The 277,500-nt window shown below is 42.7% G+C and overlaps 13 protein-coding genes across 27 annotated transcripts in view; 9 read left to right on the forward strand and 4 right to left on the reverse strand.

Annotated features, from left to right (window-relative positions):
- Positions 1 to 22,393, reverse strand: part of LOC306713299 (uncharacterized protein) — a gene marked incomplete at its 3' end in the record, with an annotated part of 58,505 nt that extends 36,112 nt beyond the window's left edge. The window contains exons 1-8 of the mRNA XM_079182952.1: positions 22,269 to 22,393; positions 12,726 to 15,126; positions 12,017 to 12,134; positions 9,065 to 9,638; positions 8,051 to 8,518; positions 2,243 to 2,437; positions 1,011 to 1,091; positions 57 to 169 (exon numbers count right to left, since the gene is read on the reverse strand). Coding sequence (XP_079039078.1) covers positions 57 to 169; positions 1,011 to 1,091; positions 2,243 to 2,437; positions 8,051 to 8,518; positions 9,065 to 9,638; positions 12,017 to 12,134; positions 12,726 to 14,861 — 3,685 coding nt within the window. The 5' untranslated portion in view covers positions 14,862 to 15,126; positions 22,269 to 22,393. The remainder of the gene's footprint in view (positions 1 to 56; positions 170 to 1,010; positions 1,092 to 2,242; positions 2,438 to 8,050; positions 8,519 to 9,064; positions 9,639 to 12,016; positions 12,135 to 12,725; positions 15,127 to 22,268) is intronic.
- A 15,294-nt stretch (positions 22,394 to 37,687) lies between these two features.
- LOC306712774 (very long chain fatty acid elongase 6-like) lies at positions 37,688 to 42,411 on the forward strand. Its single transcript, XM_079182191.1, has 4 exons — positions 37,688 to 37,786; positions 40,117 to 40,248; positions 40,441 to 40,592; positions 41,176 to 42,411. Exons 1-4 carry the CDS (start codon positions 37,710 to 37,712, stop codon positions 41,604 to 41,606), a joined length of 792 nt encoding a protein of 263 aa, XP_079038317.1. The 5' UTR covers positions 37,688 to 37,709; the 3' UTR covers positions 41,607 to 42,411.
- Positions 42,412 to 49,584: 7,173 nt separating this feature from the next.
- Positions 49,585 to 64,893, forward strand: LOC306713496 (transmembrane protein 150A-like; the record flags this gene model as incomplete). Its single annotated transcript, XM_079183217.1, has 7 exons — positions 49,585 to 49,682; positions 51,725 to 51,772; positions 54,188 to 54,274; positions 55,254 to 55,321; positions 59,790 to 59,917; positions 61,894 to 62,071; positions 62,797 to 64,893. 7 exons carry the CDS (start codon positions 49,585 to 49,587, stop codon positions 63,087 to 63,089), a joined length of 900 nt encoding a protein of 299 aa, XP_079039343.1. The 3' UTR covers positions 63,090 to 64,893.
- A 101-nt stretch (positions 64,894 to 64,994) lies between these two features.
- Positions 64,995 to 72,238, reverse strand: LOC306713364 (S-adenosylmethionine synthase-like). Its single transcript, XM_079183032.1, has 9 exons — positions 72,059 to 72,238; positions 69,940 to 70,017; positions 69,013 to 69,135; positions 68,796 to 68,908; positions 68,364 to 68,507; positions 67,483 to 67,701; positions 66,935 to 67,117; positions 66,708 to 66,841; positions 64,995 to 66,210 (listed from the first exon to the last, which is right to left on the reverse strand). Exons 1-9 carry the CDS (start codon positions 72,156 to 72,158, stop codon positions 66,108 to 66,110), a joined length of 1,197 nt encoding a protein of 398 aa, XP_079039158.1. The 5' UTR covers positions 72,159 to 72,238; the 3' UTR covers positions 64,995 to 66,107.
- A 4,404-nt stretch (positions 72,239 to 76,642) lies between these two features.
- Positions 76,643 to 105,443, forward strand: mapta (microtubule-associated protein tau a). Of its 13 annotated transcripts, none has more exons than XM_079183177.1 (19): positions 76,643 to 76,693; positions 83,926 to 84,061; positions 86,550 to 86,621; positions 87,230 to 87,322; positions 88,592 to 88,615; positions 90,607 to 90,641; positions 92,246 to 92,386; positions 92,653 to 92,719; positions 92,839 to 92,874; positions 93,045 to 93,295; positions 94,786 to 94,878; positions 95,526 to 95,618; positions 95,841 to 95,933; positions 96,926 to 97,018; positions 98,002 to 98,094; positions 100,177 to 100,258; positions 100,431 to 100,537; positions 101,647 to 101,798; positions 102,663 to 102,803. In XM_079183177.1, exons 2-18 carry the CDS (start codon positions 83,944 to 83,946, stop codon positions 101,788 to 101,790), a joined length of 1,635 nt encoding a protein of 544 aa, XP_079039303.1. In that variant the 5' UTR covers positions 76,643 to 76,693; positions 83,926 to 83,943; the 3' UTR covers positions 101,791 to 101,798; positions 102,663 to 102,803. The 13 variants fall into 13 exon arrangements, with proteins under 13 accessions (XP_079039303.1, XP_079039308.1, XP_079039309.1 ...); XM_079183182.1 differs by lacking the exon at positions 76,643 to 76,693 and adding an exon at positions 81,136 to 81,274; XM_079183183.1 differs by lacking the exon at positions 76,643 to 76,693 and having other exon boundaries at positions 83,774 to 84,061; positions 88,595 to 88,615.
- A 184-nt stretch (positions 105,444 to 105,627) lies between these two features.
- Positions 105,628 to 131,665, reverse strand: LOC306713143 (KAT8 regulatory NSL complex subunit 1-like). Of its 3 annotated transcripts, none has more exons than XM_079182762.1 (16): positions 131,643 to 131,665; positions 130,437 to 130,519; positions 124,184 to 125,654; positions 114,731 to 114,872; positions 114,534 to 114,599; positions 113,376 to 113,500; positions 112,771 to 112,912; positions 111,270 to 111,435; positions 110,725 to 110,880; positions 110,014 to 110,229; positions 109,725 to 109,870; positions 108,532 to 108,653; positions 108,382 to 108,439; positions 107,867 to 107,979; positions 107,533 to 107,767; positions 105,628 to 107,288 (listed from the first exon to the last, which is right to left on the reverse strand). In XM_079182762.1, the coding sequence occupies exons 3-16, from the start codon at positions 125,584 to 125,586 to the stop codon at positions 107,076 to 107,078; spliced, it is 3,303 nt and encodes a 1,100-aa protein (XP_079038888.1). In that variant the 5' UTR covers positions 125,587 to 125,654; positions 130,437 to 130,519; positions 131,643 to 131,665; the 3' UTR covers positions 105,628 to 107,075. The 3 variants fall into 3 exon arrangements, with proteins under 3 accessions (XP_079038888.1, XP_079038886.1, XP_079038887.1); XM_079182760.1 differs by having other exon boundaries at positions 108,532 to 108,656; XM_079182761.1 differs by lacking the exons at positions 130,437 to 130,519; positions 131,643 to 131,665 and adding an exon at positions 128,163 to 128,609 and having other exon boundaries at positions 108,532 to 108,656.
- A 9,644-nt stretch (positions 131,666 to 141,309) lies between these two features.
- On the reverse strand, positions 141,310 to 187,388 carry LOC306712617 (corticotropin-releasing factor receptor 1-like). Its single transcript, XM_079181985.1, has 14 exons — positions 187,265 to 187,388; positions 182,009 to 182,096; positions 179,830 to 179,889; positions 179,367 to 179,492; positions 164,594 to 164,679; positions 160,329 to 160,435; positions 155,384 to 155,504; positions 154,279 to 154,432; positions 152,377 to 152,437; positions 150,999 to 151,071; positions 146,402 to 146,487; positions 146,138 to 146,273; positions 145,298 to 145,339; positions 141,310 to 141,918 (listed from the first exon to the last, which is right to left on the reverse strand). The coding sequence occupies exons 1-14, from the start codon at positions 187,292 to 187,294 to the stop codon at positions 141,778 to 141,780; spliced, it is 1,311 nt and encodes a 436-aa protein (XP_079038111.1). The 5' UTR covers positions 187,295 to 187,388; the 3' UTR covers positions 141,310 to 141,777.
- A 16,487-nt stretch (positions 187,389 to 203,875) lies between these two features.
- On the forward strand, positions 203,876 to 214,155 carry fam171a2b (family with sequence similarity 171 member A2b; the record flags this gene model as incomplete). The annotated part of the gene is made up of 8 exons (XM_079182410.1): positions 203,876 to 203,957; positions 206,948 to 207,175; positions 207,920 to 208,012; positions 208,565 to 208,723; positions 208,967 to 209,146; positions 209,245 to 209,358; positions 210,352 to 210,499; positions 210,667 to 214,155. 8 exons carry the CDS (start codon positions 203,876 to 203,878, stop codon positions 212,090 to 212,092), a joined length of 2,430 nt encoding a protein of 809 aa, XP_079038536.1. The 3' UTR covers positions 212,093 to 214,155.
- A 1,251-nt stretch (positions 214,156 to 215,406) lies between these two features.
- Positions 215,407 to 222,254, forward strand: grnb (granulin b). Its single transcript, XM_079183107.1, has 17 exons — positions 215,407 to 215,540; positions 215,717 to 215,769; positions 216,539 to 216,679; positions 217,023 to 217,160; positions 217,291 to 217,404; positions 217,580 to 217,721; positions 217,936 to 218,036; positions 218,457 to 218,589; positions 218,680 to 218,771; positions 218,866 to 219,013; positions 220,010 to 220,107; positions 220,384 to 220,617; positions 220,745 to 220,882; positions 220,997 to 221,140; positions 221,210 to 221,449; positions 221,543 to 221,794; positions 221,928 to 222,254. Exons 3-17 carry the CDS (start codon positions 216,539 to 216,541, stop codon positions 222,072 to 222,074), a joined length of 2,262 nt encoding a protein of 753 aa, XP_079039233.1. The 5' UTR covers positions 215,407 to 215,540; positions 215,717 to 215,769; the 3' UTR covers positions 222,075 to 222,254.
- A 5,710-nt stretch (positions 222,255 to 227,964) lies between these two features.
- map3k14b (mitogen-activated protein kinase kinase kinase 14b) lies at positions 227,965 to 237,792 on the forward strand (the record flags this gene model as incomplete). Its single annotated transcript, XM_079182953.1, has 14 exons — positions 227,965 to 228,229; positions 228,325 to 228,400; positions 229,007 to 229,826; positions 230,900 to 231,034; positions 231,177 to 231,306; positions 231,418 to 231,546; positions 232,871 to 232,975; positions 233,581 to 233,744; positions 233,845 to 233,995; positions 234,838 to 235,392; positions 236,240 to 236,346; positions 236,436 to 236,556; positions 236,640 to 236,740; positions 237,199 to 237,792. The coding sequence occupies 14 exons, from the start codon at positions 227,965 to 227,967 to the stop codon at positions 237,361 to 237,363; spliced, it is 3,024 nt and encodes a 1,007-aa protein (XP_079039079.1). The 3' UTR covers positions 237,364 to 237,792.
- Positions 237,793 to 240,086: 2,294 nt separating this feature from the next.
- On the forward strand, positions 240,087 to 247,522 carry arf2b (ARF GTPase 2b). The gene is made up of 5 exons (XM_079182225.1): positions 240,087 to 240,157; positions 242,405 to 242,562; positions 243,040 to 243,150; positions 244,844 to 244,968; positions 245,533 to 247,522. The coding sequence occupies exons 2-5, from the start codon at positions 242,415 to 242,417 to the stop codon at positions 245,692 to 245,694; spliced, it is 546 nt and encodes a 181-aa protein (XP_079038351.1). The 5' UTR covers positions 240,087 to 240,157; positions 242,405 to 242,414; the 3' UTR covers positions 245,695 to 247,522.
- A 1,155-nt stretch (positions 247,523 to 248,677) lies between these two features.
- On the forward strand, positions 248,678 to 258,552 carry grb7 (growth factor receptor bound protein 7; the record flags this gene model as incomplete). Its single annotated transcript, XM_079183023.1, is given in 15 exon segments — positions 248,678 to 248,759; positions 250,724 to 250,939; positions 251,863 to 251,989; positions 254,066 to 254,222; positions 254,314 to 254,435; positions 255,599 to 255,673; positions 256,372 to 256,543; positions 256,546 to 256,643; positions 257,139 to 257,237; positions 257,328 to 257,411; positions 257,496 to 257,606; positions 257,720 to 257,777; positions 258,037 to 258,124; positions 258,224 to 258,317; positions 258,406 to 258,552. Coding segments are annotated over 14 exon segments (1,593 nt in total). The 5' UTR covers positions 248,678 to 248,759; positions 250,724 to 250,778.
- Positions 258,553 to 275,444: 16,892 nt separating this feature from the next.
- Positions 275,445 to 277,500, forward strand: part of srcin1b (SRC kinase signaling inhibitor 1b) — a gene marked incomplete at both ends in the record, with an annotated part of 68,763 nt that continues 66,707 nt past the window's right edge. The window contains one exon of the mRNA XM_079182809.1: positions 275,445 to 275,496. Within this exon, the coding sequence (XP_079038935.1) occupies positions 275,445 to 275,496 (52 nt within the window). The remainder of the gene's footprint in view (positions 275,497 to 277,500) is intronic.

Genomic DNA, 277,500 nt, shown 5'->3' on the forward strand with positions numbered 1-277,500 from the left:
AACAGACTCTCTCTTTGTTTCTGCTGGTATTAGAAACACTCCTCTGCAGCACTCACCCTCTGACGGCATGGCTTTGGGGTTGCAGTCCAAGTAGCGCTTAGAGAAGTGTGCCAGCACCCTCTCCCTCTCCTGAGTCTCCCCCATCAGGGCGAACTGCCGGAGGAACGTCCTGCAGCCACAAACACAAAGACGGTCAGAAGATCTCATCCAGTGAAGATGACGAGGAAAAATCATTTCAGTCCGCTGGAACAATGAATGAAATGACCATAATAATCTATCAGCAGTATTACTGAGTAATGATCGTCGTTCTTCCAGTAAGATGTGTTTTTGTGTGTAATTAAATAACTCTTTAATGACTAATCATCATGTTTATGAGTTGCCAGCGATAGAAAGTATCTCAGAACATTTATTCATGTGTTGTACTTGAGTATTTCTATTTCATGCTACTGTATACTTCTACTTCAATACATGTCTGGGGAAATATTTGACTTTTTACTACATTACATTTATCTTACAGCCGTACTTAAGCTATACAATCTGATGCATTCTCACAGTGTAAACTATCTCGCAGTACTAACTGCTTATTAACATCTTCTGAGGAAAAAGCTCATCGCTCCGGTATTATCCCACTGGAATGTGAAGGTGAGCGTGTTGAGTGTAGGATGATCAGTACAACTAATATCTGAGTAAATAAAACACATGTGAAACAGCATTAAGCTGTTAAACGATGTACACTGACTACATATGATGACTTACAGTAGACAGAGTACAGACTGTCATTCTACACGCTGGCCTCTAGAGAGCAGCAGAGGACAGAACGGACACTTCTGTTCTCTTCTTTTAATTCAACTTCCAAACAAAGATTGGTTATTTGCCTGAAGTACACTAAACATTTAGGGATTTTTTATATGATAAACAAACTGGCGTCTTGTCTTTACTTCACATTAGAAATATATTTATTATATTTTGTAATTATATGTATTTAAAACGTCATTATTGTGTGTTCTCACCGCAACGCCTGGTCGATAGAAAGGCCTGTGAAGTTGAAGAAGCTCAGATACTCTTCTGCTACCATACGAGTGAAGTCGTTACTGTGGAGAGACGGACGAGATAGAGAATAACACGTAAAGGGATGAACGTAGCAATCGAAAAACAACAAAATACATTTTCCATCACACTTTCAAACGCCGGCTTTCTCGGCTCAGTTTGTGCCGTCGGTCAGCGAGCGGGAGATTCAGACCGGAGGCCAGAAAACAAAAGGAGGAGATTCCCGAGGTGCAGAAACCCTTTAATCCCACACAGCTGACAGAGTGACGGGCAAGAACGCAGACGTAGTAAAACACAACACGCTGGAGGCAGAATGTGAAGCGGCGTACAGTGAATGTACGAGATACAGCATTCATTAAATAAACATAAGATGCAGCAGAAAGGAGAACATGTGAAGGCATCTTCTGTTTACAGACCTGCTTTTATGCAGCGTCGTCTTTTTACTGCTTGAATGAAATCAGTTTGTTCTTGTTGTATTGATCGGGTTCATTGTTACATCTATTGTGCTGGTTTTGCTTTTGTTGGACCTCACTGTTGAGCTGATGTTCTATTATTATCATGTTGGTCAAAAGGAGAGCCGTATACCTTAGTAGTACTCTTGGTAATTACTATTCATAATTACATAACTGATGGTAGATAATAGTAGTAAAAGTACAGAAGTTGTTGTTGAACTCTTATCAATAAACCATGAGAAAGGGATGATGTGTTGTCAACGACCTCGACAGACGTCGCTCTTTTATATCGTTTGAGGACCTTCAAGAGGAATTTAATCTCACTGATAAACAGGATTTCTGGAGGTAAGTAGAGCTGAGGAGTAGAGAGGGATCTGTCTTTGCACTGAAGAGGAAGGAGAGAATAACGTTCAGGAGTTTCTAAACTCTCTACACTATATATGGATATAAGTAGTGGATCGTAAATCAGGGGAGCAGTCGGGTCATTTTCTAACAGACTTCAGTACAACCTGACTCGTGTTTGCAACAAGAGGAGTGAAATATTGGAATAATACTTGATAACATTCACTTTTTGAGTTCTTTTGCAGAATATCTACTACATCAAACCGTACCTCCATCTAGCCGAGGTCTCCCATCCGCTGCCCTCTTTCCTGTTTCATGTTTCCATATTTAACAAGCACATTTTTGAGGTTTTCAGACATTAATAGCCTCAAACAACACCCGTCTGTACAGCTATAGCTCACTTCTTGCTGAGGTGGCGCGCCACGTCGGACTTCCGGAAGCCGTCCAAGTTGAAGAGCCGCTTGGCCAGCCGTCTGGCCGCCGCCACGTCGGCCCGGTGGCTGCCGTTGGTGAGCGTGTCGCTGCTGTCCAGACCCAGCCGCTCGCTGAGGTCCTGGTCCAGCTCCGAATCCGTCGCCAGGCGGGCCTTGTCCCTGCTGAGAGGGTGTGAAGGGGGTCAGAGGGGTGAAGACGGGGCAGAGATAGTGATGAGATATTCACTCTCGTGAACAATTAATCAGACAAACTGCAGCTCCATTTGCACTAATATCCCAAATCCATTGTCCATTGTTGTTGTTGTTTGTGTTCATATATGTTCTTTGATATATATTTATATTGTACATAGCGTTTCATGTTTATGCTTAGTTTCTCTGCTCTACTTTGTTGTCTTTAATGTCCTTGTTTTTATATTTTTCTTGTTTATTTGTATATTCCATGTATGTACGTTGAGTCAACTTCGATAAAACTGATTCTGATTCTGAAATAGAACAAACTATGACATGGAACTGATGGAAAGATGGGAAATTAAAAATGTTTTTGGTTCAAGGAGTTGAAAGCGGGACAAACGACAGATTTGTAAATAATTGAAAAGGAAAGAGAGAGAAAGGGGACACGAGAGGAACAAAGAATGATGGAGATATAATAATAAAACCATAAATAACTGCTGTATCAATAGTTTCATACTAATATCTGATCTGTGCAGCGCTGATGTTAACAAGATGTTTTAAGACAAGAAGAAAAATACACAAGGGAGAGATGAAAAGAGTCTGATCATGAGAACGTAGCTTAAAAGAAAGATAAATATCAGCTAACGGTAACTGAATGCAATATATATATATATATATATATATATATATATATAAATATATATGCATGATGATATAAGAGGATTTAGAGGCATGGAGGGAGCGATGGATGGCAAAGAGAGCAGAATATATGCAGTAGTAAACAAATCCCATATTTTACATTAATTCACTAACAAGTATGACAGAATGCATGCAAATCATTTCATAATCAAACACAACGTTTGGCATGATTACACACGTCACAAATCTCCTCTTTTGCCAGCTTCCCTGTTATCTCGTCCTAATTAAGCTCCTTCAAAGCTTAAACCAGTTCAGAAATGCAAAACTTATTACATCTGAATTACCCTGTGATAATATTTTAAGCATGTTATGTCACACTGAGCTGAAAGAGAAACTACTTTTTCGGGCTTCTAGATTACAGAGCCGAAGGTCTCTGAGTTCAGTTTGCTTAGGATTCGACGTGATGCTGACCTTCATTGATGCTGACGAGAGCTGGGTGCCAATTCTGGTCACGCCAGCCGGGGATGATAGAGAAACAATGACAGTTCAACAGCCGAGGGTTTTATTCCAGAAAGCAAGAAAAACACTTCCTGAACAAGCAAAGCTCTCATTTGGATTTCTCAGCATTAGGGACAAGCCAAGAGAAACCCCACAGTCCCAGAGCCTGAGCGTCCCACACTTACAAACAGTAATTAATAACAAAAGCTGATCGGGTATGAACGCTACGAGGGTGCAATGGTCCACTTTGGTTTCACAAAGTACACAGAAGAACAGGAACTACAGGTCTCTGAGGCTGTACTGAGGCTCAGCAGAGCTTTGAGCTGGATGCAAAAATGCTGATTTAGCAGGTTTAATGTCCACTACTTTAGTGCGTTAGCATGCTGCTAATTAGCACAAAGAACAGCTGAGGCTGACAGGAATGTCATTAGTTTTATGTATTGGACAAATTAAAAGTTTGACCTGCTGGTGGCGCTGGATGAAAAGTCAAGAGGATCACCAAAGTTATCACAGTTCATCCTGCGAGGGACATGAATGCGTCTGCCAAATTTCATGGCAATACATGCAATAGTTGAAGTAGATCACTTTAAAAACATAAATGTGAACCTGCTGGTGATGCTTGTGGAAAAGTCATCTGGGGACCATGAACATCTCTACCAAATGTCATGGCAATACACTAAAAACAAATGTGATCCTCATGGTGACTCTAAAGGAAAAGTCAAAAAGGGTCACCAAGGTCATTAGGATTTATCATCTGGGGACCATGAATATCTCTCCCAAACTTCATAACAATGTATCCCATTGCTGTTGACATACAAATACAGAAATGCCAACATCACAGAGGTGCTAGAGGGATCACAAACGTCACTCGGCTCCTCTGGAGACCATGTGTGTGTGTGTGGCAATCCATGTGATAGTTGAGATATTTCAGCCTGAACCAAACAACATTGTCAATCCTAACAGCCATGTTTTTAAAAAATGAAACTGTGTTCAAAGCAAAAACACAGACTTTAAGCGTAGATCTCAGTACTGGAGCTTTAACACATAAACCTTTGGGAGACGAAAACTGTTTTAAAACCGACGTGAACAGACTTGCAAATACAATTTGCACGTCTTCTGTCACTCACAAAGACATGTTTGAATTTTTTGTCCAAATTCTGTATTTAACTCCTCTACACGCAGACAGGTGAGTCGGGTTCCTGTAGGGACCTACCTGTGGCAGGACCGCCTGATCGACATATACCTCTCCTCGCTGCCTCCTGCAGCTGAACCGTGACAGCAGAAGACAGACGGCGCCCTCATCGCCGCCCCGCGACCGCCGCCTCGCCCCGGACCGCTCGCCCGGCTGCCCCCCCCTCCGCCCCCGGCCTCGTAACCCGAACGCATCACCGCCGCCGTCGAGGAGCACCTGTAGTCTCTCCCCGGAGGCCCGCCGACTCTGACATTCCTCTGCTCGGGTTTTGTTGGGTCAAACTGAGACTTCATGGGTTTCTCTCACTCTCCCTCTGTGTTTGCTGTCATTTGATCCTCACAGGATCCCCCCCCCCCTCACCCACAACCCCCCCAAAATAAAAGTAAAAGAGCTGTTTGTCCTGCAATGCTAAGCCTTCTCTATCTTTTTTTTCCCTTCTGAGTCTGTTTGCTGTTGTTTCTGTTCCCTCTCTCTCCCCTCCCCCTCCTCTCTCTCTCTCTCTCGCTCTCTCTCTCTCTCTCTCTCTCTCTCTCTCTCTCTCTCTCTCTCTCTCTCTCTCTCTCTCTCTCCCTGTTCCACTGTGTAAACTCAATGTCCCTCGCTGACCTTGGATTCAAAGCATGGCATGAAACTTGGCTTGTCTGTTGCCTACAAAATCCCCTCCCTTCCATTTTCTATACCCTCCATTCATTCCTCTCTCTCTCTCTCTCTCTCTCTCTCTCACAGCATCTCCTATTACACACTCATATCCATCCTTTTGGGTGTTGTACACATTTTATCCCAACTTGTTTTTGGTGTGAGCTGTTAGCACAACAAAGGTGTCGGGTTTAAACCTGATACACACCCACTGGCTGTGTTCCTTTTTTTAAACTGTTTGCTCTGCAGCCATATCTGCCCAGCGGAGAGAATAGCTGGCCTTTTGTCAACGCCTGGAGTCCATTGTGGAGTCTGTTTACAGCATGCGCTTCATCGGGGCCTGCAGGAGTCGTTCACAATCACAAGATTAAGCGCGGCACACATTGTCATCGTCGAGCGGTCTTTGAGAGAATTTCCCCGGTGTGTCAGTCTCTTGGTTTTAACGGCCTCCCCTTGTTATAATTGAACCTCCTCTCAGTCCATGAGGCACAATGAGCCACTGTCTAATAGAGCAGACGAGCTGAAAAAAGGGTGATGCGAGGGAGAGGAGGAGGAGGAGGAGGGGAGTGAAATTCCAACTTTTATCAAAGTATGCACTCGGGAAAATATCTGTCTCGTCTCCTGGATTCCACAGCTCCGGGGGCGGCCGGGCGGGCCGGCTACAGGAGTGCGAGAAGATTGGCGGCGCTGAGCAAACATTTACCTGAACTAGTCCAGTGTGATCTCAAATAACGAGTTTAATCAGGAAGCTAAGAGATACAAAAAAAATCTGTTTATGTTTAAAGGCGATGTTTGTGCGTGATACTTTAGAAATAACTCAGCTCCTGCAGCTCAAAGTTACACACCTGTATTAGATTAAGTCTAAAAAAAAAAGCACCTGACAGTTTAATTGCTATCCTCTTCTGCCATCTAGTGGTCAAAGCAACAAGGTGACCCGGTGCAGTCACTCTACCTCTGCAGTGCTGTCACAGTAAGTTAGTGTTCACGAAGCCGGGACGTCACACATAAGACCCGAAGCATATCGATCCCCACAATCACCGACCGATGGTCCCACATGTCTTGCAGAAAAGAGGAAGTAAGATGCATTGAGAGAGCTGTAAAAGTAATATTCTGCATGAAACATGAAGAGAACAAAGGCTCCGGGTATGAAATACAGTCTTCTGAGTTGCAGATGGGAGTCTGTAGAGGGTTAAAACAAAAGTCTTTGGGACTCTGACAGTCAAGGTGAGTTCCTCACTGCTGCAGCAGCCATCTGCCTCTGTCACACACTCGCACACACGCGCACACACACGCGCACACACACGCACACACAAAGCATGCACTTCAAGTATACAATCATCCAAAACCAGCTACAGATGCACGTGCATGCACACCCTCAAATATATACAGATACGGGAATATGCACAGATGGATTCACATATTAGACACACACACACACACACACACACACACACACACACACACACACACACACACACACACACACACACACACACACACAGCAGAGGGATCACAGGCAGCCTCCTAGCGACCTTCACTCTGAAGCTGCTCGGCTCCAGCAGAGCACTGCAGCACTGCTCTCTGCACAAGCATAACGACAAAGACGTTGGTCTGGAGGCCGACAGCTGTCCGTTAACGGGCCGCTGGCTTCATGTAAAGGCTGAATTAACATAAAAAAACTCTTTGACGTTGGACCAGGTTCAATTTGTGTCTCGCTATGAGCCTGAATGCAAAGAGACGTGTGTGATTTACAGCAGGAGGACTGTATCCTCATGTCCTTTCAGATAAAGATGCTGCTCTTGCCCTATTTCAGAGCAGAGTGGAGATAAATATATCAGAACGATACGCAACAACAAACGTGACCCAGATTCACCGTCACTCGGATTCTTGGTGAATCACTGAACAGTTCGACTGCGTCTCAGCTGTCAGCGACGTGAAACATTTTAGGATGAAGGTAAAAAAAAAAAACACCTGAACATGTGTTTCTAAAAACCAAGTACATAAATCTGCTGCTCCAACAGCCTCAACTCTTTACGGTTTCTGTCTTTTCACCAGATGTTTGAACCTGTGAGGCCTTATTATGAATGGAGCATTTTCCAATATGTGGTATGCTGATATTACTCAGGATGTGTACACAGTGACTTCAGAATACGCGTCTCAATAGAGGTTTTTACATCACTTTGCAACACACAGTCTTTCCTGTTTACAACCAGCTCTGAGCGTTGAACACAAACCAACTAGCTGATAGTTTGTAAAGCTGGAGTAGAGATAAGAAAAGCTCCCACGACCTGTCGATCACTGTAGCCCCGCCCCTAAAGCATCCCCTGCTTTATGGTCTGTTTGACTCTAAATGGACCATCATGTACTAAATGAACATCATGCTGTATTGAAGAAGACTTGAAACTATAGATTGAAACCATAAACTCATGTTTACAATGTTTACTGAGGTAATAAATCAAGAGAGAAGTCGAGTCATTTTCTCCAGAGGAGTCGCCCCCTGGTGGACACTAGAGAGAATGCAGCTTTAACACATGAAGCTTTGGCTTCATTCGCTTTTTTCCCCAAAGTGGCCAAAAAAAATGACGAGAAAACTACCACAGTGAAATTCATCGAGACCACTAGACCTGCTGCTCACTCACCTCGGTAATGAGAAGGACGGGTTGCTGTACCAGCTGCTCCCCAGCTGCGAACACCCTCTTCCTCTGGGCGGCGTGTCGTCCGAGCCGCTGCTCAGCCTCTCGCTGGACGGGGCCCGGGTGGCGTCCGAGTCGCCCGTCATGGTGAAGATGGAATCTGAGATGCTGGGCCTCTCGTCGTGGGCCAGCGGGGCGAAGCTGAGCTGCACGATCTGCCTGGCGCTCTGGCAGACCGGACCGTGGATGGCCGGGGTGAGCGTGGGCAGGTCAAAGGTCAGGACGGTTTGGGTGCTGGAGGTCAGCAGCTCCTCGCTGTCCAGGCTGTTGTACGACGTGCCTTTGGCCCGGTGAGACTCCATGATGCTCTCAAAGTGGCGGCTGAAGGTGTCCTCCGCGGCGCAGCGGGGACCGGAGACCAAGATGGGGGATTTCAGGGCCGGGTGGTGGTTGTCAAAAAAGGTTTCCATTGGTCTGGACAGAGAGGGGGAGGGGGAGGGGGGGGGGGGGGTTAGAAACACTGAAGCAACACAGATGTGTTTGAAAATAAAAGTTTAAATGTGTGAAGAAGCATAGAGCACTGGATCCCAACCAAAGATCACAGGGGGTGGAGCGGGATTTGTCTACTCTGAAGTTGTCAAAACTTGAATCATAATAACTCACTTCAGAAGTCAGAAATAGGAGTTCACATTCTGTTTAAACCTGGTATTTGTGCTCAGTGTCAGATAAAGATGAGTAGTAGTAAACTATTTGTGTAGAACCGGAGGTCGCCGCCTGGTTGTGAACCACTGATCTCGACTAAAGGACTCTAACTGTAGTTCCTATGAAGACAGGATGAAATGTCTGTTAATGATGCCACCAAACTTGTTTACAAGCTACTTGAGAAATAGGTTAGGAGTGAGATCTAAATCCAGATCAAAATATAGGTCAGGGGGAAGATCCTGCTTCGCTTTGTGAACTCCTGTGTGTGTGTGTGTGTTTGCATGTTTTCTGGTGTGACTGTGTGTTTTCACATTTCACCTCTTCAGCAGGTGTCCAAACACCTCTGGCTCCTCCTGAGCTGCAAACTGCTGCTTCCTGTTGTCTCCTTGCATCCTCACACTGGCCCAGCTCACCATTTCTTCCTCCTCTTCCTCCTCCTCCTCTTCCTCCTCCTCATCTCCCTCCTCCTCATCTCCCTCCTCCTCCTCCCTCCCCACTCTTCTCTCCTCCACCTCCACCCCGTCCGGCCTCCCGTAAGCCGGACCCCCCAGCGGACTGCTGCCCGTCCCCGAGGTGCCCTGCACGCTGCGGTTGCTCCCGAACGCGGAGTCGCCGTCGTCCTGCTCGGCCAGCAGCACCTCGTCTATGTCCGTCTCTCGGTAGCAGCGCAGCGGAACGGCGTCCAGGTCGGTCTCCGAGTACTTCAGCGTGCGGCGAATGATGCCCGTTTTGGGCGAAGTGCCGATAACGGTCGGAGGAGGCGTCACCAGCTCGACCTCCACGTGCTGCACCTCGTGGTTGGCGCAGAGCAGAGGGAGGGAGGACGGGGGAGTCGGGGTGGGAGACTCGCTGGAGTTACCGCTGGGGGGAGCGGTGGAGGTCTCCAGAGCATCTGCAGATGGAGAGAGTCAAACATGTGACTGGCTATATTTATAATTCCCTGTTTTAACTGCACAGAAAACACATTCAGATCATCCCTTTGATCTGATTGGTCCAGAAACATAATTAAAGGCCGAGTATGAAAACCTCAATACTATTTTGGTACCGACCGAAATGTCCCCAAAAAGTTTAGTAGCAAAGAGTACAGATTAAATGTCACTTGAGATCCATCATCCTCCTCTAAAGAATCTTTTTTCATTATTTAGGGATTTGAACCTACAACCTTCAAACTGAAGTGTACGTTCTCTGCCAACTGAGCTGTTTGGACTGTGAGGTATTTCAGGGAGTTGCTCCACATTTGGAGCCGTTCACAACAGGTTTCAGGCTAATTTATGTTTAAATGAAAGGCTTACTGTGTATTAAAGGGTTTTAATTGGCTTTTAATTCAAGCCAATCATATCTTTTATATGAAGGGTTTTTAATGGATTATTTTCATTGTTAAAGTATTGCTTAAGGGGCAACAATCCCTTAAAGTAACTTTAATTTTTCAATTAAATTAAAACTTTTCACAATAAGAGATGCCTTTTTAAAACAGTCCTCTGAGGGTTAACAGAAGGAAGAGATTTGAACCCTCAACCTTCAGGTCACTAAACAGCCTCTCTACCAGTTGAGCTCTCAAGTTCCATATGAAGATCTGTAAGCTAACCTTGATTTTTCATTTAATGTGCATTATCCACATTTCCTGGGGTTCACAGCAAGTTTCAGGGTATTTGGATTACAATATATCAGAATGTGTTAATCGGTTATCAGTTAGTTTTGGGGGTTGACAGAAGGAAAGCAGGAGGGATTCGAACCCAGAACCTTGAGAGTGCAGAGCACATTCTCTACCAGCTCAGCTATCAGGACTCCGCCAACTAAAGTTACAGCAGCTTCACTTTATTTAACCGATTTAAATTGTTTATCTCGTCTATTTTACGTCTTCTTATTTTTAAAACCCTTAAGGGGTTTTCTTTCGCCTTTTAATTTGAGCCAATCATATCTTTCCCAACTATATTTTTTGTGTGGATTATTTGCATTATTTAAGGTTTAAAGGGGTAAAAATCTCTTAAAGGAGTTTAAATCTTTAAATCAAATTCAAGACGGGCTTTTCACAACAAGAGGCACCTTAATGAAACAGTCCTCAAACTAAAAATACAGAAGGGATTTGAACCCAGAACCTTCAGGGATTGAACCAACTGAGCTATCAGGAATCCATGAAACAGAAAGACTCACAGAGAAGAATCAGAGTTTGTCGGTTTGAGATTGAGAACGTGTTTCAGTGTTTCAGTCTGTAAACTTTGTGTCTCTGCAGGTTGATAAAGTTTCTACAGTTTCTGTCTGATCTTCTTTGTGTCTCTGATTCTTCGACTTCCTCGCTGCAGGAGATGGTCGAGTGGATAAGGACGCCGACCGCCGACCCCGACGTCGCGGGTTTGATCCCCGCCAAAGGTACGCCACACTGGAGTGTTTGTGATCAATGTATGAATGTGTGTATGAGGGGGTTTAAAAATGTCAAAAGTTGCGTTTCACAAAATCCATTTCAACTTGCGAATTTCCGAATTTCAACTTGCAAATTTCAACTTGCGAATTTCCGAATTTCAACTTGCGAATTTCAACTTGCGAATTTCTGAATTTCAACTTGCGAATTTCTGAATTTCAACTTGCAAATTTCAACTTGCGAATTTCCGAATTTCAACTTGTGAATTTCAACTTGCGAATTTTCGAATTTCAACAAGGGTCAAAGAGTCAAATGAGTCAATGAGTCAAAGAGAGACCAAACAAACGAACAAAGCTGTTCGAACTAGCTAGTTTGACGGGCATTTTTATTTAGCTTTTGTTATCACTTTAAACGTTTATGTTGTACTCGGTTGAGCTGACTCTGCATGTTAAAGAGGAGCTAATCATGTGAACGTCACCTGTATATTACATATGAAACAGTAAACCTGCCTCATTAAGGCTCCGTCATGGATCATCTGCGTACTTTCCATATTGGTAAACAACAACAATCCCTTGAAATAAAAAATTTGAAAACTTCCACCTCAATTAACAATATATTTAAGTATTTTAGATGTCTAAAACCCCCACGAAAGGATCTAAATATTTCAACTGAGAAACAAATAATAGATAAATGGATAATCAATTAGTTTTAAAATGACCATCTCCTCCGTTTCATTTCATTTAAGTTTCTTTTGTCTTTTATTTTGAGTTTAAATTCCCTGATAAGGTGTTATCTTTACAAACGGGGGTCATAGTACTAACTTTGATTTAAGAGAGAAAGACTTGTAATTTCATCAAACTGTCTGACATCCCAGACATCCTAACGAGATGAAATTAAGGAGGACACGCTCTCACTTTTCTCCCCCCTGCTCGCGGCCTCCTCAGCCGGGGTCCCGAATAAAAACTCCCACTTGGCTCGAGCGATCCTCTGACAATGAAGCGAGGGAACCGGCGCTGCACAGCCGCTGTCCGTCTGAAAGACACACACACACACAGACACGCTGAGAGGCTGCAGAGGAATAAAACAACATGTTGGGAAACATGCTTATTCACTCTCATGTCTGTGAATACAAAGCTAGAGTCAGTTAGTTAGCTTAGCATTAACACTGGAAGCAGGGGAAACGGCTAGCATGGTTCACTCCATAGTGAAAATACACCAAACCATTTAAAGCTCACTGCTTAACATGTTATATCTCATTTGTTTTGCTTCACAAAAGTATTATACTGAGCATATGAATACACTTTTTAAAGAAATAATTCCTGCATGTAACTCCTCATAAACACATTATTTTACATGAATGTTTCTGTGGAGATTGAACGAAAAAGAATACACCGTGTTACATTAGTGCAATTTAGAGATGTTGGGAGATGGATTTTTGTAGTTTGGAGAGAGCTAAACTAACTGTTTCCTCCTACTTCCAGTCTTAATGCTAAGCTAGGCTAACAGCCGCCTGTTTCCAGCTCCATATTTTCTCATTTAACTCTAAAGAAATTTCCCAAAATGCCAGAATACTCCTTTAATTCTAAAACAAAAAGTGTGACTTGTGGTTCATCCGGTGCCCACCTGTATTCCTGAGGTGGCGGCGCCGGTCTCGTTGCTCTGGTGACTGGACTGACTGGACTGACTGGACTCGGGGGACACACAGTCCCTGTCCCCCAAGCTGCCCGTCACCCCACTGGAGCTCCGCGAGGACGACCCTCCCATCGCTCCGTTCTGCTCCGCCTCGCCCGGCTCCTCCGCCCTCTGCTGATCCGCCTCGTACCCCTCCGTCTCATCGCCCCGACCTTCCTCCTCGCAGTCCTCGTCCTCCTCCGGAGAGTCCAGCACCACCGGGCCCAGAAGAAGGATCTCCCTCCTCCTCTGCTCTGCTCGTTTCTGCTGGGCGGTGGGACTGAGCGGCCTGCGACGGGGATCGGGTTGACGATCGGGTGTTTGGTCGTCGCCGGACCCAAATCCTGCCTCGGGACTCGGCCTCGGGCTGTTCTCCAGCTGATTCCCCCACTGCTGCCTGGACGTCCAGCTGACCGGTGCCTCCTCGACGCTCTGATTGATGAAGAGCCTGCGGGCGAGCTCAGTGCAGTCCCCTCGCTCGAAACAGCTCAGGTCTCCTCTCTTGTCCAGGCCCGGGGAACAGGAGTCCCTGGCGTACTGCGGGAGCTGCCGGCGATGCAGCGTTGGGGTATCCGGTGCTCGGAGCTCAGCTTGGAATAGCCTGGGGTCCCTCATCGGAGAGCTGAGCTCGGTGGGAGGATGAGATGGACGGAAAACACGCGAAGGAATGGCGGGGGAACCCGTCGAGCTCTGACGCTGGGACTTCTGAACGCAGTCCTCCCGGTGCGTTTGATAATTAGTGCGGGAGTTCGTTTCGTGCGACGTCAAGACGGAGTTTTCAGGCTGGTGAGAGTCGGTGTTGTCTGTTTCTGGCGCGTGTTGGTCGTTTAAAGGGATGTTCATCTTAAGCGTTTGCTTAGACTGTTGTGCGTTTGGAGCTGAGTTGTGAGATTCTCCAGTGGGATCACCTAAAGCGTTGTGCAATGAGGACCTTCTTGCCTCTGTGAAAATGGAGGATACTTTGGTAGCCTCCTCCGCTAGCCTGCGGGCGACTTCAGGGCTATGAGCTGGAGAGGAGGATTTACTGTCACTTAACTGGTTCAAGCCCTCAACTACATTATTGCCAAGTTGGAGGAGTGCTCCCTGCGGTGAAGTGCTGGACCTTTGAACATGTCTTTTGACGGCTGGACTTCCTGCCACAGCTCGGTCCTCTGCCGACCAGTGAAGAGGGCTCTGGGACTCGACGCGGGACTGGGAGGATAGCTGGTCTGACGCCGGGCTCCGGGGCAGCCCGCAAATCGCCTGGCTCCTATCTGTGAAGTGGTCTTTGAGGTTTACGCTGATGTTCTGACGCTGAACGGGCGACCCGGCCCAGGACTGACAGCGCGGCTGCTGGTTGTAGCGTGAGGATGAGGCTTGCTCGAGTGCGTGGGCCAGTTTGATCCGCAGTAGAGGGGAGCCAAACTCCTCCACGGCCCTCTGGGTAGCTGCCCTGCCGATGGGGTCCAAGGCTGGTTGGCGAACGCCGGGAGTCTGCCGGCGACTCCCTGGAGATCGGAAAGTCAGCTTGGGACTGGAGCTGCACGATGAATCTGGACTCCCAAACCAAACCGGGTCGCTGAACCTTTTACGAAAGTGAGATGGCGTGGATCTTTCCTCTCTGGTCCCCCGCTCGCACAGAGAGCTGCGCGGACTGTCCAACGCCTTCACGTTGGACTTCTCGATGTAGCTGAAGGTGACCACGGACCGCGTGCCGTCGGCGACCTTGTCCTCGTTGAACCCACGGCAGTTCGGGGGAGTGTGAGGGACGCTGACCTTTCCGGAAGAGGGCATTATCGACGGAGAGCGGCAGACGGCAGACGCCCGTTCACGCGGTGCGCTCCGGTGCTTGGCGACCGTCGGGGAGCCTCCGGCCTGCTGCAGCTGGAAGCCGCTTCTAGAAGGAGACCGGCTGCGTGTGCGGTCCTGAACCGGACGGTGAGCCGAGGAGGTCTTGGCGACGCTCGTCTGGCTCGCCAGCTGAGACAGGAGCTCCGCTGGGCCGTCCTGAACCGAATGCCCCTGAACGATCCCTTCCTTCCCTCCGCTCTGATCTGGGGCAGACCTCACTTCCACATACAAATGAAGGACTTTCCCAGACTGGGACATGACACCTCCTCTCTGGTCGTAATGAGGACACAGAAATGGAGCAGAGAAAGAGAGCGATTGACAGACAAAAACAAAAAGGTCTTCTTTGTCCTCTTCCTCTTTTATATGTTTGTTGTTTCTGCTGGTGGTGCGTGTCAGTTTATTTTTAGGCGGTCTTTCTTCTCCCTCCCAGAGCGTCTGTGTACGGAGCAGAGACACACCGGCTGAGCGGCCTGAGGACAAACGTGCCCGAGGGACACCTCCAGCTGCGCCCTATTCTTCATACCTGTGCATTGAAAAAAAGAAAAAGAAGGATCTGTTATCTTTCATCTCCTCTAGTGACGCTACACACAAACAGGGTATGCCGGTATTTGTGAAGCACGCTTTAACTTGTTAGCGGTTGTCTGATCTGTCAACAGCACGTCCACAACAGATTCAAAGAGAGGATCTTAAAGCTCAACTAGCTCCTCTGTCAGTTGACGTTTCTTTGGTGAAATCTCTCAAAAAGCTCTTTTATTTTATTAGTACGATGGAGCAGGTTATCAAGTTATTAACACAATTTAAATTCTTACCAAACAAACATTGTTTTCTTTTACTGAACATTTAAACCAGTGGTGGAAGAAGGACTCAGATATTTTACTGAAGTGAAAGTAGTAACACAATACTGTGAAAAGTTTAAAAATATACTTAAAGTTCCAGAAGTAAAAGTACTCATTATGCAGAATGGACCATATTGGAATAATGTGTCTTTTATCATATTTCTGGTTCATAATTATTGATACATTAATGTGTTTATCACTTAAATGCAGCTGGTCATTTTAAATACTTTATGTACTGCTGGTAATACATCATTATGTATTAGTTGATTGTATTAATAATTAGAATCTGCAAAGTTGCTAAAAATAAATGTAGTGGTGTAACAATTACAATATTTTAATCCAACTATGGGATACATTATATAATATGTATTTTATTGATGACACAATTTGGAATAATAATGTCCCACATAATTGATTGTCTCTGTGTTTGGATACTAAATATTGTATTAACAGAGTCAAACATCAGCTTCAGGGCAAAGAAACTCTACAGAAACGTCTTCATTAATCTCTGTTAGCTGGAGCCTCGTTTATTTCCTCTTTATTGAGCTGAATCTCAACTAAACTCAGCTGAATCATCTCCAATTGTCAGCGTTCTGTTTGGCGCTCGTGCAGAACGACTTTCCGCGGCCAACAAAGCCACAGACGACAGAAACAAAAGCAAAAAGAGGAGGACGGTGAACTCCGTTCTGCTGCCAGCAGCGACAGCTTGGAGCCGCCGTATGGCAGCAGTGGGAGAGAATAACGTGTGCGCTGAAGATGGAAGTCGACAGAACAAAGAGAACTTGTGAGAGAGTTGGAACGACTTTCCCTCCTTGACCCCCGACTGATGTTCCCGCCCTCGTCTTCAAAAGAGACCAAACTCAATCGAAACAGTGTTTTCAGTCTCACGTATTCTTAATTAATTTACCCGGTTCTCTCCGCGTGGAGTCTGATTAACCTTTACTTTTCTCTTCTTTTTATTCACTGAGGATAAATAAAAGTAAAAAATGTTCCTCGAACAACTTTTACCGCCTCTGCATTTGTCACACTCTTATCTTATCACACCTCGGAGCTACCGTTCCCACAGATACACCATTCAGAAATTAAAGGCCTTTGTCCAGCTGTTGGTGGCTCCGCGGGGCTCCATTGTCTGTCAAAGTGTGAGGAAGACGAGGAGGCTCTTCGGCTGCATCATAAAGGTGATGGTGGAAGCCACCGGGCTGATTATCATTTGTTACCACCAAGAAAGAGCACTTTCATCATTAAAAAGATCATTTTCTCATGGGAGCTGAGCATTTAAAAAACAGAAACACTGTCGTTGTATTTAGGAAAATAAAGCTCAACATTATCAACCATGATGCAGGTTAGTGGTAAAGTTAGCCGGTGTGAAGATGGAGGTAAACAGAAGGCCAGGGGCTGCCTTGGTGTGTTGGAAGTTCAGATTAACAGAATAAATAAAAATCATGTTTATAGTGTTTACTGAGGTAATAAATCAAGAGAGAAGTAGAGTCATGTTCTCATAGACTTCTATACAACCAGAGGAGTCGCCCCCTGGTGGACACTAGAGAGAATGCAGCTTTAACACTTCCGCATCGGCTTCACTCGGCAGAACCGGAGGTTGCCGCCTGGTTGAACTCCAGCAGTGTCTGTCCTACAGATGTTGGCTTTGATAATGTTTTGTTGTATAAAAACGGGGAAATTCTACATGATTTCTGGTGTTTCAGTACGAACTGAAACCAATAAGAAAATGTTGTAGAGCGGACGCTTGTGATCGGTGTTTTCAGCTACATACGGTCGCGCACTTTACGACGTCATGAATGTGTCGGAGCTGGTCGAGCGATGGATCCACTGGGATTATCATCGCATATGATTTGTCGCCACTGAGAGAAGGAAGTCGCTGGGACTACACGTTATCGATTCTGGGAAAGAGCTGATGGGCCTGAACTTCATTTGATCCATCAGTTCATCGTCTGAGACAGATGTTGATGGGAGCAAGAGAGAGAGATGAAGACGGGCGAGAGAAAGAGCTCTGGAGATGGATGGAGAGCGAGCAGGAAACATAAAGAGAGAGAAACTAGTGTAGAGTTACAGGAAGGTCCACGTTAGAAACACACAACTGCAGATGTAACACAACCCGCTTCCTAAAGGACCAGTTCAGCTAAAACACTAAGGGACACATTCATCTACTTAACTGTAGCATTATCGGGGGGAAAAAAGAAGGTTTCTATACTTTACATGGATCAAAAGTGAACTTTAAATCTCCTTAAAGTCCTTAAAATGATTACCGGTCAGTCTGCTGAGAATTATCATGTAATACAATCAGAAAGCCCCAGAAGAGCTACTAAAAGGACCTTGTGGGGAGATTGTTTTGACGAGTGTAAAAATAAATGATGTGAAAGGAAAGGCCAAAACTATTCTACTCATTTAAAGAAGAAGGTTTCTCCATTCTACTGGTCAAATCAGACGAGGATAAAACATTCTAACAAGGCCGCTCGGTCTCACTGCTGAAGGTTGTTGGAGCCTAAAGGGAAAAACCTGCAGACACACTCAAATGGACCGTCAACTGAAAGCATCTTTCATTGTTTCTCGGAGGCTGCTGGGAAGTGTCACAGACATCCTTGGAGCAACAAGCTTCTGATATTTTGCCAGTAAGCATGAAGAAAAATGGCTTTTTTGCAAAGAAGTCAATCTTGCAAGGGTGGAAAATGCAACACAACACTGCTCGAGGTTCACAACACAACACTGCTCGCGGCAGTCTGTGAAATAGTCACGAAATGCAACGTTTTTGTTCAACCATGTAAAGCACAAAAGTGCTGCATTAATAAAGTTAATTATCAAAACAACACGGCAAAGCACAGCAACACTATCTATCAGAAGTATCAGGTATCTATAAAGGAAAGCGGATTTACTGATTTAGGATTAGCGCACAAACAACACAGAGGTTTATATACTGTAGCTTTACTTCTATTGTTATCCTAATGTGTTATCTGCTCGATTGTTTAGAGGAATAAAGAGTATTTCCCCACCTTAACGCTACTGTACTTGGGCAGAAATATAAATCAGGACTACACTGAGACTGGTTCATATAGAGGATCAGGACTAAACTGAGACTGGTTCATTTAGAGGATCAGGACTAAACTGAGACTGGTTCATTTAGAGGATCAGGACTAAATGAGACTGGTTCACAACCAGTTAAAAGCTTCTTCTCTAAACAAAACAAAAAAGGCCACAGCTGCTCGATATTGATGACTCATCCTCTTGTTGTCCTTCTGGGTCACAATGACACACACATACACACACACACACACACACACACACACGAATGGATAAACTCCACCAGGTCTTTGCTCGAGTAAAATCACACAGGTAATTAAACCCCAGGCAGCATGTGCAGCTCTAATATTAGGTCCCTGGATGCAACGGGACTGCGGGTGGTGGGGTGGGGGGGGGCACATGCTAATATTAGCCCTCAGCCTGCATGCTGCTGGCGCTGTGCACGAACAGCTATGTCTGCAGCAACATTGTGCAGCTTTAAGTAGCAGCACACTAAAGAGATTCACTCATGACTATTCGTTTCACGTAATATTAGGTTACATCACACTGTATTTGGCAAAGCTGCCTACTCGTGCAAATTCCCGATGCACGGCAGAGGGCTCGCTGTCATGCATCCCAAAAATGTGCTCGATGAGCTTTCCAGTCGCACTTGGAATTAAAGATTCGAGCGTCTTTGGTGGGGAGGACTTTTTATACGAGGCTGTCTCTCCTCCCGGAGACACATTCAGAGAAAGAAGAAGAGCGACGGGTTCCTCTGACTCATGCAGAGGCGCAGAGAGAGTGTGTGAGAAGAAAGATGCAGAGCGGCTTAGTGCCGGAGAAAAGACGAGAGAGGGAGCACACTGGACGTGACCTTGCTGCTTGTACTAACTCCTCCGTGCACTATACCTCGCATGCGAGCATCAACAAAAACAAGTGTAAGTTCTGCTTAAATGCACCCGAGCGATGTACAGATAACGTGCAGCCTCTCTCTCTCTGCCGAGCGCCGTGTCACTCTGCTTCCATTCAGACTATGTTTAGTTGGTTGTGGGATATTTAAAGTGAGGAAATGTGCTAAAAGACTCGACTCTGAGCTGCCATTTTTAAGAGAGTCCTCAAAGACTCACTGAGATGTGATCAAACATAATATCGCTATTTTATATCGGACAGAACAACAGAGAAAAGAATATTTTACTTTCTGAATTATTACTTTAAAGTAGTGCAGTGCATACCACGGTAATTTAGATATCACTTTCGCGCAGTGCCGGTCTAAGACTGTGGTCTTTTAAGAATTTAACTCGTATAATGGGATTATACAGATATTTGACTTTCACATGTAACATTGTTTGAGTTCTGCGGTATGATATATTTCCTTGTCTCTCCTCCCTGTGTCACGGTGTGGATACATCTCACTGGTCGTATCAGAATACCCTTATTTGATTGGCTAAACTGCATCACGTGACGTGATTTACAACGCATTGGTCGGTGTTTTTTCTGCACTGCTGAACAAGTGCCGTAAATGCCGGAAAGGAGCGTGAATAACTCCGCTGCTTTAAGGCAAAGGCCCGCGGCCCACTGAAAACGGGTCCGCGACGACCCACCAGTTGAGAATCTCTGGTCTACAGGATCGTGATGAGCGGTGAACAGCTGTTTGTGTGGCGTGTCTTCCATCTCTTCCGGTTTCATTCACCTACATTCCCCTGGGTCCTAAGCCCCTCCCTGTACAGCTTCTTATCACCTTCTAGCTTCTTATCACCCTCTATGTACCAACGTACATTTACAACAAATACCACACATACTACACGGTAATCAGCGTTGCATATGTGTCAAACTCTATCAGTGCATCTCCGGTCTGTCTTTGTTCACCCTGCATCGCTCTGTTCCGGAGCCTCTCCCAGCTGTTAGCAGACTGTTGTGCTAGCAGGCGAGTGAGCTGTACCCAGCATGCAGTTCGGCGGTGAAATTTTATAAATGTACAATAAATGTATTATTAGTGTTACAAATTGTTTATGTGTCACAGACTGTTGTGTCGTGGTGTTTTGCTCTGTTAAGGAGCGTTAGTTGTGGGTTGTTAATTGTTATAAAGGAACCCCTAGTCATGGTCATAACTATATATAGTTATGACCATGACTAGGGGTTCCTCTCAATACAGATAAGATAAGTAGCTCCGATGCTAACACTTCATACTGCAAACATTATCTTTAACTGCCAATTGAAGATAGGTGGCGGCAGTTGTTCCGGCTATGTTCCGGTATATTCACATCATACCGGTATACCGCCTAGCACTACTTTAAAGATTGTGTATCAGCTGTGGGTGGGTGATATAACAAAGCCAGAAGATAAAGATAAAATATAAATGAAGTTAACGCTATTCGCTATTTTTATTAAATCAGACAAATATGCTAACAATCGCTCTGCTGTTATCCTCTCTGAGGATGTGCAACAAACACAGGAACACCTTAAATAAAATGTTTTCTTGGATTATATATTTCCAGTTAGTGTTCGCCAACCTGCAACATCTTCAACATCCCACTGAAAGTGACTCACAATTCAACTCAAATCCTCAGCAAACTTTTGAAATGTCACAAAAAAAGGAATGTGAGTTTCCATCAGCTGGTTTTGTGCGAATAAACTCGGCTGCATAGTTTGGTCAGAAGTTGGAGCTGTAGGCTTCGTTCCACGCATTAGTAAACAGAGTAGAAGAAGAAGTAGAGGTTGCAAACCAGAAAGAAAACAAGTTGCCGTTGCAGATCCACGATGGAAAGGTCTTCAGGAAATTGTTTGAATTGTTTTTTCATGTCAGCTTTAGCATTGGTCGTGTTTTATGCAAAGACGTTTTTTATTTATATCGCCGAGATTAAATGTTCGCTACATCAGAATTTATTTATATCATTTATATATCAAAACCTGAGGGAGTTTTATAGAATGTAGCTGTTTTCATGCAGCTTTTCTGATCGGACACTTCAAGGTGCAACTAAAAATACGTGAACACACGGCTGATGATGCGTTGTCTTACAACTTTAACCCTTTCACAGTGTGTTTACACTTCATGAAAGTTAACTAACATTTTGGACACCTAAAAATGATTTATTCCAAGATGGCGACGGGCAAAATGGCAAAACGGCAAAACTCAAAGCTTCATAAAACGGAGGTCTTTTGGCAATATTCTGGAAAGTTTGTGCTGCGTTACAATGAAAACCTGCTGATTTCAAACTTTTCCTTCAAAATAAAGAACTTAAATTGACATCAAATTAATGCAAAATCAAACGTGTCAATGCAATGAATTGAGATCCGCTGTCACGCTTTACAAACTCTGCACACTTCAAACTGAGACTGATACATTGTGTTAGTTTTGTCTTACAGTTTGACCACAGATCAGATATCATATCTATATCATATCTAGATACTGTATCTAGATATATCAGATCATCACTTCATAATAATTATGGTCTAGCCCGAGCGTTCAGCACATTGTTGATCCCAAACCTTCAACACCGGTGGCACTGCGTGTTCCGACACGCTCTTGTGGATTATACAAAAATATAGAATGCAGTTCCCTCATTTCACACGCGTTGTCTCATGTACGCCTTCACACTCAACCCACACAAACAACTGAGGAGTTTGTGTTGTTTTCCTGCCCATTAGACACCAGCTTCACAAGTCTAACACCTTGCACATCTGGAGCATCTGTATCATGGTGCAAAGCTGTCAGCCAGCTCCGTGGTCGTTTCTCCAGATCGACTCCGAGCTGGCAGCAGTGAAAACCGGACACACTGACAGAGAGACGCAAACACAATCTTCTCAATCTCACACTCACCTCTCCTCCTCTCACACACAGGATTTACACCTCCCACATGGTTTGTCTTTGGCTCATCCTTTCTGCTAGTCCTTCTTTCCTCCACTCTGATCTTCCTTCCTTCCTTCCCTCCAGCAGAGCAGTGCAGACCTGTCCCACCAGCACAGACAGCCTCCCCTCCCCGGCCAACAACGCTCACACTCAGCCAGTTAGCAGGCTTGTATCCATTAGCCCCCCCCTCCCCCTTTCCCTCCCCCTTTCCCTCCCCTCTTGCCTCTTTCACATACATGCTGAGTCAGTGTGGAGAAGTCAGCGCCGGCATGGGGAGGTGCTGCAAGGAAGGGAACGCTTTAAAGGTACAAACTGGACCCGTTTCCATGAGGGACGCAGGTCAAAATAAATGTTTTTTGGGGGTGATGTCGTGTGCTGTACAGATTGTAATGCCGTCTGAGGCAAGTTTGCGATACCAGGCGACAACCTCCAGGTCTGAAAAGTGTCTTTAAAACGTGCATTCTCTCTAATGTCCACCAGGGGGCGACTCCTCCGGTTGTGTAGAAGTCTAGATGCCACGATTTGATCGTCTTTCTTCATTTATGGTCTTGCTGTGTTTTTTAATGAGGTGAAACCAAAATAACATTTTTATTTTCTGTAGAATAAACAAACTAATTAACAAAAGAATTAACTTCACAACCAAAGAACATCTGCCTTCTCTTCCTACGACATGTGACAGAACTAAGAGCACTTTGTGTTCTGTTGGTCCGGTTTCTTCTGGTTCAACAACATTCAGATGTTATCTAACATCTATATTTGGTACGTATAGCAACGTCAGTGTTTTAGCTTCATGTTATTTTCTGGCAGTTTTTAAATAATTCAATAGAGTATATAGCGACATCATGAGAGTTACTCGTAATGCAGCAGGAGAAAATGCATTTCTCATTATTTCATTTGACAGATAAAAATAATGTTTTTCTTTAGGGAGACCGAAAAAACAAAAAATAGTGACATATGTGAGCTTATAGGGTCTTAAATCATCATCCTTCTCACTCCACTGAAATATTAAAGCGAAGCCTGAAAGCAAAAACAACAACAACTCTCTTTTCTCTGAACGTACACGATGACTCAACAACAGCTATAGGACTTGTTTCATAAATATAAAACCTCAAATCCCTGATTTACTGAAGGTTTTTACACACAATGTTGTGTTTATGACCAAATCCAAGCAAATGTTACGTTTAAAGACGCACTGGGTGTCAAACTAAAACTAACATCTTGAGCATCTCTTTCCCACTAAGTGAGATTCTGCAGGAACGTTTCCTCGTACAGCAGAAACGGACTCTGACGTGGCTGAAAGTTTTTTTCGTCACCACCTCCACTCCTGACAGGAACAAGGAAAAAATACATTTCTGTCTGAGGAGACATCGTGTTCCATAGTGTCATATCTGCACCGTGAAGTCCACAATCTATCCATAAAGGTGCTTTTGTCACTTCAGATCTTGTGCATCTTGGATGAAAGATTGATTGTGATGCCAAAAAAATCTGTTTACATGGATTTTCTCCAGTAATTTATCATTAAATTAGATAAATAAATGGCATAATCTAATACACCGAAGAAGAACTATTCCTTTCAACGTGTCCTTGAGTTCACACAAAATTGAACAGAAGCAGCTTCTCATTTCTAGGCGGTGAACATCGATCACAAAGGTCAGATTTTAACAGCTAGCTAGTAAACTAAGCTAATGTTACCTCTATGAGTTAGTTCAAGACAACTTTTCAAGACTTTTTATGTTCCCAGCTGACTCATTTTAGAACAAGAACCCTTTGAAAAGGCTCTTAAAAATACGCACTCTCATTTGGTCACCTTCTTTATTAAATAGAGGTTGACTGCCTGCATGAATTAAAGTTATATCGCTACTATTTAGCTGCTGAGGGGACGGCAGAGGCAAAGGAGAAGGAGACAGGAGGGAGCCAAAGAAATAAACTGTCGGCATGCAGACACATTATCGGAGGTGAAAGGTTAAATGCTAACAGACATAAACAGATAGAAGCTGAGATAGAGACGTAGACACATAAACTCACACACAGAATGGCCCACATTAAGGAAAATAAACACACATTAAAGGATACATTTGGTGCCGTTCTTATCGTCAACAAATCCAAATCCTGATATTGCTAACAAGTGTCCGACTGAGACGACTAAAGGTATAATCACTGGAACACAATTATCTGAGTGGTTCAGCTCCTTTATAGCCGAACGTTTGCTGTGGCGTTCTTTTGGGAAGATTGTTTTTCTGAACAAAACTTTTGAGCATCATGAACTTGTTTTTGAACACAGTGTTTATTCTCCGCAATAATCCAAAATCCAATTGAAGAATCCTATTCTTTTTGTCGAGGGAAACACAGACTGTATATAAGAAGTGGACGTTCTCGTCGTGACGTCACTCATTGGTTTGTTTTGAAGCCTCGAGTTCGGCAATTTCGCCGTCGCCATCTTGGATTACGACCGTTGCCATGTTGTTTTTTCGCAACCAATTGAACGGAAGTTACCATGTTGGAAATGTGGAGGAGTGACGTAGAGACGCCGTATACGTCTCTGGTAGCGGCAGTGGCAGTGGCATCCCCAGTGGCATCCCCTGCTTTATGGTCTGTGTGACTCTAAATGGACCATCATTTACTAAATGAACATCATGCTGTATTGAAGAAGACTTGAAACTAGAGATTGAGACCATAAACTCATGTTTACAATGTTTACTGAGGTAATAAATCAAGAGAGAAGTAGAGTCATTTTCTCATAGACTTCTATACAACCAGAGGAGTCGCCCCCTGGTGGACACTAGAGAGAATGCAGCTTTAAAACACTTCCACAACGGCTTCACTCGGCAGAACCGGAGGTTGCCGCCTGGAGGGAACCGTTGAGATCTTAACTTCCTGTTGGCCTACAAAAATATGTCATCATTTGTCCCTTAATGACATAATCTTGAGCTTTAAGTAATTGTGGTGATAGTTGCACCTGTAAAGCACTCTAAATATAAAATATCAGATCGATAGCAGTTAAGTGTTTTTATCCTTTGACCGCTACTTAGCTCTTGAAGCAGGCAGCTCTTCAGTCTAAATGAAGCCACAGTGGAAATGTCAGCAAAGTGTTGCTCTCAACATACAGCATCCTCCGGTGGTGAGGATGACGTCTGACTCCGAGTAACAATATCTGCTAGTCAGGTCCTCTAAAACGGAAAAACGGATCAGGCAAGCTCGCAGCTAAAGCAGCTTAAATCTATTAATACCTTGAGTTTGGAGAAGTTTGACAATGACGGTTAAAATCTGTCCCATAAGTCTGGTTCAACAGTTTCCCTCTGTGTGGGTGAAACAGGTGAAGGTGACAGGCGGAGATCAGCACCGTCCCGTCTCTGCAGACTGCACCAAGCAGCACCGAGCCAGCTTTTAAGGAACAGCTGTGTCAGCAGTCTTGAGGCTTGATGTGGCTTTCAAGCAGCCGGTATGAAAACACAAACAACATCATGACCGCTGCCCTATTCCAGACAAACAACGTTAAGGACAATCAAATTAAAAGATGATGTCGATTGCCTCCGTCGGTCAACGGCGATCTTTGTGGGTGAACTTGAGAGTCCTGCAGAGACAAACAATGGCGCTCATTGATTGGTTTTTAAATAAACTCCTCGGTGGGAGAAGGATCTCCTCTTTCTTTCAGTCTGTCCTTCACTCACAACTGTTGTTCACTCCACATTATGTCAAGTCAAGAATATACAGAAGCCGACAATTTAAATAATCAACCGGTGCCAATTTTGCTCAGCAGTTAACAGCCACTGGTTCCAGCTTCTCAAATGTGAATTATATCATTGGTCATTCAATAATTTACGATATTTTTCAACCTGGTCTTCTTTTAATTGTGCCCATTTAGAGCTAATTGGTCATTTCTATATATTTGATTTCATTGTATTAATTTCTTTGTCTTTTATAAAAGCTTTCTTGATATTTGTTTGTCAATAATTGACATTTTTACAATTGCCACAATTATTAAATGATTCTGGGAGACGTGACTCCAACAAAACACTGTGTTTGGAACAATCGATCCTAAATCTTTCCAAATAAATGTTTACATAAATTCTTTCAAACGCTCAAGTATTTCATTTTTTTGTTGAATCTGAGCGTAAACACCTGGACTAGCTGATGTAGCTAAATGCTACATCTACTTCTGGGGCAACATTTCAGCTAACCAGGCTAGCCGCATGCTAGTCTGTTTAGCTACATATGCGAGGATGTGGATCAATGTTGATTTATCTCATCGGCATTTCACTGCGTGAGAACGTCTACGCTGACAATGGATTTGACGGACGCAAAAAAAACATGACGTGAATGGCTCCTTAATGTCTTCATCCCCGTGTGTCTCCATGTTTTATATGAGCTGCTGGATCAATACTTCTTACAGTACAGTAGTTCTGCTAAAGTTTATCACTGGTTGAAAGTTTACTATAGTAAAAATTGACACCTGCAAAAAGTCATGGACGATATGTCCATTTAAGATTCAAGCCATAAAGACACAATCCATGTTATTAACTGGTGTCCCTGTATCACCTGTTCATGTATCTCTTGGTATAAGTGAAATATGTCTATTTTTCTGTATTGTCTCTTTCTCTTCCTGTAAAATGTAAACATAACACGAATATATTCAACCAAAGTTATTCCACCTGGAGTCTTCCCTTTACAGCAGGTGCTTTTTTTTTTACCTGAATCTAAACAGTCAAAACATTTAGAGGTGCATTACAGAGCTTGTGATTTATGTAACTCCTCTACTGAGCTATCACTCGCTGCTGGAACACTTAGCAGGACATTGTGGGCTATCGAGCATCAGAACAAAAATCAATTACTGGCAACGAAATGTTACCAAACAGCCAAGACTGGATCCTGTATATCCCCCGTACTCATATTGCATTCTGAGTGACCGGTGTGACAAAACCCGAGAAGGCGTTTTCACCACGTAACGAGGAGAAGGAAAAAAAAGCGGCTCTTCAACAGATTTGCGTTTCATTAATCACACAGGATCCGGGCCGCCGCAAAGCGCTCCATCTGCACCGCAGCCAACATACAGGAAACAAACAGCCTCACAGATTGGAAGCAGCTAAACAGACGACCGCTCATTATACGGACACGCAAGCAGGATTGTAAAACGCTCGCCATCATCACACAAATGCCTTTCTCACCTCCTAAATACTCCCACTATCACACCTCGCTTCCTTTGGCTCTCGGCGCTGGATATTATTAGCAGAAAATAAACCCTATAGCTCCTCACCACGGCTTCACCGGCTTCACCGACGCACTCAAAACGGCAAACAAAAGCTGTGAGAAAAAGACAAGAGGCAGTGAAGACGGGTTGGTGAGAGAGTATAGGAAGGAATAAAAGAGACAGAAACAATTCACTAGACAATTCACTAATGCTGTTTTCTCAGCACCATTAACAACACGAGTGCAGCAAGAGGCCTCAGTCTTCCAATGAGGGCCGATGGGGACCAAACATTGTTAGCGCTAACCACTTTGTTTTCACAGCTCACACACAGACATCTGTGTGTGTCCGGGCCTCCGACAACACGACCTTTTATCCTCCGACTGAAGGAAAAGCCTGCTGGTGTTTCTGTATTTCTTTTCAATGCATTTAATGAGAAAAGCAAAAACCAACAGTGAATGTACGTACTGACAAGTATTGTGTGTGTATCAACGGCTGATGTGTGAAGAGGAACCTCTTTGTTACGTTCGGTTGTTAGCTTGGTTGGTCCTATGACTATGACGCTCTATGTGGACGTTGTTATGGCTGGAGAAAAGTAGATACGGACGCTTTTAAAAGTTTGTGTACGATGAAGACGTAGGAGGCGGCAACCTCTAGTTCTGCCCACAAACTGTATATAGTTAGTGGACGTATAGTCATCGTGACGTCACTCATTAGTTTGTGGACTGTCCTTTTGAAGCCTTGAGTTCGGCGATTTCGACGTTGCCATCTTGGATTTTGTCCGTCGCCATGTTGTTGTTTTTCGCAACCAGTGAACAGGAAGTGACCATATCTGGACTGAGGAGTGACGTAGAGACGCCGTATACGTCTCTGGTAGAGACCTGTCAATCACTGTGTAGCCCCGCCCCTAAAGCATCCCCTGCTTTATGGTCTGTGTGACTCTAAATGGACCATCATTTACTAAATGAACATCATGCTGTATTGAAGAAGACTTGAAACTAGAGATTGAGACCATAAACTCATGTTTGGCAACGGACGTACGGCGGAGTGCAACAGCTTGTCAAGCTGTAAGGACGTTAAACCACCAAAGATGGAGAATGCAACAGACAGAAGTTGACTTTCCAGATCCGTGTGCTGATAGCGAGCAGCTAGATTTAGATCTTCAGGAGGAACCAGGCAGGGCAGGATAGTCCAGAGAGCATCTCAAGATGGTTGAACACGTTTTTGTATTTGGTCTCTGACCGTGTTGCTCAACTTCTCCGGAAACTTCAGATGCTGAAATTGATCGAGTTTAAGTTTTGTATCTTCAGTGTGACAAACGCAAACAGCCGGAGTGAAGCTGATTCCACAGAGAGACGCTCTGACAAACACATGTGTGTTTTCTGTGTGTGTGTGTGTGTGTGTGTGTTTTTCTTCTCTCCAGGAAAGGTGAGAAGAAAAAGAGTATTTTTCTCCTCTTTTAAGCCCAGAGGACGAGTCTACACGGAGCCCCAGATTCATAAACTGCAACAAATGAAGTAAAAAATGCTTCCAGCTGCCCCTTGGTGGGAGGCTGAGAATGGATCTGCTGCTTCGGCTCACACACATATATATATATATATATATATATATATATATATATATATATATATATATATATATATATATATATATATATATATATATATGAAGGGGGGGGGGGGCATTTGACAGAGTCTCCCACTGGTCAGGCAGCTCATGTCCTCTGTGAGCTGCAGAGAAGACACTTTTCCTGCAGTGTCATTTATCATCAAAAGCAGCATGCGGATCTGATCCTGTCAAATATTCAACTGTATCTTCAGTGGAAACCAACGCGTTATAAGGTTTGATTGTTTGGTCTCTAAAGTGAGGAGACGTTGTGAAAATGTTTCTGTCTGTCAAAGGAATAAAATGTGTTTTATTTTCCACATAGACTAATGTGTTATTAGGTTTGTGGATTAAATGTGTCTCAAACTATTATGAAAACTGCCACTCAGTTGTTTTAGATTGAATGTGCAAAATAAAAAGTATATGAACGGATGGAAAAGTTTGTGTGTTGAATGCTTTACTAATAAACCAAATAGATCATGAAATAAACAAAACAACTGCAGTAAGACATCACTACTTCCTGCTTTCATTCACACATTAAATCTCATTATTCTCATCAAAAACAGCCAAATCCCCCAAATCCCCTCATTTAGAAGATACTGTTGAAAACACACAGCAGGTCTGCATTCACCTGTGTGCCTCTTGTCCTCATGTGCAGACAAACTTATCTGAAACCCTTCTCACGTACACACACACTTACATCAGAGAGAGAAAAAAAGAAAAGAAACACACACTCCGCGGTGCCAACTTTTCCTGCCCAAGGGCGCAACTTAGCGGCGGCTCTGCGGGTCAAAGACAGCGGCTGTTCGTGAGGTGTGACCTTTATTTCTCTGCATCCTACAGGTCCGGCTGGCTGTGATGCAGTGCTCTCTCTCCCTCTCTCTCTCTCTCCCTCTCTCTCCAGTACGTGGCTCAAGTTGTGCACTTAGCACCGCATGCATCCGAGGCTGCAACACCGCCACCAGCACACTGCAAACGAGCCGCAGCTCAACATAAAACACGTCATTCCTTCCGCCGAAGCTCGAAGGTGCGGCGTGGCTTCGTAAAGGTGTCAGTACTCACCAGGAAATGTGATGTTATCTCTGCAGCAGCGGCGTCTGTCTGCCGGAGATGATGAGATGCTGCGAATGAGACACTGCGGTCCACATTTATCCGCTTCTGCCTCGAGATCCCCGCGCGCGTTCGTGTGTGTGTGTGTGTGTGTGTGTGTGTGTGTGTGTGTGTCGTGTGAAGTGATGGTTCTGGTTCAGACGCGATGCAGTGAAGTGGACATGTAGGTCCTCGTCGGCTCGATCAAGCTCTCAGACATCCCAACTACTCCACTCTTCCTCCATCCTCTTCTTCTCCCATCCAGCCTCCTCTCTCCTCTCCTCTCTCCTCTCTCCTCTCTCCTCTCCTCTCTCCCTCCCCACCGGGCTGGGCATGCCCAGTGTCTGCCTCCTTCTTTATTACCAGCTGGTGAAACTGCTTCAGTGGTGGGAAATATATCTGACTCGTGTACAATTTTTGAGGTACTTGTACTTAACTATTGTATTTCCGTTTTATACTTCAACTTCTCATCTCAGGAAAAAATATATGTTGTACGTTTTAGTTATAAAACTAAACTGACTAACTGTTTAGTTACTTTTCAAATTACCATTTTACGTACAATACATGATTTACAAAGTATTCTGAATATAATAAGAACAACAATACTACTACAACTAATTATATTACTACTACAAAAATAATAATATAAAATATGATCCATGGTGATTTGGTATGTTTTACGATAACATTAGAGTGCAGCTTGCATGTTAATACATCAATAATAATAAACAAATAATATAATAATACTTGCTAAAATGTACTTTTTTACTTTGTGATACTTTAAGTACATTTTGTTGCACCACTTATGTACTTTTGTATTCAAGTACATAAGTACAATTTATGGGATTCACAGAATTGTAATATAATATTAATAAGTGTGTGTTCTTTAGTGTATAATCACCTGTAAGTATGAATCGTTGTGTTTTCGTTTCCTTAGAATGAGCCGTTTATATCTACATACAGTACGCCGTGTTTCTACAGTAGCCCACAAGGGACAAACCAAGCTCCTGCTCTAGAGAGGGACATTTGGTTTTGATGTTTCCTCATCGGTTACCATCGTCCTCTGACACGATTGGGACACTGGAGGACTTTCAGTTGGTTGTAATCTGCAACCTCACCACTAGATGGCGTCAGATCCTACACACTGTCCCTTTAAGTAAAGTTTGGGATGCAGAACTTCTTGTAACGTTTATTTTTATACTGTGCTATTGCTTCTTGTATTTACTTGTAATAGCCTACATTGAAAAACAATTTTTCGGTAAAGGTATTTAAGTATAATCAGTAAAATGTACTTAAGATATTAAAACTGTGACTGTTTATCAGAATAGTTGCCGATTTTCGGTCACTCCATGTTTCAGCTTTTACAATTTTATGTATGTCGTGAACAGAAATCTTAATTTGTAAAGAAACTAAAGCTGTCAGATAAGTACCTCCACTGGTGATAAAGACAGAAACATTACACAAAGTATACAAATACTGAAGAATAACTGCAAAAGGACAAACACACATTTGCATCCTGTCACGTGTATTTTTGTGATCAAATTGTGTCACATTTACTTCCAGACACATTCAAAGTACAACAGATATTTAGTTTGAAGTTGATCTAAAATGATTCTGCATGCACACCATCAACACAATCTGTTTCTGTGTTTTGTTTTAATAATGAGTCTGATGATTTCCACGGGGAAATAAAAACCTTCCTTGATTAAAGTAATGCTGAGTCACCTTTAGATGTCCACGAGTTCCCTCACATTGTCCTCCGGAGTGTACTGTTGTTGTTTATGTGCGATAATGAACTCATCTTCATATCACTGACCTGCATGTTAATAAAGACAGGAAACACTGTGTGGGACTGAGCTGCACAACAAAGACTAAATGAAGAAACACCGACAGTATTTTGGTCAAATTAAAAAAAAAAATGTAATCTTTTGGACATCTGTTTTATGTACATAATATTATGCCATAAAATGGTGTACTTTATTTTGAAAAAGATTTTGTGAGATTTGAAAGAACTAGAAAACAGGTCAACCAAACACAAGCTAATTTATGCTAGCTGGTGAGTTAGCCTTAGCTGGTGAGTTAGCCTTAGCCAAAGCTAATTTCCCACTTTATTTTTGTGTTTTTCTGTATTATAAAAAACAATATTGATGCTCCAGCATCTTATAAACTAAGTTTTTTCATACCACATGATTGAGAAATTGGCTAAAACTAATCATAATGGACATACACTAATGTGCCCTAATAATAGTTTGTTTTCCCTTCACGCCGCCGCTGATGGCCGTAACTGTTTGCTCATGTTCATCTTTATCTAATCTGATGAGCTCATATCCTGCCTGGAGCATCGGTGCCAATTCACTGGGGGGTCAAATGTGTTTAGATCACAGCAGTTGTGTTTGTTATAATTCCTGCTATAATCCCTGTGGATGAGTCCTACTGAAGCCAAGTGATGGGGTTAGAGTTAGGGTTTAGAGATACGGTTCAGTAGCTTTATGTAGCGGACATCTTTCATAACTTGTTTAATGTTGTTGTCCTTTTAGCTGTGTTCATGAATTGATTACTGAATGGGTCTATTGGGCACAGAGCCAAGGGCCCAAACTGTCCGTTACCCCCCCAGCCTTCACCAACCAGGAAGAGGCTCAAAGGGACCACAAAGAAACGTAAAGCAACTACAAAGAGAAACAAAACAACCACAAAGAGGCAGAAAGCAACTAAAAAGAGAAACAAAATGACTTCAAAGAGAAACAAAAAGACTACAAAGATACACAAACAACAAGATGCTAAACAGTTGCAGAGAGACACAAAGCAACTACAGAGAGAAACAAAACAACTACAAAGAGGCAAACAATGACCACAAAGAAACGCAAACAACTACAAAGAGACGCAAAACCTACAAGGAGACTCAAAGCAAATAGATCAAGAACAGCAGCAGAGAGACAAAAAACAACCACAAAGGGATGCAAAACAACATCAAAATATGGAAGAAAAAAAAACCCACAGAGAAAAAGATCAAAACAACCAGAAAGAGACACAAAACAACTACAAAGAGACACAAAACAACTACAAAGAGACACAACAAACTACAAAGGGACACAAAACAACTACAAATAGAGACAACAACTACAAAGAAACTCGAAAACACTACAAAGAGACACAAAACAACTACAAAATGGTAAGAAAACAACAACCGACATCTACAAAATACCTGAACAATGATAAAGTAACTAAAAATGGCCAGAAAGAGACACAAAACAACTACAAAGAGACACAACAAACTACAAAGGGACACAAAACAACTACAAAGAGACACAACAAACTACAAAGGGACACAAAACAACTACAAATAGAGACAACAACTACAAAGAGACACAAAGGCCTGGTTCTTGCTCCTACGTAGGAACCTTTTGGACCAGAAGACGTGTCCTGGTTGAAGTGGATCAAAATGCAGCAGCAGGTGTCCTGAGAGGACGTCTGAGTTTCAGCTGTTTTCACTCCACACTCTCACAATAACTCTTCTGCTCCACTTCAACACTGAGGGCCAGTTAAGTGTTGCTGTTAATTATCAGAAGGCTCTCTAGCTAGAAGACACTCCTGCTTGTTGTCATAGCAGCTGTAGAATAAGAGACATTTACAAGCTGAGGAGCACCTTCGTGCTTCGTCCAGCAGGTGGCTCCACGTCTTCATTCTTTACGTTTTAACCTTCTAATTCAGTCAATGGTGGTAGACAGTAGCTATGTACATGTACTAAGTACTTTACTGTGAGGTACTTGTACTTTACTACATCTCAGAGGTGAATATTTACTCTTTACTGCGATACATTTGCTCAAGAGACATATACAAAATATCGTATTTATGATTTTACATGCAAAATATATTATTTAAAAAATGTTTTACTATGTTGGTATTTAATAATAATATTATTATGAGTAATAACAATAATAATAATGTGTATAATAAAACTAATAATAATAATATAATGATGATGATGATGACAATAATATGAAAATATAATAATTGTATAAAATAGGATCCATTATTTCAGGTTAAAAGTACATGTGAGCTCCTTCTTGTACAACAACAATGTTAAAGTACGACATACAGTACATATTAATACATCATCCATAGTGATCCAGTAACAGTGTAACTCTTTCTTCAGTATTTTGTTGCTAATACTTCTGTACTTTAGCTTTCATGTGAACATTTGAAAGCGTATTCCACTACTGTCAGTCTGCTCATTGTCCTTTTTATTTGTCAAATCATTTCCTCTCTTTTTCAAGACGTATTGAGATGAACTGGTGCATGAAATCTGCACATAAAGAGTCAGAACGTATCAGTGTCTGATCTGTGTCTGCAGGGATCACTGACGCGTCCTCGTCTCTGCTGCAGCGGGCCTAGACGAGGACTTTGAGACGTTGTGTGTCGTGTCTGGACGAACCTGTTTGTGGACTCGTCTCGTAACCCCTCGTTACTTCCCCTTTCTGCTCAGGAACATGCACCATGAACGCACAATATGGCATCACATTACCTTTGATTAGGAGACGAGCCGATAACGAGGCTTCACGAGGGGCAGAGCTGAAACAAGAACAGACAGTGTGTTTCATTCAGTACCTGGTTTGTATTCAGTGGTGGAAAGCACATTTACTGTCCTTGAGCACAATGTTGAGGTTCTACACTGTACTTGAGTATTTTATGCTCCTTTATACTTCAACTGCACAACATTTTGCAGGGATTTATGACTTTATGTTCCACTTTATTCATGTAATGTATGAAACGTAGCTCTGCAGGATGCAACGCTCTATAATGTTGCTCTGTGTTGTTAATCTACTGCGTTTATTATATTCCTTGTTATAGAATATGTATTGCTGTTGATTTATACATTTTAATCTTTTTGTGATTCCTGTGTCATCATGAGTCGGACTTCTGTGTTTTTTAGGACACTTCTGTTAGATTGAAAGTCATGAATCTAGATTGTGAAACCTTTAAGATCAGGTGAAGGAGAATATTTAGTTTTACTCCTGCAGAGTCTCTCTCGACGTTTAGTTTACTTTAGTTTTATTTATTTTGCACAATTCAAACAATAAAATAAAAAATAAACAAACAAAACAGAGATAAATGAACATCACAGTGCAGGAAGAGGCAAAAAGACAACTTATTTGAAGCCTCCACCGATATAATGTTACATAAGATGATTCAAACAACCACGTTGCCACACATCAGTTGCACAACACACGCCACGAACCCGCCCGGCCCTGGACTCGTGGCCGTCTGACCTGCTGATTCTGCTCCGTCACACCAGCGAGCAGACAGATGTGTGTGCAGCTGTGTCTTACGTAACCGCTCACCTCACGGCTGCCGATGTGATGTAAGTGAGTCGCTCTCCCCTTTGGCACAGATTCATGAGCACATTCAGTTTGAGCAGTTAGCAGCATTGGACATGCAGTATGTGCATTTCATAGAGTAATACATGAAGGCGTAATCGAAGATTTAACTGCAACTAATTCACATTTTTTTTATATCAATCAATCTGCAGATTATCTTCTGGATTAATGAATGAATGAATCCTTTGGTGGATAGAATGTTCATCACAGTTTCCCAGAGTCCAAGGTGACGTCTAGAAATGCCACGTTTTGTTCGATCAAAAGTCCAAAACTCAAAGACATTCAGTTAATTATTATAGAAGACGAGCAGATATTCACATTTTGAACCACAATAAAGGGTTAGCAGGGATTTATGGGTTTAAAAAAATTATTTTTAATTTGCTAATAGTAGTGGAAGATCTAGAGGAATACTATGTTAAAAGTAATATATGAAGTACTTTGAGTAAAATTACTCATAATGCATAATTCCAGAATAATATACATTATATTATTGGATAATAATTGATGCATTAATGTGTTAGTCAAAAGTAACTAAAGCTGTAAAATAAATGTAGTGGAATAAAAAGTAGGACATTTGTCTCTAACATGGAGAGAAGTATAAAGTAACCACAAAATATAAGTAAACCACATTAAAAACACACAAACAGATCAGTTATTTATATTTAATCCTAATGAATTAATATGAATTATTAACAATATTAAAATAATAAAAAAGATGAATTAAAATAGAATAAAGACGTGTTGTGCATCAAACTAAATCATAAAATGTTTGACTGTCTGGACTCACTGGTGATACAGCGTCAGAGCTAAGCCCCGCCCACCTCCGCCTCCATCACTGCACGCTCGAGACACAGAGAACGTGCTCTCACTGCGCATGGTCAAACAGCACAGTGACAGCGCGAGGAACCAGGAAACCGATGCATTTACCTTCACAATTAAAGTTGAGACTGCTAACTAATGATCATTTCCATTCATTTATTAATTTGTTGTAATTTATTTGTCTTTTAATCAATAAAATGTCAGAAAAAAGGATAAAATACCTGTCTGAATTAAATATATATTTAAATCAAAAATATAAAATAATTAACACATGTTGTAGCATTTAATCAATTTAAAAGAAATTCATCTTAACAAAATCAAATATATGTAATGATCAGCGCAAGTGAGCTGATGATATAATATTGTTGGTTGATGAAGGTGATGCATACTTTAGGTTTTATGTTCTGCTGATTTAAGGATTTAGTCTTCACATATTGTGTGTTTATTATGTTTCTGTTCACGCCTGTGTTCTGTTTGTTAGTTTGTTTTATTAACAAATGTCTGAGATAGTTAGAGATGAAAGTTAAAGCCATTATTGTAACTTATTATTGACCTATTAGAAGCTGGTACCTTCTGGTGTTAGCCTATACAGAGTTTTTAAAAAATAAATAATAAAATAAAACTTTATGTATGAGGAATATTGCTGTGCAACAGTTGCATTGCAAAGTAGGGAAGTGTGAATATAAGACCATATAAAACAAATGTAATTGTCTCTTATCTGAGCACCTCAAAACTAAAATATATAAAAATATATCGCCAAATCATTCACAAGACTATAACTCTGTTACACTGTTGTTTGTTTGTAGTTGGTTAAATCGTTGCACTACTGTTCAGTTAGTTAATTTAATGTTATTCTGTTTCATTGTACATACTGTGCATTTTTATACTCAATATTGCTTTATGATGCTGCTGTAGCGAACAAATTTCCCCTTGCAGGATTAATAAAGCATCCATCCATCCATCCATCCATCCATCTATCTATCTATCTATCCATCATCTATCTATCTATCCATCATCTATCTATCCATCCATCCATTTAGCTATCCATCCAGTTAACCTGAAGCAATTGCTGCGTCATAGCTCTTATTTTGAAAGTCTAAACCGGAATAGCATCGTTTCCCTTTCAGCTAGCTTGACCACGGAGAGGAGAATACGAGTCAGCGGATGAAGTACGTCTGGTACCGCATCCTCCAACCGGCGACAATCCAGCTAATATCAGCTGGAGGAGATAAAGCGGCAGCAGTCAGGCTGTAAACCCGTCAGAAGGCCGGTCCGGCGCGGTCACATTGAGCAGAAACTTCGGGTGTCTTATAGCGGAAGATAAAGCAATTAAGACGAACAATGAACGTGACTGTGGAATACGATTTCGAGCGGCTGTTCGACGAAAGACGAGCCATGGAATGGATGCAGGAAAACTGGTATGTATACCCAAAAGAAAGTTAGCTTACAGAGAAGCTAAAACAAAAGATGTCGTCTCGGTCCTCTTCCTCCTACAGACTCAACTATGTCTCCTCATGTCCGTCCTGTCACCGGCTGTTAGCCACGTGCCCCACATTTACCGCCATTAATCTGCTTCATGTTCGACGTTTACGTGTCAATTCACACGTCCTTGAGGATGGACGACATGACTTCATCTTTGCTGTCACACTTTGGTCTGAATTAAAACGATTTGAGTGCAACAGATATATGTTAGTCCGTCTGCAGTGCGTGCACCTAAAGCATGTTGTCATATGTTGCTACAATGTTTCATTAGTGCTATAAAAAACATGTTGCACGTGAGGAAGTGATCCATCGCCACCCAGCGACAGAGACACCTAGTAAGGCTGCATTTTTGTGCACGAAGTGAAACTAAAACACAGATATGGCTCTGAGCCGGAGGGGAGTGAGCTGTACCCGGGGGGGAAGTGCAGCTCACATCCTCCTCACCGGGTCTGGAGCTTTGTGTGAATGTCTGTAGACCTGCTGCAGCATTCTCTTCTGCAGAGTCCTCGTGCTACTCCACGAGACCTCCAGACAGCAGCTTCATGCATCATTTTAATGTTCATAGCTCTTCTCTGTAGGACGCAGTAATTCACTGTTAGTGTCTCCTCCTCTTCTTCCTCCTCTTCCTCCTTTACTCTAACGTGCTTCTGTGTCAGTATCACTACAGTGAAGAGTGTCTGTTGTTACCGTGTTGCTGTGGGACATTAATTAAAACGAGCACGCTTCACCGCTTTGCTTCTGTCCTCGCGCCACAGCCACACCCTGAGACGTCCTCCTTATCTCCTGAATCCTGTCACCTGGTCCCACGTGTGGTGACTTTAGAATGAACCCAGGAGGCTCCGTCAACTGCTGTCATTTGCATGAAATACTGCAATAAATGTAGATATTTATCATGCAAAGGTGTCTTGTTGGATTAAAAGAAGACAACAAATGAACAAAGTTAAACTTCAGAGGATGCGTTTCTCTTTCCAGAGGAAGCTCGAGCGTTCCTGTTTGCTGTGAGCTTGTTTAAATATTTATTATTTAATCTATGAACGTGTTTATCAGAAGTTAAGCCAAAGATGACGTCTTCTAACGGCTTATTTCTTGTTTGACCGAAAGTTAAAAATCCAAAAGTATTCAGGATTTAATGCTTTAAAAACTAAATATTCTAACAAGTTTGTCCGTCAGACAAAACACACAATTTAAAGATTATATATATATCTCAGTCAAGCATAATCCCTAAAGAGGAATGATGTCGTTGGTGAAATAGAGGAAAGGTCACCTGACATTAGTCTGTAAAATAGTGATTTTATGGACTAAATTATATTAATCGAAAGTAAAAACAACAGATCGCACCAGAATAACATGAAAGCCTTAATATACTGTTAAACGTCAGTTTGTATCTCTGAGGGCTTTGACTTCATGCAGGTGTTTCTGCATTAACTGGGTCAAGCAGCAGCTCCTCTAATGTGTATTGTGACATCTGGATTAGTCATCTGGTTTATTCCCAAACAGCCTCACAGATGTAACGCACATTTTAATATATATATATATATATATATATATATATATATATACACACACATCAGGTATAGCTGTTTCTATTTCTCCGCCGTTCAGCGTTCTGAGCTCAGGCGTTGACCTTTTGCTGCTGCTGGCTGTTAATTAAAATACTATCGGTTGCTGGTTGCTGGTTGCTGATGAGCCAGGCGGAGCAATGCCCGGTTTAAATTGCCTCGTCACTCAGAGCTGGCAGTCTAAACGGTCAGTGTGTCAACTAATCTCGGCTAATCCTCTGATTATAAGTGAGGATCAGCGAGCGGCTGAAGGATGAGTTCAACTTCCGTGTGTTGTGTGTTGACTCATGTCTGCAGCAGACCGTCATGTTTTAGTTTAGACGTCTGCTCCGGTCACCCTCGTTGTGTCATCTCCTGATGTAACCGCGCTACATCGGTCTACATCTGGTGGGTCACAGTCTGACTGAGGGGATTCAGGGTCGAGAGGGGAAGTCGTCATCCTCTTCCTCTTCCTCTTCCTCTTCCTGTAACCAGACAGATGTCAAACGTTTAGAGGCTGATTCACGTCATCCATCTCAATACGGAGTCTAACATACGGGCTTTTTGTTTCTTCTCTTAATCAGTTTGTATGAGTGGAACCAACTAATGCTGGTTTAAGGCAGTCTAATGCTGGTTACTGAACGATGTTAGACTTGTGTTTAACGTATTTGCAGATTCATAATCAGTGAAGCTGACCGGTGTGTTGTTCTGCTGTGTCGTGTCCACAGGAGCAAAGCCTTCATGTTCTGTGGTCTGTACGCTGCGTTCGTGTTCGGCGGTCAGCACTTCATGAAGGAAAGACCGAAGCTGAACCTGCGCCGGCCGCTGATGCTGTGGTCGCTCAGCCTCGCCATCTTCAGGTGAGTCGCGGTCCAGACGGTTTACTTTTTATATCATTTCACGTGAATTGATGAATTTGCTCCAGAAAACAGTCGGTGATCTCAGTGTTGGCTCATTCAGCCACCAGTGTTCCGGCTGACGGAGAGGATTGTGTGTGTGTGTGTGTGTGAGTTGCTCTGATGCGTTTGCGTGTCGCGGGTTTCTCTCTGCAGCATCATAGGAGCCCTGAGGACCGGATCGTACATGCTGCACATCCTCACCACCAGCGGCTTCAGGCAGTCCGTGTGTGACAACAGCTTCTACAGCGCCCCCGTCAGCAAGTTCTGGGCCTACGCCTTCGTCCTCAGCAAGGCCCCCGAGCTCGGTGAGTCCTCCAACCTTTCTGATACGGTCCCGAACGTCACATGGATTTGTGTTTCTTGGAGGTTTTAACAGATTTTAAATTATATGTTAACGTGAGGCATTCAAATGCATTTGAACAAAATGCTTTTATGTAACCAAGCGGACTATAAATAACTGTTTTTAATAATATTAACGAGACACATTAAGACCTCTGTCGACCTGCAGATGAATTCTTTTTGGGACTTTAAGGTGTGATTAGTAAACAGGAATGATCTGAAACGATTTCCTGACTCAAAGCTTAGAGAACATGAACCTGAAGAGATGAAATAATTTCTCTCGCGTCCTCGTCGTAGCGCTTAAACGCAGACGATCAAATTAAGAGCTGCTCCGTCTCTCAGGCCGACACTCTGACCGGAGTGCTCTGGGAAAATGGAGGAAGATGCTGAGATGGCGAGAACGTCCCATTAGACCGCGTTTCCTCAGCTGCAGACAGGAAGCGTGTGGAAATAACTCCTCTGTGCTGTTAGCGACCTGGATACCGTCCATCAAAATGTAAAGCGAGTGCAGCCGAGTGACCTTCGCTAACCCTTCGCTGGTTTTCGTAGGTGACACGGTGTTCATCGTCCTGCGGAAGCAGCGCCTCATCTTCCTGCACTGGTACCACCACATCACCGTGCTGCTCTACTCCTGGTACTCCTACAAGGACCAGGTGGCGGGCGGCGGCTGGTTCATGACCATGAACTACCTGGTCCACTCCCTCATGTACACGTACTACGCGGCCAAGGCGGGCGGCCTGCGGGTGCCCCGCCCCTGCGCCATGATCATCACGGCCACCCAGATCCTGCAGATGGTGATGGGCCTGGCGGTGCTGGGCCTGGTGTACCGCTGGATGCACGAGGTGCGCTGCCCGTCCTACGTGGACAACATCGTGTGGGGCACCCTCATGTACCTCAGCTACTTGGTCCTCTTTGCCTGGTTCTTCTACAAATCCTACCTCGGGGGCTCCTCCGGGGACAAAGGGTCCAAGGCGGAGTAGCGTGTCCGGTGTTATTGAAAGCGTGCCATGACGTAGAAAGTGACCAACGGCGAGGGGGGGGGGGGCCACGACCAGCTGACCGGCTCATGGTCCTCCTCAGTTTCACCTGACTTTTTTTATAGTGATGCGTTCATGGATTAGAGGGGACCGGCTCAGACTGAGCACAGCTTATTACAGGAGGACTGTTTGATATTCATTTAAAGGCACAGTGTGAAGGAACATAATGTACATAAATATGTTTTCATTAGTGTATAATCCCTGAAACTAAAGAATTGTTATGAATCCGTTAGTTTAGGATGACCGTCATAAATACATCAGGAGGCGGAGTCCGCCGCGTTGCACCGCCATGTTTTTACGTCACCGGTCTGACTTCTGTTGCTCCTCGAGTCGTTCTGGTCCGGACGGTCACAGTCTCGTAAAGTTATTTAGGTATTTAGGTCGTTGCAATCTGCAAACAAACCACTAGATGCCGCTAAATCCTGCACACTGTGCCTTTAAGAAGGGAAATGGAGGAGCAACGTGTTGGTGTTCGACTGACGTCGTCCTCACTGCATTTATATTATCGCCTCGGTGACTTAGACTCTTGACCAGTAAAACAAAAACCCATGAAGGCCAAATGTTTGTTTTTGTTTGTTGTAACAGAAAAGGGACCATCCTTAAAAACTCTGAAGTAGAAAATAAATAATGGATTTAAAATGATTATATGTTTAGTACTAGCACAAGAGTGACCTTCAGGATAGTGAGTTTAAGAACAAAGACTTCACAATGCACTGAATGAAAGAAGGTTGTTTTATTTAGTCACACACACACACACACACACACACACACACACACACACACACACACACACACACACACACACACACACACACACACACACACACACACACACACACACACACACACACACACACACACAGCGTTTTAAACATGTATTTCTTTCTTTATCTGGAGTGTGGTGACAGTAAGCTGACACACTTTCAGAAAGAGGAACACTGATGATCCTGTGTGTTCTCACCACACGAGCACTTAGACTGAAGATAAGATCTGAACACATTCCTCGTCTCACAGCCGCCCAGAGACACACCGCCTCCCATAAGTGGGTTGTGTAACGCGTTGTTTTTAAAGTCCTTTCTGTTTAAAATGAGACGTTTACGCTCCGTCTCTGTGCACACGTTGCCTTCAGCAGCTCACCTGATCACTTGTACCGGACGCAGAGTTTTACTTTCTCTTGTTTAAAACCAGCAGCAGACGTAGAAACCTGTGTTTGCTCAACGACGCGATGCGTCATGTTTGCTTGTTTAAGCCCGGATCTGTTTTAAGAATCTGAAACTGACATTGACACTGTCGACTTTAAGATAAAATAATATTTAAGAAAGAACACAAATACAAATTATTATTTGAACATTGAATTACCTCTAAATCTATTTATTCTGGCTCATTTTTTCTGGAGGAAACACAAAGAAATCTGTGAAAATGTGTCTCGGCCCCTAAAACTACGAGGCGAAGTCGGTTTAGATCTGGTGTCTGAAACAGTAGAACAGTTCCACCAGAAAGCGATTTAAGGGATTAGAAATGATTTAAAGCTCTCTGGAGAGTTTACAGTGTTTCACGGGGACAGAAAGCTGAAATGAACGTAAAGTACGTGATTTCCTGTCAGTAAATATTCCTTTAATCCTCCTTTAAACCCTCACATTGATCTGCATTTGTAGATTCATGCATTAAGGGTGAACTCACTTTCCTCTTTTGCAAATATAAGTGAATGTGCGTAAAGTTGTTTCATGCTCTCACAACTCCTCCTCCTCCTCCTCCTCCTCTACTTTAATCCAGATTATTCCCCCAACCAACCAAACGCGCTGCAGACGTGATCTGATCACTGAGCTACAGTACGGTTTAAATTGTGCTTCATAGATTAATATGCGGGCTGTAAAACCACTGGAGGTTAAACAGGAAGCAACACGGCTGCTGCGCTCAACGAGACGTTACAACATGTGTCCGTTTGTAAATAACGAGAATCTATTTATTTTGTGTTTCTCCAGCAGATGTGACGTTCCCCCGGTAGAGCTCAGTATTAGAACCTTTCATCCAGATGTTTGTACGTTCTCTCACATCTGCTGAAGGAACTCGTCATGACACCGTTTCTGCCTCTCAGATGTTTAGAGATGGCGGGTCAGACGTTAATACTTCGTGTTTAATTAGTGTAACTTCATGCCGTCCTGTGTTTTATTCCCCGTTAGGTAAACGTGTGTGTGGTAGCGGTTTAGGGTGATTTTTGGCTCGAACATATGAAGTAAAGACGATCGTTCTGCCGTTAATCTGAACCTCTGTTACGTTCTGTTTGTTGTGGAGGAGCTGACGTTTAAACAAAGGTTCTTTGTGTTTTTAAGAACCTCAGCACTTCCTACGTTACTCCGTCATGTTTTCACTTCATTCATCTGCAGCACGTCTTAAAGTATTATCACGATGTTCTCTGTTTGCAGACGTTTAAATCTGTGCAGATATTTTATTCTATGACATCACAAACACCTCTTTGAAGATGTTAAGCGTGGAGTGATGTATGAAGTGCTGACTCAGGTCTTCTCTCTAAACCTGAAGCTTTCCTGGTGGATGAAGCCGGTGAAGTGTTCTTGTAGCGTCAGTGATGATTCCTGCTCAGAGCTTGTTGTAACACCTTTTAAAACTTGAAGATGATTATTTGGGTTCGTGTGTGTGTGTGTGTGTGCCAAACGATGCTTCTGTTGGTCTGTGGATTCTACTGTCGGCTGCAAACCAAGGAGAGAAGCAACTGTTCAAAGGGCTTTAATGTTTCAATAAATACGTCACAATAACTGTTTTAAACGGTCTGTGTTCATTGTTTCTGAGGTTTTCTTTGTGGTTATGTGACAGAAAACATATTTTAAGTCTTAAAAGCGAGTAGAATAATTAGTGTTTGTAAATATAGTTTAAATATAGTCCTACAAGAATAGTATAACTGTCATTTTGCATTATGATCACTTTTAAGTACATCTTGTTGCTAATACTTCTGTACTTCTATTTTGAATGCAGGACTTTTACTTGTAACAGTAGTTTCATATTTTGTTATGTTGCTACTTTAACTTTAGGTAAATGATTTGAATACTTCTTGCGCTGCGTTTTATTTATACTTTTTGTAGCTGAAAGCCTTTTTAGTCGTATAAATCTTTTTTTTTTTGGGTCGTGTTTTGCAATATATCTGGGAAGCATGTTATTGTTACAGGACGTCACAGCAAGAATCTCTACAAACTTCAAATGAGTTTTCTCTGATTGCATCGGAGGATTCAAAGCTCGCTGAACACCACGAACTACTGAGCATCCGGGATATTGGTGACGAGAGGTCCCGCAAAGAGCTTAAAGGATAAAAATCACCGTTTCTTCTTTCATATAAAGTTTTTTGGGACGACAACTACATTTAGGTTGCACAATTCTTTACAACACATTGAACCTTGAGACCAGTTAATCTGTCTGTCTGATAACTTCCGTCCTTCACACTCACAACCATGAAACGGCCTTTTTACCGTCAGCTGAGATATGAGCCGCGGCTGTGTTTGAGTCAGAGTTAGTGCAGCTGTGGGCGGTGACATCAGAGGAAGCTTTGAATTTATCTGATGTGTCCGTGAAGGATTAAGGTCACGACTCCACAGCGCTGCTCTGTGACTGTGGTTCATGTTTTAGAGTTTGTGTGTTTCACTGCAGCTAAATCTCACGAAGTTCAATACTTTAATCAGCAGGACTGTGAAACAGCAGTGGTGGAGTCAAGGAATGTACTTAAATACAATGTTGAGATAAAATGTGTCTTTATATTCGTAGTCTGTATTATAGAAGGAACTTCTAAATGTTTCTGAACCAGTCTCAGTCTCAGTCCTGATCCTCTATCAGACCTCCATCAGTAAAGAGACCATCAGAGAGAAGATGGTCTGTTTCTATAGAGTTATTCTTGATGCTCGTCATCGGAGCCACCGGGTCGGATTCTGGTGAAACCGGATGAACTCATGCAGGTTCACCAGAACCTCCTTCAGCTCAGACTCCAGCAGAGACCGGTCCACCGTGGACAGACCCAGATCCTCCAGCAGAGACCGGTCCACCACGGACAGACCCAGATCCTCCAGCAGAGACCGGTCCACCGCGGACAGACCCAGATCCGGCTTCTCTGCAGCCTGGAGACCCAGGACGTATTGCTGGACCCGCTGGAGGGAAGGGAGGCACGGGAGAACCAGAACCAGGACTGAGAGGGGCAGACTGTCAGACCTGCTGCAGTAACATGAGAGGAGTTCTAAAGTCTGGTGCGCAGAAACACTACCACTTTAGTCCACAGGGGGCGCCAGAGCCAACACTAAATGAAAGTTATTTTTGTTAGACAACTTCAATTAAGTGACGAAAACAGATGCAACACCAAGATTATTTAGTTATTATTTAGTCCTGATCCTGGAAATACTCACTAAGATTTATAAATGGAGACTTTGTCTTATTAAGTGAAATAAAATTATTAAAAGATTATAATTAGTTGATGTCCTTTTTCTTTGACATTGCTGAATTTTACTCAGCAAGTAAAATATCTGAAAAGTTACATGAACAGGCAGTCAGCAGCACGAGGATCCCCATAAACTCACCAATGAGTTCACAACCACAGTTTGTCTGTTGTCTCATAAAGTGAAGCCTGTGGCGCCCTCGCGTGGCGGCAGTCGGGTGTCATGGTTCCCTCTGGCAGCAGTTTATGTAACTGAGGCAGTAAAATACAGTAAAACACTGTAAACCACGTTAATTGGAGGCAGCTGTGGAATCTGTGCACAGTGATGCACAGGAGGAGCCACGTGAAGCTGCGTTCAAGTGTTGTGGGGTAAATCAGAACACAGAACTAATAGCAGATGGAATGTGTGTCTCATTGTTTCTTTTGTGTGTGTGCACATTTTAAGTGTTTCAATTTGCTCTTTACCAGAAAATATAAGGAGCCTGTAAAATACTTTTCAGAAATAAAACTGGCATCTTCCTGCTTTATTGAAATGCAATTTTCAAACTTTATTATTAATATTATAAATATGTCCGTTAAGATGCTGAGTGTGTATAATCTCTATTATCAGTGGTGACGGAAGGTAACTAAGTACCTTTACTCAAGTTCTGTGCTTCAGTCGTACAATTTGAGGTACGTAGGTCTGAGTATTAGACAGAAATATTGTATTTTTTACTGACTTTATTTATGTGGCAGCTGGAGTTACTGTCACTTTATAGTTTACTTTAATAATAACTAATACTCTTATATAATTTAACTCATTGTTAAAGATTAAACCAGTGACCCTTGACCTTTCTCGTGAGAAACGTTTACTCATGCAAATGTCCCCCCTGCAGCTGTCGCTTTAGAGACAGCGCAGAATAGACAGAAATTAGGGGAATTATCAAATCTAATCTAGGTTCAATAAGGAGATTGGTGCTACAGAAAAGAAATATCCACCCCGAATTACACGAAGCAACGGGTTTTTTTTTTTACAAAGGTTTAATTAGGACACAATATAATAATCAATAGTACAACAACTTCACATTTCCAAACATCAAAGGGGTGTCCACGCATGTAGTATCAAAATCAACACAAACCTCTGAGATCTCAGGAATAAAATTAAATTGAAAAAAAAATGATAAAAGAAAGAGTTCAGTTTTCAAATGTCCTACCGCCCCCCCTGTGCACAATGTCCAGTGAAATGGACTCCAGGTGAACTGCGATGTCCGATGAGATGGAGATTCCCTCAGGTGAAGGTAGATGGTACGATGAATGGAGAGAGTGGCGACAGGCAGGACGGTGGATGGACGACACCTCCGGTTCCAGCGAAGAAACGATACAAAAAAAAAACCCAGCCTATGCACATATGCAGGACAATAGTTCATTACTAAATTTACTCAACTGGGCCTGCAACCCGCATGGCTGTAAACATCACACACAATATAACTAATTAGCGAACATACGTAACTCAAGGCATTCAATTACAATCATTACATCTTCATGAATGGTTTTTTTCCTATCCTCTTCAGATTTATCCTGACTGTTTTTTTCTTTTCGTAAAATACAACTTACATACAAACTTACTCCTAAATATCGTCGAGCATTCATGCTAACAAAGCTAACATGCAACGGTAAAAGCATTGAACTTCAATTCACTCACCAGGATATCAAACGTTCTAAGAATCTCCAGGCGAAACTACAGCTCTTCAGTGACTCGTCGTCTAACATTCAATATAAAGTTGTTAACTTTATTCTCTCAGAATCTATCTAATCTTTTTTTCCCTCCACAACAACTTCTACTATACTAAAGCACAGACGGAAAAAACAAAGATCCTCTAATAAAAAAACGGATTATCACTTCTATCGATCTCTGTGTATGGAGAAACAAAGATCGTTTATTAAGGATAAGATTGACTCTCCTAGCATTCTTCTGTGTACAAAAAACGGCTATCTGACCACCTGTCGAACTCACTTAAAGGGACAGTAACATAGCTCCAAACATAATAATTAAGATCCAGATTAAATTATTATTCTGGTTACACAAAGATGAAAAAAGTACATTTTTTTAATCAATAAAATAAAGAACTTTGTTTTTCTTCTTTTGTCATCATCATATCCGCTTTGAGGGAGAAAAGAAAACTCCAGAATAAACATTAAACATCCAAACTTTAGAAGTGCAGATCCGGAAAACAATCCGGAAAATCAGTTTCCAGGACTTAGACTTAGAACAAAATGATCTTTAGAAGACTCTGCACACACACACACACACACACACACACACACACACACTTTTATATGACCTCATCTAAAGTTATGAAACGAGACAAAACATATTCATTTCATAACAGCAGTGAAATAAGTGAATTAAAGTGTCTTTAAGCCCATCGGCTGCCTCTTTAAAGCGGCTGTTACTGGGAGGAGTTAACGTTACTGGTTCCAGCTGCTCCCTCCAGGTCGGATCACAACAACCGGGCTGCAGACGGAGGACCATCTCAGTGTGTGTCTGTGTGTGTGTGTGATGAATGAAAACAAGGTCCCGGATGATGGGACTTTGTCGCTGTCTCGACCATGAAATCAGTGGATGCGGAGGAGCTCAGACGAGCAGCGACGCGATGCAACTTTTCCTCGAGTTTGGAGGAGCTGAGATGAGGAGGAGAGCCTGAAGCTGCTTCCAGCGGGACACACGAGAGGTGCGCTGTGAGTCCTCCTGTAGTCATGATAGTCACTGTGGAAGAGCTGCACGTAGAGCTGCACGTAGAGCTGCACGTAGAGCATGCACAGGTAACAACCTCTGCAGGGGAAGGAACAGAGGGAAGAACAAGGAAAGTCCTCGTGCTGTGCTCGTAAAATGAAGTTTCTTGTGTTGTTTTTAGCTTGAAGTAGTGAATGTAGACACATCTCTTTTGTCCTGATAGTCTTATTTGAAGTTACAGAAAAAGTTGTTAAAGGAACAGAGAACAAAGACTGCGACAATATTTATGATCAGTTAAATGGTTTGAATGGTTCTCGCTGCAGTTTGTTGTTATTTTGTGGGTATTCATCTCTTGTGAGTAGGATTTACAGGATTTTATAGATCAATAGATTAAACCATGACAGCTAAATACATATATATATGTGGGCCTATGTTTTGGGGGTTTATTTTACAGCGCAGTAGAGGCAGCGATAGGAATGATTTCTTTGTTGTTTTGTTTGTTGCTTTGCTTGTTTTTTGCTAAACGAATCTTAAGAAACAGAAACATTTTGGACATATGGACTCCTCTGTCTGCGTAAACCACATACCCATGATGCATCAGTGGCCCTTTGGTTTAAGTTAGAGTTGCATCTAGTATCACTACATCGAGCATCATTATAACTCACTATGAAAATGGTTGTTGCTGAATCAGGTAACCACGTAATCTTGTGCTGCAGTTCTTCTGGTGGTTCTGGTGGTTCTGGTGGTTCTGGTTCTGGTGGTTCTGGTCCTGCAGGTGTTTGATGCTGTTTGTTGTTCCCCTCCAGGTGGCCGTCATGTCCCTGTGGATGATCCTTCCCATCAGCCTGCCCGTCTTCACCATCACTGGGATCTGGGTCGTGTGAGTACCACAGCGTTTGCTCTCCAGCTGTCCATACATTAATAGAGAGGCTGATTGTGATCGCGATGACCTCCACTGGCTGTACAAAGTTTGTGAAAGTAAAACAGTCTCCTTTTTTGGGAAGGGGGAGAGTAACGGCTTGCTGTTTATTCTACGATTGCGCCGGAGGAGATTCATCCTTGAAATTCCTTCTCGGTCTGTCTGGTGTGCGTTTCCCCGCATCTGTTTCACTCACATCTGCAGCTCTGCACGTGAACAGCACCATAAGAGCTGCTGTTCGTGGTGGAAACACTGATTCAGCGTGTAACAGCAAGTGTTTTTGTTTTCCCTGCGCAGAATTTTAGTCAAATCATAGCACCGTTGAACCATTCAACGCTAGATTCCTGCAGAAACACGTTATTTTAAAGCTCCGCTATGTGAGCAAAATGGTGATTCAATCACAACAAAGAGGTTGTGCAGGTCATTCATTGTCAGAGAAAGTCTCAGGGCTAAAAAAGAAGCACAAACCTGTGAAATGTTTATTGGTAATGAGTGACGCTACACAGCCTTCAGACACACTTCTACAGCAGATTGATCCTTTTATTTGCACGTTAGGCACTTTTTTAAAATCAAAAAGCTATGATGTCCTCGACCACAGTTCATCACAGTTTGTTCAAGTTACGGCAAATCAATTCTCCCGACCGGATCTTGTTATCAGCGATCAATAGACGCACTCCGACCACCACATGTCTCGCGTTTAGTTTCTACTGTGACATTCGTGAGCGGCTTGTTTTGTTGATTTGTCTGTGTATCTTTTGAGTGGTTCAGTGATTTAATCTCTGCTATCTTTTCTCTTGATATAATTAAGCCTCAGAGAACATTGTTGACATGTGACTACAGAGAAAAGATGGATCAAAGAACTACAGCCACGCTAGCGGCCTGGCGCACAGATTTGCTCAAAATTTGCTCAAAATTTGCTCAAAATTTGCTCAAAATTTGCAGGATTTGCTCAAAACTGATCAAATCCTGCATTAGCTTTCCCCCGATAGCGGCACGTTATACCCACATGGCACCTCCACATGCTCCCCATGCATGTAGATAGACGGTTGTAATTGGCGTAGGTTTGTTGACGGGCGTTCTGACAACAACTTCACATTTAAAAATTGTCTGGTACCGCCAGAGTAATGTTGATCATGCTCACCATCTTAGTTTAGCCTGTTAGCATGCTAAACACAAAGTACAACAGAGGCTGATGGGAACTACATTAGTTGTGTAGGTACTTGGTCATAAACGTTTTTAGAAATCATCCTAAAGGGAACAAGAATGTCAAACCAAATATCGTGTTAATCCACCAAGTAGTTGGGGAGACTTTTTATACAAAACCTCACGGTGGCGCTAGAGGAAAATGTCAGCGAATCTCCAAAGTTAGTAGGATTCATCCTCTGGGGACCGGGCATGTCCGCACAAAATGTCACGGAAATCCATTCGATAGTTGTTACGATGTTTCAGGCTGGACCAAAGCGGTGGACCAGAACATGTGCTGCTCTGTGCTTCGTCTGGACGACTCTCAGCCCGAGGGCCTAAATGTGTTTTTATGTGTTTAATGAATTATCTCAGGTTTGCTGGCCGACTGTGTGTTAGTGTTTTGTGGTTATTGTGTAGCTGACACATTTAGATTTAAGAAGCAGAGCGCTGGTTAAAATACAGCCAGCAGCTTCTGCGTGCACGTGTGACGAACACAGACGGCCTCAGTCTGTGAAATCAACACTGTGGTTCTTCACGTGACGCGTGTTTTGTTAGTGAAAAAGTAAAGTTGTACTTTAGAGGCTGGAACAACATCAATCTGTCTACATGTGACGTGGTTTTACGTGCTTCATTTCACTGGTGAAACAGAACTTTTGTAGCTGATTTATTCTTTGTTTAACTGACACGCCGTGTTTTAGGAGTGTAGCTGTTATCGCATGAAAGATAATATCATTCATAAATAAATAACTATCAAAGTCATTTATTTCATGTCTTGTTTAGTTTTTTGACCAATTCTTCTTCTCTCCTTTAACTTCCAGATACGCAATGGCCCTGTACAACCAGCATGTCTGCCCTGTGCATAACTGGTACAGCACACACACACACACACACACACACACACACACACACACACACACACACACACACACACACACACACACACACACACGCTTCTTCATGATGTCACTACTGTCGGTGACACACTTTCTATCTTTTGATTTTGTCATAAACAAACGTGTACTGTACGTTTTTAAAAGACTTTCACACAGTGAACCAGACAATCAACCAGATAATTAACCGGCTGCTGTGTTGTTGTTCATTTAGAATGATTTCACGTGCAAAATATCTTTTCCCCCGAATAATTCCTGAAAGAAATATCTAAATGCAGTTGTTTTCTGGAGCATTTAGCAGCTACATTAACCTCGGGTGCTGGTGCAGAACAACAATAGAGCTGAAAGTGAGAGAATGTAAAGTGCTGCAGGACGTATTTTTGTAGCCAACAGGAAGTTAGCAACACACTGGTTCCCTCAACAAAAAGACAATGACATCATTTCATTGTCTTTTACATTATTGCAGAAAATAATCTCTGTGGCAAACAAACGTTTATGATTCTTTATGTCGTAGAACTAAACGTTCAAATCTCCTCAGCTTGTTTTAACCACAAAGACCAAAAACATTCAGAAAACACATTTACAGGAAGTTCATTTCTCTTCTTCAGGACTTAGACGTGGGCTAAAAACATGTAGGTTTGAATACATGTTTCATTGGCTTTGGGAGGATTGATGTGAGGGTCCAGGGATGTTGGATGTTGTACAGATGGTAAAGCCCCCCCGAGTTAAATATGTGATTTGTAATATATAAATAAAACTGAAATAAAGATTTGGATTGAAGAAGAACCATAACGTTAGCAACGTTGTTTCTGGGTCTAATACAACACCAGCTCAGTGTGGACGGAGGGCAACATGCTGTTAATGTGCCACAAAACAACAATAACACTGATTGTAAGTAATTACTCGCAGACTGTGAAAACCTTCTCAGCTGGTGTGCTGATGCAGCTTTGAGTCGGGGGGGAACGGTGACTCACGGTGGGCTTATTGTTGCGTGAGGAATCTTTTCTCAACTTACATCCACTTTGTGCCCCACTTCCTGTCAAGCCTGTCTTAATTCAAACACGGTGAGGAGGAGCGATGAAGATGGGGGAGTGGACCTGAAGAAGATAAAGTGCTGCAAATGTTGACGTGAGGGGAGAACACGGAGAGCGAGGCGTGGGCGCAGGAAGGGAGGGACAGTAAACTCAACTCTCAGAATGCAAACGGATTCAAAAGGAAAGAGGAGGAAACTCTTTATATCAGCTCACGTCTGTGGAATGTTAAACCTCGGTGTTTAATAAAAGTACCTTCCCAGCTGGTACAGAAAACACACATAAACACGCCAAAGAACTTCAATAACAGATATATTATGTTCTGTTACCCTGGAATCTGTGTAAATAATACACGCAGATTAACGTTCCTATTAGGATTAAGTACAACATTATGAACCCCGTGTTGTTGTGTTGTATTTATCGGCTGTTATTTGAAGATATTTGAAAAGTATTTGGTTTTAAAATCAAGGTTCATTTTATTGTCGCCAGTGGAAAGTTACTAAGCGGATTTTCTCAAATACTGTACTTAAGTACAATTTTGAGGTACTTTATACTTCAACCCTACTAGATCTCAGAGGGGAGTCTTTATAATAAAACATACTGTTAGATAGATTGTGATGTCTTTTAAATGGCGCTTTCTTAATCCTTTTATTCAAAATGTTTCCATTTTCACATCCACATGAATTAGTTTTCATAAATCATCTGAACCTCTCTGTTTTAATATAAATGTGTTGTTGTGCAATCAGAACAACACGGGCGGTTAAACATTCTTAAGTGTGTTATTTAAGAGACCGCTAACCTAAAAACATTTTGAGTTAATGTTCTACAGTTGTTTGCGTATCAGAAGTCATGATGCTCCAAATGTGCTCAAACATTCACAGAGTTTGAACACATTTACTTCCTTTACTTCCTTTACTTCAGCTGTAAAACGTCCCTCACAGACACAAACCAGGAAGAGAACCAGAATGACCACAAAGAGACACAAAAAGACGACAAATACAGCGAAACAAGCACAAAACGATGCAAAACAACTGCGAAGAGACACAAAGCAACTACACAGAGATGTAACACAACTGTAAAGAGAAGTTGACTACGAATAGATTAAAACAACTACAACAAGCTATGTACCTTTAAAATCTCTTTATCGGTCAGTATCTGCAGAGTGTTTGCATGAATTAATTGGTCTTCATAAAACAGCTGCACTATTCCTGTGCTGTTGTACTCGGGTAAGCATTCGTAAGTGTGTTATTTCAGAGATCTTTCACCTAAAAACATTTGGGTCGAATGTTCTACAGTTGTTTGCGTATCAGAAGTCACGATGACTGAGAGTGTTTGCGTGTCCGTGTGTGTGTGTTTACAGGCTTTATAATGAGTCATGTGAGGAGCAGCTTCCACTACAGAGGGGTCCAGTTCTGTGCTGCACCCTGGACAACATACCACTCATCAGGTCAGTTTGCTGGGAAACTCCTCTTATTGTGAAACTCCTCTTATGTAACACTCAAGAGTTGTCGACTTCCTGCGTGTGATCTTCAAAGAGCCAAAACAATGGAGCATTGTTGACGTCGAGTCGTGTGGTTACGAGAAGCCACGGTAATAAACCAAAGACGAAACTTTCCACTTTCACAATAGTAACAATATCAGCACACACACACACACACACACACACACACACACACACACACACACACACACACACACACACACACACACACACACACACACACACACACATTGTACACTTGATGTGAGCGCCGGTATCGAATGACGGGAAATTTGCTGTTTTATTAAAGTTCCGTTGGAACACTGAACCCAAATAGAACAACACGAATATGCCAGTACACATTGTGTTTTACTTGGCATGCAGTAAAGTTAAAAAAAGCACCTTTTAACTGTGTGTGTGATTCACGGACAAAATCTGAAACATTAGACATTCAAGTGGCTGCAACAGAACATCTATGAGTCTAAAGCTGTTGATGCGCACGAATCTAAAACCCCTTTCAGACGCGTTTCAGGCTGTTCTCATGAAGCTATTCCTACTAAAATAAATGTGCTGTAATTCATAGATGTCCCACGAAATCAATTCAAATGTGATCCACGTAATCATGAACCGTATAAAGGCCGCAAAAACACACGCAGTTAAATGAAGAACGATGGAGGATTTAGTGGCCTTCAGACGCCACCAAATTCAAGCTGCCACTTCGCGGTGCTTTGGATCTGTAGATGAAGATCTCGGTGTCATTCTTTCTCTCAACCTCCCAGCAGGACGGTCGGTTCTTAATTCCATTTATAGACTTCTTTTTTCCTGTGAAACCGCTTTCCAAGAACACATGTTGGTTTGTCTTTAATTCCACAGAGTGAGTAAGAACACAAAGACGGCCACGCTGCTTTTCATGACTATTTCTGCTGTCTTTTTTTTTCCATCGCAGTAAATGTGGAACCCTGCCACCCGAAAGCTGCTTCTTCAGCCTCATCTGCAGCACTGGATCCTTTATGGGTGAGTGTCAACACGAGTGTGTGTGTGTGTGTGTGTGTGTGTGTGTGTGTGTGTGTGTGTGTGTGTGTGTGTGTGTGTGTGTACAGTGAACGTAGCTCAAGTATGCAACACATTTACCCAACATGCTGCTCTTGGTTGAACGGGTCTCTGTGCACTCAGAACTTCAGGTTTTGTTTTCTCAGCTGTGACTCTTCGAGCCAAGTTCTCTGTCTCCCCCCCCCCCCCACACACACACACACACACACACACACACACACACACACACACACACACACACACACACACACACCTCCTCCTCCTCTCTGAAGGGAAAATTCACTCTATGCCATGAATGGTGCATTTATATGACCCAAGAGGGCAACTTCTCTGCTCTGTGCCAAAAACACTTTCAAGCATTTACTCTGAGGGGGTTTACTCCGAGGGTGCATTAAGATGTTTTTATGAAACTCTCTGAGAATTCACACTCCAGGAGTTCACCGCTGTGAACTTTGCTCTACTGAGGTTCTTTAATTGGAGGCTGACAACGTGGAGGTTTGGCATCACACAGAGCAAGACTTCCGATGGAGAGCAGAGCGGCTTCTCTCGGGCACCGCCGCTGATTTTCTGTCTCGGTCTTGCAGCCGATGAACAGAACTAGTTTGTGAGACGTGTTTCCCGACGGCGTCGGAAAATTAAAAGTGATTATGGTTGCCCGAGCGGCCGCACCAGAAGGTGGAGGGAAAAGGGACGCGAGGTTGGTATCGTTTGAATATGCAGAGAACGCTGAACATTTGCAGACAGTCTCTCATTTCACAGTGTTGCTCTCGGTGGTTTGTATGAAAAGTGACACAAACGGTTGAGTCAACAAAAGGTAGCAACAGAGAGAAGTTCAAACCCTGCTGCTCTCAGATATTATTCCAACCGACGAGCAGTTCTGAAGAAGCATACTGGCAGCCTAAAGTGGCAAGAGACCAGTGTTGTGCTTTAGCTTGTCATGATGACGTAAATGTTGATTGCGCAATGTAATGGCTATAAAATAATGACACCATCTGCGTCGTGATTGGTTCACTACATAAGACTGCTGTCGTTGTGCATTTCTGTCTGCCAGCGGGTAAGATCTCCCGGGAAAAGGAGGGCTCCGTTTACGGCACAAAGGAAGTGTGCCAACCGTTGCACAACCAAAAGAAGAAAGAGGACAGTGTTTGGGTTTTCTTTGGTAGCTGTCCCTTGTTCCCACAGTGCATCAATGTATGTTCTTTGAGGTTTATATCCCCAGTAGAGGAAATGATGGATGGTGGAACAACCAGAGTAACTTTGGAAAACAAAATGCAGTGTTTATTGTGCAGGCGGCAACCTCCGGTTCTGCAAAGTGAAGCCAATGCTTCATGTGTTAAAGCTGCATTCTCTCTAGTGTCCACCAGGGGGCGACTCCTCTGGTTGTATAGAAGTCTATGAGAAAATGACTCTACTTCTCTCTTGATTTATTACCTCAGTAAACATTGTAAACATGAGTTTATGGTCTCAATCTCTAGTTTCAAGTCTTCTTCAATACAGCATGATGTTCATTTAGTAAATGATGGTCCATTTAGAGTCACACAGACCATAAAGCAGGGGATGCTTTAGGGGCGGGGCTACACGGTGATTGACAGGTCTCTACCACGGCGTTGTCCGGTCTGGGAGTTATCCGTGTTTTTGTTTTCACTTCATGAACGTTAAGTGTAACCGTTTTTGGTCGCCTAAAAATGTCTGATTCAGCATTCACTTCATTCAGCTCCACCCTCTCGTGTCACTTCTGTTATCAAAAAAAAAACAACAAGATGGCGACGGCCAAAATGCTGAATTTTAGGCTTCAAAACATCTGAATCCACAAACCAACAGGTAACGTCACGGTGACTACGTCCTCTTCTTAAATAGAGTCCGTGGTCCTGTGCAGTGTTTTCCAATGAAAGTAGCTAGCGCTAGCGCCAACGAGGCCATACACTAGTTTGCATATTGGTGATGTCATCATGCATTCATTTGCATAAAGCGTGTGTTGGTTGCAGAGAGGGAGTGATACCATCCTGTTGGTAGAAGAGCTGTGATTACTCTGATTACTCTGAATTATGGTCAATGTATTAAGTGTTTAGTTTGCATTAGTCTCTTCATCTTTTTTTTCATTTGTTTGTTCTCTTGTCAATCATTTGTAAAGCACTTTGAATTGCATTTGATTTGTTTAAAAGGTGCTTTATGAATAGAACTTGATTGATTGATTGTTTGTTTGCATGTTTGGCGGTGACACGGTGTGGAGGAGCCTTTACTGGGAGGTTTTGCACTCGTACACACTTCAGTTTGTCTCGACTCAGATTTTGTAAAGGCTGACGACGATGATGTATTTATTACATAATCCAGTTGTTCTCACACAGATGTGTTTGTTTGAACAGCACTGTCTTCACTTTGATGTAGTTTTTCCAAGGAAACTGGGGTTTGGTGGATGATCACGTAGGCTTGTCTCAGCACGACACGCGGCTGTCTGTAAACTTCCATCACTACAAACACAAAGGGAGCTAAACGCTGAGCAACACCGTAGACAGTAAGCTGAGGAGGAATATCACCAAGAAGAGACGTTCTCTGTGGCCAACGTTTTAGATTACAGAAGAGGCGATAGCAGTAGCAGAGAAGATTTTTAAGAATTATGAATTCTCCTGGTAGTTTTATGGTCTCGTACATGTTAATATTGGATGTTATCTCAGTTATCTCAACCTTCCTAGTTTTTCTAAGAAAATGCTTGAATTTACAGACGTTTAAAAAGCCCATAAACCGGTCTCAGCCCAGGTTATTGAGATTGCTCACTTGGTTAGAGTGCAAAGTAGAGAGGAGTGTTACTTTATCTCCTTGTTTAAAAGCATTTTTTACGTTTCTGTCAGTTTGTGCAGTTTGCACCTCATTACTCACGTTTGGAGGGTTATTTGGCCGCATTACGCAGAATTCTGTCAAAATGTTCACTTTTGTTTTTAACGCCACGTAAACGAGAGCTGTGTGGCGCCGTTACCTCATGGGACGCCTGCTGGAAACCCACAAAGGTCGGGTCAGACAGTAAAAACTCACATATTGGGCTGCAGGGTCACGATTATGTTCACGAGCATTTAAATAGTCAGAAATTAGTCAAAATAATTCTGTTATAATTTTTCAGAGTCTAACATCTTCAAGTAGCTTATTTTATTCATTCAACAGGACAAAACAGGAATTTTCAATATTCCAATTTTTTGTGAGAGACGGGTACGATGTCTCAATATGTTTACAACAACTATTCTATGGATTTAGTACACACATTCATGATCCCCTCGGGATGAATTTAATCACTTTGGTGATCCTCTGACTTTTCCTTTAGCGTCATCATCGGGTCAAATGTGTGATTTAATGTCCAAATACTTGCAGAACTAAAGACGTTAGCATTAGCCTCACCTGTACTTTCTAAATAGCGCCAATTAGAAAAATGTTAGCATGCTAACACGCTAAGCTAAGTTGGGGAACATGGCTAACATGCTGTGTGCATGCTAGCATTAGCATTTAGCTCAAAACACAGCTGCACAGAGCTGCAAACAAAGTTGGGGATTCATTTTCCTGTTCGTCTGTTAATCGACAAATGGTTTCAGCTCTAAGTGTGAGCTAGCGTGCGCGAGCTCTCGCTCCGTACATTTCCCCGACATCAAAAGCTTTTCTTGTTCTGCTCTCATCAACAACACTGAGTTTATGTTAGTGGGGCGGCCTGTTTAACTTGTCGCTGCTGCTTCACTGCTGGACTAACAACGTGAACATCACAACTGTACTTTTCGGGCGTGACGAGCACCAGATGTGAGCTGCTGTGAAGCTTTGATGGAGCGGTTTAATAAACAGACATCAGAGAATCTGCTCACGCTGTGAGATCCGCAGCGTCGTCGTTTTTTAACGTTTCAGATGAAGCGCCGTTCCTTTCATGCTGCATCCTGGTTTTAAAAGGACGGTCGAGCTCTCTCATTGGCTCTTAGGTTGTTTTCTGTGGTACGTTTGCTCAAAAGATTTAAGCTTTGTCTCGTAGCTGCGCTTCACATTAATAACACTTTTAATAATCACCACGGTCTCTGAACATATGAGACGTACTGCTTATGAACTGCCCAGAGAAGAATTAACATGTAAGAGTGCGGACTCTGGTCTCGTTGACCAAATTTCTGTGTGAAATAACTTCTCTCGTCCTTCGTCTCCGAGTGAAAGTGTGAATTTTGTAAAGTAAAGGAGAAGAGTATGAACTCTGTAATAATCAATGCTTGTTAAAGATGGTGGACGGTGTTTTAAAGTAACTCCTGAATCTACATTAAAAGTTTTTCTTTCTTTTTTTTAACAAGAGCAGAAAAGAAGGAATCTGAAAACCCTCTTTTCTTTAGTTTGGGCTCATTTCCTGGAGGATTGGTGTGATTACCAAACTGAATGATGAAATGTGTCGTCCTTATTTCCGTGTCTCTCTCTCCGTCTGTAGTGATGCTGATCGGTCTGCTGCGTTACGCTCACGTCATAGAGAAACACCAGAACTGTGTCCTCAACACCGCCGGCCTCTCCACGGCTTGGATCTGTGCCGCCGGTCTCATCATGGTGGGAAACTTCCAGGTAATCACAATCTGACCGAGTGAGTCGAAGTACCGCGAGTGGCCACTGGGACACATTGTCAGCGAGGCTGAGTGGCGGATGCTTATCGGATTTCTTTGATGTTAGCATGCTGATGTTAGCGTTTACATACAGAGCTGCTAGTATGTCTGTACTATCTAATCCAGGGGTCATCGCTTTTATTATTTCAGTTTATGTTCATGTGACGCACATTTCTTATTGTGTTTCATCAAATTTCCACAAAATGGGATCAAGTAGTGCTCCAGAATAGGAGAAAAATTTATGAAAACTTTTTGTTTTCATTCTATTTTTGCCAAAGATTAACAGAGTCAAAGATGAAGACAAAGAAAATTGGGATTATTGCACGAAAATGTTCCAAAGAAATGGTGTCAAAACAAGATGGAGACAATTTCATAAAAACAATCAAATAAACAAACAAATAAATCTCTTCTTCCCTCTAAAATGCAAGTTACATAATTCTCAAACTGTATTCATTCACACAGAGAGACTGTTTTCTCCCTGATAGTGAGTCACATATGTTTGAAATGGAGGTGGATGTTTGGTGTTTTCTGCAGAGTAGACCAGGAGTCAGTAACATTTTAAACATCTTTCTTTTTATTAGCCTGATAGAATTTCGATGAGGTTAAATTCTGCTTTATTCTTAGTTTATTTTTTCGTGCACTGAGACTTGTTATGCTGCTTAGATAAGACTTCACATGATTCATGGTGCAGCTCTGTGGTCTCTATAAACAGCGAGGCGGTAACATTAGAAATAAGGCCGCCCTGCTTCTCTTTACACAGCTACTCTGAGCTGACGGACACAGTCTCTGCTGCAGGTCGTCTTTACCGACAATAAGAGTCAAACAGATGAAAACAGCATCTCTGCATCCTTTGCATGTGGTGCTTCTGCTGGACGTCAGACGCCCCGCTGAGCCTCTCTGATGTGCGACTCTCCCGCTCTTTTGTAGACCTTCCAAGCAAATCTCTTTTTGATGTTCGGTTTGTCCTGTCCGTAAATCGTCTGGCGGGCCTCTCTGCGGTAGTGTGACCTTAATAAAAACAAGACCGTGTGTGCGTGTTCCTGGTGTTCCTGTCCTCGCTGAACTCCAGAGAGAAGTCCGGTTCAAGGAGGACGCCCTCGTGTTGCTCAGTGTGACGGCCGCACTGCAGGTTTCGCATACAAAACATTATGCTGAGCTTGTAAGATCCGATGCATTGACAGAGATGAAAATATCAAACTGTATGGAAGAGTTTGCTGCTGAGCAGGTAGAGAACGGTGGCTTTTTCTCTGAGAACAGCTTCATGCTGCGGCCGCATAAAACCGACACCATGAGAGCCGTGAGAGTCAACCAAAACAGTAAAGATTGAGGCCTGAAAAACAGTGAGCTGAATGTGTTTCTCTGTGTGTGCGGAGCTTGTTTTTGAGATATCGGTGGTGACGCGCTTGTCAAAGGGCAGAGTTGTAGTTGGAGGCCGATTCCTGCCGATCTGTCTGCACACGTCTGGGCCCCTCTGATTACATTTGGGGCCACGATCTGCACATTTAATCCTCCGGGTCCGTCGTCCAATTCAGCCTCTCAACGTTGATTGGCTGCTTGGGGCCCCTTTTTCGACCAACCGTCAAAAACCCAAAGACATTAGATTTACAATTAACAGACAAAAGCTGCAAACCGGCAGTGCCGGTGTTGGTTCACGATGAGCCTTTGTGTTTGGGTGTTAGGATTAGAAAAGTTAGGATATAAATATGCAGCAGCAGGATTTATCTTCTGGGGAACATGAATATCTGCACAAAATGTAACAGAAATCTATCAAATGGTTGTTGAGAGATCTCACGAAATAACCCACAAATGTGACCCTCGTGATGACGCTAGAGTGAAGCTAGAAGTGAGACCTGAATGATGATCCACGGTGCTGCTGCTGCTCCCTGAGGTTAAATAGAACCTGTGCGAGATTCTAATTGTTTTTTGTTTACTTCTCAGGTGGATTTTGCCAAAGTCCTCCACTACGTCGGCGCCGGCGTGGCCTTCCCCTCCAGCATGCTGTTTGTATGTCTTCAGTCGGCTCTGACCTACAGACTGGCCAAGACCCAAGAGGAATACCGAGTGGGTCACCTCCGTGTGGGGATGGCCCTGCTGGCTCTGGTCGCCCTGGTGCTCAGTATCCTGACAACATGAAGCCAATTCTGTGTTCGTCTCACCGGCAAAAAGTTCAACAAGATATTTTTGTTTTAGAGGAAATGGTGCATAGTTACAGAATCATTTCACTTCAGGTTAATAGCAGACAAACTCAAGGTGTCGCTCAGAGAGAACCAGGACATTCAGCATTAAGAAGATTCTTTAAATATGTCTGTAAATACAAGTATTGCAATACTTCAGTGTGAAAATACTCAGTTACAAGTAAAAGGTCCTGCATTCAAAGTCTTAGTACAAAAGGATTAGTATCAAATTATATCTCTCCCCTACTTTATATACTTCAGGGTATCTTAACCTATAATAATACATCATTTGTGATTTTTATTTTTATATTAATAATCAGAATCTTAAATTGAATTAGTAACAATATTACCAAGCATATTACAGCATTAACACTCAAGTAAAGTACCTTAGAATGATACTTCAGTACTTGACTAGATGTACTGTGTTAGTTGTGTTTCGTGGCCCCCTGCTGGAGTAAAAACACTCTTACATCCCTTTCCTCAATCCAAATGTGCCTCCTCTGCACCTTTTTTAGTGTGTAAAGTCCCGCTGTGTGAATGAACGTACACATCAAAAATAAGAAAACAGATGTTCTCGATAACACAGCCATAAAGACAACAAAGTGTGTGTGTTCAGGAGCCTCCTGCTGTGCAGCCTCATTGTCCTCCTTAACCGTAAACTCACCAGGCGGAGTTTTCTTTTGCCGGGAGAGCTTCGCCCTGCAGCACGCCTCCGCCATCTTCGAGTGGATCTACTGCATGCTCATCATGCTCTTCTACGGGACGTTTGCCTTCGAGTTTGGGGGCATGTCGGGCGACACCCTGATGGTTCTGTCCAGAGGAGGACGAGGAGGAGGAGGAGGAGGAGGAGCAGGAGGGGGAGGAGGAGGAGGGGTGCAGAGCTTCTCCACCTCCGGACGCAAGATGGAGGTGGGCGGCGGTTCCAACCACCACCAGCCGGACAACTTATCGATGCTGTAATCAAGCTGCAGACATCCATGGAGGTCGATGGGCGACGCGAGTGGAGTGGAGAGTCTGGACGCTGCGTCCTGCGTCTCCTCACGCTCGCTGCTGCACACAGACACGGTGCCAAAGCTGCTCCGCTCAGCAGCGACCAAAGACTAAAGGGCTTTCATCCTGCGCTGCTAAAGTGCATTGCACAATATTGCAAGTGCCTTTCTGAACACTGAAAGAGATGCACACACACACACGCACACATACACACATACACACACATAAAAGGATTATGGAGCGGGTCTAAATGGCTCAGGCCCAGGGGCTTGAATACGGCCTTCCCCTGCAAAAGGTCACTCAAAGAAACACGTACCAACCAGGAAGAGACTCAAAATGACCACAAAGAAACACAAACGACCACAAACGGAAACAAAACAGCTGCAAAGAGACACAAAGAATCTCAAAATAACCACAAAGAAGCTCACTATGACTATTAAGAGACACAAAGCAACTACAAATAGATACAAAATGACCACAAAATAAAAGATACAAAGAGATGCCAGAGATGACAAACAGCTACAAGAAGACACAAAGAGACAAACGACAGCTTTAAAAAGAGCCAAACAACCACAAACAGACACAAAACAACTATAAAGAGATGCAAAACAACTACAAAGATGCAAAGAGACACAAAGACTCAAAACAACTATGAAAAGAGACAAAACAACCACAAAGAGACTCACGGTGACTACAAAGAGACAAAAAGCAACTACAAACAGACACAACATGACCACAAAGATAAATAAAATGACTACAAAAAGGGCAAAACAATTACAAAGTGACACAAAACCACAGAGATGCGTTACGACGACAAATACACACAAGACTACAAGCTGTCTCGCATGTTCTCATGTTGCCTGAAATAAGCTCCGTTGTATGTTTTGTTGTATCAGCTCTTTGCCAAAAAAAACGTTGCGCTCAGTGACAATTGTTACAGTTTGAACGGGACCAAACTATTTGTATTGTCTGTATTTGATCATATGCAGAAACACATAAACAAGAACAGGTTCTGTGATGTATGCAGAGAGAAACATACATTCATGTATTCAGCCTGGAAGAAAGATCAAACGCCTTTTGTTAAAATGTTTTATTGTTCAAAAATCATATTTACATTATTTATGAAACAGTATCTGCAAAGTTTTCCTTCTGCTTCTGTGACTCGTAAACATCCTGAGATCACATCTCTTTGTTTAGCAGACGTCCAGGTGTTTCATATAACGACCGTAGAAGAAAATATGATGTTCAGAAAGCAGGTTTGTGCATTGATTTCATAATAAAACTTTAAAAACACGTAAGACATTCAGCCGATATGTATGTAATCATTTCAGATCTTTGCATTGGACACGAGGACCTGCAGCTGTCTGTCGTGTGAAAACAAGTGTTAGGAAGCATTCAGTGTTTCTCTTTGGAGACACGTCTCTTATTTGCTTTGCATGCGTCTCTGCAGGTCTTGAATTCACGTTTAAGTACCAAACAATACAAAACTCAAACCTCAAACAACCGACGAAGATAACGTGATGTTCAGAAAGCAGGTTTGTGCGTTGATTTTAAAAAGAAACTAAAAACTATTAAGACTTGCAGCTTATACCAAATGCAATAAAATAATAATAATATATGTTTTAGATTAGACACTACAACCTGCAGGTATTTATTATATAAAGGAAGCATTCAGGATTATTAATGTTATTAGTCGCTGACACTTGAAACTTCTACGACAGTATTTTCAGATGCTCTCTCTCTCTCTCCTCTCTCTCCTCTCTCTCTCTCTCTCTCTCTCTCTCTCTCTCTCTCTCTCTCTCTCTCTCTCTCTCTCTCTCTCTCTCTCTCTCTCTCTCTCTCTCTCTCTCTCTCTCATCTCTCTCTCTCTCTCTCTCTCTCTCTCTGTCTGCAGGTCTTGAATTCACGTTTAAGTATAAAATAATTTGAAACTTAACACAGTTTCGTCTCGTACACGAATCTCATGGGAGAAAATACCAAAGTACGCTTCGGATAAAGGTTTGCTCATCGATTTCTAACTGAAAAACAAATCAAGAGCACTAAACCTCTGAAGCACTAGAAACTCTTTTTTCCTAACAGCCAGCTGTCTACCAGATAGAAACACTGACCAACACAAACACAGTGTACTGTAGACGTGAGGAACCACGTTTCTCTCCACATTCTCTCATTTGAAACTTCTTTGGGAAATCTGCCGTATATCTTCTGAGATCACGTCTCATCTTTGTGTGGATCAAGTGTCTGCAGGTCGTTTGGTTTAATACCAAATAATATGCAACTTAGACCAGCGTGTAACCGTGTTTCTAGCTTTGTGCATTCAAACTCTAGAGACTGACTGAAAGCTTAGATACCTGCAGACTCTCTGCTATCTATCGAAGCTATCTCTCATTCAACAGTACGATCTATAATTAATATCTATTAGAAGTGTTCGGATGCATGCAGCAATGAACGTATGAGTGACTGAACTTCTTTGGGAAATCTGCTGAATATCTTTTGTTGTTTTGTGGCGGTCAAGTCATTCATGTGTCTTTCCTTTCTGTAATAACTAAGATCTTTACTGTGTATCATCCAAAGTGACACTAAAACCTGCAGCATGACTGAGAACAACGCTGACAACGATAACAAAAATGTAGATTCTTTTCATAAAATCTGAAAACACTGACGTGGTTCCAACACACGCATGGCTGCTCTCCCTTCACATTTGGTCATTCACTAGTAGTTAAGAGTTGCAAACAACCAGTTTTTAAGTGTGAAACAAACTGCCGGCATGTTTCTGTTCCCCCCAAATCTCTACGAGACAGAAATACCAAAGAGCTCGCTCGTATGTCAGGTTACAGTTGAAGGGGGTCCATCAATCCTTCGTCCAATCAGCAGAGGCTATCTGCACCCGCCCTGACTCATCCCTCCCAGCTGCCTTACCGGGTTACAGGAGCACGAGGTCAGCTATCTATACATCACACACACACACACACACACACACACACAGATAATCTAGAAGTTGAGGTTCTTCGGGACCTCCCAGGGGAACTCCTTCCTCCCAAAGTGTCCGTAGCAGGCCGTCTTCTGGTAGATCGGTCTCTTCAGGTCCAGGTCTCTGCAGCACGATGGAGATGAACTCAGGTTAAACATGTCCAGCGGTGGAAAGTACTGAACTTAAGCACAACGTAGAAGTACTTCACTTGTGTATTTCCATACTTCTGCTTCACTACATTTATTTGATCGCTTGCGTTAAACCAGTGGTTCCAACCCGTTGTGGTTTTGGTACTTTTACTTAAAGGAGACACATCCTGCTCATTTTCAGGTTCATACTTGTACTTTGGGTTTCTAGTAGAACAGGTTTCGATGCTTTAAAGTTAAAAAAACCACACTATTTCTCTCATACTGTCTGATTTGACCCGTTTCTGTCTCTTTAAGACAGAACAACATGGTGCACCTTCGCAAAGGCAGCTCTAAAAGTGAGTTTTTCATGAGATATCAACTTAACAGTATTCTATCAGAGTACTTCTTCCACCACTGAGTATAGTTACATTCCCCACAATCACGTTGCACACAACAACAAAACAGATGCAGCGCGATCAGTTCAGTGCCGACCTGACGATGACGCCGGGTCTGAGGTCAAAGTTCTTGTTGACGACCTGCAGCAGCTCCTTCTCGCTCCGCTGAGAGGAGCCGTAGGTGAAGAGGGAGATGGAGAGCGGGTGGGCGACTCCGATCGCGTACGCCACCTGAAAACACAGACGAGTGAAAACATGAAAACATCTCTGAATGCGTATCTTTTCTGAAACATCTGTCCACCTTGAAGGATGTGTTGGTCTCACCTGCACCAGAACCCTCCTGCACAGCTTGGCCTTCACCAGAGACTTGGCCACCCAGCGTGCGGCGTAGGCGGCCGACCGGTCCACCTTGGTGTAGTCCTTCCCAGAGAAAGCCCCCCCGCCGTGCGCCCCCCAGCCTCCGTATGTGTCCACGATGATCTTCCTGCCCGTCACTCCGGCGTCACCCTGAGAGTCACGCAAAAGATTTATGTTTCCATCGCACACAAACATTTGTTCCCCATGTTTGTCATTTTTCTTTTCATAAAATGATTCAAACGAATTAATCAATTATGAAAATTGGAGATGGTTCATCGCTGGTGAATCAGTTAACCCTGCAAGGCTTTGACTTATAGATTTAAATCATCCTGTTATGCAAAGTTCAAGAGTTTGCATCTTAACATCTTGTGTTTATGGCAACGTTGGGTTTTCTGGCACAACTTTTCAACGTGCATGAGGAAGAAAAATGATCAGAACTTCAGCAGCATGAACAACAGCAAACACACTGAAGATACGTTTCAACAGCACAAGCCCGAGAGAAAGAAGACTCGCACCTGTGGACCACCGATCACAAAGCGTCCGCTGGGCTGCAGGTGGTAGACGGTGTTGTCGTCCAGGTACCTCGCGGGGACCACGGCCTTGATGACGTCCTCCATCAGGACCTTCTTCTGCTCCTCCAGGCTCACGTCGTCGTCGTGCTGCACCGAGACCACCACGGTGTGAACCCTCTTGGGGATCACGGCGCCGTTCTCTTGGGTGTAGTGAACCGTCACCTGGACGGATGAGATAGAGAGGTTTTAGTTTACTGTGGATATTACATCGTGTTGAGCTCAAACTGTAACCCATGAACGTGGGCGATAATGAGACAATGGTTGTTGTTTGGTGTCTCTTTGTGGTCATTTTGTGTCACTTGTTTTGGTCTTTTGGTCGTTCTTTTTTGTCTGTGGTTGTTTTGCAATTTTTATGTAGTTGTTTTGCGCCTCTTTGTAGTTGCTTTGTGTCTCTTTGCAGCTGTTTTGCATCTTTTTGTATTAGTCTCTTGTGGTCTGTTTGTGTCTCTTTGAGGTTGTTTTGTGTCTCTTTGTGGTTGTTTTGCCCATTTTCATAGTTCTTTAAGAGTCTCTTTGTTGTCTTTTTGTGTCTTTCTGAAGGGACTTTGAGTGTTTTTTATAGTTTTCACACTGAAGATGTTTTATTGTTCATTAAGTGACAATTTAAGGGCTGAACTTCTTGTAAAAATGTTCTTAATTTCTGATGAGTTCTTCTAGTTGGATGGAACCTTTACTGAGGCAGATTTTTATTAGTTATGAGTTACAGAAGACAACAAATTTAAAAAATCAAGTCCATGTTTCCTGTGTCTCATGAGTCCATTCTGTCGGCACACCTGAAACTTCATCAGCACATCGTTTTCTCAGTCGTGTATTTGGATCCTCACCTGCGTCTTGGAGTCGGGGCGGAGCCACGGGACCGCCCCGCTGCGTCTCAGCTCGGCCATCTTGGAGTTGAGTTTGTGTGCGAGGACGACGGTGAGGGGCATGCACTCCTCCGTCTCATCTGTGGCGTATCCGAACATCAGACCCTGTCCTCACAGGACGAAACCAGTAAGTCCTGTCCTGTTCCACACTGCTGGAATGTAACTAAGTACAATTACTCAAGTAGTTTAGTCTTATACTTACTTTATAGTCCACTACATTTATTCAACAGCTTTACTTTCAGATTAAAAAGACTATCTATTGGACACCTAGCATAAGGTAGTATAAGTTAGTCCCACCTTTACGTCTTATCAAGTATTTTTACATCATTTAAACTCTCTAAAAGGCTCAAAGATAATAAAACAGACACGTTGTGTTGTGTTTTTCTAGAGGACCTGGTCTCCAGCTCCGATGTCGCTCTCCAGGCGGTCGATGTGAACTCCCTGTGCGATGTCCGGGGACTGCTGCTCGAGGGCCACCAGCAAGTTACAGGTCTTATAATCGAAGCCTGGACAGACAGAGCCGGGGACAAGGAGAGGGGACACGCAGAATTAACTCACACCGTCAAACTATCCGTCGAAGGTAAGACCAGACATTTGGTTTTACGCTCACCTTTGTTTGAGTTGTCGTATCCGATGTCTCGGATGGTGTCTCGCACCACCTTCTGGTAGTCCACGTTGGCTCTGGACGTGATCTCACCACAAAGCAGCACCATGCCGGTCTTGCACACCGTCTCTGTGTCAAACGGAGGACGTCAGACGCCATATTTGTCTCGATGAGACAGAAGTTTGATGTGAAAGATTAAACGATTCCTTCTGACGACTTGAGAATTATAACGGTGTCAGACTGAAGTGATCGGAGGTTTGTCAAGAAACCCATTTTTATCTGTTTTTACAATTTCATACATGAGAAGAATAATTGCTTGCACAGTGTTGTTGTTGTGCCCGTTTGACTTGTGTCTACGTTACCCACAATGCAACGGTGGGTTCTTCTAGTAGCAGCTAATGTAGCCTGGAGATTCTAGATTTTATTTTATCTTAAGTTGTCGGGTACAGAAAGTCAAGAAATAATCACTTGACTTTCATGTCACTTTGTTCAACTTTCTTTCTCTTGTACAACATCTGTTATAAAATATAAATATATTATTTAGTAGCTCCTGAGCCCCCAAAACTACAGTTTTAATTAATCAAAATGTCCCCTTGTTTGTGCTCTCCTTCCCTCTGCTGGTCAGAGACACATCGTTGCTCGTCGTTACTCGTCGTTGCTCATCGTTACTCGTCGTTAGTCGTCGTTAGTCGTCGTTAGTCGTCGTTGCTCGCCGTTGCTCGCCGTTGCTCGTCGTTACTCGTCGTTAGTCGTCGTTGCTCGTCGTTGCTCGCCGTTGCTCGTCGTTACTCGTCGTTACTCGTCGTTAGTCGTCGTTACTCGTCGTTGCTCATCGTTACTCGTCGTTGCTCATCGTTAGTCGTCGTTGCTCATCGTTACTCTTCGTTACTCATTGTTGCTCGTCGTTACTCGTCGTTGCTCATCGTTACTCACCACAAGCCACCTTGGCGTCGGGGTCCTGCCTCAGGTGAGCATCCAGCACAGCGTCACTGATCTGGTCGCATATCTTATCTGGAAACAAAAACAAGAGAATAAAATGCATCAATTTCTGCACAACTGTGTTGTTCCCTCGAGTGACCTTCTGCTGCACATTCCTGATCTGGGCCCGAGCCCGAAGAGATCACATGTCACGGCTCCATCGGAGGGCAACGCGTCCGACCTCAAAGGAGCTACAGCTCTATGAATAGCCTGAGACACGGAGCGCTGTAACTCCATCAGATCCTCATCAACTGTCTGGAGGCACATCCCACTTCAGCACATTCCACACAGGGATCCTGTATTTAACCTACTGCACCACAGCTTTCTGACAATTAAACTTATTACAGATTCTTCACACAAAACACAGACGATGCATTGCTCAGTGCACAGAATCTCCCTCTCATGAAGTCATTTTAGTCCGTAACTGAGTCTTTAAAGGAATATTTATAAGTGAAAAATGATAATATTACAATTGGTAATTTTATCTCAGATTCACAAACTATTTTCATGCAAGTTGCATTTTTCATAATTCTCGTTTTATGGCAACTATTGTACTTCATGAAAATTTCTTGAATAACAAATCAGAAGCTTCACCTGCCTGTCTGAAGCTGCAGGAGGGAGGGCGGAGCTTCCTGACCGTCTGCAGTCAGCTGACTCTCTGCCTGTTTACCTTCACTAATGGCACCGTCGTTAGGCACCGCCCGGCGGACACGCTGAGTGGAGAGAATCTAACCTAAGATGATGCGTCCGCTCGGCTACAGGTGAAAGCGGCGTCTAGCTGCAATACAAAAATGCTAACATGCTAATAAGCTAATATGCTCGAGCTGAATCAACTTCTACATGTAGTGCTTCGAGACTCATTTCACCTCCAGTGAGACTGTCAGCTGTCCGTGAGGACGTCAAGGTGCGCAGAATGACGTCATACAGGTGAGTCAAACTCTGCAGCTCTGTTTGTTTTTGCATTCATGAGTGTTTGTGGCTGAAGCGTCCGCTGTCTATGTGTGTAATGTATGTGTAATTAGTTTAGTCTCTTTTCTGGGTCATGTTTGTGAGACGGCACTGAGGAAGCTGGTTGTATCTTCAGCTGTCTGGAGGATTTTAGTGTTTAATTTTAATGTTTAATTTTAATGTTGGGACATTAGATGTTATACGGTTGAGATGCTCTTTATTTTGTAGCCTAGGTTCCAGATTTTATTTTTTCATTCGGTAATTTGAAGACATCACTTTGGGTTTTGGGGAGTTGTGATTAGAAATGTATCATTTCTTTGATGTTTTTTCGCCAATATTATGGAATCAGCATTATTAATAGATTAAACTCACCACACCACATATTAGGTTCTAATGAGCTAAACTCTCAGAGATCAATGAGTCTGTTGATTCCTCACTAACGTACTGAGTTAAATGTCAACCACATGAGTGAACCCTGAGTTATTATTCCAGTCAGTCAGGCAGCTGCAGGTCTCAGATCTTTACGCGTCCTGTCAGTCAAAGAACTGATGTTAAGCTTCCACACTACTGAAGTCCTGAATGATTTAGGACCAAAATACATTTGTTATGCTTCATTCAAACCGCTCCGGTGTCTGGAGCGGTTTGAATGTTCTGCAGTCAAACTAAACACTGAGAGGCAGCGTTCAAAGTTTACACGCACAGAATATCTTATATTATTATTATCCCTCTCGAAATAAAAAGCCAGATGGATTACTGAACGGGCCTACAAGGCACAGGCCCAGGGGCCCAAAGTGTCAGGGGCCTCCCCTGGCCTTCGCCTACTATATGTCACTCAAAAGACACGTAACAACCAGTAAGAGACCCAAAAATGACCACAAAGAGACTCAAAACGACTACAAAGTGACACAAAACAACCACAACGAGACACAAATGAATAGAAATCGGAGCATAAAGTCAGTTGTCTGGCTCTTCAAACTACTTTTCGTTGCGGGTCAGTGGCTCCGGATTCTGCACATTCCTCAAAGTCATCAATGATCACTGAAACATGACGGCACACGCTGACCACCGCTCCTCATTCATAAACCTGCAGCAGCATGGAGGAGGGGGGGGGGTCCTCTCTACTCACCAGGGTGTCCCTCTCCCACGGACTCTGAGGTGAACATGAAGGATCCGTCATGAGGCTTGCGGTCGTAGATCCCGTCCTGCGTGCCGTTCATGTTGCTCATCAGTCGGCTGCGTCTCTGATGAGAGCGAGGAGGACAAAGACGGACAGCGTGGCAGCAGCCTAATCTCACCGTCAGCGAGGCTCAGCAGCAGCCAGATAACTCTGCACTATATGAGGCTAAAAACAACACACATGGGGGGGGGGGGGGGGCATGTGAACCAGTGGGTTAGACCATTCAGAGGCCAGGGAGGGGAGGTGGGGATTCCTTTCTCTTCTTCTTCTTCTCTGAGACACTTTTCTTTGACTCCTCCGGCGCCGACAGGTTGACAGGAAGTGAACTCCTCAAACTCAGACCTGTCTGAAAGTTATAACTCTAGAATCAGAGAGTTTATTTCTTGTGATTTGTTTTACTTTGACGCTCCGCCTCTGGTTCATTCATGCCCCGCTCTTTTGTTTCTTTGTACCTGGGGGCCCCCGAGGTCTCTGCTGGGGGGACACGTGGAGCCGTCAGGGCTCAGTTATAACAACTCATGCAGGATCCAGGAACGGAGTACATTCACTCAAATACTCGACACAGTTTCGTGGTACTTTTATACTTCTAATTCGCTGCATCTCAGAGGGAAATGTTGTACTTTTATCTGACAGCTTTAGTTACTTTTCAGATTATTAAAACAAAATATGAATCGACTGATAAATGTTGATTAAATATCAAAGTATAAACTACCCAACAATATATAAAGTACTCCAAATAAGGTTCATCTTTACCAGCTGCAACATTAAAGTGATGAACACATTAATGCATCAATTACTATAATCCAGTCATATAATATGTGATATTAAAGTTGCTCATTCTGCATAATTACTACTTTATGTTCTAGACTGTAGAGAATGTTTTGACACTTTTTACTTGTGGAAAAGATCTGAATACTTCTTCAGCCACGTATAAAAACTATAGTAACTTTTTAAATCAGGATTCTAAAAATAAAACGTGATCCGTTTATGAAATATGTTGCAGATTAAACCATCAAACGTCTATTAATAGTTGAAATTTCTCTCCACCAACGTGAGAGAAGACATCTTCACTTCTCTTTGGAGAGATACGACAGATTTGTTTCCTGGAAGGATCCTGAAACGAGTTGAAAGTAGAGTCGAGGCTCAACGTGTTCTGGGATCAGTTCCAACAGGACGTAGTGAATCCCAAACAGAGGGACGAGGAGCAGCGTCCTGCAGCGTCCTGCAGGGGGCAGCAGAGGACGCTCAGAGACAGACGGACCAATGAGAGCAGAGCAGCGAGTCAATAACACACCTGCTCAGGTGTGTCTGGCTCACGTTCCTCTTCTGAACGATGATCCTGCTGATGTTCAGGAAGATCACGAGGTTTATCTGTGGATCATAACGCAGTACACTGTGGTTAAAGTACACAAGGTACATCTCACACACAGCCTGTTTGTGTGTATATGCTGGTATTTATACTCGTGGATGCGTTTAGAGCTGAGCTGGCCAGACTCTTTCTGATGATGGTTCACATAAAGAACAATATAAAGGCCAAACAAAAGGAATGGTGTTTTCAACCAGTTATACTGCAAGAAAAACCACATATGCCATAGAAAATGTCTTTTATATGAACATACCTACGCAACAATCGCAAACAGAAATCTGTGGTTTAAGTTCTCCTCCTCTGTGCAGTTGCAGAGATGTGAAGCGTTGTGAAGCATCTGTCTCTGTTCTAGAAGGACGACGTCACCTGAACAGCAGCAGGAGAAGCAGAAGCTTCACGTTCACTGTTGATGCTGCACACACACACACACACACACACCATGTGCATTACACGTATGTTTCATTTCATGCTTTCTGTAATCAACAGAAGGGAAATCCTCCCACAGCAGCAGCTCTTGTGAAATATTCAAGTAAAAAAACAACACATGCTGTGAAAACCGTCAGTACTACGCAGGACGTGTACTTCTACTGACATCTGATGGTTTTACTGTGAGCTCATATCTCCAACTAACATCAAATCTTCCCTTCAACTTGTAAAAAGCTATAAACACTGTTTCTACATTGCTTTAATAAAACGTCTAAAACAGTTTTCACTCTAAGATTTCACATTTTAACGTGTTTATTAACAAATTAATCTGAAATATCCGGAAAGTGACACAATCATAGATATATTTTTACAATATGCACGAAACATTATAGTGAACCTTGACTTGTTACTGGTGTTCTGTGGAGTCTTTGCACTGTTAATATAAAAAATAAAGGTGATTTCATGCATAAGTGAGAGCGTTAATTATGTAGAGTCTCCCTCTAGTGTTTGAGTCCTCACAGTGCAGGCAAGTACTGCACTTCTTTGACTTGAGTACTTCCATTTTCTGTTACTTTTTACTTCTCCTCCACTACATCTCAGAGGTACATGTTGTACTTTTTACTGTAGTACATCTCAGAGATACATGTACTTTTTACTGTAGTACATCTCAGAGGTACATGTTGAAATCACTTCTCAGCGTTTACCAAGAACTCAGAGAAAGCCCTCTCCTTATAATTCATTAGTTAGTCATATTTTTGCTCCCTTTGCACAGAGCTAAGCTAGCTGGTTCCCCTTGTTTCCTGTCTTTATGCTAAGCTAAGCTAACTTGCCGTTATTCATATTCATCACATATACATGTGTGCTATTGATCTTCTCGTCTAACTCCCGGGCAAGAAAGCGAAGGAGCTTATTTGCCCTAAATGACTTTCTATAATCTGCACTGAAAGAGTGAAACGTCCTGCGGTCCTTGAAGTGGCTCCTGCAGGTGACAGATTGCTGACCACACGAGGATTTAAACGGGCCTGAGAAGGATCCCACGGCAGCAACCTGGCTGATCTCCCACCAGGATGAATCCAATCATCTTCAGCCGCACCGCTCGTGGCAGCTGTTGAACTGGGCGGATTTCCAAAAAGGAGAACGAGAAAGAGAGAGAGAGAGAGAGCGAGAGAGAGAGAGAGGGAGAAAGAAAGAGAGAGAGAGAGGGAGGAAAAATAAAGACGGAACAAAGAGTCTTGTCCTGCCAACACATCACAGCCTCAACATTCCCAAACACATCTGACCTCAGTGATTCCACTGCTGTTTTCCGGAACTAAAGGGGTTTTTCCTCGACTTGGTGTAAAAGCTGGCGCCCGAGATGTGTGTTAGTGGGAGGCCACAAGAAGGGCCAGTGAGAGCGGAGCGACACAAGGGTGCACTGTTTAGTCCCCCGGGGCCTCCGCTGTTTTATGTGCCAAGACCCGACCTTTGTGTGCCGACCACACTGACCTGTTACTGTAGCTTCTGTTCAGACTGGAAGTCTCTCACAGACACGATGACGTGTTTTTAGATTCAATAAAAACATGTATAACGTTTAGTTTGCCCGTAACCTGTAGTGAAATGATTGTGTAGCTATGCACCATTTACTCTAAAATCTAATCTGATATTAGATAAAATGAGATTTGAAGGGCTTTCATTTTGAAATGCTACATCAGAATGTCCTGGTTCTCCCTGAGTGACCCCACGAGGCGGTCTGCTCGTTGTTCAAATCATCTTATTCCACTTCCTGTTGAAGCTTTATCGCTCTGTTTTTAAAGCTGCACCTGCAAATATTTGTGCATCATTTTATACACATTTCCCCCAAAATATAAAGTTATTAAACGTCTAACTGGTTCTGAACCAGGCTCAGTGTAGTCCTGATCCTCTATCAGACCTCCATCAGTAAAGAGACCATCAGAGAGAAGATGGTCTGTTTCTATAGAGTTATTCTTGATGCTCGTCATCGGAGCCACCGGGTCGGATTCTGGTGAAACCGGATGAACTCATGCAGGTTCACCAGAACCTCCTTCAGCTCAGACTCCAGCAGAGACCGGTCCACGGTGGATAGACCCAGATCCTCCAGCAGAGACCGGTCCACCGTGGACAGACCCAGATCCTCCAGCAGAGACCGGTGCATCTTAATACATAATAATACATCATACTTTATCATTCGAGTGTTGTATCAGTTATATTTTGTATTATCCTGAAACGATTAACTAAATGGGTCAAATAAATGTAGTAGAGTAGAAGTTTAAAGTAACATAATATGGAAGTATTCAAGAAAAGTACAAATACCTCAAAATTATAATAAAAACTTGAGTAAATGTATTCAGTTACTTTCCCACAGCTGGAAACGGCCAGTCAGCATAATAAAAAGGAGTTTTACTTTTGGTGCTGAAGTAAAAAGTAGAAGCATCAGAATATACTTTAAGTTAAATTGTGAAAGTAGGACTTTTACTTGTAACAGAGTATTTTGTACACATTATTTAATCATATAATGTGATATACATGTACCTACAGAAGTGCTATTGAAAGATGAGTGATGCATTAATCATCTAAAACGTGTTGCGCTTTAGAGCTCGTGTTAGCGGCTCTTTGTTGACACCCTTCATGGAACCAGATGGCTGCTTTTGGAGCAGACAGGTTGCATTTCTGTGCAGCCCGTCTCCGCCCCGCAGCGCCCCCGTCCGGCCGCCCGCTGCACTGCGACGAGAAGAAGCCGTGTGAGCCCGGTGAGCGACTGCTGCTGAAGACACAACACCGCCGTCTGCACTCAGGTAAGAAAAACAAGCCAAACACCCGACATATTCTGTTATTTGTTCCAATCCGACATCAGTGCGATGTTTGAAACGTGAACATCGCAGCGGGTCAGAGCGCTGCGTCGTGTTTCTCCATCGGCATTCGTCTTGTCACTTAATTTATATATTTTCTGCTTGAGGAGGGAGAGGTTGGGCCTCTGAGCGTTTACACACGTATAGCAATATCATGCACGTGAATGAAATACATATTCGCTGCACACTTTCCTCCTGCAGCGGCTTGTTTTGCACGTTTATGGTGCGTTTATTTTTTTATTGAATTGTGCGCGATCTCCATCTCCATCGACGATTCCTCCATCTACAAGATAGCAGAGCAACGTGTTCTTGTTGCGGCCGTCGCCGTCACCTCCCTCCGCTAACACGGCCGTGTTTGTTCTCCCTCATTCCCGTGCAAAAAACCAAAATGTCTCCATCCATCCTCCTCCGGAGCAGGTCCGTCTCCCTCTCCAGACTCAGATTGTTCCTTTGCGCGCTGTGACGAGACTAATCCTCCAGAATATTCTGTAATCTCGTTATTAAAGGCTCCCAGAGGACAATAACGCGATGTTATTCCTCTAATATATCGTTTATTGTTGGCAGCTTTCTTTTCTTTGTGTCGTCTGATGGGATTTGAGTCTGAATATTTAGCTTTTTTATTTTTTTTCCTCGCTCCCGTTATTCTGGATCTTTCTCCTCTTTTTTTTTTGCACCAGAGGGCCTAAATGGTTTCCAGCATCGCAGCACACATCCGCTCCTTTTATTCTACAAACCCGCATCTAACCCGATGCACACACACCGCTCTGGTGTTTTGCATTTCATTTACATGTATGTTCATATGTCCTGCAGTATTTAGAGAGCACATCATGTCTGGGGAGGGGGTTGGGGGGGATCGGGATAGCGACGCGGCGCCCTGTGCGCAAATGCCAAGCCCATTTTTCATTTGATCAACAGAGGAGAGAGAGCGCGCGCAGCAGCAGCAGCGTCTCGAGCAGCGCACCGGGCTGCTTATCTGACACATATGGGCTCCTCTGTAATCCAGCCCCGGGGTCAGCGGACAGGATCCTGACGGCACAGTATGGTGCATGCATGGAAAGCCTTTTCAACCACGAACCCCGGATGAGAACAATGAGGTTAATGCGCCGCTCGCATGTCAGCGGCCAGAGCCTCGTCATACCTGTAGTCTCTCCGACACACCTCTTACCCATCCTCACGGGGAGAGGCAGCTTCTGGTTACATTGATTTGTGAAACAAGGAGGGGGGGGAGGGGGGGGGGGGGGGGTTGTGGTCTGCAGCTGGAAGCCGTTCCTCCAACCCGCCAGATGAATGAAAGACATCTCAGTGTCGTTTTGTTAATGTTTAAATAGACACACAACAGCCTTCTGCATGTTTCTGCAGCGCTTTGGAACGAGCTGTTACTGCAGAAGAGCACACAGCCCCCCCCCCCCCCACCCAAAGAACTGCTGAACTTGTAGTTTTTCAAATGCATCTGAATACAACACACACACGTACTTTGAACGAATAACTGCCATGAAGGCTTCATGGAGGATCTACGGAGGCAGACAGTAAACACAAAAACAGCAAAACCTTATGTTTCAGTAAGAAAACCTCCAGTAAAAACATTTTAAATATGTTTATAACGAGTGAAGCTGATGCTTCTTGTCTTAAAGCTGCATTCTCTCTAGTGTCCACCAGGGGGCGACTCCTCTGGTTGTATAGAAGTCTATGAGAAAATGACTCTACTTCTCTCTTGATTTATTACCTCAGTAAACATTGTAAACATGAGTTTATGGTCTCAATCTCTAGTTTCAAGTCTTCTTCAATACAGCATGATGTTCATTTAGTAAATGATGGTCCATTTAGAGTCAAACAGACCATAAAGCAGCGGATGCTTTAGGGCGGGGCTACACGGTGATTGACAGGTCTCGAGACGTATACGGCGTCTCTACGTCACTCCTCCTCAGTCCAGATACGGTCACTCAAAATGTCTGGTTGTTGCATTGTTTTGTTGTCAGAATCAACAACATCGACAGCAGCGCGCTCGAGTTCTCCTGAAGTCAGACGGGATCACGAACATTTCAGAGCAACAGGTGTTTCGGTGTAACGAGTGGCCGTGTTAACTGGTGACTTCAGTCGAATGCGTCCGTGGTTTTGCTCGTAATAACTTACGTAAACAGTCAACGTGGATAATAAACACGGATGAGTCTGTACTTAAAATAGATTTCACGAGGACGCCTCCATGGTTCTGTTGAGGTTCTTTTCCAGCAGATGAGGTTTGGAGAAACAAACTAACCGATGGAGGCAGCTGTAGACCAGCAACTCCTGTGTTCTCCGAGGTAAAAGGACTGTTTGTCAAAGGAGTCTGGTGTCTTTGAAGAGAGCGTAGATAACAGCTGTCTCTGTCTCACAGCAAAGTAAAGAGGTGAAAGTAAACCGAGTCGTCTAACATGCGTTTTGCTGCAGCGCTGAACCGCTTTGCATAATGAAGGTCGGTGGCAACGATGGAGACGAGTCTCCAACCGTTCGTAACAAAAGATGGAGGTTCATTGTCGTTCTCCTTTTGATTGAAACAATCACTCCTCTGAATTCGGCGTCTGACTATCGTTGAGTCATCGGCTTCAGCGTCAGGCGTTATGAAACGAGTCATTTAGCAAAGACGGCCTCCTGCAGGCTCCGGTCCAGAGATGACCTCATCGGCCTCGGCCTCAGGGGGCTTAGGCTGGCAACGCCAACAGCATCACTGCAATTACTTCTCTCGACGAGCTTTCACTCAAGTTCTTCATAGATGTCTGATCTAGAGCTGAAACTATGAGTTCATTCATCGGTTAGCCGAGAGACGGGAAATTAATCTGCAACAGATCATGTTTCAGGTCATTTTGAGCAAAAAAAAGCGAAATTTTCTTCTCAAATGTGAAGATTTGCTGCTTTTCTATGAGCGCAAACTCTATATATTTAGCTTTTGAACAAAGAAAACACGATTTGAAGACGTCAACTTGTGATCGTATCTTCTGACATTTTGAGAATTGTTTTTAGTTGGAGGCCTAATCTTCTTCTTCTGCGTTCTTACTTGTGATTCTGACTCAAATTTCAGATAATCAAACACAAAGTTTGCTCTTTGACGTTTACGGTTCTGTAAAGACAAATAGGTTTCCGGGCGTTTCCTCCAGACAAGCGGTACACTTTTACATGTGTGCATTCATTCTGGTGAACAGGAAGAAAAAGACGAGATAAAACTCTGCGATAGACTCGTTAAAGAGAAGAGTAAATGCCACGGCGAGCTTTAAACCGCATTCTTCTGCAGTTAATTGGCTCCATGCTGACGGAGGATTGGTTCATTTCACCAGTGTGTGTGTGTGTGTGTGTTTTGTGTACATGTTGAAACATGCAGCAGCTGGAGATGACTTTACTCTCTTCACCATGACAACACAGGACGACTTCCTCATGTTTAGAATTCCTCGCTGAGAGACGGTCTTTGGATCGTGTGACGCGTGTCTTGTTTGCCGAGCGGCAGGGTGCGGTTTCTACATCCTGGAGGAGAGACAACAAAGGTGGAGAACCTATTTGACTACCGGGCATCGCCGCTCCCACCACGTCACAGAGTCGGTCTGCAGGGCTGAGGGAGGGAGCGATGAGGGGAAAGTGGGTCAGGGATGCAGAAGCAGCGGAGCGTGAGAGCAGCATCCTCGTCTCCGAGCGTCGAGCAGCGCTGGTGAGCCGGCAGGACGACACACACGACGCCTTCGTTCTTTTAGCCCCGAAAAACACAAAATGAATCGACAACAATGTTAAATGTTCTGGAACGCTTCTCTCTGTTCACTAGGGCCATCAGGGATGATCAATATGTAGATATTGTGATAATTGTAATGTCATAATAAGGCAGAAGTGTCGTCTTTTTCTGGTTTTAATCGATTAAAGTGATGTTTTCACTCCTTGTTTTCAAGTCCTCACACTTTAAATATGAATATTTTACCATCTTTTTCTTGGTTGAATGCTAAAAATGTATCGATTATCAGAATTGTTGTCGATTAATTAACTGTAGATCGACTAATTGATTCAAAGAATGCTTAAAAAAAGCTTTTTTTCTGTCTCTGATATGATGATGAACAGATTTATGGACGGTTTGACAAACCGGTTTCACTGTTTTATGACAATTTAAGGACCAAACGATTAATCATCCGGACAAAATCGATATGAAAACCTCGCAGAGATGTAATGATTTTTACTCCCTCATATGGGTCAAGCTACAAAAAACCAGCTCGCATCTGAAAGCATCTTCTCGTTAACTGTCGGTTTCCTCCCACGTGTTTCATTCCGTGCATCACACGTGAACATCGAGGGTTAATAAACACACACTCGGGCTTCGTGCTCCTGGAGCCGAGTCAACATCCCTGTTGACCGAAGCTTCCTCGCGGAGCCGTCTCGGTCCGGGGGTTTTTTGCTCGGGCGCCAACTTTTACACTTTCACACGACCCCGAGAGGATCGAGCTGCGTCGGCTGACCTTTTCAGCCTCTTCCCCCTCATGAAGCCGCGACAAAGAGCGCTGTCACGTTCCCTCTCTGCAGCAGGTGAAATGTGTGCCGGTCGTTTTGTGTTAAAACGATGACGATACAAAAGTCTTTGCAGAGTCCTTTGAGAGGCCTGAAGTTCCAGAGATGTGTAGTGGAATAATGTCCCCACGCTGCAGACTAATGGTCATCAGGTCGAGGATCCAGCTCCTATCAGCGTCTCTGAGCTCCCGGATGCAGAGTGAGCGGCTCCTCCGAGTGGATTGTCTTGGTTGGCAGCAGTGCTCGTTGTTCGGAGTCTGTCATGTGTGATGCCACAATGGCAGTTTTGTCCGGGAGCACTGAGAGTACACTATTCATCAGGACTTCTATGGGACACACAGATATCTCTCTCTCTCTCTCTGCCAGTAATATCTCCTGTTTGTTTGTTTTTTAATGCAGTTTTTTAAAAAAGAAGTCTGGTGAGGGTTTCAGTCCGTCTGGTTCCAAACCTTTTGAATCGCTGCCGGATTTATTTCAGCGAATCAAAACACTGTGTTTCCAAAAAACAACCAAGAAGAGCCAATCAGAGCTCTGTGGGCGGGATCGAGAATGGGGACTTTATGTTCCCGCGCCAGAGCCAGAAAAACTACAAAAGGCGCGACCAAGAAAATGGCGGCAAGCGTGGAAGAGATCGATGGCGACGCAGCGGTGCCGGTTGCCGTGAGTGAAGTTACGGAACTCTTTAAACGACTTCTAACATAATCATTTACAAAAGGTCACAAATTATTTTTAAAAAACAGCTGGTCACTGTAGTTTTTCTCTCAAACTGGAGGAAATAGTGCATTTGTTGGGGACTACTTTCAGTGGCGGATTAATCCACACTTGGGGAGAGAGGCGTTTAAATGTTGACGCGGTCGCCACTTCCTCCCGTTCGTTGTTTGCTCTGCATGTGTGACGCTGTTTAAACACGCAAGGTCAGCAGATACTGTAAGAACGCACACAGAGTGAAGGTCATGTCGCTCAGCCGAGGAGTCGCCACAGCAACAGTTTAGGCTCTGCTGGTCGTGAAGAGGCCGTCGCATCACTTTGGTGGTGAAAAGCTTGAAGAGGACGAGTGGCGGGAGAAGTCCTGCATTCAAAGTCTGACTTTACTCCCTCGTCGTATTTTCACAAAATGTACTTTAAGTATTGAAGCAGAGATGTGACGCTGTGACTGTTTTATTATAAGCAACGTAGGAGCGTTGATACCGACGGTGAAGCCGGTTTTAACGACTTTACATTAGTCCAGCGGTTGAGTACAAGTACCTGAAAACCTGACCACAGTACCCTCCTTGTGTAAATCTACTCATTTACAACAATAATCTGTTAAACCACAGATTATTTACCGTATTGCGTCGTGATATTGATGATTGTTCTGCAGCTTTAATACGATGAACTGTGTTTGTGTTCGTGCTGATTAAAGTCAAAACAACAGACGACGATCAGAGGCCGACAAACCTGCTGCAACACACGGACACGGAAAGAGCAGTTAGGATTACGCCATAAACTCTCTGCTGTGTGTGTGTGTGTGTGTGTGTGTGTGTGTGTGTGTGTGTGTGTGTGTGTGCTGATGTAACGAGAGGCTTGTGTTTAATCTGACGTGTAATCCTCTTTTTACGAGATTTGATGCAACTCACATCTCGCCGGTTGAAGGAGCGTTTGGTGACTGTTGCTTCCTGTAGTACAGTACACGCAGTACACGCAGTACTAGCAGTACTAGCAGTAACTAAGTACATTCACTGTGTACTTCTATTTGAGGTACTTGTATTTAGCTCGGGTCTTTTCTTTTCACACCTCTTCACACTTTAAATATTCTACGTTTGCTACATTTGAAAGCTTTAGTTATTTTACAAAATATTTTCGTGCACAAAACACACAAAGAGGTTATTAAATATGATAAATATATAAAATACATTTAACTATCAAACACTTTGTTCAAGTGCAGCTATAGATCGTCGGCTGTTTTGATGATTATTATGGAACATTTCCTGGTTTTTCTTTTAACTATTTTATTTGATGTCAACGTATCAGAGGGAATGTTTCGGCATTTTTAACTATTTTTTACAAACCAAACAATCAATTAAAGTAGAAAATGATCAGCGTATTATTCCACAATGAAACTTATCACATTATTAGTTAATAGCAGTTCTGCTTTTACCCTATTGCATGATAATAATCTAATAAAATGATATTTATTATAGTAGAACAGTCACAGTTTGGATGTTTTCATGATTAAACTGACTTTTACTTGCACCAGAGTATTTTTTACAGCGTGGCATCTGAATACCTCCTCCTCCTCCTCTATCTATGTAAAGCATCTATAGTGTTAGCATCTTGATGATGATGATGATGATGGAACATGAAACACACTTGTTCAGAGGTGCTTGTTTAGGAAGCGAGTGACAGTGAGGACGACGTGCACATGGGCAGAAGGGACTATTTTTATCAGTCGGGCTGTAACACGAAGCGCCGACCCGACATCAGCGAGTATAAATAACCGGTCTTCAGTGTCTGTTTACATTCGCTGGTGACGGACTAACTTCTGCACGCCGGAAAGACAAAATGTCCACGCTGTGCGCGTCATGCTTATATTTTAATCTTTGAAACCCGCTGGGTCAGCAAATGTTGTCTGGACTTGTTGCTGCGTGAGAGAAGCCGGACTTAACTCTGTCCCCGCTCTGTCCCTGCAGCCCGACCTGCGACTGGCAATGGACTACACGAACAACGCCCCCAACAGCTACAGCTCCGGAGACACCATGACCTCCTCCTTAGCCAGCATGACCATCAACGACCAGCACCGCCAGGAGAACGGGGTCATCATGAAAGGTCAGAGTCAAGGCGGCGTTATTTAGGCCCAAAGTCACGAGGCGTTGCTCTCCGTGTGCAGGTGTGAAAAAGCTCAGACAGGTGATGAAAGTAAACACGCCTGATGCAGAATAAGTGCAAGAAAGTAACGATGAAATATCATCCAGGAAGTCATAAATCTGAAGGTTAATCAATGCTTGAGAACGCTGCACAGCTTCTTCATGAACCAGCAGACAGGAGTTCACAGCTGGCTTCACGTCACAGCGTGAGCTGCTTGCTCGTATTTGATTGGCTCTCGCTGGATGACCTCACTGAGTGCATTCATGCAGCGCTGCGTCAATGCGGTGATGTCATCCTGATGACATCCTGTCATCCTGATGACATCACCGCGTGCTATCGTGACATCGCGGGTAAAGCGCTCGTGTGAAGACGCCTCTCTGTCGGCGAGCCGTTAGAAATACACAAGAATGAGTTTCTCATGAATAATATTTTAGAAGCTGAGAACAGTTTCCAAGGTTACGAGTGATCTGTTGGTTTCAACCTACAGCTTCACAAAAATAACTGTTTTAATGTAGTTTATCTGCATATGACGTCTACCGATGGAGCTGTTTAAATCAACAACAATGTCAGTTTACATTTATTTACAAACACGATTTTAATAGATATTCATCATAATAAGGAAAATGTGCACAAAAGTAATTTATAAAGCAGTTATAAACCGGTGATGTGGGGAAATTATTTATCAAAATAAATAAAATCTAATTATTATTATTATTATATTGTTATTTCAACATTATTATTATTATGATTATTATTATAAATATAATTTATTTCCTAGAATTTGTATTTATTATTAATGAATTATTATAATTAACAATATTATTATTATTATTAATAATTGAATTAATTATCTTTTTATTTGCCGTAGTCTTGTGATTGGTTTTATGTGTTTTTATTTGTTATCATGTGACCCAGCTAGGTTTAAATTAGCACTTTAATCCCAGAATATATCCTAAACGATCTGAAAGAGAAGGATTTATAAAGAGTCAAATCTCTCGCATACAGTTTTGCTAAAGGTCACCGTGGTCCGTAGAGATCGGGGGGGGGGGGGGGGGGGGGCTGGAGCCCCACAGTTTCAGCTGCGCTTTGTTTTAATCAGCTTTACATAACGGACACAAGACGTGCTCGACAGGCCCGAGCGGCTGCAGCTGCACCGCGCTCTGTAATCTGGGTCAGAACGAGCTGCTGTCGCCGCATTCAGCCCACAAACAATCAGGCTGCTAACGAGGCACAGAGAGAAAAAAGCCTGAACGGATGAAGAAAAGTCTTGTTTGTCAGTTTCACAGTTAGATAAATAAATAACAGGCCTGACGGATTGTTCAGTAGCTGATAACCATCTTCAGTGTCTCCCCTCTCATCCCTTCTTATCAAACCGTACGGCCGATTAGTGCGTAGCCTAGCGTTCCCCAGCTTACAGCCCTCGCTGGTTCAGTCCTTCTCCCCGTTTTCACTTCCCATCATCTCACGCACAAACAGGAAGCAGCAGCGCACACAGTCAGGTCCGCCCGTCAGCAGCGAAACACGACGTGAGTATCTCGTCCGTCTGCAGAAGAGCGTAGGAGACGTAGTTAGGAAGCATAGTCTGTGTAGTGTAGACGGTAGCTGTGTGGTTGTGTTTAGTTCAGAGCAGTACATTGGGGTTTAGAAATGTAATTTCCTGTCATAAATTAATTAGGAATCAACTTGAAATGTGATCCTGTCGGTCTGAATTTTACCCATAAATGCAGTTAAAGTGGCGAATAGAAAATGTGTTTTATTAATGATCTCTGCTGCTCTCAGCTTTACGGGGCTTCATAGTGAGTTTAAGCTGATTGTTCGTCACTTTCAGCGCTCTCATAGCGTCGCGTCCATCAAAGCAACAGTTCACCAAACAGCAGACAGACGCAGCTACAGACTCAGCTGTGTTCAGCAGATATTTGGTGGTGGAGACCAAAAACGGAGCTAAAAGAGAGAGAACGGTGGACTCACATTCATCATGTGACACAAACACAAAGAGTCTAAATGAACAATCATGTCGTCTGTAACTGCTGGATGAGTGAACACGACAATTCAACATATTAAAAGGTGATAATATAACAATATTATGTTCACAAGTGGCCAAGAGAATCTGTTCCTGCAGGTTTAAGTGTTAGAATATATTTAGTTCTTTGATAAAACATAAAAGATGTAAATCTGCACTGATCCAGGTACAAGTACACAACTCTATATTCCATGAGTTTCCTCCAGAACTCACCTCGAGGCCCAGAACCCTTTTCTGAATACAGTCTGGATCAAATCTTTAATGTAACCATTCAGCCGTCAGATCTGTTTCAACAGGTTTTAATGGTTTTGCTGCTGTCGTTCTTCTTCACAGCGCACATGAACATTGATTGTGTTCAAAGTGTTTTTTTTTCACAGCGGCGTCTCACTGAACCTCCAGCCTGACCTCCGGTTTACCTTTAATTCACAGAGACCGAAGCAGCTCTCAGTGAAAACGGTTTGAAAGCTGAATCTGAACCCCGTGACGCCGAGGTGCCTCCCGGTACGCCGCTCCTGCACTCCTCACGGCCTGAAACTCAACCTAACCCTCGTTTAGCATGTTCCACTTTTCATTTCTCCTCTTTCACATTAAACTCCTTTTTTGTTTCACAGATAAAACTGAAGAAATGTTCATCTTTGTTTGTTAATTTTCTTCTTTTCTTTCAGCATGTCTTGGTTTAAAGTTTTCTGCTTTTGTTTGCTAACGTGTGCTTCAAACATGCTTTTCTGATATTTACAGCCTGCTGGCACGTCTCTCTGTGCCGTCACTGCAAAACAAAGTGCAACAAGAGAGACTAGCACACAAAGATAGCTGTGAGAATTAGCCGCGGTAGCTCCACTCCCGTCTGGGTCGAGCATGCTTTGATCATAAACAACGAGAGCGACAGCGAAGTCCAAAGCGTAGCGGAAAAGTAAGGTCATCGGGTTCAAAACGCTCCTCGATCTGTTAAACAGCTCCTGCAAACGTGAGAAATACCTCAGCGGCGAGGTCAGGAGGTGTTTGTTTCAAGAGCCCGTTTAGCTTCTGTAATCCGGAGAGATTAGGCTGAGATTGAGGGGGTTGAACTGTTAGCTACACTTCTGACTGACTGACATGTATTTATCCTGCAGCAGAGGCGTCTGCAGAGGAAGCCGGCGTTGCAGCTGAAGTGCCCGAGCTCTCAGAAACAGAGAGCCCCTCACGTGGAGACGAGGGGCCGCTCGGTACGCCTCCGGTCTTTCAGCTCCCGCCTCTTTTTTCAGCTGCTTGTGCATTTTGGTTTGTTTTCATAAGTTTGACTTTGTTGGGATTTCTGCTTTCTTACTCGAGAAGATTTGACACCGCTCACATGTCTGTGTGATAAGTATGATTAGCTGTTTAGCTTAGCTTAGCATAAAGACTGGAAACAAGGGGGGAACAGCTAGCCTAGCTCGCTAATTAACCGTGTTGGACAGCAATGAGTCGGGCTTCAACTACAGACCATTTTATCAATGAATCAATTAGTCTATAAGACATAAAACAGTGAAAGATCACAACGTCTTAGATCACAGGGCGATTAATTGATGACATTTAAGGTAATTTAAGCTAATCAACATTTGTCTTTTTATCTGCACAAACACCAAAGTGTGAACATGTCTATTTGTGATTTAACAGGGATTATTTGCAGCATTTTTTTTTGCAGTAACTTCCTGATTTCCTGAACTCTTAAAACGACAACTTGTTGTTTTTTGTGCGGGTTAAACAAATAAGATTCAACGTGTTCTTCAGAGAGCTTTAGCCAGGCTAGCTGTTTCCCTCTGCTTCCAGTCTCTGTGCTAAGCTAAGCTAAGCTAACGGGCTGTATAGCTTCATACCGAACATAAAGAGTTGTGTTGATCTTCTCGTGTAACTGGCTGCGAGAAAGCAGATACGTTTTTAACTCTTCCTTTAAGTTGTTTAACTTCTAACTGCTCTGGTGTTTTGTAAAGATTACGCTTCTTTTCCTTTTCTTTCAGCTTCCTGACTGGAAAACAGAGTTTTCTTTTTGTTGCTTCTTCTGTTCCCTCGCGCTTCGCTCTCACGGTTGATCTTAAACGGACTCAAACACGTCCTCGTTTTATAAAAGTAGAAGATGGTCACATCCCGGCTGTTCCAGAGTGGGGGGGGGGGAATGTGCCAAACCCGCAGGCTGATTTAAGACTCCTGTGATCTGTTACACAGATGCAGCGGGAACGCCGGGAATAATGTTAAAACCACGAGCACCACATGGAGCCGCCAGTTGGGCGTGGGCACCGCTGCTCCACGTCAGACTGGTGGAAACCTGGATGTTTGCGTATTGATCTCTGTGTTTGAGTGATTTATTGTAAGAGTTATGTGCTCAGTGCTGCATTAACTGAAGACGAGCTGTATGAAGGCTTCGTATTGATTTCTGTTGCAGTGAGCGAGTGTATTAATCATGAATGACAGGAACTCATCGCTGATCTCTTTTCTCCATTTGTCTCGTCACGTTCAAGCAGCAGCAGGAGCAGCTTCAACAGGTAGGCTGTTTCATGTGTTATTGATCGCGCTGGACTGTGTTTATTTATGGATGTGAGTTCAGTTATAACTCCAGGTGGACAAAAAGATGTTCAGTCAGCTTTCATAATATCATGTGTGTTACACCAATGATTATAGACATTTACAGGGTTTAATTACGAGTAATTGATCATTTAAACCACGTAAAAAGGTAATTTTATGTTAATTTGTGACATTTGCATTAAATTATTATGAATATATTATAATATATATGCTGTAGAGATGTAAAAAGATCATTCAATTTGCCGTTCAATTTAATTGATTTACTTTTAAAGCTGCATTATCTTGTTTTCTATATATTATTATTACATATATATATATAATGTTTACTGTCTTTTAAAGCATAATTATTGATTCATATTCAAAGTGAGGACCTATAACCATTAATTCAGCTTTGAATGCATCATTTAATTGCTCATAGTTTTGGTGTCTCACTCCAGACTCAGGAGGCTTTTTTGTGTTTGAACAGTTTCCTCCAGAGGTTTTTTTTGCATTATTTTAGTTCACAGAAGGAGTTGAGACTTCATTGAGTGGCCTCCTGTTTGTATTCGTCCACTGGTTTGCATCAGCTGTTGTCCGTCGCCCCGGTGTGATGCATTGATGTCCGTCTTCATCTCATTTTACTTTCATGTGAACCGCCGTTGATCACGTTTTGCATCTTCACCTTTCATAGCTCGTGAAATAATAAAACGGACTCTTTTGATTTCATCAGTTGTACAGTTCTGTTCACTCCTTCAGTGTATTTGTTTTTGTTTCAATGGGGAGATGGAAAAACAAGTGCTGTGAATGTCATCATTAATCTGCTTTCCAAAACAAATTAGCAAAGCCCGGTGCTTCTGCAGTCCGCAGTGAGTTTGCGTTTGCGGGCGACGGGTCAAATCCTGCCGGGGCGGTCGTTGACCTCATGGGAGCTTCCTGCCCCTCGGACCCAGGAAACGAGGCGGTGGGGGAGTGCGGGAAGAGGCTCAGTGAGTCCTTGTGGGCCTCTGAAGACCTGGGCTCCGGGCCGGAGGTCAGACGGGACGACGGGACGAGCCCCGCGGACTCCCAGCGGGCGATCAGCCTCGACGCCTCCGAGTGCCTGGCCGAAATGAGCAACCTGTCCGGGGTGTCTTTAGTCCGCAGCGAGGCTTTGGAAGACCTGACCTCCATCGGACACAGAAGCTCGAGTATCAGCCAGGGAGAGGAGTCTCTCGTCTCTGAAGATGGAGCGGATTTAAATTCCAGAAACACCCCCCCGGAAGCACAAAACACCCAAAATCTGTCACACTTTGACTCTCAATCAGAAGATCTCCACGGCGGTAGGAACATTTCCCAGAACGACGATAGCCCGTTAAGCAACATGCCATCTGAGAACAGCAGCCGTGACTCATCGTTACACAGGGCCGGCTATTCAAAGCCCCACATTTCTAGTGACTCAGACTCGAGCGCGGCTCAGACCGCCGGTGCCGCCGAGCTCCGGAAAACTCCCCCCCAAAGCCCCGCAGCCAGAAAGTCTTTGGTTCCAGTCGCTATTTTCAAAGGTCTGTTTGCTGTCGTCTTCACCAGTTCAGAGTCCTCTTCAGTTAACTCCTTCCACTTCTTTCTTTTACAAGCGCAGCTTCTACCGTATGCTATGCTGCACTCCCCCCCTCTCTATTGGACGTTAACTTTGACCCGAGGAGAAGCTTGTTGTCCTCCCTCCCCACTTTTTGTTTTCATGTCTCCATCTCTGCTCACCTTGCTGGTTAATGCGGCCCCACGAAAAAAAAATCCACTTTTTCTTTTTTGGGTTTCCACAAGCACTTTGTGTCACCATGCATGCTGCATATCACCAACATTTGTTTCTTTGCCGTGTGAATGTGTTCAGGCACACACTGGGTAGCGAAAGTCTTTCACTTGGGTGGAAAATGAAGAAGAAATGAAAGTATAATTAACTTTAAATCTAAAATCTGCTTCTCTTTTCTGCCTGTAGCTCAAGCAAAGGTGGATAACAGCTCTGCAGATAAGGTACGTGACCAGGAACATTATTACAGATGTCAATCATTTCTTTTGTTAAAGGGATCGTTCTGGTTTATTACAACTTGGAACATATTTTATTAGCTTTGTGGCAATTTTTCTATCAGTTATTGATCTAGAAACATGGCGACAGTGGAGCAGGAAACATTCAGTCAGATGATCAGACAGGTTGTGAATAAATCTCCTGGTTGGACAGCTCGTGTTTTGAGACTTTGAGAGCATCAGTTTGTTAAAATCAGAGTCTGTATAGAAGAAATCGCCCATTGGTTTGTGGACTATGGTTCTGAAGCATCGAATTCGTCATTTTGTAAGACTATCTTGTTTAGTGCAACCAGTGAACAGGAAGTGACCATATATGGACTGAGGAGTGACGTAGAGACGCCGTATACGTCTCTGGTAGAGACCTGTCAATCACTGTGTAGCCCCGCCCCTAAAGCATCCCCTGCTTTATGGTCTGTTTGACTCTAAAATGGACCATCATTTACTAAATGAACATCATGCTGTATTGAAGAAGACTTGAAACTAGAGATTGAGACCATAAACTCATGTTTACAATGTTTACTGAGGTAATAAATCAAGAGAGAAGTAGAGTCATTTTCTCATAGACTTCTATACAACCAGAGGAGTCGCCCCCTGGTGGACATTAGAGAGAATGCAGCTTTAACACATGAAGGTGAGGTTAAATATACCTAAAGTAACTTATATTTAGGTTTATGTGACTGGGACCTCGACTGGCCGTGTGATTTCTGACTCTTTTGTGTCATGAACAAAAGTGGAAGTAAAGATAAAATCTTTTAGAGAGGAGGTTAGGTTGGAAGATTTTCTGTTTAACAGTTCTTAGTTAAATGTCCAGCAGTCACAGAGCGGCGTAATCATTCATCTGCAGTCGTGTTTATTTTTGTGTAATTTCAGTTTTCTCTCTCATTTAGCTCTGTTTTTGGTCTCCACCACCTCCTGAGACAAATATCTGTCTTTAGCTGCTAAATGCTAAATGCTGCACTATGTTAGCCAGCTAGTCTCTAATTGTCTGTTGTTTGCTGCTCAGCAGGTAGAGTACAGTGGCTTTGTGCAGTGTTTTCTCCAAATCACAAGTCGTCTGCTGGAAACTATGCTGATGAGAGCTGAGAGAGTCAACCAAAACAGAAAGGTTGTGGTCCAGAAAACCAAAACGAGGAGCTTAAAGATGCTAAAACCCTCTGTAGAGCTGAGAGGAACAGCTCGGAGTATTTGTGCCTATAACCTAACCGAACCCTAGCAGAGAGATGTTCATGGTTTCAGGAGTATCAGACAATAAAATTACGTATTTTGTCGTTTCTTGTGAAGCATGTGTTGCGTGTTTCTTTGTTTTTACACTGTGCTCGTAGACCTTAACAATGACTTTGACGAGAGTAAAGTTTTTACAACTGATAGAATCGATCACTGAGAAAATGAAAATAAGACCCAAGTTGTAACGAACCGGAATAATCCTTTTTACGAAATACATTCATTCTTTTCCATCATTTCTCATCTGTTGAGTCATTCCTCTGTTTTATGTTCATTGTCATTAGAACTTTTCTTTGTTACGTGTTCATTTTTTTCCCTCCTCATGAAAAAAGACCCAAACTGCCACCAAACCGACCACTTCCCCTAAAAGACCATCCATAGTCACCAGGGGCAACAAAACACACCCTTCCTCCCGAAACGGCCCCAGCTCCATCCCCGTTAAAGCCAGCAGCCCGGGGCCCAAGCAGCCCGGAGTAAGTACAGCTCTGAACCCGAGCTGAGTTCAGGTTGTGAAACACACAAATGGCTGGATGCGCAATCTCTTCCTCATCTTTTGAGAGGTTCAAGAAATACAAATGCACCAAAACCTACGTTTCTTTGTCTTGTAAATGACCATAAACATGAACCAAATCCTCGTCCATTCATCACTGATGACTGTTTGACACTCATTTGTTTGTGAACAAGATGTATATGTGACGTTCTGAGGTAAAAGCAGCTTCTCTGCTCTCTTGTTTTTTAGAGCCTCGGTGGTGCGAAACCTCAAAGCCCCGCAATCAAAGCTTCTGTCAGAACTGCAGCTCAACAAGGTACCGAAACTTTACACTGAAGTGTTTTCATTTAGCATAAATCATTTTCATTTCTTTATTCAAGTGATTAGTAAGATTTAAGGATTACTTATGATTTGTCATATTTTTTTGTGATGCAGCTAGTGCCAAGAAACCTCCCACTCCAAATGTCAAAGGTAAAACATAAGAGAATAGCTAATCTTTAGAGATCACCTTTAGCTTAGCATATAGCCACTGGATCACACTTGGTCAGCTTCTAGCCAGCAGAGATCCTAGTCTTTGTATATTTCTATTTATTGGTTTACTTTCATCCATCTCTGACTCGTCGCTCCTCCGATTGCTTAAGACGGGAGTGGACAGAGCAGCCCCGGCGCTCCGAAATCTCCCGCCAGCCAAGCGCTCTCTGCCAAGGCGGCGGCCGAGGCCAACAAAGTGAAGAGGGTGGCGGTGGTGCGCTCCACGCCCAAATCCCCGGGCTCGCTGAAGAGCCGCCCGCCGGCCCCTCTGGCCGCGGCGGCGCCCATGCCGGACCTGAAGCACGTCAGGTCCAAGATCGGCTCCACGGAGAACATGAAGCACCAGCCGGGAGGTGGAAAGGTAACCTGAATCCTCATCCATGCTGTCACACTGAGTGCACCTCATACCGCATGCAGTCCATCCCTCTACTTCAGTCTGCAGATCGGAGGTTTAGGTCCAGCTCTGGAGGCAGAAACGATCTAATTGGAAAGTTTAAACCTAAAGCAGATCTAGATATCTACTAACTTGGCCTTTTGTGGTCTTAAAAACGTTTCGACTGCATTTCCTTTCTTGCAAACCCCGTTTTTAAATTGTGTTTGTTAGCTTCTTGTGCACAGCCTTTTGAAAGCACAACGATTCTTACCTGAACAAAAAGTTCCAGGAACTTCTTGGTGGAAACTCGTCAATAAAAAGTCTTAAACTCTGGATCCGCCCACTGGGTTTGAATCAGCCAATCAGCAAGTTTCTGCTTCCAGAGCCTCTGAGAAACTCCAATTTGCCTTTTGATGTTTTGAGTGTTGTCTGATCAATACAGTCCAATGTGCTTTGAGTGTGTGTGTGTGTGTGTGTGTGTGTGTGAGGTCCATTTTAGCATTCAAAGCACTGCAGAGTCTTTGTTCTAAATTCGTTTTGGCTACAGTCACTTGTCGGATGTTTTACTGCTGACGTTTAGAGGAAATTTGCGATATTTATGGACCAAATATAAATAACTTAAAGTGTGACGATATGTATTTCCCTGATATTTAAATGGCGGATCAAAGAAACAGAAGAGAGGAGGAGGACACACATTGCAATGATTCCTGTATTTTGGTCCTCGAAGGAAATGAGAGGAAGAGTTTCAGAAGCAGTTTGGAACACAGCCCAGTGTCATTTAATAGAAGACGAACGGACGTTTCCGTTCAACTCAACGTGGCCGGATGGTCAGAGCGGCGGCCGTTGCCATTGTGACCATTGTAGCGGGCTAACTCCTGTATAAACTTAAAAAGAGCAGCGGAGTAACGTCACCAAGCGTAGACAGCCGGAGTAAATTTAACAACTTAATGCTTCGTCCACACGCTCTCTCTTGTCAACGCGAAGGAAAGCACGTTGCTATCAACAAGAGTGAGAGATCTTTGGTCGGGTCATTTTCTGTAACTGGTTTAGCATTAAAGCGCGGTAGAATTAGTAAGTTAACTAGCTAGCCTGTTAATTCCACCATGCTTCAATGCTACACTTGTTACAGGAAAATGAGCCAAGCAGCGGGCTTATCCGACGGTCCCTCCGCCTTACTACCTAGCTATATAGCTAACTAGCCTGCTATCCGTCTCCAGAGCTGCGTCCTGCGACAACCGCTCAACTAAAAAACAATCGCCGTTTTCTTTCGTTCTAGTCAAACGGAAAACAGTTCAATGTCCGCTCTACTCCCGTTCTGTTTCTATGGCTTCTATCTCGTTTCCTCTCCATCACCTCAACCTGCATGTTACACAAAGCAACCAAAGTAAAGTGAAGCTTCTCTCGGGCTTCACAGCTCATTTTGTCAAACCATCCGTCTCCACTCAACAATCTAAACGCTGCCGTTTTCATCCTTCCAGGTACAAATCCTTCATCAGAAGGTGGACTATAGTAATGTCCAGTCTAAGTGTGGCTCCAAAGACCATGTGACTCATGTACCCGGTGGCGGCAATGTGAGTAACTGAGGGATGAACTCAACACCAGACTCTTGAGTATCTCTGCAGTTATGAGCATCAAAAACCAACTTTTGGTAAAAAGAAACAAAAAGGATGTAAAGAAGAAGGTGCTCTCTTGTTTTTGCTCTCCGATGGACTTCTGAATGGAATATGTACAAATATGTCACAATCTGCTCAATAAGACGCTTTAATATTTAGCTTTTTCTCTTTAGTTCACCAAAAGCTCAAGGTGCAACTAACCAAAAGCTCACTGCTTTAACGCGTTAAAGTTGGCATCTGTAACATTTGATTAGTTGTGTTATATGATCTATTTGGTCATTAGTGTGTGCTGAAGTAGAGAAATACTGTTTTATTTTACTGATTTTTTAAGTATAGCTTGTTGGGTCTCACCTGTCCTGGTTCAGTAACGGAGCCAGAAGTGTCACATTCTGCAGTATTTGTATTTTAATTCTCTTTAAGTTATAAGAATACCCCCAGTAGTATCTATTACGAGTGTGACAAACATACAAAGTTATGGATGGCAGCTTCAATGAAATTAATTAAAAAAAGATGTCTTATATTTCCTCCATTTTGGGCTGGTCCCCCTCTGTTCTCATTGTACATCTTCTGAAGACTTGTATTTCTGTTCTCGCACTCTTCTGCAGGTCCAAATCCTGGATAAGAAGATGGACGTGGCCAGCGTCCAAGCTCGCTGTGGATCTAAAGACAACATAAAGCACACGCCCGGTGGAGGCAAGGTGGGGAACCTTTGTTTGACTTTCACTTTTCAATATAGTAGTGTTGCCGTTTGATGGTCTCACTCTCATAAAAGTCCTTCCCCGTCCTCTTTAATCAGCCGTGTTCTCCGGTTAGATCTCCCTCCTCCCAAGATCTAACTTCCTCTCCTGCACTGGTCCTCACTCGCAGCTCCGCTGCTGTTGCTTCCTCCAGGATAACCGTCTTTCATATCAACTTTCCAGGTTCAAATTGTTGAAAAGAAGCTGGACTTAAGCAACGTGCAGTCCCGGTGTGGCTCCAAAGATAATGTGAAACATGTACCCGGTGGTGGCAATGTGAGTAGATCAGGGATTTGGCCCCCGTGGCGAGCTGCTTCTTGTTGCTTCTCCTGAATGCATCTTCACAAAGGAGCAGGATGTCAGCGTGCACGAACCCTGCTGACCTCGATACTCCCAACACTGTTAACACCTCCTTTTAACGGTTTTATCACTAATGCACAGGCATGAGCATTTCATACTGATGACTAGAGCAGCACTAAACCAGTAGTGGAACGTAACCAAGTACATCTACTCAAGTGTTGTACTTGAGGTTACTGTGAGGATCCTGCTGCAGTAAAATGAGTTTTTTTAAAGGGACTCTGGTGCTGAGTAACAATACCGCGTTTGTCCACAGGGACCGCCAGAATCAACAAAGTGAAAGTTCCTCATAGTAGCTTTAAGTACACATTAGAGTTACTTGTACTCTTATTTATTTAATATGTACTTTTTGCTTTCCTTCAGTTATTGAATCGCTTCAGTTACTTTACACATTAAGATTAATACAAAACATATGAAGTTTATAAAATGTGATGCATCGTCAAAAGACAATTTTAACTCCTCCAGGTCGACGGTTTTTCAAAATCTGACACTTTGTACCCCCCCCCCCCCCCCTCATCAAACAACGCCCCTACAGTTCCCATCATTTGGGGGTTTTGGGGGGGGAAGTGTGACTCACTGTATTTTTGCATATATTTTGGCTTTTTGGCACCATGACAAGCATGCCGAATTAGCTGTTAGCCGTTCCTGTTTGCAGTGTGCTCATGGATGTACAGACAACTATCACCGGATTACTTTGATACTGAAGAACATTTAAAAACATGATTTTTTTCAGGCAGGTTCTGCAGTTATGACCTTTATTTTTCTAGAGGATGTATCAGCCACGTTCTCCGGTTCTCCGGTTAGATCTCCCTCCTCCCAAGATCTAACTTCCTCTCCTGCACTGGTCCTCATTCGCAGCTCCGCTGCTGTTGCTTCCTCCAGGATAACCGTCTTTCATATCAACTTTCCAGGTTCAAATTGTTGAAAAGAAGCTGGACTTAAGCAGCGTGCAGTCCCGGTGTGGCTCCAAAGATAATGTGAAACATGTACCCGGTGGTGGCAATGTGAGTAGATCAGGGATTTGGCCCCCGTGGCGAGCTGCTTCTTCTTGCTTCTCCTGAATGCATCTTCACAAAGGAGCAGGATGTCAGCGTGCACGAACCCTGCTGACCTCGATACTCCCAACACTGTTAACACCTCCTTTTAACGGTTTTATCACTAATGCACAGGCATGAGCATTTCATACTGATGACTAGAGCAGCACTAAACCAGTAGTGGAACGTAACCAAGTACATCTACTCTAGTGTTGTACTTGAGGTTACTGTGAGGATCCTGCTGCAGTAAAATGAGTTTTTTTAAAGGGACTCTGGTGCTGAGAAACAATACCGCGTTTGTCCACAGGGACCGCCAGAATCAACAAAGTGAAAGTTCCTCATAGTAGCTTTAAGTACACATTAGAGTTACTTGTACTCTTATTTATTTAATATGTACTTTTTGCTTTCCTTCAGTTATTGAATCGCTTCAGTTACTTTACACATTAAGATTAATACATAAACATATGAAGTTTATAAAATGTGATGCATCGTCAAAAGACAATTTTAACTCCTCCAGGTCGACGGTTTTCAAAATCTGACACTTTGTACCCCCCCCCCCCCCCCCCCATCAAACAACGCCCCTACAGTTCCCATCATTTGTGGGTTTTGGGGGGAAGTGTGACTCACTGTATTTTTGCATATATTTGCATATATTTTGGCTTTTTGGCACCATGACAAGCATGCCGAATTAGCTGTTAGCAGTTCCTGTTTGCAGTGTGCTCATCACTGGATTACTTTGATACTGAAGAACATTTAAAAACATGATTTTTTTCAGGCAGGTTCTGCAGTTATGACCTTTATTTTTCTAGAGGATGTATCAGCCACGTTCTCCGGTTCTCCGGTTAGATCTCCCTCCTCCCAAGATCTAACTTCCTCTCCTGCACTGGTCCTCACTCGCAGCTCCGCTGCTGTTGCTTCCTCCAGGATAACCGTCTTTCATATCAACTTTCCAGGTTCAAATTGTTGAAAAGAAGCTGGACTTAAGCAGCGTGCAGTCCCGGTGTGGCTCCAAAGATAATATGAAACATGTACCCGGTGGTGGCAATGTGAGTAGATCAGGGATTTGGCCCCCGTGGCGAGCTGCAGGTATGCAGCTGTCGCCAAAAAGCTTCTTGTTGCTTCTCCTTGAATGCATCTTCACAAAGGAGCAGGATGTCAACGTGCACGAAACCTGCTGTGTGTTCAACCCTCCTGACCACGATACTCCCAACACTGTTAACACCTCCCTTAAACGGTTTTATCACGAATACACAGGCATGAGCATTTCATACTGGTGACTAGTAACCAAGTACCTCTACTCTGGTGTTGTACGTGAGGTCACTGAGGATCCTGCTGCAGCAGAACGAGAGGTTGAGGACTATTGTCTGTAGCGAAAGCAACACAAGACATTTTTACCCAATAGGATCATTTTTAAATCAATATTTTATGTCAAATTATTGATTTCTTTCGGGGTACATTTTAAATGCCCTTTTCATGATTCCAGCTTCTCAAAAGTGGCGATTAACCGCTTTCTCTTTTGTCTTAAATGACAATAAACTGAATAGATTTGAGGTCAGATGACGGCAACACAGACAATCAATCTATTAATTAAGAAAATAATCAGCAGATTAATCCATGATAGAAAAAGTCATCTTATATAAAAAGGCCGTAAAATCATTAGTGCATTGGTAATAATAATCTATTGATATAAGAGTATAACAGTCACAAGAGACATTTTTACACTTTTCCTAATAACACTTTATTTATAATCTCAACAGCGTGTTTTTAAATGTGGTGTTAGTACTTTTACTAAAGTAAATCATCTGGATTCTTGCTCCTCCGCTGCCACAGATATATATCGTGTCTGCACTGGATCTTAGATTTGAACTAGTTTCCATAAAGTCTTCTTCGTTGGTTACGTTTCCAGAGCTCCAGCGTTATGTAATGCTCATGTTCTCCTGTAAGCTGGATAACTGTTGAATCTGTGCTTGTCGGTTCGACTGTGATCAGAAAGTGTTTTCCACCCAAACTGGCCCCTTAAACAAACATGCATGAATCCTGTGTGTCTGTGTGTTCTTTGGATTTATGCAAACTGCCTCAAGTTGCAAGATCGGATTTTTTTTTATTTCTTAAAAAGAAAATCCATTAAAAAAAATATATATATTAATTCCCGCTAAAGAGAACTAATTGTGTCCTAAAAGAAGAAAGTGCACAAAGAGTCTCTGTCCACACTGTGCCTGTTGTGATGAGCGCTGAGATGAGCTCAGCGCAGAGACTGAGCGCTTTGTGCTACGAGACAATCGGCCATGACGGCTGGAAAATACGGCTTTAAAACAAAAATCCACAATCTACGTGAGCGGTGCGTGTTAAAGATAGACTAGACACTCACTACTAAACATAATATTTAACCCAGCTAGTCTTCACGTGTATGATTCAGGCTGGGTTACACCAACATGTGCTTAAAAGCAGCTCTTAAATCAAGAAAAGATTCAGCGAGCTAGCGCTTCTCTTCCGAGTCATCACGAGTGATGAGTCACTCGTTTTGAGGCAAGAAATCATCCGTAAATTTCAAATATTGGCCATTTTACGAAAATGTATAATATTAATCATATTATATAAATGGTAGCCTCTCATAAATACGAAAATAGGCACGAATAATAATAATAATCTCTCTACTGACCAGCAGGGGGCGACGTCACACAGAGGTCAAACTATTCACCAGCTCACTGTTAATGAATACAGAGCAGCCGGAAGCTTCTATCTGTGATAGACGATAGATCCCGACAGCACACACACGTATTCATTTTAATTTGGGTAAACAAGCATCGTCACATGGTTTAAACTTGGATTTACTAAACTAAGATTTGTTTTTTTATTTGTGCAACAGAGCTCTGCTTAACTTTAAAATGGGATTTACTCATTTTAAAGCTACTTAAGCTAACTCTGATTAGAACTAATCTCAGATTAAATGAATCCTTGTTGGTGCAACTCGGCCTCAGCTTGTTATTGATCTGTGTTTCCTGTAGACGACTAACAGGCGGCTTCATAGCGTCGGTTCCTCCGTAGTTCCACGTAAACGAGTTCAGAGTGACGTCTGTTGCTGCGGTTCTAACACTTTATGCTTCTGCTTTGTTTTGTCGCCTTCACAGGTTCAGATTGTGCACAAAAAGGTTGATCTGACCAACGTTCAGTCGAAATGTGGATCAAAAGCCAACATTCGTCATAAGCCAGGTTTGTGTTCCTGCGAGACCAAAAACAACAGGAGAACGTGTGTAATCTGATAATCTGTGTTTTACTGAAGCAGGACTTTCACGTTGAGTATGTTTACACTGTTGAAGTCGTACTTTTACATATGTATGTGTATATTTATTTAACTTAATAATAATAATGGTGTTTGCATCAGGTGGAGGAAATATCGAGATCAAAAATGAGAAGATTGATTTCAAAGGTCAGTCTAAGATCGGCTCTCTCGACAACATCGGCCACGTCCCCGGAGGAGGACAGAGGAGGGTAAGAACGCCGGCAGCACGAGACCAAGTCTTTCTGATTATTATTGGATGGTTGTTGTTATCATGTCCGGCCGGTTCTGCTGTTTGCAGCTAAAGCTTTTTATCTGCATGAGTAGAGAGTTCGCTGCTCTATTAGAGAGTATTAGACGAGCTGCAGACTTACAGCACCTGAACGCAGCACGAGCAGCAGATCCTCCAGAGAGACGTTAACACAATACTAATAAGATATTATGAGTTTAAATAGTGTGACCTAAAGAACAGGGATCTCTGTAGTGAAGATTATATATAATAATAGAACATGTAAAAGTATGAAAGAAGCTATATATATATATATATATATATATATAGTATTAGTGCATTAATATTGCAGACATTTGTATATCATATCTAGTATTTGTTATATTACCATTATTATGTAAAGGTTAAGAATATTAATATAAAATATTAGTGTGCAAATGTTCACAGTATGAAGGATATTATCATTTTCTAAATTTAAATATGTATAAAAGTGCAGGAAATATCATTTTTAATCGTCTTAATTAGTTGTGAGTCTGCACCAGAGTTCACTCAGAAACATTCTGGATTCTGGGGTCCTGATTCTGGATTCTGGGGTCCTGATTCTGGATTCTGGAGTCCTGATTCTCTAGTCCTGATTCTGGAGTCCTGATTCTCTAGTCCTGATTCTGGAGTCCTGATTCTCTAGTCCTGATTCTGGAGTCCTGATTCTGGATTCCTGCGTTGCAGCTTTTGAAGCGGCTGGCAGACTTCATTTTCCCCACAATGCAACTTAGATCCAGTTAGAATTCACCAACACTGATATTTCAACAGGTTTCACCCAAAAAACTGACATTTTGACATTTGAGGAGCAGAAACCGCAGCGCTCAGTCATTCCTCCCGCATGCTTTCCTCCCCTGAGTTCGGCACCTTTCTCCCTCTTTTGTTCACGCTTCCATCTTCTCCATCTCGCCGATGCGATCACCATTTATTCATTTGTTGTCTTTTATCTTTTGGTTTTCTTCATTTGGTTGTGTTGCGTTTTGATTACGTTGATGCCATCACATGTATTTCTGTTGCATGCCTTGTCATTCCTCTGGTGGGGCTCGTCTGTAGAGGGAGAAGGGGAAGGAAGCCGAGGGGAGTACCTCAGACAGCCCCTCAATCCCCTCCCCCGCCGTCACCCCCCCCCCAGTCACCACAGACTGTCCCCTCAGCTCCCATCACACCCATCCTGACGAACCCACTCATAAAGATTGAGGACTCCTGTAAGTACTCACAAGCTGCGCGTCGCCGGCTGCTTCAGGCAGCAGCACAAACTTCATTTATTTAACTTTTTTTTACAGGTTTCAATGCAACTCAAACATGCTACGTAGCATAGCCACATATATGTGGACACCTGAAACGTAGACTGTATGAGTCTGTTCCACAACTATGAGCATTGATCTGCTGCTAGAACAGCTGACTCAGCTATTAAAGCGCTTTGAACCACTGGTACAGTACGGCCTATAATAATGTCATAAATATACCTCTATGCTATAATAAAGTCATAGTACAGTATTTCAGGAAATGTCATAAATAGTAGTAGTATAGTATGACATGAAAGTCATAAAAAAACTTTAGTATAGTACATCATAAAAACTTCAATGTCAAAGTTTTAAAGAATTTATTTATATTTAAAATATTCATTTAAAGTCATAACAATGTCATGAAGATAAAGGTCCTAGTATAGTATGTCAAATAAAATTCATTTTAAAATATGTAATAAAAAGTCATCATATAGTATGTTAAAAAAAAGCTTATTATACAATGTTAAAAAGTATAATATGTTAAAAAAAGTCATGAAAAATATAAGTCATTGTTCAGTTTGTCGAAAAAAATCAAATTAGGGTCGTAGTATAGTATGTCGAATAAAGACATAAAACAGTTATAATATAGTGTTTATATTATATATTATCGTATGTCGTAAAAAAGTGATGATAAACTTTGCAGGTATTGAATTAGTGTCCATCAGTGTTCACATCAGTGTCCACCAGATGGCGCTCTTCCACACATAACGTGTTCATAACCCACAGCAGCCCCTCTCACCTGTCTCACCCGTCTCACCCGTCTCCGGCCATCTTTTTCTGCAGATTGAGAGCCACAAGCTGAGCTTCCGCGAGTCCGCCAAGGCCCGCACCGACCACGGCGCCGAGATCGTGTCCTTGGAAGACTCCCCCCACCAGCTCAGCACCGTGTCCTCCTCCGGCAGCATCAACATAGCCGACTCCCCGCAGCTCTCCACGCTGGCCGACCAGGTGTCCGCCTCTCTGGCCAAACAGGGCTTGTGAATGCACCCCCCACCCAAAAAAAAATAAAAAAAACCTCCACTCCCTCCACCTCTAAACCACACGACCACGTAGAGGAGTTGCGACGCCTTCCTCCTTATTTTTCACAGGACTTTTTTAGCTCCCCATCACTGTTTATCCTTCACTAAACTGTTCTCGAGGCATTACTTGTAGAGAAACACAGAGTAACAAGTAACCCGACATGTATTTAATCTCTCTCTGGTCTTTGAGCTCTTTATTTGCTATTTCTACCTTTTGTAAGTCTCCCTTTAAGAGTTAAATCACCCCAGCAGAGCAAAACTCTCCCTGTGAATCTGAGGATCTTCTCATTTATTCCTGGTAAATCTGACATCGTCATTCAAACGCTTGGTTTCCTGTCACATTGACTGTAAACCCTTTAGAGAGTCATGTTCTAAATGTCCCTATCGATGGGTGTTCCCCTCATATTTCTTTTGATAAGGTGCCCAGTTTGTGCCGAAGCAGAACGAACCGTTAACAGGGTTAAGCAGTTAAAGAAGCTGTTAAAAAGAAACGTAGCAAATCAAGAAAAGAAAGAAAAAAAAGAAGCTTTGAGACCTCAGTGCTGTCTTTGCTTTGTGTCGTCCCGACGCGACTCGAGTGTAACCTGGATTTAAAAAATACATAAAAACCGGAACGGCTAGAGTAGAAACGTGGGTTTGTGTTGGGCACAGTTTTATAAACGTATTCTGTGGATATATGACATGTATTTGATATGAAGAAACATTTGTATTGTGCCTGCTACTGTCAGTGTTATTTTATTTTTTGTTACTGCTCTATTGTAAATGCGCTGAAGCTTGAGAAAAAAATTAACCTTTAAAAACTTTCACGGCCAAACTATTAAAAGAGTTCATTGATTACAGTATTTAAACTGCTATATGCACATAAAAGCTAGGTAGAATAATCACCACGATTATTAAGTGTTCTTAAAGAGAGACTACGTAACTTCGGCTAAAAAAGAAGACATTGTGAGAATGCTAAATGCTATGCTAGTTTATCATTTAGCTTAAATTGCTACGCTATTGCAACAGTTAGCACGAGTGCAGATTGAGGAGTCATGAAGTCAGCAAACCGCACAAATAGAATAGAACAGAAGTTGAAGCGTTATTCGCGGTAATTTAAGTCGTACAAAAGAAAATGGCGGTTGTTAATTGCTATGGTGACGACACACGTTAGTGAGGCTGTAAAGTGGGTGGCTGGCTAGTTAGCTAGCTAGCTTGATCTTCTCCAGAGCGGCGGCAAAGTGAGGCAAATGGACCGGGGAGTGTAACCAGTGGAATTAGCCAGCTAGCTAAATTAGCCAGCTGCCTCGCTAGCTAGCTAGCTAATCCCCACCATGCTTTAATGCTACACTGGTAACACTCGCTTGCCGTAAGTCGGTTTAGTTTATGCGGCCGTTAGCCCGCTACAGCTGTACACATAAAAATGGCCGCCTCTCTGACCATCCTGCTCCATCGATTTGAACGGGAATGTCTCAGTCTACTCCCATTTCTATTGTTAGCAGGAAACTTGAGTATTTAGAAGATTTTGCTAACATTAGCCACCATAAGCTACCGCTCATGAGTGTGTCGAACTATGTGAAAGATGCCGCTTACGACTTTTCATTTGTATTTCCTCTCTCAGAAGTTACATAGTCTCACTTTAAATGTAGTATTTTAAAATGTACTCAACCAGAATGCATATTGCAAAGCAGATGGATGGATGACGATGGGTTGATTGGGCCAAGAGGAGAAAAACCCCGTACAGCAACGAGTTCACTGACTCATGACGTCCGTTTGTGTCGAGGCTCCTCGTCGACTCAAACTATTAAAAACAGACTCAAACTAATGTAGTCAGCTGGCGAGGTTGTCCACAACCTTTTGTCCGTGCGGTGAAGTTCAAATGAAGAGACGGTGCAGATTAAAAGATTTAACACGAATGCAAACCGGCTGCTTTCCTCAATTTGTAACCCTTAAAAAAAACGAAAACGTCCTCGATATCCCCGGTGACTCATCACCATCACTCACATTAATATTAAGCGAAACAACTTCTTGCATGCACCTCATGTAAGTGACGAGTCTGCTTGTTGCCTCTCCCCCTTTTCACAAAGTGGTCTCTTTGTATATCCTGTTTAATGAAAGACGTGCTGGTTTAAGACTTAAAAAAAAAAAGTATATACGTGGTTATAAAGAGTCGGAACACTTCACTCCCAACTGTGTGCGTTTTTTTAAACATTTGTTGCCAAAATAGATATAAAAACCGCAAAAGACGCTTCTTTTAAGTTAGCAGACGGGACTTTAAGGTGCTTGCGATGTGATCTGCATGCTGACTTCTTGGTTCTTCTGTTCTGAGACATCGGTCCGTGTGTGTGCAGGACGGGTCGAGGGCCGAGGAGCGACAGCGACGTGCTTCAGGTGGTTTTCTGCAGTAACAAACTCACCACCTTACTTTAGTTTAGTTTTCGTCTGACGCTGTACAGTTTGTGGAAATGTGATTGTGTTCTCGTTGTTGTGCATTTGATCAATAACTGGTTTATGATGATTCTTGTTGCTGTATCTGTGTATTTGAAAATAAATGCTATGAAGTCACCGTCGTCGTGAAGGATGTTCAGCACACGTGAAGTCAGGAGTCACTCCTCGTTTCACCACGTAGACATTTTAGTTTGAGGCCTGAAATCCCAGTAAACCTCTGAAAACATTTCACGAAGAGTGAATATGAAGAGTGAGACGCGGAGTGTTTCCACACAGAAGGACTGGAGGCCAGAACAATAACGCCAAGTTAAACATAAATGTTTTAATGGTACTATTTACAAAAAACAAAAACAAAAACAAATCTGCTTTTTGATTAGGTTAACTGCTGCAACAATCGAACAGGTACATTGACATCTTGCTTAAACTACGAAAAGAAAAAACAGTGATTGAATGGCTGTGGCATCAAACGGAGGTGTAAAATGAAAACAACCAGTATTTTTTTGCATAGCAATTAGTTAATTAAGGTGAGAGGGGGAGAGGGGGGGGGGGCAGGGAGAGTGTAGTTATGACACAATAAAAAAAAAAAAATCCATCTTGCAACAGAGTAGTCTGGTGATCAGAGAGAAACTGTTCAAACAGCAGAAAATATTCCCTTAAATTGAAAAACCTGAGCTCGGGGGGGCTTCTAGCTGCTACAAGAGAAAAGAAGGGGAGGGGGGGGGGGGGGTAGTTCTGTTGTGTTTTATTCTGACCATAATTTAACTTAATACAGCAGCGACTGTACGCTGAGAGTGAAACTTAGCCGATGGTTCAATCCTCCCCCACGTTTCTGTTCAATCAGTGGAGTTCTCAGTGTGTGCCGTGGTGATAAGACTAACGTTAGCATGTTTTTTGCAGCATGCAGCAGCGCTTTACTGTAGGGCAAAGTGCTCAAAAGACACCCCGGCCCTCTCTGTGCCACCACCCTCTTTAAAAAAAAAACAACACAGCCCAAGATGAGTGAGAAGAGCCAGCGGGGCGACACGGAGCCGTGGACCGTAAAGGAATGATTTTTACTATTTAAAAGAAAGAAAAAGAAGAAGACACAACGAATGTGTTACAGACACAAAGAAAACATGTGAGGAATGAAAAACAAAGAAAAAGCAAAAGAACAAAACTAGACTTGGCAGTTGGAGAAGTGCTCTGGTGATTTCAGGCGACCTCTAGAGGGAGAAGAAGGAACCACATCTCAAATGTACCTGTTTATTTGGATGAGGAGGAGGAGGAGGGGGGAGGAGGAAGACGGGGGTGGTATTTTTTCTTGTTTTGTAATTTGTCACTCCACTAAAAATGTACATGGGAATTACAAGCAAACTAGTCAATAGAAAACACCCTTTGGCCATATTTTAGGAGTCCGCTACATAGTGCGCTACAAGTGTACACGCGACGTATGAAACACCACTAAGCCCCGCCCATGTACATTGTTTAGCCTACTACACAAAACAGTTTTTGTAACGTGTTGTTTTATACTTTTTTTTTTTTTTACATTTATCCTTTTTTTTTCCTGTGACAAAACAAGTGTAGGGAAAGGCTTCTATCTCCATAATGTTCACTAAAAACTGTGAAAAGTATTAGACTGATGTTTGAATATCAAACAACAGGAACCCATTTAATATTTTTATTCCGCTTTGAGGTTCTGCTTGTTAATGCCAGAGAGGAGCTGTGGGTGGAGGGGGGTGTGGGGGGGGGGAGACCTCAGCCTGTCAGTCATTCATCGGTGGGCGGTGGAGGCCTTGCTTTTGGGGCCGCTGTCGTCGTCACACTGCAGCTGCTCCATGTCGTCCGAATCCAGCCGCCCGAAGGCCGTCGCTCGACAACCCGAGATGCTGCGGATTCTGGGCCTGATGTGGGGGGGGTCGCTCTCCGGCTCCTGGGCCGGGTCCTCTGGCATCGGGAAGCAGCGCCGCTCCCACGGCGCTACCGTCTGTAAACGCCACACACACACACACAGACACACACACCGTTAGAACATGGCTGGAACATCTGCAGTAGATCAGGACATCACTGACGCTGCTCTAGTCTCTGATCTTTCATTGTAAACAACCAATCAGAGGAGAGCTAGTAACGTTAGCAGCACCGCTAACGGCTAACCAACGGAGGTTCACTTCAGTTACATTATGATGCCTTCAGGCTCTGAGTCACTTCCAGCTTGAAGTGGAGCTACGTACCCTCTCTTCGAAGGTGAAGTCCGGCGTGGAGCAGCGCGTGTCCTCGCTGGACAGCAGCCGGTGCGAGTCCCTGGAGCAGGGCGTGTCGGGGCTGGCCGGGCTCATGGGCGACGGCACGTGGCTGTAGTCGTGGAGCATGGGGCAGTGTCCCGGGTCGGGCGACGCCGGCTGAGGGGTGGGGGGGTTGGTGCCGCAAAGCAGCGGCGTGGTGCGCCCGTCCACGGACTTGTACGACCTGAGGAGACGAGAGACCGTCCACGGATAAACTTTAGGGGCCACGATCGGAGACTTTTAGTGCGTCACTGCGGTTAATGTGGTGGTGTTAAGTAGCTACCTGCTGCCCCTCCTCTTAGCCGGAGCCAGGGCCATCCAGGTCCAGCGGGAGCGCTCCTGGTCCTCGTGGGGCTGGTGGTGCTGAGTGAAGGCCGCGTCCGTCAAGTCCTCCACCTACAGACACACAAAGCACCGTCAGGACCCTGAACGCACGTTTGTGTGTCTAAGTGTGTCCACTTAGACACACAAACGTGCGTCTAAGTGGAAAAACACTAAAGTCACCCTCTTAGGAGGAAACTGTTTTAGTTATTAAATCAAACATAATCAGTCTAATAACCTTTGTAATTAAAGAATCATGATTCTTTCTGCTCTATGAACTGCTTCCTCTATAAAGATTTAACCTTGAAAGTGTCGGAGATCTGACCACCAGGTGTCACTGTTCACTCACAGACACACTGTACAAGTTCAGATTTTGTGTATTTTTGTGTCTTCTAAAGTGTATTAAATGGTTTATAGAGGTTAAAGTGAGCACAGACGTGTGGATCCTAATGAAGGACAGAAGACGTCCGCTCTCACCTCCCGCTCGTCCTCCTCCTCCGTGATGGGCTGAGAGAAGATGTCCACGGATCTCCACCTTTGCAAACGGAAGAATAAAACGTGAGATGATGGCGGACGATGAACCGATCAGAACAGGGTCTCTGTGTGACATCGTGCGGGTGTAGTTACCTGGGTGTGAGGATCTCCTTGTACTGCAGCTTCTCCACGCGGGTGGTGGCCGCCACAGACATGGGGATCACGATGTTGTTGATGTCGAAGGAGCTCTCACCTCGCCTCCTCTTGATAGGCTGCTGCTGGGGGGGGGGGGGCACAAATAAGGATTGTTCATCAATGAAATCATCACTCATTCATATCATTTATTGCTCAATGTAGCTGCATTGAGACAGATCAAACGTCTTAATCTGGATAATTCCCTTCACAACACGAGCATTTGGAAATGGTAGAATTTGGATGTTTAGAACTTTATTCTAACGATGACTCCACGGTTAGTTTCAGAACTCAGATCCTCTAATCGCAGCAGACATCGTGTCAGACGGGTTTCTCGTGTCTCTGGGATAATACTGACTGTTGACCTACTCGCTGCCTGCAGGCTTTTTGTTCCCCGGCACCTTTTTCTGCTTCAGTAACCGCAACAAACTAAACAAAACTCAAAAGAAAGTTTCAGTTTCGTTCGTCTTGCCCACACACCTGCTATAGCATGTCCACAGCGTCTTTATGTCGTTCGGCTTTATGTTTACAAAACATGTTTTCTACTTTTTAACAGTATTTCTTAGTGAGTTTGATTTCACTGAACTCTCACGATAGAGAAGTCAAGGACTTCATCTCATGTTTGGTGTCTTTTAAAGAGACATTTGGCTCCTTTCATGTGGATGTTCAATCAGTGTTGGTGGTTAACGTCGTCGAGTTCCTCCTCTGTGCTAGATCGACTCCGACAGCTGAGATCACAGCTGCAGAACCTGTTGTTCCTCCACCCGGTGACGTAGCTGGAGGAACGACAAACTATTTCATCTGAGATGAAGCGTAGAAACAGAACTTCTGCTTCTCTTTGCATCCCAGAATATGAGAGCGGAGGAACATTGTACGGTGGTTTTACTGCGCAGTGCATCCTGGTACATGTAGGCACTGACTAACTCAATGCAACACGCAAACACATTCACCATCAACACTGACTGGACATCCACATGAAAAGGTGCCGATTGTTTCTTTTTACACAATAATAGTCGGACTTGTCAAAAACACCAGTTTGGTCATTTTGAGACCGACAACCTTGAACAACCGACACCAAACGAAGTCCCAGTTCACCGTCATGTAGCGGGAAAACAAGCAAACAGAGAGAGTGTGGTGGTCCGGCGTTTCCTTACAGGTGTGCTCTGGATGCTCTGGCCCAGCGGCGTGGAGTTCTCTGAAGACGTGGACAGCTGGCGTGTGAGGGGGCTGTGGAGGGACGGGTGCATGTTGGCCAGCGTTGGACAGGGGCTGCTCGAGTCCATGAAAAGTTTAGGGGAGGCTGGAGGACGGGAGACAGACAGATGTGTTGTAAGAGGACTGATCGGTCTCTGCGAGTCATGACAAACCCTGTTTTCATGAGATCTTAAAACAGTATGCGACCCGGTTCTTTGACCTGGGCCTCATATTCACGAGGAGACTCACTGTCGGCCCTGTCCAGCGAGTGCTCTCTTAATCTCTTGCGGCTGTAGTTCTTGTCGTAGGGCCCTAAAGGAGTGGAGAGGCCCTGCAGCCGCTCCGTCTTGCACACGGCTTGGCCCTCCAGCCTGGCTGCGTTCAGAGCGCTGCTGCTGCCGCCGCCGCCCACACTGCTGTCCACCGTCCTCGGCTTCTCAGCACGGTTCTTATAGTGGCCCAGTCCTGCAACGCCAGGAACCAGTCACACATCATCATTAGACGAGGAGTTGATGCAAGTTTCTCAGAGCAAATTCAATTAAAATACTTAAAAAAGGGGACATTCATTGGACGTCTTGAAGCCCCCCAGACTCATGGGAGTCACTTCACTGGGTATGAAATGTGTGCAGCTACAATAAAAAACAGTGAAAGCTACGGTAGACTTTAGAAGAACTCGGGTTACTGCTGCTGGAGCTGAGCAACTAAAGCACATAACTTTGCCCTTCGGCATTGAGAAATAAAGCCGGCACTGGGAGAGATGCCATGGTGAAATAAAAACAACCTTCAATAAACTGTTACTGTGAAAAGCAGCAGCAAAAACATTTCGTCATAATGAGCCGAATTCTGAGATTTTATTGGGTTATTTATTCGTGCGATTATAGTTTCCACATTAAAGTCTTCTATATTCATGTAGTGTAACTGCGTAGACGTGTCCGGTGGCTCGGCAGCATCTGTACTCACTGACTGCCATGAGTGAGTTGGTGAACTTGTGCTTCTCTTTGGACGAGGACAGCTTGTGTTTGAGGGAGAGCTTCTTCAGCGGTTTGCTCCTCTCCAGAGACTTGGCCTGCCACTGGCTCTTCATCACCTGCTGCAGACGAAGGCCTATACAAACGTCTGAGGGAGGAAGTAAACAAAAAAGAAATTACCGTCTCGGAAAGATTTCAGCGGCGTGCGCGGCGGCCAAGTGTGCCATCTGTAGCTCGACATAAGCAATTCAAAACGGCATGCAAAATTGATATTTAACCAAAGGCAATCTACGACGTGGTGGCGTGCCAAGTCGTGTTTATCTCAAATGTGTATCGGCGGAATGCAACTGGGGAGAAAACCCGACACATTCCTTAATAACTAGAGAGAGGCCTCTTGACTGTGACTGGAACACGTGTTCGGGGGGGAACACGACACCAGATGTTTTCAGAATCTTTTCTACGGACTTCCTCTCTACGGCCGCTCCTTGTTCGTCTTCCCCTGAGGATGTGAAGTAGGAAACCACTGCGTAAACTGACCGTCGGGGAAGGAGAGGATGGGGTGGACGCCGAGATCCAGTCTGGACAGGCGCTCCAGGGTGGGCTGCTCGTACTGAGGGTCCTCTCTGGGGGTGGGCCAGCCACCGCACATCACACAGCTGGGGTTCACTCTGCAGCTACACTGGATGCAGCTGCTCCTCTGGGTCTGTGGAGGACGACACAGAACCACCTTCAGAATCCAGCTTCTACAATAACAAACCTATAAAAGAGATCACGCTTCATCTTCTGAGTGCGTCATTAAAGGAAACATTCCCTCTTTGAAGCGATTGGATTCATGATAAACTGCTTTTCACAAATGGTTCTGATATCAGTTCTTCTTGCAGAGCTTTAAACATTTGCTCTGTTGTCCCAAACAGAACATGTCGTCCTATTAAATGAAATCTAAAAAAGGACTTGGACAAGTAATTATATCATTTATTAACATACAATGATTATGCTCTCCTCAAAGACACAAGACTCCATTGATAGAAACCCTAATGTGACCCCGCTGATCATCAGGAAACACTTTCAACTCAACATAAACACAATAAAACTCACTTATCTTATGAAATAAACTCTGAACTCACACGTGTTCGCTGTGAACGTTTCCGTGCTGCCTCTCTCTGTTGTTAGCTAACTTAAATCTTTAGAAAGACGTCACATGTTTTCTGTAATGTTTAGTCTTCTTCTACGTGATAAACCAACAACAGGTACATGTCTTCTCTTAATATATAAACTATCCTGTGCTATCTCATCTCATTGTATTTAGTGTTTTCATTAGTGGTCATGTGACTGCGTCTCATTGGCTGTTTACACTATAAAAGGTGTGGCCAAAGGTTTGTTAAAAGCCTGATGAAGCCGTATAACGGTTGAACCGTGTCGGCTCTTTTAATGATTTACACTCTAATGAAGACTCTTTCCTTCCCCGAGTGACTTCCTGTGTGTCCTTCGGTTGAGTATACAGAGCAGAGTCTCTCCCCCTCTCTCTCTCTCTCTCTCTCTCTCTCTCAAAACACGGAATAAAAAAGGGTAAAGATCTCATCTTGAGTTAATCTGCCTCAGGCCCGTGTTAAAGCCTTGTACTTGGTACCGACAGTACAGGCTTCCTCTTCCTGAAACTATAAATAAACCGCGTAACAGATGAAATATGAGAGTGGATCTTGAAATCTCATTGCATTATGTTTCAAACTGACTCTCCCACAGACCTCTGAGCCACAGTGTGTGTGTGTGTGTGTGTGTGTGTGAACAATCGGCCCATGTTTCTATTTTCTGCAGCCAGAACTTGTGAGTCGTCACAAGGGTTGTTTCCCTTCTTTGTCGTTTGTCCCAGTTCTTCATGAATAAGTCAGCCGTCTGCTGTTTACTCAGCTCATTAAGTTAAGAAACTAAATCAGTGAGAACAACATCTTCCACATAGATCTCAGACTCGTCCTCTCACTCCCTTTGAACGGTGACAGCGCTGCGTGATTAAACGGTGATTGTGTGCACAGCGTTTGCTCACCTTCCCGTTGACGTTGGGCACAGTGTTGGGCTGAATGAGGCGCCGTCTTCGACAGCCGACCAGCGGACGCGTGCGAGCGGCGACACACGAGCTGTCGTAGGCCGACGGCTGCTGGTGCTTTGTGTCGGTGCTCTCTGCCGTCCTGGAGGAACAAAACAAAGCTGAATGAGCTCTCAGGCGTTTGACCCGTCAAGGTGACAGAGAAACACATTTTGTCTCGAGTGACAACCAAGTTAATCAGTATAAATCTGGATGTGTAGTCTCTCTGAACGGCGTCAACAGAAGTCAAGATGAATTAGACACCGATGGTTATCTTATAAGCCAGTTAAGTGAATTAATATTCAGGTATTTAAGGGTGAAATCCTCTTAATCTTAATCTCAGTACCGAGCCTGCAATTTATGATTATGATTTCATCGATTATTCTGCCAATCATTTCCGTGGTAAATCAGTTTTGTCTCTGAAATATCAGAAAATAGCGTTATATTTCAAAGACATTCAGCTCAACATCATACATGACAGAAAAAGAAGGCAGAACGAGTGAACATGTTGCATTTGTGACTGGAAACACTACTGAGAAAGCAGACTCTCTTGTGATCAGCTGTACCTGCTGAGGACGCCGTTAACGGGCTGCGTGTTTTGACCTTTCCACGGACCGGGCTCTGTGCTGGGGATGTGGGCGGAGCCTGTGTGGGCGGGGCCTGTGTGCTCCAGCCGCTCTGAACCGACATCCTGCATCGACAGATAAGACAAAGCCAGTGAGACTCCACCTCGTGTTAACCGACACAGCTTCAGAGACACCCGGGACATTAGAGAGGAAGCTACGGTAAAAAAAAGACGTCTGTGGCCGTGAATTATTAAAAAAAGGGCTGAAAACCGTATTCCACGCACGGCTGGGATCCTCCTTCACAAGCTTTCACTCTCAGATGAACAATATTTCATGGTCAAAACTCACGACACTTCACAGCCTCTTATTTGCTGTTAACGCAGATTATTCTATGTTTTATATCAATAATATAACTCAGCAAAACACAGTAGTCCACCAGGATTCAGAGGCCACACCTGCACTCAGACTAGAGCAGTAAACACACAGAGAAACAGGCTCATCCTGTAATACATTATTTGGCAATTATCTGAATATGAATGTTGTTCAAAGAGCTTATTACACATCATCTGATTCATTTTGGACCTGAGGGACAGATGAAAAAGAAACAATTTCCTGTGAACATTCCACATTTAATTTCCACCAGACGCTGTGATTGACAGGAACGTGCTGAACGTCTCATTGATTATTAAATATCTATATATAGATATATATATTAGATATCTAGGATTAAACGTCTACCCGCACAGACTATCAAAGAGCTGAATGAACGTTCGTTTAATCAAATATGTGCAGAGAACATTCACACACAGCTTTGTGTTTTGGTGAAGAAATCAGTTATTTGAGGCTCATTCTTGCTCTTAATGTTATTTATTACACATTAACATTAAGCACTAGTTCTTTAAAACGAGAGCTTCTTTCCTCCTAATGGCCTAATTTATAAAATCACTACCACAATAAAAAGAACAGGACATTCAGTAGTTTCTGCCTCAGTGAGATCTGTGAGACTCACTGACCACTAAACGCTGAATACTTGATACTGTGAACGCATCTTAAACTGACAAGCTGTCACAAATTAATTTGGTTGAGCCCCAAGAGACAGAACATGACCAGAGCACAGCTAGACAGGAGCACAGCCCTCCATTAAACTCCTTCACTTACCTGAGGATTTACAGGCTCCGCCTTCACTTCTGTCCCACCTGAGACGCCTCCCAGCTCCACCGAGCCCTGAAGACACAAGACCACCACAGAGTCAATACAAGACCACCACAGAGTTAACACAAGACCACCACAGAGTCAATACAAGATCAGTGGGTTTCTGCTCATTTAGTGTGTGAGAGTGAGAGTGAGCGACTGACCTTGCTGGCTCTGATCTGTCTGTAGATGTCTGTCTGTTGTCTGATGCGGTACTCCAGGTCTGAGATGTGAGCCTGGAGCCAGTTCCAGTGGCTGATGATGGCGGCTCGCTCCACGGTGTAGCGGCTCTCTGCTCGCTTCCATCTGAGGGTCAAAAAAAAAAAAAGGAGGCGTGAGCGCTCATGTTTAAAGAAAAGTCAAACAGATGAGATTCATCAACGTTTGCAGAAAAAAACCCACCATAAAATCCAACAAACTCCACCATAAAAAACACAAATGTAATGATTATTATATATCTTAAATACAGTTGCAACGATTAGTAGATTAATCGTTTGTCAGAAAAATAACTAAATTAATAAAATTGCTCGCAAATATGCCGTTTTTTAGCCTCGCAAATGTGAGGACGTTCTGCTTTTCTCTGTTTTACATCAATGTAAAGTGATTATTTTGGGTCTTTTGGACCGTTGGTGGAATAAAACAAGACATTTGAAGACGTCAACTTGGACCTGGGATTGCAATTCTTTCCCCTATTTCAGAGAAAATAATCAGATTAAATGATAAAGAAAATAAACATTGGTTGGGGCCAGAATTTCAGTCAGTTAAAGTGAATTTATTGTATTTGTAGGTCGCGTACAGGCAGGTCTGTTCCGTCATGAAGCATCCCATCAAGCATAATATAATAAAACATGAATGAAACACTTTAAACTGATCATTCAGAGCTCATTATCTGGAGAGTCTCTGAGCATTTCCCCCGTCAGACTGCAGAGGTCAGTGAATCAAAGCTCCCAGCGATGGAAAGTCTTTCTCATCAGAACAACAACACGACGAGGGATTGCATCACAAGCAGCGGAGGGAAATATTCAGGATTTTCATCGCACTGATTTACTCCGAGGCAAACGGTGAGTGCCAGCTGAGAGCAGACTACTCCATTTTACCAGTATGACACACGGAATGGGCATTTTCAAAAGGCAGACATGAGAGGAAAATGTCTGCTCTTTGCACCGTGCAGCAGCGACCACAGAGGGCGCCGTTTCATCAAAATACAGGCTGAACAATGAAGGAGAAAAATGACTCAGATGGCAGACAAAGATAGACCTTCCACTGCGCTTTCTCCTCTCCACACACACACCCGTCTCTGTTTTCAATTTTCAGAGCTCCACCAGCAGGATGGAGGAAGTGGAGAAGACATCCTGTCTTATTGTGGAGCCGAGCGTAAAAAGGAGACCAAGACGTCTCGATTCCTTTCCTTTTACTCGGCAACCTAGGGCTTCGTTCACTGCAATACAGCATCAAGGACACGGTTGCAAAGACAGCTGCAGCGTTACCTGCTCAGAGCACCGATAAACCAACGTGTGCTGCTCGTACACACTGGGTGGTGGTGGTGGTGGTGGTGGTGGTGGTGGATGTTTGTAAAACACTGCAACGCTCCTGAACACGCCCATGGCTGCTGGTGCATCAGATCAATGCCCTGGTAATCAACCCCCATAGCAACTCCACTCAAAGACAACACCGGGGTCGCACGATTCTACTGCACAAATTTGGTGCTGAGCCCCGAGTCTGTTTTGCCATGATTCACCCGGTGGTGGGTGGACAGCTGATCCACCAAAAAGAGAGAGAGAGCATATATAGGCCAGGTGTTCACGCCCTTCAGGGTGAAGTGGAAAATGATCTCAAGGAGATTTAAACTCTCTTTGACAGGGAAGATGTCCCAGCATGCATTGGCCTGCTTACAAACCACAAGTAAGGCCGTCAACCAAAGTCACAGCAGAGAGACAACAAGACACATTTACCAAAGTACTATTTAGAGGTACTTCCATTTTACTTTATACTTCTACTCTGCTAGAATGCAGGAGAAAATATTGTGCATTTATTTGACAACTTAAGTTAATAGTACAAAATACAATCTATTAAGAATTATACTGATTATATTGACCCACAAGGGGAAATTCACAAACAATATATATTTTAAAAAGTAAAGACTGGCCCCACATTTATCAGTAAGTGAGGTACACGAGTGCTTTAATAATTATAATCCAATAATATACATTATTCTTAACTGGGCTATTCTTCAAATTGAGTACTTTTTGGTACCAACAGTATATTTTGAGGCGAATCCTTTTTAACTTTTATTCTAAAAAAGGCAGAAAGTAGAATTTGTCACATGACAAAAGGAATATTTGTATGAGTGTATATAATCCTACTCATTGTGCCTTCAAAAGGTAAAGCAGCAATACCACAGTGTGGAAATACTCTACATTGAAAGGATCTGGGTGCTTCTTCCACCACTGGTAAGACCGGATAGAGAGAGAGGGGAAATGAAGGTTTTAAGGAGAATGTATAGCGCCGTGGATCCTCCAGGCCCGGGGCCGTCTGTCTATGGACTGATGTAGACTACACATACCAGGTGCATTAAAACGAATAACTGAAGGAAAACTCAAACTCACAGGGGAAAAAAGGGAAGCAGGAAGAGCTAAAAGTGCAGTTTAGTGAAACATAAACACACACAAGAGGCCTTTACAAGTGCAGTGGCCTTAAGGAGGAGTCAGTTAGTGGCATTGAGAAATACCACCCCCACCCCCACCCCCACACTAGGAGCTCCACCCCCCCTCTAACCAGGACACATTTCCCTCCCCCCACACACACACAAAGCACCAGCGGCAAATCACTACGGCCGTTGTTTGGTGGTTGTCAGCACATTCTCCATTGTGGTGCTACTCTGGATGCAGCACATGTGTTGTATGGTGCACCCCCGTACCATAGTATAAACATAGACCGCGTGACCCAGATACCCCCCAAACCATCAGGCCTCTGAGCCAGCTGACAGAGAAGACACGCAGGATGTTCCTTCAGCTCTTTTCATGTCCAAGTGAAGCCACAAAAATCATATTTCTATCACCATTTAAACGCCAAATCAAGTGCATTTTTGTCAACAACTTCAGCATATTTGTGCCTTCTCTACTTCACTGTGTGTGTTTGTTAGTACTGGAGTATTTCCTCTCCATACCGACACACAACTGAAGGAGATTAACGTTATGCTGTACACTCGATGTAACTCCCAAAGCTGCTCTGCCATTTTTTATCATCTTTTTCATCACTATGAGTACATGTTCATTAGAGCATGTACATGTACGTCTACTGTATATAGGAGGTATAAGTACTCCGAAACAAGGGCTCTGACATACTCTGAGTACATATAGGAGGTATAAGTACTCAGGAGTCAGACAGACATACTATACCTTATTCCAGAACTCCACTACAAAGACATTTGCATATTTATCAGGATATACTACTTCCGCAGTTATCAAATGGGAAGCCTCCTCAGGCCTGCAACATTATTCAAAAGCTCTCCAAATATGATACAGTTTTAGATTTTTCTGTTCCAAGTCATTGGAATAAGCACTCTATTTCAAGATGTGTTGAACGCACCGTCATGCTTCTACAGTAGCCCAGAAGGGACAACACAAACACTGGATCTAGAGAGATTTTCACGTTTTGATGTTGCCTGAAAGCCATTAAACTGCCTCTAAACAGCCCAAAATATGCAGTGACTTGTGTCCACCTCTGGTCCTGCGTTCAGCCATCTTCTGACACGTTTATGTACAAGTTCTAGTTGAAAGTGCAGCTTACATTTGTCCCGCTTTCCTTGTTTCATCCAGGTTTGGTGTGTCACAACTCTTTAAGTGCAGATGTTAATTAAAAAAAACTGGATTTTAAAGTCCGTGTTTTGCCCTGGCTGGGTCTCCAAAACCAAAATCATCCTGCAACAACAGTCCAACGAGTCATAAACCTTCAAAACTATGTTTACGGACCTTACAAAACAATTGTTTACACAAGGACATTAAAGCCAAGCTGTGATGACTTTTATAAAGGCAGTTAGTGGGTGCTGGACTAAACTGGATTATCTTAATTTGAGCTACGGTGCACTGTGTAGCTACATAGATTAAGACTTTTGTATTAGGATTAACAACACACTCGATATTAACTCCAATCATGGGCGACAAACAGACAGGACTAACGGAGACCAAATCTGACTCATCGTGTTATTCTCTGAACATTATGGAGGCAAAGAATGACTTTATCACACCCAATGTTCACATTCTGAAACCCGAGCTCCGTGGACAGAAATCCTCCAGAAGGAACAGGGTGAGGAAGCAAAACAAAGGCTCACATTCTACCGCTCCATAAGAAACCAAAAAATAAACAAAACCACTTTGCAAAAAGGCTGCTTCACAAACCATTCAGTCATAATTCATGCGTCGTAATAAAGAACAAGAGGGGAATCAGAGCGGTAGTTGTCATTTTAAATGCTTTGTTCTCCAGAGTCAAGGATTTTCAAAGAGCCGATAATCATCCAGACACTTCGGGAGAAACTGAAAAATATGTTATTTTTTCACAGGACAGCTGGTTAAAGTCAGAAACTGCTCAGAAGCCCGAATAGTTGAGCGAGAGGAAGGCCGACGGGGGGGGGGGGGGGGGGCAGGACAAAACTAGAGAGGGCAAATTCAGCCGGAGAGCTGCAGTCATTACATAAAAGAGAGGGGGGGGGGGTTGTTATGTAACGCCTGTGGGTTTGTGTTGAGGAACTAAAAACACATCCAGATGTGTCAAACGGGACAGAAACACACATATACATTCATAAATACACACGACTCAGACTGACAGAGTAATGCTGAGCCATAGCATGGGAGGCATGGAGTCTTGGGCCAGTTAGCCTAATTCACAGGCAGCCAGGCTGACAGGACTTTTTATGGTCACACAAACAACATGGACTCTGATCCTCTGAGCTGTAGTTTTTAATCATCAGACGGACAAAAAAAAAACTCCAGACCGTGGTGCAGATGACATAATTCCCGATAGTTTTCCTGATTCTGTCCATGAGCCTTTATGTAAGCTCTGAAGATTTCCTGTTGAGCATTATTGTTGCTTCAGAAACAACTGTTCCCACTCATTTCTCAACCTGCGCTCCATGTAACAATGTCTACAAGGACAGACATTTCAAGGGAACTCAATGAATGCATTAACTGTTATTTTTTGAAGACTTTGTGTCTGAAGCTAGCAGCACTAACTCCCCCGGCTGCAGGCCGTTGTGTCACATTCACAGAGCGACACTAGAGCAGAAAGGCCCTGCAGCATTAAAGCACGACAACAGATGTTGGCCGGCCACCTAAATCCTCTCTCTGAGATACGGGAAACCACGTCTACAGTGTGGATGACGGGATTAGTTGTAAGCAACAAGCGTTGCATCCAAAACAAGCAATCCAAATAGGTTATTTTCCACACGTTGAATAATTGAGGCTCTGCTGCCTGAAGAAGACGTTACATTGTCTGTAGTGTTGACTGGTGTAGAGCTGTAAGACATTAATTGGTAACTGAAGACAAAATTGTCAGTTTTGAAAATGTGGCATTATGGTTACACACACCCACCCACACACAACTTCCTAGTAGACTAACGTGTTCACATTGAGGGAAGGTTGCTCCTCTGCTGGTTTAGGAGCTGAGAACCTGTTTTCTTACTGGTTGAGCGGTGGATGATTATACAATGTGCATCAGACGGCTGCTTAGAAAGGCATTACAGAAGGTTTACGTGTGCTACCACTTTGCAAATGTTTGCTAAACCCCGTAAGTGATGGATGCTTCTGTGACGGCGACACAAAGACCTTTCAAAACACGGCTAAATCAAGACCTGAGCCAATTAAGGTTGCTCCATAAGCCTGGTTTATTATGCTAAAATTGTACAATAAACAAAACTCTTGTGACATAAAACATGGCTGAACGTGTTGTCAAGCGTGCTCAGGTGTGGCTCTGTTTATGAGAGAAAGACGACATTGGGTCACTTTAAAACATCTCGTATGTGGGTCAGAATCTAAAGATTATAATTACTGATTAATCATTAAAAGATTTCAAAGCTTACCGACACTGATGTCGTATTCATATGGTGGTGTAACCAAAAGCATTGAACCTAAATACACAAGCAGAGGCTAATGTATTACAGTATTACAGTAACTTCATCTCTATTACATTTAACCATGTAATACTGTAGTACACCTGGTCCGAAGAAACTTGTAATTATTTAACATTCTAACAAATCCAGCTTCATATTAAGTTGTACAAAAGCAATTTGTCTCATGTTTTGAGGTTTCCTGTCTGCACAAACTATCCCACCTATATACTATATTGTAACATGTAAAGCTGTGGCTTTAATATGATGTGAACATGTAGAAAGTGATATTTCTATCTGCTCTGTCCGCTATGTGTCAGCTCCTTTGTTAAGTTACCTCTTCGTGAAGGTTCTCTCTAGTACGCAGTGTTTCAGAGCGTCCGGGAACATGATCTTAAAAGGTGGAATGAAAGAAGTGAAGCAGTGATGTTGTTGTTGTTGTTGTTGACTTTGCCATAAGTCACAAGCTACAGAGCTTCCATGTTAATATTCTATTATCTATATAAAGTGCAGGCTCAGCCCTCACGCTAATCCTCGGTTACACAAACTAGGAAAAACGTTCCTTACTGCTGCCCCTGAACGCACCAGACGTGGGTCTTGTTTACGTGCTAAGCTAAATACTGGCGGAGTTCTGGTGAAGGTGGCTGAGCTTGAGCACCCAAATATGGATACGATCCGACCGGCACCCCCCCTGGCTTAAAAGCTAACGTATGGAAGCATTTCGCTTCTTCTTCAGTGAAGCGAACCACAAAGTAAATTCACACTTTTCTTTGTCGTGGATGTGCGCCCCTACTCAGTGATTTGAGAACCAGAGCTTTCACACTGTGTGAAAACATTCATCTCTACGTGTTTCACGGACACAGCGATACTCTACAAGCAAACCAAAGCGAACGTCGTGGAGTCACTGATCATGCTACAGGATGTTCAGGCATCCAGGCTGACATCAGGAAATATAAAGCTAACATGCACACTTCAACATCTGAGAGCAGGCCTAACCGAAAGATTCTGTTTTTCACATTTGAAGCTCTACGGTTTTCAAATGAAGCTCTGAAAATATGATTGTTATTGTGGGTGTATAAATGTTATTTATGGTGCTGTTAGACCGCCCCATTTAATACAGGTGTGTGCATCTAAACACCAACAAATATGGAATAAAGCAGCATATTTCCTACTGTAAAAACATATAGTCTTTTAAAGAAAGGTAGACTTTTAGACAGAGAGCGAGTGGCAGAGAGAGGGGAAGAGATAGTGGAGGATTACATGCAAATATAATAATTTGAATGTCAACATTATGATGAAGCAATAGTAAACTATTTGGTACAGCCATGGCTATGGATATGACTTGGATTGAGACCCATGGACTTATTGCTTAACCATTTTAAATAAAATGTTCTCTTGTATAAATTGCAGAAAGCTGAACCGGTTCTAATATTTTTAAAGCTCCTAGGATTGTCCTACACTAGTAATCACACCCACAGATATACAGAGGCCTATTTTTACGCTCTGAGGACTGAGCAGTTGCTAACTCAGTGACTAATGTTGCAAGAAGCTGTACCTGCATCCCAATAAAACACATCACAATGCTCGGCTTTCATGGTAAAGCAGGAACAAGATGAGTCACTGAAGCAGACGATAAACTGCAGCCTGTAACCAGCAGTTTTTCCTGTTTATTTAAGGTCATTAAAGAGGGAGCGCAGTCCAGATTAGAGAAAAATGCAGCGATGAGGAGTCATATTCCTGCTGGTAAATGTGTATTTCAGATGCTTTCTCGTGTACGGAACTACATCTAGGTCATTCTAAACGCACCGTTTAAAAGCCAACAACCACAGCTGGCTGCCTCTCATCAGAGCCGGAGCATGAGTAAAATAAAACACTGCTTGATAATGTACGACACAATCATCTGTGCTGAAGTATGATACGCACAACCATAAATAAATCCCCCATTCATGAACACGTTTATGGCCCGTGATTGATGCAGCCTTTCACCGTGAGATATTTACGAGGTGTAATTATGTAAATACTCTATTCCCAATTCAATGAGAACATAGTATTTCAAATGTCTCCTGTTCCAGGTTGGACCATCATGACGTCGATGACCTCATTCATAAGAAGACTAAAAGAGATTCACTAAATGTGGAAAGCACCTCCAACTTCTACGGGTCTCCATTTTCAAAACCCCCTCTAGATAAGTACAGCTTTCACTTTCGTTCAATTAATTATGGGATGCACACGTCATGTGATATCAATGATCACTTAGTTAGAAATAATAAAGAAAGGCCTGTATTGCCCCGATGTGTACTTTTATGACTAAAGAACACAAAACATGTATATGAAAGAAGACGGTGTTGTCTAATGACTAACTTCGCTGTTAGTCCTACGTATCTTAAATATAATGAGACACTCTTTGGGTCAACTAACCTCCTCATTGCATCATTTTGGTCATTTTCTATTTGTAACAGTAGTAGAAGTCTTGATTTAGTTATGACTCAATTCAAAACAAATATAATATAAATATGACTCTGACTCCTCCTACAATCTCAGACCACATAGATGTAGCTCACTGTCCATGACGAGCTAAAGATCACAAACTGCTCCAACACCGCCGTTGACCTAAAAGACAGTATGAATATATTACAAGCAATGTTTCTACTTTTGGATCGTGCATGTCAGACACACCCACACACACACACACAGACACACCCACACCCACACCCAAACAGACAGACACACACACACACACACGCTTCCTGTTAGGTTATGAAGATATTTAGGTCAAAGGTCTAAAGTGAACGCAGGAAAGGATAATAAAAATCTGTGTTCTTGGCTATGGTTGTTAATAATCTACCCAACCCTACACAGGTCAGTAAGTCCATTTAACGCTGCTGACCCACCCGCTGTACACCCCCCCCCCCCCCCCCCCCCCACTCCAAACACTAATGACACAGAAATGACTACGCCTATATCAACTCCTCATGGAATAAATGTGCATGCTCCTACATCACAATAGAACGCAAGTAAAAAACAACAGAAAGACCCACAAGTTTCTACAAAAAAAACACTCGGCTACGTTTCCTCGTTGGTTTCGGTTTAAATCAAAACATTCGTCGGCTCTGTGGGTTGTTGCTTGTTGGCTCTGCAGATAAACGGAGCCTTTGGTTTCAGCTTCGACTCTACAGCTTTTTTACAGTCCAACCCGGCCTGTGGACGATACCACCCACACATGGTATCTCTACCCCTCCCTGGAGTTTGACCCAACCAACTACCGAAGCAGTTATGATTGTCATTAGCACCTGCTAAGCCTGAGCAGCATATTGCAGGGCCCAGAAATACAGGGACTTTCACAGGGCAGTTAAAAAGCACTAATGGAAATATGAGAGTAATGAGAGTTACATGTGTGAAGTGACACAGAAGCATATAGTCGACTATGAATTAATCTTATTGTAGAGTTTCCCTATGAAACCTTTTTTCACATAATTGCTGCTTCGTCTCGAGCTCTACATGAGCTCGCTGTACTTACATTTTGACATGTCGCTGCTCAATGTCCACCCTGGTCAGCTCCTCCTCCTCCAGGTCAGAGTCTCCTCCGGAGCTACTCTCCGTTACGTCCGAGTCAAAGGCGCTTTCTGCAGAGTGGAGGTTGGCCGAGCCGCTCAGATACAGCCTCTCCAGCTCCAACGGCATGGAGCCGCTTTTCAGGAAGCGACCGAGGCCGTCCCTGCTGTTTGAAGAAGAAGAAGAGTGGCGTCCGGTCCTCCACGTCGCCGTAGGGGGGGTCGCCGTCTCCGACTTGCGGTTGCTGACCAGAAGCCGGTTGAGAGCCGAGTCCAAGAAGCCTCCCAGCTGCTGCTGGATGTGCCGCTCCACCTGCTTGGCCTGCACGACCTGGAGACGTTTGCGCAGGCGCCGCAGCCGGCTTTCGATCTCGGATTGGCGGCTGCTGTTGAGAAGGGTGCGCTCTTTTACGTGAGTGTCAAGGCTGTCCGAGGAAGAGGTGAAAGGTAGAGGAGGCTGAAGTATGCAAGACGGGGAGCCCTGCTGACTGCTACCGGGTCGCTCCCTATCAGAACCCTGTGGCTGACTGGTGGACGTGTGAGAATCAGCCTCCTCCAAGTTCACCTGTTCAGCGGGGTTAGGGTTGTCGTGGGTAAAGGGGGAAAGTGCATTAGCCTGGAGCACTGGTAGTTCAAGGTTTTTACCGTCTGTATTTTGAGAAACCCCAGAGGAATGCTTCTGTTTAAGGGTTCCTTTCACCGGGATGTGCCCCGATAAGGTGGCCGTCAAGGTCTCAGAATCCAAGGGCAGGTTCTGGGACTGAGAGTCTGTGGTGGTGGCGGACTGCTTGTCACCGTTCACCGCCACCACGCAGCCGGGGCCGGACATGGTGGCCAGCTTCTTGGCCAGGCCGTTGACCGGCGCCATGGGCTGGTCACCTCCGTTAGTGCTGCCGCTCATGAGGCTTTTGAGCTGACTGCCGGAGAGTTCGATCGCCTGCCTCTTCCTCAACAGGAAGTCTCCTCCGCCGTTGAGCACGGAGCCGGGCAGTATTCTGTGGTTCTTCAACACGGACTGTTTGATGAGGACACCTTGCAGCTTGATTGACTCCTTAGTTGACGGGACAGGTGTCACATCAGAGCAGCGGTAAGAAGCCACCAGCGGCTGGAGCTTTGCCTGAGCCACAGAGTCGGCTTGAGGCTGTTGCTGCTGCTGCTGTTCCTGGTCTCCGACGCAAAAGTCAAGAGGGCACTCGTCGGACGCGGCCTTGCACTTGGCGGGGCCGCCGCTGTGGATGAGGATGTTGCTGGCGTTACCGTTGTTCTCTGCACTGGCCGGTGAGAGACTCGAGGACGGGGCGGCCAGTTTGAAGCGGATGTGGTGAGCTTCGGCTGGGGCGTCGGTGAGAGCGGGCGCCATCGCAGCCATGCAGTGCAGAGGGACGGGCACCGCGGCCTGCTGCACACCACCCGCTTACTGCCCCACCTGAGGACAGCCTGGACGGGACGAGGACAAACGGACAAGAGAGGGGAGACAAGGAATAAAACATTAAACTACATCAAATCCTGATCCTAGGTGGTGTGGAGATGTTTTCCCAGGTAACATTCAAAGCCTTGAACGGTGATGGACCCGAAACCACAGAGTGTAAACAGACAAAAGACACTACCCTAGAACATGTTTAAATATTGATTTAATACTGAAACCAGCAGCTCGACAAGAGCTGAATTTGTATTAGTGCACTCAGATTTATTCAGAACGCAAATCAAGTAATGACTGTTGACTAAACATATTTTAAAGGAAAGGCTGCAAGGAAATCATTAAACACAAATGGTATATCAATAACGAAAGATAATTTCCTTATAGAACCGGCTCTATAACATAGAACATACAACTGAAATACTTGCACTACAGGTTCTGTAAGCTTTGAGAGGGAGTGGAAATGTACTAACCAGCACCTAAAAGAAAAAGGCATGTGGCATTTCTAAAATATGCGTTTTCAGATATGATCAATGAAAACGCAGAAGTACCACTATGGGTCTTACAAAGCTGCGGCAAATGCAAACAACTAATAAAGTTAAAGGCCAAGTCAAATGAACTGGTGTCCGTTGACATTTTGTTGACCTACTGGCTGGAAGTGTTGCTAAAAATGAAGAGAGGCAACATCTCAGATGATCACATTCACTCTCGTGTTTCTCACAAAACTCCCAAAAATGTTGTATGAAGATATTGCATTTATCTACAGAGGCCCTAATCCAAAAGACTTCAATAGAGTCCCAAAAAATGACTGGTATGCACTGACCTTGGTGAGTGAAACGCTCCTGATACTGATGGAATAACACCAGACATCTGAGCTCCAATAGATAATTCCCACTACACCCATACTCGTGTGAAACAAGCCTTCATTGTCACTTACTTACACGGCTCTTCTTTAAAGAAAATACGCTTTAGAAATGAGATCTGGTGGATTGAAGAAACAGGGAAAGCCGATGCAAATCGCCCCCAAAAAAACCCACTGCCCTACATGTGATAAGTCCACACAGAACACTGTGTAAAGTAGGTGGATTTAGGCCCAAAGCATTAGTCCACATAGCACATGATGTCATCCTGACTCCTGGTCAATTTGAAGCTGAACCACCCAATTTCACCCCCCCCCCCCCCTCAATAAGAGTGCCTGGAAATTAATCTTTAATTAAATATGTAAAAGCACTATTTATTCAGTGGTTCACATGTCCTTCATACAGATTGCCTATATGTCCACATTATATGTATTTAATAGGAGCCTCCCTTCAAATAAAAGGAGATAAAAGCGAGCTGCATCCCCGCGTCTCGTCTGCAGGCTCAGATGAATGAGGGCTCAGTATTTCACCGCAGTTTCTAGTCACTACGCCATGTTGGTATTTCAGAAGCAGATTATTATGCAATTCATCTGCCTAAAAAAACCGCCCATTCCACTGTAAACACACAGAACTCGTTCACGCCATATAGAGAGGACAGTAAAAGGAGTAATGTTAGTAAATAGCGTCGCTATAAATCAACATGCATTGTGGCACCACAGAGTCTCTGTCTGGAGATAGAGATGCGACAAAAAAAAAACCTTAGCCAACCATAACGTAATCACCAAAATGTCTTCCTGGTGTTTACAAAAACACATTGGTGCATTTAAATAAAATAAAACGGCCATGCTGGCGTCCCTCGTTTATATGCATACGAGGTGTGATATTTCGTAATATTTAATTCTCACTAGCTTCCGCTGAAAACCACAGATCGGACCAGTCAGTGTGTTTTGTATCGAGTCCAGTAGTAATAATAATAAAAATGATCAAAATGATAATAACAATAATCAGGAACCACCATCGATCCCCCACATTAACCAAATCTCCCCAATAACCGAGCAGATATATATCTTCTCTAAACCGTGTCACTTTACACACTGCGTGTAGATTAATGCGCGTCGCTGCTGGCTAACGTTAGTTAGCTCGAGGAGGTAAAAAGCTGCTGATGCAAGAAACACAACCTGCTCGCGAAGCTAGCGCGTGCGGATAACCCATAAAACCAACTGCAGTGAAACGTTTCCAACACTCATCACATTAAGGGTCTATTTGCTATTTTTTACGTTCAACTTTACGCAAAAAAAATCTAGTTGTTTGTCACTGACTACGTAACATACGCTCAACATCAGTGACAGTTTAAGCCCCCCCAAAACGACCAAAGAGATATGTATCAAACGTATACAAAGGGTTTACATCCGGGTACTGTACCGTCCATAATAACCAGAGAAACACCTCACAACTTATCTTTGATTATTGCAGAGCGTGAGACATGGTGTGCATTGTGATTAGACTACGGGAATAAAGACAGACAGGCCTGTTGTTGCACACGGCCGTGCTTTGATACGTTAGCTAATCAAATAGTGGGTTAAATGCACATAAATGTGTGAAGTTTGAGGAGTAGACCCTGTCTGTCTGTAGCTATAGCTCGCTAACAAAGAAAAAGGAGGAACCTACCACGTGACGAGGTTGCACACTATCCGAGGGAATTTCGGTAACAATCCCTCTGCAGTTTTAGTGGAGAAAAAAAAAAAAAAAAGACCCGATTGAGGATCGATATCGATCACTCTGCCATTTAGTAATATCCCCCCCACAAAAAAAAAAAAAAAAAAAAAAAAGAGGCCAGATGTCCCAAAAAAAAGGCCCAGTTTGACGCGAGCCGCTCGGAAGTCTCGTTCCGGATTCAACGATCTACACCTTTAGCTCGACCAGCTAGCTTCAAGCTAACGAGCAAGCAGCAAAAATATATAAAACGACAAGGCCGCAAAAACACTCCTTTTCTACCGCGCGATTTACTTCAAACGTGGCCGATTTCTCGGTAATCCTTTACCGGGGGAAAAACGCGATTCTCCGTAAAGCGAAGAGGGTAAAATCCAGATGGTGGGTTTTTTTGTCGCGAGCCCTTTTTCTCTCGTTTTTAGGGAGAGACGCTTAGAAAATGGCGGCTAGCTCCTCTCCCTCGGATTTGTGAGTCTGACAAACAGGAGGGCTGTGTAGTGTGTGTGTGTGTGTTGCGTGCTTGCTGGTAGGCGGGAGACATTTCTCCTACTCACCACTAGAGTAAAGGGCAGATAAGAAACGACATAAAAAAGCTCAAAAAAGAAAGAAGATATATATCACAGGAGGGTGTTTTGTGTCTTTGAAACAAAACATGGCGCAGTGATATTTAAGCACTAGTTAGTGTTAAACGGTGCTTGAACTGGACGTGTTACCACTGCTATATATATAATATATATATATATATATATATATATATATATATATATATATATATATATATATAATATATATATATTATAATATATATATATATACACGACTCCTCCACCAGTAAATATCGTATTATGCTTCACTTTAACCACATTTCTTTATATAATCCACATGACAATGTACTGGTTTTCTCTTCTAAATAACTATATTATGATTATAATAATAGTATCGTTATGCTCCCTTTGAGAAAAACTAAACCGAGTCGAGACAGTCCGGCTCTGTCACTTTTAACAGGAACTAGACCGCCCACCACAACAGCAACACTGCCTCTCAGTGGCCACTAGAGGGAGCTCTTCTGCAGCCATAGCCCGAATATAATACAGCACCATAAGGCCTGTAACAGCAAGGGGGGGGGGGGGGGGGGGGGGGGGGGGGGGGGGGGGTTTTGTACAAAACACTGTTCACTAAAAACTACAGGGGTCGGAAATAAATAGAAAAGAAACCATTATTATTGAAGTTTATACATTGGCCTTTGAGATTTTGTTTTTGTTTAGTCTGTGTGAGAGGTTGTTGGTTGTGTTTAAGTGGATTAAGATGACATAACAATATAATATATTGTATAATGCACAACAACAACACCACAATCTGCAGCCTCAGAGCGATATAAAACATGCAAACATTAAAATAGGGCTGGGTGTTGTTTTGTATTCATGATACTAATGATATTATGGTGTGGCAGTGGTGGGGATGTTGTTATATTACATTTAGTAATTTATAGATCTCTCCCATTTTGTATACGTGTTACATGTTATAGGGACAATAAGTACTTGTGTAGGTAGGTATAAATATTAGTACCTGTGTTCATTAATTCAAGCAATCCTTAGAGAAGTTATTTTTAAAATACTGTTTTTCGCTGCTCTTTGTAAAGATCATTGAAATGTTTTGTTTCTCGACTTCTTTTTCATTTTGTGAATGTTTATATTCTGTGACTTTTAGATAAACACATATCTATTACTTCCTGTGCACTAGAAGATTCTCAAGAGAGATGTTTTCAATGATGTGTTGCGTCATTGTTTGTGACTGTTGAGTAATCCAAATGAATGCAAACCACTTATTTCTTACAGGTCTATCAGACCTCATTCTCAGTGTGAATGAGAGAGAGAGCACTACAATCAAAATCTGCCTGTTCTGAGAATTATTTAAAATTGATACCGACATAAAAGTCTAACTACAAATCTCAGGATCAAAGAAGTGATGTCTTTGATAATTATTCCCTAAGATATCCTCCATTTATCCGTGTCTTGGTAAAAAAAAATCCATCCATCCCAGCAAAAAAACGTTGATGGGATGTGCAATATATCCAGCACGTTCTGTCTGAAATACCTCCACAATGATGCAGTTATATCCGGTTTAGATGCACCTCATTGTGCCTCCTTCCCAGGCGAAAGGTCCGAAATAAAACACTCATTTCAGGCCACAAGTGTCCACAATCTCACCCCTGAGACTACTATTTAGAATTACCTTTATCTTCATTGTTGAGATCCTCCATTCAATAATCCAAAGGGCCATAATTCCAGTTACCACACATGAAGACAACATGACACCTAAAAATAACAAAAAGTGTACACAAACAAATATTAGTTTATTCAAACTCTTCGGATGACACTTTTACATTACACTCACATTATACTAGTTTAAAGTACTGTTATCTCTTTGTTTGTGCATTTTAATATGTTTATTATTTTTTGCAGTGTGTTGATTGTGTAATGTTATGCACTATCCACCATGTGAAATTCCTTGTAAATAATAATAAAATATATCAGTAAATAAATAATTATTATAATTATTGTATTGTAAATAAAGAATATCATATATTATTAGAATTATTGTACAATACATAAAGAATATTATATATTATTATAATTATTGTATAATAAATAAAGAATATTATAATTATTGTATTGTAAATACAGATGAAATATTATAATTATTGTATTGTAAATAAAAACAATAATAATTGTTGTATTATAAATAAAGAATATTACATATTATAATTATTGTATTGTAAATAAAAACAATAATAATTGTTGTATTATAAATAAAGAATATTATATAGTATAACTATTGTATTGTAAATATAGAATATTATTATAATTATTGTATAATAAATAAAGAATATTATAATATAGTCAGAGTTGCTAACCTGACTCTCAGGGCTTTTTTAATTTATTTTTTACGTCCAGCTGGCAAGCTAACGCTAACTAGTGTGCTAATGTTAACGTTATCATTGCAAATTCATAATGAAAAAGTTGTTTACATGTTGAATAACGTTAACACTGAGCTCTTGAATACACAAGTAAAGTTATGATGAGGTGTGTTTCTCTATGGACCAGAATGCGCATTGCCAGTGATTTAACGTGATAGACTTAAACAGTACTTTCCAGATGAGAGGCTAACGTTAGCCCAATGCTAACGTTTGACGTCGCGAGCTAACGGCTAAATAACAAGCCAACTTAGCTAGCGGACTAAGCTAACGCTAGCTTTAGCTTGTTTCATACTGACTTCTCAATGACTGCCGTTTCTTTTCTTTTTTGGGACAGAAAAAGTGTCCCAAAAAAAACCCCAACCCGCTCAAATCGAACAGCCGATAGTGTTTAACCGCAACGATTCGTTTCTCCGACAAGCGTTCGTTAATTGTAGAGGAAAATAAGACAAAATCTTACTTACCTGCTTGTGTTACTAACCGTTTACGACTTGATAACAACCGTCCTCCTCTGCGCTCCCATTGGTCGACGCTTCTAATCGAGGCTTGCTATTGGCTCCCCGCGGCAGTCCGTCATAGCAAATGCCCGTACAGCGGAAATGTGGGACGAAAGTTCCAAAAATATAGTTTTATGATTAGAATACGACTTCACAACCTCCACATTAATAATAAAATGGCTGCTTTCAATGCACCATTACATGAGTGTTGTTTACACCGCATTGCATGCTAGCTACTCAGTCCAGACTGGTGTGTTTTTCACTCAATGTAACTACAATATCTCATATTTTTACTGCTTTGTCTTTGGGACTTTACCAGCAATATTAACCTCTCTATTTCTCAACACGCTGTAAACAACAAGCAGATGACGCAGATTGCTGCAAATGAGTTGGTTCAATATGTTTCATTTGATTTTTTAATTCTTGCATCAGATGCTAAACAGGCTGTGCAGCTCAGCTGTTGATGGTGGTTGTGGTTGTGTGATGGGACTAGTGAGTTCCTGGTTCCTCAATCCTTCACCCCAAAGTAGGACAGGAGACATAAAAGAGGAGACGTGTCCTTTACAAGAGTGGAGTTGAAGCTGGAGCCGAGGAGACAGGAGACAGCAGACATGAGACGGGAGACAGCAGACAGGAGACAGGAGGGACGGAGGATGGGTGGAAATATCAAATGAGTGATGCAGTGTTGGGCTAGTAGTGGTTTAAATATCTAGTTTTTGCCAGTGGTGGCAAGTCACTAGGTAATGTTTTATATTTCTTAAATTTGCTGCATTCCACATTCACAAATATTACAGATATTAAGCTATATTGTTTATGAATAATGTATATATCTCCTAATATAACAGTAGGCCTGTTGTTCCTCTTTGTGAGCGTTAGCGTTACTTTAATCTCTTCACAGGGCTTCAGTGATTTCTCGTCATGAGGCCATAGATTTGTAATTAACCTGTGATCATTTGTGAATACACTTCTCTGTGTCAGGTTGGAGAAAAAGTGCTGGTGTACACTGTTATAGTTGGTGTATGATATTATTGTACTTTGCTGATACTAATCACACCACTGTGTCACTATATCTATTTAACAGCTGCTTTGATTTGACACCAGATATATATTTAAAACGCCCCGCATACACTCTCAGGAGTTCTCAGTTATGGTGCTGATTAGATCTACAGGAGAGCCCCTATAGTCCTGAAACATATATTATCTTGTTGCAAAGGATAATAACTTGTGTGTCCAAATTATTATAGATTCAAAAATAAAACAGCTTTCGGGACCTTGAAAGCTCCATTAATGAAAAACTCTAAAAGGAGCCTGTTTGAATCGTGCGTTTTACTTTTGATACTTTAACTGCATTGTGCTGGCGATCATTTTGTACTTTTACGTTTGAATGCAGGATTTGTACTTGTAACAGAGTATTTCTACACGGTGGTACTGCTACTTTTACCGAAGGAAAGGATCTGAGTACTTCTTCCAACAGCACATGGAGTCAGTAAGTGTGACCTCTCACATCCACAGCTCAGTACTGAGTTAAACTGGCAGTTTAGCAACAAAGGCCTCAATAAGAAGATGCTTTTCATTGTAATCTATAGAGTACAGATTACCGCTTCAGTAGTTAATAAATCTATAAACACGTATGGAAAATGAAGGAGTATCACAAAGTTAGAAGGTTGATCTTTTGGTAATTTTTCAACACATGGTTTCACAATAAAATGTTATTTGTAGTCCCTTCATGCTTCACACATCAAACATATACACACATATTTAAATTAGAATAGAATAAAATCAAACAACATATACAGTTACTTGTATATAGACCCTTATATACACATAGAAGTCACTTTGAGTAATTGTGGTGGATATTTAGGAATTAGAGAGACTTTAGTTTATAGTGGGAAGGTTTAAAGGTATAATGTGTAAAACCAGTATAACAGAACGTTCCATGTCATTTCTTTACGGTGGAGTGTAGACCTAAACAATATTCACCAAGCTTTATTTACCTCAAGATGTATTTAATCAGAACATGTTAACGTTGTCTTTATGTGTCATATGCACAACAATCTGCGACACGTCTGCTGGCTCCGCTCAACATCGTACAGACTGAATGTGATTTAAATAAAATAAAATAGTGCAAAAATAATATATATAAAATATAATACAAATAAATGAAATAAGCTTTTCTCTCCATCACCTCATTCTTTCTGCAAACTCAATATTTCATCTTCACACATGAACTTTCTCAGCATCCACAATTACTTAAAAACAAATGGTATTCATTTCATTTGATCTTTTTGACACGCTTCACTCCTCCTCACCCTCTAAACGTTTCTAAATCCTCTTCTTTAGAATGGAAAACTCGTATTTAAGGCTGAAAACACAGAGGAAACGTCTACATGTGGATGTAGTGAAGCAGCACTAGATGGCGCTGAGACATCACACTGAACATCATCACCACCATCTTCATCACCATCATCATCATCATCATCATCAGCTGCTCTCACTTTAATGACTGTGCAGTAATGCAGTTATTGGTCCAGACTGCAACTAATATATAGAGAGAATTCATTTGTTTAGCAGAATGCAAACATGTAACACGGTTATAACTGCTGGTGGAAGGTCTGCACGTTTACTCAACACGCGTATTTAAGTAACATTTTGAGATATTTGCACTTTAATTGAGTATCTCCTTTTTATGCTACTCCACTACAATTCAGAGGGAAATATAGCAGTAGTAGTATAATAATATTGTACTTTTTACTTTTTGTGGTATTACTAGTTTTACTGAAGTAAAATGTGTGAGTACTACTTCTGTTTGAAACACACAATGTACACAAAAGACACACAAAAGACATTTTAAATTTGATTAATGTGCAGCGTCAGTCAGCAGTTATAACGTTTCCTATGAAGACATATGTCTGTTTATTATATCGTCATTAATGATGTTTATACACAAATTCAACAATTACGTTAATAAACACTGAATACATATTAAAACTAACACGTTGTTTGATGAAAAAAGGACTTTCTGCTTAAATACAAGGTGTGTGTTTGTCAGTATTCTCCTCTCAGCTCATCGTCTTCTTCGTGCCTGTGGAGAACAGTTGCGTCTCTATTTATAACACGAGAGATGATGGACGACGAGGAATCTCATTTGCATAATAATGCTCACGAGAGCGACCCTCTTCTCTACAGATGCAGATTTGTGTCTCCACAACAGGAAGTAGAGACGAAGGGTTCGGGGGTTCAAAGAGGTTTTTATTCTGATTGAGCTGTTTACAGCCGCTTCCTGTAGGACTGTAAACTCAGCACATTTACACAAATCTAAAGGAACTCCACGACAACGCAGAGGGAAACTACATTCATCTGACAGCTTTAGCTTCTTTAATGTTCATGTATAATGTTAATCATGTTAATTGTATTAGTTATAATGCGAATTATAACTAATACAATTAATCCGCAGATTAATTTACAGTGAAAATAATCATTAGTCAATAGTTTAAAATGACAGTAAAACTATTCTGTTACATGAATGCACGAGTAATAATAATCTAATGAATGAACATCAGTCACAGTTTGAATACTTGAATACATTTGACCGATTATACTCTTACTGAAGGAGTATTTGCAGGAACAGAGTATTTTCAGTGTGGTATGAGTACTTTTACTGAAGTAAAGGACCTGAATACTTTGTTCCCTGCTCACCAGACCACAGCCCGAAACAAACTAAACGTGGCTCATTAGTCGACAACAGAAAGATGTTTTTGTGCAACAGTGAGTCTGTTGACAGACTCCGTCACACTGAGGAGCCAGAGCTGAACTGGGTTACTCGAACACAGCTGGACTGTTTACATGTGGAGAGGTTACTCGAGTAGCGCGTTATGAGATGAGCTCTCATGCATGTAAAAGCGCCGCAGAGAGCCAGTTGGCATGACGGCTTCCTCCTGGGACCTCCTCATCGTCAGGAAGGCCTTTCATTCCAACATACAGACCCCCCTCCTTCAGCTTTACAGTTAGCGAACTCATCTGATTACACGCGGTCGGACATCATCTATATTCACATCGGCCTCCTCCACATCTGCATCGAAGTCGCACGTCGGCCGAGACCTTTAGCGGCTGCACCGTCCGATCAGACGGACGTGTTGTTGGACGTCTCGTGCTTCTTTTTAACTCGTAACATTTGTTTTTCTCTGGATTAAAATAACGTTTGACGTTAGTGGAATAAGTACTTGTGTCTTTTTTTACAACAGCAACAGCAGCAATACTGGAGTATAAAATACTCTGTTATAAGTCAAAGTAAATGTTACATTCGAGAAGAAAAAGCACCAAAGTATTTACAGTTAAAATGACTAAAGTAAAAGCATTTATTGGTTCCTTTTACAGTGTATTTATATCATTACTGAAGCAGTATTTTTGATGTTACAGCTGGTATAAGTGTTGCACATTTGAATCTACTTTATATACAGTTTGTAACTCCATCATATCCAGCAGTAGTAGTACTCGTGGAGAAATACTCTGTTCTGTGTAAAAGTCCTTCATTCAGAATATTACTTGAGTAAAAGTACAAATGTATCACCACCAAATCTACTGAAAGTACCAAAAGTAAAAGTACTCATTATGCAGAATAATATACAATATATTATTGTATTCTAATTAGTGACGCATTCATGTGTTCATCACTTGAACGGTGCAGCCGGTGAAGGTGGAACTAATCCTAACTACTTCATATACTGCTGGGTTTAATCTGCAATAATTCAACGTCATTAAATTGTTGATTTTTATTTTGTATTAATAATCTGAATCTGTAAAGTAACTAAATGTATAAATGCAGTAAACACTGCAATACTCAGGTGTAGTTCAGTAGAAGAATAACAAAGCAGCAAATAGAAAAGAGAAGTAAAAGTACCTCATATTGGTACTTTGGTGCAGTACTAGATGTACGTGAGTCTGTTAAACGCACCATCAGGCCTCTGAAGGTGATGGTGGACCAGTAGCTTCACAGAGTTTTGCTCTTTTGTTAACTTGAACTGTTGTGAAGGTGGACACAGAGTACCGTTCGTGTTCTTTACTACAAAATACACCAAACAGTCGCCACACTAGTACTCTAACAAACATTGTGAAATGAGCAGCAGCAGCCTCACGCTGACCTCACGGTCTAATCAGCGGAGCCAGAAACCCAGATGAGGATCGTTCAGATGAGTCCGTGAGAGAAACAGCAAAGTTCCCCCGAAGCGGCTCTGCAGGCAGAGCCAGACCTCGTAGGTCTGCATGGAAGTTCACATCTAATTAAGTGTTCTTATGTCGTGATCCTCTTTGACCCCCCCCCCCCCCCACACACACACACTGTGCATTAAAGTGACATCACGGATTAAAACCTCCTCTCTCTTGTTCATGAGAGAAAATACTGAATGTTTGCTTCATTATTCAGGCTTCTAACGCGCAGACTCCCCCTTCAGCTCTACAGTCACTAAACTGAACTGATTCCATGCCGTCTGACGTCGTTTATATTCAGCATCGGCTTCTTCCACATCTTCATTGAAGCAGCACGACGGCCGAGGCTTTAATTGGCTGAACCAGTCGATTGTGGACGTCGTGTGCTTCATTTCATACACTTTACATTAAGAACCTTTTAGATTCTCTTAAAATACAGCTTGTTTGACTGCTCAGCATGCAGCAGTGGAGTCATGTGTTTTAAGCAAAAGTGTAGAAATACTCCGTTCATGTTACACAAAAGTATTAAGAGCTAAATGATCTAAAGTGAAAGTGTTTGTTGGGCAGAATGGGCATTTTGTTGCCTACCTAGCTGTTGGTAGTTATCTTAGCCCAGCCGCCATGTTTTTCCTTTATTTAAGTATGATTTTGAAACTTTTGTTTTTAACATGTCGTTTAGAAAACAAAGCCGTTCAGAGCGTCACGAAAAAGTAGAGAATTCTTGTCCGTGAACGAGGCTGTGAGGCTTCTGCACCTTCAGCACAGTACTTGAGTAAATGTACTTCCTCCTCTACATTAGTCCTGTCACATGTAAGACTTCACTCATCATCTATACCGTCACGCTCAATAGGTTGCATGTGTTTCCCTCGACATCTATTTCACTTCTCCAGCCTGACGTCAGTGATTGGAAGCAGAAGCTCGTCTCTGGTTCCCAGTCCGGAGAGCGAATGTTCACTTGTGCAGAAGGATCTTGTTTAGAAGCTGCGCTCCCCTCTGAGTCGCACACACACGCGGCTTAAAAGGATCACACGATACTCAAGATGTATTTCTTGTTTTTCCTTCGTCTCGGGGGGCCGTGGAGACAAATGGCAGCGCCACCACGCTGAGCCTCTAAAGCGGGCATCCCATAATAATAACGCCGGCTGAAGGAGTATTTCTGTACGTATGAAACGCGCCCTATAAATAAACTTGACTTCACGTCGTTGAATTGTTCATTCAGTCGAATGCAACACAGTTTATTATCTCTTCACATCTTTTCAAGTATGAAAATAACAATATTGAAAATAAATAATAAATAATAATTGTGACTTACATGATGATTTGGTTTTGACCACATGACAACACGTCCCGATCGTCCTGCTCTTTAGCGCTGACCTTGCTTTTTCTTAACGAGCTTCTTTTCCATCATCACGAGACGTTCCTTTGATTTGAGCACATATAACGTTCAAAGGTTTGTAACCTGCTGCCATGAGAACCTTGACTGCGTCCATTCAGACGTTCTTTGACGCTTTTGTAGAAAAGGGTTCTTTACAAATCGTTGTTTAGTTTAGTGCATGGAATCAGAAAGCTGTACAAAGCTTCAACCACACTGACGACTGAAAGAGAGAATACTTTGAATAAGAAAATAATTTAGTTTCACAATAACACAATAAAGCAGCCTTCAACACGCTGCACAACAGCCACGTGTTTCGTTAGCAAAGCTGTTCTTTAAACCTCCACAATATAGAAGGTTAGTCTGAACATCTGAATGAATCACAGTCAAAGGGTCGCTCAGGAGTTCAATGTGATCCAGACGAGGAAATGCTTTTGGTGTCTGGATTATACTGTTTCTTTCTCTGTTAGAACAAAAAGAGGAAGAAAAAGATGAATCCAACAGTTGATTGGAAACTTTTGAACAGATCTTGCGCGTTCTTTGAGCTCCGATCGGTCCTGAAGCAGCTTCAGACGAGCTTCAGACGATCAACATCAGAGTGAGACACGACACAGTAGACGTGGAATCCTGTCGTCTTCAATCAATTTTACATTTGATCACAACTACAGCTCACACATGGCGGCGTGTTCGGGCCACTGTAGGTCGAAAAAATATATAAAAATACAGCACGGGGGAGGAGGCTAATATGAGAAAATATTAAGAATATTAAAGATTACAGTCGTTGAATTACGAGAAACAAACGTGGATATTGTCTGAGATTATAGTGGTGAATTAACGGGAATTTATTTGACAAATCAACAATATAAAAAACTTGAATATTCTCAGATTATAAAGCCATAGATTCTCTGAGATTAAAGTTACAAATTTAAGAGAAATTTGTGTTTTTTTTGTCAAGCAACCAAACAGCTTCACTTTGCAACGTTAACTCAGCCTCGTCACGCCACGCTGGTAAACAGGAAACGCCACACAGACACATTAACGGAGGTGTAACGGTTCGTTTTCCCGTTGCATTGTGGTTCTCGATGCACAAAAGTTATCACCTCGTCCTCATCAGTGTGTTGTTTTCTTCTGAATTGAACCGAATCACACACCGGCTCCTGAAAGTCTGGATGCTGATGTTGTTACGATGACTCTGAGCTCAAAGCGCGAGCGTTTCCTTATTGATGAAACCGATCGCAGAGTGTAACGTGATGAGGTCATCCACTGCAGACACGACACGCGACAAGCGTCGGCGTGCTGAGGTCGATCCAACCTCACAAAGTGGAGCGATGAGAAAACAAACAATTAGGATTTGTGACTTTAAAATCACAGAATCTTCTCTGGTAAATCGGTAATTTGGTCATTTGTGACTTTAATCAAAGAGAATATTCTCATGAATCTTGTAACATCTCAGAGAGCTTCTTAGCTTTTGTCTTATTTGTGTCAATATTTGAGTTATTCTTCCTCTTAAATTCGCTCAGAGAATATCCAAGTTTAAATTTACAACTTTATTTTAGTAAATTCAGCGTTTTTCCTCTGAATATTAACCCTCTCCTGCTGCTCCGTAATCATCACTCTTTACACTACGCTGGCGCGACCACGCCGTCGTACACACATCACTTGAAAGGGATGAAAAACTAAATGATTTCAGAGCGACAAAAAGATGAGGTTCATATACAATTTGACATAAACAGCAGTTGATAGAATGCACAGGTGCTAGGCAAACTGGTTTAGTAGGAATGTGGACTGTGAATTGCTGATCACATGGATTAATGTGATTCACAGTGTGTGGTTTGTGTTTTTTGGTTCATATTTGTGACTTTAACCCCCCCCCCCGCTTATATATTTGTATGTATATTTACATAGCCTGCTCACATGTCATGCTTCAAGTCAACAACACAGAAAGTCACCTGATCAGATACGAGACTGACCTCCGTCCTGGTTTCATGAACCCTTGAGTGGTTCTCTGTATCTCTGTATCTCTGTATCTCTGTATCTCTGTATCTCTGTATCTCTGCTGGTGGAGAGGCAACAATAACAACAGTACGTCTCTGAATTCAGCTGAAGAGTTTTGTTCCAAAAACAATAAACATCCAAGAAAAAATTCATTCTTGAATTTGTTAACAGACGTTCGACGAGATAATCACAGATCCACTCGCTCACATTCTCCAGAACCTTCAATCGCATCTTCACACATCGGGAACCATAGTTCACTCGGCAGCGGTGTACGAGAGTAATCTGGTGCTTTACCTCAGTTAAAACGCTTTAAAATACTTTGTAACAAGTACAAATCCTGCGTTTAAATGTTACTTCAGTAAAAGTATGTGAGTATAATCAGGAGAATGTAGTAAAAGTATAATGTAACCCTGTGACTGTTATATAATTTATATACGATATTAATAGATTATTAGGAGATGATGAGACTGCTTGTGTGCGTCTCGGTCTGTCTGCGGCTGATCTCTCGTTCTGCTGCAGTGAACTTCAGAATATTTTGGCTGAACGCTCAAGAAGCTCTCGTAGTCGCAGTGAGTCACATTTTCTCAAAACACCTTTTGATTGTCTGTCAAGAAAAAAACGTTTTTCAATTGACTTATTGGTTAATGAACTAATCGTTTCAGCTGTACTTTGAGTTTAATTCATAATAAAACATCATATTCACGAGCTTGTTGTATGTTTGTACGTAAAAATCTGAAAGTAACTAAAGCTGTCTAACGAGCAGAAAGTAGCATGAACGGATCATTCTCAAGTAACTCAAATGTGTACTCGCGTTACATTCCACCACTGAAGGCTAACTGTCCCCCCTGCTTCCAGTCTTTATGCTAAGCTAAGCTAATTGCCTCCTAGCTCTGGCTCGATTCTTAACATCTGACAGCGGTATGGACCCATCTCCTCTGACTTTAGACTTCACTACTAGCCCACTCATGTGCTGGACTTTGACTTTAATTCACAGTTGATTCACATTTTATGAACAAAACTCTTCAAGTAGAAATTATGGAATGTGTTCAAAACCTTCTGGAAAGTTGATGAAAGTAGCATGACTGTGCCACAGCTGGCTGAGAAACAGAGGAAGATAGCACAACATCAAATTAACAAACACTATATCCAGAACACTTAAAAAAACAACAACTTAAATCTTCATCTTAATAAGTTATTCGCTGCGTTTGAGTCCAGTGTTCGCTGGGGGCGGAGTCCAGTTCAGTGCAGTCCAGCGACACGCGTTCTCACTGACGTAAGATATCAACAAAACAAAAAAAGGTTTGCAAGCAGGAATACAACAGAGACTTCCTATGGCAGGCCGACATTAAAGAACACGGAGTGCTGTACATTCAGACCCGGATTGGTGGTCCCTCAGCTGCGTCTGTGGATCCACTAACCTCTCGTTTCATAAAGTCTCCGTCCTCGTCCATCTTTCAACTCTGCGTAATGTCCCTGCTGAGGTCCAGGGGACAAAGTGTTTCAGTGTGCTCCAGCGAGGAGGACGACGGTCTCTCATAGCGACGTGGACTGCTTGATGCTGTGAAAGCTGACCCGTGAAGGTGAGTTGGGAATGGACATGGCCTGGGTCATCCGGGCCCGGATGGAGTGCTGCTCCTGCCAGCGGTGGAACCGCTTCCTCGCGGCCGACCGCACCTGACCGCAAATAAAAACAACAACCTGTCAGCTGGTGTGATCGCTGTGTCATCGCGGTAACGACGCTGTTTAGCTGAGATATTTTAGTGGAAGAAAGACAGAAAACGGTGGAGCGGATCAGAACCTCTCAGAGCATCCTTCTAGTTTTTAATGGTCTGTTTTTATTATAATAAATAATATTGAGCATGTTTTGGACAGGGATGCAAACACATTAGCGTTTCCATTTTAAACTACTTCATAAGTTCTACTGAGATAATGTAAGATATGATGTTTAAACTGATGACACAAAGCGTTTGGAATCTATTTCCCACGTTCTTGTGTCTCAGAGTTCCAGCTGCAATTTAAGCCTTCCAGTCAATTCATAACCGTCAATGTATGTTCACTGAAACGTGCTCGTTGTTGCCACTGACGGGTTCATATTCTTATCATTAGTGTCTGACAACATTATGAAAAGAACCCCACAGAGAAATAAAACCTTTTTTCTTTACTATTTGCTTGATTTCTGTTTGTTATTGTGTGTTTCGCTCGAGGAGAAGTCTCGATCTGAAATATGGCGGATGCATCCACATGGTCGAAATCAGCTAAATATTCCTCCATGACATTAAAAATGACACAAACTCTGACAACACCGTCTTTACAAATCTCACCCACGTTTCCACCCGTTTGTTTGTTTTAGTGTCTAACGAAGTCTCGCTCAAGAAGTCTCGTTCAATTTGAAAATGGTACGTCCCCGTTAGTCACTCGGACACAAACAACACGGGAAAGTAGGGTCCAGACATAAAAACAAGTTACCTTTTGAAGTAAAATCGTCAATAGTTTTACAAACTAAGTAAAAAGTATGAAATTTACCGGACAAAATGACAAAAAAAGGAAATATTTTGAGGTACTGGGTCAAAATAGTGAGACAAGAAGTATATAAGACAACATTCTCAGATGGATGTTGAAATAATTTAAGATTAACTTAATATTAAGTAAAAAATGTTACTTATTAAATCAAAATGATTAAGAAAAAGTGTGAGACAGTAAGTTAAAATTAAAAGATAGCAATTAAGTTCCAATGTACCATGACAGTATTATGACAAAGGTTGACGATGTTGATTCAAAATGATGAGGTCATCATTAGCTCAACTTTCGACTCTCTAAAGTCTGACTTCACATCTCAAACATTTTGTTTTGTTTGTTTCCCACAGAAACGAGCTTCCTTCCATATAAATCAGTCTCTTCCAATTCCAACATAGTTCACATATTCTGTGAACAGACTCTAAAGCAACGACACGCTAAATCATTTTCATGATGATTAAAAAGCGTCCCTCCTCCTCCTCTTCCTCCTCCTCTTCCTCTCACTCCCAATCCAGAATCAATCGTCCCGTGTGTCCCCCTTCCTCCAGTAATCACAACACACTGTCCAGAGAAGAGCCCATCCGAACAAAACACCAAACAATGATTCTAACACTCTGTTATTTTTGATGTCTCACTTAATCAGCGGGCTAACCAGCTTGTCTGTAAAGACCCTGTTTAATCCACCACACACACACACACACACACACACACGTGTCTCAGTGCTAAATGTTTTTCTTTCCTCTTGAATGTGACCGTGAGTATCCTTTGTTCATCTGTCTCATTTCTTTTCTGCTTCTCTCAGCCTGAAACACAACACTAAATCAATATCCTCTGTAAGCTACGCATGCTGGTTAAGCCCCCGTGTTGGTCCATGATGAGATGTTCGTTCATCATCCGGCCGGCTAACACCAGTGTGGGACGGTAACCGGAGGGCCAGCGGTCAGCTGATGTTACATCCATGTGTTAGTGCAGGAATAGCTTGTGAAGTGATGGTTGTTTTGTGATGAGATGTGAGCTGGAACACCAGATTGTGATTCAGAGGAATAACCTTCCAGGCTGCCTTGATTAAACTTAAAGATCTGACGTAATCCGCATTATGGCAATGGAAAGGTCAAGTGATACTATAAGTATCCTCGTCTCTGCTTCGTCGTCATATAAGGGTCTGTTCAGAGACGTCAAGTGCTTCGCAAGAAAAAACATATAAGCAACGAAGATCCAGAACCCAAGAGGTTAAACAAGATGGAGCAGAATCGTTTCTCTTTAGAAGAGATTAAAGGAGGATACTACAAGTAAGGATGGAGGAGAGGAGGGATGTGAGTTATTTTCATTTTCTCTAGCTTGTGCAATTCACTCTTCGCTAAGTCCCGCCCCCCGGGAAACAAGAAGGATGTGAGAAAAGAGGGTTAGACAACAAGACTACTTAGTTAGGTTTAGACAACAAGACTACTTAGTTAGGTTTAGGCAACAAGACTACTTAGTTAGGTTTAGACAACAAGACTACTTAGTTAGGTTTAGACAACAAGACTACTTAGTTAGGTTTAGACAACAAGACTACTTAGTTAGGTTTAGACAACAAAACTACTTAGTTAGGTTTAGGCAACAAGACTACTTAGTTAGGTTTAGACAACAAGACTACTTAGTTAGGTTTAGACAACAAGACTACTTAGTTAGGTTTAGACAACAAGACTACTTAGTTAGGTTTAGACAACAAGACTACTTAGTTAGGTTTAGACAACAAGACTACTTAGTTAGGTTTAGACAACAAAACTACTTAGTTAGGTTTAGACAACAAGACTACTTAGTTAGGTTTGTTGTTTTTTTGTTCATTGTTTTTCGTAGATATAGCTACCAGCATGTGTATACATTCAGTAAACCTTCACAAGCCAGCGTAGCATAGAAGTGCTATCGCTAGTTAATTATGTGCTAACGTACTCCGCTAATGTTAGCTCCACAGGCTTTTATGTAGAAACGTAAAGTTTTAGAAACATGTATCCTCTTCCAACCTCGAGTAACAAGTATCAGTATCACACAACGTTTAACCAAGGCACTTTAAATGTTTTCATCCCCCCAAAACCGAAATCAAATATCAAAAACATGGCATGAAAAAGCCCCAAAAAACTCACAAAATACGGCTACTACACGCAATACAACTAATGTAATAATAAAACTATACTAACTACTAGTATTATAAATAATAACAGCTTCACACATTAAAGTAGCACATCTGCACGCATACATATTCATATTTCTGTGCTATTCTGAGAGGGTTTCACCCCCGATTTCCTCCATGAGACCAAATTAAGGCCGACACTGTCATAAGGTGTAGAAAGTGATGTCACTGACACATGACAAGTCTTAATTGTGCCCTAAACACAAGAGCCTCGAGCTCTATCACTCAATTCCCTCTAGTAACACAGACAACAGCCACCGAAAGAGAGAGCTGAAGAACATGAAGAAGTGTCGGGAGCAGAGGGGTGGGGAACGTAAACTGTTTGATCAATATATAATATATATAATAAGCGGATGTGAATGTGCTTACCTCGCTGTTTAGGAAGCAGTAAAACACGGACACAAAGAAGCCCTGTGAGGAGAGGAAGAGGGAGATAAAGAGAGGAACAAAATGTCATCAAAATAAAAAAAACAACACATCATCGCTGATCTGGTTTTAATCCGCACACAGCAGCTTACCGTACATTTCCATTCAATCATCTCCGGAGAGGAACACTGTCCACTCATTACAATTACTGCTTCTTTGTGTACCAAAATACGCCCACGCAGACCATAATATGGTTTGTCCTCGAAAAGCATTTCTGATGCATTTCGCCTGATATCAAACAGAAATGTGAACTCGTTTCTTCAGTCTGACGTTTCCTCGACTAGTTTGATTTTCGCTAACGAATCTAAAGAGAACGACGCCTGAATCTAACGTCAGTTTCAGTGCATTGGTGTTGTGTTACCATGGCGCTGTGTGTCCGGCGACATTGAGTGTAAAAGGAATTTGTTAATGAAGGGGATTTAGTTATTCAGCCGCCCAAACGCCGAAGAGAGGCCCATGGACGAATCAGAGATGTCGGGTTTATTGTCCCACATAGACCTGCCGTCCATCCCGGGAGGATTTGTGTGAAGGTTTTACTTGTAAAGGTTTAAGATTCACAATGTTTTTGCAATGAAGGTGGCAGTCAGAGCTTTAGCGTTACGGACAAGAAAAAGACGGCAGAGTCTAAACCAGGCGGCAACCTCCGGGTCTAACAATGTGTTAAAGCTGCATTCTCTCTAGTGTCCACCAGGGGCGACTCCTCTGGTTGTATAGAAGTCTATGAGAAAATGACTCTACTTCTCTCTTGATTTATTACCTCAGGAAACATTGGACAAGTCGTACCTGGAAGGACTCCAAAAAAGAGTTGAAATATATGAAGACGACTTGAGAGATCTCGTCTTCCCCCGGGTTGACGAAGAAGAGCATGTAGGTGATTCCCAGCAGAGGAAGGAGAACCAGAGTGGCCTTCACAGCCTTCCTGCAGAGGATCAGACAACCAGGAGAGAGACAGACTGTCACTCAGCCGTTCACCACAATCCACCGATCGAGTTCAAAACATGAATTATTCAAGAGGTGTGCGTCCACGCAGGAGAGTGTTGACTGTACCTGTACTGCATCGTCTCCGACGTGGTGGAAGCTCTCAGCTTGGTCATCAGGATTCTCACGATGTTGAAGAGGAAAATGAAATTGATCTGTTGGGACGATCGAAACGCAGCAGATGAATGTGAGGCTCCTTCATAGCGTCTATTACCGTCAGAGAGAGAGAGAGAGAGGCTGCTCTGGACAGGAACTCATCCCGTTAGTGTCATCGTACTTTATATTTATGGACGTTTTCAGTGTTTAGGAAATAAAGCAACCTGCTGGAGATTTGTATGTGGAACTGTTGTTGCGTCATCATGTATGCCGTGCGCAGCGGAAAGTAACTAATGCATTTACTCAAGTCCTTACATTTTGAGGTACTTTGCTAGAGTATTTACATTGTACGCTATTGTATACTTCTACTCCACTACCTCTCAGAGGCAAGTACTTTTTACTCCTTTACATTCATTCAACTTTTGTTACTTTGCAGATTTAGAATAATAATCCAACACACAAATCAACTAATAAATGATAATGCATTATTTAATTCAAGCCACCCAGAGGGTTATTAAGTAATTCAAATGCTCCACCTTTACTGATGCAACATTAAACTTATATTACGATGCTCATATTTCTGAACTTGTATTTAAAGCTACGACAAGGAGCTTTCATTTAGTCTAGGTTCTGTTGGTCCCTGTGGACTAAAGTATCTCTGAGCACCAGAGTCCCTTCAGAACTCCTCTCATGTTACTGCAGCAGGTCTGACCGTCGGCCCCTCTCAGTCCTGGTTCTGGTTCTCCTGTTGCCTCCCTTCCCTCAATCACGACTGTGCCATGAAAAACTAATGAATAAAGCTCCTCCACGTGTCATTTTGGTCATGTATGATGTATTGTAAGGTTATCTTCCAACCTCCCTCCTTTCCTGAATCCTGGGATTGTCCTTTTCCTCTCTTAATTGGCCTCGGGAGGTTCGGATGGAACAAGCCCCCCCCATGACTCGACTCCCACCCCGAAAACAACTGACGCAAAAAAGAGCAAATTGCACACAGCTGCACAACCTTACGGGCGTGTTTGCGCTGTAATATCATCAGGAGCAATGTCTTTAATGACGCTATCAGCAGCAGCAGTCCATTCTTTCAGATTTCACCCCATTATTTCTAAAATCACTTCTGTTTTGTTGAGTTTAGCCTTTGGACTCTTCATAGAGTATTTTTTTCATGGTGATATCGATGTTTTTACTCATAAATGACGTGATTAATTCTCTGTGTGTGGCAGCAGGGCGATGGTTGATGGTTCATTGTTGGCCTTTTATTTTTGGAGGAGATTTGTTGACAATAAGAAAGATATGAAATAGTACCAGCTGTATCCTCTAACATTGCTGAAACCATGCTTCTCGGTTATCTTAAGTGCTCCTCGAGCTTATTTTTCCCCCACAATGTGATGAGAGACAAAATCAATAGGTGAGAATGATGTAACAGGAGAGCAGGAATACTTCCAGCTGACCTGACCTTGGCCTGAAACAGATGCACGCCAATCGTTGGAGATTCCAGCGGCCCTAACCGGCCTCGCGTATTAGCGCTCACCGGCTTTAATAACATCCTGTGGTTGTCCCTTACGGCAGCACATCGTGAAGGGCGCCGACAGTTCACAAACCACGGCCGCCCCGACACAACGAGACACCCGCAAATATTTCTGGTGACCCGACGACGATCCTGCAGGATCGAGAAACTCGGCGAGGAGATAAAAGCCTGAAAGAGAAGCTGCTGTTGTGAGCAGGACGTTTGTGCAGAGAGAGATATTGGGGGAGGCAGATGTGTGCTTCAGGGGAGAGTTTGAGGCAGCAGAGACAGAAACATAAAGTGCCTCTAGGAGGGAGGACTGCAGAGAGGAGGAGGAGACGAGGGAAGGTGTTGTTTCTCTGGCGAGGATGGGAGGAAGGTCAAATCCACCGCTGGAGACCCAGCGGGGGGGAACCGGCCCCGAACAACAGAGAAATGGTCCAAATCACCACAGCGAGGAGACGTGGAGGGTCACAGACAAGTACTCAGAGCAGAAGAGTAGAAGTACTAAAAGTATTTATGATGCAGAATGGTATTTTATATATGTGTACTGCACAACTCTTCACTTTCAATAGACACTTTAATAACAGACGCATTTTAACCCTCATATCGTTTGTTTGTCATATTTCTATTTGTAATTATTTCTGTTTATTGTCGTGCACCAATCACAAAGCCTGATTATATGTGTTTACTACTGCATAAACACTTACCTTTAATATATATATATATGCACTGTCTACACTGTATATATTCTAGTGTATTCATATTTATACTACTGTCAATATATTTACACTACTGCACCACACAGTATATTAGGATTACTGATGCCTACTCATCTCTCCCCTTCCTGTTTATTATTACGGACATTTCTGCTTTTTGCACTTCTGGTTAGAAGCTTAGTTTTTTAATCTAATCTAATGTTATTGTATTCTGATTATTAATGCGCTGATGTTTAGGCATCATGTTCATGTTGCAGCTGGTGAAGTTGAGGCTAATTTAATAATAATAATAATAATTTAACTACTTTATGTGCTGTTGAGAAACCTAATCTCCAAAAATGCATCCCAATTCATTTTTTTAATCATATTTTGAAGAATCTGAACCTGTTCCCTCTAAACTGTTTTTAAGTGCAGAACTTGAGCGAATGTTCTTTCCACCACTGGACGGAGGACTGAGGTATTTTGGAAGCGCAGTCAGGAGGGAGTTCCAGAAGTCCAGACCAGAGATGAGTAAAGCGTGTACAAGGAGCCGCTCTGAGCCTCCCGACGGTCTGCAAAGTCTGCAGGATCATTCAGGATCGTTCAGGATCATTCAGGATCGTTCAGGATCGTTCAGGATCGTTCAGGATCATTCAGGATCGTTCAGGATCGTTCAGGGTCATTCAGGATCGTTCAGGATCGTTCAGGATCATTCAGGGTCATTCAGGGTCATTCAGGATCGTTCAGGATCGTTCAGGGTCATTCAGGATCATTCAGGGTCATTCAGGGTCATTCAGGATCATTCAGGATCGTTCAGGATCGTTCAGGATCATTCAGGATCGTTCAGGGTCATTCAGGATCATTCAGGGTCATTCAGGGTCATTCAGGGTCATTCAGGATCATTCAGGATCGTTCAGGGTCATTCAGGATCGTTCAGGATCGTTCAGGGTCATTCAGGATCGTTCAGGATCATTCAGGATCATTCAGGATCGTTCAGGATCGTTCACCGCGAGGGGAGCCGGAGGGCCGAGCGGCTCCGCGCAGACGGAGAGTCACAACAACAGCGTCGCCCTGAAAGCTGACGGAGAGCAGCTGCAGGTGGTGGACGTCCCGTTTAACACTCGTGCATCACGCCGGACATTTTGGGCTTTTTACATTTTTCTACCATTTGGTTTGTGTTCATGCTTCTGGCATAACGTGTGTCAAGGGTGTGAGTTCAACCAAATAAGAGCCTAAAAGCCTCGATAGCAAAATGTCAGGGGTCTAAACGATTATAAGACAATTATTTATCGTTTGTCAATTGTCACTAAAATGTCTTTTAAAGGATCACTAATGCACAGTTTTCATCATTTAAACTGAAAAACGTGTATTCACTAATATGACCGACGAGTGCGAGAGATGATGTCACAGCCGGGCAGAGACCTCAGCTCTGATACAAAGTCTATAAATAAACTGTGAAGTTAAATTATAGATACGCAGACGATGCATTCTGTTATATCAGGCTTTCAATATCTACAGCCCCTGGCTTCAACATTTTATTTAATTTTACAGTTTGATGTCACATTGAGCCATTTTCTCATTATTGCGACGTGACAAACACGTGTTGTTTTCCTGGTTTCCACTCGGGGCATCGCTGCTGCATTACGGAGCCATTCTGTGTTATTTGTTCATGAAAAACAACAGTAGCATTAAAGGAAGATGAAAAAAATGGTCCAAAATGTCATCACTTCATCAGTTTGTCCAGTTAAACATTCGTGTCAAATTGTCATAGTTAGCACATGAAGTATTGAGTCATCGATCATTTCAACCTGGAGTCCAGCTGGACGTTTGTGCCGAATTCCTGGCGTCACTGTGATTTCACGCTCACGAGAACGGATCGCACAGACGGACGAATGAGCAAAAAGATAATGGCAGAAAAAAACTATGAATATTTGTTATGATCGGGACTATTCAGGATGTTTTTGTCCTCTGAGGACATCAGAGCAGATATGTTGAAGTTGAGCTGCTGAATGTGGAGCTGGATGAAGACACACATAATGAAGTCAAAGCCAGGAAAACGTCCCCTCAGGGTATGGAAATAACCCAATATTAGAGATAATTCCTCAAAGAAACAAACAAGACTGAACACATCTCTGGACCACTTTCTTCGTTTCCAGCATGATTCACATATGCTGCAGAGATTTAAACGCTCGACAGGTAGAGCGTCAGAAGTTCACATTAATCATTCCCAACATGAAGAATCTGCTGCGGTTTTCCAACATTTCACGCCCTGTCAGGCATTTAAAAGACATAATAAAGACTAATTGTGTCGGCGAGTTATGTAAAGTGCTGCTAACTGCAGGAGAAAAAAAAGAAAAGAGACTCTCACCACTAAGACAAGAATCATGGGGCCTTGGTAGATGTAGTCGGTGTAAACGCCGGCTCGCTTCCCAAACCAGCACCTGAAATCAAACAGAGATCATCGGTACTCCTCATGCTCAGATGTATTCAGCATTTACTGGAGTTACATCATGTTTATTTGTGCTTAGATGTTAAAAACACATGTTTTCCAGTCAGTAATATGAAATATAGAAGATTGTTTTGATCAAAACTGAGTTCTAAAAAACATATTTTCCTAAAACAAATGCAATCCGTCAGTTTTGTGAGACTATTTCAAATAAAAATGATCCTGTTTTAATGTGAAATAAGCTGATATATAACATGACTTATTCACTTGGAAGTAGTAAAAAGAGGTTAAGGCTGATGTTCTGTCGTTGACACTCGCCCCCGAGCTCATCGGCTCCCGGCGACAAACATCTTTAAAAATGGGTCACAAATGTCTAGTTTTAATAAAAAAATAAAAAGGTTTCCTAATTTCCTAAAACAGCTGCTCTGTGTAGATTTTATTCAAACAAAACAAGAGGAAACAGTGCTCGGAGGAAGAAGAGACATCAGGGTTTGACCCTTCACTCACAGTATCCAGTAGCCAGCACAGCAGCACAGCAATGTGCGGCTGTGGGCGTATTTTAGACACCTAATAGAATCAATAACAGTCTAAATGAGCTCTATATTTAGATCATTCTCTCCTCTCTACCTTGCCGTAAGCCTCTCTTCAAAGACACCAGACTCCATTGATTGAAACCTCTCTCAGAACACAGGAGTAGCTGCTCTACGTCTGCCTCCATCGGTTACTTTGTTTGTGTTATTGTGTGACTTTGGTGTTTTATTAAAGGGTCAGTTCAGGGTCATCAAAGTCAGACAATAATAGGAACAAACCAACATGAATGATGAAGGCAGCAGTAGACCAGTAACTCATGTGTGTCTCGAGGGGTTAAATTACAGTTTTGGTCAAAGGAGTCTGGTGGTTTCTGAAGAGAACAGAAAGGTTAAAGAGGTGAAAATACTCTAAATATAGCCGACACTTCCTACTTCCTACTTCCTAAAATACGTCCAGTGCTGCTGTCTGTTTCTCCATCGACTGTATTATTACACTGACTATGGAGAAGCACATCAGGGACATTTATGCACATTTATATAATGCTGAATCCATTAGCACCTGTCTACGAGCTGAAGAAAGAGACCGCTTCATATCAATCAAACGCTGAGCACTAGAGAGGGAGAATGCCCACAGGGGGAACCTGTGATTTAGAGTATTGTACAATGCAAATGTGATTACTGGAGGTTATTTATAGGCATTCATCTCCTTAATGCAACACAGTTTAACTGCCCCCTTGTGTGATTTTGTTCAGTTTCTCTGAAATACTTACTTCTCATTGTCGTAGTACAGCTTCCCAATCGCCCATGCCACAATAATAGGGAATGGTATACCTGTGAGGCAACACAAGAAAAGACAAATGGCAGATTATTCTTTCATCTTTTCCTGCTTTTCACATCGCAAAACATCCCCGCCGGGGATTTCACGCTGCAACACGGAGTCCGCGTCTGCCAAAGCTCTGTCAAAACCTATTGTTGCTCGAGTGCCGTGATCCGCAGATTCCAGCCAAGACGTGTCACCCTCCGAACGTTTTCTCTGGGAATGAATGAGAAAGATGGACTCTGGTTGACGGTAATGCAGAGCGATCGTCTTAATTTACTGACTTATAGGAGTAAAAATGAAGCAGACAAGAAGATGCGACTTGACCCACGAAGACCTTGCCGAACATTTCTGGTTGATTTTCCACTTCATTAGCAACACGCTGTCATCGGCGTAACGTTGAACCTTCAGGAAAGCTCAAGAACTGGGATTACTTTGTCTTGTTGTTTTTAGCATCTCTTGTCCATTCCCCTCTGCTTTAAGAATACGTCTGCTCCTGGAGCCTGAGCTAAAGTGAAGCGAAGCAAATAAAAATTTGATCTTATTTATTGTTTTCACGGCCATCCTGGAAAAAAGAAATGTGCTGCCATCTTCCCCCCTTCACATGCTCGGAGGCTTCACGCTGCCCTGCGGGGAAATGTAATCCAGATGGCACAATGCACCTAATCTCAGCAGCACATAGTTCAGTTTGACAGTGTGAAACGGGGTGTTAGTGAACTCCACACCAATACGTTTCCCAGCTGCCACGCCGGATCCTGGTATCTCCATCAAGTCGACCGCTCCACATTGTTGGATGAGTTTTGTCTGAGCTGCAGCTTTATTTTTTTTCGATTGAATGGAGTTCTATTTTCAAACTGACTGGAGTTAAAATGAAAAGTTCCAACATTTTAAGAAAAACAATTCTTTGCTGAGCGTTTGATGAGAAAATTGATATCGGTCTCATGTCTGTACGCCATGTCCTGAGCTAGAGTCAGAGGTGGTTAGCGTAGCTTAGCATTAAGACTGGAAGAAGCTAACCTGGCACATAACTCATAAAAACAATACTTTGTCCCTTTTACATTTCTGTTTGTGTACAGATTAAACAAATAAAATATGTGTTAATTATTGATCTTTATAGGGGTTGGTATGTTTTATTTTTTTTACTTTAGACAAAGCCAGGCTAGCTGTTTCCCCCTGCCTCCAGTCTTTATGCTAAGCTAATCTAGCCGCCCCCTGGTATCAATATTCTCATCAAGTCAAATGCTCCAAATGTAGGCTACGAGAGTGATAAAAGTGATACCACTCTCATGTCTGCATGCTATGTACTGAGCTAGAGTCAGGAGTTGGTTAGCTTAGCTTAGCATAAAGACTGGAAACAGGGGGAAACAGCTAGCCTAGCACCATTTGTCCCTTTTACATGTTTGTTTGTTTACAGATTAAACAAACAAACATAGAATATTTTAATTGATGAGCTTTAGAGCTGTTGGTAGAAGATTTGAACTTTGGATGGAGCGAGGCTAGCTGTTTCCCCTGAATCCAGTCTTTATGCTAAGCTAAGCTAACAGACTCCTGGCTTTTTTCTCTTTTACATTTGTGGACGGATTAAACAAATAAAATATGAGTTTATAGGGGTTGGCAGGTGTATTTTTTTACTTTGAAGAATGCTAAGTTTTGCCCATATTTCCAGTCTTTATGCTAAGCTAAGCTAACTCTTCCTCGCTCTCGCTTATACTTAACAGTCAGACATGGGAGTGGCATCAATCTTCTTGTTTAACTCTCAGTAAATAAGTGTTTTTTTCCCAGAATGCCTCACTTTTCTAAGGTTTTCATACAGCTGTACTACTGATGTTCACTGTTGCGCAGTAGGCGTACTCACACCAGCCGATGCAGATGAACATCCACTTGCGCAGCTTGTCGGTGGAGTAGGTGAGGACGATGGCCGTGTGGAGGTAGCAGCCTTCGCCAAACATCCAGAAGAAGTTGGTGGAGTGGAAATAGTTGTAGGAGGCGGTGACGAGGCGGCACCAAACCTGCAAAAATGAATCTTTCTGTTAAACATTGAACAGAACGTCAAAAATATTATACATCATCTTACTGTCAAACATGTTTTAAAGCATACCACATGTTCTTTAAGTTACATTATCATCATTTCATCAGGATGTTGGTATGTCAAAGGAAGCTCCTGGAATGCAATAAACATGCTCTCTTCCATGTTTGCCAGTTGTTTGTCAAACAAACTTTAAAGGAACTGAACACATCTGGTAGATTTAAGATCCGTCCAATCGAGTTAACAGACTTAGAGAATTCAAACTGGTGGCTGGTGGCAACACAACATCTCACTAAACAAACATCATGGCACCTTTTTAAATTCAACACCTTATTAACTGAGGCTCATGAATGTTCAGCTGTCTCTTGAAGACACCAACGAGGAACTATCCTTCAGAGTCTTTCACAAACTAGTGAAAGAGGAGCAGTTCTTTCGTTAAAGGACGATCATTTTAACACAAAGTTGGAGGTTTCATGAACTATTTAAAGGATAAGGCTGCTGACATTCTATATTTTCTTATTGCTATTAAATCTCATGAAAAGATCAACAATGAGTTTTAGTTTTATTTATCTTTTAAAAAGCTCAGCAATTTCCTAAAACAGCTGGTTACTGTCGTTTTTATGCATTTGTTCGGGACTATTTCCTGCGGTGGATTAATCCACATTTGGTGCTCTAGTGAGGATTTAACCTAAAACAAAAGTTGTTTTAAGTGCTTCTTGTTGCATACATGAGATCTTTGTTTTTAATAACCATTAAGAAGTCATTGGAGATGAAAAAAAACAATGCTCATTAAATATTTACACAAACAAAATGAAGGAAGTAAAAGCTAACAAAATGAAGGAAGTAAAAGCTAAATCTGAATCTAAGACTCTTAATATTTAGGGTAGAAAATAAACAAATCAATTAAAAGATGATCAGATAAAGCGACACGTACCACGTTACTTTCGTGCACCTCAGGGCTCATGGTCAATTGGACGATGAACCAGGTGGCGTTCCTCAGGATGAAGGCGGTGATGAGGTTCCAGTGGATGATGTTTCTCAGGCAGCGGATGCTCCTGTGAGACGAACAAGAGGGGAATAATCTCTATGATGCTCCTGTGAGACGAACAGAGGGGAATAATCTCCATGATGCTCCTGTGAGACGAACAGAGGGGAATAATCTCCATGATGCTCCTGTGAGACGAACAGAGGGGAATAATCTCCATGATGCTCCTGTGAGGCGAACAGAGGGGAATAATCTCCATAACCTCAGATGTTGAAGAAGGTACTTAGCTTCGCTTAGTTTAGCATAAAGACCGGAAGTCACATTTATTTTATATTTCTGTTCATGTTCCGATTAAAGCAGCTAAATATAATATGTTAATTCTTGAGCTCTTGGTGGGAAATCCCTGAATGAATGTTCTCGTGTATTTTAAACAAACTCACATTGAAATGAACCCAAACTAACTGGAGTTCAATGAATTATTCAACATTTGGGGAAATATAATTATTTAATGAGAATAATTGATACTGCTCTCATGTCTGTGTCACAACAATTCAGCTAGAGCCAGACGGTGATTAGCTTAGCTTAGCATAAAGACTGGAAGCAGCTAGCCTGGCACATAAAACCACATTTTGCGTCTTTTACACATCCGTTTATGTGCCGATTAAACCAACACAGTACGTTTATTAATGCGCTTTAGAGGTGCATGTATCTTTAAACTTTGAACAAAGCCAGGCTATGCTAAGCTAAGCTAACCGCCTCCTGGCTCTCACTTCATACTCATGAATTAAACATCTCGTCCTACTTAGTTTGAGTCTTCTAGTGTAATTTAAACAAAGACATGAAGCCTTCCTCCACTATGATACAACCCTTTAAAGTAATCTCGTAAAACGGAGATGATGAATATGAATAATGAAGAGATGTAGCCTCAAAGTAACACTTCCCATCGCGCCCCTAACTTAACATGAAGTAACATTTCAGGCCCACTTTTTTGCACTCTTGTTATTGTGTCATGCCCCGAACATCTGATGTTTTAATGCTGCAAATAAATCGACCTCGGGATACAATTAAGGAACCCGCCTCCGAGTGAGCGTTAAAATAGAAGCACTCAACGGACAGAACGAGCCGGCCTCGGTCACTGCAGTGACAGCTTCGCTCGCTGCCACCAGCTGACGGCGTTATTAGCCGGCGAGGGGGATCACGTGATCTTCTTTATTTAAAACATGCATCATCTCTCAATAGGTGTCACTTGCGCTGGCTTTGTGCTGACTGAGCAGACGACGTGTTCCCAGTGACTTTGTGTTGTTGTTAACCGTGGAGCTCTTAAAAGAAAATGGCTTAATTAAATACAACAGCGTGCATACAAATGCATGCTGCAGCTTTGAATCATTATATTGTTACACAGGAGCAAAACAAAAGCAGCCTTAAGGGGTTAAAACAAAAAAGCATAAAGTGATGTATTATAAATCGTGGTGTCCCGCAAATAAGCAGCTAATTTCCTGCCACCAGCTCACAGTGTTACTGGAGCTGCTGTTCGTATTACAAAGGCAGTGAATGTCGAGCCAGAAGCGTTTGTTTCTTCTTCTTCTGTTTTTTAAACCGTCGTATTCATTACACCGAGTGACCTCACTTCCTTTGGCATCCTGCCGGTGGGGTTCGCTCGGCCTGATGGGTTTTAATTAAGAGGAAACACTTTGTCAACAACACAGAGAAATAAAAACAATAACAAAACATTTGTTCTTATCCTGTGTCTCTGTTTTTATGTTGTGTATTATATCACCAAATCATAATACCACATTTCTGCTATGTTATTACTTTCTATATTATATTATATGCTCTATTGTGGTATTATCTTCCATTTTAAAGATATACACATGTTCTATACTAATATACAGTGTGTGTGTTTGGTGTGAACATTAACAGACTATTATGTATGTTGTCATTATTATATGATGAGACCATGTTTATCCATGAGGGGAAACTCAGAAAGCAGATGAAGAATTTAAATGAAATGAATAAAACATCAAATCAGAGATTAAAGAAATACATAAATATGACAGAAAAAAACCACTCTCTACTATATATTAAATATATTAAATATATTAAAATGATGGAGAAAAAAGTGAAAATATTTGTGCAGAAGAAGCCCAGTCGTGCACATCTGGCAGCCATGACGTGTGAACTACATATAAGTTTATAAGTATAAGTGCATTATACATAAAAACATAGTAAAGTATATAATAGTATCTATATGTGCAGTATATGCAATATACACACACTATACAGGAATGCTATAATAGAAGACAATGATATAGAAAATAATACAAAAGCACAATTATTCCTTAAAAGTCATACTTTTAATATCTTTAAATTACACATAAATCACTAATGACTGGAAAACAATCTATACACATACTCTAAGGCAGTGTAGAGTCTATATAGTATAATTATCTTAGTGTTTAGGGCAGCTGCATGCACAAGGACCTCTCCGGCTGACTCGTCACAGTTTGCTCACCTCTCCATTGTTTTGGATGGTGAGTTTGGCTAACCGCTAACCGCTAACAAGACTAGCAGTACACACACACGCTGCTGAGTACCTCGCCGACGACTCGGAGCCGATGGTCTGCGTACGTCGCCACTTGTTTGTGAGTTTGAATGAAGTGTCTCAGACACGCCTGGCTTCTTATTTAAAATGTATTTATTTAGTTTAACTAGTTCTTTATCGGTTTTCTGCCGTAACGGGTAAAACTTCTGCTCAGGTGTAAATAAAATCTTATGTTTCATAAATTATATTTTGAATGTATGTCAGAATAAAAAGGCGTTTAGTGCTCTCCCTCTGAAACACTCTGCGCTCCCCCTCTCATCACAACTGTTCATTAGCCGGAGTGTGTTAGTGTGTTAGAGTGTGTTAGAGTGTGTTAGTGTGTTAGCCGCTGCAGCGACGTCACGGGTCAGAGGTGTGAGTCTGAATATCCGTTGTTTACATTTGTAATAGAGGGCGACTGAGGTCTGATTTATTAATGTCTTCCTCTTCCTGATCTAACAGCACAGAGGTGGAGGTGAAGGTGAACGGCCTCAATGAATCAGATCCCTGAACTGTTTGATCAGTTTCCCTCTGAAGTAGCCCGACTGCATCAGAGGAGATAATTCCAGCTTCCAGCGGAAAGATTAAAGTCTCATTTGTCTTTCATGCACATTAAAGATAACTGACTGACTGACAGATTAAAACACGACACAAACTCTGAACAGAAGAGTTACAAAATATACGGTGAGTGTCGTTTGCTGGTTTTTCTTAAGCGATCGTATCGTCAGTTTTTGTGTCTTTTTAAACTCGTCTCGTATTATATTCAGCAGCTGAGCCGGTCAATAGCAACAACAAGCTATTCTAGACACAAACAATATAGGAAAGTTCAACACGTTTCCCTTTTAAACACCAACAAGTGAAACCTGATGTCTCATCCAGCGGTTTAAAAGAGTTCAAATGAATTCGGTGACATAATTCTCGGTGACATAATTCCCGGCGTTGAGGGCCGTCAGCCAGACGAACTGGGGCATCAGTGGATGAGGTAAAGTGGGTTATTTACTAATCTCAGGGTTGATGGTTCAATCCCTGACTGCTCGTGTCAAAGTGTCTTCGCATGTGAACTTTTGGAGAATTCCTGCACAAAGAAACTACACAGCTCTGTCATTTAAAAAACCATATACTGAACATATAATTATACTATTTTTTACAACATTTGTATTGTCTTTTTGTTGAAAACCTGTTTAGTAGAATAAGAAACTTGATTATTGCCCTAATAACATAAACCTACGATAACGTTACGTTATCCAGCACACTCGTGTGTTTCTATGTTGTAGAAATCATTCAAATAGAACCTTGACACTGGAACTCACAGAGAGAATTAATATTCAGTTTCACCGTCAACCAGAAGCAAAAGATGATCCAACTGCCAATTCAGTGTTTTCCAGCCCTCGAAAATCTCTCTCTGTCTCTCCCTCTGTCTCTCCCTCTCTCTCTCTCTCTCTCTCTCTCTCTCTCTCTCTCTCTCTCTCTCTCCCCCTCCCTCTCTCTCTCTCTCTCCCCCCCCCCCCCCCTCTCTCTGCTGTAATCCCTTCCACTCTCTCGTTCCAGCTCCACAACACTGGGCAGGAGTGTCAACCTTTCTCTCCGTCACACTGGCAGAGTCAACCTTCCCTTAAATGGTTCTGGATCTCATTAAAAAGTGAAGAAGGTGAGTAATAAATGACAAACTCAAACACTGAACCCCATGACCCCCCCCCCCCTCCACACACACACACACACACACACACACACACACACACACACACACACACACACACACACACACACACACACACACACACACACACACAAACATGGGTTGTGCATAAACGCCGTCCTGCAGAGCTTTTATTTATTTTGTCTCGGTGGCCTTTCATGCTTTTCTCACCCACCCCGGGTGGGAGAGGGGGGGGGGGGGGGGGGGGGGGTGTCTGGAGGATCGATAACCGTCCCGGCTGTCGAGGGCGCTAAGACCTTTTCTATCGTTAACGCTCGGTTTATTCCGGTTTGTCAGAGAAACCCATTCCACCTCCACCGGTTGTCCCAACAGGCCTCCACAACACTGTGTTTGGTTCTTCTGTGCGAGATGGGTTTATTATTCCCATCTGTGTGTGTGTGTGTGTGTGGGGGGGGGACGGGACGTGTCCTAGTTTTTTTTTGCGGGCGTCTAAACCCCTTCTTCATCTGAGGGATTGAGATAGGGAAGGTTTCATCCCATGACCAAACGGGTTTTTGGATCAGAAACGAGAGGCGCTTTGAAACGAGGGGGATCTGGAGAACACTGACGCTTCTGTCACACGGACGACGTCTTCGGGATTATCGAACTCTTCTTACCTCAAACACAAGAAGAGGAAGAAGGCGACGAGCAGCGCCACCATGGAGATGCAGTGGCCCAGGAAGCTGATGATGACGGCTATCTGGTAGTGCATCTTGCCTTTTTTCTGCAGGGAGAGAAAGAAACATTGGATGAGTCTTAAGATAAAAGACTTCAAAGACTGAAAACCCTCTTCGGTCGATCTTTCCTTCTCTCTCTCCACAGACTCCTGCGGTAGTTTAGAAACTTTTAAAATAAAGAAATGAGTCAAAGTGTGTTGGGACTTTTATTTGAAGCTCTGGTTTTTAATTAGCATTTCATTAACAACAGCTACGCTGTTTGTTCAGTGTAATACATACGATTCATATACAGCTGTTATAATAATAGCTGCTATTTGTAACTATAAACCCCCCTCAGCCACAAAACGCAGACCTCGTCTGGGTCACTGTGCTTTGTGAATGGGACTTTTTTGCCGTGTCATCAACATTAATATATATTTATGATTAGATTATTTACTAGAACACAAAAGTCTTCATACATCTATCTTTAAAAAAAGAGTAAATATCGTTCATTTGAAGAATTTCAAGTCCTTTCTGTGGTTGGTTTTTGTCGCTCTCTAGTCGTTTTGTATCTATTTATATTCACTTTTCAGCTTTTTGTGTTTATTTTGTGTCTATTTGTGATCATCTTTTATGTCCTCGTGGGTGTTTTGCGTCTCTTAATGCTGACCCTAAGTCTCTTTCTGGTTGTTAGTTTATTTCCCTGATGCTGAATGATGAACAGAGGTTCTGGTCCCGGGGTCCTGGGCCTCTATCTGGGTCGGTCCCCATCATGATACTAATAACCCACCTGCCCACCACCTTACCCATCGGTCCGGGTTCAGTCCCCCGGGCCTGAGACCTGAATGGTGGGAGGCTGGTGAACGTGAACTCTCTCACATATGAACTCACTACGTGAGGCTTTGTGCTGCAGCTGAAGGTTTTACATAAAACTCACATCTTCCTCTGAATCGCAGCCTAAGTCTTGTGTCTGTGACTCACATATCCATTGTGATCGGATTCCCCCCACACCACCGACAGTAATCTATGCCGTAAGTGGATTTATGTAAATTACTGGTGTCTACACCGAGATTAAAACGTGGACACGTTTAATCCCCGAGTCGCTCCCTGAAACACGTCATCTCATTCACTTTATTTTGGTGCAGCGGCTCAAATCTTTAACTCGTTTTTTAAAGTCTACGGCGGACAAATTGCTCCCAAGTAATTCCCTTCTGATGCAGGAATGCACATTGGTATCTGTTACGTCTTCTGGCTGAAATCAAATCAAACCCAACAGAGTGGATTGTTTGCAGCACACTGGAGCACAGCTCACATTGTGTGAAGCTGAGAGAGGCTTCAGCTGTCTCAAGTAGACAAATCATGTGTTTTTTCCCGTCCTGGGAGTTGCATGTTATATTAAAAACACTAAATATAAACTACTAGGACATTTGCCTCTGCAGCAGTATAATGCATTTCCTCCACCAAACAAGGAATGTAGATTTCCACCTTTTACATCGGAGACACGCCGTAAAAGGATCATTCCAAGGGCAGCGTGACAGGAAGGGATGATTACAGTGATTAGTGACACACACTGAACGATCACTCTTTCGATGTATGAGTGCAGCGATATAGATGTGAAGAAAAAAAGTGAATCAGTGCTTTTAACAGACACCGAGAGCCTCGGCAGTCCAACGACATAAATCAGGCAAACAGGAGGTGTTAGACTGGATAGAGGATAATATAAGACCCGCCCACCACTCGCCTCCAGGCCACCAGAGTCAAAGCCAACCTGACTCACTCTCCCTCTGTAAGAAACAACAAAGACACTTTATCGTTTATCTGAGAATATAACCTCCAGCAAGTCCCAGAAGGAAAAGAGGATTCTTTTTTCCCCCTCAAACAAACTTTCCAATAAGCCTTTGATCCACACGGTTCCTCTTCCCAGCGGGACCGCTGAACACATCCGGTTCAATACGGGCTGAACCTTTTAAAAATGGAAGCCACTTCCAACTCCCCCTCCTTTTTTTTTTACCCTGATATCAATCACGCCACCGCTGCCACCTGCTGATTTATATTTCACGGCCGTAAAAAGGAAAGAAAATCAAACACTTTTTAAAAGGTCGGGCAGTCTATATCCGTCTTCTGCGGGGGATCGATGGGACATTAGACTGCGAGAGACTCCCGGCTAAAATAAAACCACAGCTAAATGAAGAGTTTCATTCCACAACATGCTCACAGATCTATTATTATTATCTTTATCTTTATGTGCCCATAAAGATCCGCTGACCTCATTGGCAGGTTAACATGCCCTCACAGGTCAGAATAAATCCTTTACTTACATTCTTCTTATTGCTAATAAAACACATGATCCAACAGACCAACGCCTGATAAAACCATAACATTCTGTTCAAAACATTTATAAAACCTTCTTATCTATTACAATATATTTCCCATATTCATATCTGAAATCTTTTTTTTTTTAAAGCAAATTATAAAACACAAAACACTGACAAAAACCCAATTCCAGTGGGGAAGCTAAGCTAGCTGCTATCTAGATTGTTTTATTCTCTTCAGAGATTTAGCATTAGATTGTGTCCACACACCATGAGCACAAGAGCTCCTACAGATACGTTTCTGTCCAAAATGAATTATTTGTTGGATAGTTAAGATAAATACATGTTTTTTGTTCGGTAAGGAGAGAAATAGGACTCTTTAATCCCTGCTAGCATACTTTTAGAAGGTACGGTTTCGTGCCTTAGCCTGTGATAGAAATCATGACTAACTGATTAGCTTAGCATAAATACAAGAAGCAAACAGCTAGCTGTCAAAAACCACAGCTAAAATTACGTTGGGTTTGTATTTTCTTAGGAAAGAGCCAGGCTAGCTGTTTCCCCCCTGCTTCCAGTCTTTATGCTAAGCTAAGCTAAGCTAATCGCCTCCAGGCTGCAGCCTCATGCTCAGCGTACAGACACGAGAGCGGCGCCGATCATCTCATCGAACTCTTGGCAAGAAAGTAAACAAGAGCCAATGTGATCCCTTTGAATCTACTCGTGTCTTTGATTGTTGTGAATAAACGTTAAACCGCTAAGACAAGATGAGTGACGACGATAAGTGAAGGAAAGATAAACTGTCAGACAATCATTGACCAACCAGACATGAACACGATGCTAACTAGCATCACATGTATGTTAATCTGAAAATAGTCCTCAACAAACGCAGGATTTTACTGTTTGAATAACGTTTGATAGAAACTACAGCGACCAGCTGCTTCTTTGTGGTGTTAATGTGACTCAGATGAAGTATTGAGAGACTGATTTTGTAGTTTTGGGTTGTTTTTCGTGGGATTTGTTGGGCTTCATCCTTTCAATGCAGCTGAAGGAGATCGACAGCTTTGTTTTAAAAAACAGAACTTAGCTAATTGAAGCAGCGCAGAGTAACGGTGTTTACGGAAACTAAAGCGTTTTTAATATTCAGCTGAGTTTCAGCAGATGGTCGGGTCGCATCTTACTTTCATGTAATTCTATATTTCACATACAATACTTCAAGTGTCCTCTCGTCGCGGCCTTATTTGGGTCACCGTGTTCTGTCGGGAAGCTTTGGTCGATCCTAATTACAATGAGTGCTCATCGCGCAGCACATCTGCACATCACAAAAGCAGCATCCAGGTGGTGGCTGAGAGCATCCCAAAAAAAAACAAACAAACAACAAAAACAGCAGCATGTGACTGGATACAGAACTGGAGCACAGCAGGACCTCAACGGCAGCATCCTGTCGCTCTCATCGCCAGAGGACGGTGCGCTTTAGAAAAAGAAAAACTCTTGTTGTGGCTGCCGCTTCTCTTGAGGAATTAACTAAATTAGGCTTTTATTTTTTTCGTGCATTCAAAAGAGAAACAGCTGCAGGTTGATTAGCAAATGTCAGACTCCCACTTACATACAAAACCCAAAGCCAAGATGACAGTAGAGCCGCAGCGGCTGCGTTCGTTGTGCTGTCGGTGCATTTCACAGCACATTCATAGTATTTCCTTTTGTCTGTAGTGTCAGTTTAAGGCTTCGGGCTTTAAAAGGGAAACAAACCCTGAATCCACATTTACTATAAATACACTTTGCGAGCAAACCTGTCGCACTCGTCTTCCCCTGCTAACCTCGCTTTTGTTGTTGGTTTTTTTGATTATGTTTCACGCTCGGAGGGACTCCGTGAAAAGCCTCATTAATCATTATACATGAAAACAGGCTGTGAAGTCTTACCTCCTCGTGAAGTATGGCTTTACACATGGAGTAGTTCCCCTTCAGCGCCCACGTCCCGTTCACGAGACAGTTCCTGTAAACGTTATCTGCACAGAGAGAAAGACACGAACACAAAAAATGAGTTTTCTCATTCTTACTTCACTTTATAATAAATCATTCTTGGTTTTGTTTTTGTCTTGTATCCTTGGAAATGTAAAAGATGTGATTTCCTGCTCGATTGGTAGTGGCACTGCGACCTTTTCTTCGTTTGAGACTAATAGGGAGCGATATCATTAGAGGGAGGCCGACGAGCTGTGAGTTTTCACACGTTAGCTGTCAGGACCGTCTACCGCCCTCTTCCTCAGCATCCTCTTCCTCAGCATCCTCATCCTTCTTTACATTTAGACGCTTTTCTACCTCCAACGAGCTGCGAACCTGTTTTCATTTCATCTCTTTTACAATAAAAACACGTTGACCCACGATACCGTCGGGTCACGCTGTCCACAGAAAGATGTACGATATAAAAGGTATACAAGGGTTCTCAGTAGAAACCCTTGGGTGGGTTCTAGATGAAAACCCTTGGAATTGAAAAGGGTTCTCAGTAGAAACCCATGGGTGGGTTCTAGATGAAAACCCTTGGATTATTAAAGGGTTCTTGGTAGAAACCCTTGGGTGGGTTCTAGATGAAAACCCTTGAAATTGAAAAGGGTTCTTGGTAGAAACCCATGGGTGGGTTCTAGATGAAAACCCTTGGATTATTAAAGGGTTCTTGGTAGAAACCCTTGGGTGGGTTCTAGATGAAAACCCTTGAAATTGAAAAGGGTTCTTGGTAGAAACCCATGGGTGGGTTCTAGATGAAAACCCTTGGATTATTAAAGGGTTCTTGGTAGAAACCCTTGGGTGGGTTCTAGATGAAAACCCTTGGATTATTAAAGGGTTCTTGGTAGAAACCCATGGGTGGGTTCTAGATGAAAACCCTTGGAATATAAAAGGGTTCATGGTAGAAACCCATGGGTGGGTTCTAGATGAAAACCCTTGGATTATTAAAGGGTTCTTGGTAGAAACCCATGGGTGGGTTCTAGATGAAAACCCTTGGATTATTAAAGGGTTCTTGGTAGAAACCCTTGGGTGGGTTCTAGATGAAAACCCTTGGATTATTAAAGGGTTCTTGGTAGAAACCCTTGGGTGGGTTCTAGATGAAACCCTTGGAATATAAAAGGGTTCATGGTAGAAACCCTTGGGTGGGTTCTAGATGAAAACCCTTCTGAAAATGGGTTCTCTAAAGAACCTCTCATTGGGGGGTTCTGGTTGAAACCTTTCACATATGGTTCTGGTTCATAATCCTTTTAAGTTGTGTTAGGACCCTCTGACACGGTCCCAGGTGGAACCTTTCTAAAAGGTTCTACCAGGAACAAGCCAAAGAACCCTATATAGGGTTCTAGTGTGTTTCTAAGAGTTTTGGCAAAGTAAGGCAGGTCAGAGAGAAATTCATATTAATGGGAAGTTTTACGTCAAGCTGTGACACAATTAAAAGCCACATTTATAAAATTCCAATCTTTATTGCCTCCTTTAGATAAAATAAATAAAAAAAGACAGAGAACCGGTGATTACTTTCTATCTAAAAAACACCATTTCTGCACATTGCTGGATGAAGCAGCCCCAGTATTCGGGGCATGAAGGCGCTGAATGATGAGTCAAACTATATTTCTGTCCGTGCGGTCTCGCTCCATCACGGCATACATTTCTCAGCACATTCACGGGACAGAAACGAAATAATCTGTGACAAATTTCACATTTGTCATTTCACATTTATTATTCCTTAAGATGAAGGAAGTGAAATCATCAAACAGGACACAGTTGGGTTTGAAACGCTGCAAATGAGGCAATTTAAAGATGAAAGGAGGAGACGTCGGGAATATTTTAAAGATCAGCAGCTGTCTGCAGGTGAGGCGGCCGGAGGTTCGGTTCATTTAAATGATGAGCAAGGATGACATTAAGTCGGCCCGATATAATAAAGCTCGAAACAAACACAAAAGAGAAGGTTGTTTCATCTCCAGACAATCAGCAGTGGGAACACGTCTTCCTCACTGAGTTATATGGACACGTCTGACCCGGACCCCGAGGCGGGTCGACTCGGGTCGACAGAAACCTTTTTCCAGTGACAGTTCACAGAACCGAGAGGAGAAAGTGAAGTTTGCTGAGCGGTCGCTGACACAGTTGAAGCTGCAGCTGTCGACGTCCATCAACAGCACAACATATTAGAAAACGAAGTGCTTGTTTGCGTCTGTTTTTCGGGGACAGCTTCTAACTTTGCTTCCAGGTCCAGACAGAAAAACACAAACCCTGTCTTCATACGCGGCCAACCCGGGTCCAGACAAATGACGTTTGAAGAGTGAACATTGTGGAAAAGTTGAAGATATTTCCTTAATAAGATCTGTGTGATGTCACCCGCTCCAACACACACTAATGTAAAAACCTGTGACGGTCATTGTCTCTAAGCTTCCAAGAAGGTTGAATATTTTAAAAAGTTTTGAATGAGATTTGAAACTTGAATCATACTGAAGATGTGGAATACTTTAAAGTTTGAATGGAGTTTCTAGCTTAAAGTATTTATTAGTGAATACGAGTTGAAAACGTGTTGAAATGTCTCAGTTCTGAACGTTCTGAACGTTCCATCCATCTCAGTTTTTTGCCCAATTTTATCGGAAAACATGGAATATTTCTGGAAACATTGAGGGCTATAAATAATAAACGCAGACCGCATGGGTCCATGTTTACTTCCTGTCGGCTGATGTTATTCACAAACAGCTGCAACAGGAAATGAACTGGAACACATCTGGATCGCTCACGCTTGAAATCTGTGAAACGATCTGTAGCCGAGCATGTGCTGGTTGAGTTAAACGTTCTGATGTTTGAATCAACTTCGTACGCTTCCAGCATTCACACCCAACAAACAAAAAAAAAGAAATTCCTGCCAACAAAACCTGAGAAAGATTTATTACCGTGTCGGCTGAAGCCACAACTTATTGCGCTCACTGTTTATGCAATAATCACTCTTTAGTACAGCCAACAGCTTATTCTGGTGATACAAATAGAGTGAAAGCAGGTAAAAGGTCTCAGATGTCAGACTCACAACAATAATAAGACACTTTTCCTGGTTTACTGATGAACATTTGAACACAAGACGGACATTTTCAAAGCTGTGCTTTTAGCTAAGGAGAGAGAGACAGTGTGTCGGTGGCCTCAGACGGAGGCTGTTAATCTTAAATAAATGTTTTAATAATGAGTCATTTCGGGCAGGCTAAGAGATGAGATGGGATTGGGTTGCCTGAGGGCAGCAATGTGCAATGAGCTGGGTAAAAATAGCATGTTGACAGTGTAAGGGGACTGTCATCCCCAATCAAGATTACCTAGCTCGTGATATTCCCTGAATCCCAAAACGCAATATCCTAGAGAGCTTTAGAATCTCTCTGAGGAGAATTATGTCAAAGTCAAAAGTTCTGTAATGGACTGACTGCACACTGGGAAGTCAAGAGTCTTGTTAAATTTTTTGGGGGATTCATAAAAAAGCTTAAAGAATATTTTCAATTTCAGTCCGTAGACGTCCGTTCACTATCAGCAGAGTTTAAACTGCTTTATTTCTCCTGAGAAAAAAAAAGTAAAAATCTATTTTCTGCTATCAGACTTGTGCGTGACTGAAGTTAACGTGCACTGGCAAAAAAATCTCACATATTTTTCAGAGAGCTCCCATAATTCTCTCCTTTTTATTCCAATCGGAAATGTACGTGACACGGCATGACTGGGCGACTCTCCTCCGGGGCTTCACGCTCCCAAATCACGTGAACGGATTACCGTCAGAGCAATAAAAGTTACTTTTATTTAGAAGGAGCCTATTTACAAAACTAAAGTGCAGCGCAACTGTTTAAAGAAATCGGTGATAAAAAAAGCAGACAAAAACAACCCAGAACAGGCGTCACGGCGGAGGTCTCCGTGCAGAGCCGAGAGCTTAACGGTAGAAACGGTGGCGCCTTCAAATCAAGCCGTACGTCCTTGAAATAAATTCCTTCTGGCAGCGGACCACACGGTGATTTATGGCTGCTAAACCTCTTTATTAAAAAAAAAAAAAGAGGCCACATATATATCAAACATTTTATAGCAAAGACTGAACGTCACTGAAGATATTTCTTCATGTAATAACCAAATAATCCTCTTTATTACTGTATTGTTTGCTGTCTGTTTGGCTGAAACGAGGTGAAACGAGTTTTACAGCCGAAGCAAATTAAAGGTGGATTTAAGGCCCGGGCAGCATTTCAATACTCGTTACAGCAGCAGTTAGGAGGCCTGTTTGGATTACAGTCGTCTGCGTTTGTTACAGCGCTGCAGAATGAAAACACTGCAATGTGCAGACAACAACGTCTGACGATTGAAATCGGAGTAATTGTTCCAGCATGTTGGTTCTTATTTGGTTCTCAATGAGAGAATACGGAGGAGTAACGTACGAAGTCACTCTGGTTCTGTCGTTTGTCACATTGAGGATGTTACATCTCGTAAGACGAACACAAGAAGAAAGAATTCAAATCTGCAGGTTTCTCTTTAAGGAAACAATTTAAGTGAGAAGCGTATGAATGGGTTAAAGTCATTTCTAAAATAAAGAATAGTGGATTCCTGTAGTGCAGCTTACACTGAAATACCCACTGACTGTCTCACAATCCCTTTGACAGAAGGATGGAGATGCTAAAATACCTTCTAAACATTTCATAACAAAGAGCACAAGTCAAGCGTGTCTCAGTCACGTCTTGTGATATTGTTTTGCTGTCAGAATGCATGAGTGACTTTTACAGCTGCAGCAAATTAGATCCAACACAGTGGCAGCGGCGTTATGAGAGCCAGTTTCTTCTGTCAGTATTTGCGAGAGGCAAATGTTTGCCAGCTGTGACGGCCGGTGTTGTTTTCACCTCGTGAGTGATGAAGGCAACATGTGGTCCAGGACAGAAGGACTGTAGGAGGAAGGACCACAGAGGAGGACTCTGGTGGGTCTTTATGTCCGTTGACAGGTTTATTGACTTCGTCGCATGCAGCCAAGAAACAGGACTGGAGTCAGTCAGCGGGATCAGAATGAAGGGCTGAGGATGAAGAGGGGCGAGGTCAGAGCAAAGGAAGTAGCGGGCTAGGAAGTAGGGAAGGGGTCCCACCTCCATTTACGTCCCTTTAGCTGAAAACAGCTTCGCTTTATTGGTCACATTTATATTAATTACTTTCATTATTATTATATTGTATTAACTGCTGCTGTTATTAGTAGTTGTCGTGATTTCTCCATCATTATTCTGCTTCCTGCTCTCCTGTTCATTCTGTACACACGACATCTATCGTACTTCTGTCCGTCCCGGTAGAGGATCCTCCTCTGTTGCTCTGCAGAGTAGTTCCTGTTCAGATGTGACAGAGGATGCATCATGTGTACAGATTGTAAAGCCTTCCGAGGCAAATTTGTGACTTGTGATTTTGGGCTAAACACCTCAAAAACTCACAAATTATAAACAGGAAATGTGTGTGTTTGATCTGAATCTTGCAACGGGATCACACCAGACGGGCTAAAGTGTGAGTGGTGGTGCCCTTCCCCACTTCACCCCATTTCCTGCCTCCTTGCTCCGACGACACCCATCTTCAAACCCCGCCTTTATTTTGATCTCAACTACACACCTCTAAGGTTTCGTGAGGTTTTCGTGAACGTGTGCACAAACGGACGGCAAAGTACTCCAAGACCTCCCGTGTTGTAGTTCCTGCTGCAGTCGGTGTCTCCTCGACCTCGTTTTGCTTTAACGATGCAAATAAACGGTCTTACAAGGTGAAATAAATATCCGCCACATGCCGTCGTGGACGGTAACACTTTGTGGTTTGCGCTGGAAATACATCTTGGCAAACAACTGAACAACTACTGTGCACATCTTTGTGAAGTCTCGTCTGACACCAAAATCAAAAATAATATAAATTTTCCATTCATGTCTATTTATGGAACAAACAAATGAGATACAACGTGTTAATTAGTGCTGGAGCTAGGCTAGCTGTTTCCCCCTGCTTCCAGTCTATGCTAAGCTAGGCTAACCACCTCCTGACTCCAGCTCCGTTCTTAACGCTGATGTCGATCTTCTCGTCTCGTTCTGGGAAAGAAAGCCAATAACCGTGTCTAAATAAATGTGGAACTATTGCTTTAGTGATTGACCTGAGTTGACAGTATTCGTGTGGTTATGTTGGGATGGAGGCCAGTTTCTCTTTCTCTCTCACTTTATTAAAACGTACAGGGAGCCCTCTCAGCAGCACATGTTCTGTGAACATTCATGCACAACATGCTGCACGGATAACGTGAGGGTCACATTGTGAAATCTGCTTTCTGCTGCAGGAACATCTCCCTCAGACTGCAGCGGCTCCACTTTATTAACATTCTCCTGCAGTCTTCTTGCAGGTTGCAGAGGAACGAGCCTCTGGCAGCGTCGTAAAATGCCATTTACATCGGTCACGATCTCAAGGTCCCTAAAATATACGGCTGATGTCGTTTAGTGTCGGCTGCCAAGCCGCCTGGTTCAGCAGGAGTTCTATATTACCGGCAGACGGGTTCGTCTGCGGAGCTTCTTTAGAAGGATCGCAGAGGCTGTCATTGCTGTAGGATACATGGTACATATCAGTGTTAAACTTTGCCCAGTGACCGGCCACTGTTGTCTCTGCATAGGTGTTAAAAACAGCTGCTAAACCCTCCCCGTGGAACCCGGAGCTCTGGGTGGATGTGGATGGAACACCGGCCGCCCTTCAAGCCTCGAGGCTGAAGGATCCGCTTTTTCATTTCATTTCCAAACACTACAGCAAACGCACACCGCTGACTAACAAAGAGCAGAGGATCCTCTCTGTGGCAAAAAAAACAAAAAAAACACAAGAGCACAGCAGAAATTCTGCTGTGATTTTAAGCTTGACACGAGCAAATATACGCTGACCCAAATTTCGTCACACTTACTTAGCGCTTTAAACACAACGGATCAATGGCTGCAGCTCAGGAGCATCCTCCTCCTCCTCCTCCTCCTCCTCTGAGCATTCTGAGCACAGGTCTAATTAAAACCAGGACCAGCAGGGAAGAGAAAAACATATTATTTGCACTAAATGAGTTGTTTTCTTTGCACAACTGCAGAGCAAACCAGACGGTAGCGATCTGAGCTGTAGCACCATGTGGTTACTTGTGTTTGCAGGTCAGCTGTTGTTCAGAGCTCACAGACTCTGCAGGGAAGTAGTGTCAAAGGTTTTGCAGCGAGACGCAGAAACACTTACGGATCTCACGTTTTATGATCCAACACTTGCTTTAATTCTATTGGTGACTATTTGTACTTAAAGAGCCTGTTTTAAAACCAGCAAGGCAGTGATGAAGGTTACGGTCTCCTCATCGCTACACAGATCTGATGTTTTCATCTCCTTTCAGTGGACGTTTAAGTCAAATGCTTTACATCCTTTTTACTTTTTCTGTCGAATTTTCCGTCGCTTTTTCTGCACAAATCGAAAAATAATATAAATTTTACATTCATGTTTATTTATGGGATAAATAAATGAGATACAACGTGTTACTTAGTGAGCTTTAGGGTGCTGGTGGCTGGTGGCTAGCTTCTTCCCCCTGCTTCCAGTCTTTATGCTAAGCTAGGCTAACCACCTCCTGACACCTCCTGTCTCGATATTGTGAAATCTGCTTTCTGCTGCAGGAACATCAGGAACATCAGGAACATCGGGAACATCTCCCTCAGACTCGCTGTAAAAACTTCATCAGCAGCATCAGTTATGGACGTCCGGACCACGTTTTATGATCCAATATTTGCTTTAAGTTCCTTCATTATAAAACCTACAGATCACATGTTATGTGTTCAAACTAGTGAGGCCGTTCAGATGTTTGCATCAGATTATTGTTGCCTCTGATGTTTTGTTAATGGTCCATATATGACGTCAAGAGACGTCAGAAATGTGGGATTTAGTATTTAGTATATATTTAGTATGAAAAATAAGCTGCAAAATATGCAACAGTAGTAAGTATAACTAATAGTGTAGTGGAGTAAATAGTACAATATTTCCCTTTTTATACGTCAGACGTATGAAGCGGCAGTTTGAACATTAAGATTTTGCATTAAATACGAATGCTTTGTTAAAGATGAAACTGATTAGTTATATATTATTATACATCATTTCATCTTTTTTAACATGTTTTTTAATGTTGAGGACTGCTGGTTGGACAAAACAAACATTGTGAAAGTGTTACTTTGGAGTTTTTTTACAGTGTGCTATATGGAATCATTTCTGCGTAAACGATGTTAAAACACACAATAATACTGAATCCTGACGTGGATCAGCCTCTGCTGCCACAGACAAGTCTGTTCACAACAACCCTTTGAATCCCGAGTGTTTCTGAGACGAACCAGATAACTGGCACGTTGCTGCAACTTTCCACATCTCCACAACACTTCTACACGTGAATAAACGTGGGTATTCAGGTGAGGAGTCGTACCTGTGTTCTGAAAACATGGAAAACTTTTTTTTTGCCACCTCATTTTCATTCAGGAGAACTTGTTAAATTCATCCAAAAAAACTTGGAAACTGGAGCAACTCTTGAGACGTCGCGGGCCGTCGACGCTCTTGAGGGAGGAAGCCGGTGCCAGGTTTCACGCTGGCTGTGTGTTCTGGCTCACTTCTGCATGAGACACCTCGAGGGTTCGCAGAGGACGGAGCCGTCTGTTTTTCAAGGAGGTCTAAAGAGAATAATCTACTTCCCGTGTCCGACTTACTGCAGGAATAAAACACACACACACACACACACACCAGCTCCTCACATCACTTTTACATCTTTCTCTTTTGTCTCTTCTGTCTTTGATGTCCCCCCCCTCGTCGACACGCTCACACGGCATTCATGAATTAATATTCGACGAATGCCGCGCGCCGCGCTCGAGCTCATTCAGCAAAAAGAGAACGCGTTGCTTTCCTTGTGAGTGAGCAGGAGGGTGAGCCGGGGTGAGGGCTTTGCCATCCCACTGACGGCGGGCGAGCACTACTCTAAATAGAAAGTACAGCCCCCTCCTCCTCTTCATCCTCTTCATCCTCTATCCACTCTGACTGGCGCAAGACCAGACAACTCACAGCCAGTCAGTGACACATGTGCACACACACACACACACACACACACACACACACTGGCCTCCGTATGAAAATCCGCTGGCGTCCCTCTGGGGACCATTAAGGGGAAAGTCAAGCTTGGCCACAAATGGTGAAGGGGTTTCCGGGTGGAGGGCAAGAGGCGTGGTGCAACAACAGTGCCGGAGCCGAGTCACGAACCCAGAGGAGGGCGTGCGGCGCCACCGGGCACCTGTCACGGACTCGGCGGCTGAGCGGTCTGGACAACGGCCGCCGGACGTCTGTCCTCCCCCCCCTCCGTGCATATGTTTGGCAACATGCCGCGATCATCTCAGAGGGCGTCAGAAGCATCGAGGAGCTCGCGATGATTAGCGTGATTAGTCCTGCGTTCATCGCTCCAATTAGGCTCCGAAGTCTCAGCAAGAAGAAGAAGATTAACTCAAGTGCTTTCGATCTTCAGACCAGTTTAGTTTTTCCCCCCGACTCATTAGATTTAATTTTCTAGTTGTGTTTTTTCTCCTCTCATGTAAAAATGAAGAATTAATGAGACAGAGTGAGATATCTTGACGAGGTGTGTGTGTGTGACATTTACACATTTGTACAAGGTGAAACACAAATTGGTCAAAGATGTGTTTAACAGTACAAACTGAGTAATATGCCTTTAAAAATCTGTCAAAATTCAGAAAATGACAATTGAATGGAAACGTAGTTATTGTTACGTTTGTTGAGTTACGTTTTTTACATTACGTTGTCAAGTTACCTTACATTAAGTTCTTACTTTGCATTGTTACATTACATTGTTAGGTTGTTACATTGTAATGTTACGTTGTCATATTGTTAGGTTACGTTCTTAGGTTACGTTAAGTTGTTACTTTGCATTGTTACATTACAGTGTTAAGTTGTTACATTGTTAGGTTGTTACATTGTAATGTTACGTTGTCACATTGTTACGTTGTTAGGTTACGTTAAGTTGTTACTTTGTATTGTTTGTATTGTTACATTGTAACACAAACCATGATGTTTTTTTTAAGCCTAAACCAAAAGTATTGTTCCCGAAACCTAAACAATAATTTCACAATGTTAATGTAAAAGGAAATTATCGTCATTATCTATACGTTAAGCCGTGATAGATTGCATGTACAGGACTAGTGTTGGACTTTGTCTGCATGATGTTTATGTATGAGTGGTAAAGAGGACATTCACCTGTAGCCAGGTTAAAGGGTTAAACAATGATTTACCAAAGGTTAAGATATACAATGACCTTAAACAATGACGGTATACAGTGGTGAGTTTGCAACATGTGCCATTAACCTGCAGGTTGGTGGAGAACCTCAGGTCTAAGAGGTGTGAGCTTTGTTTTAAGCACTAATAGTGAATGACTTCTGTCTCTGGGTAAATTATCATGTGATGCGCTGTATATTTATACATTTTATCAATACTTGCCTTGTGTGTTTTGAAAAGGCAATTTAAAGGAACAGTTGGACATTTTTTGTCACTCTTAAATGTGTCTGTTGATTATTAAGCTACAACCAGCAGCCAATTAGCTTAGCTTAGCACGGAGACTGGGAACGGGGGCTAACAGCTAGCCTGTCTCTGTTAAGTAGCACCAGAAACTACACCACCATGTCTATTAGAGAGCTACAGAGGTTTCAGTTAAATGCTAATAAACACGTTGTGTCTCAAGTCTCTGCAGACTGTTTCTGAAATAAACCAGGATCTTTCTCTAAACTTTAACACGTGCTGCTACTGCCTAAATAACATATAATAAAAGGTTTAATAATGCTGTAGTCACTGTGAGCAGATACTTTATTGTAAGACTGGATATTTTATGGGGAAAAACAAATTAAATACGTTGTCATCAAATCTTTTGTAACAAAACAAAACAGCTTTTAAAAGTTTCTTGTGTTTCGCTTTTTCGTCCTTAAATTTATATTTTCTTATTAATCTCCTGTGTTTGAAGATCTCATTGTTAATTTTTAATTTGCTTTTTTTCCTCTTCTCTGTAAAGCTCTTTGTAGCTTTTGTCAAGAAAAAGCTACAATGATACAAATCATTTAAGACATATTTACTGTTGCATATTTAATTCATGGGAATTTGTTTTTATGGCATCTCACCTCTTTTGATTTTCACACTTGCTTCGTGTCAACTCCTGAAAAAGCTTATTGAGTCAATAATTCTGACACATGACTCAGGTTTTATTCTTTCTATTATTATACTGTGTTAATATGTTTATCTTGGTTTTGACTTGACCCGAAGTCATTCAAATGATGGCCAGCGATGTTAAGCATCTGTCCTAATATGATGAGTTTAACTCTAGAATAGTAGAACACTTTACCTACATTTCTCTGATTATGCTTCAATGCAGGACTTTAACTTGTTCACAGTGTGTACTTGTATTAAAGTAAAGGATGTGAATTCTGTGCTGCTGTTACAGTTTTCTCCTTCAGTAATCTGTTAATGATCGTCTGTGAATAAAGTTGTGTGGGTTCTTCTTCTTCTTCTTCTTCTTGTAATTGGTTTTGCTCGTCTATAAATCTTATCATGGATTTGTCTCTTGGCGTTAAGAGTTGATCTTTGGCTGAAGCACGTCTCAGATCTTCTTTCTGCACCAACAACTCCGACTAAAAAGGGAAGCTGACTTTTGCACTCGTGGACTTGAACTCTGCAATAATCTCCCTCTGGATCTGAGGAGAAGCTACACATCCACTCAGGCTTTTAAGTGCCCACTGCGGACGACCCGCTCTGCACTCGCCTTCCTCTAAAGCCACTTATTGTTGTCCTAATACGACGACTACTACTACTCCTTCCTCCGTCTTCTTATACGTTTCCTTTCCTTATCCTTTATCATTTAAAAATATTTATTTTATGTATTGACTGGACTTTTAGAGCCGTGTCATCTCATAAAAAAGGGTTTGTGTAATAAAAAAAAGAAGCTTAAAAATAGATCAAGTGGATCAGCTGTTTACACCATAGACACACGGGAATTTATGGCAACCTCGTCTTCTGGTGGCAGTGAATCCGTCACCGATGAAATGGAGCAGAAACTAATTGGTCACAGCCGGTTCAGCCTGCATCTCCACATTCATTGGTTACACCGTTTTGTCTTGTGAAGCAATTTTGGAATTTTACAGGTTTTTCAACACCTCCGCAAGACGTGCCGCCCTCTAAACTATCCTAAAGAAACGTCCTGTAAAGACGGATAATATCGAACATGTGCTGCTGGTTGAAATGCTTGTTGAAGCGAAGTTTGAGTATACCTGGGTGCTTCCAATTCAGAGGCAAGCATTGTACATTTCAGTGCATATATTTAACAGCTGTAGTTAATCTACATATTTTAAACAGTAATAAAAACCCATCAGCTCCTGCACCGCCGCTCACCGAGCTCCATCAGACTCATTTGAGCTGTTTAGTGTGCTGTGTGCTGTGTGCTGTGTGCTGTGTGCTGTGTGCTGTGTTCACATTAGGACGGAGAGGAACAAACTGCTGCTTTCAGCTCAAAGTGGTGAATAAAAAACCCTGAAAGAAAAACAGAAAACTCTTTAAGGTCACCGTGTTTTTCTACCTTTCACAATGAAGCTTTTAGCAAAAGAAGTGACGGCAAAGCAGCTTCATTACACGTTTTGCCTTTAGCCTCTTCTGACCTCATCGGTGAAAAAAATATAAAATATTCAATAAGGATAAATAATAAATTCAGGCTAAAAATACACCATCAAGTTAAGGCTTCATTTAACTTGACTTCAGGAGTGATATCATGGGGGGGGGTTAACATTCAGAAAGTGATTCGGCCCGAAATCTCCATAAAGTAAACTCCTTTTTCCACTATTGACCTTCGCTGGTGGAGTCAGCTGATGGGAGGTCTGTTTTAAGGCTTTCAGTCTGCGCTTGAATGGCGATTATGTTAAAATCCTGAAGGTGAACTGAGCCTCGCAGTGTCAAATTACTGTTGAGCTGAATTATAACCCGACTCTCTCTCTCTCTCTGTCCTCAGGGTCCTGTGGGGGTTCCACACTCTAAATGACCAAGAAACACGTCAGCTTTTATCTCCTAAATGGACTGAATTGTGTGTCCTGTGCTGCGTCTGTTTTACCTTCAGAGTGCCGCAGTGCAATAAATGAAAACACGTCACAGACTACTGATCCATATTTGATCAGAATCATTTACTTTTTAAATGATCAGAGTTTTAATACCTATCAATACCTGGTGCTTTGGGTATCAGCTGATACCATTGTTTGATTAATAATCTTTATGCCTCACTGTGTGGAAGAGTGAGACTGAGGCTCAGCTGAGGCTGATGGTAATGTCGTTAGATGTGCAGGTATCTGACCACAGACTGTACATAAGAAGTGGACGTAGTCGTTGTGACGTCACTCGTTGGTTTGTGGAGTTTGGCGGTTTTGGCTTCGCCATCTTGGATTACAGCCGTTGCCGTGTTTTTTTTCACAATCAATGAAGAGGAAGTGACCATACTTGGACTGAGGAGTGACGTAGAGACGCCGTATACGTCTCTGGTAGAGACCTGTCAATCACTGTGTAGCCCCGCCCCTAAAGCATCCCCTGCTTTATGGTCTGTTTGACTCTAAATGGACCATCATTTACTAAATGAACATCATGCTGTATTGAAGAAGACTTGAAACTAGAGATTGAGACCATAAACTCATGTTTACAATGTTTACTGAGGTAATAAATCAAGAGAGAAGTAGAGTCATTTTCTCATAGACTTCTATACAACCAGAGGAGTCGCCCCCTGGTGGACACTAGAGAGAATGCAGCTTTAACACGTGAAGCTTTGGTTGAAGGTGAAGACCTGGAGGTTGCCGCCTGTATCTGGTCATAAACCAAAGTATTGGTATCAAATTAAAATGTGATGACCAAGGTCAGAAGGATTCTTCCATGAATGTCTGAACAAAATGACAGCCCATGCTAAGCAGTTGTTGAGATATTTGAGTGGAGAAACAAAGCGGTGGACGACCGATTGCCATTCCTACAGCTTATAAGAAAACATTTGAGAAAAGATTTATTTTCAAAAGAGAACACCAGACGTGTAATTTAGAGAGCAGATCTGTTTGCTGCAGCAATTAACTTTCAGCTGTACTTTAAGAGTTAAGACCTTTGAAGAAACTCTGGTGCGGAGGAGTTCAGGTAGAGTTCGACAAAAATCTGATCTCTAAAACATCTACAGAAACACATTGCGTCGAAATGGGTCCGATTATTTGGCTCTATGGCCCGGATCAAGTATTAAGAGTATTGACTTCGGTCGTTTTAACAGCCATCAGCATCTCAGGCAGAGATTTACACCTTATTTTGTGACATCATCCTATATTTCTTTTCCCATCTTAGCTCTGAAAACACAATATTTTCTCACAGCGGGTCGTCTTTAGTCTTCTTTCTTTCTGCTGTATTATCTGCAGCGGTCCTACTTTGTGAACACATGTTGTTTTCTACACTTTTTCTCTCGCTAATTTGTATGCTCATGCTAATTTCTCTGTGTACGCAATTACGTAAACAGGATTTGCCCAAGGGGAAGACGAGTAAGGGTGGAGGGAGGTTAGTTGTGAAATCAAATTAAATCTGTCTTTTGAATCTATTGTTTCTTCTTTTGAATCTATTGTTTCTTGTTTAGTTGCAGGAGCTTTGACACGGGAGGACTTACTGGTGGTGTTGTATCTGACGCCGTAGAACATCTCCGGACAGGGTCGTGACACCATCTGACCCGCGCCGCTCCTGGGCCAGCAGGTGCCGATGCCATCGATGGAGGTGTCACAGTAGAGTCCCGAGCCTGCAGCACGAGGACAGAAATGTCAAGGCACAGACCGTACAGTACATTCCCGGCATTGGCTCGGGACTACATATAGCCACGGTGGAATCCCGACAGCGCTCCGGCGGTAAATTGTTGGGGATGTAACAATGTGTTTGTGCACGGGATTTAATGATTACTCCTGAGTGTTGTCTCCAAATCTATTTCCAGCATTGTCTTTGATGTTAGCGTCTATAATCTGAATTCAGATCAAACATATTCTCCGCCTGGGGTGTTCCACAACAATCTCTGCTTTGTAGTAGCGCTGCATTGAATCAGTTTCACACATTGTGGATGGAGGGAACGTGTTTCGACTCACCGCTCCACTGACCTGTGGCGTTGCTCTGGGTTTGGTTCCAGGTGGAGGCCAGCGTCTGTACTGCAAAATCCAGAGGGAAAGACATTCATCAATAACCTCAATCTTTGTTTGCACACTTCAGAGGGCTAAGGAAATCTCATTACATCCAGATTAACAGCTACAAAGGGTGCGCATTAAAGGGCAACGGTAAACAGACAGATGACAGACCTTTCCTCCAGCAATAATGGGACGGTAGCAGCAAATATGAATGTAGACGTGCCCTGAGGGTAAGGCTATTATTTCTGCAATAACTCGAGAAGATTTAGATTTAGATTTTTTAAAGATCAGGAAATAAGGATGTTCTGCTGGGGAAGAGTTGACGCTTCAGTCTAAGAGATTTTTTAAAACCCGTTTGTGGTGAGAGAAGAAAAATAAGCACCATGTGAATGTGAATTCTGACTGTTGTCTGTTGTGAATTTGATTTGGGAGACCTTCACCAAGCACTCCACCATAGCTTCAAATACAGAATATGTGACGTGTGGACGTGTTTAAAAGCACCAAAAGTGATGTAACAGGTAATAAAGTTGTTAATGGGATTAGCACCGTTACTGACAAACAAACATTTCATTTTTTACTCCAATCACACCTCAGTCGTCGCTTGGGCATCATTTCAGAATTTGCAGCAATATGAAAGAGCTTCAGCACCGATAGGAAAACAGTACGTGTACAAAATGATAATACACTGTGTTATTATGTTGAGTTGTTACGTTGTGTTATTATGTTGAGTTGTTACGTTGTGTTATTATGTTGAGTTGTTACGTTGTGTTATTATGTTGAGTTGTTACGTTGTGTTATTATGTTGAGTTGTTACGTTGTGTTATTATGTTGAGTTGTTACGTTGTGTTATTATGTTGAGTTGTTACGTTGTGTTATTATGTTGAGTTATTATGTTGAGTTATTATGTTGAGTTGTTACGTTGTGTTATTATGTTGAGTTACGTTGTGTTATTATGTTGAGTTGTTACGTTGTGTTATTATGTTGAGTTGTTACGTTGTGTTATTATCTTGAGTTGTTACGTTGTGTTATTATGTTGAGTTACGTTGTGTTATTATGTTGAGTTGTTACGTTGGGTTGTTATGTTGAGTTGTTACGTTGGGTTGTTATGTTGAGTTGTTACGTTGTGTTATTATGTTGAGTTGTTACGTTATGTTATTATGTTGAGTTGTTACGTTGTGTTATTATGTTGAGTTGTTACGTTGTGTTATTATGTTGAGTTGTTACGTTGTGTCATTATGTTGAGTTGTTACGTTGTGTTATTATGTTGAGTTGTTACGTTGTGTTATTATGTTGAGTTGTTACGTTGTGTTATTATGTTGAGTTGTTACGTTGTGTTATTATGTTGAGTTGTTACGTTGTGTTATTATGTTGAGTTGTTACGTTGTGTTATTATGTTGAGTTGTTACGTTGTGTTATTATCTTGAGTTGTTACGTTGGGTTGTTACGTTGTGTTGTTGTACTTATCAAACTTTTTAAAATTCTGAAACATTGTCATTCAACGTATCTCGTTGTTTGCGGAAACTTACGATGTCAACATGTTTCTGTCGACTTGGATGATTTATCGTTGAAGTCATGAAGCAGAAACAGCTTCTGCTTCCAGCGACTCCACTGTGACAATTTGCTGCTTTCCTGTTTTATTTGATTGTAAACAGAATATTTTGGGCTTTCCTTTTTTTTAAACTCTATCTTTGACACTTCATTAACGTGAGTTGGAGCCGTACTCGTCACTTAAGTTAGAGAAGTTCAAGATTGTACCGAGTCATCCCGGAGAAATGTGTCAGCGTAACACAGAACATTGTTATCATAGTCCTCATCTTTAGTATCAAACCCGGAGGCAAATAACAATTAGATCTTTCCTGTTAGTGTGTGCATGGTTGTGTGTGTGTGTGCTCTCTGGGTGTGTGCTGCGGTTTACATTGTTCAATAACCAGTTTTTACTGTACCTGTGAGGTCTACGTGAAGGCGCGCTAATAAGAAAATACCTTTTTTCCAATCAACACAAGGACAGAGTTGTGATTTGGCATTTATTGGTCATTAAACATAAAAAGGCTCAAAATCAATTTAATCATAAGTGTTGCTAACAGCGGAGCGACTGGCAACACAACTGGCTAAGCATGTTGCTGTATTGTAAACACGGACTTACTGGAGACGTTTCCCGACAGCATGAGCAGAGCTTCACACGTCAGGTCTGCGAGGGAGCCTGAAGGCAGGAGGCTCATGATGGCGCACACCTGAAAACAGAGAAGAGCCACCGATCAGCGGATCAAACATCAACAGAACACGCTCAACACGCTCATTTAATCCCCCACGTACGGGCGGCGAAGTTCAATCCAACCGAAAGACTCGTGGTGCCCTTGAGCAGACGATGATACGTGTATTAACAACTCCTCTCGACTAATTTGGAGCGCTTTGTAGTTTGTGCGATCATTGCCCCCCCCCCCAACTCTTTCATGTTTACAGATACAAGGATTCAATAATATATAACGGCTAAGTTATTTACCTTCTTGGAGGGCTGCAGAGCTAAATTCACATTCATTCGTGTGCATTGTGTGTGCGTGGTTGCAGCGACTTGTGTGCACGGACATTAAATAATGTTACATAATTCAGGAGAGGGTTATGTGCATGTATCTGCTGGGTCTCATGTGACTGAAGAAACAGCTTGTTTTTCAGCACAACAACGATGTAATGATGCATCTGCTGCATTTACACAACCGGGACGATAGAAGGTGAGAACCTGGTTTTGGTGCTCGACAGCACAGCGGGTTCATTTTGCGTCCAGACTGGATTTCTTGTGGCTGCTGGTGAACGTGTGCATTGTGCTGCACGTTGCACCGGGGACGCGTGGAAACCCGTGATGCATCTGTGAGTGGTTGTTTTATTGAGAGGCAGAGAAGACTGTAAAATGTCACAGGTTATGTTTTTTGCTCGGCCTTTCTGGAGTTGACCCCGCACGTCGCTGCGGATGTCCTTGAGTCTATTACCCATAGCAACCATCCCTCTCCTCCTCTTTCCAGCTGGGGTAACGTGAGCCGCCCGAGGGCAGAACCGCGGTAACGCCGTTCATCCTCGCCGTAATAACAACGCACATACTTTAGGAGCAACAGAGGTCAGACGGCGGCTGACGGGTACCACGGCTTCACATGAACTACGGTGGCCTGCAGGTGACGTCAAAACACAAACTCTCTCTAGAGTCAGAGTTTGTCCGTTCTGGGCTACTGTAGAAACATGGCGGTGCAACGTGGTTGTCATGTTCGGGCACAACATGTATTTTGCATTTTGATGAAGACACATGTTTTTAGTTTCACACACAAGGATGAGGGAGAGACGAGGGAGAGACGAGGGAGAGACGAGGGAGAGACATCCCCGATAAGTTACGTGACTCCAACACTGCGCCTGTGTTCCATCACAGAAACTCATTTCGACGTCTTGTTAGAGCGGCCGACGAGCATTCAACAGATCGTTTTGATGAAAAAAAGCATATTTTCAAACTCTTGTTAAGATGTAAAAGCTTCGGTCAGCTTTCGATTTCTTCAAATATGTCAATTCTTTTAAGAGTGATTACCAGCTTTGTAATACTAAAACAACAGTAAACTGTTTTCTAGCTGTTCTTTGTTGCTGAGCTTCAGGTTGCTCAGCACGACAGTTCACCCTCAACTAGAACCAACAGCACGGCTCTTACCTCTGAGTGAGTCACATCACATTTACACTACGGGGCAGGAACACAGGGAGACCTTTATATGTTCCCTTACATTACAAATAGAGTGATATTTGGGAGAATCATGTTTTGAAGGGGATATCCCTTTTAATTCTACCGTTAAATACCTCACCGCAAAAACAAACACTAAAACTACTGCGATATAAATTTGAGGTCATATCGACACACAGCCGGCAGCACGACGGATAAAAACGTCTCATTCTAAACTAATGAAGCTCTTAGTTTCAGGTTATTACACAATAAGGAAAAGTATGAATATTCAATTTCTGCCAATAGCTGCCCCACAATTCTACACACTGGCCCTTTAAATAAAACACACTTCTCATTATTGCCACATCTGAAACACATTGCACTTCTTCCCTTTTTTGGGCAGAACCTAAAGAATATGTTTCTTTGAAGAATGAAACTGTGTTTTTGTCTCATTACGTGTGCGAGTTGAAGGCACATTGACAGCGGATGGCTGCAGCAGCAGGGTGCGTAGTCACGTCACGCAGACTGTAACTGTAGCAGATGTTGTGGGTTGAACGGTCCTCGGTGGCTCGCTGCGTCTGTTTCACGCTCGCTGAGTCCTGGCCAGGTATCAGAGGAAGTCACCTGCTGTACTGCTGGCCGCCTGCCTCCTCCCACCTCATTAAAGCTCGACAACGTGACTGATAGCCTCCGCTAAGATAACCAGCCTGTATTTACTCAGCGGGGCGTCGTTTTCTGTGTGTGGAAGATGCTCTCGTTTAAAATACAGTCACAGGATTACTGTCAACAAAAAGAAGGCCACACTTCTAGAGTTATGTATCAAAGGATTATTATGAGCCAAGCATTGATGTTTTGTGGTTATTTGAGATGGTAAAACAGCCTTTCTGTCTGCAATCAAGTCCTGAGAACCTTTTTAAAACCACAGTCTGTTCTGTAGTAAGAACATGCAGTTCATTCTGTATTTACATCTTTAATAAATGTTCTCAATGAGAGGCTATTTCCACGGCTGCTTCTGGACACGTTGGTGTCCTCAGTGAGACGTTGGGACAGATGCTTTCATCATAATGCGTCATCATAATAAACAGACTTTGATGATCTTATTATTTCAAATGCATCTTCTTATTCTACATTAGTCCCACTGGTTTTACTCACTCAGATTAATTACACACTTTACCCATCGTGGGGTTGAATAAAGTCTTAAAGCTGATCGTTATCGGCAGATATTCAGTGAAAATATGCGCTGTGGAGATCAGCAGATCCCTGATAATGCTGCACGGTGAAACGGACGGGAAGAGAGCTTGAAACATAGAAGTAAAATAGGACATTGTGCATCATTTGACAAGTACAAAATAAGTATATAGAGCGGAAGCAGCTCGGGAGACGGACGGCTGACTAGTTAGCTCGTTAGCTCGTCCTCCTCTGGAGCAGAGGGAAGTGAGGCGGAGGGACAGCTAGAGACCAGCACACTGCTCGGCTCATTCTCTGTAACCAGCGTAGCATTAAAGCATGGTGGAAATAGCAAGATAGCTAATTCGCCAGCTGCTCCTCAGTCGGCTCTATTTCTATGGCTAGTAACGGTTCAGAAAGGTTTCTTTTCACAACTCACAGAGCAGATTTTAGACCTGCGTTCGAGTCAGTGAAGCAGCTTAACGATGTTTGCAGCGGTGTATTGTTGCCTTTAATATTTGCCTGTGATATGTAAAGTGTCAGTGAGCTGCAGCCAACCTGAGGTTTGTTTCACCACAAAATGTCACCGACACAAACACAAAGCAAACACTCAGAAGATCCAATGAAGCAGAACCAGCTTCTCTTGAAACAAATTGATTTGAAATGAAAGCAGGTTGAAATTCTTTGATTTAAGAATTAAAATGACTTTTAACGTTTTATAATCGGATCGTTTTTTGTATGAAAAGTAATCTGCAAAATTGAACACAAGTGGTAGAAGATAAAAAATACAATATTTCTCGCTGAAGGCTTGAAATCATTATTTAGTTTTGAGGTACTTGTACTACACTTCAAACCTCTACTCCGCTCTGAACAGCATTTATCTGACCTTATCTTGCAGATTCAGTGTTAAGTTTATTTTGATGCTTATTTTTTACACTTGAGTAAATATTTGAATGCTTTACTTTGACTTGTCACAGAGTATTTGCACACTGTGGCTCGTGTTGCTTGAGTATAACATCTGAATACTTCTTTTTATACCACTGAAATATTCTGGAAAAGTACCTCAAAACATAGTTTTTTTTAATGCACTGATCAGTTTAGAGTCTTCTTTCAGACTTCAGGTGTTTATTTGACTTTGTCTGTAGATTTCAAAGGTTAATCTCATTTGCATACCTTGCAGGTCTTTTGCATATAACCAAACATTTCAGAAATGCTGGAACACTATAAACAATAGTCTTAATGTGAGCAATGAAGTGAAGGTTCATGGTGATATCTATGAGTTCATGTGTTGACCCTCTTCACCTGTAGAGTCTCTAAATGTCTGTAATGAACTAAACGTCTCTTTAAAGGACGTTTTCTCTCAATAAGTTTGTTCTCAGACTCTGATGATAAATCTTCAGCAGCTCTTACACACCAAACGTTACACGTTCACTCCTCTCTATGTGCTGAAGGTTCACACAGCACTCACACACTCATCTATACACATTTATTAATTAAAACATGATTAACCACGACTTTGAATGGTTGTTGACAGTATTTTCTGATTCATGAAGCGACACAAAGAGATATTTAAAATTCCATTTGTAGAAACCTTTGACTAGAAGACTAACAAGAGTGTTGAACCTGGATTTATCCAATGCTCAGGTTTATGTTCTTCAAATGTATGAAACTAAATAAAATAATTCTCCTAATTAAGAAATCAACTGGAGAAGTTTCATGTGAGTTTAATAATCTAAGTATAAAAGAACCTCAGAGGTGAAGAGAACAGTACAGTACTCGAGTAAATGTACTCTTTTCTTTTTGACCTCACAGAGACACGTGAGTCGGGGTCCAGGTCTTAATAAATCACAACAAAGGAGGACGCGAATAGAAGCAGGAGGGTTCAGAGGATTCTTGACTATTCTTAGTGCTGCAGCTCTCCTGAAGCGCTTCTGCAGCATCACCGACCAACCACATGCCCCCCTGTGCCCCGACATAAGCCTCACATGAGTCATCCCGGGGAAGCTTTCAAGAGTTGAAAATGTTAATTGGACTTCTCCTTTCTGGGATTCCAAACACAGAACAGGAAGTGAGAGGAGTGCATTAACACTTTTAATCTCCATGTGTCCCAAATCTGTGTTTTCAGCATCAGCATCTGAGCTCCAAAAGAAGAGGGAGGCTCGTGTCACTTGGGATGGTTGTTCTCATGCCATCTTAACCCAAACACTTGGCTCATGCTTCAGTGTGCAAAGTGTACACGCACAGCGCTAATTTGATCAATATGATGCAGATTGTTGTTTAAAAAAACAAATACTCGAAGTGGTGCAGAAAGAAGTCTGGATTACTGCCAAAGCTTTGAGTTCAGAGAAAGGTTTTTATCTAATGGATGATAAAATAGCTGTGAGATGGAGACAATATCCGAAACTGACATCTGGATGAGATGATGGTGTTACATCCTCTCGCATCAAGATTATATTCCGCTGAGTTTATTCAAATATTTCTAATTAAATGTCCAAACCCGGATGCGATGGTTTAGAAACAATATGAAGCCAAAAGCGCAGAACTTACCTCGAGCAGACAGAAGCATTTGCGACGCATTTCCACCCGTTTACTGTTCACATAGTGTCCACATGCGTCAATAAATGTCTTCTTGTGACTCCGTTTTATCCACCGAGACTCTCCCTCTTCAGTTTCATTGTGCAAAAAAAAGAAAAAAGAAAAGTCGCACCGTTTCTTGTGTCCAATAAAAACCAGAGAAACAGAAGGTGCTGCTTTAAATGCCAGCAGAGAAACAGGCGCGTGGCCGGAGAGATTAGATCCAGTCCAGTGAGGAGGATCCCTTCAGGTGTCCTCTCCGTTCAGTTCGGCTTTTTCTCCTGAAATGAAGTCGCTGCGTCAGTTTGTGTTACGCGGACTGGAAACCGAATCCACCTTTTGGAGAGACGCGCGCACCATCAGATGGACTGTACCGCACCCGCTTCGCGGCTGGCCCCGGACCAGAAAAAAAAAACTCCCTTTGCTGGCACGCTTTCTCTCCGCAGGTTACACCGTCGTGTTCCTCCTCCTCCTTCCTCCTCCTTCCTCCTCCCCCCCCCACTCTGGCTTCACTCCAGCGTGAGAGTCCCGCGCGGATCCGCTGTGGTGGTTCAGCATCTACGCCTCGACGCGCCGCCCACGTTGTGCCACTTAAAACCGGAGGAATAACTCAATTCCTCGCCTCGGAGTTAATTATGCAACGGCTCTCCGCTGTCCCAGATCATAATCTGTAATCCCTCTGCAATCTAGACGGCAGTGCTTTAGGGAAAGTTAAAGGACGCAGATAGATGATTTTATTGGGGGGGGGGGGGGGGGGGGGGGGGGGGGGGGGGTAGAATCCGCGCGCATTACTGAAAAGAAGAGAAGCTCATCCAGGAACAGGGAACCCTTTTAACATGTGTCCCTGTTCTCAGCTGAATCAGAGCCAAACTCTGAGTTCCCAGATTTGGCTTTGAGTGAGGATGGACAGATGGTCCCACTGTGTCAATAAAAAATACATAAAACAAAGTTAAGCATCTCGCCGGGGTTCTTTTTAAATAAAACCCAATGCAAATGAGTTCCAAATAAACAGGCTCTTAAAAATAAACAGAGTGCAGATCAGTGCTCAAACAATCCATCAGTCAATGGACAGTCAGGATCAGTGGGTCCATAAATAACTGCTGGGTCATAAAATGATTAATGGGATGAGAAAGAACGAAATGTATTTACTCTGCTACACAAACGTACGTTTATTCTTGACTTGTCTCTATTTTTGGACTATTTACAGTCGCAGTAACTGATTTTTTTTGGTCACTTGGTGGCAGCAGAAACAAATTGAAGCACAACGCTGACATATCATCACCTTTAGGTTGATATGAGAACTTAAACAAATAGTCCCCTATGTAGGCCCACATGTAATGCAACATTAGCATTCATTCGGAGCGGTTTTTGAGCTCAGTATTTGGTCTCCATCACCTCCTGATCTGCTTCTTAAATGCTCCACTATGTTCACAGCTATGCTAAGTGTGTCTGTCTGCTGCTTGCTGCTGAGCAGGTAGTGAACTTATCCTCATGCAACTGTTCGTATGTTATCTTATGAAAAGATATTCCTCATTTTTTGTGCGTTTTCCTACGAAAGCCAGCAACACATGTACATTTCTATGTGTTGCATGCAAAAAGCCTTTTTTCTGTCTCCACAGGAAACAACTTCGTGTAAGGGGCTGAGGGGTAGTTGGATGAATCTACATTCCAGCCAGAAGGCTCCACCCACTCCTTCAGGAGAGCATTGGGATCAGGTGTGGAAGGAGACACACCTGGAGCTGATCTCCTCATCAGGGAGATGAACAAACGTCGAGCGGGGACACTGATCAGAGAGAAGATGCTGCGAGAGGAGAAGAGTCGCGGCTCCCTCAGATCTCCAGGGTTGGAGAAGGTTGAGAGCGGGAAGTCGGCTAGCGGCCCGGCTGAAATACTTTAGACTGAGCGAGGTTTTCTGTTGTTTTGTGTTACTTGAAGTTTGTTTAAATGAATACCCTGATCGCTGTGCTGCCACTGTTGTCTGTGTCCTTCGTACAGTTACATTAGTTAGCTTTAGGAAAAGATCGTTGTTTGGGTTTAAATAACCTCGGATGTGCAGGAACTACATTACGCAAATAACGTGACAAATAAGTCAAAGGTGACTTGTTGTTTCACACGGGGACCGAACTGTCTCCTGGGTGAAAGATCGTTGGTTGTTGAACACGTCCGCCTCAAATGTGTGCGTTTACGATCGTTACGCTTCCTTCATGATTACGTGGAAAACATACAAAATGATTTTGTGGGATATTTAGGAATTAAAGCGCCTTGTTTTTTCTTTGGTAAAGGCTGAATGCTGGGTAACAGCCTGCATGTCATCACCTTTACAGCTAATATGAAGAACTTATTTACACAACAAGCAGATGCATCATTCACTGGAGTCTCTTTTTAGCTCTGTGTTTGGTCTCCACCACCTCCTCACAGGAATATGTCTCTTTAGCTGCTGAATTCTCCAAAAGCTCGTCACTAACTGAGTCTGTCTGCTGTTTGCTGCTGAGCAGAGACCAGATGTTTCTACCTGCTGCTGCTGAAAGACGACGCTGGCAGAGAGAATCAAAGCAGTAAAGTTGCGGACTATAAAACCCAAACAATGAGCTAAAAGTATGCTAAAAAGCATCTGAGAGTAATTATAGAGATTGTCTTTGGTGCATCACTACAAGCAACACGTGCAACGTTAGACTTTGATCTATTGATCTGTTGACATATTGATGGTGGCGGCTCCAACCTCTCCAAGGCTCTACGGATCACAATTGCTCAACCTCATGCTCACTCACGCTGCTTCATTTGAAGGGAAATGGTTTCGACAGGTTCAACTCATCGTCACTTATCAGGGGAAAATACCAAATATATATCTTTGAGTTTTGGACTTTGAGATTTCTCCTTGGACTCATGGAAGTTGTTCACTTTTCACATTATTGTCCAACACTTAACAGCTTCATTTGTGTAGTTTTGCATCACCGGAGGACTTCCTGTTCCTCTTCAGGCCAGTTTCAATCCAAATGAATATTTCCCATGACACATCACATCATCAGACGTGAAGTATTCTGCTCACAAGCAGGAGGAGCGACGGTTGTTTTGCAATTATACAGACCACCGAGCCTTCGAGTGCACAGACTGCTTTATGCACACTGCGCTAAAGCTTTCTTTAGACCCAGTGACGTGCAAGGAGGCATTATTCAGAAGATGCTTTAATCCAAGGTGACAGTGCCCTCCTCCCCCCCCGAGTGTGCCATCTTGTGAAGTGTCACTAGTGGCAAAAAGGAGGAGACCGTGGCAAACTGGTTTATTAGTGTGCTCCTGGTAGGACACAGTGTACCTAAACTACTGTACACACACCTGTCTAGCATCCAGGTGCCAATATCGTTTTAATCAAGCCGCCTGGTGTCATGCATGCTTTAGTGTAATTTATTTTGGTCTCGCTATGGATTTTCTGTGAGGCCTGTTTTTAAATCCCTATTTTCCTGCAGCTGGCGGAGTTCACCATGAAGCAGACTGTCGTTGACCCCCCCCCCCTCCTCCTCCTCCTCCTCCTCCTCCTCTTCTTCCTCCATCTAATCTGAAACGCAATTTATCTCCAATCTAGACATGTCACATCCCCGGCTCTCCACGGCGTCAAATACAGTGTGTGTGTGTGTGTGTGTGTGTGTGTGTGTGTGTGTGTGTGTGTGTGTGAGGGTCATTCCAGATGCACGGCCGATGACAAAGCTGCAGCCGCGTTGTGTTCGTTGTGACCCCGTGAAGCTTTTGGACAAACGTGGCGTTCTCCTCACACGAGTGCGTTCGGTGATGAGAGCGTTTAACCTGCAGACTCCTCGCTGGATGAGGTCGCTGTACTCTGATGGGTTGGAAAGAAAGGAACGTTTTTTAAGAAGTGTTGGTTCCTACAGAGAGGAAAACGTTTGAGTCAATATATACAATCAACTGAGAGAAGAAAAGGAGACAAACATTCTGTGGTTCTGGTTTCTCATATGTGAGGATTTGCTGCTTTTCTTTTTTCCGTGTTTATTTTATTTATTTAACCTTTTATTTACCCAAAATACTCTAAATACTCCCTTTGAGATTTAGAATCTTCGTGCAAAGTTGATACAATTTCACCACATAAAAATACACACAACAGACAAAACAGCAAAAAAGGTTTAAAGCACAAAAACATACAATTTGACATGAAAGATTTAAAACTAAAAATCCCGTCGAGTACGTCCAGCGCTCAAAGGATCCTGTTTTCAACATCGTACATGTTAGTTTAAAATGTCCCTGAACGGTTCTGCAGCTGCTGCTGTTTGACAGCGTCAGTAGAAAACATCGATAAGACGGCAGTTCATTTAATTAATCCTCATACTGACAAATGTACCAATGTTCCATTCTGAGGTTGAATAAGGAGGACAAACCAACGCTCTCATACAAACTATGATGCTACATGTTTCAGTGTTGCAATTTGAACTTGTGGGTCATTTCCTATTTATTTTTGCTAATTTAAGACAAATGAACTAATCAAGATAAATGATCAGCGCATTAATCAACAATAAAAACAACCTTTAAACATGTAAAAACATAGACATCATTCTCGCCCTCGGAAACAAACCGACCCAAAGACCGTCCATAGCTGCACACAGTAGAACGAGGTTTGGTGGAGAAGGCTAAGCCCTTTGACGGAGCTCTCATAGCATCAGAGCAGCGATGCTGTGAGAGCTAATCCCTCCTTAAAGAAACGAACATTAACATATAAATCTGATACCAAACATAGATCACACAAGGAGGAGGCTGCTGCAGACGAACAGGCAGAAGGAATGTTACTGATCAGCTGCTACGAACAGCTGATCAACGGTCATGAATTATGTAACTTGACCTCACATAAATTACAACAAAAGACACTTTACTTGTATAACAAGAACCCAGGTCTGGGTTAAACCAGACCAGGTCTGGGTAGACTACAGGATCAGGTCTGGGTAGACTACAGGATCAGGTCTGGGTAGACTACAGGATCAGGTCTGGGTAGACTACAGGATCAGGTCTGGGTAGATAAAATCAATGTCACTGAAATATGGCTAAAGAAGGCCTGTTTTTGTTGGATCATTATTAGACCATTTTCATTCTGAGGACACTAAATCATCGAGTTAGTTTGTGTTGCTTCGGTGTGAGGTTGACCCACATCTTGAGGTAAAATTGAGGGACAACAAGTGATTGAGAAGCATGAATGAAACGCGGCAATCAGCCGATGAAAGCTTGACTTCAGAGCTCTGATGGAATAAACACTGACCCTCCTCTCCAGGTCTTGAACGCAATTTGCAGATGAAGACAGCTAAGCTCACATAGACAAGAACATCATGGAAAGTCTCAGAGGTAGTTTGAACATCTCCATTTTCATGAGAACTGAGCAAACTCAAATTGCTGATGAAGACCATGTGATATGGTAGAAAGCTCCAGATGAACGAGTAAGTGAACCTTGAGTTGGGATTGTTTCCAAAGTCCAGGATTTTAAAACTGACATAGACGAGAAGATCCGGTAGTTTGAACGTCCTCATTTTCACGAAAACTGAGCAAACTCGACCCGCCGATGAAGACCATGCGATATGGTCGAAAGCTTGAAAACAAAGTGAGTTGGAGTCTTTGTCGATTAGTTTTTTTTCTTTTTTAAATACATCAATAGTCAGCAAGAAAAGTTGCGTAATCGTAAATTCATTCATCCAATTACTGGAGCGAACTTCAAACACATTTTTCTGAGATCGGAAAAACTTGTCAAGTCACTCAGTGAGACGTGACCCAGAAAACGGCATCGGCTTCATACCGAAGCAGTCGGCATGTGTGTGTGTGTGTGTGTGTGTGTGTGTGTGCGTGTGATGTGTGTGTGTGTGCGCTCATGCTGATCCTTGTTTTGATTTTTTGCCACATCTGTGCACTGTGTCGTACCGGCACACATTCAGAGCACACTTGAAGAGCTCGTCCAACAACAACAAACACAGAGCGTCTTAAAACACACCACTCGTCTCCGGCGGGACGGGCGTGTGAGGAAAACGGACAAAAGACGGCGTGCCGCAGAGAACAAGGAACACCGGTTTCTGCTCGCGCACCGAGAGGAGAGAAGGACTGTATATTTATGAAGTGCATGTTTACGAATCGCCACATCTCCTCCTTCCTCTCTCGCAGATATTTCAACCGGGGGGTGAACAATTTGGAGAGTCGGCCCTTGAACCGGGGTTTTGCGACAAAGCCGGAATGAGTTATTGGCGGAGCCTTCGGAAGATGGTGTATTGATTTTATGACGGGAGGTGGATGTAGTAGCACCTTCCCCAACGTGACGCAACTCTGTGCATGCTAATAAGGCCGCCGTGACAAAGACGGCCATTGTGCCTGAACGCACCGTTAACCTTTGAGAAGGTTTCATTTATAAAGCCCTTCTGATCAGTGCTTTGTTCTCGAGCAGCCCTGACATTAACGCTCCGCTCTGTGAGAGAGCGCAGTGTTATAACCTGATCACACTAAAAAAATACATTTAAAAAAGTGTAGTGGACTTCAGCGGTGCAGCTCATTTCCGATACTCTTCAGCGGGATTACTTCCTGACAATCATATGTGGGGGAGGGGGGGGGGGGGGAGGGGGGGGGGGGGGGGGGGCATTGGGTTTGTGCAATTTTAGCGAGATCATTTTACACTCTTGACATTTACGGGATGATGGTCGGTGGTTGTGTGGTTGTGTAAGATGATAACAACACAGATGAAAATGAAATCGTACACGTCTCAGTGAAATGATGCACACTAGGAGTACACAAATAAATAAACTATACAAAGTACTATACAATTAATTACAAACAGACAATTGATTAAAATAAAGTAAACAATGAAAAGATTTTACTAAATAAAATTACAAATTTAAATTAAATCTAACAAAATTTGATTGAGTTACAAATTCAGAGCAAGACTAAAATGTACAAATATATAAACAAATGCAAATTAAATATAAATACAAATAAGATACAAATATGACTGCTTCTGCAGTATTTACTTATCTGTGTAATATATTTTGATATTGAATCTTTTTCTATTCATGAGAGTTAAAAAAAGTCAAATTAAATCTATTTGGATTCAATGCTGCGAAACAATAAACCATGAATGCTTCTTAAAGATACAGTACAACTACAAATACAAACAAATACACAAACACAAGACAATGCACACTCACAGAAAGTAATGTTCCCGCTGGGAATTAAAGCGACTCTTGCCTTTAATTTATCTGGACATCCAAAGCGTGCTTCTGTCACACGTTCATCCGTTACGGTAATGAAGCCGCCAACGCGGTGCAGCAGGTCAGCCTCCTCGAACCTTTTTCTAGCCGATCCGCTTCTCTTTTTCATCCATCCATCATCTGTCAATTATTCTTTCTATCTGTGCCGATCGATATTTCTACCCGCTCGTCCATCTACCGTCTGCCTCTTCCCCGTGAGACGAAAAACAAACCCGAGTCTGTGTCCGAAATCACTCCTTCACTGCTCCTTATAGATGCTCGCTAGTTTATTGAAGTTTCCTACAATCACTAATCAACGTTGCAACTACTGTCGTATTTTTGCATCGTGGGATTGTTAGCAGAACAATGTAACGTTTGTGTAAGGCTCGGCCTGTTGCGTGTGAACTTTAGATGAGTTAAACTGAGCAACGGTATTTCAATAAGTGCATGTTCATCATGCGTGTAGATACGACGGTGTGTGTTGGCAGCATTGGACATGCTGTTTGTTGTGTGTAGCTGCGGCGCTGTCCGTAGTGCTGAAACCAACAGACAGACACACAACACTCCTGTAGTCAGGACGTTCCCCCCCCAACGTAACGCTGTCAGCACCGTTAACAGCCGCCGGGTCAGGTCACGGTTGGGCTTAAAATAAGTAACGTATACTAAGTCAAACATAAACAATGAAACATGAGTACGGAAAACATGTGACTTTAAAATAGCACTTTGGGACACGGTGACCGTTCTCCTGGTGGAAAGTCCTGCGTTTGTTTGACCCGTCCCACCCCATTGTCACATTTCTCCCTGAGCGTTTATGTGACATGGATGGGTTTACATCATTAGCCTGACAAAGCGTCGGTATGTGACGCCGGAACAGGCCGGCTGAGAGCCATTTAAAAGCCACCCTCAGTCATCCTGCCACCCGGCCTGGGTGTTAGACCTTCACCTACAAAATTCCGATCAAAGAGACACCTAACAACCAGGAAGAGACTCAAAATGACCACAAAGGAACATCAAATGACTACAAAGACTACAAAGAGACACCAAAAGACTACAAAGAGACTCACAGCAATTATGAATGAAGACAAAACAACCACAGAAGAGACTCAAAATCACTGCAAAGAAACATAATACGCCTTCAAAGAGAATCACAGCAAGACAACAAAAAACACAGACTCAAAATGACCACCAACCATAAAACTACTACAAACAGACATTAAACGACTACAAAGAGACTCAGAATGACATCATCTCATAATCCCCAATGACAATAAGTGAAAACGTTTACCTGCTGGTGACACTAGACTTTTTTGACGCGCAAAATGATCTTTTAAATTGACAAACTTCATTTGAAATTGAACATTTCAAACAGGTTGTCTCCCAAATAAGGTCCCGTTGTGCTCCACCTGAAGGGGCGGGACTTTGCCTCTCTATTAGCGTTCCTCCTCTGGGGACCATGAACCTTTGTGCAAAAAATGTTGAACAAACCATCTGATGGTTGTTGGGATATTTCCAGTCTGGACCGACCAACAGAGCAACATTGAGCCACGCCGCTCTAGCGCTGCAACAGAAGCTCCTCGCACACATGCGTAGCGTGACGTGACCCTATAACCCCTGATGTAAAATGGGGGAAACAGGGAAGGATGGGTCCCTTCCCCCCCCAGCAGCAGCGTGCACAGGAAGGGCCCGGCCAATTGATTATGTCTCGTCAGCGGTTCCGGTGACAGCTCTTTATTTATCAAGTGCTCGTGTTCCCGTGGACTTGGCAGAGCCGCGGCAGGTGTGAAGGTCAACAAGAGAGTCATATTTTAATCAAAGACCAAAGAGCTAAAAATAAAACTCCCCCCGCGGGCACCCAACTGAGAGACTCAAGGAGACGTGAGAAGACTCCGTGGAGCACACGTTCTAATTATCACGCATACACACTGGTGCTTGTTGTTACGCATAAATGTCAGTTGGACAGGTTTTCTGCTCAGGAAGCTATTAGTGGTTGAAGGATGTGTCGCAATGCACCTGGAGTCTGAGCCGGAGCCAAGAATCACACGCCAGGACGGAGGTGACGGTGCTGAAAAGGGAGACATCTAGACGCTGAAGTTTGAAGTCATTGTTTGTTGTTCAGGATTCCGGTCGGAATAATGGCCCAATTATACCGCTGCATGTCTGTGTGCTTTACGAGGGCGTTTCATTTACAGTGAGGCTGCATCAGATGGAAGCCGGGGTGATCACTCACAGCCTCGGCCGTTCATCAAAACGCCCCGGGACGATGAGGATTTATGTGAATTCATGCTAAAGAGAGGAAACAGAGACGGTGCAACACGAGAAGAGGAACTGCTGCTGTGTACAGAGCGCCTTGTTGTGTGCAGCAGGAAGTAAAAACGCACCGAACAGGTTCATCTTACATTTTTGTTTTTGCTACAGCTGCTTTGAATATTATCTGTGCTTCTCGCCACTCCTCATGAATAAATACAGTCATAATAAACATTACTGAGCGTGCAAAGGGCCTTTAAGATAAGATAAGATAGGATAAGATAAGATAAGATAAGATAGGATAAGATAAGATAAGATAAGATAAGATAAGATAAGATAAGATAAGATAAGATAAGATAGGATAAGATAGGATAAGATAAGATAAGATAAGATAAGATAAGATAAGATAAGATAAGATAGGATAAGATAAGATAAGATAAGATGAGATGAGATGAGATGAGATGAGATGAGATGAGATAAGATAAGGTAAGGTAAGATAGGATAAGATAAGGTAAGATAAGATAAGATAAGATAAGATAGGATAAGATAAGATAAGATAAGATGAGATGAGATGAGATGAGATGAGATGAGATGAGATAAGATAAGGTAAGGTATGGTAAGATAGGATAAGATAAAATAAGGGGGTATTCAGGTGTTGCAGCATCAGTAGCACAAAGACATTAATAAATACAGATATATAGAGAAGCAAAAATAAATATAAGAATACATAAAATAGATATATATCCAACTAGTATAAGAGTAGAAACTGATTAAAGGTTGTGAGTTGACTGAGCAGCAGGTCTATATATATATATATGTGTGTGTAAATGTGAATCCTGTTTGATGGGTTTGTGTCGGCTCCACCCGACATACCTAATGATCGCTGGCTTTGATCGGGTAACTAGCTGTTCTTTTTTTAACTTGAGGAAGCTCCGCTTGTTTCCTGATCTCTCTTTTTAATTTGCCGCTCAGACGAACTCGGCGCGTCGTCTGAGAAACACCTTCTGAGACCTTCTGAGACCGGTTCCTCAGTTACTACGCAACTGGTCTGAAGCGACGTGTCGGGTTCTGGTTGTTTGATGGTTCACTGCTGCACACTTTTGATTTGGAAGTTCTTTGCTCTCTCCATCGATTCATCTTTTTTTTGTCTCCTCTTTGTCAGCGTCGAAGTACATTTATCTTCTTCTTTTATAGGTTTTGCTTTTGCTGACGTGCTTTCTGTGCATCAGCAGACTTTCCGCTCTGCTCCAGTTTCCATTTTTCAACCAGAAAACCAGAAGTCACCAGCACAAAAAGAGTCTTTTCTTACAAATCACAAATATGACCAAAGTCGACGCTTCCTTGTGTAAACGATGCAGCAGTTGTTGTTACAGTTCATGCAGAATTTATTAGCATCGAAATATACTTAAAGTACCAAAAGAATAGGAAGTACTTATTGCAATATTTATAATGATTAATGTATTTATGTGTTCATGACTTTAATGTTGCATCTGGTAAAGATAGAAATGTAACTCAACCTTTAATAAAACATCATAATGTATTAGTTGATTCATATTTCACATTAACAATCTAAATCTGCAAAGTGACTACAGCTGTCATATAAATGTAGTAAAAAGTACAATATATACCTCTGAGATGTAGTACAGTAAAAAGTACAATGTGTACCTCTGAGATGTAGTACAGTAAAAAGTACAATGTGTACCTCTGAGATGTAGTGAAATAAAGTATAAGAAGAACATTAGAATTGTATTTAAGTACAGTACATGAGTAATGTACTTGGTTACGTCTCACCACTGTTTGTCTTAAATGAATATAAGTGAACAGAAATATGACAAAGTTTTTATTCCTTCTCTTTTAACATTTTGATGAATAAAGGTGAACTTTGTCAAACTGAGCAACACAGAGAAGTGATTCCTCGTTTGTTTGTTTTTAAATCTGTGTTTAAAGTATAATAATCCTCCAGCAGATCAAAGGATAACAGCAGGTGAATTCTAACATGTAACACACACACACACACACACACACACACACACACACACACACACACACACACACACACACACACACACATTCGTAGATCCAGAGCCCCATGTGAGGACCGGGGCTCATTTCAGGATTAAAGGAGCTGAGAGCGGAGAGGTGTGGCTCCTGTCAGATCTGATCTCACGAGGATTTTCATTCATGAACTTGAATTCAACAAGTGTGCAGTGAAGGTGACGGTCAGCAGGAAGCGATGCTCCAGCTCTCCTCTGCCCCCTGCTGGTGGACGACGGGTCGTGCACTCACAACGAGGCAGCAGCTTCAATAATGTCCTCAAATATTAACACATTTTAAAAATTAAAAAATACCAAATAAGAGAGGTAGAGCCTCCCCCCCCCCCCCACACCATCTGGTAATCAACGACATGCTTTATGCAGCAGAGTCTCAGATATTAATCTCCTTTAATGAGCTCATTAATTTCAGTGTTGACACCCGAGGACGCTCTCAAAAATTAGGACAGGAAAAAAAGTGGATAAAAAAAAAGACATTTTAAAATGCGATTTTTAGATGTTGTGCTGTGAGTCAAATGATGTTCTTTAAAGTAACTGTTAAATACATTTATTAATCGGTTACATCTGTAACGCAGTCAGCAAAAGCAACCGTAGACATGAAGTCAGCGAAGCATCACAAGTAACATAACTGTCAAAAACAGCTATATATGTGTTCTTAACTAGCAGTACTTAGTAAATGTATGTACTTAAATATAGTTATATACATGTATACGTGGATAAATCGGTGTTTAGTAGTATTCATGTATTTAGAATGAGTGGAATCCAGTACGTTAACGTAACTTTATGACAGTTTGTTTTCATTTTTGGGACTATATATATATATGACATACTATATATATATATATATATATATACAATAAATATATCTCTTAATATATATTTATATTATATCAAGAAACATATATAACAACATATAAAGATATAATATATATGTCTTTATAGATAGTTGTTCAGTGGCCATTACCTTTCTTTTTTACAGTACATTTACTGTAAAGATGTTTAACAGTAAAACAGCTTTACAGTGATTGTGTTTTCCAGTATAACTACTCTACTGGTTTACAGTATAATACTGTAAATATGTTTCTGGAGTTTATCATTCTATAACATGCGTTTGTCATTTACACGTGAACGCACAAAACAAGTAGAAACATGTCGGACTCCGCCTCCCGCTCCCTGTGTAGATACGAAGGGCTCATGCTAAGCTAACGGAAACAAAACTGTTCTTAGTTTCAGGTGATTAAACACTAATGAAAATGTAGCTATGAATATTATCTTCTATTTCTGCTAATGGATTCCCTGAAATGCTGCTCACTGAAATGGCAACTAATTAATAATCCGGCAAATAATTAATTCAACTCAGGGAAGTAATGTTTTAATTATAATTAGCTACATACGACGCCTGTCACATGTGACTAAGTAACTGACTTTGACGAGAAGAAATCCATTTAATGTGAATACGAGCCTGTTTTTCACACCCTGCTTCCTTTTACCATCATTTTTTTAGGTACAACTTGTGTTTAAATGAACTTATTTACTAGTAATAACACTAAGATATCACTGTTTGTATTTCTTTTTCATTTTCTAGAGACATTTTCTATGTTGCATGTCCATCTTTTTGCCATTTTAATTCACATGTTCTGGTGCTTCTCCTCACAGGGTTCATTTCATTTTCTGATGATCATCCCAGAGTTGATCCTAAGCACTCGGCCTCGTGATTCATGTGCTGACTGTCAAATATCTGGCTATGAGGAGACAGTTGTGTTCTCTGAACTTGACAGAGCGCCTGACCCGGCAAGTTTGATAAACCCACTCGTCAGGTCTGAAGGGAGGCTCGTCGTGATGCAACGTAATCATGTTTGACTCAGTCCTGAAACAAACAGCTGCTCAGTGACGAACTCTAGTCATTGATTTAATAAAGCAAGTTGTTATTATCTACATTAATGATAAGCGCTAGTTGGTCAATATGGAAGCAACGAAATACCATAATAATTCGAGTTTTACGAGCAACTGAGTAGTTAATTGTGATATTTTACTTAAAGAAAACACTTTTGAGTTCATAAATCACGTGCAGAAAGTTTATTATCCCATTTTACAGCGTTTATTGTAACAAAAGTTATTCTTAATAGTAAACTTGTCCACTTAATGTCCACCAGGGGGCGACTCCTCTGGTTGTATAGAAGTCTATGAGAAAATGACTCTACTTCTCTCTTGATTTATTACCTCAGTAAACATTGTAAACATGAGTTTATGGTCTCAATCTCTAGTTTCAAGTCTTCTTCAATACAGCATGATGTTCATTTAGTAAATGATGGTCCATTTAGAGTCAAACAGACCATAAAGCAGGGGATGCTTTAGGGGCGGGGCTACACAGTGATTGACAGGTTGTTACCGCTGCGTTGTCAGTCTGGGAGTTGTTTGTGTTTAAAAATACCCCAAAACATTATAAAACGGAGGTGAAAATGCTTTCTGAAAATCTCAAACGGGAGAATTTAAATATCATGAAATCAGATGTTTTTTAAATATTCCAGTGATATACCTTTTAGAGGAATCTAAATGTCAACATTACTTGTCATTGGTCATATGAATGTGAATTATTTTGTCATATGTTTTTCATATAGGAGTGTCTCTTTAGATGAACCTGCTCTCATCACTTCTGAACCAACCAGCTGCTTTTGATGAACTACGTATTCTTTATAATAACATTAGTTAGAATTCCAGAAAAAATACTTTCCTTACAGGACGTTAAACACGAGATGTTTGCCGTCTTTAACACATGCCATATTTCTGCTGTCCGTTGCTCAACATGAGGAGTTTTCTGGATCGTCATCATTTAACATTTTCAACATGAAGCAATAACATTCATGTGAAGATCATCTGCTTATTGTCCCAGGAGGGAGTTTCCAAAATCTGGTTTGAGGTCTCTTCCTGATCTGAGTGCTGAGGAATGTCATGCACAGACATCCTTTTAATTATGCGTTTAATCTTCTATACATGTATATCTATTTAAATCTGTCAGCGGCAGCTTTAATCTTATTTAATTTGTTCTTCCTAAACCCATCGTTCTTTGTGAAGACATGAAAACGATTCTGAGAAGATGTGTCTCATCCCACTGTAACTTTGATCAAGTTTTCTCAAAATACCCCTGGTCCTATTTCATAGTGTTTATCGTAGAAAGTATTTTTACTTGAGGATACATTGAACTGCTAAACATTAGCATGTTAGCATGTTGATGTTATAGTGATGTTCAGTACAGCGTCACAGAGCTGCTAGCGAGGCTGCAGACTCTTCTAGAAAACAATAAAAGCACGATGTGTTGTAAACGTATGAGTGGCTTTAAATATTAGAATATGTCAAAAGCAATTATTGAGGTTTTATAAATGCTAAAAAGGTGAGTTTAAAGTGCTACCAGAGTACATGTTCTCCTTGTGTTTGAGTTTAGCAGCTCGTTCTCAGACTAGTTGACCATCAGTCTGAGAAGCCGCGTCTCATGGAGTGGATTTCTGTTCTGAATATAAAGATACCTGCGAGCTACGTGCACCACTTTCCTTTAGAACGATAAATCTGCAAACACCTCTCCATATTGCCAGGAATGAAATACTTTCATTTAAAAAAGGCCCACCATCGTACACATGACGACCAGCTGCTGCAGCCGTCCAGGACTCGTCTCTTCTGTCGGAGCTTCAGCTCTGATGAGACAAACAGACTCAGAGGGAAGTTTAATTCTGATGAGATGCTTCACGTCTTCAAATTATTCACATTTTATTTAGATTTAACTTCACTAGGATCCCGCTCTGAATACAAAATGTTCCACAAAGTATAAGTTTCATTTCTTTTGTGTTGGTTCTTGATTTAATGTTGTATCACTTTTGAATTATTGTTACAATCCGGCTCAAAGGCTGCAACATAAATGGGAGATAAAGTAATAAATAAACACATTTATTTCCAGGATAACATGAAACTGAACCAACATGGAGAGAGTCAGTAATCAGTGATGTCAGCATCATCAGCTGCAGAGCAACATCCTGAAGACACAGACCCCTGGTGGAGGGAGGCGTCATCACACGCTCTACATTTATTTATCATGGTTTGTTTCTAAAGCACTTTGTAGGCTTTGTTCTTTTAAAAGTGCTATATTAATAAAACAATTTTTTTATTGGCACATTTAGACGCAAAGAAATTGAGAATAAGTTTGAACGTTGTGCAGAACAGATGATGAAGATTCCTCCAGTACTGGATAATCAAAAAGAAAATTAATTAAAAGATGTTTAAAAGAAACAATAATCATAATCATAATAAGTATTATGATTATGATTATTGTAATAATCATAATAATAATTAATCCAAATTTAAAGACTGAGAAGTAAAGCAAACATTTCTAAAAATGTACATTTTACATATCATTTTATTTACGTTAGCAACATTTCAAAATATCTAATTTGCACATAATATATATATATATATATATTTATATATATATATGATGGATCATATAGATAGGTCATGTATATATACAGATATTTGTACATATATTTGAAATAAAAATATCAAAATTAGACATTGCCATATTAAAGTGATGAATACATTAATGCATCAATAATAATAATCCAAATATATAATATATATATATGTATATATATATTGTTCTGAAACGCACCATTCTACATGAGTACATTTACTTTTAGTACTTTAAATATATTTTGGTGCAAATACTTCTGTAGTAAGTAGAGTTTCGAATGCAGGACTTTTTATGTATTACATCATGGGGGAATCTGTCTCTGTAAACATGTATATAAAATATAAATATACACATTTATATAACATATAAAGCGTTTTAAACGTCAGGATCAGAGGAACAAGTCGCTGTTCCGCTGGAGCTCAGCAGAGGGAACCGTTGGACGCGTTTATTCTTCCTCTTCCAGCCTCAGACAATAAAAACAAGGAGAAGCCCACACACACACACACACACACACACACCCAGACCGACGGACGGCGGCAGCATCTCAGAGCTCGAGCTCAAAGCTGAGAGGAGACATGGACTCATGGCCGCCGAGCTGGGACTAGAGATGTAGTTTGCGAGGATGCCGGCCAGCTACATCTCTCGTTTGCTCCTCTTCGTCTCGATCTGCGCGGCCAAATCTCTTCCAGATCCGGGAGCAGTCGGTAAGCGTGGGGGGGTAGTGTGGAGGGATGGGGGGGGGGGTGCATGCAGCACAATGAGAGGAGATGGGAGTGGTTGGGCTTTATGGCTTTTGTCGACACAAAAATGTCTCTGCACCGCTGATGCGATACAGTGTTGCCCGAGAGGAGAGGGGCTTCTGGTGTGTGTGTGTGTGGGGGGGTCCGCTCTATGTGATGTTATTTCACATTCTATAATATCTGTGAGGTGATGTCACGCGCTCGTGCTTCATGCTCGTGCTTCATGCTGTGATAGTGAACGAGTGTGTGTTGGAAGGCCTAACATGTTTAGTCTGCGGGCCCGCGTGTCTGCGTCCGCTTCTGCACAACAATGGAGGCTCATGTGTCAAAAGCGTGTCTGCAGAGAGCTCACGAGCAAAAACATGATGCAGGAATAAAGAAAAAAACATGAATAAACATGAATATGGACGCAGCAGCATTACATGAAAAGGCCCCGGTGTTTATATTGTGTTGATTTTGGAGGACATTATGTAATTACTGCTTCATTATTCATGCTTCAAGCTATTCTGAGCTGCATGGATGGTCACAGGCGAAGTACATTTACTCTACTTGTACCTTTTCATGTTGAGTTACTGTGTACTTCTACTATAAAAGGGACACATTGTACGTTATACTGTTATCACATCGGTCTGACTGCTGTCGTTCTTCTACAGGTACACAAAACACAACGTCAACGCACAACACGACACAAAGCAGTTCAGATGTGACGTACTGTTACTTGTAATGGAGTATTTTTTACATTGCGGTATTTCTAAAAGGATCTACATTCATCGAGCTGTGATCAGCTTTTAAGATACGATGCTTTGTTAAAGATTAAACCACAAAACGTGTTTAAAGTTCCTAACTGGCTCATCAACACGAACACGCTGCTCAAACATTCATAATAAATAACACATCATGATGAAGAACAGTCTGTACTCTTGTTCTTGATGCTCTTACTACATTCAGCTGGCGGTACCACTCTTCTTCAGTGTTTCTGTCCTTTTGTTTGTCTGTTAGAACTTAATTCAGATTAAATTGGAATCGGTCTTTTGCTCCCCAGCTGCTCGTACGGATTAGATCGGAGGTTGATTGATTCCTCGGAGGTGTTTTGGGAAAAGCTCAGCTCACATCTCGTCTCCTGAGCTAGTGAAGCAAGAATCCTCTGAACAGATCTGCAGCTCGACGGCGTCTGTTGATCCGTCAGTCAACAGAAAATCAATCAGCAGCTATTCCCATAATCAATCCATCATTCAAGTCATATAGAGGTCCTTCCAGGCAATCAGAGGTCAATAACAGCTCGTCTTGGTCAACTTGAACTCTTTCAGAGTTAATTGTGGCCTTTTTGCCTCGAATGTCTTACGCAGCGTTCGGTTGTACTTTAGCTCCGCCCTCTCGCGTCTCTTCTGGTTGCCTAAAAAAACCAAGATGGCGACGGACAAAATGCCGAAGTCATGTCTTAAGGCGGGTGACGTCACGGTGACGATACGTCCACTTCTGATTTACAGTCTTTATGCAAAGAGTCGCACGAAAACAGCTCTTTAGATCTTTGTGTTTACCAGAGACGACTAAAAACCAAAACGACCAAACACTCGACTGAGAGCCGGACGCCTCGATGTTTACGTCATGAGGATTCAAAGACGTGTTTAAACTGCGTTTACACTCCACTAGATTCAAACTGAAGCACTCTGAGGGAGAACTCCTCGTCTCTTGATGTGTCACTGTGACTCTGTGTTTCTGTCAATGGAGCTGCTTCAAGCCCAGATTGAGGAAATCCTCTCCACACACACACACACACACACACACACAAGGGAGCCTTTATACAACCAATTATGGTAATACATGACAGCATTTACACACACACACACACACACACATATACATGTCGTTTATGATGTGAGTGCAGCCATTAGTGAGACTGAGTGAAGTTCTGCATGGAGGGGTTTTGTCCCGAGAGGCCCGGAGGGTTAAGATGGCGACAGCTCGCCGTGCTACAGAGCCTGAGCCAGCTTGTTTTGGAGAGTCAGCTTGTATCCATGGAAACCCCCCCCCCCCCCCCCCACCCCCCCCCCCCCCCCCACACCCCCAACTGTGACCCACATCAACGCTTGTCCAAGATGGGAAACAAAATGTTCTGGGGCTGAGAAACATGGGAGGATGAAACAGGCGATGGATTTGTGACGGGCGTGTCTCTGAGATGACTTTGCACATCTCATCCTGGTAATAATCCATCAACGGCCGGGAGGGATCAGTCTGCAGCAAGAGGCTCATCGTGAGGGGAACGGGACATGCAGGTGCTCTGAATGAAAAAAGTTAAGCTGTTGTAGTTTCAAACCCTTTGCAGCCGATTGCGTCAGAATTCAAACCTCACATCTGAACACAAAGACGAGATGCACGCGCTTCTAGATTCAGCGTGACTTTCACTTTCTGAAGATGTCTTTTTCTGTGAGGTCCATCTTACAGAAACGTCCATAAATGTGCTTAGAAATCATATACAGTATATATATATATATATATACTGTATAGGAGACAGAGTCCACGGTGTCCTCTGGTCGATGTTGTCTGTGTTCAGCTGCTGGCTGTTTCATGCTGAATCCTCTTCACATTGAAGGTCATTTTAGTTGAATCTTTGCACTGCTGCATCATCAGTTGTTCCCCGTTAGACAGCTGAGGGTGACTTGATCTATTGAGCCATATATGAGGGTTATTACTGCTGTAATTCTACCACATTATCTGACGACACAAAGTCTTTTTCCATTGAATTGAACAATAAATAGTTTGTTTATTTACCCAAAGAAATCACAAAGTCTTTCTTTTTAATTAAAAGAAAAGATCGTTCAGCGGTTCTACCTCGCCTCGTTTGAGACTTTGCCGATGTGTTTCGTTGATGGAGATCCGCTGTGATCAGTGAATCCCTCGTTGTTTCAGCTCTCTGGACGTTTACCGGACCACTCTTGTCGTGTTTTTTATCCCAGAGGTGCAGATTAAAGTCCAGGTGTTCGACAACAGCGACCTGTCTCCGCTGGCGGACGCTCAGGTGGAAGTCCACGGGAACCAGACCGTGTTGGCGTCCAGCAGGGCCGGCAGCGACGGCGTCCTGAGGGTCAGCTTCCCGTACCGCACGGGATCATGGGTAATCATCACGGCCTCCAAACAAGACTACGTCACCAACTCCGTGCCCTGGCACTCCAGCCGCATCCCCCGTAAGTTTATTACTCCTTCTGATGACTCTGTCGAGCTGTAAAATCTGCCCGTTAACAGGACGGTGTCAGTCGTCTCATTGGCTGGCTGTGCGGCTGGAGTCTCTCATCACACTGCATCCGCAGGGCTTTGAAGGTCTTCAATGTAATGTTGTTTTCAGTGATTGCAGGCTGTTAGTAGATGTTATAAAGCTATAAACTAAGAGTGAGGCTGTGTGACAGTAGTCTGTGCTGCAGGAGGCTGTTTTTAATCCAGGTATCCACTATCTGATTAATCATATCATCTGGAATTATTGTAATATACAGATGGGAAGTAGTTCCCATTTTATTGAATTTTAATTCATTAATTTATACATTTATTCATGTATTCATTATTTGTATTCATTTCATCGTGTGGGGGTTTCTTGTTCAGGTTGTTTTGTGAGGAATAACTTCCTCTCATGTCTTCTTTTATAACACGTTTGTCTTCCTTCAAACTAAAAACCAACAAAGATATATACAAAAATAAATTATTATATATAATTCAAGGCCATACCTTCGTATTGTAACGCTGTTATTCAAATAATTTAGTCAAATAAGTCAAATAATTTAGTTGAGAAAGTTTAAATATTTAGATAAATGAAAACTCTGAAAGTTAACTCTCTGCTTGTCTCAGCGTTGTTGTTGTTGTTGTTGTTGTTGTTGTTGTTGTTGTTACAGCTGCAGTCTGCTGTGTGTATCTTGAGTCTCTTCCTCTTTGTGTTGAAGTGTACGCATCAGTCAGCCTGTACCTGCTGGTCCAGAGGCCGGGAACCCTGATCCTCTACGATGACGTCCTGCAGGTGCTGTCTGGGTCTCCAGGTAAAGAAAAAAACCTTTGAACCTGAACATGTGGTCATAAGTCATCGCACGCTCACTCATCCTGTCACAGCCCTGGATTCATGAGCCGTTATCAGCTCAGTCCGAACAGCTGAGATGCAATTTATGCATTTCTTTAAAAACAATAAATCACAAAGGACAATTTTTCAAGATTGTAGACCTGTTGGGTAACCGTTGTCCTATTTTTGCCTCTTGGGAAAGTCAGTTTGACCCGTCAACAGCTATCCTGTCATCACGTCTTAAATTAGTTTGTCTCCAGCAGAGAGAGAGAGAGAGAGAGGGGGAGGATAGATTCCCTCCCCCTCTCCTCCCCCTCTCCTGTGTCTATTCAGGCCTCCACAGATTTCACTGCTTAACATTTAGATGACCCCGTGTCGCTTGCTGCTGCTGTCACGATGGCAACCTGCTGCAGCCGCATAGTTTGTTTCTCTTTGCAAACATCGGCTCAGCTCCTGCATCAGCACGAGGACGCATGCTGAGAGATATTAGGACGCGAGCAGGCTGCAGGATTTCACAGATTTGTTTCTCCTGCAGGAGCTCGTAACCAGCCGCTGCTGCAGCTCCAGAGGAAGTCGCTTCAGCTGCCGTCCGACTCCAACTACACGGCGCTCTCCGCCACGCTGACCACGGCCCGGACGCAGTATGAGATCGGCGGCTTCCCGTTTCTCCTGGGCCAAGAGACCAACAGCTCAGGTGGGGTGTCGAGGAATCGTCCGCTGTCTGGGACGTGTGTTTCTATTAAAGGGGAAATCTTGATTTATGCATTGCTGTGTTTGATACAAGCATAGTGCACATTAATAAAACATTCCTGTGAGTGCGCCAGAGTTAGCGGTTAGAGGCTATTGTTCATCTGTAGGGTGTATTGCCCTTAAATAGAGTCATGACGTACCTGAAGACATTTCTCAGACTTGTATCAGAGCGTCTTCTTCTCTTCAGGTGCAGAAACCGGGTGGACGGACCTGACGGCGTTGGCCGTGGTCAGCGTTCAGCTCTTCGACAAAGACGGCCGTGTGATCCAGGTCTCCGATCCGGTCCAGATCTCTGTGCCGCTGCCGTCCGACACCCGTAACAGGATGGCCACCAGCGTGCCGGCTTGGCTGTATCAGCCTAAGACGGGTGAGGGAGAAGCTCGTAGAACGTGACGTCAGACGCTCTTGTGTTTTCCTCTGTTTGCTATTTGTGAGTAACGGGGACGATGACGTACGTTTCTGCAGGACTGTGGGTTCGGAACGGGACGGGCTACATCAAAACGGACGGCCACCGGTTCGTGTGGAACGTGGTGGTTCCTCAGATGGGGTACTGGTTGGCTGCGTTTCCTTCATCTTCAGGTGCAGTAACTCGTCTTCACGCCTCCGCTCTGCTGTTTGCGCTGTTATTAATCTGCAGCGTTGCTGCTCCGGGTCAGCAGATGTTCCCGTATGTCCCTCAGGGGAAAAAGCAGGAACGGCAGCCTGTAATGAAATGTTCAGGGTCATTGCATAATTTAGAGAAGTCCATAAGTGGGTATTCAAATTGGTACTTGAAGTATTTAATCTGGTGATAAAGACTGCTGCAAGTATGACGTATTTCTGTAGACAACTTATGTTTCTTACGTGTTGCGTTCATCAAGATATCTTTACTAATAAACTCCACTTTTATGACGTTTGAAGTGTAAAATGAAAAGCTAATGTCAGGCTATGAAGGAACTCCACCACGGTCACATGACTTCACGTCTCCACCACGAGGCTGAAGGAGGACGAGCGTTCTAGTGACGACGCTGAGTCTCCTTTTAAGACACGTAGACGCTTCTAAATTCACCAGAGGGGCGTTTACTGACCTGTTTTGTATTCAGCTCTTCAGCTTGTGTAAAACACATTATTTCAGACATCAAACCAAAAACACATAAGCAACACGTTGACTTCTAGACGAGGGAACAGGAAGTGTAAAAATGCTGCCTCATTTCTGCATTTTAGGGCTCATTTTTGCATCAGTCTGTTCTCATAAAGCTGATAAAAGCATCACACGTCTGAAATGTTGTCACTGGAGGAAGTTTTTTCTTCTGCCATCGAGCTCCATTTTTGTCCAAAAAACATTAAAAACACATCAATGATTCACACCGTCCTGCTGCCACAAATACTCACGAGAACACCAAATGTGGATTAATCCGCCGCTGAAAATAGTCCCTAACAAATGCACTATATCCTCCTGTTTGTGTAATAAAAGTGACCATCTGTTTAGTCTCTTTTGAAACATGAAACACAGACAGGGTAGGGAAGTATTGAGAAAAGGACGAACACAATTCTTGATTCTCAGACGTCTTTCTGCCGTGTTTTGTGTTGCAGGATCGGGTCTGTCTCATCCAGGCCTGAGGGACATCACCACCTACCACACCCTGTTCCTGCTCTCCATCCTGGGCTCGCTGGCCCTGCTGGTGCTCATCCTGCTCTGTGTGCTGCTCTACTACTGCAGGTGTGGGGAGCGTAGGCGCAGGTCTCACATTTAGGCTTCTATTAATATGGCAAAAATGACAACTGGGATTTTTGGTAATGATAATTGCAAATACCTTTAACTGTGAATGTGGGTTTAATTTCAGATTAGACTAAGATTACAGGTGCTTCTTTCATTTCTGACCTTCAGTGTCTGTTTACTTTTTTTAGGCGGAAGTGTTTAAAACCGCGTCGCCAGCAAGGGAAACCCCACACGCAAAATATAAACGGTGCCAAGAGAGACCAGGGTACGTCCACGTCACGGCTGAATCTGATCTGCGGAGGCCACGCCGAGTCCGGCCCCTCTAACGACAAATCCGACATGTCCCCGGCTCGAGACTACCAGAGTTCACGGGAGGACCTGACCAAGCACGTTCCGGCTCACATGCTGCGACACGCGAAAGGGAAAAATGCGTCGGGTCCCCAACGTGGCGAAAGCTTCCCCATGAAGGTGACGCGAGCCACCGAGACCAACAACCTGGATAACCCTCTGCTGCACGAAGACTACAACCGACACCACAGCGCCAACGACAATCGAGGGTACTCCTCGGATCCCCCGTCCCCGCCTCGCTTCCAAGGGTACGTGCCGAACCAGAGCGACAAACCTCCAGAATACTCGGCGGCGGCTGCGGACAGCCTGGCCAGACCCACCTCCCTCAACACCCAACCGGGTCAGATCATCTTCTGCAGCTCCATCGACCAGATGAAGGAGAACATGTACCGGAGCATGGTGCCCACCCTGGTCATCCCGGCCCACTACATGCGCCTGCCCTCCGAGTTCTCTAAAGACGGCAAGGACCAGAAGGACCAAGATAAAGATGGCGCACAGATGGGAGGCGGCCAGCAGCACCACCACCACCACTCCCAGAAACAAGGCCAGCAGCAAGGGGACGACTCCGAGGATGCGAGCTGGGCGTCCGACTCCTCCGGCGGACCCATGACCATCCCGGTGCTCTTCAACGACTCCACCATGGCTCAGATGAACGGGGAACTGCAGGCTCTGACGGAGAAGAAGCTACTGGAGCTGGGTGTCAAGCAGCACCCGAGGGCGTGGTTCATCTCCTTGGACGGACGGAACAACGCTCACGTGCGCCACTCCTACATAGATGCTGGGAATGACCTCAGCGGCGGCGGCGGGGGATTCTTAGGAGGCCCCAGCAGCTCCGGCCGAGACTCCAACCTCGAGCCACCTCTGGAGTCCCAAGAACGCATGTTGGTGATGAACCGGAAGGGAAAAGACGAGCGCTGGGGGACGGGAGGACGGAAGGGCGTCGGCAGCGGCGGTGGGAAGTGCTACTCCAAGCTGGCGTACCCCGACCACGGCGAGCCCGGCGGCAACAGCGAGGGACGCCCGGTCTCCCCCGAGGAGAACTCCCTCACCCCTCTCCTGGACGAGGGTCCGTCCTCCCGAGGGTCCACCATCCCCAGGAGAGGACGCAGTCGCGTGAACAGCAGCCGCAGCAGCAACAACAGTGAGAACCGCCGCGACTCCATGACCAGTCCCGAGGACGATCCCGACGACAAGGACGAGAACAAGAAGAGCCCCTGGCAGAAGATCGAAGACAGGCCTCTCATGGTCTTCCACCCCAGGAAGTGAGCTGTGTGGACCTAATGAAGACACTTTTTAGTCTTTCATCTTTCCACAACGAACATGGAGGAAGATGTTATTCAGAGAGAGAGAGAGAGAGATCACAATAAGCACAACCACGCTTCACTGGTTCCATCTTCAGGTTGTTGTTTTGACCTTTGTGTTCCCGGTGAGGTGATTTCTCTCGTGGTCTCGCTGTCTCCGTTACTCTCCCCGGTTCCCACCGAGATGATCTATCGTATCCAGTTTATCGTGAACTCTTGGCACCTATCGCATCACTGAAAACCCTCGTCTGAGCCATCGCACACACACGACTGTGGAAATAGCCATTTTATAGAGCAAAAATATAAGAACGAAGCACTTACTGATAATTTGATAATTGATTGATCGATACCAAGCATTTTGGACGTGGATGACCTTTTTTATGGGATTGATGGGTGAATTAGATTTCCTTCCCTGGACTTTAAAACACCACTAATGCTCACATAGATGGTAGAAGACGTCTCCACCTGCCCGAAACTATAACTATTTTAAGTTTTCTTTAGAGGAAACAGCTTCCCAAAGCTTGAATACGTAGGTAACCGATCGGTTGTATTGATTACTTTTCTTGCGCCCCTGTAAACGGATAATGCGATCTCTAAAAATCCAACGTGCGACTTGCATTTTGCTCCTTCAGGGACGCACTTCCTCCTGTGCTGTGTTCATGTGTTCGGATTACTTAATCAGACAGTAATGATTTGAAATGTTGAGCATCGTCTCTTGAGTCGTTCCGTCATCCCTCGTTGTCACTGATTTGTTGCCAAAACGTGGACTTTCTGCCTTTTTTTCTCTCCTGCTCGCCGTTTTTGGTCGACGCTGCGATTTCTGTCGTGTAAATAGATTCCCAGACGTTTGAGGGATACTTTTTGGGGTTTAGAAAATGGTTTTTGCATGCATATGAATGTATGAAATAAACAGAAGGCACCCAAACGCCCCATCCCCCCTCTAATTGCCAAGAAAACGTGGGTAAGCCTAAACAGCCAAAACACCACTTTACTTGAAGACGTCCCTGTTTAATATTCTACTGAGATCCACGGGGGTTTTATTCGGACCTGAACCACTTCTCTCCTGTAAGTGCCTTCTTTCACATAGGATGGAGTGATAGGCATGCAGGTCCCTCTTTAACATGCAGCCAGGCGTCACCGTGGCACTAATAAGCACACTGCATTGTGGGAACAACATCACGCGTCACTCTGCGGAGAGACGCCTGCCAAAAAAAATAACCTGACAACTTTTTTCTCTCGTGGCTGTTACTGTCCTTTAATATCTCTACGTTTTATTGTATCTATCCTCTTTTTTCACCAAACTTGTAAATGGTACGATGAACTATATGAGATTTTACGGTGTAAACGACGTGCATGTAACATGTAGAATAGGGTGTTTTTAATGATTTTCTCGTGTTTTTTATTATTGATCCAGGATGTTTGGCACAAAAAAAAAGAAGAAAAAAAAAGTGATGCACTGACGCATTGAATCGTGTTGCCAAAATGAACTCGGTTTCATGAAGATACACTGAATTTTCCCGTAATCCAGTTCTAACAAAAAAATTCACTTCCGGTCGTAAATGTTTACAACGACGACACACTGACCAACACGCTCCTCCCGCTGATTCTAGCGTCATCACTGCCTCAGACTGTGAATCAATCGCGTCATCCAGCAGATAGAAGCTCAACCACGTGTTTGTGTTTCCGTTGATTATGAAGCGACGGCCGTACAGAAGTCTCGCTGACTCGTCGGTCCTTTCCATCAGCTTGCTGTTCATGAGCCTACAGTACAAACTGAACACGTGAAGTCTGAAGGAAAAACCACGACGCCATGAAACCATTCCTACTGAACTGTCCACTGCTGTAAATGTACGGTTTTTTTGGGACCAGATATCAAATTAATATTAATATTGTAATTATGAGTTGTGCAATTGTGGCTTTCCTTCCTTGTTTTTGTTTTAACGTGAGAGAACCTGTTTTCTCAGTAGATTCTTTTGTGGACAGAGATTTACTCGAGTACTGAGAGGACACGCGAGGGTGAGGAGGAGGAGGAGGAGGAGGAGGAGGAGGAGGAGGAGGAGGAGGGAGCTGTAGGCCTTCATCCTGTGCAGTAAATCATTTGCTTCATAAACCTGGTCAGCTGTTTGTAAACTGTAAATGGATTCTTTCTGTAAATGAGACAAAATAGAAATAAATGTGTTCCCACGGTCAGCAGCGTTTGTGATTTTATTTTGACAGAAATTATGAAAATATGTCAATAACAAATACAGCTGAGAGGCGCTGATGATGATGAGACCATTTATGAGGAATTTGACTGTTTATTTACTGTTTATACGGTTAAAGTTTATTTGTGTGTTAGGTAATTAAAAATGCTTGTATCATAACTACTTTAAATACATCATACAGTTAGATTTAAACGTTTTCACTCTTTCTCAACTATAATTCTAGTATTATGGGATTGATTCATGGCCTCCACATCCTAACGTGTTCACCGTCTTTTGATGTCTGTTTTAATGTTACATGTGATTCAGCAGTAATTCATAAAAAGCTTTGCTTCTCAAACTAAACAGATAAAATGTTGTTGATCCACAGAGGAGAACAGCAGGCGTAAAGAAAAGTAACAGAAACAATCATTTGAAGTATATAAAATAAAAATAGCCCCTATGTTACAGTAATTAAACTCAACATTACAAAGCACACATAACCAGTGTTGTACTTCAAGTCATAGTGCAGTACTGCCTCTCTTGGAGTACTACTGTAATGTACAATGTTTACAATTCTTTAATTCAATTTCTCTCAGAAGACCCCAATTCAAGGTAGTGTACTACTAATTGTTTGAGTAACCCTTTAACCAGCGGTGGAATAAGTACTATAAGTAAAGCAATACAAAATAATCTGTTACAAGTTCTTATAAAAGTACAAAAGTACTAGCATCAAAATGTACTTAACATACTTATAGTAAAAGCACACATTTAGCAGAATAACATATTTTATATTATTGCATTAGAGTTATTGATATGTTCATGTTTATCATTTTAATGTGGCAGCTGGTTAATTTATTTTGTATATTTTTGTATATACTTTTTTATATAAAGTTTTATTTATGTGTATTTTCTGGAAACAAACTAAAGTTAACAATTAAATGTAGTGAAGTAAAAAGTACAACATTTACTGAAATAAATTACCAGAAAAAGTAAATACTCAGTTAATTAACGCGTAGCTAGTCGTGAATATTTACTAATAACAGAGTATTTATTCAGTCCATGTCACAGTGTACTGGCCCTTTAACACCAAACTGCAGTCACGTGACAGCGTGTCATGTGATTATTGGATTGTGACTATAAAGAAACGCAGCTTCAGGTCTTCTTTGTGCTCTGAATGTCCGCGAAGCAGCTCAAACCTTCGACACGCGTGTTCACGAGCGAACCGTGCAGGTAAGAAAAACACTTCCGCCTTCGGCCGCTCACCGGAAGCCGTTCAAACCGGGTAGCATTGCTGCTAGCCACCTAGCATGCTATGCTAACCCGGTTTTCTTCTATCATGGTGATCAATGATGGTGATCAATGGTGATTAACGGTGTTGTTGTTGTTTGTTGTTGTTGTTGTTGTAGGAGTTTGCAGCGCGGAGCTGTTTGTTAATAACTACTGAACTCAAGCTGTAACGGTAAAGTACTCTGTTATGTTTAATAATATATTACAAGAGGTGGAAACCTAGTACATTTAGTAAAATACTGTATTTAACTTGAGTATTTCCATTTTCGGCTACTTCTGCTATTTAGTATTTATTTATCTATGCGAAGTAGCTGAAGTTATCAAATAAATGTTATATAATATATACACTAGGAGACAAATAGTGTTTTTTTACTGCTCATCGTTTATTTGATAACTTCAGTTACTTTGCATAGTTAAATAAATAAAACTAGCTTGTTGATGAGACATTTAAAGACCCGTTCAGACTTCATCTTCTTCTTTAGTACAACCAGCAACTAATTTAACTATCAATTAATTGTTTAACACATTTATCAAGTAAAAAAGCTAAAACATTCTCTAGTTCCAGCTTTTAAAACGTCACAATTTTATGTTTTTCTCTGTGATTTGTTTATTTTTTTAACTAAACAATTAACAGAAAGAATATTTACTAGTTTAATTGACCAAAACAAATGTTAGTTGCAGCACTAAAATCCACAAAAGCAGTGCTAGCGGAACAAAAAAACAACAATAATGACTTTTGTCATTGATTATCGGTTGTTCAGGGTTATGAAGTGTTGGAGATATGAGTGCTATAAATCTATAAATCTATAAATGCAGCATGAACTCTACGGCGAGTTGTGTTTTGTTCTTCGTCTGCACGTTGAAGATGAGATAGCGTGAGCTCTCGATGGGTCACGTTGCTTCATTCCTGCCGGCCCCTGTTCTCCGCTGCCTGTGTTCAGATGCTGCAGACGGGGATCCTGGTCCTGGTTCTTCTGGGTCTGAGCTCCGCTCGGATCTGTCCGGATGGAGACATGTGTGTGAACAGAAACACCTGCTGCAGGAACACCGTGGGAGGGTACGGATGCTGCCCGCTACCTTACGTGAGTTACCTTCAGTTACTCGAGTAGAATCAAAGTCCTGCTTTTAAAACCTTATTTAAAGTCACTGAGAGGAACTTCTAACTGGTCCTGAACCAGGCTCCGTGTAGTCCTGATCCTCTATCAGACCTCCATCAGTAAAGAGCCCATCAGAGAGAAGATGGTCTGTTTCTATAGAGTTATTCTTAAAGCTCGTCATCGGATTCTGGTGAAACCAGATGAACTCATGCAGGTTCACCAGAACCTCCTTCAGCTCAGACTCCAGCCTGGATCTTCTTCTTCACACCGGTTGTTGCTGCTCTGTGTTCTCGGCGTCTTAAACCTTTTTTACGTCGCTCACCTGCAGGCTGAGTGTTGTTCCGACCACATCCACTGCTGCTATGAGCGGACCCTCTGTGACCTCGTCCACGGTAAATGTGTGAATAAGACGGTTTCTTTGCCCTGGATGATGCGCTTTCCCACCAAACCGGCTCTGCTCCTTCAGGTAATCTTAACGCAGAGCTTTGTCAAAGATGGAGAAGGTGTCTCGTTGCTTTTTATATTATTCTGTTGCTCATTTGTTTTCTGGCTCCTTGTCGTTTGGTATGCGTGGGCTGTCGTGTGGCTGGTCGCAGCTCGAGGAGTCGGTGAAAGCGGTCATTTGTCCGGACCAAGAGTCCGAGTGTCCGGACGACACCACCTGCTGCCAGCTTCTCGACGGCTCGTGGGGCTGCTGTCCGTTAGCGAAGGTGATCTAAACATGAGCTCAGCCCCACATACTCAATAACTGATGTAAATCAAGATATTTCTGACTAATATATCTGCTGAAACGTATCCGTGTAGATGTCGGCCTTTAAGTTTAAGAAATGTTTGAGGTCATTTAGAAACGCCGGCTGTCTGACGTGACGCTCGTCTCTTCTGCAGGCGGTGTGCTGTGAGGATAAACTCCACTGTTGCCCCGAGGAAACAAAGTGCGACCTCGCTCACTCAAAGTGCGTGTCGTCCTCGCCGGAGTCCTTCCCCATGCTGGAGAAGCTGCCTGCCAGGAGGAGCGACAACACTTCAGGTAGAGAACTCCTCATGTTAGAAGGTCACGACCCCCTCGTGTCAGGCCAAAGGTCGACTTAAAAAAAAAAAGCCCTTTAGTGAAAGAGAAATGTTAAAAGTCACTGAAATCCATCTGTCAGGTTAGTTCTCTGCTGATGATGCTGTACTGATTACTAAAGACGTTTGTTTCCATGATGCACTGCTGCCCTCGTCTTCTTCCGATGCTCCTGCAGTGGGTTCGGTGTCGTGTCCTGGAGGAAGAAGCAGCTGCCCCGACAGCTACACGTGTTGCCTTCTAAGCAGCGGAGACTACGGCTGCTGCCCGTACGCACAGGTACACGTGACTCCGTCTGCAGCGTACCGGAGCTGAAACTATTCGTTGATTTGTTGATCAACAGAAAATGTTTCTCACTCATTTTATTTATTAAGTCAAGTTTAACAAAAGCGTTACAGAGAAGATGCTGCAGCGTAATCGTGTTATTTGCTGAAAGTTTATTTGAAATATGATCTTTTGTGTCACAAAGTAGTTTATTGTGTTTTATGTACTTTGGGAATGTGTCTCTTTGGCAGCATTAGTGAACAATATGTTGTCTTGGTTTGAGGGCGTTATTGGAAGGAAATAAATGTTTATGGTGTGAGACTGAAGCTGTTAAAGACTGAATGTGCCTATAAAGACTCTTTTTGGTGTAAAGAGTGATGTAATTTCCTACTAAACCTGAATTGTTTCTCTGAATCTGTCTGTAATCGTGTGCAGGCCATGTGCTGCAGCGACCATCTCCACTGCTGTCCCAGCGACACCGTCTGTGACCTGGAGCACGGCGTCTGTAAGTCCGGTGAGACCAGCAGCGTACCACTGAAGAAGAAGATCGCTGCCCGGCCCAATGACGGTAAGCCGGCGCATTAAAGAGTCTTTAATTTAAGGTTAAACCGTGTGCAGGAAGGTGTTGATGGTTCGTTCCGGCCTCTCGTCCCGTCAGTCACGTGTCCGGATGAGAAATCGGTTTGTCCGGATCAGACGACGTGCTGCAAGATGACCGACGACACGTACGGCTGCTGTCCTATGCCCAACGTGAGTGAGCTGAAGTAACCTGTGCAGAGGATCAACGCTCTACTGCAGCTGTGGATCTACAAGCACCCTGATTACGAGACTTCTCTCTCTTCAGGCCGTCTGCTGTTCGGATCAGATCCACTGTTGTCCTGAAGGCACCGAGTGTGACGTGGAGCACGGCGCCTGCCTGTCGGCCCGCGGACAGACGACCACGAAGACGCCGCCGGCGGCTGTGACGACGCCGGTGGAAGTTCAGAGCGGAGGTCAGAGCGGGACGGTTGTTTTCACCGTCTAAGATCTTCTTGGTCTTAAATATTTGATCGACGTTGTTTAGTTTAATGCAGCTGCTTTGATCTGCTGTGAAGATACTGAACATTATTCTTTGAGCAGTTTAACACTGAGATTATTAACGATATATAAATATGTGTTTACATCTTTCTTTTAATCGCAGTCGCTCCAGATGTTCGACTTCGATAAAAAGAATAAATGACGATAATAATAACACTTATCTCTATCTCTCTACTAAAACACATAAAACCATAAAACCAAAGGATTTAAAGTGCAAGAACATCACAAATCATGAAGATTAAAATAAGGAACATTTAAACAGATGAAATTAAAAAGAATAAATTCACAGAATAAGACAATTCAAGTAACACAATTAGAAGAGATAAAGAGTTCTTGCATGATGAAACACTGGCAGCAACAATTCAGTCTTTATCCTTTATATTATTCATTTTATTCTATTGGCTTTAAAATGTCAAAACAGTGAATGATGAGCGTCACAAGTTCACCAAAAATAAAAACTCATTGAAATGAGCTTTTGGCTCAAAGAGTTCAGTCTTCACAACAAAGAAACGGCAGCAAATCCTCACACACGAGACGCTGGAACATGTGAATGTTTGCTTTGTAAATAATTCAGATTCATGTTTTCTGAAGCTTTCAGCGTCTCCAGGTGAAGCTGTGTGAAGTCTGATAAATGTCCTCAAGTTAAAGACAAGTTTGAAACTAAGACCTGAAGGTTTGGAGTTAAAAAGAAGTGAGACTGTCTCTGCTGCTGGCTAGAGGCTACTGTAGCCGCTGCTAGCACAACGCGCCTAAAGCTCCAACTGAACTGTGGTTGCGTTGCATTGTGGGGGATGTAGGCGCCAGGTTTTGACAAGGAGGAAGAATGCGTGGAATAAAAAAAGACGATATCTGTGATTGTGCTGCTTTTTAGGAATAAAGTTCGTTTGCTGATAAAAACGTTTGTGTTTCAGTCGGAGACGTTCCGTGCGACGACACTGTGGCCTGCGCCGACGGAAACACCTGCTGCAAGTCGCCAGAGGGAGAATGGGCCTGTTGTCCTCTACCTAAGGTAGTGTGTGTGTGTGTGTGTGTGTGTGTGTCACACAGACCCTCTGTGTTCGGCTTTCTGTCCAGCTGCACTGAAGACACTCGACACACTTCCTCACATTGTGGTTCCTCTCCAGACGCTCAGTTTAGTGACGAATGGCTTCTCCTCTGATCTCGGCTCAGTGTTTCATTTATTTTGTTGTAGAAATACGAGTCGATACGATTAATGCAAACGTTTATTCAGTGTTTGCGTTCATTCTTCAGATCCTACCGCTCTCTGTCTCTCTTCTCCCTGCAGGCCGTGTGTTGTGAGGACCACCAGCACTGCTGTCCTCACGGCACCGTTTGCGACCTCGCGGCCTCCACGTGCGTCGAAGCCTCAGGCGGCACCGCGACGCCGTGGCTCGGCAAAGTGCCCGCCTTCCCGTCGCCGGCCGGCAACGCCAAGTGTGACGAGTCCACGTCATGCCCCGGAAAATCCACCTGCTGCAGGACGGCGGGGGGAGGCTGGGCCTGCTGTCCTCTGCCTCAGGTAACACGAGACGAGTGGATTATGTATATAGATATATTTTAGAGAAGCATGCAAAGCAAAGCCAACGTAAATACGGTTTTGTGCTGCAGAAGCTTCCTGAAAGTCTTGTTTCTGTGTGTTCCTGCAGGCCGTGTGCTGCGACGACCAGCTCCACTGCTGCCCTCACGATACCGTCTGTAACCTGGCGGCTGAGACCTGTGACGACCCGGCGGGGGTCTCGCCGTCACGCCGCTGGGTGGACAAAGTGTCCACGCTGACCTCAGAGGTGAACGACGCATCGGTGTTCTTTTAGAGGCGAACTTTGTCGGAATCTCTTCCACCTGTTTAACTCGGAGCGGGTTTCAGGCGTCATTAAAGTGGTTCATCTTCCTCCTTCCAGGCTGAGAAGGAGCCGAGTCGGGCCGTTTCCGGTCCACCTCAGCCGGCCAGGAACATGTGCGACGCCCAGACCAGCTGCCCCAGAGACACCACCTGCTGCTTCATGGACGGGACCCACCGATGGGGCTGCTGCCCTCTGCCCAAGGTACGCCGCTAAATCAACCCCACACGAGCAAACGCTGATTACATGTGATTCATTGAGCGTCTCCTTCAGGCGGTGTGTTGTGACGACGGAGACCACTGCTGCCCCGGCGGTCACACCTGTGAACCTCACCGCTCCTCCTGCTCAAAGGGACCCCACGTCGTGGTGCCCTGGTCCTCCAAACTGAACGCCCTGAGCGAGGCGTCCGGCGCCGTGGCGGACGTCAAGTGCGACGACAAGAGCAGCTGCGCTTCAGGAACGACCTGCTGCAAGCTGCAGACGGGGGAGTGGGGCTGCTGCCCGCTGGTCAAGGTCTGTACGGCTTCATTGGATACGTTTAGTTTTTAGTGACGGTGTTAAAGGTTCTCATCAGAATTAAAGACTCTTCTCCGTCCCCGTCTTCAGGCCGTCTGCTGTGCCGACCGCGAGCACTGCTGTCCTCAGGGCTACAGCTGCAACATGCAGACCGGCACGTGTGAGAAGAAGAACGCCGACGCGCTCGTCGTCATCACCACCCTCCCTCAGGTCAAAGTGGAACGGTCCGAGCTCGGGGAGGGGGACGTACCATGTGACGTCACGGGGGAGTTCCACTGCCCCCAGCGGGACACCTGCTGCAAGGTGTCGGCCTCAGAGTGGGCCTGCTGCCCCTCAGCCCGGGTACGTCCACGCCGTGATAAATAACTTCCTTACAGGACTGTGATTATTGTCCTTAATAATGACTAAATCTGCTGAATGAATTCTGTTCCTTTGTGTTTTTAAAGCATGATTTAAACTCTGTTTCCTCCGACAGGCGGTCTGCTGCTCCGACTCGCAGCACTGCTGCCCCGTCGGGTACTCGTGTGACCTGCAGGCCGCCGGCTGCTCGCCGCTCCCCCGGCTGACCTGGGACTCTCTGATCGGGGACAGAAGGAAAGACTTGGTCCCGCGAGGGCTTTAATCCCACTAAAAGCTGCACGGATTCCATCTTTTGATCCACAACACCTCCGTGGCGTCTGTGGACGCCACTTCCTGTTTGACGTGTCCTTTCGTGGGAGTGACGATGAAGACGTGACGATGAAGAAGAAGTAGAAGCACTTTGATCCGCTGGTTGTTATGTCGACGTGTGCAGGAGTTTGTTCCTCATCATGATCACACTTGTTGTAGACGAGTGACGGCGTTGGTGTCGCTCCATATTTCTCTTATTTTCAACAAATCCCGTTTTAAAGACCAAAACATCGACGTGTTCATTTGTTTCGCCTGGACGGTGAAGTCGGACGTCGAGCTTCTATTTGACTGTTTTCAGGTTCAGCAGAAATAAACTTCATTTAGTTTTTACTAACGAGACACGATGCAGAGAACTTCCCTCGATGATCTTTAAAAAACAGAATGTTGTTCAAGGTAAATAAATAAAGTTGTATAATTATTATTTTGCTTTGTCTCATTTGTTTAATGGGGCCTTTTAGCGTCCGCAGACCAGAGCTTTAGACTCTTTGAGTCTCTTGTAGTGAAGTCACTCCATCACATAGAATGAAGCTTTAACTTTCATAAAAACATCTGCTCGCTGTAGTTTTAATCAAACATTTAGGGGGAAGTAGGGCTGTTTGTTGGGACTATTTTCAGCAGCGGATGAATCCACATTAGTGAGTATTTGAGGCAGCAGCTCGGCCACACAGAGAAAACAGGAAGTGAAGAAGGACCGTAGAGGATCAGGACCTGGAGTCAGATTCTGGACCTGAAACCAGATAAACTGTGTGTGTTTTGGTTTTGTGATGGGATTTGTTAATAAGATAAATACAGAATATCTCCAGACGTCATCACATTTGATAACATCTGGAGGAGTTTGTGAGGAGTCGGCGTTTCCTCGTTCCTTAATGAAGTTTAATATTTAAAGTATTTCACTTTGTGTGAACTTGAATTCTTGAAGGAACTTTAGTTTTTCTCTCACGTCTCCATTGTGAACAAAGCATTAAAAAACAAAAGTCTGAGTACTTTAAAACATCAGTTGTATCTGTTCTTCCCACACACACACACACACACACACACACACACCTTCACTAAAGCTTTCATATGAAACTCCTGCAAGAAACATGTGTTTGAAGTGCTGATTAATGAGACCTGATAAACAGTTGTGTGAGTTTATAAACTGTTTTAATGTAGTTTAGTGTTGAACATTTCATTGTTTGATTCTCTGTTCACTGAGCAGGTTGAAGAGAACAAAGTTTTCTTCAAGAGATCAGGTTAACACTGCTTATGATTAATATACAAACTTCTTCTGTCTTTGATTTTATTTCATCTTTATTTGTGACTTATTAAAGTCTGAGGATTGATTTGATATTAATAGTTTCTCTCACTTTAGAACTTCAGTGTTTGTTGTTTTGCTGCGTTTGATTAAATCATCACGAGACGATGACGCACAAAGAGTCTGTTCTCTGATGTAACCGTGAGAGCTTCCGGTCACGTCTCAGAACACAGAAGAAACTGATCCGTTCTGAGCTTCACGAGGTCGTTTCTTTGTGTTTAGTCGTTCTCGGTGCTTCATGTCGTCACCGTGACGTTTCAGCTCTCTGAGAGACTTCCCATGTTTCCAGACCATAAAGAGACAAAGATTTAGTTTTTATTAAATCCACTTTTTAATTGAAATAGAGATTGGACCCAGATTGGAACTAGAGTTCCTAAACACGTGCTCACCTTTTAAATACTTTAAATACTTTTTCCGAGGAGGAGGAGGAGGAGGAGGAGGAGGAGGGCATGCAGTTCTTCATCGTGTTGATGAGGTCATCGTTAAAGTTTGATCAGCTGGCAGGATGTGAGGACTCTTCCTCTGGCCTCCTCATCCAGATCCTCTTACCCCCCCAGCGGAGTGTTATGACGACCAAAGTAAACACTCGGCAGACTGAGGTTCATCACGCGCCCTCTGGTGGTCACAAACCAACATGGCGTCTCTTCTGCTGGAGGTGAAAACACAGAGCGAGACATGCTGCCTCGGCTGTGAGCGGGGTCAGGGGTCCGGGGTCTGTGAGGGTCTGTGAGGCCTCTCTGTGGGGGATCAGGACAGTCAGTGAGAGGCTGAAGTCTCTGTGGAGGACCTGCTGCCACTTCCTGTTTAAATCACACCTTCATGTGTCGATGATTTATTTCTGCTAGTCTGAAAAAGACGTGTTATGGAAGAAAAATAGACCAAAATCTCCAAATATTTCTGAAATAAAATCCAATGAGAGACACTGGAAGAGGCGGGACTTAACCTCTCTAAAGCCTCATATTTAATAAACAAACAGATCTTCTTGTCTGACAGAACAGTGAGCGAATAAGAGGACGTTTGGTTTCAGTGCTTTCAAAGATCCTCATCAGCGTTAATCAATCAATACAACGTCTGTTCATTGATTCATCTCTACATGAATATCTTTCTATGTTTAGCAGACTTGACCCGCCAACAGCAGAGGAACCAACGGGACAAAAACCCGTTGACGTGGAGCGAACGTCCTCCAGCTCCACCATTGGTCCATCTGATCCCATTCACATGTTGCCAGGGAGAGACACACACACACACACACACACACACACACACACACACACACACACACACACACACACACACACACACACACTCACAGAAGACACACACACTCACAGACACACACACTCACACAGACACACACACTCACAGACACACACAGACACACACACTCTCTCACACACACACACACACACACACAGACACACACACACACACACACACACACACTCCATCCTGTGGTATTGTGTTAATTCCCAGAGGAATGTATGGATCATGTCTGTGCGTCGGTGAGGAAGTGAAACATTTGAATGAGCAGATGTTAATATAAGAGCACGACTCCTAAAATATACTCGTTATTCAAACAAACCTCATCTCCAGTTTATTCTCTTTACAATATTCACTCGTTGAAACAAATGCAAGTTGTGTTTTTTATTTGTATTCATCATGTTTAATTGTACCGTTTAATATCGTGCAGTATTATTTTGTTATTCTATTGGTGTCATTTTGAATTATTTAATTTAAAATGACATTAAGTGTCTTTACATGAAACATTATTAAATGAGTATTAAAATAATGAACTTTCTGTCACTCAGCTTGTAAATGAATCAACGTATGGTTTCAGCTGTGCTTTTATAAACAGTCGGGTTGTTTATTTTATTAATTCTTCTCATTTTTATTGTGCAATAACACAAAACACGTTGAAAGACAATAAAGTAGAAGTAGAGTCACTAAACAGTCTGATATCCAAACAAAACACAGAAACAAAGAGACACAAACATCATATTTCTTAAACTCTTCATGTGTTTTGTGAGCAAACATTTTATTTATAAATGTAATATCTTAGAAGTAGAAAGTGGCATAAAAAGGAGAGTACTAGTACTTCAAATACACTAAATGTGTAAATGTACTTTGATACATTCCAACACTGCAAATGAAAGAAAACTAAAAGAGCAAGTGTGCAAGATTCTCCACAATCCATCCAGTGTGTGTGTGTGTGTGTGTGTGTGTGTGTGTGTGTGTGTGTGTGTGTGTGTGTGTGTGGGGTGGGAGTGTTTTTGTTGGGGGGGGGGGGGGGTTGGGGGGGGGCCGGGGTGACTGAGGTGTAAGAGCTCATAACTCACACACATGGTCGACCAATCAGCAGAGGCTGCGGGGGGCTCGAGAGCCGGTGAGTTACACTTGGACATTAACACTCAGGACGAACAGAGAGGCAGACAGACGGGACACTTCTTCTTCTTCTTCTTCTTCTTCTTCTTCTGCAGCGGTCTGACCTGAACCTGAGACTCCGTCTCGTCGTGTCTTTCTGAGGTAAACGTGTTCTGTTGGTGCAAAGTTTCTCCAGACTTTAAAACCTTCAGCCTGACTTCTGTGTGATCAGGAGGGTTCAGGTCACAGAGGGGCAGGAAGTGCAGTCAGTGGTGCATCATGGGAGGAGGTTTTTAATGGTTATTATTCACTGTTATTAGTCCTCGTAATTTATGTCTCCAAACTTCTTTTATTATATTTACTTCTTAAGTATTTTAGTTTGACATAAATGTTATTAGATATTTATTTTGCCTTTTCTATTTATCTTCATTTCTTTCTTTCTTTCTTTCATTTTATCTCTACTCATCGTATCGATATCTTGTCTGAATCTATCGTTATTGTCTTGTTATCTTTTTAGTTTCTTTACTACGAGAATGTCCAGAACTCAGGTTGTTTTATTGTACCTGTCCTCTTCTAAACAGCTCCGTAAACTTCACACTCATCGAGTAGTTTTAGGTCCAAACACATGTTGAGACGCCACATGAAAACATGATTTCACAGTTTCACATCCTGACATTAAAACACAGAAACCTCCACCTCCACCTCCACCTCCACCTCCACCTCCACCTCCAGGCTCCGTACGTGAGGACTTCAGGGCCGTCTCTGTGCGTGGGACGCCTGTGTGTGTGTTTTGATCTCCTCCAGTATTCGCTCGTCAACATGGCGAGAGTTTGAGGAAGAGAGACTCTGACAGCTGGCCCCGGCTCAGTGGAAGGCATGCGGCGGCCTCCCTCCGCGTGCTATTTATACTCACCTCTGCCAGGATCACTGCTGGTGTCTGTTCATTCACGCCCGGCCACCGCAAATGCCACCGCATTCAATCCAGTGCCAGTTACAAATCTGCTGGTTCTGCTATTCCATTAGCGTAGCGAGGGCCTCTAATATTATCAATTGACGCTTGAAACCACGCTGACAACCGGGGCTGAAGTATCGCCATAGTGACAAAACACATCAATCAAACACAATATATATCGCCTTAAAGCAGAGGTGGGTGTGTTTTAAACATTATTGGAAGGATTGTCGTCATATTTTGTACATATATTCTTGGTCTCCAGAGGATGAACCCTGATGACTTTTCATCACCAGCAGGTCAAAGTTTATAACGACATGTTTCATGTATAGAAGAGTCACCCGTTGACTCGTGGACTGATTTGTGTTTTGAAGCCTCGAGTTGGGTACTTTATTCCGGCGCCATCTTGGTAGCCCCGCCCTAAAGCATCCCCTGCTTTATGGTCTGTTTGACTCTAAATGGACCATCATTTACTAAATGAACATCATGCTGTATTGAAGAAGACTTGAAACTAGAGATTGAGACCATAAACTCATGTTTACAATGTTTACTGAGGTAATAAATCAAGAGAGAAGTAGAGTCATTTTCTCATAGACTTCTATACAACCAGAGGAGTCGCCCCCTGGTGGACACTAGAGAGAATGCAGCTTTAAGTTACTAAAAGCTAGTGTCCGTAATCCAATAGTCGCTGAATGTAGCGAGAAAGTCTTCAAGTCGTCATAACTGACTGCCAAAATGAATGCTAACAGCTAACGTGGCTGTTGTTAGCACTCGCAGCTGTTGAGCTAGCCGCTTGTGGAAGTCTCAGGTGACGATCGATGAGTGGACGAGCAGAACACGCACAGGTAGACAAGCAGGTAGCTCGTCCAATCAGAACATCCGGGCTGAATAAAATGCTTTTTTATCAACAACCACAGACACTAGTCATTTTCTCATAGACTTCTATACAACCAGAGGAGTCGCCCCCTGGTGGACACTAGAGAGAATGCAGCTTTAACACATGAAGCTTTGGCTTCACTCGTCAGAACCGAGGTTGCTGCCTGGTTCCACGGTGATGAGTCCTCATGAAACAAATGAATGCATGAGTCATGACTTTTGTCCCGTAACATCTTTCTGTTTTTTTGGCTCAGATTTCCACGTTCAAAAGTTCAAAACGTCACATTTAAGGTGATTCCTACAGCAGTTTGTCTGTACTGATGTGTTCATTGTCCATCGTCTCTCCCAGTTCTCACAGCGTAGATGCACAGCAACAGAGAGATGGCAATACCGCGGATGTTCAACTCCAACACCCCGTTCGTCATCGTGACCGGAGGATCCGAACTCTCCTTTCTCGGCAAAGAGGACAACAGCCAAGGATGCGAGGAGGAGAAGGACTCGCTGGTCCAGGCCATCGGCCCTCATCTGAGTCGGGTGATGCAGCGCGGCACGGCCAATCACGTGGTCGCCGAGGGGCGCGACGCGACAGAGGAGAACCCCTGCGTCTCCATCGTTGCACAGGCGGAGAGTACGTGGATCAATGAGTGTTGCTTGGGAATGACCTCGATGAGGCTGTTAATTCTAGTTTCTACGGAGTTACAGCTGAACATTTCTCTGTTCCAGGAGAAGACTTCCAGGAGTTCAGCCCCACCAACACACAGTGCCCTTACTCAAGATCTCAGCTGCTCAAAAAGCACAGGTATACCTCACAATATATACAATACACATCATCAGTATGTCTAACAAGAAATACTACACCTGTGAGAACACAAACATGTTGAAGGCCTCATGTGTAGGATTTGAAGAACAGCTTCAGTTAGTAGCATAGACTGTAGATAAGAAGTGGACATTGTGACATCACTGATTGGTTTGTGGACTGTGGTTTTGAAGCCTTGAGTTTGGCGATTTGGCTGCCGCCATCTTGGCTTTTTTGCAACCAGTGAACAGGAAGTGACCATATTTGGACTGAGGAGGAGTGACGTAGAGAACTGTCAATCACAGTAGCCCCGCCCTAAAGCATCCCCTGCTTTATGGTCTGTGTGACTCTAAATGGACCATCATTTACTAAATGAACATCATGCTGTATTGAAGAAGACTTGAAACTAGAGATTGAGACCATAAACTCATGTTTACAATGTTTACTGAGGTAATAAATCAAGAGAGAAGTAGAGTCATTTTCTCATAGACTTCTATACAACCAGAGGAGTCGCCCCCTGGTGGACACTAGAGAGAATGCAGCTTTAAGACACTGCTGGGTGCCGCTGGGTTAGTACCCTGAACCTGTCGTTTATCGTCTAAATTGCAGGTCTCTCAGCGTGAAAACTGCCCTCCGGAGTGACACGGAGGACGAGGACTTCGATGTGGCGGCCAACCTCCCGCTCCATCACCTCCAGAGGAAACAACGAAGGAAACCCAGAGGACAGAGCCAGGGGGATGGGCAGCAACCTCCAATCATCCAGGGTCTGTGGGTGCAGGAGATTGATTGGCTGAAGTCGGTGAGCAGAGAGACGACGTCGTCCTCGGCCGAGATCATACCGCCTCCTCCTCAGTTTATTGACTGCAGCCATGGAGACTCCAGCGTACACGAAGGCGGTGCAGACGTGTGTGTCAGAGGAGTAGAGGATGTGTCAGAGGACTGTTGCAGATCAGTGGATATAGAAGACAAAGGAGGCTCAGACTCCGATTGCAGCCTGGATCAGGACTCTGAGTCTGTTTACACTCACGAAAGTGAGTCAGACTCGTCCTGCGCCGCAGAGGACGGCACACGAGCGCCTGACAGTTTGGGAGTTGAAGACAGAATGTCAAATTTAGCCTTTGACCTGATGCAGGTGTCTGGTTTTACCTGTTCCTCTCATGCAGAGTGGGATTCAGACTCTACAGGGTGTGTTCGAAGCCTGCTGGGAGTTTCAGAATCCAACTCCGCCCCCAGCACTGTGAATGCATCCCAGTGTGCCTTTGGTGTGGATGACATGAGTGACATTGACACGGTTTTGGGCGGCCTGAGAGGCAGAGTGACGCGGCTGCCGAAGCTCTTTGTTTCACCTTTCTTTAGAGATTTGAACAAACAGACTCTGAACGACTGGGAGAGCAGCACGCCTGTCAATGAAGGACTCATATTTCATCATGTGAGACCTTTACATCCACTTTATTAGCACTGTCTGATGTTACTATGCCTACATATGCCTTAATCCCATTATGATCTACGAACACCAAACACAAAGTTTCAACCGTGCACTTTAACAAGGCCACGATCAGTGACGTCACAACAGTGGTGGAAAACGCTTTATTTTGAAAGGGGTTCAGAAATTACACTTTCCGAAGACCGAGATGTCCAGCTCTAAAAGTGCTGGATCCTACATTTCCCAAAATTCAACCTGTCCCGTCAAACACACGTGGTGAAGCAAAAAGTACAATATTCTCATCTAAAAAGTAGTTAAAGAAGCAGTAATTAACGTTTTGTCGACCATAAACATCTATAAACCTGTCTATAACCTATCTATAAACAATCTACTTACACCTCCAGCAGACACAGAGCAGCATTAGCATTAGCATTAGCATCCATGTGGCGACTCTACACTCTTTGGAATAAAGGTGCTCACTAGAACCATATGGGGTTCTTTGACTTGTCCCCATAGGAGAACCCTTTTTTGGGTCCATGGAACCCCTTTAGAGGGTTCTACAGGGGTTGAAAATGTCCACCCATAGAACCCTTTTATGGTTCATCTTGATTTTCTAGGACACAGGGTTACATGGGGAGCTGTATTTCTGGTCACCTGTCATATTTTACTCACTTTTAGCTCTGTGTTTGGTCTCCACCACCTCCTGAGGGATACACATCTGTCTCTTTAGCTGCTAAATGCTCCACTATGTTCACAAGCCAGTCTCTGACTGTCTGCTGTTTGCTGTTGAGCAGGCAGTGCACAGAAAATACAAAGTTAATATTTAGGGTCGTAGAAACCAAAACAAAGCTCTTAAATATGCTAAAATGCTTTCTAGTTTTGAGAGGAACTGAGTCAAGTCTATTTATTTGTCTATTACAAATAGTGATTCGATCAAATGTTTCGATAAATGTTTGATTAAAGCGGCTTTGCTGCTTTCACTGCTTGTGGGCCAAATGCTCTCTGATTGTGTGATGATTTGCCCTTCTGTCATTTACACTTTTCATTGTGTGCTTTTTTTTTTTTTTGGTATCCTTCAGCAACTTCAGCCCAGCAGTTGTCAGTACAGGGAGGGAGAGGAGTACCGCGTCCTTCATCACATACAGAACGGCTCGTACGGCGACGTCTTCTGCGTCCGGGACAAAAGGACCGGATTCAAATGTGCTGCCAAGAGGGTAAGCCAAGAAAGAGTGAGTCATTTCAACCAACACAAAAGAATCCAGATGTGCACCACCCTAGAGTCTCCTGATCCTCGACGCCAAAATGGTGATTGAGTTAAAAAAGTGACTGAAGCACATTGTTGTCCGCTGATCTCAGATACCAGTGAGTCACTTCAGCAGCGAGGAGGTGAGCACGTGGAGCGCTCTCAACTCTCCTCGCGTTGTGGAGCTCTTTGGGGCCGTGAGGGAGGGCCTCAACATCGTGCTCTTCATGGACTTGAAACCAGGTAAACTTTCTTCTTCAGTCCCGACAATAAATAGCACACAAATGCTGTATGTTGTGGACAGTGTAATCGCCACGGTGTTAAAATGTAAAGATGTGTCCAAAACTTCTTCAGCATGTTTGGCCCAGCTTCTAAAAGAGATGAACTCCCTTCCTGAGGATTTGGCCCTGCACTACCTCCACCAGTCACTGGGGGCACTAGAGCACCTGCACCACAGAAAGGTCCTTCACCTGGACGTCAAAGGTATTTTTACTTGTTTTGAGCAAGAGATCCCATTTACACAAGGGCAATTTTAAGGTACTTGTATTTGAGTATTTTCATCTTATGTTACTTAATACCTAAGTGCCGATCGAGCGGTCCTTTCCAACCCCCTCACAGACTCAATACGCAGTTTACCTGCTTTAATCCAGGTTCTCACAAAAGACACTGGTTTAAATGTGTCTAACGGTCTAGACTCTAAATTCATTCAATTATATCGGTAAATAAATGTTTTTGCAGTTTGAATAATGAAAACTGTAGAGTAGTAAAGCATTGGTAATCTTTTAAAAGACATTTTAGTAACAATTTCAATTTCATTTATAAATTGTCTTTTATTTTTACAGACCCACGAAATTTTCCTATTGAGGCTTTCCGGGGGTCTCAAGTGCTACTCCCTGTATTTCACACACTGCTTATCTAGCAGACAGCATGGCTAGTTAGCTATGTTGCTAATTCCACCACGCTTTAATGCTACACTGGTTTCAGAAAATGAGCTTAACAGGGCTATTGTCAAGCAGCAGCTCTGGATCTAAGAGTCCACTTAGTCTCACTCCAAGCAGGACAAGCTAATGCAACCGAGCTAACTAGCAAGTCATCTGGCTTTTTACGTCTTTGCTGGCGTGCGTTGTCACCACCAACAGCAACAATCACCATGTTCCTTTGGTCCATTGCTCCTTCTGTGGTAGAGACCAAAACAGAGCTAACAGAGAGAGAATGTTGGATTATTCGTCAGGGAAACACAATGATAATGTTGCTCCGTGTCTGCTGGACAGGCAACTGTTTGCTAACTTTATCAGGTGAACATATGTCATATATTTGACAGCTACAGTTATTTTGCAGATTATGATAAATAAGAACAACCTCATCCTGGTTTCTGTGTACATGCAGTCTTTTGAAAGAACTTCTTTATTGTTGATATGAATATGTTTGGATTGAGCTGGTTTAGTTTGTTGTGAGACCTCACAGAAGCAGATTTGATGTGATCATCAGCGGTAGGAGGAGGGAAGCTCAGTAGAGCTGCTGGTTCCGCTGTCAGATCTCGTCCCCAGTGTCGATACCTAATCCTGAACTGACACCTCGCCCCCTAAACCCTCAGTAATCCCCCGCTGAGAGGATTAAAGAGGAAGGGGCTCACTCAGCCAGCAGACATCAAATTAACCCGTCTCATCAAATCAGATCTCCGTGAAGGAAGACGAAGCTCCTTTACCTCCAGACGGCTCTGGCCCCCCCATGAACCCGTCGCTCACTCAACTGTTTCATGATGAAAACAAGCTGTCCCACTACATCTTATGTGTTGATTTCATTCCAGTTGACAACGTGCTGCTGTCTGCAGACTGCAGAGACACGTTCCTCTGTGACTTTGGTCTCTCAGAGACTTTAGATGACGACGGATGGAGCACCAACGCATTCAGGGGTGAGTAAAGTCTGACGAGTCTGCAATAAACTGTGGCAAACGTAACATTAGATATTTGATATGCATTGATCACATTGCTGGACTTTAAATGTGGGATTTAGTGGCATCGAGCGACCCCTCTGCTCAACCCTCCCTTTCTAAGCGTGTTGGAGAACTACGGTGGCCTTCAGGTGACCTAAAGACATCAAAGGTCTCTCTAGAGTCGGGGTTTGGTTTGTCCGTTCTGGGCTACTGTAGAAACTTGGCGGTGCAACGCGGCGGACTACATGAAGACGACCCGCTCTTTATGTGGATAGAAGGAGCTAACGAAGCTAACGAAAACACAACGACTCTTAGTTTCAGGCGATCAAACAAAGGATAATTAAAGGGGTAAAGATTGGAGGCTTGCAAGAGACATATTTTAAAAATCTGTCATTTTACAAAAGTATATATCTAAACTCAATATTTATACACATAAACCAAATATCACTGTGGCCCCTACAGCCTCAGAAATGTGTAAGCCATGTCAACATGTATACAAACAACAGGAGCGTTATCACCAAGACGAGGTAATTAAGAGTTCAAAAACAGAGAGATTTAGATGAATTCCCTGTTTGTCGATGTAGGAGCCGCCTTCCCCGGCACAGAGACCCACATGGCCCCCGAGGTGGCTCGAGGGGACCGACTGTGTGCCAAGGCGGACGTGTGGAGCAGCTGCTGTATGCTGCTGCACACGCTCAACGGATGCCACCCATGGATACGCTACTATTCCCATCCACTGTGTCTCCAGGTGAGTCTTCTTCACCTTTCAGTGGAACGTGGGATGTTTCCACTCCTCAAAACTGTACTGAGGTGTTCTCACGTTTCCTACGTCCATCTGTGTTTGTCAGATCGTCAACGAGCCTCCTCCTCTGTGGGAGGTGCCGTCCAACTGCAACAACTTCACGGCCAAAGTGTTCAGGGCCGGACTCCAGAAAGACCCCGAGAGACGAGCGTCGGCGAAGGAGCTCCGGAGGAAAACCACCAAGGCCCTCAGAGCAGGTCGATGTGTTACATGTTCAAGAATCATCTCATAATGTAATTTATTTATTCCTTTTTTTTACCTTATTCCTTGACCTGCGAAAATCGTGCTCGTAGTTTTTCCGTAATCCTGCTGAAAAAAAAACATAAACCTCTGAGTGGAGGAACCAATATCAAGTAATATCAAGCAAAATCAAGCAATATCAAGTAATATCAAGTAATATCAAGTAATATTATAAAAGGCTTCACATAGAAAACTAAAAAGTGCAAATGACTTAACAACCACAACAGAATAATAACAACGATATTCATGGTGCTATATTAAATGTTTGGAATATCTAGGTAGCAGTAAAAAAAATGTAATCTATTCTTAATCAAACAGCAGCCATGTAAAGAGGATAAAATAGATCTAATGTGATCCCAACTCTTTGTTAAAGTTGTGTACGGTCACCTTTAACCTTTGTGAGTGAGGCAGGTTAAACGTGATTTGCACTAATTAAGACGAGGCAAAAATAAACGCATGAACAGGAGTTTTCTTTTCAGATTTGACATCAAGCCAGACATTTAAGTGAAGCATACCACGGTCTGTGGGTTGGTATGGAGGGTACAGCTAGATGTTCTCAACAGACAAATTAAAGGAGACACCATGGCACTGAATAACATGGTATAGAGAAAGTAAAATGGGACCCAGGATTGAGCCCTGAGGCACTCCAAAACCCTTTTTTTGAGATGTGATCATCTCAGAATTGTCTGTTTTTTAAGTATGAAAACAGTGCGACAACCAAAACAATTCTCATTCTCAAGTACCTTACTGTTGTTGTGACATTATCTGAATCACTGAGGTCTATAAATTTGCCCCACAGTTGGCGGTCTGAGTCCCTGGTCCGTCAAAAGTGCCTGTGAGAAGCTACAGAGTGACCAGAGCCGGAGTGAGGACACCCCCTGCTCTTTGTCACCTGGGATCGACCCAACTAAACCATCGGCCACGATGTACTGGGTGAGTCCCTGGAGGACCACGGCGGTGGACGAGGACTGGAGAGATGGCGACTCAGACCAAGACTCTGAGGCGGAGACGGACTCCTCGACCAGGGAATGGGAGTCCCGGCCAAAATCGCTGCAGGACGGATACTCTGCCAACGGAAAAGACTGGGACACCGATTCTGATTCAGAGGTGGATATTTACATGGCGGAGGAGGAACAGGTTCAGGAGAAGTGGCTGAAAGCTGACAGGGACTACGAGGGGGATTGGGAGGAGGAAGTAGATGAAGAGGAGGAGGAAGAAGAAGAAGAGTGGGACTCCTCCGTGTCCACAGAGTATCTCCGAGCTCTCCGAGGCATTTTCCCTCTGCTGCAAAAAGGCCGACAGACAAACGACAATTCGTGGGGATCAGGGCCGGAGCTGGAACACCTCCGAGACGGTGAGTCAGACAAACTCTTCCAGAATCTCTTCATGTCATCTGATGCAACCACATTTCATTAGGATACTCCCTCTCACAGTGATTACAGAGCTTTTTCCTGTGTTGCACAAGGAACAGAGGCTCAGTCTTAAGGGGAAGTTGTTGTTCGTGGCTGAAGACGACAAGTTTTAAAGTGAAAAAAAAAGAAAATCTGGAGTTAGAAACAAGTGGCAGACAAACCTGCAGCTCATCTCTGCTGCTACATTAGCCGCTGCTAACGAAACCAAATCCGAGATAGAACAGCTGGCAGTTGAGTAGGTCAAGTTAGTTCATTTGCATATTTAAACAGAACATTTAAATGAGCTGGTGAAGCTTCATGGTGATATCTATGAGTTCATGTGTTGACCCTCTTCACCTGTAGAGTCTCTAAATGTCTGTAATGGAACTAAACGTCTCTTTAAAGGACATTTTCTCTGAATGAGTTTGTTCTCAGACTCTGATCCAGAAATCTCCACTCCAGCAGCTCTTACACACACCAAACCTTACACGTTCACTCCTCTCTGTGTGCTGAAGGTTCACACTGAGCGGTTTGTTCACACAGCATTCAGAGACTCATTTATACTACATTTTAGTGCTAAAGATGGTGAAAATGTTCTGATTTACGGAGTGATACAAAGAGATATCTAAGATTCCCTCTGTAAAAACCTTTGACTGTAATATGTCAATGAAACAAACAAGCCGATACGTCTACAGGACATTCATTGAAGTATGGATTGATTTGAAAGTGTCAAAACGCCGGCGTTGTCCTTTAATAGAATGGACAGCGTGTTGCTTGGTACTGAACTGCTGATGTGTTGTCTCTCACTAGAGGTCGCTATCGGCACCACAATCCAGACCCCGTCCCCTGAACCCCGAGACGACCCTCCGTCCTGCTTCAGCTGCTCGGACACGTCACAGCTGGATGCCTCAGAGAAGGTCTGTGTGTGTGTGTGTGTGTGTTTATCAATGCAGGTGTGGAAACAACAAAACCCTAAAAGAAACTAAACGTTGTCTCTGTTTTGAAGGAGTCCGATCACTCGTCTGATGATCTGAGCTCTGGAGTCTTCTCCTCCTGCAACAGTCAGACAGACGGACACTTGGAGTGGTTGGCCTCGGCCAATCAGCCGTCCTCGTGCTGCTTCGAAGGTGATACGTCGGGACTCAGTTACACGCCGGTCGACTTCTGGGTTGTTGTCTTTTTATTGTTATTCACTGCTCTGTTATTCCAGGTGTCGACATCTGGATTGAGAACGTCCAGGGCGAGTGTCTGAGGATCCGGGAACGTCGGCAGGTCAAAGTGGGACATGTTGCGATAGGAATCAGCGATCAGGTGAGAGACGTTGATTCTTTGAGTGATGGTTTGTTTCCATCTAATGATGCAACCCTCAACTGAACTGGTATTTAGTTCTAGTGTTAAAACGGTTTGTTTCCTGAAGAAATCTGATGTGATTTCAGCTGATTGAGCAGCTCCACCCAGACACCTTTTTGCTTTAGCTTCTCCTCGTTTTCCTGGAACGCACCAGACAAACATCCAGCTGCAGCAAACATCACCGTCCACACATTGAGCATCCGAGTGTGAAATTGATGGTGTGAATCCGTCCCTTTGGTGATGACACTTAGATGCAGCATCATTAATACAAAGTATTTCTACAAAACTAGGAAGAAGCCAAAGTGATCTAAAACTGGCAACGTTTGGATTTACATCTGCAACCGTCTGAATAAATAAAAAGACACACATTTCAGTCAGCGGTGAGAGTTGATTCCTAAAATCTCATCTGTCGTCGGCAGATCTCGGGGAAAGCCTTCACGCTGGAGACTCTGGACAGGAAGACGGTGTCCTTTGAGCAAGAGATCAGAGAGCCGTGTCTGTGGCTGCGCTGCGTTCCCGCTCCGGACAGATGTCAGCGCTGGAGGTGGAGAGTCACCGACGGAAAGCTGGAACTTCGAGAATGAGACGGACAATTTTTTTAAATTATTTTTGCACTAAATTTTGACATTAATTGATCTGAAGACACGTGGACTTAAACATGTGTAGTTGTGCTGCTGATATGACTGTTAGTATAAATATAAATATATTAAATAATATAAACTGTTCTCTGAGCAGATAATATGGCCGACATCTTCACATTAAAAACTCCACATTGTCCATCAGCTGTGACTGTTTGAGCACCGAGCATCCTGATGTGAACACAGAGTCCAGCTCCTCTGGTCCACCAGAGTCCTGCAGCTTCATCCTGGACCTCGATGGATCCAGGTCTCTGTGAAGATGTGGGCTCAACAGTCACCGACCTCCCGCAGCTTTCAGACAGCCAGATGCATGCTGGGTAGTGGAGTCAGGTCCTAGCTGTGTTAGCTTAGCTTCCATCTCGACTCTCCTCCCTCTCCTCCCTGGGACAGTTTGTGTATATACACATTATTATTTATATATAAATAATAATGTGTATATATATATATTATTTTTTATTTATATTTATTTAATATTATTTATATTTATACAAATAATAATGTATTTATATATATATATTATTATTTATATTTATTTATTATTATTTATAGTTATATAAATAATAATGACAATATACATTATTATTTATATATTTATAATGTGTGTATATATACATTATTATTCATATAAATATAAATAATTTGTGAGATGTGGTTTTAAAGCTGATTTTCTATTTGTAAACGTGATTCTTTTTCTATATTTGTATCTTTCTCTCTGTGTTACTTCTTTGTTTCCTCTGTAATCTGGAGAAGTGTGTCGTGTTTCTTGGTGCCCTTTTTAAATGCCGTTTAGAACGAGTGAAGCTGCTTAAAACAATGAATAACTGCAATGATACACGAGCCCTCGAGACTTTAATACATGAACGTTCCTGACATTTCATATCTTAATAAAACAAATAAGCTCCGAGGCTTGTTTTTCAGTCTCTGACCTCCTTAATTCCTTCATCGTGTCCTGAAACATCCAGAACCTACAGAAACGTTTACAACACTAATAAAGAAACCAGCACAAAGAAAGTCCATGTGACTGCATCACATGATCACATCACATGACTCAGACTCCTGCTTTTAAGACATTTCATCTAAAGTCACAGTACGGAGGCACAACTGGTGGTTTTTGGGACCTTTTGCATGCAAACTGTTTTCATTGAGAACTTATGAATTATTACAGCGGCTCAGCCCAGAGAGGACCGAGGTCATGTCTGGAATATGTTTTTTCTATTTTAGGACACTGAAGGGTGTTTATATTCAACTTTGTTATACTCAATATATTTATATTCTACTATCTTTGGCCTGAATATTTAAATACATCTGTATTTACCCACCAGGGTTTTAGTGTGTGGGGAAAGCTTTGCAACAACATTTACACCAACATGGGAAATAATATTTACAGAAAATACTGCTAATAAAATGCTTGAAATTAAAAAAAAGTCTTTTATGAATTAGAACTTGATTTTCGATGTCTGGTCAAAATGTTTTTGGGTGGATTTGGACACATACACGTAGTAGTTCTAAAGATCTGTTTTGTTTTTCTCACTTTTAAATGCTGTCTGAGGAATGTGGAGGTCAAACAGCTCCACCTAGTTAATATTTAAACAGGGCCCACCTTCTTTCACCAAGCCCGGCTGCACAGTTTTACTCTTATTTCTCTTTATGGCCGCAACGTCACCATTTCTCCAACTCTCAAACATGATTATTTATGCGAGGGTTAGAATCCTTCTGACCTGAAACTAAAAAAACACAAAGAATCCCGATCTCACGGTCCACAGCGACTCGAGGCCACCTTCGTCTAAAGGCGTCTTTGTTGACTTTCAGCAGGTGTCCAGTAGCTCAGCTATTACAGGATGTCAACACAGAGCATAATGGATGACTGAACAAGAAGAAAGGACTCGTTTTAGTTGTGCAGTAAAAGTTTGAAGTCAAGTTAATTTTTACTATACAGCCCAATATCACAAGGTTTTACCTGAACAGGGATGAGATGAAAAACTGTCATCTAGAAGAAACTAAAGCTGTCAGACAAATGTACAATATGTACCTCTGAGAGGTAAATATACTTGGTTACCTCCCACCACTGTCCCAGGGGGTTTGGATGGGGTTGAGACCAGGCTGGTCAAGTTCTTCCACATCAAACTGGACAGACCATTTTCTTAACAGCGCTGCATGTCAGTGTGCAGGAACACATTGTCATGTTGAAACAGGATAAGAGATGAGTTGTTGCCACACAGTTGGAGGCACATATAGCCTATTGTGTTATTAATCTATGGGGCCTAGCCTCACCCGTCCACATACCTTTGACCTGGATTGTTTCTAACCTAAATACAATACACCAATACACCACAGGGCCCTATGGTGTATTTGGTGATGTAACATGTTCTCAAGCTGCAGTTATGATCACATACAAGAAAACAGACTCAAAGTATCGTTGACAGCTCTTAAATCTTGGATGTTGTGTCTGAAACTTGAGTATATTCGAGTGTCGGTTCACTTCCTCGACATTTTGTGCAATGAGCACGCCATTGATCGGCCGACGCTGTGATTGGACGGCGGGACAACAGAGGGCGGGTTTTAAGATACACCACCTGCGCTGTGATTGGAGCAGGTTTGATAGTGGGAAACTGTGATTGGAGCAGGTTTGATAGTGGGAAGTGGCACCCGTACGCCGGTGTCTCCCTGGGTTGCGCAAGACGCCATTTTGGAGTGACAGTGAAAAGATAACGGAAAGATCGAGAAGCTGTCTTTCTAAAAGGTAATATCCGCACAAACGCGCTGTTTTTCGGTCTAAAAAATGTCTTGTCGCGCGGAGTGACTGTTGCTTGTGTGCTAACGGCTCGCTCTTGCTGGCGTTCAAACCTGACGTCACGGTGGTTTATCGTTACTGTGACGCGGCATTTAGCTAACGAGACAAGCTAACGTTAGCACAGCTCGCTAAAAGCAGTTCCCGTTACATTAAACCGACTGAATCAAAAGAGGTGTCAACTGTCGGTTTGTATTTTATTTGTCGAAACATGTCGACGTTAAATGTGTCGGTGATGTGTCACCGTGTGCTTTGAAACGACGGTGCTCTTTCGACCATTTTAACGTCCGCTAAAATTGTGTCGCTGCCGCTAGCTTGCAAGCTAACCGTAAGCTAGCAAGCTAACCGTAAGCTAGCAAGCTAACCGTAAGCTAACAAGCTAACCGTAAGCTAACAAGCCGAAAGCATCCGCCCTTAGTGAAGCTTTACGGTAATCTGCTTCGAGTTTTTAGTAGTAACGCACTTATCGCTACCTCTCGTCGGCTATTTAACACGTGTAATATAATCAACAATTCCCCACACTTAAATCCGCGAGGTCTAAAATGAACGTATCTGCATTGTCGGCCTTTTTTTTGCTAAGGTCGAGATGTTTTTAGCTAGCTAGCGCTCCTAACGTTACTGTATGTGTGAGCCGTTACAAGACTAGCTAGAAGAGCTAGCTAGCGCCCCTAACGTTACTGTATGTGTGAGTCGTTACTAGAAGAGCTAGCTAGCGCCCCTAACGTTACTGGAAACCGGCCTTTTCTTATCTGGTGATCAGCTGGCCGTCCAGTTTATCCGGGTTAACAATGCAACTGCTCCAGGACACGTGATTTATTGTTAAATAGTCAAGAGTCTCGTGTGAATTTTTGCGACGTTATTGTAAGCGACTCTGGATTTAATATAGGGAACCGTTAGATAACGGCTAGTTACCCCGGGAGCCGTTATCTAGCGGTTCATGTTGTTGACTGTTTGATCTGACAGGAGCTGTATAAAATAATCCTTTTATTAGTCCATTTATAGCTGTTAGTTTGGTTGAATGTGTTCACTACAGCAGCATTATGATACAGATACGCAATCAAAGTAACAATGAAACATATTAAATATAAAAATGCTCAATATATTCAATGAAATAGAATTATATTAAATGAACTAACTAAACATAGCAAAGATTTAACCAAAATAATAATGACTGACCTTGATTGCTTACCTGTATCATAAATGCTGCTGTAACGAACACATTTACCCTTGCGGGATTAATAAAGTATCTCTCTATCTATTATCTATCCACCTATCATCTATCTATTTATTATCTATCTATTTATCTATCCAGCTATCTACCCATCTATCTATCTATCTATCTATCTTTCTTAACCGTAAAGGTTTAACCATTATCTTCAGTAAACATCTTATGTGTGTTCCCACCATGTTTTCATTGTTCCAATGAAAATCGTCCTTTAACTCGACCAAATACACGGTTGTCATCAACCTGCAGTGGTCTAAGTAGTATTCAGATGTTTTACTTGAGTAAACAACAATACTACAGTTTAAATAAAATATACTTAATTACGAGTAAAAGCCCTGCAATCAATATCTTATGTAAGAGTATTAAAGTATCAGCGTGAAAATATACCTCAAGTAAATTATTGATGTTTTCAAGTGTCCAAAACTTCAAGATGGGGTTCATTTTAATTACCTAAGTTACTGCTGGGTAACTTAATCATATAGATAAATAATCATATTTTATTAGTTAATTTGTATTTTTCGCTTTAATAATCAGAATCAGCAAACTAACCAGTAATTCAAGTTATAAATGTATGTAGTTAATTTAAAAGCACAATGTTTCCCTCCTAAATGTAGTGGAGTAGAAGTATAAAGTTGCACTAAATGGAAATACTCAAGTACATTTAAAATACAGTACTTATTGTTATATTCCACCCCTGTCAACCTGTTTTGTTTATTTATTTGTGTCATAGTATATAGTCTGTGTGTGTATATGTACATACATACATACATACATACATACATACATACATACATACATACATACATACATACATACATACATACATACATACATACATACATACATACATACCAGTCTCAGTGACCGGTCTTGATGGTACAGTTTCGTTTCCTTCTTTCCTCTTGACCTCATCTACCCTGAAACACTACGGACGTTACTCTCCTAACCCTGTTTCCTTGTCTCCTTTGCTCTAGCTTCGTCACCATGGGGAATATATTTACAAGCTTATTCAAAGGCCTGTTTGGCAAAAAGGAGATGAGGATTCTTATGGTCGGGCTCGATGCTGCTGGAAAAACAACCATCCTTTATAAACTGAAGCTCGGAGAGATAGTCACCACCATTCCCACCATTGGTACGCATATCTTTTATTCTTATTGATACAGTTTGCTCTCTTTAGAGTGGAGTTGTGTACAGGCCTGGGTACTTTGTGAATATTCTTAAGGTTTGGACTGATACCAACACTTCCCTATTTGCTAGACCGTACTTTAAAAAATGTAAAGATGTTTTTCACACAATCAGCTGTACAAGAATTTGGCATTAATGAAATCCTTTCAGAATTATTACATAAATCAGGAACTATCTGATAAAAAGATTAAGAATCTGACCAGTCATTGGACTTGATAGTTTATATACCCATTGAAACGTGATTACTGATACCAGCCCTGTTTAGCTTTACTCTGAACTAAATGATCTTTATCTTCATTTATATTAATGAAAGTGGTTACCTGGCTGGGTTTGGATATTGAGTGCTTTATTGCTGGCATGTCGATTGAAGAAAAGTTATTTACCATTTTACGGACTCATCCATGTTTGTCCTCCCTCTGTCCAGGTTTTAACGTTGAAACTGTAGAATACAAGAACATCAGCTTCACGGTGTGGGACGTGGGCGGTCAGGACAAAATCAGGCCGCTGTGGCGCCACTACTTCCAGAACACTCAAGGTGAGGAGGATCGAGTCAGAACATCACGGCCCAGAGGAGGCCTCAGTGGGGCAGAAACAATTAGTCAACCAATGACTCAGGCGCCATTGTTGGATTGCAGAGGGCTTATTGTGTGAAATTGAATTCTTCAGATTATGTGAAGACATTGTCGGGTGTTTCCTTCTGATGATGCAACACGCGGGTAGATTCTCCACTGAGCTGGTGTTTAGTTCTAGTGTTAAAATGGTTTGTTTCCTGCAGCTCCACCCAGACACCGTTTTTACTTTTTAACTTCTAGACAAACATCACCGTCCACACATTGAGCATCCAAGTGTGAAATTGAATGTGTGAATCCGTCCCTTTGGTGATGACGGTTAGAAACGGCATCATTAATATGCAAACAGTATTTCACAGACTGCATGCCGTACATGAGAATATATTGGTGCTTCAGGTTTCCCAGCATGAGGTTTGAGACCACTTACAGGGTCCCAAGATTAATCTCAGAGGTCCCAAGATGATTTAAAGGACGAGAAATTTTTATATATATATATATATATATATATATATATATATATATATATATATAGTAAGTTTTCTCTGGAAATACTCTCACTAGATATCATTCAAATAAAAAATAATATGAAGTTTGTTTGAAGTATTAATCTGTGATGGCGGTCACAAGTAGACTCACAAGCAACAACAAAGGACTCTACTAATAAACATCCAGCCGACAGCAGACTACCGGGTCTCTTTATGACCTTTGACTGTCTCTGATTGGCCAAAAGAAGCAGCAGGTTTTCTGCTTTAAACTGTAAAGACAACACGTGAGATACTTTGTGTGTTCTCCAGCAGTTTAGAGTTAAAACCTTAAATAATAGTGTGACACCGTTTGGTCAGTCTGATACCACACAGAAAATATAACTGGTGTTAGACGTGATGCTCTCAGTGAGGATTGTGTATTTTAGTATATTCTGAACACAGTAAAGGTCTGTAACAGTGATGCTGGTGTCGACTCCTTCACAGGCTGCTGTTCATAATAATAATAATAACGTGTTTGCTCGTCTAGTAAGCTACCGGGATGAGGAAACACTTACTAAACCAGGATGCTCACTCTGGATCCTCTCTTGCTTCACGTTTTGTCAAATAGCAACAAAAGAATCTCACGAGAAGCTTTACAGGTTTCACTGAGACTTCTGGAAGAGCATAAAGTGTCCGCGTCCTCAACATGCTGCATTTACCCCGTTTATAAGAGTTACGTCTCAAGCTGCCAAATACAAGAATTCAAGTGTTTGTCGACTTTCATTTAAACAGACCTGTAGTTACAGAGTGAGCTGATTTTAAATTAGCTGGTTTCTACGCTTGAGAGCTGAGTTTGAGTTTGAGCAGTTTCAATATTTGTGTTGTTATGATTTTGGGTTATTAATTACGGTAATTGCCACATAAGAACCAGAGCTTTGTGTTGCACTCTTTCATATTTTTGTTTTCCAGTCAAAGACTTTTAATCAGCGAGAACAATTTGTACCGAATAAATTATCAAGAGAACAAAGTCACAGCTTTTGATCTGCGAGAAGAAAATAAATCCTTCAGAGCCAGAAGATAAATGATTCAATATTTTAACTACTAATACGGATATATATATACTGCTTTACTAATTATAAGGATATACACTGTGTTTTTAACTACTAATACGGATATACACTGTGTTTTCTTGCAGGGCTTATCTTTGTGGTGGACAGCAACGACAGGGAGCGAGTGAACGAGGCGAGGGAGGAGTTGTCCAGAATGCTCGCTGAGGATGAACTCAGAGACGCTGTGCTGCTCGTTTTTGCAAATAAACAGGTGAGGTTTACATTTTCTATCTTCTGTATCGCTCTTTAAAGCTGACACACAGAATCTATTGTGACGCCGATACAGCCTCACATGCTGGATCGGGTATCAGTCCGTGCACCGATCCGATGTCATGTTATATAATTTATCAGCTCATTTACGCTACACGTAGCTAGCCTGGTGCTAGCCTGGTGCTACACACCTAAACATATTTTAACACTGAGTTGAAATGGACTTGAGGAGAGCTAGTTAGCGTTAGCTGTTAGCAGCACAGTCCTGGTAGGCTAAATAACAGAGCTAATGCTAACAGAGCATCACATTGTGATGCGTTCAAGCTCCATTCAGTAACTGTTGATTATAATATATCGTGATGTTATCTTGTAAAATGTAGTTTGAAGGAGATGTTTTCACAGCAGCATAAACTAGATATCAGAGATGAATTATGAGCGGTTTACCTTCCTAACATTAGCTCTAAACTCATTATAATACATCATTAAAACTACAGAGAAGGAGAAATGTTTCTGGACTCTGTGTGTATTAGTGAGCAGCATCGTGACTGTCTTCTTCTCCTCCCAGGATCTGCCCAACGCTATGAACGCTGCAGAGATCACAGACAAGCTGGGCCTGCACGCCCTCCGCCAGCGTAACTGGTACATCCAGGCCACCTGCGCCACCAGCGGGGACGGTCTGTACGAGGGCCTGGACTGGCTCTCCAACCAGCTCAAGAACCAGAAATGATCCATTCCACCACTTTATTTTTGATTTATTTTGTTTTTTGTTTGTTGTTTATTTTTTTCTGTTTCAACACAGCGGCAGCACCGGACCCAGGCCCCCCCCTTCACCCTTTAGCTCCCATCTAACCCCCCCCCCCCCCCCCCCCCCCCCCCTAAAATCTTCAACCTCAGATCTTTCTTTCAAGAACTTCCTTCATTCCTCCTCCTGCTTTCTGCCCTCGTCAGTACTCTCGGGGCTGTAGCCTGTGCTGCTTGTTTGTGCGTGTGTGTGCGTGTGTGTGTGTGTGTGTGCGTGTGTGTGTGTATCTTGTGTGTTCAGAGAGAGAGAGAGAGAATGTATGTGTGTGTGTGTTTGTTTGTGTGTGTGTGTGTGTGTGTGTGTGTGTGTGTGAAGGCGTCTCTGTGTATGTTGGCTGGGATTGGGAGTAACCCCGGCGTGCCTTTTACACACCTCCTGTGGAATCAGCAGTCTGGTTTTCGAGCCCCTCTCTCCATCCACCAAACTCAGCCTCTGCCCCCCCACCCCCCCCCCCCCCCCCCACCCTAAGTCTTGCACGCCCCCCTTCCTCCCCCCCTCCCCTCTCCAGAGGAAGCATGGTTTTCATACGGCAAAGAAAGAGCAAGGGTGCAAGCTCCTCCCTCCTCCCTGTAGTATATATATATCTATGTTAACTAGAAGATGTTCACCCGATGTAGACTGAATGCTAAATGTTCATTTTAAAAACCTCCTTTTTTTGAAACCTCAAACCAGTAAGAGCTTCAGTAGATTGCATCTTAACCTGTATCAGGTCGAAGCAAATCAAAAAACAGGAAGAATAAAGAAACGGCCATCCTCGATCATTCTGGTGTCATTTGAAAATCATGCTGTTTTATTATTATTATTATTATTATTATTATTATTATTATTATATTGGAATATAACAGATTATTCTTAGCAATGGTTCTCCAATGAACACTACCTGTCTCCCCCCTCCCCCCCCCTCCCTCCCTCCCCCCCACAGCAGGTGAGACTGAAGCACAAAGCCAACAATTAAAATATAAATACAATTAGAATATATATATATATATATATATATATATATATATATATATATATATATATATATATGCAATTCTTGTAAACATTTTTGGATTAGCTAACAATAAATTCTCCGGTTAAATTTGATTTTTTGGAGTTGACCTTCGGTACAAAGAATCCTTAAAAACACAAAGCTTCACGTTATTCCTTGAAGAGATGTTACATGTTTTTGTTTTCTTGTTTTCTCTGTAACTAGTTTTAGCATTTCTACTCGTACTTTGACTGCTGAACCAAATGCATTTTTGAGCAGTATGACAAATCCTGTATATGAAGGTAGTGAATCCTGGAAGGGCCTGAAGAGGGTTTACTCGCCCACGGTTGGCAGTTTTACTTTAAAAAACAAACAACAAATATCTGAAAAGCAGTCCGGCTGTGTGAAGGTTCTGATTCTGAGGTTGAAGGATTGGCACCAAATATGAAGGCTCTTAAACTGAACGGTCCAGACACGGAGAGAGCGGAGGAGAGGAGGTCTGGGTGACTCGGGACTGGGTGACTCGGTCCGGGTGTCTCGGGCGTTGACCGGCTACTACACATTAAAGCGCTGCATTACTTCATGACTGAATAAATAAAAGAGCAACAAGTTTGTCTCGTCGGCGGCTCGTCGGCGAGCTGGAAGGACTCGGTGGTTTGAGGCGAGCGGGTCGGAGGGTTAAGATGTCACTTCTGTGGAGACTGATTGTAAATCTGTAACGTTCCCCTGTAAACTGTTTCTGTGGGGATTCCTGAACACATTAATAAACATGATTTGATCCAACGCTTCATCGTCAAATGGTTTCTTTTAGTCACACGTTATGCATTTCTTCAATATTTAACAAAAGAGAGCTGATGATGTTCTCATCCTCCGCTGCATCAATTATTATTCTCTCTCTTAACTAAAAGTTAATTCTGGTAGATTTAATTTAATTCAGTTTCTTAATATATTTAAGAGTTGGTTCTCTTCGTCCTGCCAGAAAAACATGAATTCTAGATTTTAAAAACAGCTTTATTATTATTATTATTATTATTATTATTATTATTATTATTATTATAGTTGCCTCAATAAAAGTGTATTCACAGGTCTGTAAATATTTAACCTGATTAAACGTCAGAGTGAAACTCATGTCTAGTGAAGAAAAACAAGTGTCACCAGTTCAACCACTAGATGGAGACAATGAGCTTATTTATACATATATATATATATATATATATATATATATATATATATATTAAATACTACAGTGTAGAAATACTCTGTTTCAAGTAAAAGACCTTCAGTCATAATCTTACTTAAAGTATAAAAGTATCAGCAAAGTAACAAAAGTAAATTACTCATCATGCAGAATGCACCATTTAAGAATAATGTATATTATATTATTGTGTTGTGAAAATAAATGCATTAATACGTGCATCTCTTAAATATTGCAGCTACAAAATGTGGGTTATTTTTAATGTATTATATATATATATTTTATATTACTTTATATACTGCTGGGTAGCTTGATAATTCCACTAACTAATATAATGTATTTGTTTATTATTTTGTATTATTCATCTGAATTTGTAAAGTATCCAGAAGGCCAAACTTTAAGTTTATTAAATACATAAAGTGCAGTAAAAAGTACAAGATATTGCCTCTGAACCGTAGTGAAGTAGAAGTACTGAAGAAATAAGTACCTCAAAGCTGTACTTAAGGACAGTACTTGTACTAAATGTACTAATGTTGAGAAGAACATGAACCCGGAAGCTGTACACGCGCACGCTGTCATACATTTTAACCCGTTGACCTGCAAACGGCCTCAGTGCGTGGGGGGGGGGGCGTGGTTTAGAGCGCACACCTGACAGACAGGCCCCGCCCACCCCTCCACCTCTCTACTCAGGTAATAATTGTTGGCACATTAACAGCGACACGGCGTCCTGTTCACATGTCAGACCAACACAGCGCTTCACATGTTGTGATTAACCTGATGGCTGACAGCTGAAAACCCGCCCGACGGACCGCACGCACTGCACAGGTACGTTCTGTGTCTTTCCACGCAGCTAACGAGCGGCTCCAGACAGGTGCACGCGGACTTTAACCGCGAAACACGAAGTCAGTAGAAGAGACGCTGTAGCCGAACTTAGCCGAAGTTTTCTCTGTGTTGTTGTTAACGTGATTACAGCAGTTTAATGTCGACGGAGCGTCATTGAGGGAATGCGAGTTAATTCATTTATTTTCACTGTGAGGTTTTGTCGCTTTGACTACATGTTGGGCTTCAGGCGTTTAGAAGTAGCAGCAGTTTGTCTGTTCCTCCTTCTCTAACAGATTATAAACCAAAGTTATCCAACATTTCTGAACATAAACTGAGGGTTTAAGGTGGACTTGAGTGATAACATGTGTCCTCCAGCACGTGTGGTACTGTGTCTCCGGTGACCCACATACAGGAGGACACTCATCATTGGCCTACTTGCATAGTGTGGGTCTGTTGGTTCTCAAGACCACATATCTCTAATTATGATCATACTAATAACTTTAATTAATGTGTTGCCAGCCATTTTGTAGGTTAATTAGTAGTTTTAAATCAGTTAATCAGGCAGAAAACTCACAGATTCCACTCGTATTGTGAGGATTTGCTGCTTTTCTTTGTCTTATGTGACGATAAACCTGTTTGTGGGAGTTTTGGGTTGAAAAACAAGCTAAACACACATTGGGTTCATTAGATGGTCATTTTACACAATTTTCATTCTAGTTAATAGACGAAATTATGACTAATATAATCACCTGATAAATATAAAATGTATACTAAATTATGTAATGAAATCTAGATTTCTGTAGCTCTTTTGATTTAGTCATAAATCACTGGTGATGACATCATACTCTATATTGGAGAAAGGTGTCTGAACACTGGCGGCCATTTTGATAATTAATTAATTGTTTAAAGCCTTTTAATCGAGCAGAAATCACTTCTTCACTGTTTCTATTTCACTTTGAACTTGTTGTTTTTAGGGCGTCACTTTGGGAACTTAATTTGAATTTAATTAGCTAATGAGATGATTAAACCCCCCCAAAAAAACACAATCAGCTGAGTGTGTAATTAAATGAATTGTTAGTTGCAGCGCGACATCTGGTACATTCCACTTTTATTACCGTCTGGTCGGCTCTCCACTCGAGGAAACCGGTCGCAGGTCTGATTAAGTTTCTATAAACAAGTGCAGCGTTTCGTCAGCCTGCTGCGTGATCCGCAATAACAAGACAAACCCTCTCCTGCACAGATGGTGTGTCTATGATGTTTTATATCTGATATGTTCAGCTTCAGCTGATCGTGTTGCTGCTTCAGTCTGCAGGACGTTCGTGATAACTACGATGACGTCAGTGATGAAACTACCGCGTCGCAGAACTATTATTCAGATTAACGCACAACGCGACACAACAACACGCCCGAGTCACACTTTCGTCTCCGAAAATAGATTTTTGATGGCGCAGAGCCAGAGAGACATTACAGAAACTGGATACACGCACGCACGCACGCACGCACGCACACACACACACAGCATGAAAACACCTGCTGCTCTGTGTGTGTTGTAGTATTTAATCACATGCTGCACTGTGTTTTTATATTCAGAGTATTCTTCATTTACTGTTCTTATTTCTTTATCATTTGAATTGTTTGTATAAAGAAATAAAACACTATAAATTATGATAAAATCAAGTTAAAGGGTAACTTTTAGTATTTTTCATGGTTTACTGACTTCAGAGAGGTTGAAATGACTTTTGGGAAAATGGCAAAAGAAAGCAATATAAAAGTTGTGTATCTCTATCTATCTATCTATCTATCTATCTATCTATCTATCTATCTATCTATCTATCTATCTATCTATCTATCTCTTATGTGCTGATCCGTGACTTCTATGATCCGCTGCACCTCTTATTAAATCCAGTAGTTGAGTGACTGTACGCGGTTATTCCACCAGTGTAAATAAAGCTCTTGTGTGTTCTCAGCCTGGTGGTTTGGAGGCTGATCGTCGGACTTCTTCCTGCTTCCTGCTCGGGTAGCATGATGGAGGTGGAAGGTTCCTGGAAAGAAGCGTTCGATGGCGCAGAGGGGAAGGAGACGTCGGAGGAAGCGGAGGCGCTGGCGGGCTCCTCTCTGGCTCCTCTAGTGGACGAGTCTCCGTCCATCAGACGCTCGCAGCCCATCGTCATCAACGTGAACCGGTAACAGACAGACAGACAGACAGACGAACGACATGAGTCAATAGTCGTCTCCAGCTGGATGTTGACTCGAGTCAGTGGCTCAACGTCAGGCAGAAAGTCGTCCGATGTGTAAACACGTTCCTGTTGATCGAGCGAGTAATAAACCTGAGATCCTCTTTTGTTTCCTCGATGCAATGATGTCAAATAGATAAACATCCTAATTATTTACAACCTGGCTTGAATATCTGACAATATATCAAAATGCAGTATTCTGCCAAGACGGATAAGAAAGTTTAAATACGCTGAAGAGCTCCAGAGTGTGACAGACAGACGCAGCTCAAAGGCTGAAATAATCTAGTTTCTCATGAGACCAGAACCCTCGGCCCTGTTCGCTCCTATTGAAGACGTGCGTGTTTAAAATCTGCATTCATCAATGTTTTATTATTATTCAGTTTTAAAAAACGGCTCATAAAGATAATAAACAATAATATTAATACTTCAGATTCATAGAACGCTTTTTCAATTTCCTCAAACATGCTTTACATGCTGTAGAAAAAAGCTCAGAATACAATGAAAGAAGATTTATATATTATACTATAGTGTCACACTAGTTTTTAATCAAACGGGAAGAAATGGTTCATTTGTTTGGGACTATTTTCAGCGGCGGATGAATCCACGTTTGGTGCTCTAGTGTTTGTGTGATTGAGTCAGAATGCAGCGTGTTCATAGTGAGGACAGTGATGGTTGTTAGTGGAGCTTCATGGTAAAGAGAAATAATAAATGTTAGTAGATGATTCATGGATTTATTAAAAACACAGAACGTCACCAGACTTGTCTTTTCATGTCATTGTACATTTATATTATGTTAAGATCATTTGTCAGTTTTGGGTTTCTGCTGACCTCCATTTTTAATGTTCCTTTGTTCATCTCTGTGTGTTTTCCAGGGTGAAGGGCGTAGACTCCTTCTCTTCCTCCGTGCCGGCGATACCGAACCCGTTCCCGGAGCTGTGCAGCCCCTCAAAGTCTCCGGTGCTCGTCGGTTCTCTTCCACCGCCGGCCAGCAACAAACACGTGAGTTCATTAAAGCCTCGTCGGTGAGCAGGAGCTCCACAGGAAGTCTGTTCAGGTTCTAACACTTTAATTCCTCTCGCGTCACAGCCGGTTCACTGAACTATGAATCAATGATTTGGAGGCATCGCTCCCCTACGTGTGAAACTTTTAATGAAATGTTCAGATTTCAAACTTATTTCATATCCAAATGTAGATCCTCATTTAATGGAAACGTCCGTCAATATTCTGTTATTCTTACTGTCAGAAAATCGCTTGAAAAGACCAAAAAACACAATGAATTCATCTTATTACAAGAACCGTCTGTGTATTCATCCGCCACTGAAAATAGTCCCCTACGAATGTGCCGTTTCCTCCTTTTTTGAGTAACGTTTGATATAAACTACAGCACCCAGCTGTTCTATGAGCTCACTGAGCCTTTTTTAAAGTGATATTTGTAAAGATTTACACGCGATGAACACGTCGTCTGTTTTGATCGTTTCACGCCATTTCTTCACCGCAAGAAAAACACGTCTTCAGTTTATCCTCTTAAGGTGTATTTGTTTGGACAAATCGCACCTTCTGTGTTAATCCCATCACACCTGCGTGAGCTGAAGGGTCTGACAGGTGAGGAAAACCAGCAACCGGATCCTCTAAATGTGTCTTAACCTGTTTGCTGAAACATCGAGGGAAGTTCGGTCGTGACCGTGACTGACGGGCCGTGTTGCCGCGCGACGCCGCCTTATTTTGAATAAACACGTCTGTTGATTACAGCGTGTCGTCGCTCCGCTCGCTCTCCTGTGCTTCTACATGAACGGTGATGGTTTACTCTGAATTCATTGTTTACAGTGTCGCACTATATACCCGTCCATAGAGTATCTATGAAATCCTAACGATACTCGTAACGAGGTGGGACGTATTGATTTTAAACACGAGAGTCTGAAGCGTTACACAAACTGTAGTCGGCTTTAAAGTGATGAACCGTAGTCTGTTCTCAAACGTCACTTTAAATATGAAGTACGGTGGCCTTCAGGTAATGGAAGTTACCAAACAAACGTCCTACGAGGGCTGAAAAGACTCGTTTCTAGTGATCAGTTAAGGACGAGTTTAAACTAAAGTTATTGTTCCTTCACTCTCCTCTATTTAGTAAAGTGTTGCTCTGTTTGTGAGCGTTTAGAGACATAATGAATGAAAGCTTTCTATTCGTAGTGTTTTTATAATATCTGAAACATTTCCCTCTTTAATATAAAACCAGTCAGAAGTCAAAGTGGACTGAGCGGATATTGGACCTCTGGAGGAATGTTCCTCCTCCGGTTGATGATAATCTGTCCCGACTGACGTCGACACTCGTCCGACCAGTCGGGACTCGCTGACGTGACGGCCGCTGCGTTTTGTGGCCGGGCCGGTTTGTTTTCTTTAGGCGCTGCGTGAGGTCGACGCGTCAGATGGCAGCACGCTCCTAAAACACGCACTAAACCATCCCGACCCTTAAATGAGCTGAACCCAGATCAGAGAGCAGCGTCCTTCATCAGAGACACGGATCTCATTTCTGTCTTTACTCGACAGCAGACCTGTGATTTCACGTCTCCTCTTGACTTCCTCAGTGAGGAAGAGTTTGAAGAGCCGTCTCGCTCTTTAACCGACTGTCTGACTTTGCAGCGCTGCAGTTGACAGATTCTTGGCAGAGCCGACGTTTATTCAGTTACTCCGCTTTAAAAAAACAACAACAAGCGTTTGAATTCACAGAGATGCTTTACATACTGAGGGGACAAAGCTAAGAATGAAATGTCATTCTGCACAAAGAGGGACGGAGGCGACCGCCCCGGCTCCAGTCGGTATAAAATAGTTAATAGTAATTCACTAAAGCAGCTGCTCGCTGTAGTTCTTAATCAAACGAACAGAGTGCATTTGTTTGGGGACTATTTTCAGCGGCGGATTAATCCACGTTTAGTGCGCTGAGATCAAGATCACTTTATTATTCTTCGTGTCACAGAAGTGAACGACTCACCAGTTTAATCTTGATCTTGCGTAAAGAAGTGAAACCGTGTTGTGCTACCTTATTCGTGTTAACTGTATACGTGAATGTTGTGTTTCCATCAGCTGATCAAGGTGTACGGCGAGGACAGTCACAGCCGGTCGGTGTGGGTTTCTCGAGGAGCGACGACCAGAGAGGTTTGTCACATGTTGGTCCAGACGGCTCACTGCAGCGATCAGGAGAACTGGGTTCTGCTGGAGCTCCACCCCACGCTGGGTCTGGGTACGACTGTGCTTTAACAGGAAACCCGTCACTAAATGGTGCAACAAAAACAAAAACAAGGCTCATGAGACGTTGTGTTGTTCCTCCTCAGAGAGATGTCTGGAGGACCACGAGGTCGTGCTGGAGGTTCAGGCGACCTGGTCGCCCAAAGGAGACACGAGGTTCAGTTTCTGCAAAAACTACGCCAAGTACGAGTTCTTCAGGAACCCGATGGTACGCAGCCCGACGCTTGTAAACGAACTATTATGAAATGAAGGCAGCTTGGCTCTAACTTAAAGCTGCATTCTCTCTAGTGACCACCAGGGGGCGACTCCTCTGGTTGTATAGAAGTCTATGAGAAAATGACTCTACTTCTCTCTTGATTTATTACCTCAGTAAACATTGTAAACATGAGTTTATGGTCTCAATCTCTAGTTTCAAGTCTTCTTCAATACAGCATGATGTTCATTTAGTAAATGATGGTCCATTTAGAGTCACACAGACCATAAAGCAGGGGATGCTTTAGGGGCGGGGCTACACAGTGATTGACAGGTCTCTACCAAAAACATCCCACTTTCACTGTACTTTGGCGTTAAAGTCTACAGGACTGGTGAGAGCTTAAAGCTCATCAACAATGCAAACAGCATCAGACAACAATAACTGTCAGCTTTTACACAACCGCATGGAATGATTGGCGGGTTGCGTGCCGGTGCAGACACGTCGACTCGACGCCTCCAGGTGTTTCATCACATCTGGTCTGTCGCTGTTCAAACAAACGTGACGGATCACAATGAGAAACTGGTTCTGTCTGCGCGGTGGATCCACGCCTTCCTCCGTACGATCACGGGTTCACTGTGTCATGTGAGCGACGACCGCCTCATGCAAACAGGATGCAAAGACGCTGCGTTCACGGCCAGAGGGTTAACTTTGACTTATAAGGTCAGGAATGTGCTTCAGCGCAAATATACTCCTTGAAAAATGCTTTATTAGATTGTTCATTTCAATATTAAATCTGTCTAAATGTAAAAGTTTAAAAAATGGACCAAAGTTTGAGGTGATGTGTCAAAATGTCACTTTTGTTTGATTAATTGTAATAAAATAGTTGACAAAGACTAAAAGCAACAAACGTTTTATCTGAGAGGCTGGAACAAGAGAATATCAGTTATAATGCCATAAATCATAAAAAATAACAAGTTTAATTTCTTTTTAAAGATTTAGAAAACACTCTAACGTTTAACTGTTACTGAGGTTGGACAACAACTTTGACTTTGTCTGAACAATAAGTTATTACGTTTCCTCTAAATAAACCTCAAAGCATGAATCCTTTCAGGTGAGTCTCGTCTTCTTCAGCGTCTGTCTTGTAAATGAGGATTTTAAACCTTCCTCCTCTTCCTCAGCTCTTCTTCCCAGAGAGCATGATCTCCGACAGCGCCGACGTCACCAAAGGGATGACGTCATCAGATCTCATTCAGGTGACTCAGCGATTCAACACGACCACAGTCTCCCTTCAGTCTGTTTATTCATGTTTCTATGAATTCTGTTCATCAGTTTCATTTTTCAAGTTTTCATGAACTAAATGGAATTTATTTTTAGTTTCACAGAATCCGTTCTGTCTGTGAAACGTGTGAAAAATGGTCACGAAGCCAAAGATGATGCTGGTTACTGTCAAGTTATGTCTGCGTGAACGTCTTAAAAGCAGCAAAGCAGTAAATCCTCATTTAATAAACTAGGAACAGACTTTTCCTTTTGATTAATAAGTGTTTTTATGACCGTTTCCTGTCTCCACACAAACGAAACGTGTCGTTTACAATAAACGAGTTCCTCTCGTGATCTCAGAGATAATCTGTCAGTAAAACACCAAAATATTAAACATTTGTACTGTTTTGCAGGATAACTAAAAATACAAGCTGGACCGTTTACGATCACTGTCACCACTGTGTTATATAATCTAACAGCTGGAGTAGTTTAGATTAATGAAACCAGAAACTCTTAAAACCGACCGAACACAAGCGGTCCCGTGTTGTCGGATCTTTTCCAGTGAAAGTAACGAGCAGCGCTTTTTATTATTAAAGAATTCCAAACTACATGAACATCTGTAGCTTCAGCGGCTGCACGGCTTCATTTCTCAGAACTTTAACATTAAAGCGATGGATTCTTCTGTGTTCCTCAGAACCTGCTGAGATCCGGGACGTGTCCAGAGATTCAGGGGTTCCTGCAGGTCAAAGAGCCGAGTCGGAAGTCCTGGAAGAAGGTCTACTACTTCCTCCGCCGCTCCGGACTCTACTGCTCCACCAAAGGCTCCTCAAAGGTTGGCGGGTCGAGTCCCGAAACACAGAACCAGCAGGACAGTACGTGGCTGATCTGGACGATCTGAACGTCTACACGGTGGTGAACAGCCGGAAACGCTACGGAGCGCCAGCGGACTTCACCTTCTGCATTAAGGTAACGTCTATAAATAATAATAATAATGTTTGAGCTCAAGTCAAACCAGATTCCTTTTAGAGGGTTTATTCTCATTATCGACCACCGATCTGCCTCATTGACAGAGTTTTGAAACCTCAATGTAAGGTTTACGTTTCAAGTGTTCGTTCCTCTGGTCCTCACGGTCGGGATCAGACGGATCATCGTCCTGAGAGCAGAGAGGACTTCAGGTTGTTGAGTCGAGTGATGGACTCTGAGCTACAGAGGCCAGATGTTTCAGGAGGGAGAAGATCTGATCTGTGACCTGTTTTTAGAGATTCAGTGGGATCCGATGTTCAGGAAGCTGAAGGCAGACAGGAAGTATTAAGAGACGGACTAACATGTTCTTTAGATTATCACCAGGCTTCTCATTATCAGAATATCCTCTAAACCAAAAGAGTCGTTGATGTTTCGGTTCTTGAGTCGTGGTTCTGTTAATGAACGGATCTTCTGCTGTTCTTTACTTTGTTTCTGCAGCCGTCCAAGAGTCCGCTCCGAGTTCAGGACCTGAAGATCTTGTGTGCTGAGAACGAGCAGACTCGGACGTGTTGGACGTCGGCCTTCAGGCTCTTCAAGGTCTCCGGTCCTCTTCTGTCTTCACTCATCGGGTTTCTAACAATACATCTTCTTTATCGTTGTTTATTGTGTTTGTTTGTGTGTGATCAGTACGGGAAGCAGCTCCATTCCAACTACCAGCAATCAAAGTCGGCCCCGAGGAACCTGGAACGAACCAAAGCGGTGGACGTCAAAGTGAGTTCACCTCACGGGTCACATGACGCAGTTCTGTAGCTTCGGCATCACGTTTCTAAACTCTCGTCTGTGTTTCTGTCAAAGTCTGAGGACAGTATGGTGGCCATGGACTTCTCAGGGAAGACCGGAGGACGGGTCATCCAGAACCCCGTGGAGGCCCAGAGCGCTGAGAGGGAGGAGGGACAAGCCTGGAGGGTGAGGGAGGAAGGGAGGGAGGGATTAGGACTCGTCCTTCAGTAGGTTTAATAAACCACACTTCTTCTTTAAGGAGGATAAACTTTAGTGATGTTTCTTCTTCTCTGATTTAGAGGAGAGAAGCTCTGAGGTGCAGTCTGCCCAACGTGAACTCTGGAGCGAAACCGTCCTGTAAGTCCACATGAGAGGAGACCTGGTCCGGGGTCCTGGTCCGGGGTCCTGGTCCGGGGCTCTTCTCATTCCTCAGTTTGTACATCCTCTCCTCATCTCCTCACGTCCTAGTCTCACTAAGATGGAAGTGAGGAGATGCTTTCATCACACTTATTTGTTTTGAGCTCATGTTTAAATACGACCTCTGACGGCATCATCTGTCCTCTAGTCCAGATGTTAGAAAAGAGAAACGCTCACCGTCTGTTTGTTCTGTTTGCAGCGATCCACAAGTCTCAGCCCTGGTTTCATGGTCGCGTGTCCAGAAAGGAGACGCAGAGGCTGATAGAGAAGCAGGGCCTCGTAGACGGGTGAGTGGACGAGATCCAGTTAAACACAAACAGACCTTGTAGACTCTGAAGCATCTGTTTCACTAGTCGAGTTCTTTATCCTCGTGCGTCGCTGTGCAGGATGTTCCTGATCCGTGAGAGCCAGCAGCACGCTCAGTGCTTCGTCCTCTCGCTGTGTTACAAGCTGAAGACCAAACATTACCTGGTGATCCCCGTGAGTTCCCGTCCGTCCTCTTAAAGGAACACGCGCCTCCTTTATCTTTTTTTCCTGTGCGTCCTAACCGGTGAGCTTCTTCTTGCAGTGCGAGGACGACGGCAGGAAGTACTTCACCATGGACGACGGCGTGACGCTCTTCATCGACCTCCTGCAGCTGGTGGAGTTCCACCAGATCAACAAGGGCATCCTCCCCGTCTGCCTCAAGCACCCCTGTGTCTGTGTGGCTCTATGAGCCCCCCCCCCACACACACACCTCTCTTTGGGGGCCACAATCTTGACGCCCAAACCCTGAGCATCGGATTGTGTTCATATCTAAGAAGCAGAGATTCTGTGGAGGTCTGTGTGATATCTTTGGGGTTTGTGAGACGTGGACTCCTCTTTAGTATTTTTACTTTTTTATTTTTAACTAATGAAGGCCCCCCCCCCCCCCCCCCCCCCCCCCCCCCCTCCCCCCCCCCCCCCCCGCCCCCTCCCCCCCCCCCCCCCCCCCCCCCCCCCCCCCTGTTGGACACACTTGCAGTGCACTTTGATCCGGATCCACATCACGGCCACGGTGTGATGAGTTTCGTCTGATTGTGTTCTTTTCACCAGATCTCACGGAGCGCCTGTGGCCACCAGAGGGCGCTCTGAGTCTAAGCTTCTGTTTTTTTTTTTTCCAGCTGGTGTAAAGAAATGAACACTTTAATATTTTACATTGTGATATTCTAATCTTGAAAATAACCCAGGTTGCAATCATGTAGCATGTAACATCCTCCTCTGACTGTTTTGTACGTTTGACTTTTGTCATTTTTGCCTTAAAAACAATCTTTTGTGTTGATTTTAGAACTTTCATCGCTGTATTTGCACAATGATGGTGAAGGGGAACTGCGTTCTGTGATGTTTAAACGACCAAATATATGAATGCAAACAGGTTTTATGAGGCTTTTTACCTTTGAGGAAGACCATAAGATCTGGTTAAAGCTCTGGGAGAAAATGAACCTCAAGGTTATTTTGGTAACACTTTATTTTACAGGCCGATTTCAAAGTACAGAGAAAAACGTTAAACTTTCAAAGTCTACGATTATAAATCGAAGTAAAACCAAATTCCGCATTTCATTCCAGGAAACTTCTCTGGAGATGACGCGTCTGTAAAAAGTGTTTCTGACCTGTTTTTGTTATCAGTGGTTGTTTTCGTCTACTTTGAATATTTGAATATTTGCACTGACTGTTTGCTTTTTATCATGAAGATGTATTTCTTAGAATGTCTTTTTTTATTTTTACTAAACAGGGTTTGTTAGTTTTATACGTACTCTGAATGTTTTGTGTCGTTTTCAGACCTGTTTTATATTTTTGAATAAACGGTTTCGTATTAAACATAATTTTCATAAATATCAATTGTTGTCGATGTATGAAAGAGATCCGCTCCGGAACGTCTCACATGCGTTTATTCAAACAATTATTTGATGTTGAGTTATCACACACAATGCAAACATCAGCAGAAAAGTCTAAAAACAAACATAAATACATATTTGTTTTAGGACTTTTCTTTTCTCCCGTTAATCATCTCACTAAACTGTGAAAGTAGCTCCAGAGCAGCTAGTGGACACTGGTTTCTGTATTTCTACACTGATATTACTGCGTTTACTTACGATGGAGTATTTCTACACTGATCTTGCTATTTTTACTCCAGTAAAGAATCTGAATACTTCTGTAAATGTAGAAGAAAAAGTCTGAGATCATATTTCTCCTATATTAGCTTCTCTGCACGGTTTATACTCAGGGCCGGCTCTGGTTTATACTTTAACCGTCCCCGAGTTATGCTGCTCCAGGCCTGAACTATGGGGGGACTTCCTATGATACACTGAGCTCCTCTCTCGTGTGTGTGTGTGTGTGTGTATGTGTATATGTATGTGTATATATATATATATATATATATTCATGTCTCATTAGTGCTCATTACAAACTTCGCTTCTTCCTTGAATTCTACACTATTTGCCTCAGAAATGTAGTGACGTATAAATTACATATAATAGTTAAACTGCTTATACATTGAGTTCCATCTAAAGCTGGGTGAACAGAAACATGTAAACTCTTTTAGTGGAAACTATCTCGGCACTAAGCAGAGGAAGCGCTGCCCTTCCTGACTGAAAGTCGGATGATTATAAAACCATTATCGGCCCAAAAGTAAAAAAACCTGGAGCGAGTCCTGACGGAGCTGATTGGTGGAGCAACATGAAAGGAAGCCTGGAGGTTATTGAGGAGCGATGGCAGGCTGCACTGATCCCAGATCCTCAGCACTGACCTACTCTCTGTGTGTGTGTGTGTGTGAGCTGCAGCCCTTCTCTGTGGATGGAGTTGCTATGGAAACACAATTTTCTCATCTTTATTTTGGGGGGGGTGCGGGGCTTGTCTGTCCAGGTAACTTAAGAGGGTGAACGGAACACAGACGGGATGAATGTGGGTCAAAGAGGAGCTCGTACTGTGCAGCTCAGTTATTGTTTGATCACTGACAGAATGAACTAAACTCTGTTCATATTCACGTCGTCTCACATCTTTAATTTAATTAAACACGTTTCTATTTTATGCTACTTTTATTTACTTCTACATCTACAGCAAATATTATTCTTTTAACTTCACTTCATTGGTTTGATGACTTTAGTTACGTTGCAGAATCAGAATCAGAATCAGATTATTAATACAAAACATAAATCAACTGTTAAATATATATATATATATATATATATATTTATATATATTATTAAACTACCCAGCAGTATATACAGTCTTTTAAATGAGTTCCACCTTCACCAGCTGCTACATTAAAGATATGAACACATGCATCAATAATATAATACAATAATATACAAGTTATTGTGGCCTACTTTTATATTTTTCTACTTGAAGTACTTTTTGATGAAACTTTTACTTCAGTAAGACTCTAAACGCGATAGAGACTCGTTTGACCCTGTGGTAGTATTTTTATTTCAGATACTTCTTCCACCTCAAATAAAAAGGATTTAGTGTTCAATGCCAGTAGAGCGAACACTCTGAAATACATTTTAAATCATTATGTTGGGAAATAAAATGTTCAAGTGAATCCCAACATCTCCTGCTCCCTAAACTCCACAATATTTAAAAATGTTACATTTTATTTTGACAGTTATAAGATGAGATCTAGTTGAATACAAAAACTGTATTTATTCATCGTAACCTTGTGAACTTTTCGTTTAGTTGAAGACGTCGCCGTGGGGCTGTGATGGATAGTTTACAGTATTTATAGTTAAAACAACTAAACCGTGGAAATAATGTGCAGCTTCATGGATGATGAGAATAATCTGTAGTTGCTGCTGAAGTGCTCTCAGCGAGGTGAGAGTGGGCGATCCCACTTAAACTCTGTTAAAGCGCTCGTTTACGTGATGAAAAGACTTCTCGTGAATCGTGAACGAGCTCTTCTCTGTGAGCAGCTGCTGTATTCTCACTGTGCTGCAGTGGTTTCCTTCAGTCTGCTCCCACAGCAACAAAGACGTGTCGCTCCGGGGTGAAGAGGAGATGAGAATGTGTTCATGTGAGCCCTGAATCAGCACGGTGAGGTGTGGAGGGCTTCTCTAGCTTTGGCACAATGCATGCTGGGATAGGGACCTTGAATAAGCAGGTAGAGAGAATGGATCGTTGCCCCTTTGTGACACATGTGACAATAATAAACTGAAAGAACCAGGTCACATCCAAAAGTGGCAAAAGTACAGAAGTATTGGCATTAAAATGTACTGAAAGTGACGCATTCAAAGTACCCTTTCTGCAGAATGGCCCATTTCAGAATACTGCTTATTATTGGATTTTGATTATTCACAGTTAGTCTCTTAGTTTAGCTGAGAAGTTGTCACCTGTCAGGGTTTACGCTGGTGTTTTGACTGTGTGTGTACCAATATGAAGGTAACAGTAACATCAAAAGTGTGAATGTAGCGGTGCAGTTTATTAGTCGGTGAATAAAAGCTACAACTCCTCAAGACACAAGTCAAGTTCAGTGTCTTGTTTGGGAGGTTAGCCTCGATGCTAGCAACGACTTTCAGGCTCACTTAAGGTGGGCTGACCTTTTTAAGGTGGAAAAGCTTAAAAAAGCCAACTCTGAAGTGTGTTAAAGCTGCATTCTCTCTAATGTCCACCAGGGGGCGACTCCTCTGGTTGTATAGAAGTCTATGAGAAAATGACTCTACTTCTCTCTTGATTTATTACCTCAGTAAACATTGTAAACATGAGTTTATGGTCTCAATCTCTAGTTTCAAGTCTTCTTCAATGCAGCATGATGTTCATTTAGTAAATGATGGTCCATTTAGAGTCAAACAGACCATAAAGCAGGGGATGATTTAGGGGCGGGGCTACACAGTGATTGACAGGTCTCTACCAGAGCTGTATATGTCTCTACGTCACTCCTCCTCAGTCCAGATATGGTCACTTCCTGTTCACTGGTTGCAAAAAAGCCAAGATGGTGATGGATAAATACCCGTGACTGCAGGTCCTCGTGCTCATGGTCCTACTGGGCTCACTGGGCTCACTGGGAGCTCTTTGTTGTGTCTGGTTTGTGGCCACGTTTCTCCAACCGAACTGGAACCAAATGCTGATACGATGCCTTTAACAACTGAATTTGGCCGCTTGTGAAGTTTTCTTTGGACCAAAAATGTCTTTTTCAGCCAAATTTCAAAATGTCGTTCTGCTATTAAGGACAGCAGCACACAGAGCAGTCAGCCATCAGCAGATGATGTTTGTAAATCATGTGTATGGCCCTTTAATTGGGAGCATCTCAACAGCAACAATCATAAAACTTAACAGTCCAATCAGACATTTGCCATAAAGATATCAAAGCAAAGATAAAACCGTATATGTGGATATTATTCCGGGTGAATTATAGCGATAAAAAATACTTACAAGACTCTCACTGACATGTTTATCTCCACAGAAATATCAAAGTCGTGCTGCTGGGTTTTTAGAAGAGAACCAGTTGAGGAACAATATTTCACTAGAATACCAAACACTGTAGAAGTTGACATTAACTGCTTTCATTGGAAAGTATGAAAGTCAGAATATTGCTCTTGTAATGTAATGAGCTACAGCTTCACAGGATCCGAGCTGCATCTACGAGATTAGAGCTTTTAGAGGCCTTTTAATTTCTCCGCCCATCTCCTGTTGGCTGCTCCCTTTGCTTTCAAAACTTTAATGCCGAATGCAAAGATACGCCTGCTTTCATTGTGGAGCCTTCCAGCCGAACGAATTGTTGTCACGTGACCGTTGGTCTCCGATGAATCAATCAGGGCTTCATCGTTACGCTCAAGAGCTCAGAATTTAATGTTTTTTACAGAATCTGTTTTGAGTAAACGGTTTATTTAGGGCGAAATTTAAAATGAGAACATGTATAATACAATGTTTTTGATGAAATATGAAGGTTTGTTTCGGTCTCTGACGATTATGACAGTTTTACAGCTTCTGACTGTGATAAACGGTGAAGTTTTATCGATTGTTCGGAGGGTTAATCTATACTTACTTATAACATAAATGTTGGTGGAGAACAGCTTTGGGCTGAAACCACTCACGTTACGCTGAAGGAACTCCTTCCTTTGGTTTGGCACGTTTTCACCCTGATTGATTCACGGAGCCGATGTTGGAGCTCTGCTGCTGCAGCAGCAGTGTAAACGCTGACTGAGCTGTTTGGGAGTCTGGTACCTAAAGCCCCGGTCTCTGGACCAGGACTAAAGACAGTCGGGTTGGTTGGTGCTTAGTGAAACGGCGAGGCCAGGTTTAAGGTCACGTCGCTGGTGTAACAGCAGAGTAACGTGCACGGAGACAGAGCTGCTGAATGTCAATAACAACGTTTAGTCACAGAACAAACAAAAAGCCCTGAAGTCCACACAGACATAGTGCAGCCGGCATGAAAAATAGATTATTTCTAATAATTAATTCTAATGAAAACATGTTCATTAAAAAAGAAAAAAGAAATTAAAATGAGCTCTTTTAATAAATAAAAAGCAGAAACCAGCTCATAAATAAGTGATTTGTGTGTTTTCAGGGCTGCAGGGAGGAAAACAGGAGAAACTATTGAGCTGCTCTTGTATAGACTCATTAATTCTACAATGAAAGGATCATTTCTTCTCATCCGAATTCACAGTTTTCTCCAATTTATTCTGCCGCCAGCAGCTCAGAATGTACATTAGGTTACGGAGACGTCGCGTCCTGGTTATGTTGTTGATCATCTGTGACAGTCTGGCGGAGCTCCAAAGGGCAAAACTACATTCATTTAAACATTTACGGGTCAACAAGCCACGTTTAAAGTCAGGGACGTCCACCGCAAATTCTCTGTGGTCTCTTTATTTGTTTTTCTCAATCTCGTTTTAAAATGATGTCCGTCAGCGTCGTCAAAGGAATCTGTCCAGTCGGTCTAGAGCTTCACTCACACAACAGAGTGTTAACCTGACCTACTTTCAGCAAACATCTGCCCGATTGTTGTGAAAGACGAGAATAGAGCGAGACAATTAAAACCAAACCAGTGACAAACAAAAAGACACTTGGCGGCAGAATCCAGACGTCTCATTTAAAGACAGTCGACTCAATATTCAATGACAGACTCACCAGATGTAGTATATTAACAGCTTGACACGATCATATGAGTTTTAATGCTTTAAAAAGTGTTTTTCAGTGTTTTCCAGCAGGAGATTGAGGCTTTTGATGCTGTGGTTCCAGGTAATTAAATGTATCAAGGTGTGAATGCAATTACCATGAAGCACTCCTTTAATTTGATTTCCTTTGAAGTGCTCTCCTCCTCCGTTGTATCCCGGTTCAAGTCCTCTTTTTATCCTCCTTTTCGCACCAAAAGTCTTCTTCTTCTGCTGAAAGACTAGATGTGAGACGTGAGGAAGTTCTCAGGTTCAGTCTCAAAGCTCAGGGCTGTAACCGACCAATCGACTAATACTCATTACCCAACAGGCTCAGGGCCGTCTGTCGTACAGCTGTGAATAAATTACATGATAGATGAAAACATTTAAAACAACGTAGTGATGCAACTTACTGAGCCGTGTTTTCAATGGATCGTATTAAGTCGTGTTTCCACCCACTCGAGGTTCCTGAAAGCGTTGATGAAATAAGACTTTTTTGGTCCCTGCTTTAATTATATATATATAATTAATTAATATATATGTATTAATATATATATATATGTGTGTGTGTGTTCTTGTTTTGATCAAATAGATCAGTTATTACTGATGTAATTATTGAGAAATATATTATTCATGCAGTCGAGAACACAAACAATAATAATAATAAACCTTTTATAGAACCTTTCGTACAAGAAATACAGTACAAAGTGCTTTGCAATAAAGGAAAATAAATATACAATGAACATAAAAACAAACCTTCAGTGAAAGTAATTTGAGACTCTGAAAGTTTGATGTCTTGTGCACAATTATTCGGCACCAAAGCGTCCGAGGCCAGAAGCAAAGCTCTTATCCGTGTCGAGTACAGAGAGAAAACACAACACGAAATACAAATAACGTTAGAAATATTAGGATCAGTACCCATAACTGCAGCGTGCACATATACATCAGTGCATTGACGACAAAACAATAAATAAAACTGCTTTGTCGCATTCAGACCGATGTCTGTTTCCATCACCGACCTCTGTTTTCAGTACAGTTAGTCTTGACTCAAAATCACCTAATTACAAAACTAAGTTTGTTAAAGTTAACCTAACGTAGTATTTCACGATCTTTTATTAAACCTAACTAAGTATTTCACGATCTTTTCCTAAACCTAACTAAGTATTTCACGATCTTTTATTAAACCTAACTAAGTATTTCACGATCTTTTCCTGAACCTAACTAAGTATTTCACGATCTTTTATTAAACCTAACTGAGTATTTCACGATCTTTTATACCTAACTAAGTATTTCACGATCTTTTATTAAACCTAACTGAGTATTTCACGATCTTTTATACCTAACTAAGTATTTCACGATCTTTTATTAAACCTAACTAACTATTTCACGATCTTTTTCTAAACCTAACTATAGAAGTTTTGTTTCCTAAACCTAACTGAGATGTTTCCTGTGAAGACGGAGGTTTATTTTGAATTGACTGTATGTATATAACGAGCGTAAATTGTCACGTGTTGCAGGACTTTCGTTGGGTTTTCGTAAGATATCATAGCAACTGTTGAATGAGGATACGTTGCCACAGCGTGTGCCCTGCATCATAACATAGAAGTTATCGAGATATTTACCTGAATTAACATCAGGTTTTATTGAACAGATATGCCTTTTAGATGTGGACATCAGGGACAGCATTGAGGAGAGGAAGAGGTTAAGAAAAGCCTTTTGAAGTTTGAATAAAGAGACCTGAGAGGTGACAGCTGGACGAGACGACATGCAGAGTGAATGACGGACAAAGCTCAGAAACAGACGGATGAAGACAGAAGGAATAAATACAGAGCAGAGACAGAAGAGACAGAAGAGACAGCCAGACGGACAGATGACGGGATAATTACAGATTCGTGACTGGCGACAGCGAGCGAGTCTGACCAGAGGAGCTGAATAATGAATCGGGAGGATGAGGCCGACGTTGCAGACGGTAAAACCACAATATATCAAATATATATATCACCAAATTTATCAAATATATATATCACCACATATATATCAAACCCACAGAGCAGCAGCAATAAACCAAAGACGGAGAGGAGAGGACTTCAAATACACTGATGGGATGTTCATGGAAACGGCCAGATGTCAACAGAGATCGTGAAAAGTTAGTTCGGTTCAGGAAAAGATCGTGAAATACTTAGTTAAGTTTAATAAAAGATCGTGAAATACTTAGTTAGGTTTAAGAAAAGATCGTAAAATACTTAGTTAGGTTTAAGAAAAGATCGTGAAATACTTAGTTAGGTTTAAGAAAAGATCGTGAAATACTTAGTTAGGTTCAGGAAAAGATCGTAAAATACTTAGTTAGGTTTAGGAAAAGATCGTGAAATACTTAGTTAGGTTCAGGAAAAGATCGTAAAATACTTAGTTAGGTTTAGGAAAAGATCGTGAAATACTTAGTTAGGTTTAGGAAAATATCGTGAAATACTTAGTTAAGTTTAGGAAAAGATCGTAAAATACTTAGTTAAGTTTAGGAAAAGATCGTGAAATACTTTAGGTTTAGGAAAACATCATAAAATACTTAGTTAAGTTTAGGAAAACATCGTAAAAAACTTAATTAGGAAAAGATGGTGAAACTAATTGGAGTTTTGGGAATTTTTAATGACGTTAGACAGTTTCTTCACGACAGAAACTAAAAAGACAGTACATGCTAACATATATAAGTGAAATAATAAGAATGACCATTAAGAATAAAATAAATGAGAGAAATAGTAAAGATATTCTACTTTATTTCGTAGTCCGTGGCTGCATCCCTAATGTCCACTTATTTAATTAGTTGTTAGTGTTTTTGTTTTTAATAGTACGATACGAGGCGCCATCTTGACATATAACCAAGCTAAACAGGAAAGAAAGAAGTAAAAGCATCGTACAAATAACAACCGACAGATCAATCGATAATCAAAATAGTCTCCCCGCTAAATGCGGACTAAACTTCCCGCCCAGAAATTCATCTTTCTCCCTCACCTCACCCACTTCTCTGCCTAATTACAGGGTCTCCTCTCTTCAGGGGGCCATTTGTCTCTCGCTGAGCTGTGACTTAGCGCGTTAATTACCTCGCCAGCTAAATGGAACGGTGCCGAGGAATGTCGCGTCGCAAAAAAAAGAAAAAAAAGAATAACGACCCTCGGTGAGAATCCAGGAGAGAGAAACAGAGGCCGAGCATACATCATCCTGATATATGTCGTCTATTACCCACCTGTAAGGTGTGTGTGTGTGTGTGTGTGTGTGTGTGTGGAGTCCCTCAAGGGCAGAAGAGACCCTCTGGAGCGTTATGAGGTCGGGAGCGTCCTCACTCTCAAGGCCCAGCAGAGCGCTATCTTTAATTTATCGACATGTTTTATTTACCAGCAAGTCAGTTCAGGCCACCGAGCAACAAACTGGACTCCGTGTCGACTCCGTGTGTGTGTTTGTCAGGATGCAGAGATGAACTCTCGTCTGGCTGTTGGTTTGTTGAGATCAGCTCATCTTCTTTTTTTACCTCTTTAATCCCGTTTTGTGGTGACCAAACATTTCCTCACTCCCCTCCACGGAGAGATCCCGCTATCAGGTGTCATAGTGTGCATGACATACAGCTCCACTGACCCTGAACACACACACACACACACACACCTACACACCAACACACACACACACACACACACTCTGTCTCATTAATTTATGGCCTTCACCTCAGGATTGAATTACAGCTGGTGCTGGATTTACTTTGACAATATCCTTGGTTGTGGACACACCCACCTACACACACACACACACACCCACACCCAACTACACTCACTCACACACACACACACACACACCTACACACACACACCCACCTACACACACACACACACCCACCTACACACACACACACACACACACACACACACACACACACACACACACACACACACACACACACACACACACACACACACTCTTAGACACACACACCGTACCGTTCATGATATCAGTGTTTTTACTATTCCACGCTTTGCTCGTTGGCATTCATAAATCATCGCCGCTGTTAGTTTGTCTGCTAGAAAAAGTGTCTGCTAGAAATATCTGCATTTTTAAATGTTTCCCGTCTTTCATCCCTCCATCAATCGCTTCCTCTCCTCTGCTCCTGGGTATATTCCCACGGACGACGTTCATTGCGTCTAATGACGGCCGCGGAGATCAAAGGCAGCAGCCGGATCGGAGGGTTTTTGACGCTGGCCCTTTAAGAGAGGCAGCGCGGGGGGGGGGGGGGGGGGGCTCCGCATCCATAAAACATGAGTTTACTCAGTGGCCATGCTAAGACACGGTTAGGAGCGCCTCTCAGTGTATCCGACACACACTCACACACACACACACACACACACACTGCTGAGGCATGGACGCGCTGGGAAGAAAAGGGATAAACCTGGAGGAGCAGCAGTAAGGGAGGAGGAGGAAGAGCGAATGGGAGAAGAAGAAGAGCTCGTAAAGAAGATAAGAGAGAAAGTGTCGGCGCGGTAGAAAGAGGACGGTGAACGGGCGCATCGAGGCGGAGAATGGGCAATTCCTCCTTCCCAGGCATGTCCTCTCTCTCTCCGTCCGTTCTGTAGTTGCAGGTATTTCTTAACTTGAGTGACGCTGCTGGGAAACCTCCACATCTGGCTTCCTCTCCTCAGTGTGATGCTGCACATCTGTCTCTTTTTGCCTGCGTCCGTGTCTGAAAGATGCATATGAGTTAAAGTACATCTTTTTTTTTTGTGAATATTTAAAATCTGGGACACTTGAAGCGTCTCATAAGTTGTTTTTTAATTTGCTTTGATTTGAGAAAAGAGCCTCTGATTGAGTTATGCTGTTAGAATAATCAGTTTTAAGTGCCGCAGCCCGTTGTTAGATATAAGAAGTGTGTTTGAGATGCGTTTTATGGTGCAGATATTGACGGGACTATGGGGGGGGGGGGGGGGTCTGGCAGCAGCTCTGCTTGTTTACTGGCTGTGTGGACGATGTTCTGGCTCTCGGTGCATCTGGGGCAGCATGAAAGAGGCTATTGAAGGATATTTATCGCTGTCGGTCAGAGCAGCGATGGAAAGAGTGACGGTTTCCTGGATGTATCGGAGCGGTTTATAAATACAGAAGCATTCGAGGTCCACTCGGAAGACAAGAGAGCAGCTGTGCAGGCAAACAAAAAATGAATTAGCAACTCAAAATCCGCTTTAACATTTTTCAGATGTTAAAGTGAGTGAAAGATTGAGGTGGATCTGTGCATATCATTAATAATATTTCATCTGTGAGTAGATTTAACACGCCGTCATTAGGAGTCAGGACCGTCCCGTTCACTCAGGTGTGTTTACAACAGGTGCAGTATACCTTCACTGTGTCCTCCAGAGGAATACTACAGCTGTGTATTTAAACCACAAACAAATGTACTCGAGTTAATACGATATATCGTTTAGTTTAGTCTGTAAACCACGCCCACTTTTTAAAAGATGTTTAGAACTCTTAAACACGTTTAACCTGCAGGATGAAAACAACTATAACGGTTTGAACCTGTTTATTATTCTGGTACGTTTAATGCGTTTGTCTCGTTTAAACACTTTCAATCTTTCTATATTTTCATACATGACAATCAATGAGATATGTTTTGATTAATTAATAAAGCCACAACTTGAGGGATTGGTTAAAACCCTTCTTCATGGAGCAGCGGGTGTGATCTTAGTCGTCCAGGTGTTTATTGCTTCTCTGGAACTCTCAGACGGGTTCTGCTGCAGAGGGGCAAAATGGAGGTTCCACTATCTTTAATCTGTATTGATTTACATGATGCCCTCCTCTCTGCACGCCGCACAAATCTGTGTCAGAAAGACCCGTTGGGAGATTAGATTTAGGAGGAAAAAAAATAAAAAAAGAATCCGGCTATCTTAAAATGTAACGCGGCTCCGATACGAGGATACGAGGATACGAGGCTCGTCATCCTGCGACGCCGTCTCTGAGAGGATCACATCTGAACAGAACACAGAATACTCAAACTTATCTCTTTTGTGCCGCATGACTGTGAGAGTCGTGTCACCTCAATGACAGAAGCCAGAAGCCCTTCCTCAGCTCCCCAGGAGGGGTTGAGAGGAGGAAGAGGAGGAGGGAGGAGGAGGGAGGAGGTGGTGGTGCAGCAGCAGATCAAACATGCTGGAATCACAAGTGACTGTGGAGCAGAAAAAGAGAAGAGACGGCGTCGAGGATCTGTCAGAGAGCAGCAGCCAAACGGCAGTTTTCCCATGTCAGCCTGATCAAACTTGTTGACATGTGGAAGGAGATGGAAGGGAGACAGAGAGGGAGGGAGGGAGGGAAGGAGGGAGGATGAAGGGCAGAGAGAGAGGAAGCTGTCGACATCAGAGGGCCCGTTGATGCGGTTGCCACCAGGTGAAGGCGAGCCGACGGTGATGTTGACTCAGAGATGCGTTTCCTTTGCTCTCTGACATTCAGAGGCTCCGTCTTCATCCTCCACGTCGGCTCCTTTTGTTCGGAGTCAAAACTCACATTTTCTTTTCTGGAATTTGGTTGCAAGCAGCCGCGAGACTGCAGAGACGCTTCATCGTTTCACTGATGTGTCAGGAAGCGTCGGAGCGTCGACTGACTAACGAATTCACAGCAACGTAGAAGTTCAACCCTTTGAGCTGAGCACTGGAAATAGTCCTCCAGTGTCTGTGACTTTGCTTATTGTCATGTCGTTCGTTGGAGGGTTTTCTAATCCTTCATATCCCTAAAATATCCTCAACCTATAAGCTAAAAGGACATGTAGGTCGTTGAGTTTCTGAACATTTTATTAAAGAGTCTTATTGACATTTTAAATCTCTCCTCAGAGAGAAAAGCAGGAAAAACATTTCACATAAAAGCACAAATATCTGACTTCAAAACAAACAAAACAGCAGAAAGTTAAAAACAACATCAATATTTCTCATTAGATAGACGAGTAACGGACTTAAAACAGACAGAATATTGCATCAATTAATGAATAATCAGTGTTCAGTAACGGGACAAATCAAATCTAATCTAGTTTAAAATGAGGGTCCAACACTTTAAACGGACTTTCACCAACATCTCTGTTTGAGGAGTCGGAGGAGAATATAAAGACGTTTGTATAAATGTCCTTTTAGGAAAAATGTGGAGGAATACATCCGCTAGTTTACAACTAATTCTATCCATAAAATTACCAAAAATAAATACAGATGCTCCTCATAACTTAGTTATTAAAGTACATAGAACAGTTGTGTCCATCACAACATGACTTTGCACTTTCTGCAACAACATCTAGTAAAAGTTAAACATACATTCATTCTGTCTGTTTGTATTGACTCTGGCGTGTTTTTAAGGCTTTTTAAGAAATGTTTCGAGCTACAAAATCCTTAGAATCAGATCTTTGATAAGTTAAACATCTGATTATAATAATAATAATAATAGTGCTGAACAGACCACTTTGCAGCAACATCCCTGAAACCATGAATCGTATTTCTTTCATACAAATCATATTTAGTGTGCCAGATAATCTTTGTTATAGAAGACACTGCTGTCTTTTATTTTGAAGAGTCAGTTGGGACGCTTGGCGTCATAAAGCACAGACGCTGCTGTTTGAAGGGGAAGTGATGGCTTCTGGGATTCTTGTCTTTTGAGGCTGGAGAGCAGCACCTGTGGAGCCGGCGGACATGGAAACGGGTTTCACTGATAGGAAACGAGGCGGATGGCTTGTAGTTGTTCTTTATTATCAGAGGAGTTTAATGGCTGCAGACTCAGGTGAGAGTGTATAATTAAACAACCTCTATCACAGATAGCAGTGAAACGTTGAGGCTGCACCACAGCAGAGTGATTAACAGTTAATGTCTTAATTTGTCTCCCTCTGGCTCCGTAAAGATGACCCAGGACTGTCTTGGCAGTCGGTCTGCGTGTGTTGTTTAATTTATTCCTCTGGAACCAAAGAAAGATGATCAAATACTTTTAGATGTTTTGCCAGAGAGTCGTGATTTCCGGTTGAAAAGCACCAGAGCCCACGTTTTTATTTATTTCTTGGACACATCTTTCCATCCACTTTAAAATTGTATCGACTTGACCGGCTTTGGCCCTCGAGTGCGTCTCAATTTATCTCTTACAAGCTGCTGACATGCAGCAGGACGCGTGTGGCTTAACAGTCTTCTAACACGTTTCTACAGAATCACTTTCCTCCGCAGCTACGCTGCACTCTCAACCACGCTTCAAGGAAAACTTGTTTTCTCCAGGATTACGTTCGCAGTTTGAAACGGTCTTAAACACGTCGGCAACGTCGTAGATTCAAACAAAACAAAAGGCTACAAAACTACTTGGTTAGATTAAGTAAAAAACATTGTGGTTTGGCTTAAAATTACTACACAATTGAAACAAAAACACAACAAAACTACTCTGTTTCACACAGGACATGAACAGCCGTCTCCTGTGTGAAAGTCCTGTGTATTTCAAAGGAAACACATTTTCTCCCGGAATATGGTCGCAGTTTGCAACAGTTTGCAACAGTTTGCAACAGTTTGAAACAGTTTGAAACACGTGGTTAACGTTGTGATTTAAAACAACACAAAAAACGTAGTCTTTTGACTCTTCCACCAACCGAGCCCTCTCCATACCCGGACCTTTGTGGACTCATTTAAAACGTATCTGTAAAACGTCAAAAGCGAACGTACAGTTCCCTATAAACGTAACTCACTGTGTCGTTTTAGGTTATTGGAACGTCGTTTTTAGGAGATGGAGAAACGTGGAGTCGCCATCTTTTACACTTAAACACATATTTCTTCTCGCCAAGTCAGACGTCAGAGAAACAGATAAAAACGTGAGGACCTTAACAGGAGAATAGAGGATCACTGAAGAGAAAATACCGCTTGTTGTTGTTGTTGTTGGAGGACAGATGCTGGTGATTGTCATACAGCATCGCTTGCACAGGGAGATTTAGTCTTTTCTAAAAAGAAAACCAGGCGAAACCCTCAGTATGAAGACGAATGATATGCAAAAGGCCCGGAGGAAAAATAAAACCGGTCTGACAATGAAAAGTAGGATAAAACCTTTTTATGCTTCAGTCATCAGTATTTTCAGATGAAGCTGTGTACAAGTGGAAGAAAAGCGGCGCAGAGAGGGGCGAGGCGTGGCGCCGGTTCTTCTTCTCTGTTGTAAATCAGCTTAATTGTGAACCTCTGCGTCACAAATTTCTCAGCTGCAGCCGATCGACAGTCGCTGGACACAAAGTGCAGATAACGACCTGAGGTCTGCTAATGTCTGAACAGTGATGTGAGCTCATTTTATGTCCTCTGCACCAGTGAACGAGGCCACGTCTCCGTTTCCTCACCAATCGCACTGAATTATTTTAATTGTCTGCACAAACGCACACATAGTGTTTATTATGGGGTGTATAATAGAGTGTGAGGAGGGACAGTACTGACTGTGTGTAGAAAGGCAGCTTTCAGGTTTGTGAGTGTCGTGTTTTTACCACATTAAGAGGAGGCGTTTCTTCTTTATTAGAGATAAAGATGAGTGATTTTTATCATCACAACTACAATTTAAAAGCTCAAATGCAGCTGCAGCAGCCGCATTAAAGGAGGGTTCACTCTAGGGAGCCACCGATTGGCCGAATCCGATTTATTTAAGGTCTGATGTGCCGATTACGATTTATTTTTCTCAGAACTAAAATTGACACAGAGGCTCCAGACTTACGCAACCGTTGAATGAAAGTGAACATATCTGCACTGAGGAGGAGCGACGTAGAGACGCTGTCAATCACTGTAGCCCCGCCCCTAAAGCATCTCCTGCTTTATGGTCTTTTTGACTCTAAATGGACCATCATTTACTAAATGAACAGACTCAGCTGTAACTAATATTAATAATAATATTAATAAAGACTTCCTTCTGTTTAGCAGTCCAGAGTCCTGCTATCGTCACGTACAGCTTCCTTTTTTAGATTATATAGATTTATTTCTAACTTGTAAAGAATAATAAGTACACAGAAGAAGAAGAAGAACCAATGACTTGAACAATAAACATATAGAGCAAATTCAAAACACACAAATACATGTTGAAAAAGGCAGAAGTTAATACGATCGTTTCCTTTTCTTCAACTTCAATAGCCTAAATAATGAATTTAATGTTTATCACAAATACACTAAAATAACCAGCTTAACATGAGATACGGCTCCTTCTTCATTCATGTACCTTTCAAAAACTATTTTCTCAAATCAATTTATATTTCTTTGCTTTGCTTCCTTTTCTTCATCTAAATTCATTGTTGTCTCACTAAATGTTTTGTTTGTTGCCAAGAAGTAAATGATCATCATGTGTCCAGACTTTTACATTCTACCAGATGCATGTGACATTTAAAAAACAGCTGGTTTGTGTTTGTGATGTCCAACATGGTTCACTGTCATCATGGCTCTTAATATATAATATAATATAATATAATATAATGTTGTCGATGTTATTGGTTACACTTGTGCTTTTCCTGCTTTTTAAGGTCAAAATGTCTGCCACGAATAGAGGTTTGTTAACGGAGTTGAAGACTCTTCTCTCAGGTCAGTGGATTGGAATGAAGATTCTTGTTGTTTTGTTTTGTTCTAAAGCTCATGAAAAGATTCAAGTCTTTGAATCACATCGCTCTTCTTGACTAGGGATGACCCCCCCGAATCCTGGTTCTAAGAAGGAACCGGTTCTAAATTAGTAAAAGTTTGGAGTTACCGGTTCTGCTATTAGTACTTTAAGAAGTTCTGGAGTGAGAAGTCCTCGTCTCAACCCGTCCATCCTCGTCCACTGCAGGTAACGTTAGTGATGTCATACGGAGTTTGATCACAAGAACAGGATCATCAATGAAAGCTAGAGTATCAATAAGGAACCGATAAGTAGTATCGATAAGGAACCGAACCGATGAGTAGTATCGATAAGGAACCGAACCGATGATCAGTATCGATAAGGAACCGAACCGATGATCAGTATCGATAAGGAACCGAACCGATGCTCAGTATCGATAAGGAACCGAACCGATGCTCAGTATCGATAAGGAACCAAACCGATGATCAGTATCGATAAGGAACCGAACCGATGAGTAGTATCGATAAGGAACCGAACCGATGATCGGTATCGATAAGGAACCGAACCGATGAGTAGTATCGATAAGGAACCGAACTGATGATCGGTATCGATAAGGAACCGAACCGATGAGCGGTATCGATAAGGAACCGAACCGATGATCGGTATCGATAAGGAACCAAACCGATGAGTAGTATCGATAAGGAACCGAACCGATGAGTAGTATCGATAAGGAACCGAACCGATGAGCGGTATCGATAAGGAACCGAACCGATGATCGGTATCGATAAGGAACCAAACCGATGAGTAGTATCGATAAGGAACCGAACCGATGAGTAGTATCGATAAGGAACCGAACCGATGAGCGGTATCGATAAGGAACCGAACCGATGATCGGTATCGATAAGGAACCAAACCGATGAGTAGTATCGATAAGGAACCGAACCGATGATCAGTATCGATAAGGAACCGAACCGATGATCAGTATCGATAAGGAACCGAACCGATGAGTAATATCAATAACTAGTATCGTTATAACGATACTCATCCCTATTCTTGACAGAGCGTTTGTAAAAGTTCACAGTTTAAAGTTTCCTCTGAAGCACCAGGACACACCAAAGAAATGCCCTTTTGTCATAGCGTTTAATATCCTGTAGGGAAGACATTTACACCTGTCTTGGGGGTTTATAATGTGTGTGTGTGAGTGTGTCTGTGTGAGGAGGTGACTTCAAGGTCTTCCTGCTGCTATCACACATTCTGGCATTTCTAGTGCAGTGGGAAACACATTTGACAACTTTCCCTCAAATACTTTATTATTCATGTTCATCTTTTCGCACAGCTGTGAGGTTTCTGTCCTCCATGGCGGGTTTTGTATATCACTGACATCTATTCCTGTATCTCTAGGATGAAGAGTTCCTCTCTGTGTGTTCTTATTTGTTGTGTCTGCAGCTTCATCAGTGTGAGATTTAGTTCGTGCTGCAGCCACAGCGGCACACTTACATACCGGATTCAAAGCCAGACACCACCAGGGACGTCCAGTCTTATTTGCTCAAATCACGGGATAATTATGGACTCTGGTTTGTAACTTGAATCCCATTACAAACCGACTCCAGACGTGACATTGAGTTGTAGATTTGTGGATCAATAAGGAGCTGTAAACCCCCCCCCCCCCCCCTCAGTGGAACATGTTCATGGATGGATTGTGATTTGTGAGAGCGGTAAAGTTATTACCAGGCTGGAAGCAGCCTCCTCCCGTTGGTCGTTTCTCTGTCGGTGTGACACACACTTCTGCATCGCTGCAGCAAAGCCGAGAGGTTTCCCACCCAAGAGCTTCAGCTGCTGCCATGTTGCTTCTTTAGCCTTTTTTTTTAAGATGGCAGTGTTGCTCTGTCTGGTCCAAACAGGAAGGACGGATCCCGATGATTTCTTCTGTCCAGTATTTTGATTTATGTCCAAAATATATGCAAAAACTCATCAGCCTCAGCGGCGCTTTG

Source organism: Pholis gunnellus, assembly GCF_910591455.1.
Source record: "Pholis gunnellus genome assembly, chromosome: 21".
In the NCBI taxonomy this organism is placed as follows: domain Eukaryota; kingdom Metazoa; phylum Chordata; class Actinopteri; order Perciformes; family Pholidae; genus Pholis; species Pholis gunnellus.

Excerpts from the sequence above, each read along its gene's own strand:
- LOC306712774 (XM_079182191.1), top strand. The coding sequence starts at position 37,710 with ATGAACGTGACTGTGGAATACGATTTCGAGCGGCTGTTCGACGAAAGA. Across the intron at positions 40,249-40,440 it reads CTCAGCCTCGCCATCTTCAG|CATCATAGGAGCCCTGAGGA; the intron begins GTGAGTCGCGGT and ends TTCTCTCTGCAG. Across the intron at positions 40,593-41,175 it reads CAGCAAGGCCCCCGAGCTCG|GTGACACGGTGTTCATCGTC; the intron begins GTGAGTCCTCCA and ends TGGTTTTCGTAG.
- LOC306713364 (XM_079183032.1), bottom strand. The coding sequence starts at position 72,158 with ATGAGCAACATGAACGGCACGCAGGACGGGATCTACGACCGCAAGCCT. Across the intron at positions 70,018-72,058 it reads CGTGGGAGAGGGACACCCTG|ATAAGATATGCGACCAGATC; the intron begins GTGAGTAGAGAG and ends TTTTGTTTCCAG. Across the intron at positions 68,909-69,012 it reads ATACGACAACTCAAACAAAG|GCTTCGATTATAAGACCTGT; the intron begins GTGAGCGTAAAA and ends CTGTCTGTCCAG.
- mapta (XM_079183181.1), top strand. The coding sequence starts at position 83,944 with ATGGACTACACGAACAACGCCCCCAACAGCTACAGCTCCGGAGACACC. Across the intron at positions 92,875-93,044 it reads TCCCACTCCAAATGTCAAAG|ACGGGAGTGGACAGAGCAGC; the intron begins GTAAAACATAAG and ends CGATTGCTTAAG. Across the intron at positions 100,259-100,430 it reads CAACATTCGTCATAAGCCAG|GTGGAGGAAATATCGAGATC; the intron begins GTTTGTGTTCCT and ends TGTTTGCATCAG.
- LOC306713143 (XM_079182760.1), bottom strand. The coding sequence starts at position 125,586 with ATGGCTGCGATGGCGCCCGCTCTCACCGACGCCCCAGCCGAAGCTCAC. Across the intron at positions 113,501-114,533 it reads CGGAGCCTGTAAATCCTCAG|GATGTCGGTTCAGAGCGGCT; the intron begins GTAAGTGAAGGA and ends CTGTCGATGCAG. Across the intron at positions 107,768-107,866 it reads GCTAAGAGGAGGGGCAGCAG|GTCGTACAAGTCCGTGGACG; the intron begins GTAGCTACTTAA and ends TCGTCTCCTCAG.
- LOC306712617 (XM_079181985.1), bottom strand. The coding sequence starts at position 187,294 with ATGCGTCGCAAATGCTTCTGTCTGCTCGAG. Across the intron at positions 179,890-182,008 it reads GCTGTCGGGAAACGTCTCCA|TACAGACGCTGGCCTCCACC; the intron begins GTAAGTCCGTGT and ends TGGATTTTGCAG. Across the intron at positions 146,488-150,998 it reads CCATGATTCTTGTCTTAGTG|ATCAATTTCATTTTCCTCTT; the intron begins GTGAGAGTCTCT and ends TCGTCCCAACAG.
- grnb (XM_079183107.1), top strand. The coding sequence starts at position 216,539 with ATGCTGCAGACGGGGATCCTGGTCCTGGTTCTTCTGGGTCTGAGCTCC. Across the intron at positions 217,722-217,935 it reads GAGGAGCGACAACACTTCAG|TGGGTTCGGTGTCGTGTCCT; the intron begins GTAGAGAACTCC and ends ATGCTCCTGCAG. Across the intron at positions 221,141-221,209 it reads GCTGCTGCCCTCTGCCCAAG|GCGGTGTGTTGTGACGACGG; the intron begins GTACGCCGCTAA and ends CGTCTCCTTCAG.
- arf2b (XM_079182225.1), top strand. The coding sequence starts at position 242,415 with ATGGGGAATATATTTACAAGCTTATTCAAAGGCCTGTTTGGCAAAAAG. Across the intron at positions 242,563-243,039 it reads CACCACCATTCCCACCATTG|GTTTTAACGTTGAAACTGTA; the intron begins GTACGCATATCT and ends CCCTCTGTCCAG. Across the intron at positions 244,969-245,532 it reads TCGTTTTTGCAAATAAACAG|GATCTGCCCAACGCTATGAA; the intron begins GTGAGGTTTACA and ends TTCTCCTCCCAG.